Source organism: Haliotis rubra, unplaced genomic scaffold, assembly GCF_003918875.1.
Source record: "Haliotis rubra isolate DU_JTF1 unplaced genomic scaffold, ASM391887v1 Scf228, whole genome shotgun sequence".
Taxonomy (NCBI): Eukaryota; Metazoa; Mollusca; class Gastropoda; order Lepetellida; family Haliotidae; genus Haliotis; species Haliotis rubra.
In genome coordinates this window covers 1-225,711 of record NW_025766314.1, presented here as the reverse complement: position 1 = coordinate 225,711, position 225,711 = coordinate 1, and the positions used below count along the sequence as shown (strand labels likewise).

The 225,711-nt window shown below is 42.4% G+C and overlaps 5 protein-coding genes and 1 long non-coding RNA gene across 7 annotated transcripts; 4 read left to right on the top strand and 2 right to left on the bottom strand.

The window, feature by feature from the left end:
• Window positions 1–8,973: 8,973 nt before the first annotated feature.
• LOC124277823 (c-Myc-binding protein-like) lies at window positions 8,974–13,968 on the bottom strand. 2 transcript variants are annotated; one of them, XM_046713536.1, is made up of 6 exons: window positions 13,867–13,968; window positions 13,145–13,217; window positions 12,600–12,648; window position 12,317; window positions 11,830–11,958; window positions 8,974–10,118 (listed from the first exon to the last, which is right to left on the bottom strand). In XM_046713536.1, exons 1-6 carry the CDS (start codon window positions 13,879–13,881, stop codon window positions 10,071–10,073), a joined length of 315 nt encoding a protein of 104 aa, XP_046569492.1. In that variant the 5' UTR covers window positions 13,882–13,968; the 3' UTR covers window positions 8,974–10,070. The 2 variants fall into 2 exon arrangements, 1 of the variants encoding a protein (XP_046569492.1); XR_006898922.1 differs by lacking the exon at window position 12,317.
• A 183-nt stretch (window positions 13,969–14,151) lies between these two features.
• On the top strand, window positions 14,152–134,272 carry LOC124277804 (serine-protein kinase ATM-like). Its single transcript, XM_046713519.1, is given in 66 exon segments — window positions 14,152–14,291; window positions 18,203–18,292; window positions 27,542–27,670; window positions 28,388–28,532; window positions 29,566–29,730; window positions 31,032–31,197; window positions 32,066–32,228; window positions 32,394–32,498; window positions 33,169–33,245; window positions 34,152–34,212; window positions 35,410–35,564; window positions 36,092–36,199; window positions 36,919–37,053; window positions 37,907–38,042; window positions 38,044–38,429; window positions 38,431–38,515; window positions 40,097–40,429; window positions 42,184–42,430; window positions 43,019–43,239; window positions 44,829–44,911; window positions 50,659–50,817; window positions 51,996–52,065; window positions 52,744–52,886; window positions 54,092–54,200; window positions 54,818–54,988; window positions 61,242–61,402; window positions 61,878–62,130; window positions 62,705–62,799; window positions 63,479–63,605; window positions 67,456–67,670; window positions 69,132–69,234; window positions 87,564–87,656; window positions 87,658–87,801; window positions 88,493–88,628; window positions 89,006–89,264; window positions 91,693–91,840; window positions 92,565–92,753; window positions 93,205–93,367; window positions 98,813–98,897; window positions 101,395–101,529; window positions 101,988–102,178; window positions 102,217–102,229; window positions 103,271–103,373; window positions 104,694–104,839; window positions 105,997–106,098; window positions 106,217–106,333; window positions 106,841–107,069; window positions 108,262–108,420; window positions 109,366–109,488; window positions 110,586–110,620; window positions 110,921–111,131; window positions 111,616–111,729; window positions 113,331–113,495; window positions 114,018–114,068; window positions 114,071–114,176; window positions 114,941–115,023; window positions 116,836–116,976; window positions 118,632–118,748; window positions 122,393–122,409; window positions 122,411–122,451; window positions 122,454–122,539; window positions 123,715–123,883; window positions 127,581–127,667; window positions 130,055–130,169; window positions 131,250–131,473; window positions 132,767–134,272. Coding segments are annotated over 65 exon segments (9,057 nt in total). The 5' UTR covers window positions 14,152–14,291; window positions 18,203–18,223; the 3' UTR covers window positions 132,952–134,272.
• Window positions 134,273–141,713: 7,441 nt separating this feature from the next.
• On the top strand, window positions 141,714–159,727 carry LOC124277822 (probable cytochrome P450 12e1, mitochondrial). The gene is made up of 10 exons (XM_046713535.1): window positions 141,714–141,869; window positions 145,207–145,384; window positions 147,017–147,239; window positions 149,187–149,368; window positions 151,276–151,474; window positions 151,990–152,164; window positions 153,564–153,730; window positions 158,144–158,225; window positions 158,556–158,768; window positions 159,268–159,727. Exons 1-10 carry the CDS (start codon window positions 141,858–141,860, stop codon window positions 159,382–159,384), a joined length of 1,548 nt encoding a protein of 515 aa, XP_046569491.1. The 5' UTR covers window positions 141,714–141,857; the 3' UTR covers window positions 159,385–159,727.
• A 3,254-nt stretch (window positions 159,728–162,981) lies between these two features.
• Window positions 162,982–164,568, top strand: LOC124277814. The gene is made up of 3 exons (XR_006898920.1): window positions 162,982–163,066; window positions 163,398–163,610; window positions 164,109–164,568. It is a non-coding gene; the product is annotated as an uncharacterized LOC124277814 (long non-coding RNA).
• Window positions 164,569–179,110: 14,542 nt separating this feature from the next.
• Window positions 179,111–179,695, bottom strand: LOC124277803 (acetylcholine receptor subunit delta-like). Its single transcript, XM_046713516.1, has one exon. The coding sequence runs from the start codon at window positions 179,693–179,695 to the stop codon at window positions 179,111–179,113; it is 585 nt and encodes a 194-aa protein (XP_046569472.1).
• A 28,797-nt stretch (window positions 179,696–208,492) lies between these two features.
• LOC124277801 lies at window positions 208,493–210,673 on the top strand. The gene is made up of 5 exons (XM_046713515.1): window positions 208,493–208,576; window positions 209,225–209,411; window positions 209,766–210,026; window positions 210,179–210,350; window positions 210,553–210,673. The coding sequence occupies exons 1-5, from the start codon at window positions 208,493–208,495 to the stop codon at window positions 210,671–210,673; spliced, it is 825 nt and encodes a 274-aa protein (XP_046569471.1).
• Window positions 210,674–225,711: the final 15,038 nt, after the last annotated feature.

Sequence of the window (225,711 nt, the reverse complement as noted above, 5' to 3'; positions counted from 1 at the left end):
TCAGTAAGTAAGGTAATGCATTGCTTTGCCCAGGGGCTAGACTAACGATTGGTCTCTAATTTATAATTTTGATAGAAATAAATAATAATTATTCCTTTTATTCTGAAAAGGAGCCCGAGTAAGATGGGAGATTCAGAAACTGAGGAAATCCGGACTTGCTTCATTTAGCGCTTATAATCAAGCACTGCAACACTTTCTAAATTGGTTTGCACTGAGTGAGTGAGAGTGAGTATGGTTTTACGCCGCTTTTAGCAATATTCCAGCAAAATCACGGCTGGCGACACCAGAAATGGGCTTCACACATTGTACCCATGTGGGGAATTGGACCCGGGTCTTCGGCGTGACGAGCGAACGCTTTAACCACAAGGCTACCCCAACGGCCCTCAAAGACAGTGAGACAGACTATCAAGGACCTAAAGCTGTTATGACGGCCCTGCTCAAGTGATAAGCATTTGTTCTAATATAAGAAGTTACCCGAATATATTTCACTAACAGACTCCTTTGCTTGATCACGTGAAGACAACTGAATACCAACTGAATACTATTGGTGCCTTTACCAGACGGCGGATATTAAATTCCAAAGGCTAGCACAAGTAATTTCTACTTTCAAAATACATATGTGAATTGAAAACTCTAAAATTAATTTGCTGCTGTCTTCTGATTCTGACACAGCGGCTACATAACCTCATTTAGCCTAACAATGCACAATACGTGAAATGAATTCAATTGATTATGTTGTAAAGACGTCGAAAGTGGTCGATTTCTCGGCTTTTCCGATTCGCGCCGAAACTGGCCCGAAAGACGTGTCAAGATATGCTTCAAATGTAACAAATATACTGTGTTATGCCCAAATGATAAAGGGGTTATAATCTATGACCATTCAGCTTATAAGACAAGTCGATTTCATAAACATTTACAACTTGGATATATCAAAATCTTACAAAGTTCGGGACTCACTCTCTACCGGGATCGACTGTTTATCGAGGAAATGGTAGTTGATGACGACCAACTTCCGGCTGAGCATAGACAGTGCTTACTAGTGTTGGGAATTGGTTGAAATCTCACAATTGATGATTGCTTCATTACCAACGAACAATCATCGAAAAGAATTGGTTAGCGTCATTTTTCAGATTTTCCTACCAAGGTTGTTATTGTAGATATGTATAACATGATGCAACTTGCTACTTTAAAGTGATGAGTAATATATCATGAACATAAACTTTCTGGAGTCTTCAAGAAATATTCAGTCATGACTTTTCAGTTAGTGAAGTGAGCTTTCTAAGAATTAAACAAGTTTTCAGGCCCTGACAACTTCGAAGATATGTTCCATCGTCAAGTGTTTCAAACACTAAAACAGCAGTTCCAAAATCGTTTGTGTTCGATTATGAGAAAATGTGATCGATTGCTTGGTCGTTTGGTCACTTCGACCAATCTTCGATTATTTCAATTAATCGGAACACCACTAATGCTTACACCCTGTGGTAAGGACAGTCTACTGAAACTTGATATTTGCTTAATGACGGGTAGACGTATTGCACGGGGTGCTCGCCTTCGTTCGTAGCATGCACGTGCATATCTAAAATCAGCATGTGGTGCATCCGAAGGCTCAAAATAATCATACAAACGCAACTATATGCCGTGAATATACATAGTTTGTTTGTTTGTTGAACGCATCACTCAGCAATATTCCAGCTATATGGCGAGAATATAAATGACAATATGGTGGGTACAAATCATATAGGTATTGCGATACCTTTTCTCATCTGTATATCAGGGGCGTAGGAACGGTTTTCAGAGTGGGGGCTAATTTATGAAAAGTATTGAAAATCTAAATGAAATTGTAGTTATGGTAAGGTAGATATGGTTTCGGCTTGAAGAAAGTGGGGGGCTAAGCGCACCCCGTTCCTACGCCCCCTGTATGGTGTCCTCCCATTACGCAGACAGCCAGTTCGCAGACACCTTAAAACAACATTTACGGTTCAGTGAACAGATTATCAACTACCTGTTACCTACACATTATAATGGAATAGTCCAAATAAAAACACAGGAACAAACTGAAGCTATATTATTTATTTTGAAAGTTGGACGAAAAGACAGTAATTTAAATTTTTATTTTCATAAACATTTCGGTTTAACTTTCTAGTCTAACGGGAGTCGGCATCATCATATTGAAAACATTAGCTTAGCTATTAGAAATTGCGACAATACCCGTAGGTGTTACCCTAATTAACCTTCAGTTCAGTGTCTGTCAATTGGGCGTCTGTCAAATGGGTATCTGTCAAATGGGAGATAACTCCCTGTATATTCACATGAAATGAAATGGTCTTATCTAACATACATGCCCAATGATCATTGTATGAAGCGACTAACGGGATCGGGTCATCAGACTCGCTGACTTTGTTGATGCGTATCATCGTCGTATCTCGACTACGTATAGATCGATGGTCACAGCGTCAGTCACCGGATTGTCGGGTTTAGGCCCGATTATTTTCAGGCAACCGTCATGTAGCTGGAATATATGCCGAGTGCGGTGTTAAACGATAAACAAAAATGTGTCTAAAGCAGGGATCATAATACATTTTTGTCCACATGTTCGATGGCTTGAACGAACGACGAATACCACATGTGTCACTTCAGGGCGGTGCAGAGAGGGTCAGGAAACATGTGACAAAACAATTGTAAGATATCATACATCCCATCCCTCTTTGGGACATTGGAAAGAAGACGCAGCAAGGCAGGTACTGTATGGAACCAGTCGCGAAAGATCCAGGTTCCGACTGTCAACATACTCGTAGAGAGGAACAGATCTGATCACAGTCAACCAGTGCGCCCCTTCACAAACTAACCAGGCCGTGTTTGTGTTTTGCGGTGCCTTAGTCGTAAATTCGGTTGGAAATTATTTCGAAGACGAAGTTACAAATCAAAGGACATGAGAAATTATGGCAGTTCTATCACTCACAGCGATTTATGTAGACTAAAAGCTTAGACTGTTCTCTATGATATAGACTTAATGTTTTCAGTAATGCATGACTCTGACTGACCTTTAAAAGGCTTGAATCATATACATGAATACAACAGTATATTTTTTTAAGTGCCAAGATTCCCGACATGGGCACTATGTGTGCAGCCCCTTTCTGGTGTCCCCCGCCGTGATGTTGCTGGAAGATTGCTGAAAGCGGCGTAAAGCTAACCTCACTGACCTATATGCCAAGACCAGGCGTCTGAAGATTAGCCAACATCAGATACACGTGTTATTGAAATATTGACAGACATGCAAAGTCAAGCAAACATCCACTTATATGAGATAAACTCAACAGTGAGTGGACTTTGACACAGTATACCTCCTTTCAGTACGAGTGATTACAACCGGGGGGAGCGAATTTACGTCTTAACCAACATGAATATTCGAAACGAAATCTCTTTATTCGGTACAGTGGTGTGTACGACATGGTCCATACATTATAAGGGACTGACTGACTGAGTTTGGTTTTACGCCGCTTTTAGCAATATTCCAGCAATATCACGGCGGGGGACACCAGAAATGGGCTTAACACATTGTACCCATGTGGGGATTCGAACCCGGGTCTTCGGCGTGACGAGCCAACGCTTTAACCACCAGGCTACCCCACCGCCCCATTATAAAGGAACTTATGCAAGTACAGCAAGGCTATGTGAATATATAATCGATTTTGCAAAATACTTATACAGGTGTACCCAGGCAGATATAACATTCCACGAATAAAGATGCATAATTTTACAAGATAATTATACAAGCTTTTTATGGCAAAGACTTGAGGCCTAGAGGATATAACAGACTATATCCAATGCTACATGTTACAATGATACCCACACATGGGTTTAACAAAGTACAAATGTATCGGGATATGAAGATAGTAGTTTTACACAGTAAATAAACAGGTACATTAAAGACGGAGATTTGCAGCATGGAAAATAAAACAGACCATATACAGGTGTAGCAAGGCATGGGCGATGTAACAGCATGGACAGTGAGGCATAGCTTTACAGGGTACTATATGAGTGCCTCAGAGCATGGAAGATATACCAATCCATATACAGTGCTATATAGTTTTACAAGGTAATTATACTAGAGTTTTAAGGCAAGGTATAGACAGGGTTTGATCATGCTTATAGCACGCACTGCGCATGTTAACAGGCACACAACGTTATCAAACCTGTGGCAACACGACAGAGAGGTGACAGTAATCTTTATTCACTCTCTTACACGCACGCACGCACGCACACACGTATGTATGTATGTATGTATGTATGTATGTATGCATGCATGTATGTATGTATGTATGTTGTATCAGTTATACGTATATTGTGCATGTGCATGTGCGTGTATTGTTACGTTGTTATTTCACTTGAAAACAAAGCACCGCGGTACACTTCACATTGCTGCATGCTGAGCTAACAACAAAACAAGAGTTACTTTTTGAGGAAAGAATGTCTGATTTTCCAGTATATACTGTCTTAATTATTTATTTATTTTTCTTTCCTTTTTACTTCAATGCATTGTCTATCTTACTTTTAATGTCTCAGCATATGCACATAGAGTGTAAATGTGTGAGTGATGTCCATGTCGGATGTTTTCACAAGAAACAAAACCCAAAACTTAGAAATCCTCGTCTTAATTCTTTTATGCAATAGGTAACAGGGATTTCTGTAATTAAACAATAATTAAGAAAAAAGAAGACAAACAACAAAAATAAAACAAGAGTTTCATTTTTATAAATGGAGGAATAATTTCTCTTCTGTTTGTCACATTCCCTTGACAAATAACTAACAGGACGATAAAGTTGAAACGGGAGGAGGGAAATTCGTGTTGCGTCATTATTCTACATACATAAAACAAAGTCGAGATATTTGTGCCAGTCCTACATGAACGCACCAACTTTCTCTGTCCAACGGCTCAGTTGTGAACACGTACAGGCAGCAAATGCGACCCAAAACCAAATAGCACAGAAAGAGTGAGCGAGTGAGTAAGCGAGTTTTACGTCATTTTTAGCAATATTCCAGCAATATCACGGCGGAGGGCACCAGAAATGGGCTTCGCACATTGTACCCGTGTAGGGAATCGAACCCGGGTCTTCGGCGTGAGAAGAGAACACTTTAACCACTAGGCTGACTCACCACCCTGGCACAGAAAGAAACGACAGGCGGAAACTTCAAAGTGTCACATAACACATTATTGTCTCATGGAGAGGTATTGAAAATTGCATGATTCGTTTTCAGGGGAAACTAAGGGCCTATTCGATTGTGCTAAACCGGTTTTGGTTTCGGGAAAACCATGCACCCGATTATGTCGAAACCTAAAACTGGGTTCTGAAACTTCGAAACCATCTCCGAGGCAGGTTTCGCAGTTTCAGTTTCGCGTTCTCTCACAACAAACATGGCAGAAACGAAAGCGCCAAGTTCAGCTGATCTTGGTGGCAAAATAGAGCAGCTGTTTTTGGAACCAAAATAATGATAAAAATCAACTGAGAACTAGGAAAATATTATTTAAAACCCCAGTCTATAATTGAACATGACTATTTTATGTAACTTGTATATATATAATTACTTGTACTTATAATTACAAATACGCAAATATTTACCTCCAAAAGCATTTCATCTCTTTATTTTTTGTTAATTCACTGATAAAATGGAAAACATATGCTGTCATCCAATTCGTTCCACATATACAGTAGCTGAGACATTTTTTTGGTATCCATTTTGCAACCGGATGGTGAAACCATCCACTCGTTTATAAAACTAGAAACTAGTTTCACTTTGAAACCATGTATCCGAAACTAGACACTCGTTTATAACAGGAGAAACCAGTTTCAAAAACCAAAACCAGTTTCGCAATAATCCAACAGGACCTAGATAGCAGTTTTCACGCGCACGCCGTGGAGCTGGTTTTCATGGCGCATGTCGTTTTCAAAAGTCATCCCAGTAATAATTCGATAAAGTAAACCATAGACAATACAACACAAAAACAAGCGACAGATCATCAACAACTGAAGGTAGATCACCATTGGGCCTTACGGTACGTTTGCTTCCTGCATGGACCCTGGCTGGATAATTTACACCATCACCTTTGCCGTTGACGATTGTGCTGGCTGAGTATGGTTTTACGCCGTTTTTAGCAATATTCCAGCAATATCACGGCGGGTTGACGATTGTGCTTTTTATTTGTTTACAAAACATATTTCTCAAACCTTTGCTAGGATCAAGCATCTAGTCATAGCACGAGTCTAAACTCATATCTCAAACTCTGTACATAAGGCTTTCAGTGGTGGCTGTCAAGGTTACCGGATGTCCTACATATTGAGCATCAGAGGGATGAAACCAGTTTCGCAATAATCCAACAGGCCCTAGATAGCAGTTTTCACGCGCACGCCGTAGAGCTGGTTTTCATGGCGCATGTCGTTTTCAAAAGTCATCCAGTTACAGGGATTGTTTTAGAATGCCTAGATTCAGTAATAATTCGATAAAGTCCCCGTTTTTATTCTTTTGGCGAGATATTGAGAACATAGAACCACCATAAATCGTCCATGAATCAGAGACATCCCGAATTACTACAGTATAATGAAGGAGCTCTGTCTCATCGTCCTTCACCTTCGAGACAGGAAGCTCACTTACAACATATACTGAGTCAAAAAAGAAACTTCACATTCTTTCTACAGGGCACTATAAAAGAACAAGAGATGGTAAGATGGTTAAATTGTTATTATTTCATTGCTGAGATCTGTGTGATGTACTCGATACACTGACAGTGCCATAATCAGTTCCATTAGGCTACACTGCCGTTCCAAAACATGGGTATACAGAATGTCAAGTCACAAGAATAAAAATGCGAAATTTCTCAGTTCAATATCGTGTATGGCAGCCCCGCGCATTCACCACTGCCAAACACCGTCTCCACATCGACTGCCTGATGCTTGTGAACAGGTGGTTGGGGATTCTGCGCCATTGCTCTTGCAAGGCAGCCAAGTTCCTGCAAATTCTGAGGTTGGTTCCTAAGACCACGAAGCCTTCTCCCAAGTGCATCCCAAACGAGCTCTATTGGATTAAGGTCAGGGGACCTCGATGACCAGTCCATGACGTTGATTCCAGCGTTTTGAAGGAAAGTTCGTGTCAACATCGCGGTATGCGGCCGAGCATTATCATGCTGGAACTGTAGACCTGGGCCATGAGCCGCCATGAAAGGAACGAGTTCAGGGGGTGAGCACCTGGTCGCGTAAGCAGCAGCTGTGAGGTTTCCACGGATGACCAGAAGTCGGGAACGGTTGTTCCCACAGAAAGCACCAACACCATGCAACTTCCCCGAATCTGTCGACTTCCTGTACACAACATTGGGCATACCGTTCACGACACGTCGTCTCCAGACTCTATGCCTGCCGTCCGCGCGAATCTGAGGGTTACCTGGATTCATCGGTAAAGACGACTCGATTCCAGTCTCTCTGGGTCCATCGGAGGTGACGTTGGGCCCACAGCAGACGTTGACGTTGATGAAACGGCATCAATATTGGCCCACGATATGGACGTCGAGAATGGAGATTGGCAGCCCGCGAACCGATTTCGAATGGTCTGTGAGGACAGTCGACCTCTAAACATCTCAGCCCTGGTTCGTGTAGCTGGCAGAAATCTGTCACGTAGGTGACGAGGACGATTTGACGGTCGTTCTGTTCGTGACGTCACACACGGGACGACCCGACCTTGGGCGATCAGAAGTAGTGCCAGTAGTGCCAGTGCCAGACGACCTCGCAAGTCATACACAGTACGACGGCTGCATCCCATTGCTCTTGCGACGTCAATAACTGATCTTCCCGCTTGCAACATGCCAACGGCACGTTCACGTTGCACATTTGACAATCGTTGCATTTCAAGTACCGTTAGAACTGTGGTTTAAAAGTGTTTTTTCAATTCTTGAGGCCAATGCAAACACGTGCATATGAAGAAAACTTCGATGCGAAGATCACGTGATCGACTGCACGTGCAAAACCTGATTTGGCACTAACGTCATTTGCACGACGAATGGATGGGTTTGAGTGGGTTTTGCTAACGATTTTTCTAGAGTCGAAAGATAGGGATCCCATTTCGGATACATAGATGTATCATCAGAGAAAAATTATTCATTATTTTTCAAATTACATTTTGTGAAGTTTCTTTTTTGACTCAGTATATTAAGTAGATTTGGAAGTCTTTCTGTGACAACTAACAGATGTGCCCCCATATAGCTGGAATATTGCCGAGTGCCCTGTAGAGCTGACCTCACCTAACAGATATCAAAGAGCCATTACGAAAGCTCAAACTGACCATATCAAGGTGAGCAATACCAGTTAGATAACTTGATATACTGAGTTAATGGAAAATCAAAATCGAATAGAAAATGGAATCATTTCCAAAGATACTATGTCCCAAATTGGTGATGGATCGCTAGCCACTGTCAGTAGTTATTTTACCTGGTCTCGCCTCATGACTGTCACAGTTCCCACTATATACAAGTGTGCGGAATAGTTTCCAAATTTTGCTAGCCAGTAGGGCTAGCTATGCCTGAAAGTTACTAACCCATAAAATAATTCACTAGACCGAAATCTGAACGCAGAAACTAAGCAAAAGATTTAAAAAATGAAGAATAAGAATATTGTCAGCATGACACCGAGTTCATCATTAAGCTGCTAATATGGTGAACATTTTATGAGGCCATAATCTTGCATGATTTAAAAGTGTATTACAATTTAACAATTCGGAGAGAGTGATATATTTACAAAATGACCCATGAAAATTCACTAGCCAGTCCGGCCAGTGACGTGGAGATTTACTGGCCCAACTGGATTTTACTAGCCACGGGCTAGCAGGCCAGTGGCTATTTCGCACAGTGTACATATGACAATGTTTGTGATGGGTTGGATTTGGACTAAGCACACACTTCCAAGTAAGTTCAAAGTAAACAAGAAATGAATCTGAAGGTTTGAAGAATTCTTTAATGGAACAAACTGCTTCTCAGTTGACATAAACAGTATAAGTTACTAACAATGGCTAACCAGCGCCTACTACGACTACTGTAACACTTGAACAGTTAAATAATTAGCTTGTAAGAAACAAACGTTTACCTCCCCAGTAGTCAATGCACATTAGCATTTGGAGTACCTTGCCATTTCTAACCTTTTCAACAGGTAACCATGGTAAAAAAAGATAAAAACACATTTTGCTGGAACACAATCTTGAACAGAAATTGAATCTCTTTCATAACAAGGGGTATTCATGTTGAGACACTGAATAATTTAAGCCACAACAAATTAACTAATTGTTCCTTATAATGTATTTGTGGCTAATAACTGACTATGTATGACAAGGCAACTGAATTCAAGTAAATGGATGTAACTAAAACGCCCCAAACTTTTACAACTTATTTTATTTAAAAATAGAATATGTTGTCAATTCAACAGAAATTGAAAAAGACAAAGACAAATATTTAAGGAACAAATAATCACTCTGTGGTGGCCTTCCTATCCTTACCTATGGAATATCAAAACAAAAGAAAATACACCTTAACCATCTTCCAAAGTAAATATGCATTTGTTCACAAAAACATAATACAAATCAAACAAGAATCTTAGGGACGTTTTTAGATATCACAAAGGTATCTTGACCATAGACAGCCACAATTCTTTTCAAACTTAACCAAATTTGTTTACTTTTGCCTGCTCAAACCATGAGGTCAAAGCAATGTAAACCATGAAACATAAATATCTTGTTCATCCCTGCCCGACAATGCCAAAAGAGAGAATATACTGCCATTCGGTATATTACAACCAAGTGGTCAGTGTGGTCAGTATTTACTGATACTGGGACAGAGGATGCAGCAGATTCCCAGCTTGTCCTTGTCAACAGATGTCATGAGGAGCATGATGGAAGCAACCCTGCAGCCGTGTCTAGATGCTGGAACAGTGGCGACTGCAGATGGAATGATTTAATGCTATATACATCTATGTACATTGTTCACTGTACACACACATATATATAATCTGGATGGACAGATGGATGGGTGGATGGACTGGCTAATTTTCTGGCGCCTCCTGCTCTGCTTGGGGCTCATATTGCTGCATCTGAAAACCAAACATTTCATCAGGATGATATTTTGCTAAGTGAATGAGTTTCCAGCTACATTATGGTAACAATTGTTTGGAACAGCCCATACAGTCATCAATATTGTGCACAATAATCCATGTTATTATGTAAGCATATTTTCCCGGCTACCTGATTGGTCTAGAGGCGGTCATGTCACCGTCGACTGAAAAGCATATTGACTCCAACCAAGGTCCGACCAAAAGTCATATTGACTTGAGTTACTAAAATTAGATTTTGACGTCAAGCTATGACGTCATTCTATTGTTTACATGTCACAGTATTGTTGACATAACGTTAATGGACTGACTGACTGACTGAGTTTGGTTTTACGCCGCTTTTAGCAATATTCCAGCAACATCACGCAGGGGACACCAGAAATGGGCGCCACACACTGTACCCATGTGGGGATTCGAACCCGGTCTTCGGTGTGACGGCGACCAAGGCCAGCGCTTTAACCACTAGGGCTACCCCACCGCCCCTAACGTTAATGGTTTGTAGCGAAAATAAAATTACTTTTCATGACTAAATGGACATGAGTTGGTTTTTAGAAGCTTTTTTTCGGTAATTACATAATAAAACAATTATGGACTGGTGAATTCACCAGTCTATAACTGTATAGTATTGTGCTTTTAGAGAGGACAGGTCATCAACCTAGTCACCAAATACCATAATCCATCTGGTCACTTCTTACAGTCTGTATTGGTTGCTGGGGACCCAATTCCAATTCCATCTCCACTATATGTCATCACCCAGGAAATATTCATGTCTGGACCAGACAATCTAATAACTGCTATTAAGAGCATCAGACATGCAATCAACCAATTTACCCAGCATAACAACTTGATGACTGAAGTTGCCTCTCCATCCATCAGTAGGATGAATAATGCAAATGTTCAGAATGTCCTTCAATGCATTAACATTACATTACTTTACTTCACTGAATTTCCAAATGTCAATGTTTGTTATTTAATTGCATTCTCAACAATTTTCCAGTTATATGAGTGAGCGTAGTTTAGTTTCACGCCGCTTTTAGCAATATTCCAGCAATATCACGGTGGGGTACACCAGAAATGGGCTTCACACATTTTACCCATGTGGGGAATAGAACCCGGCTCTTCGGCGAGACGAGCGAACACTTTAACCACTAGGCTACTCCACAGCCCCTCCAGTTATTATAATGGTAGTCTGTAATCAATTGATTCTGGACCGGACAATACACTGATTGACAACATAAGCATCAATCTAAGGGGTTAGGATACAGTAACTTGCATCAGCGATCCTTACCACATGATGCTGTTGGTTGCCTCTTATGACAAGGAAAACCATTTCTGATCCAGACCTTCACAGGTCCCAAATGTCCATGAATCCATTTACCAATTATAACTGTACCATTATTGATTCAGCATGTGCATGAAACAGCTTATTCTGAATGTAAATCATAGCTACAGAAGCAAGCCTAGCCTCCATCACCAGCAACCACTGATCATGCTAAGACACAAAAGACATGCTGAGATTCATTTCAACAGTCACAACTATAATGACAGTGCATTTCTATTTATGAAAAAGTATGATTGAAGAATTATACCTTAAAAAGGACAAACAACATTCGATCCTTGAAGTTTTAAAAAAAAATTAAGCCTCAGTTCTGATCACGACTCAACAATGACCCTGACATGACTCCCAACCCACCTTTGATTTGAGCTCATTGTTCTCTTCCTGGAGTTGCTCACACTTAGCCCTCAGTTCAGACACCTCAAGCTTGAGGGCTTCTACATCAGCTGTATCCGGACCAGCTGCTCCAATATGTTGGCGCAAAAGCTGTACTGTCAAGGAACGTAACCACATGTTGCAGTGGGTATATAGGAGCATCTGTACCATAGCCTCTATGTCAGCTATATGGAATCTCAGACAAAAGAGAGGGTTGCACTGATGACACTGTTCAACAGTATCATATTTGTCCATCTTAAGACCAAGACCTATTCAATACATACCAGTGTACCACCCAAAGAACAACCGATTCCATTAAATCACTGCAGATGTCAATGCAGTTTAATTTTAACATAAAAGAATAGGATTGTTCTTAACTTCTTTTGAGCAAAATACATAGGATTTCAATTGCTAGCACATGAGACAAAATATTTGTAAAATAAGATCCATTTATGAATTTGCAGTGGACACTGGTTATGATAAGTTATTTTGCAAACATTTGTGTAACAATGGTAACTATGGCAACCAAAATCCTAGGTGGCAAAATATATAACCGAAAGAAAGTGCTACCTTTAAGTTTAACCCAGCAAGCTATTCTTATCTGCATGCTGAACACCCTTTGTAATCATCAAAAGGGGCTATTTACTCTCAGTTTCATTAAAACCATAAGCATGCTTACTTTGCAATAGATTTTACAAGTCATATAAACCATGTTAACTGTTTCAAAGAGTTCATATGATGGGAAAGGATACTCTAGAGCGTTGTTTGGCTTCTCTGGCTCCTCATAAAGTCCAACAAGAACTGTGGAAGAAACAACATTTTTGTAAATAGGATCAATAGGTGAGGTGAAATTTGGTTTAACGTCGTGCTTGAGAATATTTCGCTTATATGACGACGTGCATGCGTGTGTATGTGCGGCTGCTTGTACTAGCCCAGACTTAAGCTGGTTTTATAGTGCTAGCCCACTGAGATACCATGCCGCAGTGAAGCATGAATACCCCACTCAGACACATTATATAGACTCCGAGCCGACCAGTCCTTGTTGTACCCATTAATGCTGAGCGCCAGGCAGGGACCAACAAGTACCATATTTTAACGTCTTTTGGTATGACGCGGTCGGGGCTCGAACCTGCGATCAATAATGAAAATTGATACCAACATTATCAAACAACCAATTCACTGTTATCAGGGATAACTGGTTTCAATGAAAATCATACTAATTGACATGTTGGGGAGTAACAAAAATAACCTGTCACATATGACAAACTACATGCTTCCACATGGGAATACTGCTTACCTTTTGTGAGAGCGTCTAAGACACCTGCCTTCTCCAGGTATTTCCTGAACTCCTCTCTCTTGGAATCTGCTGCCTGGCAACCAGATTGTTTTGGGTTAGTGTGAGCTTTGTACATGTTACCATATTTCATCTCTACCACCATGCTCAATAAACAATACCTTGGACAGCAATCAACGACTGTAACACATGTTAATATTTGTTTTTTTGGGATTACTGTACTTGATAATTTTTCATTAATTCATTTGTGCAACATGCAGGACACCTGTGGATAAATGCTTCAACATTTGAGGAGAAATCACAGGTAGTATTCTCGAAACCAGACGATTCTGTTGTCATGGTGACTGGTTTATTTCATGTGTGCAAATAAGACGCTTCTTTCACATCTTCAATGTCTGCACTCACTGACTCACATCACTGCAGAACATCTGCCTGTCAGTGTCAGTCAGAAAAGAAATTTCCAGTTTTATCCAAACTATTCAACAGCTTGAGATGTTCATTGCAGCTGGAAAACAAATTACAGACGAAGGAACAGGGGAATCCAGCAATACTCGTTTGGCCGAATGTTTCTGTTACACAAAATGAAAACGTGGTAACATCGCGCTGTAAGACTACTTTGACGGTGGACACAAAACATGCAGAAAAATATAAGAACGTAGCTTTAGAATCTACATTTCTTTTCAAGAAACTATAAATGGCTGCCCCGTGTACAAATACAAACTTACCCTGTAAGTAGTCATTGTGAGCGCACGGAGTCCTGAAGAAATGTGATAGATATTAGCGACGGCGAAGGATTTCAACAACTTTCAGGTTGCTACAGCGATAACGCGCATGACCGGAAGTTGCAGTTTTGTTATTGATAAACGTATTATTATGGTTATTTTGTACTTTTCTGGTAATTATTTTCCTGTTATATTATTTAAATACAATACGATATAACTACCATAAAAATAAAACTGCTTTTAACGGCATATTTTACAAAGGGAGATAACCGTAAATTTACCGCCATATTTGAACATGTGGGAATGTTTACAAGTGCTTGTCAAAACCGAAAATGGATCTGACAGATGTTGATGTGGCACCCTCTTACTTCATGCCAAGATGTATCAACAACTGAAGGGCAGACGATTGCATACCATTATTATCTAGGGTATTTAATCTTTTCTATTATTTGATCAGAAAAAGTCTAACTTGACCTAATGAGTAATGTTGATGTCACGGTAGTTCATATGAATAAACTCGTATTCCAGCCAAAGCCTACATCGAGCAGACCTTGTCGTCTAGTTATATGCTGGACTAATGTCACGGATGATGGAAGTCGGAAATCAGTTATATGTTCCTTTCATCTGTATAACTTTGGCATAGTTTATATAGCTCTGTTTATCTTAGGTTGACAGCTGTGGAGTTTGCTTCACATATCTTACATTGATCTTCGAACTCTATGGTTAGTCAGTCACCTCAACTCTCCTCAGGCTTTGGATCCCATTTTCAACACCTCTTAGGGACCGTTCGTAATTTATGGCTAGGAGGGGTGATGATGATTTTAAGGGGTGGGGGTATCACCCATTTTGTTCTGGGGAGGTTACTAAGGAGGGTCATCAATTTTGTGCAAATGTACGGGGGGATTCAGCAATTTTGTACATAAGAATATTAAAAAAATTATGCTTAAAATTATGGGAAGAGGTGGGTTGGCATCTGGGGGGAAGGGCTGGGGGCTGGGGTGTGTCACTTACTTTGTGCATAAATTGTAGGCAGGGGCATTCACAATCACATATTGTACATGATTCTCCATAAAAATCATCATCAACCCCCTAGCCATAAACTATGAATGGTCCGTTAGTCCTCTTCATCCTCCAGTTACTAGAGTTTATGCACCCCTTTAGGATGTGGGTGAGCATACTCTTTTGATGAATTTATTCCATTTAAATTTAGGAAGATTTGTACTATTTTTATCAAATTTCAGTTTCACAGAACAAATGGCTCATGTGCATGCTCATAAAAGTAAACATGGGATGCTGATCCCTAAGTTTATGAACATTATATGTGATGGCGCCTGTAGTCCTATGGTGAATTGTTGGCTAAAATGATCACCTCATTAACCTAGCTCAGCATCAAACTGGCGAATAACTGGGAACGATAATTGAAATTTGAAATATGAAAAAGTGAGCCAGGTAAAGTGCATTAATCCCAAATTTCCTTTGTCTTTTACCATAAACTGGTATCCCATTCAAGCACTTTTTATGTTTGAGTGTAGTGCCAATTCAAATGGTGCTGGGTAAAATGGCCCCATGTTTTAACATTCTTAATCAGATTAAATATCATTAGCTAGAACCTTTCATCTACTTCTATGACTATGAGAAGGCTAGGGAAACCTGTACTTACAAATCTGAAGTGTTTGTCAATGTGTGTGTTATCATGGTAATATAGTTATCAAATACATGGGTCTTCTTTGATTGGCATTCTAGAAGCTGGGTAGATGAAGAATGATGACTATTTTTATGAATATACAACCTCTTTATCTGTATGGCCTTAGGCGACGTTTCGACATAGATCCTAATGGTGCTTGACAACGACATTAGGATCTATGTTGAAACGTCGCCTATACAGAATAAAGAAGTTGTATATTCATAAAAATAGTCCTCATTCTTCAAATAAATGTGTGTTGAATATATACTTCTAGTAATATTAGAGGATCAGTAGATTTTACTTTCTTTAGAAATATAATGCATTTACATATTTTACCCGTTTGCCTTTTTATGTTTGTCTATTTTTTTTCATCCTTTAGGGGTGTCATCACTTATCTTTTGAACAATTTTGAGAAAAAACATAGTTTTCAGCACCATTACCACCACTGTGATTTATTTTTGCACAGTTGCTGGTGTGTTCCAAGAAGAAATTAGGGTTACTTGTTACCATGGTTTCGGAAATATGAGGCTTCCTTCTCATGAAAATGAATGCACCTTTGGATCATTATTTCAATTGATGAGTACTTAACTGGTCATTATCACATGCTATGGTTAGATGTTATCCAGTATGAATCATACTGTTGTGTGTGAGCAGACCAGTCTAAGTAAACTTAGTCTCAGTATTATTCGTTACATTACCATATACTGAGTCTAACAAACCCCAGTAGAAGGTCGTTAGCTAACCTTTTGGGTTGACCAATCAGAACGCAGCTTGCCAAATTGTGAAAGTTAACATTCGCACATACAGTTTGAACTTTTACCTTGAAAACTCGAAAAATTCTGAATGCTATTTTCTGCACGATCGCTTCCGAGTGATACACATGGAGGACACATTATTCACAACAGCGAGTAAACAGTCGCTGAAAATAGCACTTTTGTCAATATTCCAGGATGTCATCTTGTGGAATAGTAACCACGTCATCAGAAACCTCTAATCGTATATACTGCAGGTCAAATATCTGTGTTTTATGCGGATTTTCGTTTGTTGAGAGATCAGTGTCAGCGATCAGGGAAGAGAAAACCCCAAAACCGTTTTGTAAGTCCAGCCGAACCCTAAATAGTATTGTTGTCTTATTGGTTAAATCCGTTCGCCATCTTGCGTTTGATTGGACGGTCATAGGTTGCTCAAAGGTTAGCTGACACGACCTTCTACTAGGGTTTGTTAAACTCAGTATAGCAGTGTGACTTAAGTCTAAGTGTTTACTTAGGCTGATGATCAGACACCTCTTTGAAAACTTCAAAAATTTGTTTTCAATAACCTGAATAAATGTAAGTGTATTTAGTGTACATAATCATCTGTAGGATTGCAGAAAATCCACTAGGAGAGGTATATGATACATATCACAAATATCAGATAACAGATACAAATATTGGATAACGAATACAATAACAAGTCAACAGTTGATGTTAATCACTAAGTTCACTGAAACAAAAACAAAATAATTATTTGACATGTTTTGACCATATTGATTGTGTTAATTTATCTTGACAATGACCAGTTACCACTGTCAAATTAGATATATACCCGTGAGACCCATGAGGGTCCGGGTTAGAATATTGGTCTTCAGCAACCCATGCTTGTCGTAAGAGGTGACAAACGTGATCAGGTGGTCAGGCTCGCTGGCTTGGTTGACACATGTCATCGGTTCCCAGTTGCGCAGATCGATGCTCATGCTGTTGCTCACTGTATTGTCTGGTCCAGACTAGATTATTTACAGACGCGCCATATAGCTGGAATATTGCTGAGTGTGTCGTAAACCTAAATTCACTCACTCACTATACCCGTGAAGGTCCGGGTTAGAATTGATTTTCAGTAACCCATGCTTGTCGTAAGAGTTGACTAAAGGGATAGGGTGGTCAGGCTCGCTGACTTGGTTGACACATGTCATCGTATCCCAGTTGCGTAGATCGATGCTCATGCTGTTGATCACTGGATTGTCTACTTCAGACTCAATTATTTACAGACCGCCGCCATATAGCTGGAATATATTGCTGAGTGCGGCGTAAAACTCACTCACTCAAATTACATATATAAACATCTTGGTTATTATTCTGTCTGGCTAGGATATATCCCATTTTGCACATCTCATTTTGATAAATAACACACGAATAGATAGAGTAAGATCACACCGAATAAAATTTGGGAATATTGGATTCTGGTGATGGTGAAAATGAATTGAATTCCTGAATGGATAGGGTTGATTCACTAAATATGTGAGCGAATCGTAACAGCCGTATTGTAGACATATTGTAAAATACCTTTATAACGAACTCCAAGGGACCACTGAAATTAGGTCGTTATATCCGTAGTTCGCTATTCACTTTTTATATGATAATATAAGGTTTATTCGGGACTTTTAAAACAGTTCGCTATAGCCGTCAGTTCGTTATATCCGTGTTTGTTATAAAAGTATTCTACTGTAGACAGGTTAGGGAAGTCATTTCAACCAAATAATTGTCATGCTTGTCAGTAGTTGTTGTTTTAGAAGTAACTTCTATCTATTTTAGGCTCTTGGCTTGATTTACAGATTTTGACCCATTACAGCTTTCATTTTCATTTATACAAATTGATTAACACATTTAACTTTATACTCAGATCAACTGCTGACCATCCGTGATGGACAGCCTGTCAGATTTGATGAGCTGCTGTCGTGGCCTGGACACTGACAAGGTTACAGAGAGGAAAGTAGGTGCACCTCAGGATTCACTGAATGTGTCTCAGCTGAATCATTTGTAACATCAATTGTCATTTTATGTCACCATGGTTACGTTTCTACCCTGTCAGACTTGGAATGAGAAGTCCCCATGCTCATCATATGAGGAGATTTATGCCAATGGATTGTATGGTCATACTTAGTGACTTATTTGATTTTGTGTCATCATGGTACCAGGAATTCACGTATTTAGGCCCATGCGAAATTTAGCCCATGGGCTAAAATACAGGATTTTTTTCCGTATTTAAGCCCATGGGCTTAAATTTGGATTTAATTCTTTGGTGGTTAGAGTGACAGCCCTTTCCAAACGCGGAGACTTTGACTTTGAATAGTGTCACTGCCATAGATATCAGTCAGTCACTCCTGTCATATTAGTTTGAAGTTAAAATGTTCATGAATTCAGAATAGATCTCGTCACTATATGGCTGGAATAATGCCGATGTGATGTAAAGTCCAACTAAACTCAACGCAAACTATTAGTTTGAAGTTCATGTTTTGTGTTGAAAAGACTTTTATAACTTCAACATTCCATTCACAGTTGGAATACTCACTCGAGGGAACATTTTCACAGCTTTGAACTCTGAAAACAGTGTGGCTCCAAATACTCACTGTAGAGACTAGTAGTGGTGGTCTGATTAATGGAAATAATCCAAGATTGGTCGTAGTGACTAAACGACCAAGCAATCGATCATAATTTCTCTTAATCGAACACAAACAATTCTGGAACACTTGTTGTTATTAACAATATTTTTCACATGGTTGGTTTTGTCTGTTACATTTCGTAAGCACTACAAGCTTGTTTCAAGTCATGATTGAATTTATCTTAAAGATTCCAAGAAATGTATGTTCCTAACATACTAGTCATCCTTTAAAGATGTGAAATTTTGAAAAAATACCCCCAAAGAACTACATTTCTTTCCCTTATTTTTATGTGCATTAACAAATTTCATAATTGACGCTAACCAATTATTTTCGATGATTGATCGGTAGTAATGAACCAGTCCTCAATTATGAGAGTTTAACCAATTCCCAACACTAGAGACTAGTCATTGTCTTAGATGTAATATCATAATAGTTTGAAGTTCATGTTTTGCATTAATGACTGTCTACTTTGTCATTCACATTCACATATACTCACTCGAGTAAACATTTTCATAACTTTAAAGTTTGAATTTATAGACCAGTTTCCCGATTAAAGAAAAAAAAAAAATAGTCCTGATTCTTTTCCAAAATATTGTGCATTTTCGAATTTAAGCCCAGGGCTTAAATATGGTTAAAATATTTCATCACTAGAACAGTGAGTTTCTGTATTTAAGCCCCGGGCTTAAATATGGTTAAAATATTTCATCACTTGAACAGTGATTTTCTGTATTTAAGCCCCGGCTTAAATCTGGAAAATCAATCACTGGTTTGGCTGGTCAAGCCTGATGTTATATAGCTGGAATGGTTCCGGGTCGTTCCACCCCACACACCTACTCCCAGTTCCCGACTGTGTGGACGTGGTAAGATAAACGTTCTAGCGTTGAATGTATGTGGTTTGAGATCCCGTCTTTTAAACCCAGACTTTGTGCAAAAGATATCCCAATATGACATTCTGTGCCTAACTGAAACGAAAACGTGTGATGTTGACATTATTAATATTCCTGGATATTCGGTATGTATGAATAATAGGATAAATGACCAACACGTCAGGACTTCAGGAGGAATCGTTTTAGCAATCAGTCAAGCAATTGCCAAGCATGTTAGTGTGCTTGATATTTCACATGAGATTGCTACGTGGTGTAAATTATCCAGAAACCTACTTCAGACACAGTGTGATATTTATCTCGCGTGTATGTATATTCCCCGAGGAGAACAGCAGATTCGCCTCACTCTAACATTTTACTGTATTAGAGGATGACATAATCAAATACTCGAATCTCTCTGATAATGTCTGCTTAACTGGTGACTTTAATGCTCGGACTAGAGACTTACAGGATTATGTACAAATTGATGAGTTTTTTTAGATCCATGAGCATATTGATAGTGAAGAGCTTTTTCTAATGTTCAGTCACTTGTAAATCTGAACATTCCGCTTGGTCGTGCACACACAGACAACTCTGTTAACAACTACGGTAAGAAGTTGATTGAGTTGTGTAAGAACACTGGATTGTTCATTGCTAACGGTCGTCTGGGTGATGACAAGGACTGTGGGAAGTTAACGTGTAAGGACGCCAGTACTGTTGATTACTGTATTGCTTCTGCTACCGTATTGTCCCATATCGAGACGCTAACAGTGGAAGAGTTTGATCCAGTGTACTCAGATGTACATTGCGGTGTTACATTCTCTTTTACGTGCAAACATATGAGCACTGGGAATGAGACAAAACAACGAGAAAATACACCCTGTTTTAATGTAAATAAGTTTGATAATAATCTTCGAGATGACTTTGTAAATAATATTGATTTATCTGTTGTAAATACTTGTGTACATACATGGAAAATGCTAATGATGATGATGTTGCATCATGTGTAAATTCTGTTTGTAATGATTTGTCAAATATGTTTGTTAGCGCTGCTAAGAATACGTTTGGTACCACTAAGGCTAAATCACCCAAAAATTGTAAAACGCATAAACCTTGGTTTAATAGTGAGTGTTGAGCTTCAAGGCGTAATTACCAGGCTTCGAAACGTGTGTTTGGATCAAATCGTTCAAAGTTCTTGAAAGCTGGTAAAAATTACAGTAAAATTCTGAAAACTTCATTTAATAACTATAAACGTGGCTGTGCTGAAAAATTACGTAATTCACAGAATTACGACCAAAAATCTTTCTGGAAAATTTTAAAGTCATTTGATAATCGCACTGAAAAAGCATTAGGTATTGACAAGCAAGAGCTATTTAATCATTTCAAAGATTTGAACGCAGGACAAGCCTGCAAGGTTGAATGTGATATTTGTTTTAATGAAGGTGTGTTACATAACAAGATTTTAGATTCGGTGATTACAGATAAGGAAATTCTTTCTGCTGTCCATTGTCTGAAAAGCAACAAAGCTTGTGGGTTGGATAATATAGTGAATGAGTATATTAAGTCATCTATTGACGTTATGTTACCGGTATATGTAAAGCTATTTAATTTAGTTCTTGATGGTGGTGTAATGCCTGAGTCCTGGCTTCTAGGTATAATTAAGCCTATTTACGAAAACAAAGGGGATTTTGGGGACCCGGATAATTATCGAGGGGTGTCACTTTTAAGCTGCTTGGGTAAACTATTCACATCCATATTAAGTAAATGGCTCCAAGCCTACTCTGACAGTGTTGGTGTCATAAGCTCTGCGCATGCGGGCTTCAGGAAAAACTACTCCACCATTGATAACATTTATATCTTAAAGGCATTGATTGATATATACCTTAATCAAAATAAGAAATTATACTGCGTATTTGTTGATTTTAGTAAAGCCTTTGATACTGTGTGGGCTGTAGCCTTTATGAAAATGGTTGAAAATGGTATTACTGGAAAATGTTTTAATGTTTTAAAAAATATGTATCAGCATATAAAATCATGTGTTTCTCATAATGGCAGTACAACCCAATTCTTTCCTTGTAATATGGGTGTTAGACAAGGCTTAAAATTTATCTCCATTTCTGTTTGCTCTTTATTTAAATGATTTGGAATATTTTCTATCAAATAACGTAATTGGTTTGGAATTTGTAAATGCTTATGCACTAAAAGAAATTGGTATATTCATTAAGCTACAGGTAATTCTTTATGCTGATGATACAGTACTTTTATCTGAATCTCCTTCTGATTTGAAACTTTGTTTGGAAACTTTTGATGCTTACTGTACACGATGGAAACTAATAGTAAACATTTCTAAAACTAAAGTTTTGAGTTTTTTCCAAAAGAAGCAGTAAACTTAGTACATTATTTCTTCTGCAGAATACTGTTTAGAGGTAGAAAAACATTATGTTTATCTTGGTGTACTATTCACAAGCACTGGTCACTTTTGTAAAGCCATTAAACGGCTCTCTGACCAATCTTCTGGTACAATGTTTGCTATATTTAGAAAAATTTGCTTGTTAGATATACCGGTCGACTGCCAACCTAAACTTTTTGATCATCTCGTTAAGCCTATTTTTTTGTATGGTGCTGAGGTGTTGGGCTACAAAAACACTATTTAATTAGAAAGTATTCCTTTGAAATTTTGTAAATACATATTGAAGGTAAAAACAACAACCCCAGACTTTATGGTTTACGATGAACTTGGAAGATATCCACTTAGTATTTCTATCAAATTGAGAATGTTATCATAATGGTGTAAATTATTTTTATCTCATGGTAACCTATCAAAAGTAATATAAATTAATGTTCAATTTGCACAATGATCAGGCAAATGCTAAATATCCGCTAATAGCGGAAGTAAAATCTGTCTTAGAGAATACAGGCTTTAGCTACATTTGGCAATTACAAGAATTTCAGAGTACCCATTGGCTGGTGAATAATGTTAAAACTGTACTCGTTGATCAGTTTCTCTACAAACTTGGAGAGAAAGTAAATCACAATCATCGAAAATCATTTAAGGATAATCTTTATATTGAAACTTATTTGTTGCAACTTCCTCTAGATTTACGTATTGATACTACAAAACTTAGAACTTGTAACCACAGACTCCCTATTGAAACTGGTAGATGGCATAAAATTGATAAAGAAAATAGATTGTGTACATCATGCAAGAGTAAAATTGGGGATGAATTTCACTTTATTATACCCCCACTACGAAGTAACGGGGTATATAGCGTTCATTCTGTCCTTCCGTCCGTCCCGAAACTTTGTCCGGAGCATATCTCTTAAAGTTTACATGCTAGGTACACCAAACTTCACACACATGTTAATCATTACCCATTGATGTGCCTTTTGCTATTTTAATTTTTTTTCAGAATTTTGTTTTATTGCTGTTTCCATGGAAACACAACTTAGTGCCAAATGTGTTTGATGGTTTTGTCCGGAGCATATCTCTTAAAGTTTACATGCTAGGTTCACCAAACTTCACACACATGTTAATCATGACCCATTGATGTGCCTTTTGCTATTTTATTTTTTTTTCAGAATTTTGTTTTATTGCTGTTTCCATGGAAACACGACTTAGTGCCAAATGTGTTTGATGGTTTTGTCCAGAGCATATCTCTTAAATTTACATGCTAGGTTCACCAAACTTCACACACATGTTAATCATTACCCATTGATGTGCCTTTTGCTATTTTATAATATTTTCAGAATTTTGTTTTTTGCTGTTTCCATGGAAACACGACTTAGTGCCAAATGTGTTTGATGGTTTTGTCCGGAGCATATCTCTTAAAGTTTACATGCTAGGTTCACCAAACTTCACACACATGTTAATCATGACCCATTGATGTACCTTTTGCTATTTTAATTTTTTTTCAGAATTTTGTTTTATTGCTGTTTCCATGGAAACACAACTTAGTGCCAAATGTGTTTGATGGTTTTGTCCGGGGCATATCTCTTAAAGTTTACATGCTAGGTTCACCAAACTTCACACACACGTTAATCATGACCCATTGATGTGCCTTTTGCTATTTTATAATATTTTCAGAATTTTTTTTTGTTGCTGTTTCCATGGAAACACGACTTAGTGCCAAATGTGTTTGATGGTTTTGTCCGGAGCATATCTCTTAAAGTTTACATGCTAGGTTCACCAAACTTCACACACATGTTAATCATGACCCATTGATGTGCCTTTTGCTATGTTATAATATTTTCAGAATTTTTTTTTGTTGCTGTTTCCATGGAAACACGACTTGGTGCCAAATGTGTTTGATGGTTTTGTCCGGAGCATATCTCTTAAAGTTTACATGCTAGGTTCACCAAACTTCACACACATGTTAATCATTACCCATTGATGTGCCTTTTGCTATGTTATAATATTTTCAGAATTTTTTGTTTTTGTTGCTGTTTCCATGGAAACACGACTTAGTGCCAAATGTGTTTGATGGTTTTGTCCGGAGCATATCTCTTAAAGTTTACATGCTAGGTTCACCAAACTTCACACACATGTTAATCATTACCTATTCATGTGCTGTTTGCTATTTTTAAGTTTTTTCAGAATTTTGTTTTGTTGCTGTTTCCATGGAAACACTGCTTAGTGCCAAATGTGTTTGATGGTTTTTGTCCGGAGCATATCTCTTAAAGTTTACATGCTAGGTTCACCAAACTTCACACACATGTTAATCATGACCCATTGATGTGCCTTTTGCTATTTTATAATATTTTCAGAATTTTGTTTTGTTGCTGTTTCCATGGAAACACGACTTGGTGCAAAATGTGTTTGATGGTTACCTGGCCACAGCATATCATCGAAACTATACATGCTAGGTTCACCAAACTTAATACACAAGCTAATCATGACCCACAGATATGCCATGTGCTAAAAAATAACAATCTTCATCTACGTCCACTTCATTGTGTGCAACAAGTTCAATTGTATGTCAGGTTTCCACGGAAAACACAAACAAGTAATGTTTCCATAAATTATTACTGTAATCAGTACATGGCAAGACAATTATCTAACATGTATATAAAGTTTAGTAGAGTCAAGGGGAAAGTCTTGTGAGCTGCTGATCCTTGTCACATTATATATATCAATATCAGTCATTTCCATGTCCCAAAGTGGGAAGCGGGGATATGTGAGATGTGCTCACTTCTACACTTGTGTTAGAATGCAATGAGTTAAACTAATTACGAAACAAATATCTCCCTCCATATTATTGTAAACATCCCACTGTGGATAAATATGTTTCACTTATGTCTATCACATACAAACCAATACTTGTTAAACTTGCTCTTTTTGTGAAATGGGGCTTGTGTACGCTCCGTTAATGTAATATGTATTTGTTTCATTGTTTTGCACATGTATTTGTTTTACTCTATGTCATGTATATGACTCATGAGAATAAACTTTGAATTGAAAAAAAAAAGAAAAAAAAGTAGTTTCACCCACGTTGTTTCATCCCAATTCCAACCTAGGTCAATTCATCCCATATAATGGGTTGTTTCACCCCTAATCAGAAGTTGTTTCACAGAACTAATTGAGTATACGAGGAGCATGGTATTAATGCTTAAATCTGTTAATCCTAATTAGGCAATGTTTTAACAACGATCAGGTAAGTGCTACTGTTTCTGTGTTGGGATGGCAATTAGGACTTAAGCTTATATCTCATCTAATCTCATCTGGTTCATGGCTGTGAAGGCTCAAATTGTGATGTTTGTGGTTGAATGAGCTTAGCCTTGGTGGTACTAGCAGTGCAATGTTATAGACTATACTTTGGTGTCCTGTCTTGCTGTATTATATTTTAGCTTGGGTACTTTTACGTAAATGGAAACCCTTTTTAGGCCAGACCAATTTTATTTCTTGTTTTACGGATTTTTGTCCTCAGAAAACCTATAGGCAGGAGGGGGAACAAAAATTAAATAAAATCCCCAGTCAACATAATATTCCTTCTACATATAAAAAGTATTTTACTTTTGGAAATTTGTGAAGTGTATATGGGGCAAAAAAAATTCAAAAAAAATTTGTTTTGTAATTTTTTAAACTTATCCTATCTCACGGTATGCACTTCTCTCTCTTGATTCGACACTGAGTGGAACGATGTAAACTTTTTTCCCGTGGCCTCTCTTGTCCATCCGCCCAAGCACTCCATGCTACCCTCATTATAAGTCAGCTTCCTAGTTGTCATGCAAAGCATGCGGCATACACCACTAGCTACCCACGAGTTATTCATCTTTCAATGTGTCCAATCTTGGGATAATCTATTTTCCAAAACATCCCTTTAGAGAATAATGTGTAAAGTGGAAGTTAAAATTAAAAAATAAAGGCTAAAGGCTGAAGCTGTTGTATTTGATTCATAAGAATCAAAAATATAATGCTGCCAATGAAATATATGACCGGCGGATCCGTAAAACAAGAAAAAAAATTGGTCAGGCCTTAATAAACAATCTATGAACTAATTAGTAATATTGGTACAGCCATATGGTCGAATGCTTTAAAAACACAATCTGGGGGTAAATGTAATCTTCTTGCTTTAGCTAGCAACCAAAACATTGCTTTCAGGCCTTGTTCGCTTAAAGATTTATTGGCAGCATTATATTTCTGATTCTTATGAATCAAATGCAACAGCTTCAGCCTTTAGCCTTTATTTTTAAATTTTAACTTCCACTTTACCCAATATTCTCTAAAGGGATGTTTTGGAAAAAAGATTATCCCAAGATTAACTCCGGATACATTGAAGATGAATAACTCTAAAATAATCTGTACTACTATAACAATGTTTTGAAAAGAAATTTCCCTATCCATAGATCTATCTACCTCTGACATGGATTATGCTTACCGGTATTTATTCACCATATCTTTAGCCTTGGCGGTACTCCCCTACACCAGGAAAAGTAGCTCTCCTGGGACATCTGAAATATCTATTTTAGCCTTCCTGGCATGATACCTCTCATCTCATCACACTTAAAACTTAAATGAACATTTAATAATTATTTGCTGGGGTGAAACAACCTCTAAATGGGATGAAACTGTGCTGGGGTGAAACGTGTTTGGGGTGAAATAATCCGTTACCGCTGGAAATTGGAATATTGTTGAGCAGTATTGAACACTACTAAAACAAATACTTGTGAGGAACACTGGGTTCATACTGACACACAATCACATTCTTCACAGCGATCCTTCGCAGCCTAGTGGATAAAACCGCCAAGCAATTAAGCGAAGGGTTGCAGGTTCGAAACCAGGCATCGGCACAATATATTGAAAGTTTTCAATTCAATAATGTGATATTTTACAATTGCACAATTAAAATGAGTCAAAGTCAAGGGCTATTCTTCAGAAAATCCAAGGGACCTGGAGCAATTCTGTAGAAAATCCCCAGGCCTGTATAGGTTTTCTTGGTAAAAGGAGAGAGAACCTGGCGAGACAATATTAAGCACACTTCTGGTGTTCTGAGCCAGGATATTTCTGGAATATTGCTAAAGGCAATGTAACGCTATTGTCACTTGCTCATTCAACATGCTCAATGTGGAACCATAATCATTTGTTCACTCAATGTCTCAAAGTTACTGGGGACGTGTTTTGTTCCAGAATCCCCACAGGCCTGTATATGCCAAGTGACCACTGGGTGACCATTGATGTCTAGTAAGTACTGGTAAATGTATCCTTTTCTTTCATTTCAGAAGAGCGTTGAAAAGCTGAAACAGTTACTTGAGAAAAACTCTGTGATCAAGAGTTTGGACAGGAACACAGATGAAAAACCAGCGCGGAACAATAATCGGCTGATAACGTGGGACGATGTCTTCATGAAGGTACGCACGATAACGTTTTACAGACAATGTAAACTGTACAAGACGTGCATAATCTTGTCTCTGTCTGTGTCTCTGTCTGCGTCTCTGTCTGCAGGGTGTAGTATGGTATATTTGCCTGTGTTTGTGTCTCTGCAGGGAATAGTGTTGTATGTCTATTTCTGCAGGGTGTAGTATGGTATATTTGCCTGTGTTTGTGTCTCTGCAGGGAATAGTGTTGTATGTCTATTTCTGCAGGGTGTAGTATGGTATATTTGCCTGTGTTTGTGTCTCTGCAGGGAATAGTGTTGTATGTCTGTTTCTGCAGGGTGTAGTATGGTATATTTGCCTGTGTTTGTGATGTACAGGGAGTACTGCGTCTGCAGGGTGTGGTGTACGTCAGCTTGTGTCTGCAGGGTGTGGTTTTGTATGTCAGCTTGTGTGTCTGCAGGGTGTGGTGTTGTACATCTGCTTGTGTGTGTAGGGTGTGGTGTTGTATGTCTGCTTGTGTCTGCAGGGTGTGGTGTTGTACATCTGCTTGTGTGTGTAGGGTGTGATGTACGTCTGCTTGTGTGTCTGCAAGGTGTGTTGTACATCTGCTTGTGTGTCTGCAGGGTGTAGTGTTGTATGTCTGCTTGTGTCTGCAGGGTGTGGTGTTGTATGTCAGCTTGTCTGCAGGGTGTGGTGTTGTACATCAGCTTGTGTCTGCAGGGTGTGATGTATGTCTGCTTGTGTCTGCAGGGTGTGGTGTTGTACATCCGTCTGGAGACAGCTGCACTACAGAAGGCCAAGGAAAGTGTCAGTGCAGCATCTAAGCTCAACAAGGAGAAGAAGAAGCAAGAAATTAGTGGATTCTTCAAGTTCTTTGTCAGAGTTGCGGATAAACGTGAGTAGCCTGGTACAATGGTTGACTTAGCTGATGGGTTTTTGGCCATGGATAACCCAAGGACTTGCTGTTACTTGAAAGGGGATTCCCTCTCTGATCTGTAAAAAGTCTATCATATATACTTAGAAACCTTGCTGTCGTCTTTCCCTTAAGATGTTTATATGTTGTTTGTCTGTGTTTCTGTTTTGCCTCTGGGGCGACGGGGTAGCCTAGTGGTTATGGTGTTCGCTCATCACGCCGAAGACACAGGTTCGATTCCCCACATGGGCACAATGTGTGAAGCCCATTTCTGGTGTCCCCTGCTATGATGTTGCTGGAATATTGCTAAAAGCGGCATAAAACCATACTCACTCACTCATTTTATTGCCTCTAGTTCTGCTGAAGTTAGGATTTGGATATTATGATAGTAATGCAGAAGGCTGCAGTGTTGGGGGGTCTCCATATTCTCTGGGAGAAGTGCCATTTGCTGACCAGTCTGCGTGTATAAAGGGCCCTGAGCTGATGAATAGCTCAGCCAGCTCGACTGTGCCAGGATCACCCTGTTTTAACATGCTTCCTCCAGTACAGTAACATGTTATCCCTGAATTAATTCTTCTTTTAGTTTGTGATCCTGGCATTTGAGCCTGAGTTATGCATTACATTTTATTATGGTTTCTGAGCCCTGATGATGTGACATATCTGACTTCAAGATTGAAGTGAACATTGTTGTGTAGTTTCACTATGGTTCAAGTTCATATAGATCCATGCATTGCACTGGAGAGAGATCACTGGAAATAGTTTTCATTTGGTCAGTGAGATTTCGCAGTAGTCAAATCTTGTCACCTTTCTGGGTTAACTTTGGTGTCAAGCTACCTATGCTGGATGTAAGAGATGACAAAATGAATCCTCTGGTCAGGCTAGATGTTCACCAATTCAATCTTTGTCCTGTCCTATATTTCATCATATAATGTTCATCATTGCTGAAGGGGCATTAAGCAGCAAACAAATAGATTGTGATGGTATGAGTGTTGAAGTCTGTGGATGACTGATGCAGGTGGGCCCCGACTGAAGTGTTCCAATGTTCTGAGTCACATCACCGAGGTCCTGGAAGATGAGTACACCTGTGCTGCCTATGGACTGGACTACAGCACTATCCTGCTGAAGAACGTCCTGCCTGTCCGCAAATACTGGGTGGACATCAAGTCAAGATCCTGGCAGGGTGAGTTCCTGGAAACCTCTCTGTGTTGTGAATCAGACCCTGGAGACCTGGAGAGCTCCTTAGGGTAGGTGGTCAGAATCCTCGCAAGGAGAGTAACCATTAGTAAGAGGTCGGTCAGAAATCTGACTCCTGGCAGGGAGAGCGCCTTGAGGTGAGAAGTAATAATCCTGACATGGAGAGCACCTTGAGGTGAGAAGTAATAATCCTGGCAGGGAGAGTATCTTGAGGTGAGAAGTAATAATCCTGGCAGGGAGAGCACCTTGAGGTGAGAAGTAATAATCCTGACATGGAGAGCACCTTGAGGTGAGAAGAAATAATCCTGGCAGGGAGAGCACCTTGAGGTGAGAAGTAATAATCCTGGCAGGGAGAGCACCTTGAGGTGAGAAGTAATAATCCTGGCAGGGAGAGCACCTTGAGGTGAGAAGTAATAATCCTGACATGGAGAGCACCTTGAGGTGAGAAGTAATAATCCTGGCAGGGAGAGCACCTTGAGGTGAGAAGTAATAATCCTGACATGGAGAGTATCTTGACACAGGAGGCCAGAATCCCGGTAGGGAGAGTATCTTGACATGGGAGGTCAGAATCCAAGCAGGGAGAGTATCTTGACATGGGAGGTCAGAATCCAAGCAGGGAGAGTATCTTGACATGGGAGGTCAGAATCCCGGCAGGGAGAGTATCTTGACATGGGAGGTCAGAATCCTGGCAGGGCGAGTATCTTGACATTGGAGGTCAGAATCCCGCCAAAGAGAGTATCTTGACATGGGAGGTCAGAATCCCGGCAGGGAGAGTATCTTGACATGGGAGGTCAGAATCCCGGCAGGGCGAGTATCTTGACATCGAAGGTCAGAATCCCGGCAGGGAGAGTATCTTGACATGGGAGGTCAGAATCCTAACAGGGAGAGTATCTTGACATGGGAGGTCAAAATCCTAACAGGGAGAGTATCTGACATGGGAGGTCAGAATCCTGGCAGGGAGAGTATCTGACATGGGAGCTCAGAATCCTTGCAGGGAGAGTATCTTGACATGAGAGGTCAGAATCCCAATAGGGAGAGTATCTTGACATGGGAGGTCAGAATCCCGGGAGGGAAAGCACCTTATGGTGGGAACCCTGAATCCTGTCAGGGAGTGGTTCTGAGACTGGAGGTCAGAATCCTGGAAGGGAGAGCTCCTTGAGGTGTGAGGTCAGAATCCTTAGGTTGGCTGTACTTTTTGGATGTTTTATGACGAATTATTTCCAGATGTGTTAATCATAACCAACAATCATCATCATCAATATTGACCATCTATCTTGTCACCACTAGATCTGTTGCTGCGGTACTGTCGTCTGTACCTGGACCCAGAATGCAGCATTGACCGAGTGATCCTCGTCAGACTGGTCCATGCCATCATCAGTGGAGCATCCAGACAGTGTGATCTCCAGCACAGGAACCTACTCATCTTCTTCACTGAAGTCTTTAAAAACATAAGGTAGGGCTTCCATCATGTAAACTGTCTTTGAATAATAGGCTGAAACATGAGTAGTACAGTAGTACAATGGTTTGAGCAGTATACAGTTACTTGTGAACGCCTGTGCCTGTGTTCACCTGTGTTTTGATATGCTTATAGTTTCTTTGTTGTAAGGACTGATCAATGAGGATTGTGTGGTTACAAGCTGGCATCTAATTGATGCACTCCTTAGTGAGTGAGTGAGTTTAGTTTTATGCCGCACTCGGCAATATTCCAGTTATATGGCTGAGGTCTGTAAAGAATCGAGTCTGGACCAGACAATCCAGTGATAAACAGCATGAGCATCAATTTGCGCAATTGGGAACCAATGACATGTGTCAAACAAGTCAGCGAGCCTGACCACCCGATCCTGTTAGTCGTCTCTTACGACAAGCATAGGTTACTGAAGATCAATATTCTAACCCGGACCTTCACGGATTGATGCACTCGTTAAAGTAAGACCTGTTTTATTGCAATTGAGATGTTAATTATTAATCAGATAGTCTTGGGTGGGAGATGCCATTTTGTTTGAAAATATCAAATATTATCGTTGTGGGATGTGGTAGGTCAATAGGAGGAGTTAAGGTACATAACTTGTAATAGCTACTGGCGGCACCATGATTGAGACATGGAATTTACGCCTAATTCAACAGTGGTGGAACCTGGGCTTTTTCAATCAGTTGCCCTCAGGAACATGGTAAATACTGTTCACATTCACATGAGATTGACATTCAATCACGGTCCTTGGTATTCTCTTATTTCTTCACCTCATTGACATTGATTCAGTAAGGATTCAGCATGGCAAAATGGTATTTGATGCCCACGGTGACATTTGTAGTATTGTCTCCAGACAGAAAGCTCGGATCCAGGTGGTGGAGCATCTGATGTCAGCACTGAACGTGTTTGTCCGGAAGATAGCACCGAGCTGCAGGATCCAGGTCTGTAAACTGGGAGAGACCATCTTCATCAACCTCCTGTATCTGTGGAATAACAGGCCCACCGACCTCATCAAGGTACGTCTCACTCATTTGTCTCGGAATCATTGTGGTTGAAGTATTCCCTTGTCATCTTTAACCCATAAACACCCCATTGTGAGAAGCCGATTCAGGGTGTCCACGCTATGATATGCCTGTGATGTTGCAAAGTATTATGAGTCACTATCTCTGTGTGTCCTTCAGGATGAGGTAGTGGAGTTCCTGAGGCTACAGATGCAAGCCCATCACCCAGGGGGAGTCAAGACACCGGAGACCGGGGAGATTACCCTGGACAAGGAGCTGTGGAGGGTGAGTGGCAGAACCGAGTATTTTGCATTCTTTTTCAGAGAGATCGTCCTTGGGGTACATATATGCCTTTTCTGCAGCTGAAAATGTCATGTGACAGTTGTATCAATGTTTTAATAAAAATATTGTACAATAAATAAAAAATCTTTTTATCTATTATACGGCCCCTCCCTGCTACACATGCACAGCCAGCCAGGTAAGCACCTAGGCCCGTATCCTCATTCCTTATGCCGTCACTCAAGCGTTCACGTGTGTTCCCAGTTCATAGCTGACTTACTTCTATTGTGAAAGAATGTCTGAAACTTTAACAACTGTATGTCTGGTCTTTATTCGTTCTTGACAGAACAGTTTTATTGACTTTGCAGTCTGTTATTTCTCATTTCAGTGACTTTGTATTAAACTATACGCTAGCTTTCCCGTGGTTTACGCACGTGTTGCTATTCCATGATGGGAAGTTTAGCGTGCCACGTGGTTGTCACTTGAAGGTGATCAGTACCCGGTAACATTACCGTCCCATCCTACCAGGTACCCCTTCTCTGATGGGTGAACAGACTGAATGGTTCCTTCCCAAATAGCGCCTCATTCAGACTGATTAGTTACAGACAGCCTCGATCTAGCGGTGTAAGTGACAGCAATGACAGTCATTAACTAATCAACTGCTGTATGTTTTCAGAGCCACTTAAGGAAGCTGTATGAGGTGATATATACGGACCTGCAGGAAATGGGAGGGCGGAACAGATTTACTTCAGGGTGAGCGTCATCTCATACTGACCCCATCCTCCTTTTGGGAATATCTACTGACACTGACCAATGAATATGTATTGATTTTAAAATGTGTTTGTATTTTACTGACAATGTAGAAGGTAAAAAATCTTTAATGCAGTTTATATCATTATTGAGTGCAATATTGAAAAACTTTGTTAAAATATCTCTGAAGATAAGGCATGTTTAACATTACATTAAGAGCCACATGCCATATGTTGTGGAAAGAGAGTAGATTGGTGGTCTTAGGTAATGGTACACCTTAGAATGAGTAAGTGCGTTGGATTTTTACAGCATTAATGTTATGTCACGGCAATTCAGCTTTATGTGCAATGTGCAAACCTGAAGTGAGGCAGTTCTCAGTTGTTTACTACTTTGGTAAAACCCATAAGGTGGAAACAAACCACAGACCTAACAATCTAGGAATGAACCGGGAATTAAATGTGTCCCAGTACGCAGTTGTATTATTGGTTTGATTATAGCTGGTTATGAGGTGAGGTGAAATTGGGTTTAACGTTGTACTTGAGAATATTTCGCTCATTTGACGACGTGCATGCGTGTGTATGTGTATGTGCGGCTGCTTTTACTAGCCCAGACGTAAGCTGGTTTTATAGTGCTAGCTCACTGAGATACCATGCCCAGTGAACCATGAATACCCCACTCAGACACAGTATATTGACTCCGAGCCTACCAGTCCTTTTGGACCCATTAATGCCGAGCACCAGGCAGGGACCAACAAGTACCATATTTTAATGCCTTTTGGTTTGACGCGGTCGGGGATCGAACCCGCGACCTTCCTCTCTCCACGCTCTAACCACTACACCACAGAGGCGGTCAGCTGCTTATGAGTGGGAACATAGTATGTGTGTTATGTAGAATTATGTTGTGTTCCAGGACCAGAGAGGCTGTGTTGAAGGCAGCGTATGTGGATCTCGCTGCTGACGTCTGCAATCAGGTATACTGGCATCATGATGGTGAAGATGAACATTTTTTGTCGCAAGAAAATAATCTGAAAATGTTGAATTATACAGCAAATATTACACCAGCTGTTGAACATTTTGAAAGCCTGAGCATCTCAGAGGCTGATAGTCAACACTAAGGCTGCAACAAAATGTTAGTTGATGTTTTAAAATTGGAATAATAAACTTCTAAGGTGATGTCTAGAAATATTAGACCTTTAGAAGGTGCCTGGTGTTTTATTGTTAACCAGACCAGTAGCGAGGGAGAGACTTTAATGTATCAGGCTTGTTGACTTGGTTGACACTGTAAGTTGTTCACTGGTCTCTCTGATGTACCCTCGATGTTTTTATATGTTTATGTTTTGTTAACATAAAGAAACATCGAGGATACATCAACACATGGGCCTCAAGGGACCAGTGAACAACGTATTTATCTTACTGAACACCTCAATGGTAATTTTGAACTGTTTGAAGCACGGGTATCCGATCATAGTATGGAGTACTAGATGACAAGAAAAATAAATTTAGAGTTATCTCCCTTCCACCGATTTGCATTCGCAAAACATAAGTAATTTCCATTCATCATATGTGATTCAATGTTATTCAAGATAAAGAATTACCTCTATGAAGTACTAAGAAGAATGAGTTCAGCTTTCCCAGCGGGGTACATAGAAAATGTTACTCACTTGTTAGCAGGGTTGACTCGTCACGCCGAAGACCCGGGTTCGAATCCTCACATGGGTACAGTGTGTGAAGCTCATTTCTGGTGTCCCCCGCCGTGATGTTGCTGGAATATTGCTAAAAGCGGCGTAAAACCAAACTCAGTCAGTGAGTCAGTGTTAGCAGGGTCCATTGAAAATGATAGAAGAGAGCTCAGCCAATCAGAAAACAACATTTTTGTGTGAGGCAAATAAATGTCATTGTATCCGAAATGTGAGGATTGATGCTAATGATGTTGATCACTGGATTGTCTGGTCCAGACTCGATTATTTACAGACCATCGCCATATAGTTGGAATATTGCTGAGTGTGGCGTTAAACAACAAACGGATTGACTTAGTTTGGAATCCTAGATGAAGCCATTGTGCAGTGTGTTAATTTAATTCCTGGCATGCCCTTAGTGGTTTTACTTACCGGTAAATACTCCCCACCCATCAGCTTCACTGTGGCTGACCCAGTTTCTCCCCTCATCAGCTGTTCACAGAGTCCTCCCAGACAATCGAGGTGACGCAGATGTCGATGCTGGGGGAAGGGGACACGCCCAGGAAGAAGAGGAGGTTGGAGAGTGGCTGGACTGTCGTCCGTGACACCATGTACAAAACCGGCTGCTCTCATCAAGTCATACCATGGTGTGTATACATTTAAAGGAAGAAAGATATGTTATTCAGGAATTGACAATAATGTTGTTTTATTGTTATGTTGTTTTCTTATGTTGTTAAAGGGCCATTCATAATTTATGGCTAGGGTGGCTGATGATGATTTTAATGGAGAAGCATGTACAATGTGAATGACCCCCCTAAAATTTATGATCAAAGTAAGTGACTCCTCACATGTCATGTACAAAGTCAGTGACCCTCCAGTACATGTGTACAAAATTAATGACTCCCCAGATCAAAAAACCAACCCCCACCTCCCTCCCTCCCTTTAAATTCATTATCACCTCCCCTGGCAATAAGTTACGAATGGTCCCTAAGGGGTGGAGGCCATACCTGAGTAACGCCATAGCTCATCACAATGAATACGAATTGTTTTATATACAAAGGTACAATGTACACACACAATTCTTGGTGTCCCCTGCTGTGATGTGACTGAAGTATGTCAACAGTGGTGTAAACCCTCAACAGACTCACTCACTCTAGATGTTGGTATTGTTTAGGTTGCAGCTGGTCACACGTCTTGTCGAGAAGTACCCACCCAGTGTCCCGGAGGATGAGTTACTTCCCTTGCTTCAGTGTCTCCACAAACTGCTGAATGACTGCAAAAGGTGAGGATGCATGTTGTAACACACAGAACTGCAGTTGTAGAGACTCGGTAACTATCTTGTTGATCAAAACAAGGCTATAAGCTGACTCTTGTGATGCAGAGAGAGTCAAGGGTAAAATAAATGACAGTCCAAACAATCTTGAATGCTGGTTTGAGATCAAGTTCAGCTGTGACCCGTGAAGGTCCGGGTTAGAATATTGATCTTCAGTAGCCCATGCTTGTCGTAAGAGGCGACTAAACGGATCGGGTGGTCAGGCTCACTGACTTGGTTGACACATGTCATCGGTTCCCAATTGCGCAGAGCGATGCTCATGCTATTGATCACTGGATTATCTGGCTCAGACTCAGGCGCCGCCATATAGCTGGAATATTGCTGAGTTCGGCGTAAAAGTAAACTCACTCACTCACACTCAAGTTCAGCTGCAGGTTAATCAGTGCTAATGGTCTATTCAGGGGTGTTTAAATACCAAGTGGAATGGATCGTCCGACTCATGACTTGCTTGATGATGAGCTTTAATATTCTGAGGGTCTGGGTAATGTGTTTTACATGTACAAACCTCTGGATTGTCTGGTCTAGACTTGATTACTTACAGGCCACTGTTATTGAGCTTGAATATTGCTGATGGAGGCATTAAACTACAAACACAAACTCCACTTAAATTTCAAATTGAACAAGTGACAGTAGTACAGTTTCAGGTGATTTATTTGGATGTGTTCCAGGAGTGAGATTCTGAGGCACATTTTCCAGTGTCTGATTGTACTGGTGATCAGCTACACATCCTTCAAACACATCACCATGGCAACAGTCAACTCAACCAGGGACATATGGCAGACAATATGGTTGTCAACTCTCAGGTATATGATATGTTTGTATCTTTACCTTGGTACAACAGATATAGACTTAGATCGTAGGTGAATGCTGTAAATAGGTAAATCTATCACATTTTATTAGTGTCTGAAACTAAGAATGTTTGAATAATTTATGAATTTGAACTTAAAATGACTTGAGGACTGTAAAATCTGTATGACTTTCAGGCCTTGATTTGCCTTGATTCTGATTCTTAGTGTGTCAACACTGAAAACCTGAGGTAAACTTCTATGAACAACATCACTAAGGTTTTACTCTCACATTAAGCTGATGTTATGTCACATCTCACTCCCACGTTGGGCTGACACCATAAATGAAATACTATCCAATATTGTAGCAGGATCCGGAGTCATCCCACAGATGACATCCTTACCTTGTCAGCTTGCTGACGGGGTTAACATCTTTGGTCATGTGGACAAGGCGTCCGACTTTGGATCGGAAGGTCCGTGGTTCGAATCCCAGCACGGGACGATAGCCGCTACAATATTGCATCTCACCATCTCATTAAGCTGACGTGATATAACTGAAAGACAATGTAATATCTCATCTCAGTTGTATCTCAGTGATACATTAATTTGAGATCAAGATATAAATGAACTACTCCCCAAGGCAGGTTATATCCCATCTCACTTATACATTGAGTTCACACCATAATATAACTGAACTACCTCGATCGCCAAGGCAATGTTATATCATATTTCACTTATACATAAAGCTGGCATCATGATATAACTGAAATACTCCCCAAGGCGGTGTTATATCCCATGTCACTCACACATTGAGCTGAAACCGTCATGTAACTCAACTACGACCATAATATTGAGTCTCACTCTATCCTAGGTCCATGAGTTCTCACCAGGCTGAAGCAGAGGGTTATCAACAACCCGGGTTCAACCTCCTCGCTGCCATCGTTCACCAGAGGTTTGTCTGTCCAGAGAAAGAAGTGTGGAACTTGTTCCTACCCAACGTCTCCTCCCCCCAGCATGGCTTCCATCAACTTTCTGTCCGTCTGCCTCAGTCTCCACGACCTTCCAGAAAACCATCAGCCAAGTATTCTGGGTTCAAACCTCACTGGTGGCAAAGGCTCATACACCTTGAGAAAGCACCTCTTTGAATGGCTGATACCAAAAAGAGAGGTTTCAGATGTGGCGAAAGGTTGTAAGATAGATCCGGGAGTTATGAGTCAGGTGCTAGTTGCGTTAACTGTACGGAACCCCGGTTCAGTTATTCCTGTCAGGCCTGCGTCCACTGCCAAGCACTGGACAGAGTTGGAGAGAATATATCTAGAGACATCATTCGACTGTGAAATGAGGATAGAAAAAAATGTTTCGGGCATCAGGAGAGGAGTGTGTGAAAGCTGAAGTGGCAGCTGTTCCAAGTTTATTGGAGACCTTGAAAGAAGTGTTTTCAAGAGAAGCAACTCACTTTCAGACTGTCTTGGAGCCACAGGTATGTTAGCTGAAGGGGTTATAATTATGTATCTGTCCCTATATTACAGGTATTGTACAGAGCTGCATATTAGCACATTTTTGTGCAAAATAGTGAAAATATACCAGCATGACATCAGTGATGTTTAGTTACCTGCATATACTCCTAGACTAAGGGGCGGTGGGGTAGCCTAGTGGTTAAAGCATTCGCTCATCACGCCAAAGACCCGGGTTCGATGCCCCACATTGGTACAATGTGCGAAGGCTATTTCTGGTGTCCAGCTCCACGATATTGCTGGAATATTGCTAAAAGTGGCGTAAAACCATACTCACTCACTCATGAATGAATGTTACCCATGAACATCTGGGTTAGAATTGATCTTCAGCAACCCATGCTTGTCATAAGAGACGACAAAAGGGATCGGGTGGTCAGGCTCGTTCACTTGGTTGACACATGTCATTGTATCCCAATTGAGAAGGTCAATGCTCAAGCTGCTGATCACTGGATTGTCTGGTCCAGACTCGATTATTTACAGACCATCGCCATATAGCTGGAATATTGCTAAGTGCGGCATTAAACAACAAACCAATCAACCTCGGCCAAATGTAGAGATAGCATCAAAATCAGGTGATATGATACACCGGCCTTATCATCCAAACTACATATCTTGACCATGGTGAACACCAGTGCTTGTCACCGTTCATGAGACCATGTGGTTGACACTCATACAGCTGGTCTATGAACATGTGGACAATGTTTCAACAGTGGGGTGAACCTCGATTGTGTTCAGTAACCTGATACATTCTGTGGCTTGTTCCATATCAACAGGAATTTTGGAGGGTGGGAGGTGTCATACTGATTACTGGATAACACTTTTACTGCTCCTGAGTGACTTTTCCAGCATTTGGCCTAGCACTACATACAAATATGATAAAAACCTATAGTAGAAGTACAGGGGTGGAAATATGTTTAAAATTGCTAGTGTACTCCGGTACAGTGGCACATGTAAAGTCACTTACCCTGATTATTTCCCACTATACCAACCGTTTTCTTGCTGATTTTTTAAATAAACAACATAATAAACATTGGAAAGTCAACTGGACACCGGTACAGTGTGATATACAAATTTGCTTGCCCGACAGAAAAAAACACTGGACTCAGACGTCGGGCAATGGGTTATTTCCACCCCTGAAGTACACTGTGTCCAACTTTACCCTACATCATCATGACAAGTTACATAACATTTATCATGTTTATAAGGACCTAAACTAATCTAGGATTATTTTATTATCAAACTTTAAGGCGATGGAAGTCTTGTACAATACATTAACAAAGAAATCTGATCTCCCAACCATATTTTTCACTTTAAATTTGATAAATAAAAAAAAGATGAAAAAAAGGTTTGGGTCTGTACCCCACATCATAACACAAAAGATTCCTGATGAAATCAGTCATAAACTCAGCTCACTCACTCATCCTGTCTTAATAGCGCTGAAGTTTCGTCAGTGCTCAGATTCTTGGCCATAAATTCACAAGAGATCGGGCTAATTTCATCACCTTTCACCAGACACATAATGATAAATTCTTGATATTTTGTTTCAGCAACATACCCTTGAACACATCATAACCTGTTCATCAGTGCTTGTGAAATGTATCCAACACCTGCTTGAATCAGGAGTTGCCTCCCCTGCTATGCTGGCTGACACAGGACTTGAGGCCTGCCTCAGGAGTCTGTTGAGGAGGATGTCCTCCCTCTTGTCGGACTATGTTAAGAAAGAAGGGTGTGGACACATGCTGCCAATCGTTCAGATGCTCCAGAACCTGTTCCCCCAAACTGAGCTGAACACTCATGGATGTTATGTGGTATCGGAGCTGCTCAGAACACTGCTACCTGGGAGTTTCTTTGATCTTGTGTTTGAAATTGCATTTAGCAAGGTGAGTTAAAAATCTGTGTACATGAATTTTGTGAATATTTGTAGTGTCCAATAGTGTTGGGAATTGGTTGAAATCTCACAATTGATGATTGTTTCATTACCAACAAACAATCATCGAAAAAAATTGGTTAGCATCATTTTTCAGATTTTCCTATCCAGGTTGTTATTGCAGTTATGTATGACATGATGCAACTTGCTACTTTAAAGTGATGACTAATATATCATGAACATAAACTTCCCGGAGTCTTCAAGAAATATTCAGTCATGGCTTTTCAGTTAGTGAAGTGAGTTTTCTAAGAATTAAACACGTTTTCATGCCCTGACAACTTCTAAGATATGTTCCATTGTCAAGTATTTCAAAGACTAAAACAGTAGTTCCAAAATCGTTTATGTTCGATTATGAGAAAATGTGACCGATTGCTTGGTCGTTTGGTCACTGCGACCAATCTTCGATTATTTCAATTAATCGGAATACCACTAGTGTCCAATCAAATATATATAAATGTATGATGCATATATCCATATATTAATTCGGCATGGATTTGTTTCATCCTTTTTGTTGTTTGGTTGGTTTGTTGTTTAATGCCGCACTGAGCAATATCCCAGCTATATGGCGGTGGTTATTAAATAATCGAGTCTGGACCAGAAAAGCAAGATTTCATTTCGTCAGGAGCAAGCGTACACTCCGAAACGTCGTGTTATTCACAATAAAGAAGTTGAGATCCATAAAGCTTGCATTTCTTATGCATTCCACTTTTAAATGCCCGTCAGAGATTTGAGTCTGGACAATACAGTCCGGTGATCAACAGCATGAGCATCGGTCTATGCAATTGGGATATGGTGAAATGTCAACCTTGTCAGCGAGCCTGACCACCTGATCCGGCTAGTCACCTCTTACGACAAGCATGGGTTGCTGAAGCCAAATTCTGACCTGGATTTTCACGGGTCCTTTTCATCTTTTTTGTCAATAACATTTTCCTCCCTGAATTATCAAAGCTTTTATTGTGATGGCATGTTAGTGAACATGACATAAGAAGGAGCCATTCTCCCGAGAAATGTTCCTTTTGATTATTTGAATATATTTTGCATAAATTCACTTCAACTGGAACATGAACTTGTGTTGGTAATCTTTAGGCTGTTTTTATATTGTATTGTCTTCAATAGCTTTAGTGGTGTAGTGGTTAGAGCGTCCGCGCGGAGAGCAGAAGGTCGCGGGTTTGTTTCCCCGACCGCGTCATACCAAAAGACGTTAACATATGGTACTTGTTGGTCCCTGCCTGGAGCTCGGCATTAATGGGTACAACAAGGACTGGTCGGCTCGGAGTCAGTATAATGTGTCTGAGTAGGGTATTCATGCTTCACTGCGGCATGGTATCTCAGTGGGCTAGCACTATAAGACCAGATTCAGTCTGGGTTAGTACAAGCAGCCGCACATACACATACACACACATGCATGTCGTCATATGAGCGAAATATTCTCAAGCACGACGTTAAACCCAATTTCACCTCACCTCAATAGCTTTAGATTTTTATACAAGTTTAAATTTTACATTAATATCTGTGATATTCCAGGTGTTTTGTCTGTGCTTCATTCACAGGTTTAGAATTTAGCATCATGTATTATGAATGTATTGCTTGTTTTAGTCATGATATGGCTGAAATACTGCCGATGTCACTTAAAATCTTAACTCACTCACCTGAACTTATCAGGTGTGAGGTAGAAACAGCTGATTCACCGAACCTGTAACATTTCAGATGCAACGCTCCAACAGCAACTCCAACAACAGCACCCAGCTGGGCAGTCTGAGGAGGCGGTCAAGCTTCGACAGGAGGCCGGGTGCCAGCGACAGAGGGCGGTCACGGTATAATGACATCGATGAAATGGATCTGGAGTTCGATGAAGTGTCACACTCTGCTGGGGGGGACGGGGAGGTTATGGAGTTTGATGATGTTGATGACATAGGAGACAGTCAGGATTCCGATGAAACACAAAACACTCATGGTAGGTGAATCAGTCATTGGTTATGAGCTTGAATCTCAGATTTACCCTGATTATAGTTCTGGACATGTCAGGTCCATACCCATCACTTTGGGCTCTCCTCCATTATTTGGGCGGTGGGGTAGCCTAATGGTTAAAGCGTTGGCTTGTCACTGAAGACCCGGGTTTGAATCCCCACATGGGCACAATGTGTGAAGCCCATTTCTGGTGTCCCCCGCCGTGATGTTGCTGGAATATTGCTCAAAGCGGGTAAAACCAAACTCAGTCAGTCAGTCAGTCCTCCATTATTTAGCTGACACACTGAAATAGGTTTTAAAGCTGCATTTATAGCAACTATGTCTCTCCCGCCCTCACTCACACTCACCGACTTTGTCACAATATGGCTGAAATATTGCCGATGTGATGATAAATTGTAACTGATTGACTGACTCACAGAGCTGAAAATCAGCCTTTTGTTGTCGGGCTGTTTGAGTAGATGTCAGTGTCAGTGTCCGTCTATTGTGTTTGCACCTGTCTATCTCAGTGGTCTTGTGCTAAACAAGATCAGTGTTACCTTGGAGTTGTTTAAGTTGCCTCAGCCTCTGTCTGCAGGATGTCCAAGTCTGGTGAGTGAGGATGGACTGACTGAGAGTTGCAAGCAGCGTCTTGAGGCAGTGAGACTCCTGTGTCTGTGTTGTAACTATGAAAGCAGCGTGGCGCCCTCTGCTGTACCGTACAAAGCTGAGATTGAGACCTCCTTCCTCAAAAGCAAGCTGGCTGAGCTTCTGGAGGGTGACATGTTTGATACAGGGAGGGCTGTGGATCTGTTGTGTGTGAGTATCTTGCAGATGGATGGACACCATCTTACTTCCTCCCTCTCTTTAGCAGTATGTAATATACAGTGAAACCTGTCTAAACCGGCACCCCACGGGTGACCTTGATTGGACTGCTCACACCCATGCCGGCTTAGAACGTTTGATTCACAGCACAATCACTACTTCCTTACTATCTAGCGTGCCAAGAGGAATAATGAGTGCTTTGGATTATGAGTCCTTGATTGGACTGCTCATACCCATGCCAGTTTAGACAGTGTTAATTACGGTTAAAATTGCTTGTTGGAACCTGAAAGTCGTGCAGGAATACGGAATAGACAGGTGCCGGATTAGACAATTTTTAATGATCATAATATCGTAAAATAGCGGGACCAAAATTTTATACCGGATTAGACAGGTACTGGTGTTGGCAGGTTTCACTCTAATTTGATAAATTTACTGGAAACTGGTATTCCAAGGCAACACACAAGTTCACCAAGTTACCATGCTTGTCAAGAGAACTAATGTTCGAGAAAGAGCTGCAACATTATGGATTGAAGTTCATGCTATCAACCACTGATGTCCGGACCATTTGTTTACAAGTTGCTGTGGTATCTTCAGCAGCTATGTTAAACAATGTTCACTTGGAAACGGGTTGTTGAAGTATATTTTTGGGGATGATGTTTTGTTCTTGGGTTGAAAATATTGAATCGAATCAGCTTCTTAAAGGTAACAGTTTTGTTGTGTTGTTTATGATATTTGTTAATAAGTTGCATGTGTACAATGGTTCGGGTACGTAAGTCCCGAAACATTCAAAGGAAATTTGAATTTACCAGATTATTTTAAATGTAGTATTTTTGTCATTATAATTTTGGCTACATTTGACTACAATCGCCAGCTGCTGAAGAGTTGCTATAAATCCAGTTTGGGTCCATGCAGGTAGCAAAAGTACTGTCAGTCTCCATTGTACTTAGTATGGTGACCCTTCAGTTGCTTGTGATCTATAGCCTGTTTATTTATATTGTACTGTTGTACTGTCTCTAGTGATATATTTGTATGATAGTGTACTAGTTTTAAATTAAAAGCTGTGATAATCTAGTATTTTTACTGTCCTTCGATGACATGTTTTTACGTTCTAAATTTATTGATCATAATATTGATGTAAATTAAATTGTTCTCGTCACGATATGGCTGCAATATTGCTGATGTCATGCTAAATATTAATTCACTCACTCAGTACAATTGGAGTGAAACGATACGCTCTTACCATGGTACGGTGCGTATTGCGGTACAAGGCTTTTGGTTTGGTCCGTTTCAGTTCGGTACATGAGATATGATCATAATGCAAAAAAGAAAAGAAACGCACAGATTTTAACAAAATTATTCGATTTCTAGACATTTTAGAAAAGTTTTAAAAAAGGGTAATAAAATGACAGTATGAAAACCGAAAATACTGATTTTTGGGGTTGCATTACGGTATACCAAACAGAGGCAAAATACCGAGGTTCTACTGATACCGCAGAATACTGTTTCACCCCTACACTGTACCCCTACTACTTAAGTTTAATGGCTCTGAGATTCACATTAATATACCCTTGTATTCTGCTTAGATGGATGCAATTGTGAAGTCATTGACAACGCAATGTCATAACGTCTCTGACAGAGATTTGGATAACATGGTGGATGCTATCAGGTAGATGTCACATATGTTACTTTAGTTTTATATATATTTTCGATGCTTCTTTAAATTGTTTGGAAGTTTTTGGGAAATAAGTACCTCTTCATGCATATTTGTTAAAATGCTCCTTGAAAGTAGAGGCATGAGGACATGTATGGGGGTTGTACTTTAAGAATGACAAGGCAGATTGTTAGTGTAAACAGATACGAGTATCAATATTTGTACATAAATACACCTACATTTTTTCTTATCCTGACTCATGATCTTTTGCTTATCTCCCTTTCCTTTTCGAATGGTAGTGGAACACTTGAATCCCTTGAAGTTCCCGAAGCGGACGTATAAATACACTCACCCACGAATTACCTCCCTTTTGCCCTTTTCCCCCGGAAACAGTCATGTGACCAGCCTTACTTGTCATACTCTCCCTTTTCGCCCAAGCGGATGGTTGGGTGAGCACTGGAGTCCCTTATACAGCATTATATCCTTTTTAATTAGGTCCTATTCTTCAAAATTATGCTTTATATGGATTTGGCTATAACTACTATGTATTATATGTAAAAAATTTGTAAAAATTATTTGTATTTGTGTCTTTATTTCATTGTTATGTAAGTTTGTTTACATTTCATGAAATCTTGCAGTGTTTGCAGGCACAGGTTGTCCGTGGCTGATCCCTCACCCCCAATGCCCTTCGTGCACAAAACCATGTTCTTCCAGCTTGCGCTGTACTTATTGTGTTGATTTATCAAATCTACAATTTAATTTTGTCTTATTCTATAGACGTGCCATGGATCGGGTGAGGAAGTCATCTCAAGTCACAGCTGATAAAACAGGAGATCAGCCTTCGTATGTTGCTTGCTACTGCTGAAATTCATAATACTGGTGCTATGTTTAGTACGTTGCAGGGGCAGTCTGCTGGTATGGGGACTAAGAAGAGATCGACTACAACGCAGTTGACTCTGTCTCAGGCTAAGAAAAAGACGTCATCCTCTTCTACTCGCAGAAGAAAGCATCTGTTACCAGATCAGAGGGTAAATCTACGCGTGCTAGTAAGTCAACGCAGCAGAAATCCTTCAACGTAGAGATATTACCTCCACATGAAGTAGACGTTATTGATGACCCCCACCTTTCTACCCGAAGTATCTATGAGATCAGCGACTCACTCGACTTCTACAACTACTAGATCGTCCCCTGCAACGGTCACAGCAGGCCAGCTGTTTGACGAACTACCACCTACTTCTCAACGGATTGAAGTTGAGGCGCAGAACTCATCAGCGTTCGCAAACGCTTTTCGTCTACACCGCAGCAGCTTCAACCAACGCAGAACTTTGACCCAGGCGAATTTATGAGACAATTCACCAACCAGATGATGGCCATGATGGAACGTAGGTTCGAGGAAGAAGCGAAGGCTCGGCAAAGCCTCTCATCTACCGACACCGTGCGCAAACCACGGACCTGCGCGAACCTACTCCTCATAGAACTACGTATCAAGACTACGTTGGCGAACGTACACCTTTGCAAAGGTCTCCACAGTCCGACGACTCTGTCATCGTGGAAGAGGATAGAAGAGATGAGATGCCTGCCTACTCACAGTTCTACATCCACGAACCCTCAACGTTCGAGAACATTGAAGGATCCATCTCCTACACCTAGCCGCTCTTGATCAAGATCTCACAGAAGTTCACGAAGTCACTCATCACGAGACAGAGGTTCGCAAAGAGAAGGCTCACATCACAGACGTTCGCGAAGGGAAACATCTAACGACAGACGTTCGCGAAGGGATGAATCTACAGATAGAGGTTCGTGAAGATAGCACTCTCAACATAGACGTTCGCATAGGGAGGATTCTTCAGATAGAGGTTCGCGAAAGGATGACGAAGGTTTGAGAAGGGATACAGGTTCGCAGATGGATGAGTCGCAGAGGCCTAGCACTAATATTCAGGAGACTTTGGATCAGCAAGCAGACTTCGTCTTCCCAGACTCAGAGGTTACAGCATGGATTGCCAACGGGTTGAACTTGGAGTCTCCTTCTAAGGATAAAGATGAAGTCTACACTTATATGATGCGTAACGACGACTTCGACTCCGTCACTATCCCTCCGATTGAACCTATATCCAAGGTACCCTCTGACCTACGCAAAGCTTTCGCAAAAGCATCCAAGTACCAGAGTCAGCATCTACCATCATTTAATGTGAAGAGATTCCCCTTACATCATATGGATCCATTTACAAAGGCGCCTGAATGGGATGATAAAATAAAGTTAGTCAACGACTCCTGAAACAAGATGTATAAAGTGGAAGATAAAAAGTTTCATCAACTTATGATGATAAAATCCATAGATACTCTGACCAACGTCATCCGTCATACTTCGCAAAAGTATAACAGCAAGTCAAAATATTCCGGCATACAGAAGGCAAAGGAGAAGAAGTACCCCAGTTTCAGAGGCGGCAAAGGATCTTTTCGTCGCCCATCCGGAAATTACAGAGGAAACTCAGGGAGAGGCCACACTCCCAGAGGATCCAGAGGAACTAGACGTTGATATCAAGGTTCGGAACGACTGGCATCTTCCACCCCCAGCCGTTCCTGTAAAACCGTCGACAGTGGGTGGACGTCCACAAGGGTACTGGGAAAATTGGGGAATACTAGAGGACGACTACGTCTCCCAAGTACTAAGAGAAGGATACAGAGTACAACTCAAGGCCACATCTCCGCTAACCCTCAGCCAGATGGTCTTCGACTATATAGAGGAGCAGGCAGACAAACTACAAGAAGCCATCGACTCACTACTTATGAAGGAGGCGGTAGAGATAATAGATCAGCATCATCTCACTCCAGGCTTCTACTCCCCAATTTTTCTAGTACCCAAGAAGAGCTCCAAGGAGAAGTTCAGACTGATTTACAACATGCACAAATTCAACAAAGACTATCTACTGAAACCAGAGAGGTTCAGAATGATCCACCTACCTCAACTCAGACTTCTCGTCCTCCAGCAGATTACATGGCCAGCATAGACCTGCAGGATGCGTATCTACACATCCCCATACATCCGGAATCAAGAAAGTGTCTACGATTCCTATTCAGAGGGCAGCACTTCCAATGGAACGTCCTACCGTTTGGAATGTCTTCGGCTCCGTGGCTATTCACACGAGTAACCAAGCCTATAGTCGCATATCTACATCATCGAGGTCTACGCAATGCCTTCTACTTGGAAGACAGAATTCAGGTTCACCAAGATGCCAGTCAACTCAGACTACAGCTGAACTCCACGATCAAGTTGCTCACTCAACTAGGATGGCTGGTGAACCTTATGAAGTCAGAGTTTGAACCAAAACAAGATCTGCAATTCCTGGGGATAAGGTTTATCACAACACAGAATCGTATTGTCGTCCCAGAAGATCGTTGGGTCAAGATACAAGCCATGATTCCACCAGCAGTCATCTCTCCGTTAACACTACAATCATGGCAAATTCTACTCGGTCTACTAACCTCGGCCCAGGACTTGACTCGCACAGGAAGGTTACAACTAAGACCGCTGCAACGGTTCCTGACAAAACATCTAGACAGCATCGACCCAATCTTGCTGCCAGTTCCGGCTCATCATAAGGGAAATAGGATCCCCTTGCATAGACCTGTTTTCCACGGGGTTCAACAAACAACTACAGACGTTTGTCTCACCATTTCCAGATCCTCAAGCCTGGGCAACAGATGCACTGAGCATAGCTTGGGATCGACTAAACGTTTACGCGTTTCCACCCTGATATTACTTCCGGAAGTACTGTTGAAGATCAAACAGACACTGACTTTGGTCGCGCCATACTGCCCAGCGAGAGTATGGTTCCTAGACCTAATAGAAGATCTCGGAAGTCCAGCAATCAATTTACCAGATTGGCTGAACCTACTCATACATCCGCACGCCAAGCAAGTCCACGGGAACCCGACAGCATTCCAGCTACATGTGTGGACCGTATCAAAACATGTTTGAAGAAAGAGGATACTCCGCCAGGGCAGCCAAGGCAGTAACGCTAGCGTTACGCAGATCTACTCGTAACCTGTATGATGACAAATGGCTGAAGTTTGAGACTTATGCAAGGCGGAAAGGCTTCATTGCGATGAAAGCTACTTATCCTCAAGTGGCGGAATATCTGTGTCATCTTAGACAGACCAGACATCTGAAAGGTTCGACATTATCTACATACCTCGCCACCATCAGTACAGTGATTACCATGAAAACAGGCATCAAGTTGACGAAAGTACCAGAATTACTTGCTCTGCTGAGATCTTTTAAACTGGAGGACCAGCAAAGTAAGTTCAGAGCTCCGGCCTGGGATCTGAATGTAAGTCTATGTCATCTTACGAGGGATGCCTACGAACCTCTAGACCAGACTACCTTCGAGTTGCTGACACAGAAGACTCTGTTCCTGCTTGCGCTAGCCACGGCAGCTCGAATATCAGAGATACATGCGCTGGACTTTGGTCAAACCAGATTCAACAGGGGGCAACATGCTGCAGTTCATCTAGGACTTAGATGGGACTTCATTGCCAAGAACCAACTACCTGGTCAACCAGATAGACAGTTCCACGTACCAGCGCTATCTACAATCCTCGGCCCAGAGGATATAGAAGACCTATCCTTGTGTCCGGTCAGAGTCCTGAAGATATATCTTCAAAAGCCTGAGACAAGGAGACAAAAATTCAAGCGCCTGTTCATCCCATTATCCACAGAGACATCAGCAGAAGTCTCAAGAACGACGATATCGTTCTGGATGAGAGCCATCATATTGAGAGCCTATAAAGCAGCAGGACTAGAACCTCCTAGAGCTTCCAACCCACACGAAATCAGAGCACTGGTGTCAACACTGGCTCTGCATGGAAATTGCGCTATACCAGCAGTTATGGAGGGCTGCTTTTGGAAGTCGGACACGGTGTTTGCCAACCACTACCTCCAAGAATCAACTTGTCTGAGACTGAAGTAAGACAAGAAAGTGGTCCCCTTGAGTTATAACGGAAGTTTGAAGAATAGGATCTAGGAAATGCCGTTTCGCAGTTCCCATGGGGGGGATACAGGACGTATCTAAGGACAGCTGATGAATCCACGAAGTGGCTTGACACCACCACCAATCCGTCGGATTCTATAAGCAAAAGATCATGAGTCAGGATAAGAAAAAATATGTTATGACGATAAGCCCTCCCAACCTCCCCGCTGGAGACACTTTGGATTTCACAGCAGATCCAAGTGCATGGGCAGAAAATCAGGAGAGAGGACAAGTAAGGCTGGTCACATGACTGTTTGCCCGGGAAAAGGGCAAAAGGGAGGTAATTCGTGGGTGAGTGTATATTTACGTCCGCTTCGGGAACTTCAAGGGATTCAAGTGTTCCACTACCATTCGAGAAGGAAAGGGAGATAAGCAAAAGATCATGAGTCAGGATAAGTATAAAAATATCAATTTTACTTAAAAAATTACATTGTTGTTATCTCACTACTTATTTATTCATTAACACATGAATATAATACGAAATCAGTTACATTGCTCATCACAACAATGTAAGACTTGTGATTATATTATTAGCTAATCAAAACGGTTGTTCATTGGGCATCGCATAAGTTCTTTTGGTATTATGGAATTATAGATGTTAACCATTTTTTTAGTTTATTTTTAGCTTAATGATATATCATGGGATCACATGCAATATAATGACAATTTATATTTCGGGCATGTTTAAACAGCAACATTGTTATCCAAAACGTGGGTTAATTCTTGTTCTAGAAGTGTGATCAAAACACAGCGGCGGGATCAGGAAGTCTGTTGTCTCTGTCTTGACCTCATCACCCAGCTTGTGCCTCATCTCACCGACCCAGACAACCTGCCCTCCAGGGTGAAGAAGGATTGCAGGGAGATAACTCTGAAACTCATCAGTGCTTTCTGGTTAGTAGACATGAGGTTTATGCTGCATTCGCTACAAGAAATTTTCTTTGTGGGATTCTAGGGATGGGTACGTTCCTTTTGACTTTTGTCATCTCATCAGGGTGTCTTCTGTGAGTGGCATATGCAGAAGTTGTAGAATTTGATAAGGACAAACTCTATGGATGGAGAACTTCTTTATTCGGGTGATGCAACATTCAACAGATTCTTGTATATTTGTCAAGTATCATACTTCTTTATCCTTATCTCATCAGGGTGTGTTTTATATTTGTATAGGTGAATGGATCTGCCTATGTGAACAACAGCCATATGAAAATGATATTAGAATGACTGAATGAGTTTGGTTTTACGCTGCCTCTAGCAATAGTCCAGCAATATCACGGCGTGGGACACCAGAAATGGGCTTCACACATTGTACCCATGTGGGGATTCGAACCTGGGTCTTCGGCGTGACGAGCCAACGCTTTAACCACTAGGCTACCCCCACCGCCCAAAAAATGATATTAGAATGACTTGTTCTTTTAAGAAAATATTTAATACCACTGACTTTAATGGTGTATTAGTTAAGTTGAAAAAACCCCAAGTGAACTTGAAATCAAGTTAAGTTTAATTTGTGTTGAAAATATTATTCATTGCAAAATCTGAAATATATAGTGAAATGATATTAGAATGACTTGTTCTTTTAAGAAAATATTTAATACCACTGACTTTAATGGTGTATATTGTTAAGATTGAAAAAACCCCAAGTGAACTTGAAATCAAGTTAAGTTTAATTTGTGTTGAAAATATTATTCATTGCAAAATCTGAAATATATAGTGAAGAGTTTACTTTAAAGTTTATCACACACTGTGATTTGACATGTGTTGTATTGTGTAGGAGGAAAATGCCAACACTAGGAATACAAGCTTGGAATACAAGCTAGGAATACAAGCTTGGAATACAAGCTTGGAATACAAGCTTGGAATACAAGCTAGGAATACAAGCTAGGAATACAAGCTAGGAATACAAGCTAGGAATACAAGCTAGGCAAACTTTATGGACAACAATGAAATATAGAAGTTGTTATCCATAAAGATTGTCTAGTTTTCATTCTCTCACTCACCTGAATGTCATTGCTGTCTTAATCTGCACAGTTTATGGATTCTGTTTTTTTTTATGCATCTATGATGCTCAGTTTCAGCAAGCTCCGTGGGGATTATGCAGCAGCAGTCAGACTGACCCTGGCCAAGTGTATGCGAGCATTTATGCAGGTATAGTCAAGTCATGTTTCAGTTATGGACAAAATCTCTTGTGTACTTGCCGAAAACTTGGTGCATAGGTATCATAACATATGTATTTTTAGCTGATCTTTTTTCGAGACCAAACACAATATTGCTTGAAAGTTACTGACTGTAATTTCTTCAGACCAGGCCCCCATTTCTCGAAATAAACTTAAGTTTTTACTCAAATTTCAAACTGAGTTTGACAATTTGAAATTTTTAACAGTTTTTAACTCAAGTGCAACTTTAAAATAACAAAAGCCCAAACAACTTAAGTAATATATCCATCAAACTCGAATTGTCTACTGTGTTTGAGTTTAATATTGATTTCAGTTCATTCTGGAAAATGCATTTTCTCAAATTGAGTAAAAACCCTGACTAAGTCAAAACTCAGACTTAAGTTTGTTTCGAGAAATCGGGCCCAGATGAAATGGCACTCTGGGCAAACCTGTCTTTGGTTATACCCTAATGCTGAGTGGCAGGCAGGGTGACAATAAGTAGCATCCTTTTATGGTCTTGCCTGCCTATGAGCCTGAGCTGGAAGCACTGACCTTTTGCTCTCAATGCAGATGCTAAGAAGATCTTCTGCATTGTCATGTTGACCTGGTCAATGAAAGTATGTCTTTCTTTATGATTATCATTTTGTCAAAATTGTGTGTTCTGTTGCAGTGTGATCCTAGTGATGAGTGGAGTATTTTGACGATGAAGAAGGATGAAGATGAGGCTGAAGAGAGCATCTCGTCAGAGTTCCACAACTGTCTGCTTGATACATGTCACATGACATGTCTGTATGTGGCCGAGGCTCTGCAGAAGTGAGTTCTCTGTTGAAACGGACATTTGTTAATCACATGGTGAACGTATGGGTAGTTGAATACTAGTCTCATACGTCACACGAGTGTCGTATCGCGTTGACCTGTGTCGTAACGACTTGACCTGAGATTCTAATGATTTGATTGGATAACCGATGACCTCTCAGTTAGGTCACGTTGTGATGGAACTACTTTTCATTCATAACAAACACGTGAATTCATTCATTCTACAACTTAGATGCATATTGGCATGTAAACATTGAGAACGTTGCCGTGTCGCTGTTTAATTGTAAGTCGAACTGAGACATTATATCCGTCGAAAAACATAAACGCAATGTTTCCACCAGTGATGTTAGCAGAGTGAAGCAGTTGCAAACCAAGAAACGGGGTGCTACGGAGTAGTTTACTGTAGGAGGCTGTACGAGAGGCAATGACAACTGACATGCATCGTGACGTCGGTTACCAAGGGAACAGACGAGAATGGCGTAGTGACGTCAATACAGTGTGACATCATGCAAAAGTGTACTACAGAACAAAATTCTTCTGCAACCTCTTTATGAAACCGGTTTCGGTTTGAAACCATAACAATAACAAAAATACGCTATTTTGTCAATTTAATGCATGTAAGACGTGGGTAATAAATAAAATACCACACTCGGTCTCATTACATACGTTTGAAACACTGTACAAAACAGTTTGGTCGTCTGAGACGCAGATGGTTGCAGTTTGACAGCCCTGATCAACCTTTCGCTCGGTCAGATACCATAGGAAGGACACTCATTTTCGTATAATTCGTATGTAATGAGACCTCGTGTAGTATTCTCTATATATCTCCCATGTCCATATGGCCTGTATACAACTACTATATAATAAGCATTAATATACAGAAAGTGTTTCATGATTCACAAATTTATCATTTCAATCAGGATTTATTAATGACTCTGTTTCAATTTTCAAAAAATAAAATCTCCAGTTTTGGAATAACCTGGCCAGTCAAAAGAACTAATTCAGCAGATAAATTTACTCTCATGCTAAATTTGCAAATACTGAGTGTTGCAAACACACAACAAAAAAGTGTCTTGAGACAAAGTCTTTCCCATAATCAAGGGTTGTGCCAGGGTGGGCAGCATGGGAGACATCCATAGACTCGATAGGATTTTTATGCTCCATACCCCAGCAGACCTCTAACGCTATCACTTTTACTGCAGCCTGTTTGTGATTCCCGCTGAGGATGGCCTGCAACCCAAACCCGCTCAGCAACAACATGCAGCCTTCGACCTCATCTACCAGGACTGTAATGAGCTGATGACATTCAAGGTACTGGGCATCTGTTACACTGATGAAGCCAATTGTTCTACAATCAATCATTACAGCCAACCACCCACCACCTGGCCATTATTACACACAACATTGATCATCCTTAAATCTGTCCATTCATCCATCTGTCAATCTGATCATCCATCCACCTTTCTTTTCCTTCTGCCACCCTTGGATCCCCCCATCCATCCATTCCCCCAATCAATCCATCAATCCATCCGTTCCCTCTCCCACCTATCCATCCAACCACCCACCTATCCATCCAACCACCCACCCACCTATCCAGCCAGCCAGCCAGCTAGCCAACCACCCATTGTTCCACCCATCCATCCATTCAACCATCCATCCATTCCCCCACCCACCCATCGATTCAACCAACCATCCATTCCACCAACCATCCATTCCCCACCCATCCATTCCTCCCCCACCCATCCATTCAACCAACCATCCATTCCCCACCCACCCACCCATCCTATCAACTAACCATTCATTCCCCCACCCATCCATTCAACCAACCATCCATTCATTCACTCATCCATCCATCCATCCATCCTTTCCTTCCCCCACCCACCTGTCCATCCATTCATCCTATCCATCCTTTATTTCTGTGTGTGTAGGAGAGGAAGTCAGCAGAGCGCCAACAGGATGAAGTACTGTGTCGCACCTCGACTGTGCTGACCGCCCTGGCCACAGTGGCCTGCAGTAGCCCGGTCAAGGAGAAGATGTCCCTGTTTGCCCTGTGTCAGCTCATCAAGGAGAAGGGCATTGCAGTGGACAAGGTGCTCAAGGTCAGTCTTGTATATTGCAGTACTATAGAAATAAGTAATTCTTATGAAACTTCTGCTTTTATTACATCATTGATATAAATCCTGTATTTCAGTTGCAATTACGCCCAAAAAAGGCTTATTCTTCTTCATAGAGATCGTCCTTGGGGTACATATTATGCATTTTCCGGCTGAAAAATGTCCTGTGACAGTTGTATCAATGTTTTTTGAATAAAAAGATTGAACAATAAATAAACTCTTTTATTTATTATACGGCCCCTACCTCACGGAGTTACCTCCCGTTGCGCATGCGCACCAACTGGGTAGGCTCCTAGACCCGTATCATCATTCCTTCTGCTGTCACTGCCATGAACAGACGTTAGAGAATTCATGAGCCGTACAGTGCTGAACTTTCTTCAAAAGAAAACGACTATGTCTGAGACACCACCTGTATGTATGGTCTTTATTTGCCTATGAAAAGGAACAGTAAAGCTTTACAGCTGGTTGTTTCATAATTGTAACTTTGTATTATATTATATTACGCAAACTTTCCCGTGGTTTACGCGACGTGTTGCTCTGCCATGGCGGGAAGTTTAGCTTGCCATGTGGTCGTAATATTGCGTATTGAACCAACTATTACTTTCCGCGTGGTAGCCTTCAATGCATTTTCAATGTTTTCTACGTGTATATATGCTGCTGGTCCGCCGTTAGCTACATGCTTGCGTGTTTGCTTTCAGGCCTTTTCATCCTGTTCGGTATGTGGACAGAGCATTCCACGGGCCGACAGGCATGACCAGTGCGTCGCCTGTCTAGAAAAGACTGGCCATGACGCGAACACATGTACCATATGTCTTGGGTTTTCCCCCCGGGCCCAAAAGCGGAGGGCGGCGGACACGCTATTTTACAAAGAGATGCGGAGGGGCGGTGGGGAACTGACGCAGGTCCCCCCGTCTAAGACTAAGAGACAGTCACGTCAGGGAAAAAAATCCCGAAGCCAAACCGCCTCTCCCGCTAGTACTGGTGGTTTTGATATGACACTAATGGACAAATTGTTTCAGCAGCATATGGACTCTGTGAAGTCCCTCGTTCGTGAGTCTGTTGGAGGTCTCCGCCAGGAGTTCCTCGCTCACTCCGGACGGGGGGCGGAGAGTCAGGGGGTGGGATCGCCGGGCTCAGCTCGATCCCTCAGCCTTGAGGCGTCTGTAGACCTGTTGCCTCTGGCTTCGGGTCCGGACGCCTCGGCTGCCCCGGAGGGGGAGGTGCTCCCAGTTCCCCTCTCGGAGTTGGCGCAGGGACCGTTGAGTATTCCTGGTGTTCCGGTCCCTGCGCACTCCCGCCCCATGAGAGCCGAGGCACCAGTTCTGCCTGGTCTGCCTCCAGCGCCTCGGACCGGGGTCCGTGCACGCTTCCAGGCGCCCGGCGGAGCTCTGTCTGCTCTTCCTCTCTGTGCTTCCTAGCGCTAGGCCGCCCACCGGTCGGGTTAGGGTCCTCTTTCGGAGGAGACTCCAGCCTCTGACTCGGGCTTGGGCCGAAGTCGATGGAGCTGGGGAGGTAGAGGAGCATGACGGTGGTTTCCGCTTTGCTTCGCTCTGCGGGAGGTCCGCAAAGAATTGCCATGGGCCTACCCCAAACCGCTGTGCCTGTTGGCTGCTCGGACTCGGCTGAGTTCCCGCTTGCCAGGCGAGGCGTTTGCCCCTCGGGCAGCCCTCGCAGACGCAGCTCCGCGATTCTGCCTTCGTTGGTTCAGGACGGGTCGAGCCCCTCTTGTCTGGTACCCGTGTTCGGGTTCGACTTGCCGGATTTAGCACGGAGGTACCAACTTGGGAGGACTCCCTGTTCGTTGTTCCCATCGCTGACGAGTGCGCGGTTCACTTCCGTCGCCTCTGGGGAGGCTCGGCTTCCTCCGAGCAGCTCCGCTGCTCGGCAAGGGCGCCTCACTCCACCGCTTGCCCTCGCTGGAGCCTCCCCTGCGGCGCAGCGCACCGGACCTACGCAGGAGGTTCACCGGAACGCGATGCAGCAGGTCAGGGTGGTGGTCCATGAGGCCTACCTCTCCTCGATTCAGAGGTCGGCCCTGGAGGCGGAGGGGCATGCTGGCGACGTTGCCGCGATGTCGCGGCTGTCTCCGCCAGCTCGGAAGTTCAGGCACACACCTCAGCGACTCTTTGGCGGTCTGCTGTGTCGACGGTGATGTGCGCAGTCATGGGGATGCGCAGGCTGTGGCTGTCGACGTCTCGGTACTCGGCAGCGACGCAGCAGACCTTGCTGGCCCTCCCTTTCCGTCTGGGAGCGACCCTCTTTCCAGGGGCCCAGCAGGTCATACGGGAGGCTGCCGCTGCAGCTACCTCCTTCAAGGACTCTAAGGCCTTGTTGGAGCACCCGCGGGTGTCTCGCCCCCGGGCTCCCGTTCCACCTTCCTCCGCCGGGGTGCAGCCTACACCCGAGTCTGCCGGCTGGCTTCGGCCGCTTGGTAGGGGTAGGCGGAGGAGCAGGTCCGCCAAGGGTAGGGGCAAGGAGCAGTCCTCGACTAGCTCCCAGCCTTTTCGCGGGCGCGGGAGGTCTGCCCCGACCTCCCGTTAACCCATCAGGCTGCCGCTCAAGCTGTGTGTCACACCCAGTCAGCTCCGCTGCTCGGGACAACGCACGCGCTCCTACCCCATATCCCAGTGGGAGGCCGCCTCTCTCTATTCCTGCCGGAATGGGAGAAGGCTACCAACAATGTTTGGGTGCTGGCCACGGTCAGCATCGGCCATTTACCACTGTGGAAGCGAGGTCCGCCCGACTTCACCGGCATACGCCGCGACTCCGGTGCCGCCATGTCAGGCAAGGGCGGACATATTGGCGCCGACGGTTCAGGCTCTGCTGGACAAGTCCGCTAATCGGCGCATTCCACCGGAGAGGAACAGGCGGGATTTTACTCCACGTACTTCCTTCGGCCCGAAGAAAGACGGCGGGTTCCGTCCGATTCTCAACCTCAAGGGGTTGAATCGCATGCTCGAAGTACCATCCTTCAAGATGGAGACACTGCGCGCCGGTGATATCATCTGTTCAGCCCGGGCGATTGGCTCACGCCAATCGACCTAAAGGATGCGCGATCTGCATGTGCCCATACATCCCTCGCTCAAGCAGTACCTTCGGTTCTCTTTACGACGGATGTGTTACCAATTCAGGGTGCTCCCCTTCGCATATCGACTGCCCCAAGGGTGTTCACCAAGCTCATGTTAGTCCGGCTACCCCGGCCCGCCGCTTCAAAGGAAGGCGTTGTTACCCTTACCTCGGCGACTGGTTGCTCGGTGCACTAACACAGCCAGCGAGTCTAGAGGCTACTCACACAGTGATAGACATTCTAACTCGACTGGGGTGGATAATCAACCTCAAGAAATCCGACCTGGTACCCACCCAGGACTTGGTTTTTCTTGGAGCGCGATTCCAAACGAACAAGGATCTCGTTTCCTTGTCGCCCGACCGGATCACCAGAGTTCGGGAGATGGTATCTTCGTTCCTCTCCCAGCCCCAGGCACCAGCACGGACTTGGCTCCATCTACTGGGCCATATGGCGGCGACGATCATGGCGGCGGTTGAGGATGCGTCCTATACAGCAAGCTTTGGCTCGGCTGTGGACTCACACGGAGGATCTGGAGCGCAGTCTCACAGTCCCCGAGTGGTTGACACCTCACCTTCAGTGGTGGACAAATGTCGGGAATCTCACCAGGGGGATCCCCTTGGCAATCCCGACGCCAGCTCTCACAGTTCAGACCGATGCGTCCCTCACGGGCTGGGGGTTGTTCTGGGCAGTCTGTCGGCGTTCGGACTCTGGTCCGAAGCCGAAGCCCACCTTCACATCAACGTGTTGGAACTGAGAGCTGTGCGGTTGGTATTCGAGCGCTTCAGAGAGCATGTCCGTGGCCAGGTAGTCCGTCTTCAGTTGGACAACCAGACGGCCATGTCGCACATCCTGAAGCAGGGCGGCACGGTGTCCCCCAGCTCCTCCGGGAGCGTGGGACTTTCTCCTCTGGTGCGATCAGTGCGACTGTCAGGTACTCCCTGTTTATCTCCCGGGCTGGAGAACGGCGCGAGCAGATCGCCGATCCCGGCCCTGGCCCCGCGCAGTGGATGCTCGACAGGCAGATTTTCAGAGTAATCTCCCAGTTGTACAGGGTCGCTCCAGGTGGATCTGTTTGCGTCCGGCAGGACGCATCAGACACCCGTGTTCTGCTCGGATACCGGACCCAGGAGCGTTGGCTGCCGGACGCCTTCCTGCTGGATTGGGACGGGCAAAGTGCTCTATGCTCCCGCCGTTACCACTCATTCCCCGTGTCCTTTCACAGCTGTCCACCCAGCCAGCTCGGCTACTTGTGCTACTGGCACCGCTTTGGCCGTCACAGAGCTGGTTTCCGGTAATTCTCAGGTTTCTGGCTCAGCCTCCTGTTCTATTACCTTTACGACTGGACATTCTCACTCAGAACGGAGCGCCCCACCCAAATCCACGGATTCAGTGGGTGGCTTGGCCTCTGTCAGGTCTGACCTCGGAATTCCTGCAGCAGTTGCAGACACAATTCTGGCTTCGGCGGATTCGACAAACGTTCAGTACGAGGATAGGTGGTCCGCTATATGCCGCTGGTGTTCAGATAGGGGCATTGCAGATCCCTTTTCTGCGGATTTAGTCCGAGTATTGGAGTTTTTGCAAGCTCGTTTGGAAGAAGGCCTGGCGGCTTCGACCATTCATTCGTGGCTACTCCACCGCTATTTCCACTTTTCACACCCCTGTCGATGGTGCTCTTCTGGGGCAGCACCCCTCGCATGGCGCTTTCTTGCTGGCGGAGCGGATTCGACCTGGCGCTCAGGCGAACCAGTCCACCTTGGGATTTGTCAATTGTGCTAGATTGGCTGTCCGGTCCAACTTTCTCACACCTATCGGCTATTTCCATTCAGTTGTTAACTTGGAAAGCTGTTTTTCTGGTGGCGGTAACATCTGGACGTAGGGTCAGCGATTTACATGCTATGTCGTCCGACCCGGCGCTGACTGTGTTTCACACGGATCGTGTCAGTATTCGCCTCCCAGATACTTACCGACCGAAGGTCGATCACGCTTTCCATGTGACAGCTCCTATCGAACTTCCTACTCTTACCCAGCCTTCCACATCGGGGACCACTCCTACGAGCACTCACCCGTTGGATGTCCGTAAGACGCTCAAAGTCTATATCAAACGAACGCAGGGAATCCGTACGGGTACCCAGCTGAATTTGGAGCCGGCCAAGCACGTTTATACAGCACTATCAGCTCGATACACATTCCCGTAATCGTGCGAGCTTTGGCCGTTCTGTTCTCTCCAGTGGACAGTGTCCTGCCACCCTGACCGAGTGAGTCTTGGTTTATTGGTTTGTTTTTTGACGCTGCTGTACAATAATTGCGTATTATTGACATATCTGCTACTGTGAGCTAACTACATGTACCCCCTTTCGATTCTCTCAGGAGTTATTTGTCGATTGTGAGCGGTATTTACATTCCCCCCTACGGTGCTCACTAATAGACACATGGTGGGTGGGGCTTTGTTGACATTCGCACCACGCGGCGTTGTCTCACTATGCTAAATGGAGGTCGTCTTTGAGTACACTTCCTCCCTGTCAGTTCCCTCCCATAATGCCTCGCGAAGCATAACTGGGACAAGTGACAGGTGAGTGTTATGGCGCCTGTTCAATTTTTTTTTCCATGATCTGATCGCTATCTTTTTGTGTGTGCTTGGACAGAATTCCCTCCTCCCTGGCCTCCGGTCTTTGGGAGTATGTGTTTATGCATAATATGTACCCCAAGGACGATCTCTATGAAGAAGAATTAACCAAACCTGAAGAGGTTTTCAATTCTTCGAAGAGAGTCGTCCTTGGGGTAGGGCCTCCCGCCTCCCTGCAATTCTGTTCACTGATATATTCAGCAGAAGGAATGATGATACGGGTCTAGGAGCCTACCCAGTTGGTGCGCATGCGTAACGGGAGGTAACTCTGTGAGGTAGGGGCCGTATAATAAATAAAAGAGTTTATTTATTGTTCAATCTTTTTATTCAAAAAACATTGATACAACTGTCACAGGACATTTTTCAGCCGGAAAATGCATAATATGTACCCCAAGGACGACTCTCTTCGAAGAATTGAAAACCTCTTCAGGTTTGGTTAAGTTTTCCAACAGAACTCCCCTTTGCTTTTGGAATTATATTTTGAAGGTTTACTAAATTATGAAACAGAATCGATCCTTCCAAAACCAGCATCTTGTTCCATGTGGCAGGTGCTGCGGAAGGTGAGTGTGTTGCTGGGATACACAGATGTGACGCCGTACATCTGCAGCCACCTGCCGTTTCTCCTCAGTCAGTGGCTCGAACTCAGCTACCCGCTCGCGGACTTCCCCTACAGGTTACTGGGCGTAGACAGCTTAGTAGCATTCTTCAGGTAACTGACATCATGCTTTGACCATGCTGATAGTCTTTCTCTCCTTTGGGCAGAAAAGAAAAAAATTCAGATAGAAAGAGAATGGTTCATTGTAATGATAGATGCCTTCCTTTCGAACAAGACATTCTTTAAAAGACTTCTGTATCACCCTCATGTCATCCGTGGCCAGAATCCGGAATACAAGCACGAACACATGCATGTACATTGCTGTCTGAGGGTCAACGAAAAAAATCAATCATGATAACGGATCTCATTGTAGCATATTGTTTAACAAGCTCCACTCCTTGAGATCAGATACTATTTTTGCCGGCAGAAACAGTACTGGCATTACTAGTGCAAAGGGAAGAGAAAGTTTCATTTCAGTTCTGCTCAGTATTTGTAACTTTGTAAATTCCTAACTTTCTGTAACATTCACAAATACAATATGGAGTATCTGTCCTGTGTCCAATCCTAACTTCTGTTGGGACTGTTGCAGGTCATATGGCGACGTCTTAGTGCCTGGCCTGTTCATGTATGGCCTGCTGGAAGACATCCAGACACTGGCCACAGACACTGAGCAGGGCTGGAAGCAGATCATCATCGACAGCATCCCCAACATCGTCACCCACATCCTGCCGTTGTTTGCAGCTTCTACCTCAGAGGAGGTTGCCAGTGACCGAGAGGTGAAGAAGAGAACAAGCCTTGCTTCGAGGCGTTATGACGTGTTGGTGAAGGAGGTCACAAGTGAGGTAGGATATGTTACACTCTGATGTTTGAGCATCTGTCATAACAATACTATTGATGTTTGAAGATGAATGTAAGTAGGGATAAAGTGGAAAGCCATTGATAACACAGATCATGTTTTAAGTCTTCCACTTATATGTAGCTCACATATTTGAAATTGACGCATTAACTTGTGTTACTGGCACACAAGGATAAGTTGAGCATCAACCTGACAATTGACCTGTATTAGCATGTATGAGTGCTGCCGACTGGCGCTTGCCATCATTAGCGAAGGGGCCCCAAGTTGTCTGCGATCAAGTGTAGTGCGACTTTCGACACACCGACGTGAGAGTCTTATGAGCAAGGCGTGTGCAGCTGCATGCCGAATCAATTTCATCGTCATGCAATGCACGTGCACTAACCTACATCTGCTGTACCTTTTACAAACCAAATGGGTTTGCTCATTGCCGTGCACCGCCTACTTCTCGTAAACGTGTTCTCTGCGCCGGTCCAACTTAGCATTGTTTGCCAGTGGATATGTTAAAATAATTACATGGTTTGTCAGTCAGTAACTTTATGCTTCAAGGGTTGTGTTTGCAGGTGATAGATCGAGAGATTCATGCTAACCTAGACATCATCATCGTCAACATCCTGATGTGTCTGCACGGAACTGGAAGTGAGGTGGCAGACGGCAGGTACACCACCAAATGATATAAATATTCGGAAAGTGTACTGAGTGCGTGTCCTGGCAGTACCTGCATCATGGTATTCTGTTAATGCTGTCGGTTAAATGTTCCTGACTCAGTAGTTTAGGTGTTAATCAACGTTTGGTCATTCACTTACTTACCATGATGTCATTTTTTGTATCACATTTACTTTGACAGTAACTTCCATGTCGAGTGGCACAAGAAACCCGTGAAGATCCTGGCTAAAATTGTCTTCAACAACCCATTCTTGCAGGCGACTATCAGGATCGGGTGGTCAGACTCACTGACTTGGTTGGTGCTTGTCATCCTGTCCTAGATTGATGCTCATGTCAATCACTGGTCGAGACTCGATTTTTGACAGATCGCCATAAAATAGCTGAAATATGTCTGAGTGTGGCATTTAAGAACACAGAAAACAAAGTGTATCACAAGAAAATGTATCATAACAGCTCCAGTCATCGAAAGTACTTTGCAGAGAGGACCACAATGTTCCAACCATGTTTGCTGTCATATATCACTGTCTCAATAGTTAATAGACCAGCAAGTGATGGTCACTGTTGAGTTTCATCAATGTGTATTGTCAACCATTGGATTTCAGTTATTAAGAGGTTGGAGGTATGCAGACTGAGGATGAAAGGACACTGACTCCCTGACTCGTGTGTTTCAGCTGCTGCCCGGACCCGAACCCCCCCAGTTACAACAGCTACATCATCAAGTCAACGCTGGACTACCTCACCAACAGCTTCTCAGGCAGCGCGGCCAGGTCCCTCGTGTCTGTACTGGCTAAAACACAGGTACTACTCAAATTACTTTAGAGTGAGTGAGTGAGTTTAGTTTTATGCCACTTTTAGCAATATTCCAGCGATATCATGGCGGGAGACACCAGAAATGGGCTTCACACATTGTGACCATGTGGGGAATCGAACCCGGGCCTTCGACGAGTGCACGCTTTAACCACAAGGCTATCCCACTGCCCCAAATTACTTTAGAGCTGGATTTACTTATTCCACATTTCAAGTGGTCACAGGTTTGTCTCTTTTGTTTTGACTTGATCAAGCTTCTAATTGGATTAAAAAGATGCAAGCATTGGATTAACTACAGACACAAAGGAAATATCTGTTATCATGTTGTTTGTTTTAGATGGGCATTTGGTATGCCTAATATTTTGCATGTTTTTTGGCCTTCAGATTTGAACTTTTTCTGAATCATGGTGGATGTGGTGATGAATATGTTAGGGATAATGATGATGATAAAATGTAGTGGCGATGATGATGATGATGATGATGATGATGATGATGATGATGATGATGATGACAATGGCGATGATAGTGACGACAATGATGATGATATAACTCTTGTTACCCATGGTGGAGGTGTTGATGGTTGAGATGATGACGATGACAACAAAGATGATGATGATATAACTCTTGTTACGTATGGTGGAGATGGTGATAGTGGTGATGATGATGATATAACTCTTGTTACGTATGGTGGAGATGGTGATAGTGGTGATGATGATGATGATATAACTCTTGTTACATATGGGTGAGGTGGTGATAGTGGTGATGATGATGATGATATAACTCTTGTTACGTATGGTGGAGATGGTGATAGTGGTGATGATGATGATGATATAACTCTTGTTACATATGGTGGAGATGATGAAAGTGGTGATGATGATATAACTCTTGTTACGTATGGTGGAGATGGTGATAGTGGTGATGATGATGATGATATAACTCTTGTTACATATGGGTGAGGTGGTGATAGTGGTGATGATGATGATGATATAACTCTTGTTACATATGGTGGAGATGGTGATAGTGGTGATGATGATGATGATATAACTCTTGTTACATATGGTGGAGATGGTGGTAGTGGTGACGTTGATGATGATATAACTCTTGTTACGTATGGTGGCGATGGTGATGATGAAGACGACGATGATGATATAACTCTTGTTACACATGGGTGAGGTGGTGATAGTGATGATGATGATGATGATATAACTCTTGTTACACATGGTGGAGGTGGTGATAGTGGTGATGATGATGATGATATAACTCTTGTTACGTATGGTGGAGGTGGTGATAGTGGTGATGATGATGATGATATAACTCTTGTTACGTATGGTGGAGATGGTGATAGTGGTGATGATGATGATATAACTCTTGTTACACATGGGTGAGGTGGTGATGATGAAGACGATGATGATGATTTAACTCTTGTTACACATGGTGGAGGTGGTGATAGTGGTGATGATGATGATGATGATATAACTCTTGTTACATATGGTGGAGGTGGTGATAGTGGTGACGATGATGATATAACTCTTGTTACACATGGGTGAGATGGTGATAGTGGTGACGATGATGATGATATAACTCTTGTTACGTATGGTGGAGGTGGTGATAGTGGTGATGATGATGATATAACTCTTGTTACATATGGTGGAGGTGGTGATAGTGGGTGATGATGATGATATAACTCTTGTTACATATGGTGGAGGTGGTGATAGTGGTGACGATGATGATGATATAACTCTTGTTACAGTATGGTGGAGGTGGTGATAGTGGTGATGATGATGATATAACTCTTGTTACACATGGTGGAGGTGGTGATAGTGGTGATGATGATGATGATATAACTCTTGTTACATATGGTGGAGGTGGTGATATGGTGGTGATGATGATGATATAACTCTTGTTACATATGGTGGAGGTGGTGATAGTGGTGACGTTGATGATGATATAATTCTTGTTACACATGGTGGAGGTGGTGATAGTGGTGAGGATGATGATGATATAATTCTTGTTACATATGGTGGAGATGGTGATAGTGGTGATGATGATGATGATATAACTCTTGTTACACATGGTGGAGGTGGTGATAGTGGTGATGATGATGATGATATAACTCTTGTTACATATGGTTGAGGTGGTGATAGTGGTGACGTTGATGATGATATAACTCTTGTTACACATGGGTGAGATGGTGATAGTGGTGGCGATGATGATGATATAACTCTTGTTACGTATGGTGGAGGTGGTGATGATAAAGACGATGATGATGATATAACTGGTTGAGGTGGTGATGATGATGATGACGATGATGATGATGATATAACTCTTGTTACATATGGTTGAGGTGGTGATAGTGGTGACGTTGATGATGATATAACTCTTGTTACACATGGGTGAGATGGTGATAGTGGTGGCGATGATGATGATATAACTCTTGTTACGTATGGTGGAGGTGGTGATGATAAAGACGATGATGATGATATAACTGGTTGAGGTGGTGATGATGATGATATAACTCTTGTTACGTATGGTGGAGGTGGTGATGATAAAGACGATGATGATGATATAACTGGTTGAGGTGGTGATGATGATGATATAACTCTTGTTACATATGGTGGAGGTGGTGATAGTGGTGACGTTGATGATGATATAACTCTTGTTACATATGGTGGAGGTGGTGATAGTGGTGATGATGATGATGATATAACTCTTGTTACACATGGGTGAGATGGTGATAGTGGTGGCGATGATGATGATATAACTCTTGTTACGTATGGTGGAGGTGGTGATGATAAAGACGATGATGATGATATAACTGGTTGAGGTGGTGATGATGATGATGACGATGATGATGATGATATAACTCTTGTTACACATAGTGGAGGTGGTGCTAGTGGTGAGGATGATGATGATATAACTCTTGTTACATATGGTGGAGGTGGTGATAGTGGTGAGGATGATGATGATATAACTCTTGTTACATATGGTTGAGGTGGTGATAGTGGTGACGTTGATGATGATATAACTCTTGTTACACATGGTTGAGGTGGTGATGACGATGATGATGATATAACTCTTGTTTCACTTGGTGGAGGTGGTGATAGTGGTGATGATGATGATGATATAACTCTTGTTACACATGGTTGAGGTGGTGATGACGATGATGATGATATAACTCTTGTTTCACTTGGTGGAGGTGGTGATGGTGGTGATGATGATGATTATGATGACGACGACGATGATGATGATAGAACTCTTGTTACACTTGGTGGAGGTGGTGATGGTGGTGATGATGACGATGATGATGACGATGATGATGATATAACTCTTGTTTCACTTGGTGGAGGTGGTGATGGTGGTGATGATGATGATGATGATGACGATGATGATGATAGAACTCTTGTTACACATGGTGGAGGTGGTGATGATGATGATGATGATGATGATGATATAACTATTGTTTCACTTGGTGGAGGTGGTGAACTCTTGTTACACATGGTGGAGGTGGTGATGGTGGTGATGATGATGATGATGACGACGAAGATGATGATAGTGTAACTCTTGATACATTTGGTGGAGGTGGTGATGATGATAATCAGTGATGGTGGGGGTAGTGATGATGACGACGATGAAGTTAGTGTTGTTGATAATTGGAGTGATGATGCTAGTGATGATGATGCTAAAAATGATGATGATGCTGACGACAACGATTATGATGGTGACGACGACAATGGTGATGATGATTATGACAATGATGATGATGATGATGATGATGATGATGATGATGATGATGATGGGAGTTATGGTGATAATGATAGCAGTGATGTCCTTGGTATTTCAGGACTCAATCCAGAGAGTCCTCCTGAAGCTGGCTACCAGTCTGTCCACAGAACATCGTATCCAGGAAAAGCGCCGGATTCTGAAAATGTACCAACTGTTTGTGGAGATGCTTCTCCCGGAGTTTGCCAGCACCCTTGGTGGCAGCTGGGGTTTCATTCTGAGGGATGTCATCCATCGGCTAGTGCATGTAATCAGGGACATCAACACACAACACAGGTAAGTACTTATATAGGCCTACAGATTGATGCTACATATTGATGCTACAGATAGGTGCTTACAGATAGATGCTACAGATAGGTGCTTACAGATAGATGCTACAGATAGGTGCTTACAGATAGATGCTACAGATAGATGCCACAGATAGGTGCTTACAGATAGATGCTACAGATAGGTGCTTACAGATAGATGCTACAGATAGGTGCTTACAGATAGATGCTACAGATAGGTGCTTACAGATTGATGCTACAGATAGATGCCTATAGATATATGCCTACAGATAGATGCTACAGATAGGTGCTTACAGATAGATACTACATATAGGTGCTTACAGATAGATGCTACAGATAGGTGCTTACATATTGATACTACAGATAGGTGCTTACAGATAGATACTACAGATAGGTGCTTACAGATAGATGCTACAGATAGGTGCTTACAGATAGATGCTACAGATAGGTGCTTACAGATAGATGCTACAGATAGATGCTACAGATAGGTGCTTACAGATATATGCTACAGATAGGTGCTTACAGATAGATGCTACAGATAGATGCTTACAGATAGATGCTACAGATAGATGCTACAGATAGGTGCTTACAGATAGATGCTACAGATAGATGCTTACAGACAGATGCTACAGATAGGTGCTTACAGATAGGTGCTTACAGATAGATGCTACAGATAGGTGCTTACAGATAGATGCTACAGATAGGCGCTTACAGATAGATGCTACAGATAGGTGCTACAGATAGGTGCTTACAGATAGATGCTACAGATAGATGCTACAGATAGGTGCTTACAGATAGATGCTACAGATAGGTGCTTACAGATTGATGCTACAGATAGGTGCTTACAGATAGATGCTTCAGATAGATGCTTACAGATAGGTGCTTACAGATTGATACTACAGATAGTGCTTACAGATAGATGCTACAGATAGGTGCTTACAGATTGATGCTACAGATGATGCTACATATAGATGCCTATAGATATATGCCTACATATGGATCCTACAGATAGATGCCTACAGATAGATTCCTATAGATGTATGCCTATATTTGGATGCCTACAGATGTATGCCTACAGATAGATGCCTACAGGTGGATGCTACAGATAGATGCCTACAGATGGATGCTACAGATACATGCCTATAGATGGATGCCTGCAGATAGATGCCTACATATAGATGCCTACAGATAGATGCCTATAGATATATGCCTACATATAGATACTACAGTCAGTATAGTCAGGGCTATTTAACATGATAGTTACATTTTGTTGAAATGAAACGCCAGGTCATGACCAAGTTGCTCTCCATTGGCCATAGGGAATGTTTAGCATCTACCTGACGATATATATCTTGATATGACTTATCTATATTTCAGAAACAATTTTGTGATTGACCATTAATCTAGTATGAAGATATGAAGCTTGATATGTCTTTTTTCATTTTTCCAGAGATGTCTTTGTGAGTGACCATGAATCGAGGCAATCCATGATAGAGGCATGTATTGGGCTGCTCCACGACATCTGTACAGTGGCCCTGGAGAGTTGTCCGGAGGTGGGTTATCTCCCCTGCGGGAAGACCTTGGTTTGAGAAATCTGCAGGAACGTTTTTTCTTTTTCTGATTCAGTTTCAAATAGTTATAAGTCACAGGGGTATAGCTGGTATGCCATTTTACCATGCTTGGATCCATGTCTGGGGTTTGAAACTCCCGATTGGTCCCGATTTTATCATCTGTAAATTCTTCTTCATAGAGATCGTCCTTGGGGTACATATTATGCATTTTCCTGCTGAAAAATGTCCTGTGACAGTTGTATCAATGTTTTTTGAATAAAAAGATTGAACAATAAATAAACTCTTTTATTTATTATACGGTCCCTACCTCACGGAGTTACCTCCCAACTGGGTAGGCTCCTAGACCCGTATCATCATTCCTTCTGCTGTCACTGCCATGAACAGACGTATGTAATACTTCATGAGCCGGACGTAGCTGAACTTTCTGATGAACCAGAAATTGAATATGTCTCAAACACCACCTGTATGTATGGTCTTTATTTGCTTATGAAAGGAACAGTAAAGCTTTACAGTTGGTTGTTTCATAATTGTGACTTTGTATTAATTCTAAATCGCGAACTTTCCCGTTGTTTACGCACGTGTTTGCTTTCAGGCCTTTTCATCCTGTTCGGTCTGTGGACAAAGTATTCCAGAAGACGGGACACGATGCGGAATCTTGTCCAATATGTCTTGGGTTTTCCCCCCGGGCCCAAAAGAGGAGGGTGGCGGATCGCTCTTCTACCGGAGAGAATCGTGGCGGGTGGGGAACTGGCGAGGGTCCCCGTCTAAGGCTAAAAAGCCGTCAAAAAGGGAAAAAATCCCGTGGCCAAACCCCCTCTCCCGCCAGTACTGGTGGCTTTGACATGTCTATAATGGAAACCTTGTTTCAGCAGCATATGGACTCTGTGAAGTCCCCGTTGAGTGAGTCAGTTGGAGGTCTCCGGCAGGAGTTCCTCGCTCACTCGGGGAGGCGGAGGAAGTCAGGGGTGGGATTGCCGGGCTCGGCTCGATCCCTCAGCCTTGAGGCGTCTGTTGACCCGTTGCCTCTGGCTTGGTCCGGATGCCTCGGCTGCCCCGGAGGGAGGTGCTCCCAGTCCCCTCTCGGAGTTGGGCGCAGGGACCGTTGAGTATTCCTGGTGTTCCGGTCCCTGCGCCTCCCGCCCCATGAAGCCGGAGGCACCAGTTCTGCCTGGCCTGCCTCCAGCGTCACCGAGACCCGGGTCCATGCAGCCTGCTGGCTGCGGCGTGGAGCAGTCTGTCTGCTCTTCCCTTTCTGTGCTTCCTAGTGTTAGGCAGCCCACCGGGTCGGGGTTAGGGTCCTCTTTGGGAGGGCCAGCCTCTGACTTCGGGCTCGGAGCGCCGAGGCAATGGAGCAGGGGAGGTTGAGGAGCATGGCGGAGGCTTCCGTTTTGCCGGCTCTGCGGGAGGTCGGCAAAAGAATTGCCGAGGGCCTACCCAAGCAGCGGTGCCTGTTGGTTGCGTGGACTCGGCTGAGTTCCGCTTGCCTGGCGAGGCGTTTGCCCCTTGGCAACCCTCGCAGGCCGCATCCGCATTTGCCGCCGTTGGTCTCCAGGCGTGGTTGATCCCCTCTTGTCTGGTGCCCGAGTCGGTTCGACTTGCGGATCTCGTGCGGCGCTACCAGCAGGGGGAGGACTCCCTGTTTGTAGTTCCCATCGTTGGCGAGTGCATGTTCACTTCCGTTAAGCCCTGGGGGGAGGCTCGGCTTCCTCCAGAGCAGCTCCGGCTGCTCGGCAAGAGGCGCCTCACTCCACCTTGCCCTCGCGGAGCATCCCCTGCGACGCGCGTGCGGACCTCTGAGGAGGTCTACGGGCAGCTATGCAGCAGGTGCGGTCAGTGGTCCACGAGGCCTACCTCTCCTCGATTCAGAGGTCGGCCCTGGGCGGAGGGCATGCTGGCGGCGTTTACGCCACATGTCGTGCTGCTCCGTCAGCTCTCGGAAGTTCAGGCACACCGGCGCGACTCTTTGCGGTCTGCAGCGTCGGCGGTGATGTCGCAGTCATGGGGATGCGCCAAGCTGTGGCTGTCGGCGTCTAGGTACTCGCGGCAGCGGCGCAGCAAACCTTGCTGGCCTCCCTTTCCGTCTGGGGCGACCCTCTTTCCAGGGGCCCAGCAGGTCATACGGGAGGCTGCTGCTGCAGCTACCTCCTTCAAGGATTCTAAGGCCTTGTTGGAGCACCCGCGGGTGTCTGGCGGCGCTCCGTTCCACCTTCCTCCTCCGGGGCGCAGCCTACGCCCGAGTCTGCCTGCTGGCTTCCGGCGCTTGGTAGGGGTAGGCGGAGGCACAGGTCCGCCAAGGGTAGGGGCAAGGAGCAGTCCTCGACTAGCTCCCAGCCTTTCAGACTGCCGCTCAAGCCGTGTGTCACACCCAGTCAGCTCCGCTACTAGGGTCCACGCACGCGCTCCTACCCCATATCCCAGTGGGAGGCCGCCTCTCTCTATTCCTGCCGGAATGGGAGAAGGCTACCAACAACGCTTGGGTGCTGGCCACGGTCAGCATAGGCCATTTACCACTGTGGAAGCGAGGTCCGCCCGACTTCACTGGCATACGTCGCACTCCGGTGCCGTCATGTCAAGCCAGGGCGGACATATTGCGCGACGAAGTTCAGGCTCTGCTGGACAAGTCCGCAATCGGCGCATTCCACCGGGGAGAGGAACAGGCGGGATTTTTACTCCGCGTACTTCCTCGTCGAAGAAAGACGGCGGGTTCCGTCCCATTCTCAACCTCAAGGGGTTGAATCGCATGCTAAAGTACCATCCTTCAAGATGGAGACACTGCTTTCGGTGATCTCATCTGTTCAGCCTGGCGATTGGCTCCGTCAATCGACCTAAAGGATCGCGATATCTGCATGTACCAAAACATCCATCGTTCAAGCAGTACCTTCGGTTCTCTTACGGACGGGATGTGTTACCAATTCAGGGTGCTCCCCGCCCGGCATATCGACTGCCCCAAGGGTGTTCACCAAGCTCATGTTAGTCCCAGCTACCCTAGCTTCGTTAGCAAAGGAAGCGTTGTTACCCTTACCTAGGCGACTGGTTGCTCCGAGCACTAACTCAGCCAGCGAGTCAAGATGCTACTCACACAGTGATAGACATTCTAACTTCGACTGGGGTGGATCATCAACCTCAAGAAATCCGACCTGGTACCCACCCAGGACTTGGTTTTTCTTGGGTAGCGATTCAAGCGAACAAGGATCTCGTTTCCTTGTCGCCCGACCCGGATCACCAGAGTTCAGGAGATGGTCTCTTCATTCCTCTCCCAGCCCCAGGCACCAGCACGGACTTGGCTCCGTCTACTGGGCCATATGGCGGCGACGATCTCTGTAGTGTGGCGGGCGCGGTTGAGGATGCGTCCTATACAGCAAGCTTTGGCTCGGCTGTGGACTCACTCGGAGGATCTGGAGCGCAGTCTCACAGTCCCCGAGTGGTTGACACCTCACATTCAGTGGTGGACAAATGTCGGGAATCTCACCAGGGGGATCCCCTTGGAAATCCCGACGCCAGCTCTCACAGTTCAGACCGATGCGTCCCTCACGGACTCTGGTCCGAAGCCGAAGCCCACCTTCACATCAACGTGTTGGAACTGAGAGCTGTGCGGTTGGTATTCGAGCGCTTCAGAGAGCATGTCCGTGGCCAGGTAGTCTGTCTTCAGTTGGACAACCAGACGGCCATGTCGTACATCCTGAAGCAGGGAGGCACGGTGTCCCCAGCGCTCCTCCGGGAGGCGTGGGACTTTCTCCTCTGGTGCGACCAGTAGGATTGTCAGGTACTCCCTGTTTATCTCCCGGGGCTGGAGAACGTGCGAGCAGATGCGCTCTCTCGCCGGATCCTGGCCCCGCACGAGTGGATGCTCGACAGGCAGATTTTCACAGTAATCTCTCCCAGTTGTGCGGGTGCGTTCCAGGTGGATCTGTTTGCGTCCGGCGGGACTCATGAGACACCCGTGTTCTGCTCTCGGATACGGACCCAGGGTGTTGGCTGCCGGCGCCTTCCTGCTGGATTGGACGGGCAAAGTGCTCTGGGCGTTCCGCCGTTACCACTCATTCCCCATGTCCTTTCACAGCTGTCCACCCAGCCAGCTCGGCTACTTGTGCTACTGGCACCGCTTTTGGCGTCACAGAGCTGGTTTCGGTAATTCTCAGGTTTCTAGCTCAGCCTCCTGTTCTATTACCTTTACGACTGGACATTCTCACTCAGAGCGGGCCCACCCAAATCCGCAGTTCAGTGGGTGGCTTGGCCTCTGTCGGAGTCTAGCTTCTCGAGAGCGCGAATTCCTGCAGCAGTTGCAGACACAATTCTGGCGAGGCGGAGTTCGACAAGCGTTCGATGCGAGGGATAGGTGGTCCCGCTTATGCGCGCTGGTGTTCAGATAGGGGATTGCAGATCCCTTTTCTGCGGATTTAGTCCAGTATTGGAGTTTTGCAAGCTCGTTTGGAAGAAGGCCTGGCGGACCGACCATTCGTGGCTACTCCACCACTATTTCCACTTTTCACACACCTGTCGATGGTGCTCTTCTGGGGCAGCACCCTCTCGTCTGGCGCTTTCTTGCTGGCGCGGAGCGGATTCGACCTGGCTCAGGCGAACCAGTCCACCTTGGGATTTGTCAATTGTGCTAGATTGGCTGTCGGTCCAACTTTCTCACACCTATCGGCTATTTCCATTCAGTTGTTAACTTGGAAGGCTGTGTTTTGGTGGCGGTAACATCTGGGCGTAGGGTCGGTGATTTACATGCTATGTCGTCCGACCGGCTGACTGTGTTTCACCGGATCGTGTCAGTATTAAGCCTCCCAGATGCCTTACCGACCCGAAGGTCGATCCAGCTTTCCATGTGACAGCTCCTATCGAACTTCCTACTCTTACCCAGCCTTCCACATCGGGGACCACTCCCTCTGAGCACTCACCCATTGGATGTCCGTAAGGCGCTCAAAGTCTATATCAAGCGAATGCAGGGGAATCCGTCACGGGTACCCAGCTGTTCTGTTATTACGGTGGCGGAAGGCTGGTCTGCCAGCGAGCAAGCAGACTTTGTCTCGCTGGCTAGTTTAAATATATTTGTGCTGCTTATCAGGCTAAGGGCAAGCCTCCCATGAGGGGTTGAAGGCTCACTTTCGGTCAGGGCAGTAGCGCGTCAAAGCTTTTGCATCGGCACTCCCCATTGAAGAGATCTGCTCTGCAGCTATTTGGAGCCGGCCAAGCTTGCGTTTATCACGGCATTATCAGCTCGATCACGCATTCCACGTGTCGATGCGAGGCTTTGGCCGTACTGTTCTCTCCAGTGGACAGTGTCCTGCCACCCTGACCGAGTGAGTCTTGGTTTATTGGTCTGTTTTGCCGGCTACTGTACAATATTTGTATTATTGACATGTCTGCTACTGTGAGCTCACTCAGAGAACATGTACCCCTTTTCGATTCTCTTAGGAGTTATTTGTCGATTGTGGCGGTATTGCATTCCCCCTCACGGTGCTCACTAATAGACACCGTGGGTGGGGCTTTATTGACATTCACACTATGTGCGTTGTCTCATTATGCTAAATGGAGGTGCGTCTTTGAGTACAATTCCTCCCTGTCAGTTCCCCTCCCATAATGCCTCTGGCGGGCGATAACTGGGACAAGTGACGGGTGAGTGTTATGGCGTCTGTTCAATTTTTTCCATGATACGATGGCTATATTTGTGTGTGCTTGGACAGAATTCCCTCCTCCCTGGCCTCCGGTCTTTGGGAGTCTGTGTTTATGCATAATATGTACCCCAAGGGCCGATCTCTATGAAGAAGAATTAACCAAACCTGAAGAGGTTTTCAATTCTTTGAAGAGAGTAGATCCTTGGGTAGGGAACCTCCGCCTCCCATAATTCTGTTCACTGATATATTCAGCAGAAGGAATGATGATCACGGGTCTAGGAGCCTACCCAGTTGAATTTGCGCATCGCTAAGGGAGGAGTAACTCCATTGAGGCAGGGACCATTATAATAAATAAAGAGTTTATTTATTGTTCAATCTTTTATTCAAAAACATTGATACAACTGTCACAGGACATTTTTCAGCAGGAAAATGCATATTATGTACCCCAAGGATGACTCTCTTCGAAGAATTGAAAACCTCTTCAGGTTTGGTTAAGTTTCATGACATCCAAGCTTCTGGGTTGTGAGGATTCATGAAAATTGTACTTTCTTCTTCATAGACATCGTCCTTGGGGTACATGTTATGCATTTTCCACGCTGATAATGTCCTGTGACAGTTGTATCAATGTTTTTGAATAAAAAGATTGTACAATAACTAAACTTTTTTATTTATTATCTAACCTGATGGAGTTACCTCCCGTTAACATATCTTGCTATGAATAATACTATAGGCCCGTATCATCATTCCTTCTGCTATCTCACAATAATGAAGGCGTGTTCGATGTGTAGAAGCAGCTGTATTCTCCAAAAGAAATTGAAAGAGATATGTCTGAGACACCACCTGTATGTATGGTCTTTATTTTATGTCCTTGAAAGGAACAGTAAAGCTACAGCGGTCGGTTGTTTCATGATTGTGACTTTGTATTAATTAATTTCACGCTATCTTTCCCATTGTTTACGCGCATGTTGCTCTGCCATGGCGGGAAGTTTAGCGTGCCAGCATTGGTTGTAATAATATTGCGTATTGAACCAACTATTTCTTCCCGTGGTATCCTTCACATCCATTTTCAATGTTTTCTCTGTGTCTATTAGCTGCTGGTCGGCTGTTAGCTACATGCTTTGCGTGTTTGCTTTCAGGCGTTTTCCTCCTGTTAAGCTCTGTGCACAGAGCATTCCCAAGGCTGACGGCCGCCATGACAAATGTATTGTCTGTCTGGAAAAAGCGGACCATATTTCTGAAACCTGTGAAATATGTATGGGTTTTCCCGGGGCCCAGAAGAGAAGAGGCGGTATGATTTTCTCTTTTAGAAATCGTGGCGGAGGGAACTGACCCAGGTCCCCCGTCCAAAAGCCAAAAGCCTCGTAGGCAAGGCAAAAAGTCACGCAGCCAGTCGCCTTCTCACGCTCCTAGTAGCGGTTTTGACATGTCGTTAATTACGCAGATGTTCCAGCAGCACGCAGACTCGATGAGGTCCCTCGTTCATGAGACGGTTGGAGGACTCCGGCAGGAGTTCCTCGCCCACTCTGAGCGTGGGGCGGAGAGTCTGGGGGTGGGATCGCCGAGCCCGGCTCGATCCCTCGGCCTTGAGGCGTCTGTAGATCCGTTGCCTCTGGCTTCGGGTCCGGACGCCTCGGCTGCCCCGGAGGGGGAGGCTTCACTCCCAGTCCCCCTCTCGGATATCCATGGATACTGGGGAGGTAGAGGAGCAGGAGGGTGCCTTCCGTTTTTCGTCGGCTTTGCGGGAGGTGCGGCAACGCATTGCCGAGTACCTACCCCAGGCCGCGGTGCCTGCCGGCCGTACAGACTCGTCTGAGTTCCGCCTGCCAGGCGAGGCGTTTGCCCCTCGGCAGCCTACGCAGACGCTGCTCCGTATTCTACCATCGTTGGTTCAGGACGTGGTTGATCCCCTCTTGTCTGGGTTTCGCCTCCGTTTCGACTTGCCTGAGCTTGTCTGGAGGTACCAGCTGGGGGAGGATTCCCTGTTCGCTGTTCCAGTGGTGATGATGAGTGCGTTTTACTCGATTAAGCAGGGGAGGCTCGGCTTCCTCGAGCAGCTCCGACTGCTTTCGGCAGAGGCGTAAGTTGACACCGTTTGCCCTGCGCTGGTTTCCCCTGCGGCATGCGTGCGGACCTCACGAGGTCTCACGCGGAATGCCATGCAGCAGGTGCGGTCGTGGTCCATGAGGCCTACCTCTCCCTCGATACAGAGGTCGGCCCTGGAGGGAGGGGCATGCTGGAGACGTTTCTCGCATAATGCGTGCTACTCCGTCAGTTATCCGAAGTTCAGGCACACCTGCGGCAGCGACTCCTTGCGGTCCGCTCGTCAGGCGGTGATGTCGCGCCAGTCATGGGGATGCGCCAAGCTGTGGCTGTCGGCGTCTCGGTGCACCGGCAGCTACACAGCAGAGACCTTGCTGGCCCTTCCCTACCGTACCAGGAGCGGCGTTGTTTCCTGGGGCCCAGCAGGTCATGCGGGGAGGCTGCCGCTGCAGCTACCTCCTTCAAGGACTATAAGGCCTTGTTGGAGCACCGATGGGCTTCGCCCGCCCTCGGCTCCGTTCCACCTTCCTCCGCCCGGTGCAGCGCAGCCTACACCGAGTCCGCTGGCTGGCCGGCGGCTTGGCAGGGGTGGCGGAGGAACAGGTCCGCCATAAGGGTAAGGGCAAAGAGCAGTCCTCTTCGACTAGCTCCCAGCCTTTTAGCGAACACGGGAGGTCTGCCCGACCTCCCGTTAACCCATCAGGCTGTAGACCCAGCCGTGTCACTCCAGTCAGCTCCGCTACCGGGACCACGCAGCTCTTACCCCACATCCCAGTGGGAGGCCTCTCTCTCTATTCCTGCGGGTGGGAAGGCTACAAACAACACTTGGGTGCTGTCCACCATAAGTGTAGGCCATTTACCACTGTGGAAGGCGAGGTCCGCCTGACTTCACCGGCATACGCCCGCACTCGATGCCGTCATGTCAGGCAGAGGCGGACATATTAGCGCGGCGAAGTTCAGGCTCTGCTGGACAAGTCCGCTTAATCGGCGCATTCCACCAGGAGAGGAACAGGCGCGGGATTTTTACTCCACGCATTTCCTCGTCGAAGAAGAAAGCCGGCGGGTTCCGTCCCATTCTCAACCTCAAGGGGTTGAATGCGACGCGAAGTACCATCCTTCAAGATGGAGACCGCGGCTTCGGTGATCTCCTCTGTTCAGCCTGGCGATTGGCTCACGTCAATCGACCTCAAGGATCGCGTATCTGCATGTGCCCATACATCCATCGTTCAAGCAGTACCTTCGGTTACCAATTCAGGGTGCTCCCCTTCCGGCATATCCACTGCCCCAAAGGGTGTTCACCAAGCTCATGTTAGTCCCAGCTACCCTGGCTCGCCGCTTCATAGCGGAAGGCGTTGTTACCCTTACCTCGACGACTGGTTGCTCCGCGCACTAACTCAGCCAGCGAGTCTAGATGCTACTCACACGGTGATAGACATTCTAGTTCAACTGGGGTGGATCATCAACCTCAAGAAATCCGACCTGGTACCCACCCAGGACTTGGTTTTTCTCGGGGCGAGGTTCCAAACACACAAGGATCTCGTTTCCTTGTCGCCCGACCGGATCACCAGAGTACGGGAGATGGTGTCTTCGTTCCTCTCCCAGCCCCAGGCACCAGCACGGACTTGGCTCCGTCTACTGGGCCATATGGCGGTGCCGATCTCTGTAGTGTGGCGGGCGCGGTTGAGGATGCGCCCTATACAGCAAGCTTTGGCGAGTCTGTGGGCTCACTCGGGGGACCTGGAGCGCAGTCTGACAGTCCCTGGGTGGTTGACACCTCACCTTCAGTGGTGGACCAATGTCGGGAATCTCACCAGGGGGATCCCCTTGGAAATCCCGACGCCAGCTCTTACAGCTGGGCAGTCTGTCGGTGTCCGGACTCTGGTCCGAAGCCGAAGCCCACCTTCACATCAACGTGTTGGAACTGAGAGCTGTGTGGTTGGTTTTCGAGCGCTTCCGAGAGCATGTCCAGGGCCAGGTAGTTCGTCTTCAGTTGGACAACCAGACGGCCATGACGTACATCCTGAAGCAAGGCGGCACGGTGTCCCGAGCGCTCCTCCGGGAGACATGGGACTTTCTCCTCTGGTGCGACCAGTGCGATTGTCAGGTACTCCCTGTTTATCTCCGGGGCTGGAGAGCGTCGAGCAGAGCGGCTCTCTCGGCCCGGGATCCTGGCCCGCACAGTGGATGCTTTCGACAGGCAGATATTCAGAGTTATCTCCCAGTTATGCGAATTCGTTCCAGGTGGATCTGTTTGCGTCCGGCGGAACAAATCAGACACCCGTGTTCTGCTCTCGAATACCGGACCTGAGGCGTTGGCTGCCGCACGCCTTCCTGCTGGATTGGATGGGCAAAGTGCTTCATAGGCGTTCGCCGTTACCACTCATTCCCCATGTCCTTTCACAGCTGTCCACCCAGCCAGCTCGGCTGCTTACTACTGGCACGCTTTGGCGATCACAGAGCTGGTTTCGGTAATTATCAGGTTTCTAGCTCAGCCTCCTGTTCTATTACCTTTCACGACTGGACATTCTCACCAGAGCGGAGCCCACCCCAATCCAAGGATTCAATGGGTGGCTTGGCCTCTGTCAGGTCTAACCTCGAGGTACGCGGAATTCCTGCAGCAGTTGCAGACACAATTCTGGCTTCGGCAGGGATTAGACAAGCGTTCAGTATGAGGATAGGTGGTCGCTATCTTGCGCTGGTGTTCAGATAGGGGATTGCAGATCCCTTTTCTGTGGATTTAGTCCGAGTATTGGAGTTTTTGCAAGCTCGCCTGGAAGAAGGCCTGGCGGCTTCGACCATTCGTGGCTACTCCACCGCTATTTCCACTTTTCACATCCCTGTCGATGGTGCTCTTCTGGGGCAGCACCCTCTCGTACAGCGCTTTCTCGCTGGCGCGGAACGGGTTCGACCTGCTGTCAGGCGAACCAGCCCACCTTGGGATTTGTCAATTGTGCTCAATTGGCTGTCCGGTCCAACTTTCTCACACCTATCGGCTATTTCCATTCAGTTGTTAACTTGGAAGGCTGTTTTTCTGGTGGCGGTAACATCTGGGCGTAGGGTCGGCGATTTACATGCCATGTCGTCCGACCCGGCGCTGACTGTGTTTCACACTGATCGATCACGCTTTCCATGTGACAGCTCCTATCGAACTTCCTACTCTTACCCAGCCTTCCACATCGGGGACCTCTGCAACGAGCACTCACCCATTGGATGTCCGTAAGACCCTCAAAGTCTATATCAAACGAACGCAGGGAATCCGTGGGTACCCAGCTGTTCTGTTATTCACGGTGGCGGAAGGCTGGTGTGGCCGGGCGAGCAAGCAGACTTTGTCTCAAGCTGGCTAGTTTCATGTATTTGTGCCGCTTTTATCAGGCTAAGGGCAAAGCCTCCCCTGAGGGGTTGAAGGCTCACTCGGTCAGGGCAGTAGCAGCATCAAAGCTTTTGCATCGGCACTCCCCATAGAAGAGATCTGCTCTGCGCTATTTGGAGCCCGGCCCTGCTGCGTTTATTCGGCATTATCAGCTCGATACACATTCCCGTGAAATCGATGCGAGCTTTGGCCGTTCTGTTCTCTCCGATTGGACAGTGTCCTGCCACCCTGACGAGTGAGTCTTGGTTCATTGGTTTTGTTGGCGCTGCTGGTCAATACTGAGTTTTATTGACATGTCGCTAATGGGGCTAAATAACCTCATTTCGATCCCTCACGACGGTATTTAGGTCGGTTGTGGCGTTTTGACATTCCCCTATGGTGCTCACCAATCGACACGTGGTGGGTGGGGCTTTGTTTACATTTAAGCACCGTAATGCGACTTGATATCTGAACCTCTGAGGAATTAGGTCTTTAAGTACAATCCTCCTGTCAGTTCCCCTCCCACAATGCCTCTGCGAGGCGAAAACTGGGACATGTGACAGGTGAGTGTTATGGCGTCTGTTACATTTTTCAATTGATCGATAGCTATTTGTATGTGCTTGAACAGAATTCCCTCCTCCCTGGCCTCCGGTCTTTGGGAGTCTGTGTTTATGCATAATATGTACCCCAAGGGCGATCTCTATGAAGAAGAATTAACCAAACCTGAAGGGTTTTCAATTCTTCGAAGAGATTAGATCCTTGGGGTGAAGCCTCCCGCCTCCCGCAATTCTGTTCACTGATATATTCAGCAGAAGGAATGATGATACGGGTCTGGAGGCCTGCAGTTGAGAGTAGCGCATCTAAGGAGGTAACTCATTGAGGCAGGGACCATTATAATAAATAAAGAGTTTATTTATTGTTCAATCTTTTTTATTCAAAAACATTGATACAACTGTCACAGGACATTTTTCAGCAGGAAAATGCATATTATGTACCCCAAGGACGACTCTCTTCGAAGAATTGAAAACCTCTTCAGGTTTGGTTAAGTTTCATGACATCCAAGCTTCTGGGTTGTGAGGATTCATGAAAATTGTACTTTCTTCTTCATAGACATCGTCCTTGGGGTACATGTTATGCATTTTCCACGCTGAAAATGTCCTGTGACAGTTGTATCAATGTTTTTGAATAAAAAGATTGTACAATAACTAAACTTTTTTATTTATTATACGGCCCCAACCTCGTGGAGTTACCTCCCGTTGCGCATGCGCACCAACTGGGTAATCACATAGGCCCGTATCATCATTCCTTCTGCTGTCACTCACATGTGAAGACGTGTTCGATGTGTAGAGCAGCGCTGTATTCTCCAAAAGAAATTGAAAGAGATATGTCTGAGACACCACCTGTATGTATGGTCTTTATTTTATGTCCTTGAAAGGAACAGTAAAGCTTCGCGGTCGGTTGTTTCATGATTGTGACTTTGTATTAATTAATTTACGCTATCTTTCCGTTGGTTTACGCACATGTTGCTCTGCCATGGCGGGAAGTTTAGCGTGCCACGTGGTTGTAATATTGCGTATTGAACCAACTATTTCTTCCCGTGGTATCCTTCACGTATTTTTCAATGTTTTCTACGTGTCTATTAGCTGCTGGTCCGCTGTTAGCTACATGCTTGCGTGTTTGCTTTCAGGCGTTTTCCTCCTGTTCGCTCTGTGCACAGAGCATTCCCAGGGCTGACCGCCATGACAAATGTATTGTCTGTCTGGAAAAAACGGACCATATTTCTGAAACCTGTGAAATATGTATGGGGTTTTCCCCCCGGGCCCAGAAGAGAAGGGCGGCGGATTTTCTCTTTTATCGAGAAATGCGTGAGGCGGGAGGGGAACTGACCCAGGTCCCCCCCGTCCAAAGCCAAAAAGCCTCGTAGGCAAGGCAAAAAGTCACGCAGCCAGTCGCCTTCTCACGGCTCTAGTAGCGGTTTTGACATGTCGTTAATTACGCAGATGTTCCAGCAGCACGCGGAGCTTCGATGAGGTCCCTCGTTCATGAGGCGGTTGGAGGACTCCGGCAGGAGTTCCTCGCCCACTCTGAGCGTGGAAGCGGAGAGTCTGGGGGGGATCACTGAGGATCGCCGAGCCTGGAGGCTTGTAGATCCGTTGCCTCTGCCTTCGGGTCCGACGCTTCGATCCCTCGACCTTGAGGCGTCTGTAGATCCGTTGCCTCTGGCCGGGTCCGGGCGCCTCGCCTGCCTGCCTGGAGGAGGCTTCACTCCCAGTCCCCTCTGTGCCGGATATCCATGGATACTGGGGAGGTAGAGGAGCAGGAGGGTGCCTTCCGTTTTTAAATCGGCTTTGCTGCGGGAGGTCGCGACGCATTGTCGGTACCTACACCAGGCCGCGGTGCCTGCCGGCCGTACAGACTTCGTCTGAGTTCCGCCTGCCAGGCGGCGTTTGCCCTCGGCAGCCCTCATGAGCGCTGCTCAGTATTCTACCATCGTTGGTTCAGGGACGTGGTTGATCCCCTCTTGTCTGGGTTTAAGCCTCCGTTTCGACTTGCCTGAGCTTGTCTGGAGGTACCAGCTGGGGAGGATTCCCTGTTCGCTGTTCCAGTGGTGGATGAGTGCGTGTTTGCCGATCGCCTTTGGGGAGGCTCGGCTTCCTCGAACAGCTCCGACTGCTTTCGGCAAGGGCGGTTGACACCACCGTTTGCCCTCGGCGGGCGCCCTGCGGCATGCGTGCGGACCTACTTTGAGGTCTACCGAATGCCATGCAGCAGGTGCGGTCGTGGTCCATGAGGCCTACCTCTCCCAGGCCGATACAGAGGTCGGCCCTGGAGGCGGAGGGCATGCTGGAGACGTTTCTCCGCGTAATGTCGTGCTACTCCGTCCAGTTATCCGAAGTTCAGGCACACCTGCGGCGATCTCCTTGGCGGTCCGCTGCGTCGGCGGTGATGTGCGCAGTCATGGGGATCGCATAGCTGTGGCTGTCGACGTCTCCGTACTTTCGGCAGCTACACAGCAGACCTTGCTGGCCCTTCCCTACCGTCTGGGAGCGACGTTGTTTCCTGGGGCCCAGCAGGTCATACGGGAGGCTGCCGCTGCAGCTACCTCCTTCAAGGACTATAAGGCCTTGTTGGAGCACCCGTGGGCTTCTCGCCCCCGCGCTCCCGTTCCACCTTCCTCCGCCGGGGTGCAGCGCAGCCTACACCCGAGTCCGCTGGCTGGCTTCGGCCGCTTGGCAGGGGTAGGCGGAGGAACAGGTCCGCCAAGGGTAAGGGCAAAGAGCAGTCCTCTTCGACTAGCTCCCAGCCTTTTCGCATGGGGCGGAGGTCTGCCCCGACCTCCGTTAACCCATCAGGCTATAGACCCAGCCGTGTGTCACTCCCAGTCAGCTCCGCTACCGGGACCACACACGCAGCGCTCTTACCACATCCCAGTGGGAGGCCGCCTTCTCTCTATTCCTGCGGGTGGGAGAAGGCTACAAACAACACTTGGGTGCTGTCCACCATAAGTGTAGGCCATTTACCACTGTGGAAGCGAGGTCCGCCTGACTTCACCGGCATACGCCGCACTCCGGTGCCGTCATGTCAGGCAAGGGCGGACATATTGAGCGACGAAGTTCAGGCTCTGCTGGACAAGTCCGCAATCGAGCGCATTCCACCAGGAGAGGAACAGGCGGGATTTTACTCCACGTACTTCCTCGCGTCCCGAAGAAAGACGGCGGGTTCCGTCCCATTCTCAACCTCAAGGGGTTGAATCGCATGCTAGAAGTACCATCCTTCAAGATGGAGACACTGCGCTCGGTGATCTCCTCTGTTCAGCCTGGCGATTGGCTCACGTCAATCGACCTCAAGGATGCGTATCTGCATGTGCCCATACATCCATCGTTCAAGCAGTACCTTCGGTTCTCTTACGACCGGTTACCAATTCAGGGTGCTCCCCTTCGGCATATCCACTGCCCCAAGGGTGTTCACCAAGCTCATGTTAGTCCCAGCTACCCTCGCTCGCTCCGACCTGGTACCCACCCAGGACTTGGTTTTTCTCGGGGCGAGGTTCCAAACACACAAGGATCTCGTTTCCTTGTCGCCCGACCGGATCACCAGAGTACGGGAGATGGTGTCTTCGTTCTTCTCCCAGCCCCAGGCACCAGCACGGACTTGGCTCCGTCTACTTGGCCATATGGTGGTGCCGATCTCTGTAGTGTGGCGGGCTCGGTTGAGGATACGCCCTATACAGCAAGCTTTGGCGAGTCTGTGGGCTCACTCGGGGGACCTTCAGTGGTGGACCAATGTCGGGAATCTCACCAGGGGGATCCCCTTGGAAATCCCGACGCCAGCTCTTACAGCTGGGCAGTCTGTCGGTGTCCGGACTCTGGTCCGAAGCCGAAGCCCACCTTCACATCAACGTGTTGGAACTGAGAGCTGTGTGGTTGGTTTTCGAGCGCTTCCGAGAGCATGTCCAGGGCCAGGTGGTTCGTCTTCAGTTGGACAACCAGACGGCCATGACGTACATCCTGAAGCAAGGCGGCACGGTGTCCCGAGGGCTCCTCCGGGAGACATGGGACTTTCTCCTCTGGTGCGACCAGTGCGATTGTCAGGTACTCCCTGTTTATCTCCCGGGGCTGGAGAACGTGCGAGCAGACGCTCTCTCGCCCGGATCCTGGCCCCTTGCAGTGGATGCTTTCGACAGGCAGATATTCAGAGTTATCTCCCCAGTTGTGCCGGGTCGTTCAGGTGGATCTGTTTCGTCGGCGGGACAAATCAGACACCGTGTTCTGCTCTCGAATACCGGACCTGAGGGCGTTGGCTGCCGACGCCTTCCTGCTGGATTGGATGGGCAAAGTGCTCTGGGCGTTCCCGCCGTTACCACTCATTCCCCATGTCCTTTCACAGCTGTCCACCCAGCCAGCTCGGCTGCTTGTGCTACTGGCACCGCTTTGGCCGTCACAGAGCTGGTTTCCGGTAATTACGACTGGACATTCTCACTCAGAACGGAGCGCCCCACCCCAATCCAAGGATTCAATGGGTGGCTTGGCCTCTGTCAGGTCTAGCCTCGAGGCACGCGGAATTCCTGCAGCAGTTGCAGACACAATTCTGGCTTCGAGGCGGGATTCGACAAACGTTCAGTATGAGGATAGGTGGTCCCGCTATGCGCGCTGGTGTTCAGATAGGGGGATTGCAGATCCCTTTTCTGTGGATTTAGTCCGAGTATTGGAGTTTTTGCAAGCTCGCCTGGAAGAAGGCCTGGCGGCTTCGACCATTCGTGGCTACTCCACCGCTATTTCCACTTTTCACATCCCTGTCGATGGTGCTCTTCTGGGGCAGCACCCTCGCATTACAGCGCTTTCTCGCTGGCGCGGAACGGGTTCGACCTGCTGTCAGGCGAACCAGCCCACCTTGGGATTTGTCAATTGTGCTCGATTGGCTGTCCGGTCCAACTTTCTCACACCTATCGGCTATTTCCATTCAGTTGTTAACTTGGAAGGCTGTTTTTCTGGTGGCGGTAACATCTGGGCGTAGGGTCGGCGATTTACATGCCATGTCGTCCGACCCGGCGCTGACTGTATTTCACACTGATCGATCACGCTTTCCATGTGACAGCTCCTATCGAACTTCCTACTCTTACCCAGCCTTCCACATCGGGGACCTCTGCAACGAGCACTCACCCATTGGATGTCCGTAAGACCCTCAAAGTCTATATCAAACGAACGCAGGGAATCCGTACGGGTACCCAGCTGTTCTGTTGTTACGGTGGCGGGAAGGCTGGTGTGCCGGCGAGCAAGCAGACTTTGTCTCGCTGGCTAGTTTCGTGTATTTGTGCCGCTTATCAGGCTAAGGGCAAGCCTCCCCCTGAGGGGTTGAAGGCTCACTCGGTCAGGGCAGTAGCCGCATCAAAAGCTTTTGCATCGGCACTCCCCATTGAAGAGATCTGCTCTGCCGCTATTTGGAGCCGGCCTAGCACGTTTATACGGCATTATCAGCTCGATACACGATCCCGTAGTCGTGCGAGCTTTGGCCGTTCTGTTCTCTCCGGTGGACAGTGTCCTGCCACCCTGACCGAGTGAGTCTTGGTTCATTGGTTTTTGTTGACGCTGCTGGTCAATACTGAGTTTTATTGACATGTCCGCTAATGGGAGCTAAATAACCTCATTTCGATCCTCTACGGAGTATTTAGGTCGGTTGTGAGCGTTTTGACATTCCCCCCTATGGTGCTCACCAATCGACACGTGGTGGGTGGGGCTTTGTTTACATTTCGCACCATGTGCGACTTGATATGCGAACCTCTGAGGTCGTCTTTAAGTACAATCCTCCCTGTCAGTTCTCCTCCCACAATGCCTCTCGCGGAAGCGAAAACTGGGACATGTGACAGGTGAGTGTTATGGCGTCTGTTACATTTTTCAATTGACGATAGCTATTTGTATGTGCTTGAACAGAATTCCCTCCTCCCTGGCCTCCGGTCTTTGGGAGTCTGTGTTTATGCATAATATGTACCCCAAGGACGATCTCTATGAAGAAGAATTAACCAAACCTGAAGAGGTTTTCAATTCTTCGAAGAGATTTGTCCTTGGGGTAGGGCCTCCCGCCTCCCCGCAATTCTGTTCACTGATTTATTCACAGAAGGAATGATGATACAGGCCTAGGTGATTACCCAGTTGGTGCGCATACGCAACGAGAGGTAACTCCACGAGGTGGGGACCGTATAATAAATAAAAAAGTTTATTTATTGTACAATCTTTTTATTCAAAAACATTGATACAACTGTCACAGGACATTTTCAGCGTGGAAAATGCATAATATGTACCCCAAGGACGACTCTCTTCGAAGAATTGAAAACCTCTTCAGGTTTGGTTAAGTTTTATTGCCCACATGATAAGGATCATATGAAAGAACTCAAATCTGTGTCAAAACCATAATTGTTGAGCCCGTGGGCAAGCTGCATGATGTTGTTGCTCTGCCTGGATCTCAACATACAGGGATTAAAACAGGGACTGGCCAGCTTGGAGTGACAGCATTGTGTCTGGGTACATGCTAAACTCTGGTGTTGACTAGACGTATAAACACTACAGGGGCGGTTGGGTAGCCCAGTTGTTAAAGTGTTTGCTTCTCACACCGAAGACCTGGGTTCGATTCCCCACATGGGTACAATGTGTGAAGCCCATTTCTGGTATCCCCCGCAGTGGTATTGCTCAAATATTGCTTAAAGCAGCGTTAAACTAAACAAGCAGACACACACATGCACATTGCAATAAGTGTGAAATAATCTTTTATACAATGTTCAAACTCACTCCAGACTCACAACCTTCCCTTCCCAGGAGCTGGGCAAGTACCTGGACTGTGTTGTAAGTACGACCTTGCCCTTGATGAGTCATCGCGGACCCGCTGCAAGACAGCAGCCTGACGCTGCTGAATCTGCTGATTGTGGAGAACGCTGGTGTTCTCCGTGATGCTATCGGCCAGTTGGATCCATTCCCTGAGGAGTATGAGTTCAGTAATTACAGGAAGGTCCACAGAAAGCTCCAGAAGCATGCTGGGAGAGGATCCTTGGTACAGGTTTGTGGACTTGTTTCTTGTAGAATGAAGGGAATGAATGGCAGTCTGGGATTGGTTTCTGGAAATGTGTACTCGACTCTCCCTGGGAAAATATTTCTTTAGACTTTGAATGGCATTTAGAAGGTATACTCATGTAGCAGGGCGTGGAGTCATCCCATAGATGACATCCTTACCTTGTCAGCTTGCTGACGGTGTTAACCTCTTTGGTCATGTGGACAAGGTGTCTGACTTTGGATCAGAATGTTCGTGCTTCGAATCCCAGCACGGGACTCGGAAAATTTATGGCCGCTACATTGGCGCCCAACGTAGGGCTGAACACGTTCAAATTTGATATGAACATGCATGGGAGACAGGTGGCACCGTTTCCCGCCAAAACCTGGGAAGGGAGGTGACTCCTGGTAAGTGATTTTACGTTCCGCTTTTTTTAAGGGAGCTTCAAAAGGGGATTCAAGTGTTCCACTAACATTCGGAAGGAAAGGGAGACAAGCAATAAGCATGAGTCAGGATAAGTATAAAATATCAATGTTATTCAGAAAATTACATTTTTGTCAAAGGCCTACACTTGATTTGCTGATACAAGTTGTGCTAAACTAATTACTCACTCACTTCTATTGTCAAACCTTGATATGAACACTGTCTATTTATATTATTTCAAGTGTCAGTGAGAGCAGTTGTTGTGGATGTTCTGCAGGAGATGTACCATACTGTGAAGGTCCTCCAGGAGAAGCAGACGGTCACTGAAGGCTGCACACAAACTATCCGCTCTCTCAGCTCTCTCTTCTGCCAGAATCGACTAGAGCTTCACAGCTTAACTACAGACTCACGAAGTAGGTCATGCCAGGTTTCAAACTTCCATCAGTCTAAGGTCATACACAACCCATTCTTTCGTATTGTCATTGGTAATCTACGATTAGCACATTCCATCACTTGTATCAATGTAACGATAGTTGTGTTGTAACTGTAACTCTGGGAAACTACTCCTAATGGCTTGGAATTTATGTCATTCGTGTACTTGGCATATAATCCGTAATCTGATTACCCCTTTTGTTCTTCTGTCATTGTTCTCGAGAATAATATGCCAGCTGATTACATGAGTCTCTCACATGTAGCTAACACACCATAATGTCACAAAAATATTTTTGGAAACAAGCATCAAATCAGCTTCACAGACTCACCAGCTGATTATCCTGAATGTCCATTTCAGATTCCGCAGATGGTTCTGTGTTGTGCCAGCTTGTGTGTGAGTTACTCCACTTGACACAGTCACCTTGCCACCAGGTGGCCATGGAAGCTGCTTCCTGTCTTGGAGTCATCGGACCGATTGACCTCTACACACTGTCCCTCCCAAAGAAGCGTCCTCGTCCTGGACTGCAGGACTCCTTGGAAGCGTACCAGGACAGCTCTGATTACCAGAAGTACTGTCAGATCTTCCACTGTCTCAACCAGTATCTTGTTGATCCATGGTGAGTACTCCCAGATGGCCAGTAGTACTGTCAGATCTTCCACTGTCTCAACCAGTATCTTCTTGATCCATGGTGAGTTCTCCCAGATGGCCAGTAGTACTGTCAGATCTTCCACTGTCTCAACCAGTATCTTGTTGATCCATGGTGAGTACTCCCAGATGACCAGTAGTACTGTCAGATCTTCCACTGTCTCATCCAGTATCTTGTTGATCCATGGTGAGTACTCCCAGATGGCCAGTAGTACTGTCAGATCTTCCACTGTCTCAACCAGTATCATGTTGATCCATGGTGCGTTCTCCTAGATGGCCAGTAGTACTGTCAGATCTTCCACTGTCTCAACCAGTATCTTGTTGATCCATGGTGAGTACTCCCAGATGGCCAGTAGTACTGTCAGATCTTCCACTGTCTCAACCAGTATCTTGTTGATCCATGGTGAGTACTCCCAGATGGCCAGTAGTACTGTCAGATCTTCCACTGTCTCAACCAGTATCTTGTTGATCCATGGTGAGTACTCCCAGATGGCCAGTAGTACTGTCAGATCTTCCACTGTCTCAACCAGTATCTTGTTGATCCATGGTGAGTTCTCCCAGATGGCCAGTAGTACTGTCAGATCTTCCACTGTCTCAACCAGTATCTTGTTGATCCATGGTGAGTACTCCCAGATGGCCAGTAGTACTGTCAGATCTTCCACTGTCTCAACCAGTATCTTGTTGATCCATGGTGAGTACTCCCAGATGGCCAGTAGTACTGTCAGATCTTCCACTGTCTCAACCAGTATCTTGTTGATCCATGGTGAGTACTCCCAGATGGCCAGTAGTACTGTCAGATCTTCCACTGTCTCAACTAGTATCTTGTTGATCCATGGTGAGTTCTCCCAGATGGCCAGTAGTACTGTCAGACCTTCCACTGTCTCAACTAGTATCTTGTTGATCCATGGTGAGTTCTCCCAGATGGCCAGTAGTACTGTCAGACCTTCCACTGTCTCAACCAGTATCTTGTTGATCCATGGTGAGTTCTCGCAGCAGTTGGAAGTGGGGAATCATAGAATGATCACTCAAGGTCCGGGATCGGTTCCCAACGTGTATATATGGGTACAATGGGTGAAGTACTTATCTTGTCCCAAGCTATAAATTACTTTGTTACAATAAATGCTCATTGGTTGCCTGGATTTAAGGCGGGAAATCCTGTGTCTGTTGGACCAGTCTAAGTAAACTTAGGCTCAGTATTATTTGTTACACTGCTATACTGAGTCTAACAAAACCTTGTAGAAGGTCGCGTCAGCTAACCTTTGAGCGACCTATGACTGTCCAATCAAACGCGAGACGGTCGAACGGATTTAACCAATCAGACAACGACTACTTGTTTGGGTTTGGCGGGACTTACAAAACGGTTTTTGGATTTTCTCTTTCCTGGTCGCTGACACTGATCTATCAACAAACGAAAATCCGCATAAAACACAGATATTTGACCTGCAGTATATACGCTTATGGGTTTCTAATGACATGGTTACTATTTGCTTATATTTTCGTAAGACGACATCCTTGAATATTGACAAAAACACTATTTTCAGGGACTGTTTACTCATTGCGTGTATCATTCGGAAGCGATCGTGCGGAAAATAGCATTCGGAATTGTTTGAGTTTTTTAGGTAAAGGTTCAAATGGTATGTGCGAATGTTAACTTTCGCAATTTGGTAAGTTGTGTTCTGATTGGTCAGTCCAAAAGGTTAAGCTGATGCGACCTTCTACTAGGTTTTGTTAGACTCCGTATAGCAGTGTATTGAATAATACTGAGCCTAAGTTTACTTAGACTGATGTTGGACACAACTCTGATCGGCCAATTGTGTTGCCTCGTCCGTCTGCCCCATCCTCTCCATCTCATTTCAGCCAAACTAACCGGAGTATCCATTCAATGCTGAGATGCCAACCACTCCAATTTTGGCAGAGTTACTCCAATTTTCAAAATCCGCTCTGTGATTTGTCTTTTCTGAAATTTATTTTATGGAATACAATTTTGTAAGTCACTGGTGATATATTTGAGTTGATATAGTGAGGTTAGTGTGTGATCTTTTGGGTCTCAGTTGTGTATATTGCGTTTTATTGATGACGAAGTTGAAACAAATACATGTCATAGCCCACATGTCATAGCCGGCACTCACCCCCAACTCGCACCTTCAGTGCTCAGGTCTGGCATGACTCCACTTTCAGTAGATTCAGGGTTGGCATCTCTGCACATGGTTCTTGCTATCCCAAATTAAAATATCAACACAAGGGAAAGGTAAGGGAGGTAACTTGGATTAACTAGAAATCAAACCAACAGTTTGTTTTAGTAGACATGGAGATGCCCTTCCCATCAAAAGATTTTTGAGGCTTTATTATTGCCTCAGCAATGATCTTCAGTGTGTCCGGAGCCTGCCCTTGTGTTGCAGTATCACTGTAGTACAGAGAGCTGGGGAGGTGCTCAAGACCATGCTGGCCACGAAACAAGGGGTAGACTTCAGCAACGACTACAAGGCCAGACTAGCTGACAAAGACTATCTCTTTAACTACCTGCATCCTTTCAAGTGCCAGAAAAAGGTATGGAAACATTGTTATAGTATATAGGGTAAAGGCATCTAATGAGGTGCTCATACCAGTTGTGTGTTAAAAAGATAAACCATCCCTCTTTGTGACTGTTTGTTTTGTCAACTCCATACCCACACTGTCTTGTTTAACCAGAATGATAGAAATCCATATGATACAGCAGGGCTTGATTTAGTGCATTGTTACTTGCACTGGTGCAACCCAATATTACAAAGTGCAACCTAGTTATTGGTCTAACTTGCACCAGGTGCAAGTCAATTTTTGAGTGGGTAAACTTCTGAATAAAACATCTAAATAGTTCAACAGCATATTTCTGATATTACATATTGCATTAAAAACAGTGCAACTGGAATTTGACTGGTGCAACTAGGTTTTTATCTTAGGTTGCACCTGATGCAAGTCGGTTAACATCTCCTAAATCGAGCCCTGTACAGAAAGTGTTGTGGCGGTGATTTAAGCTGGATTAGATCCATGGTTTTGTGAATGAGTGAGTTAAGATATATGCTGCTTTAACAGTATGTATAGGGGAGTATACAGCAGGGGAGAAAAACCTTAAGTGAAAAATATCATACATGTGCTGATAGACTATGGACCATAATCAGGTCAGTTTAGTGCTTTGAACCCATGATCAGTGGATGCTGCCACAGGTAAGGGAGACAACTGTTCTCATTGTTTTCACTCACTGACATGACTTGGTTGAGACTGTGCTATGTTTCAGCCTGTGACGAGAGAAGCATCTACAGGGAATTTGGAGAGGTTCTTCCAGACCGTCAACACAGATAGTCTGTGGGTGCCGGAACATGGCGACCACAGACGCTGGGTGACGGACCTGACTTGTGCTCTCCTCAACAGTGGTTCTGTTATCGATGAACTGTTGTGTCTTCTCTCTCCCATATGTGAATGCAGGGTAAGATAGAAACAAGATGGATGTTTACACTAATCTTGATAAAGCAGTAATAATACCTTCAAGTCAAGTGAAGCTTTAGTTTAAGAGTCTTTCTAGTCTGTTTTATGTAGGATATAGCCTTGTGATATGTAGGATATAGCCTTGTGATATGTAGGATATAGCCTTGTGATATGTAGGATATAGCCTTGTGATGCTTCATCTGCAGTGAATTACAGACATTTAGCTAGACTTGCTCTTAGGATGTTTTTGGCCCTAAGTCTCTGCAGCAAATGCAAGGAAAATTCCTCCAGTGGAATCACAAACCGAAGTCATGTTATATAATAGATAGATAATATTATGTTTTTGCATGGGTGATACGTACTTGATAATTAATTGGAGCAAAACAATGCCGGATTAACACTAATGTAGCTAGCTGTTTGGACAGAATCCAGATCTGTTTCACTTGTTGCAGCCTGAGTTCTGTGAGATGGTGCTGCCATTCCTTGTCCACAACATCCTGGTTGCTGGCATCGATGATCATTGGGAGGTGGTGTCAAACAGGATCTGTGGCTTCTTCCGGACTCACTGTGAGACAGTGGGTGGAGGTGCAGGGGCTGGGGCCTCCTCCAGGGATGGTAAGTGGATGTAGGGTCCATGTGGTCAGCTTGATGGTTTGCCCATTTCTGGTGTCCCCTGCTGCGATATCGCTGGATTATTGCTAAAAGGGGCCTAAAGCCATACTCACTCACTCACTCACTCACTCACTCACTCACTCACTCACTCACTCACTCACTCACTCACTCACTCACTCACTCACTCACTCACTCACTCACTCACTCACTCACTCACTCAGCTCATTATATATACAGCATGCTGTTGTTGGTATTTGTTCACGAAATCTTCTTGCAGTAGTTCCAGAAATAAATAATTATTTTTTCTTATCCTGACTCATGATCTTCTGCCTATCTCCCTTTCCTTTTCGAATGGTAGTGGAACACTTGAATCCCTTGAAGTTCCCGAAGCGGACGTAAAAATACACTCATCCATGAGTTACCTCCCTTTTGCCCTTTTCCCGCGCAAACAGTCATGTGACCAGCCTTACTTGTCACTCCCTCCCTTTTCGCCCAAGCGGATGGTTGGGCGAGCACTGGTGTCCCTTATATGGCTTTATATCCTTTTTATTTAGGTCCTATTCTTCAAAATTATGCTGTATATGGATTTGGCAATAACTACTATGTATTTTATGTAAAAAAAAATTAAAATTTATTTGTATTTATGTCATAAATTCATCGTAATGTAAGTTTGTTTACATTTCATGAAATCTTGCAGTGTTTGCAGGCACTGGTTATCCGTGGCTGATCCTCACCCCCAGTGCCCTTCGTGCACAAAACCATGTTGTTCCAGCTTGCGCTGTACTTATTGTGTTGATTTATGTAATCTTCAATTTAATCAATATTTGTCTTATATCTATAGACGTGCCATGGATCGGGTGAGGAAGTCATCTCAAGTCACGGCTGATAAAACAGGAGATCAGCCTGCAAACTGTATGTTGCTTGCTACTGCTTGAGTTCATAATACTGGTGCTATGTTGAGAACGTTGCAGGGGCAGTCTGCTGGTACGGGGGCTAAGAAGAGATCGGCTACAACGCAGTTGACTCCGACTCAAGCTAAGAAAAAGACGTCATCTTCTACTACATCGCAGAAGAAAGCATCTGTTACCAGATCGGAGGGTAAATCTACGCGTGCTAGTAAGTCAACGCAACAGAAATCCTTCAACGAAGAGATATTACCTCCACATGAGGAAGACGTTTTTGATGACCCCCCGTTACTTCTACCCGAAGTACCTATGAGATCAGCGACTCAATCGACTTCTACAACTACTAGATAGTCCCCTGCAACGGTCACAGCAGGCCAGCTGTTTGACAAACTACCACCTACTTCTCAACGGAGTGAAGTTGAGGTGCAGAACTCATCTACACCGCAGCAGCTGCAACCAATGCAGAACTTCGACCCGAGCGAATTTATGAGACAATTCACCAACCAGATGATGGCCATGATGGAACGTAGGTTCGAGGACCCATCTTCTACACCTAGCCGCTCTAGATTGAGATCTCATATCTCTCACAGACGTTCGCGAAGTCACTCATTACAAAGACGCCTAAATAGGATGACAACATAAAGCTAGTCAATGACTCCCGAAACAAGATGTATAAAGTGGAAGATAAAAAGTTATCTCAACTGGATACTGCTACAAGGAGGTCCTTTTTTAGGTTGGCCAGGTCCAGAGCCATCAATGAAGCATTGATCAATAAATTCCAGAACATACGCAAGTTCGGAAGAGGATAGAATGATATATTCGGCCCTCATAGCACAGAAGGAGGACCAATACTTTTTATATCGGACCATCTGACATCTATATCTGCAGGTCTCACTTTACTACGCAGACAAGGGCTACTTGCATCCTGTTCTTGGAGTGATAGATTCACCCAACCGCTACTAAGAGCTCCATGGGAGGTGCCTACTATCTTTGGAGGACAAATAGATGAGGCAGCTAAGGAAGCTACACACGACTCTAGAGAAGTTATGATGATAAAATCCATAGATACTCTGTCCAACGTCATCCGTCATACTTCGCAAAAGTACCCCAGCTTCAGAGGACCTGCAAAGGATCTTTTAAGATGTAAGCCCATCCGGAGTACAGAGGAAACTCAGGGAGAGGCCGCACTCCCAGATGATCCAGAGGAACTAAACGTTGATATTAAGGTTGATATCGGCGCAGGATTTGACTCGCACAGGAAGGTTACAACTAAGACCACTGCAACGGTTCGAGACAAAACATCTAGACAGCGTCGACCCTATCTTGCTGCCAGACAACCTCAAGAGGTATCTACTATGGTGGACGTACAAGTCGAACGTTTGCGGAGGGACCTATTTACAAGAGCCGGCCTTCGACTCACATCTCTACGTAGACGCTTCGATACAAGGCTGGGGTGTGCATCTCAACAATCAAGTTGCATCAGGAAGGTGGTCCAAAATAGAGCAGCATCTTCACATCAATCTGCTGGAGATGAAAGCCGTCAACTTCTACAACTATGGTCGAGCTCGCTGAACAACAAAATGCTGATGGTCCACATGGACAACTCTACAGTGGCATTCTCCATAAATCGGCAAGGATCCACAAGGTCTCCTAGCCTGCTACAGCTCACATTCCAGTTGTTCCACATCACGGAGGAAGGCAAACATCTGGATAAAGGTGTGTCACATACCCGGAGCTAAGAACGTACTTGCAGACGCTCTATCCTGACCACTGCACCCGTCACCTACGGAATGGATGCTCCATCCAGAAGCGTTCCGGCTCATCATAAGGGAAATAGGATCCCCTTGCATAGACCTGTTTGCCACGAGGTTCAACAAACAACTACAGACGTTTGTCTCACCAGTTCCAGATCCTCAAGCCTGGGCAACAGATGCACTGAGCATCTCATGGGAAGGACTAAACGCTTACGCGTTTCCACCCCTGATATTACTACCGAAGGTACTGTTTAAGATCAGACAGACACAGGCGCTACAACAGACTTTGGTCGCGCCCTATTGGCCAACGAGTGTCTGGTTCCTAGACCTAATAGAGGATCTCGGAAGTCCAACCCTCAAGCTACCAGAATGGCCTACTCAGACATCCGCACACCAAACTTGTCCACAGGAACCCAGCACTGTTCCAGCTACACGTGTGGACAGTATCAAAACCTGTTTGAAGAAAAGAGGATACTCCGCCAGAGCAGCGAAAGCAGTAACCCTAGCGTTACGCAGATCTACTCGTAAATTTGTATGACGACAAATGGCTGAAATTTGAGAAATATGCAAGGCGGAAAGGCTTCACAGCTATAGGAGCTACTCATCCTCAAGTGGCGGAATACTTGTCATCTCAGACATACAAGACATCTGAAGGGTTCCTGGCAGCCATCAGTGCAGTGGTCACTATGAAGTCAGGCATCAAATTGACGAAAGTACCAGAATTACTTGCTCTGCTACAATCTTTTAAACTGGAGGACCAGCAAAAGAAATTCAGAGCGCCAGCCTGGGATCTGAATGTTATTCTACGTCATCTTACAAGTGATGCCTACGAACCTCTAGACCAGACTACCCTCGAGCTGCTGACACAGAAGACTCTGTTTCTACTTGCCCTAGCCACGGCAGCTCGAATGTCTGAGATACATGCGTTGGACTTTGGACGAACTAGATTTGACACGGGGCACCGTGCTGCAGTACATCTAGGACTTAGATGGGACTTCATTGCCAAGAATCAACTACCTGGTCAACCAGATAGACAGTTCCATAGACCAGCGCTATCTACTGTCCTCGGACCAGAGGATACTCAAGACTTATCCTTGTGTCCTGTCAGAGCCTTGAAGATATATCTTCAAAAGACTAAAACAAGGAGAAGGAAATTCAAGCGCCTGTTCATCCCCTTGTCTACAGAGACAACAGTGGAAGTACCAAGAACGACAATATCGTTCTGGATGAGAACCGTTATATTGAGAGCCTACAAAGCAGCAGGACTAGAACCTCCTAGAGCTTCTAACCCACATGAAGTCAGAGCACTGGCATCAACACTAGCTCTACATGGAAATTGCTCTATATCATCAATTTTGGAAGTTGGACACAGTGTTTGCCAACCACTACCTCCAAGACATAGCCACCGAAGACGTCTCAGGCATTCACCAGTTTGGGCCTCTTGTTGTAGCACAACAACTAACGGTTCCACAAAGGCGCTGAGTTGGAAATCTCACCCTTTATCACGTTGACTTGTTGATAACTTTTACTAAGGAAAAGTATTAGTTTGAAAGTCCATGCGCACAGTCTAGACTAGGCTAGCATGAGTGATTAAGACTCTGTACGGGTAAAGATCTTACCTGTACGTTAAGGGGTCGCAACTCATTTATGATAAAGATCTTATCATAATCTATGGGTTGTTATAGATAACTAGTAAAATGAGGTACAAGTATATCTTAAAGCCACATAAATCAACATGATTCAACTTGTCTTAGAGTGAAGTAAGACAAGAAAGTGGTCCCCCCGAGTTATAACGGAAGTTGGAAGAATAGGATCACGGAAATGCCGTTTTGCAGTTCCCATGGAGGGGATACAGGACGTATCTAAGGACAGCTGATGAATCCAGTGGCTTGACCCACAATCAATCGGTCGGATTCTATAAGCAAAAGATCATGAGTCAGGATAAGGACAAATATGTAATCTTTTGAGTAAAATTGATATTTTATACTTATCCTGACTCATGAGGATAAGCCCTCCCAACCTCCCCGCTGGAAACACTTCGGATTTCACAGTAGATCCAAGTGCATGGGCACAAAAATCAGGAGAGAGTGACAAGTAAGGCTGGTCACATGACTGTTTGCGCGGGAAAAGGGAGGTAACTCGTGGGTGAGTGTACTTTTACGTCCGCTTTAGGGAACTTCAAGGGATTCAAGTGTTCCACTACCATTCACATAGAAGAGGGAGATAAGCAAAAGATCATGTGTCAGGATAAGTATAAAATATCAATTTTACTAAAAAAAATACATTTCCTGCGTATAAATGAATTCAAGTGGTTCCATGGCATTTGATACACCAAGAAAAAGGGTGTTATAAAGGGTGGTGTATTGGTCTTGGGCATAAAGCCCAGGTCACAAATCAGTTGAAGTTAAGCAACGTTGGTCACGGACAGTCCTTGGACGGGTGATCGTGTTTGGCAGCTTAACTCCTGAGAGTATCTGAGACTTTAACCCTGCTCAACAATAAAGCACATATGACACATGTGGTCTCACCTTAGGCAAGTGAGTTTCTTCATGAATTGCCACCCAGCATGAATGGGTACCCGGTGGTATAAATGTTAACTGTTAAGCGTCTAGCGCCTCACAGGCAGCTTGGGTTATCTGGGGTAACAATGTCTTAGCACTTTGAGCATGCACAAATGTGTGGAAACAGGCACTTTGTAAATAGCCATTATTATTATTTTATGATTTTTATAGAAGGGCCAGTATTATACCAGAATGACTTATGCAGTGCCTTGATGTATCATTCTTCAGTGAGTGTGTGCTGTAACAAGGAGTCGGTGCAGACAATGCTTCACGTTGTACAGTATCTTCGCCAGCAGAAAAGACCAAGGCGAGGGTGAGACGATATAGCTTATACTCATTGACGTCTCAGTGTCTGAGTGTTGTGTTACAAGTGAATGCAAAATTGGATCCATTTGAAACTGTCAACTTGAGCATGATCATTTGTTGCCAAGATGTAGACAGATGTTTGTGTGAGATGACAACTTGTTGCCACTATTTAGACAGATGTTTGTGTGTGATGACAACTTGTTGCCACAGTGTAGACAGATGTTTGTGTGAGATGACAACTTGTTGCCATGGTGTAGACAGATGTTTGTGTGTGATGACAGCTTGTTGCCACGATGTAGACAGATGTTTGTGTGAGATGACAACTTGTTGCCATGATGTAGACAAATGTTTGTGTGAGATGACAACTTGTTGCCATAATGTAGTCAGATGTTTGTGCTAGATGACAACTTGTTGCCACGATGTAGACAGATGTTTGTGTGAGATGACAACTTGTTGCCACGATGTAGACAGATGTTTGTGTGAGATGACAACTTATTGCCACAATGTAGACAGATGTTTCTGTGAGATGACAAATTGTTGCCATGATGTAGACAGATGTTTGTGTAAAGTAACAACTTGTTGCCACGATGTAGACAGATGTTTGTGTGAGATGACAACTTATTGCCACGATGTAGACAGATGTTTGTGTGAGATGACAACTTGTTGCCACGATGTAGACAGATGTCTGTGTAAAGTAACAACTTGTTGCCACGATGTAGACAGATGTTTGTGTAAAGTAACAACTTGTTGCCACGATGTAGACAGATGTTTGTGTGAGATGACAACTTATTGCCACGATGTGGACAGATGTTTGTGTGAGATGACAACTTATTGCCATGATGTAGACAGATGTTTGTGTGAGATGACAACTTGTTGCCACGATGTAGACAGATGTTTGTGTAAAGTAACAACTTGTTGCCACGATGTGGACAGATGTTTGTGTGAGATGACAACTTGTTGCCTCTATGTAGACAGATGTTTGTTCGAGATGACAACTTGTTGCCATGATGTAGACAGAGTTTGTTCGAGATGACAACTTGTTGCCATGAAGTAGACAGAGTTTGTTCGAGATGACAACTTGTTGCCATGATCTAGACAGATGTTTGTGTGAGATGACAACTTGTTGCCACTATGTAGACAGATGTTTGTTCGAGATGACAACTTGTTGCCACGATGTAGACAGAGTTTGTGCTAGATGACAACTTGTTGCCTCTATGTAGACAGATGTTTGTTCGAGATGACAACTTGTTGCCATGGTGTAGACAGAGTTTGTTCGAGATGACAACTTGTTGCCATGAAGTAGACAGAGTTTGTTCGAGATGACAACTTGTTGCCATGAAGTAGACAGAGTTTGTTCGAGATGACAACTTGTTGCCATGATGTGGACAGATGTTTGTGTGAGATGACAACTTGTTGCCACTATGTAGACAGATGTTTGTTCGAGATGACAACTTATTGCCATGATGTAGACAGATGTTTGTGTGAGATGACAACTTATTGCCACGATGTAGACAGATGTTTGTGTGAGATGACAACTTATTGCCATGATGTAGACAGATGTTTGTGTGAGATGACAACTTGTTGCCATGAAGTAGACAGAGTTTGTTCGAGATGACAGCTTGTTGCCACGATGTGGACAGATGTTTGTGTGAGATGACAACTTGTTGCCACTATGTAGACAGAGTTTGTTCGAGATGACAACTTGTTGCCACGATGTAGACAGATGTTTGTGTGAGATGACAACTTGTTGCCTCTATGTAGACATGTTTCAGGAGATGATGTTTGTGTGAGATGACAACTTGTTGCCACGATGTAGACAGATGTTTGTGAGAGATGACAACTTGTTGCCTCTATGTAGACAGATGTTTGTGAGAGATGACAACTTATTGCCATAATGTAGACAGATGTTTGTGTGAGATGACAACTTATTGCCATGATGTAGACAGATGTTTGTGTGAGATGACAACTTGTTGCCATGAAGTAGACAGAGTTTGTTCGAGATGACAGCTTGTTGCCACGATGTGGACAGATGTTTGTGTGAGATGACAACTTGTTGCCACTATGTAGACAGAGTTTGTTCGAGATGACAACTTGTTGCCACGATGTAGACAGATGTTTGTGTGAGATGACAACTTGTTGCCTCTATGTAGACAGATGCTTGTGAGAGATGACAACTTGTTGCCACGATGTAGACAGATGTTTGTGTGAGATGACAACTTATTGCCATGATGTAGACAGATGTTTGTGTGAGATGACAACTTATTGCCATGATGTAGACAGATGTTTGTGTGAGATGACAACTTGTTGCCTCTATGTAGACAGATGTTTGTGTGAGATGACAACTTGTTGCCACGATGTAGACAGATGTTTGTGTGAGATGACAACTTGTTGCCACGATGTAGACAGATGTTTGTTCGAGATGACAACTTGTTGCCACTATGTAGACAGATGTTTGTTCGAGATGACAACTTGTTGCCATGAAGTAGACAGAGTTTGTGTGACAGGAGGAAGGTGTTGACCCCCTGGGATGACAACTTCTGGCTGCAGCTGAACTACCTGGAGGTGGCCAAGGCCGCCCTGTTTTGCTCCGCACCCTTCACTGCCATTCTGTATGCAGAAATATGGTCTGACTCGTGCAGGTGAGGAACCTTGATTTGTGCAGATCCGCAACTGCATGTGTTGGTTGTTTTCATGGTGAGAGCAGACTGAAATCCGTTTTTAATAAGGTTTGGAGACTTCAAGGAACCCAACAATAACAGCAGTGAATGTTCATCACTACATCACCAGTGTTTTGTCAGGCCAGTCAGAATTATTTACAGGCAACAATATCTGGATTTGTCCTGACTGTGTCTTCAAGCAGCAAACATACAAATGGAAACTTCTTCAGAGAATATTCAGTTATTATAGGTAATTTTTAGGGATATTTTGAATAAAGGCAAACACTCTTGTGTCGTAGTTGAAGGGACTCTCTAAATAGTTCGAGTTATCCAAAATTTGACACAACCAAAGGTTGACACACCAGTGTTTGACTGTCCTTGCGCTGGTTTTGTCTGTCATGTCAAGGTATCTGTAGTATCGCCATATGCTTGTCTTTCAGTGAGGTTGACAAGGATTCATCATCAGGGCCCGGTTCTCAACGTTTGTCTCAGCGAGTGAGCCAGGACCAGCGTCTCGACACACTGAGTAGCATCACTTCCTCCAGTACCCAGCTGAATGTCCAAGAGTTGTTGCTGGAGGCGTGCAGAGCGTGGAGACCCAGAGTGTTGGGAGACTGGAGACCCAGATGGGGTGTATGAACCTTGACTGTGGAGCTGGGAGACTGGCAGACTCTACATCTAGGTGAGTGTGGGACTGTGGGGCTGTGGGGAACTGGCCAGGACTCTCCAACTAAGGCGAGGGCTGTGGGGATGACAGGGGTGTGGAGCTGGGATGACAAGACACTGTTGTTGGGGTATATGGGTGGGGGAGACAGGGGAGACTGGCCGGACTCTCCAACTAGGGCGAGGGCTGTGGGGGACCCTGACAGGGTGTGGAGCTGGGAGACTGGATGACTCTACATCTAGGTGAGGGTGTGGGACTGTGGGGAACTTTGTTTGGGGTGTATGGGTTGGGAGACAGGAGACTGGCAGACTCTCCAACTAGGCGAGGGCTGTGGGGAACCTTGACAGGGTGTGTGGAGCTGGGAGACTGGATGACTCTACATCTAGGTGAGGGGTGGGTGGGACTGTAAAGGGAACTTTGTTGGGAGTGTATGGGTTTGGGAGACAGGGAGGACTGGCAGGACTCTCCAACTAGAGAGATGGCTATAGAGGGACCCTGACAGGGTGTGGAGCTGGGAGACTGGCCCGGACTCTCCCAACTGGGGCCCGAGGGCTGTGGGGAACCCTGACAGGGTGTGGAGCTGGGAGACTGGATGACTCTACATCCCTGGCCCGAGGGCTGTGGGGGAGACCTTGACAGGGGTGTGGAGCTGGGGAGACTGGATGACTCTACATCTAGAACTCTCCAACAAGGCTGCAGGGCTGTGGGGACCCTGACAGGGTGTGGAGCTGGGAGACTGGATGACTCTCCAACAAGAGGCTGAGGGGCTGTGGGGACCCTGACAGGGTGTGGAACTGGAAGACTGGATGACTCTCCAACTAGGTGAGGGCTGTGGGGACCCTGAGCATGGGTGTGGAGCTGGGAGACTGGAGGACTCTCCAACTAGGCGAGGGCTGTGCCAGGGACCCTGACTGTGGGGGTGTATGGGTGTGGAGCTCCAACTAGGAGAGTCTGACAGACTCTGACAGACTCTACATCTAGGTGAGGGGTGCAGGGAACTGAATGAGTGTACATCACCGGAAAAAGAAGTCTGTCTGACATTATGTTTTCTGTTTCTAGGATTAAAACTTACCTTCATGAGAACAGGCTTGAGAAAGCAGTGGTTACCTTTGACATTGGAATGAAGATGGGACAACCAGCAGAGGACATGGGCCTCTTAAAGGTGAGAGAATCCTGCACCCAGTCTTGAAACCTGGCAATATGTCTGTACGTGTGAGGAACAGATTGTCCTGTGGATCAGAAGAGCCACCTTACTTCAGTCTTGGTTAATTTTGTTAATGAAATAATGGAATCGGTAATAACTCAAGATGGATTAAAGCTTTCTCAGTCACCACGTGTGGCCGGGGGTGCATGGGTGTGCCAGATGATATCAGCGCTACAACACTCCTGTGCTAATATTGTGGCCGGGGTGTATGGGTGTGCCAGATGATATCAGCACTACAACACTCCTGTGCTAATATTGTGGCCGGGGGTGCATGGGTGTGCCAGATGATATCAGCGCTACAACACTCCTGTGCTAATATTGTGGCCGGGGGTGTATGGGTGTGCCAGATGATATCAGCACTACAACACTCCTGTGCTAATATTGTGGCCGGGGGTGTATGGGTGTGCCAGATGATATCAGCACTACAACACTCCTGTGCTAATATTGTGGCCGGGGTTGTATGGGTGTGCCAGATGATATCAGCACTACAACTCTCCTGTGCTAATATTGTGGCCGGGGTTGTATGGGTGTGCCAGATGATATCAGCACTACAACACTCCTGTGCTAATATTGTGGCCGGGGGTGTATGGGTGTGCCAGATGATATCAGCACTACAACACTCCTGTGCTAATATTGTGGCGGGGTGTATGGGTGTGCCAGATGATATCAGCACTACAACACTCCTGTGCTAATATTGTGGCCGGGTTGTATGGGTGTGCCAGATGATATCAGCACTACAACACTCCTGTGCTAATATTGTGGCCGGGGTTGTATGGGTGTGCCAGATGATATCAGCACTACAACACTCCTGTGCTAATATTGTGGCCGGGGTTGTATGGGTGTGCCAGATGATATCAGCACTACAACACTCCTGTGCTAATATTGAAAGTGTGGAAGCACTGGTCATCTTGATGATTCTAAGGTAATTTTTGTGGCAGTCTCCAGTATCCGATCATGAGCAGTCTGATGAGAACCGGATGGTTACAATGGGTGCCTGGTGTATATATGTCATCATTCCTTATAGGTGTTCAACATTGTTGGGGGTGTGGGGTGGCCTAGTGGTTCATCACGAAGACCTGAGTTTTGATTCCCCACATGGGTACAATGTGTGAAGCCCATTTCTGGTGCCCCCTGCAGTGATATAGCTGGAATATCACTGAAAGCAGCAATAAACTACTCATATTGTCCGTGATGATGGAGTCGACAACAAGTTGTCCTTGCCAGACACAGTTACTTTAAAGCCACAGTGATATGACACATCCCTCCCTCTGTTTCCAGACCGTACAGACTTTCGGCGCAGACTACCTGCTGGAGCTGTGTCTGAGGGGGAAAGTGGGGCAGATGGGGCTGTCCCCTGCCCTGCAGGAGGTGCAGTACGAGGCGGCGTGGAGGGCAGGCCAGTGGAACCTTGATGTACCTGCCAGGTATGTTTCTCCAGTGTTGGTGTGGCAGTAGATTCTAGCGTCCAGTTCTTCTTGAAACTTTTATCTTCTTATACATTTTTGCTGTTATCCTTTCTTTGTGCAGATATGGTGTAGAGTAATTTCAGTGAGGTATACAGTTACTGAGAGTCCCACCGACCTTGTTAAACATAGACTGTACATGTATAGTTGTCTTCAGGTCGTCCTGGACCTTTTATCCCTGACCGCGTCATACCAAAAGACGTTAAAATATGGTACTTGTTGGTCCCTGCCTGGCGCTCGGCATTAATGGGAACAACAAGGACTGGTCGGCTCGGAGTCAGTATAATGTGTCTGAGTGGGGTATTCATGCTTTACTGCGGTATGGTATCTCAGTGGGCTAGCACTATAAAAACAGCTTCAGTCTGGGCTAGTACAAGCAGCCGCACATACACATACACACGCATGCACGTCGTTATATGAGCGAAATATTCTCAAGCATGACGTTAAACCCAATTTCACCTTTTTGTTGTTAAGGATCTAACCATGTCATGTTGAACACAGTGATGTGACAAGTCTGTCCATGTGTTTGACTCCAGGTGTTCCTGAGACCTGTTTCTTGGTATTTGTTAAGGATGTAACCATGTCATGTTGAACACAGTGACATGTCAAGTCTGTCCATGTGTTTGACTCCAGGTGTTCCTGAGACCTTTCTCTTGGTATTTGTTAAGGATGTAACCATGTCATGTTGAACACAGTGATGTGTCAAGTCTGTCCATGTGTTTAACTCCAGGTGTTCCTGAGACCTTTCTCTTGGTATTTGTTAAGGATGTAACCATGTCATGTTGAACACAGTGATGTGTCAAGTCTGTCCATGTGTTTGACTCCAGGTGTTCCTGAGACCTTTCTCTTGGTATTTGTTAAGGATGTAACCATGTCATGTTGAACACAGTGATGTGTCAAGTCTGTCCATGTGTTTAACTCCAGGTGTTCCTGACACCTTTCTCTTGGTATTTGTTAAGGATGTAAGCATGTCATGTTGAACACAGTGATGTGTCAAGTCTGTCCATGTGTTTAACTCCAGGTGTTCCTGACACCTTTCTCTTGGTATTTGTTAAGGATGTAACCATGTCATGTTGAACACAGTGATGTGTCAAGTCTGTCCATGTGTTTAACTCCAGGGTTGGTGCTGAAGCTGGGTTCCATCAGAAACTCTACTGTGCCATGGATGCTCTTAAGGATGATCAGCTGAAACTGGCTCAGGCCTCTATAGATAGTGCAAGGTGGGTAACAGGAGACATATTGCCATCTTGTTCTGGATGTGTAAGTAGCTCATGCTAATATGTAGCATTAAAACAAGAGTCGTAGTTTTCAAAAGCTCCTGACATTTTTCTGTGACAGGCAAAGCACCCTTCAAGTTATCGACACACACCTGGAGAGTTGCCGCAGCGTGTATCCAGTCCTCAGCAGGCTCCACAGCCTGTTCCATCTCCAGCAGATTGTCGATGCCGTTGCCAGGTACGTCTATCCAGTTGTGACACCCAACAAGATTCAATCTCTCTCATTCACCCACCCATCCGGGTTAGAATGAACCTTCAGTAACCCATGCTTGTCGTAAGAGGCGACTAAAGGGATCGGGTGGTCAGGCTCGCTGGCTTGGCTGACACATGTCATTGATGCTCATGCTGTTGATCTCTGGATTGTCTGGTCCAGACTCGATTATTTACAGACCGCAGCCATATAGCTGGAATATTGCTGAGTGCAGCATAAAACTAACACTAAATTCTAGAGTGAGTGAGTATGATGTTATGCCACCATATCATGATTCACACATTGTACACAAACTCAGGGCTCAGCATGACCAGTGAACTCAAAGGCACCACCCCAACCATTCTAGACCAAACTTAACGAAATAGGTCACTTTCATGTATAACAAAACTGTTGACTTTTGCCTGAAACGTGGAAACCCTGAGATAAGCTCATCATGCAACATTGAGTAAATCTTTGCTTCCTATTTTCTTGTAGCCCTGAGTCTGATGGACTGAGAAACCTCCTGGAGAGACTGACAGAGGAACGAGAACCAGTTAATGAGTTCGAGTTTCTGCAGCCAGTGTGGGATGTGAAGTGTGCTGCTCTTAAAATCCTGGCCCAGAAATACCCGGAGACAGAAGAAGATGGAGTGTCTGTGTCTGGGGTCCTGTGTCGGCAGCTGGAGAACATGGCCAAAGTTGCCAGGAGGGAGGGGCGATATCAGGTGAGCTAAGGCAGGTGTAGTTGGAGATTGCTACATCAGAGGGACGTGAGCACCTATGCTAGGTGAGCTAAGGCAGGTGTAGTTGGAGATTGCTACATCAGAGGGACGTGAGCACCTATACTAGGTGAGCTAAGGCAGGTGTAGTTGGAGATTGCTACATCAGAGGGACGTGAGCACCTATGCTAGGTGAGCTAAGGCAGGTGTAGTTGGAGATTGCTACATCAGAGGGACGCTGTGCGAGCACCTATGCTGGGGTGAGCTAAGGCAGGTGTAGTTGGAGATTGCTACATCAGAGGGACGTGAGCACCTATACTAGGTGAGCTAAGGCAGGTGTAGTTGGAGATTGCTACATCAGAGGGACGTGAGCACCTATGCTAGGTGAGCTAAGGCAGGTGTAGTTGGAGATTGCTACATCAGAGGGACGTGAGCACCTATGCTAGGTGAGCTAAGGCAGGTGTAGTTGGAGATTGCTACATCAGAGGGACGTGAGCACCTATACTAGGTGAGCTAAGGCAGGTGTAGTTGGAGATTGCTACATCAGAGGGACGTGGGCACCTATACTAGGTGAGCTAAAGCTGGTGTAGATTGAGTGAGTGTGTCGGAATTGTGTCTCAGCGTGTATGCTCAGCAGATCATCACAGCTTAGGTCTGAGGTTCACAAATTTTCTTCATTGCAGTGATTGTGTCTTTTCTATTTAGGGACCGTTCATAATTTATGGCTGGGGGTGGGTGATGATTTTTATGGAGAAGCATGTACAATGTGAGTGACCCACCCTGCATGTCAAGTACAAAACCAATGCCTCCCTCCCTTCACATATTTTTTAAGCACAATTTCTTTTAATTTTTGTGTACAAAATTACTTGCAAGGGGGGGGTGATGATGATTTTTATGGAGAAGCAAGTTCAATGTGAATGACCCCCAACATTTATGTACAAGGTAAGTCCCCCCCATGTCATCTACAAAGTCAATGACCCCCTCCCCTTTCCATATTTTTAAAGCATAATTTTAAAATATTTTTATGTACAAAATTGCTGACCCCCTAGAAACGTGTACAAAATTGATGACCCCCACCTCCCCAGAACAAAATGGGTGACCCCCCCTTAAAATCATCATCACCCTCCTAGCCATAAATTATGAACGGTCCCTTATGTTGAGTTATTATGTCATTATTTAAAGAGAAATGTGTCTTCAGGTTGCAGAGAGAATCATTGCGGAGTTGCGGCAACAGGAGAACAAAGAGAAGGGATTCAAGCTGCAGCTGGAGATCGAGGAGGCCAAGCTATACTGGGCCAGGGATGAGCAGAACATTGCCAAACACCTGATGAAAAGTCTCATTGGAAACCTGAAGAAGGTTAGAACAGGATCTCAGTCACTATTTGAAAAGGGTGCTGCAGGGTTGAGGGTATTGCCCCATGTCCATATGGCATCTGATTATGAGATAATCAGCGATGATCTGGGCAGGATATGATTTTGTCATCTTTTAGTTCAAGATTTCTGATGGTAATTTTAGCGAATTTTGATATTGACTTCTCCCCTGCCCATGCCATCTTGCCATCATACCCACAGGTCACTGTTTTGTTGAGATACTGTCTGGGAGCCATTCTTAAGCTTTGTTGCATAAGTGACAGTGAGTTCCCCTGTTGGCACACTCTTTGGCTGTTGGTGTGCACGCATCACAGGTACTTTATGATGTATGTTCCGATGCAGTTCCATGGTATTGCCAAGGTATACATCAGCAATATATAGCTCCATTCATAGAGGATATTATATGAGTGCCCATGTCATAGTATACGACACAAGTGCCTAAATGTTGATATTTCCCCAGTGAGAGCGAGGGATATACCGATATTTAGGCATGAGTGTCGTAAACATAGTATGAAATGGGCACGAACATAATATTATGTTTATTACCAAAGTCGTCCAAATGAGGAGAATATACCAAAATCTACTTCCAAACATAGGCTGGCTACCCGCCATCACTGCATGTAGAACTAATGTCACAGAAGCATTGTTCATGACGTCACGTCACCATGACAAAGGGCATCGTATGAAAAATATGAACCCGGATATGTTCGCCCTCGTAGGTAATAAATATCATTAGTTCCCTAATTTTGGGTCGTAATATGTCCTTTACTTACACTTTGTTAATTCTTAAGAGACTTGGACTTTGAAATGTGGTTGGAAGATTCTAATGAATCCAAATCTTTATGTCAGGTTCTTTCAGTTTTTAAGTTGTGAATCAGACTGAACTAAACTGTGGATGTTTTGCTGATTACAGTGTTCTCCTTGTTTTTAGATTCAAGATGAGTGTTTTGAAGCAGTGAAATTGCTTCCTCAAGCCCTGGGCACGTATGGCAACTGGCTGGCGGAGACCCGCACCGAGAACCCCAGTGCCATCCTGGAGCACTACCTGGAGAAGGTACGTCAGACTCCTCAGGCTGGAAGGTCTCTCCACCCTTTGTGTTAACAGGCCAACCTTTTGTAAAAGTGTGTATGAATGTGCTACCTCTCAAAAGTTGGACCTACTGACGTCAGTTTGGGGTCAACAGTTTGTAAAACACACCAAAAAGTCGAGCCAGAATTGTTGTAAGATGTCACAAACTTTAATCAGGTTGTTTGCCGTCATCACTTTCTTGAATGTTACATTTTAACATGATAGATGTATTCTGATTTTTAAAATTGTTGGTTTTCATATGTTTTCACCTTAAGCTTGAACATTGTGATGTCTAAAGATTGTCTAAATTAACCCATTTTAATGTTCATCTCACTCAGCTGTTATCTAATGGTGGCCCCTGGTGGCTCAGTCATCTATGGTGTTACCATTAGCCGTTAGAGTTGGCCCCTTGGGCACTACAGAAACCTGTGATTGTGGGTTTGAATCCTGGCTTATGTTCCTTGGATTTGCCAGCACCATGCCATTGGTTGTGGGCTTCACCACAGTGGTAGAATTCTAAGACCTGCATCATTTTGGGCTTTCCTTCTGACCTGTGAAGATCCGGGTTAGAATTGGTCTTCAGTAACCCAGGCTTGTCGTAAGAGGTGACTAACAGGATCGGGTGGTCAGGCTCGCTGACTTGGTTGACACATGTCATCATATTCCAATTGCTTAGATCGATGCTCATGCTGTTGATCACTGTATTGTCTGGCCCAGACTCAATTATTTACAGTGAGTGAGTGAGTTTAGTTTTACGCTGCTTTTAGCAATATTCCAGCAACATCACGGCGGGGGACACCAGAAATGGGCTTCACACACTGTACCTGTGTGGGGAATTGAACCCGGGTCTTCAGTGTGACGAGCGAACGCTTTAACCACCAGACTATCCCCCAGTCCCCAATTATTTACAGACCGATGCCATATAGCTGGAATATTGCTGAATGCGGCGTAAAACTAAACTCACTCACTTTCCTTCCACATAAAGCTGATATACTGTAGTAACACTTGAATAAGGTTCTGGGTGGCAGGAACCCCAACTCACCCACTGTTGTTTACTGTACTAACCATTGTTCTTGCTGCAGACTGTGGAGCTGCTGGAGAGCTCGCCGGACGGGCAGTGCCCATGCATCTAAATTTGAATAGCCCTCTGGGTAAGCTGCAGTGCCCTATATCCCCTCAACTCCATCTTCATAATGTCAGTAGTGGGCTAGAAGAACTCTTGCAGTGCCCTATATCACCTCAACTCCATCTTCATAATGTCAGTAGTGGGCTAGAAGATCTCTTGCAGTGCCCTATATCACCTCAACTCCATCTTCATAATGTCAGTAGTGGGCTAGAAGAACTCTTGCAGTGCCCATGCATCTAAATTTGAATAGCCTTCTGGGTAATAATGATGTTTACCTGTATTTTGCTTCAGTCGTTACCTGCGTTCCCTAGACAAGCAGGGGGAGATAGATGAGCGTGAGGTAGTGGCTCTGGAGCAGGACAGACACAAGTTTCTCCTGAAGGCCGTGGAGAGCTACATCAAGTGTCTCAGGGCTGGAGACAAGCATGACCTGAGAACATATCGACTCACCTCGCTGTGGTTCGACAACGCTGCCTCGGAGGAGGTTAACCAGCTTCTTAATGTGAGTAGCTACTGTACATCATAGAACATCTTTGTTATCTGAGCATCTTGTTTTTTGTGTATATATCTGGTGTTGTTATGACGTAATTTCCAGTATGCCTTTTGGTTTGTCCCCATGCTTGTCATAAATGCCTCAGGTCATCAGGTCATTATAGTTTGTGACCTGGCTAATTGTCTGAAGTTTGTGTTTCCAGAATGACGTTGATGATATCAAGTTGTTCAAGCTGGTTGTTCGTTCCACTGCCTCTGCCTTGTAGTCAGTGGTGCATAGGACAATCACAATGTCATGATAAACATGTTTTAGGGCAACGTTGTGCATTTTTCTTCTTCTTCAGTCAGTATCACCATCATTTTCTCATGATTCTTGTTTTCAAAGCTACATCAATGCCATGCAGGTTGTTCAAGTTCAGACCATTGCTTCTGCTCTTGACACTTCTGCAGTCAGTTATCCATGACAATCACTCTTTCATGATTCTTGTTTTCAGAGCAACATCGACGCCATCAAGTCGTACAAGTTTCTGCCCATGATGTACCAGCTGGCGGCAAGGATGAGTGTAAAGGAGACTCACTGTTCCCTCTTCCAGCCAACACTTGCCAAGGTGACAGTTTCTGTCGTGTCTACTTGTATACCATGAAATACTATATCAACCAAAATTGCAGATTACATTCCATGGTATTTTGGCAATGAGAAATTGTTGGGTTTTTGGGGCAATGAGGAAGTGTTGTTGTACCAAAGTCTTGAAAGATGACAGAATTCTGTTTCAGCTTTGGGTGATATGTTTGTACGCGTGTGCTTTCATTGCTCTGGCAAATGGTCATGGTGTAATTAAGTCTGTAAATTTGGTTTTGTTCATGAAAAATGTTGGCTTTGTATGGATCATTGCTCGGCTGTCAATATCTGTGTGCTGATGCTTCTGAGGTGAGGTGAGGTGAAAGTGGGTTTAACGTCGTGCTTGAGAATATTTCGCTCATATGACGACGTGCATGCGTGTGTATGTGTATGTGCGGCTGCTTGTACTAGCCCAGACTTAAGCTGGTTTTATAGTGCTAGCCCACTGAGATACCATGCTGCAGTGAAGCATGAATACCCCACTCAGATACATTATACTGACTCCGAGCCGACCAGTCCTTGTTGTACCCATTAATGCCGAGCGCCAGGCAGGGACCAACAAGTACCATATTTTAACGTCCTTTGGTATGACGCGGCCTGTGATCGAACCTGCGACCTTCCGCTCTCCGGGCGGACGCTCTAACCACTACACCACCGAGGCGGTCTGATGTTTCTGAATGGCATGTAGTAAGTGGTACTGTGTAGATTCTGGTTGTGTTTGGAACATGGCATGTAGTAAGTGGTACTGTGTAGATTCTGGTTGTGTTTGGAACATGGCATGTAGTAAGTGGTACTGTGTAGATTCTGGTTGTGTTTGGAACATGACATGTAGTACCGGGTAAGTGGTACTGTGTAGATTCTGGTTGTGTTTGGAACATGACATGTAGTAAGTGGTACTGTGTAGATTCTGGTTGTGTTTGGAACATGACATGTAGTAAGTGGTACTGTGTAGTGTAGATTCTGGTTGTGTTTGGAACATGGCATGTAGTAAGTGGTACTGTGTAGATTGTGGTTGTGTTTGGAACATGACATGTAGTAAGTGGTACTGTGTAGATTGTGGTTGTGTTTGGAACATGACATGTAGTAAGTGGTACTGTGTAGATTGTGGTTGTGTTTGGAACATGACATGTAGTAAGTGGTACTGTGTAGATTGTGGTTGTGTTTGGAACATGTAGTAAGTGGTACTGTGTAGATTCTGGTTGTGTTTGGAACATGACATGTAGTAAGTGGTACTGTGTAGATTCTGGTTGTGTTTGGAACATGACATGTAGTAAGTGGTACTGTGTAGATTCTGGTTGTGTTTGGAACATGACATGTAGTAAGTGGTACTGTGTAGATTCTGGTTGTGTTTGTGGTTTGTTTAACGGTGCACTCAGCAATATTCCAGCCATATGGCGACAGTCTGTTTAATTGAGTCTGGACCAGACAGTCCAGTTATCAACATCATGAGCATCGATCTGCGCACAACTGGGATATGATGACATGTGTCAAGCAAGTCAGTGAGCTTGACCACCCAATCCCATTAGTCGCCTCTTACGACAAGCATGTGTTACTGAAGACCAATTCTAACCGGTATCTTATGGGTTGTAGATTCTGGAGACCGCTGCCTTGGACCACCCACACCATGCTGTTCCTGTCATCATGGCACTTGCCCATGCCAACAAGGACATGGAGCTGGTCACACAGGCTCGGGCAGCACGAAGCAGGACGGGTAGGCTCAGCAGGACCGTGTCCGACGCACAGCAGCTGGAGGAGGTAGGATCATGTGGTCCTTTTTTCAGGAATGTCAGGGGATATACGAGTGTAGGCCTGTATACTCAGTGCTTCAGCCAAGCAAGTGCCATTGCCCATTCACACTAAAAAATATGCTATGGCCCTTTTTTTTCAATGCTAGAGAGCCCATTCGCGCAACATTTAATATAACCCACAGGTCTTCTTTACCATGGTTACCATGAATGGCAAAAGTCTCAACTACATTGGCACATATTTTGGTACTTAAGGCGCCAATTGGCAACACTAAAAAAAATCCTGGCTGAAGCACTGTATACTGTAGGGCAATATGAATTGAAATTAACATAGTTCTAAGTTATTTTTTTAACTCTTGCCACCTTCAGATAGCATTGCAGGAGTAAACAGTATCGATTTGGAGGTCTTTCACGTAAGTCCTGCAGCCTGAAACCTCAAGTACCCCGGGATCAATCTGATTCCTGACATTGACTAGGAGCTTTGGAATCGTGTTATGTTCAGTTATTGCCAGTTATTCCACTGGTGTTGCAGGACCGTGTACAGGCTGCCAAGAACATGATTGACACCCTGAAGGAGACACCCTGAAGGAGAACGGGAAAGTGTCACCGATCGTGCGTCACATGGAAGTGCTGTCTGTAGCCTACATCGAGCTGGCCAACACCAACGTCGATAGGTACAAGACAGAGAAAAGTAAGCTTGCTAGTTCTGAATCTATTACTTCAGTAGTTCTGTCATTCAGTGCATGGATTGCTGACAAGTGTCCCAGACTTATCAATACAGCACACCACTGTTTGTAAGTTTGTTTAACACGGTACTCAGCAATATTCCAGCTTTAGGGCAGTGGTGTGTAAACAATCGAGTCTGGACCAGACAATCCATTGATCAACAGTAGACGCATCGATCTGCCCAATTGGGAACTGATGACATGTGTCAACCAAGTCAGTGAGCCTGACCACCAGATCCTATTAAATCACCTCTTGAGACAAGCATGGGTTGCTGAAGACCAATTCTATCTCGGATCTTCATGGGTACAGCACACCAGAGATCACCGTGGTTGCATATAGTCACCTAGCCAATTGTGGGTCAGTTCTACCCTGACATTATGGATTGTGTTCATACTGTCAACCACTGGTTTTCCCTGTTTTGACAGGATTGTTTATATACTAAAGTTATATTGCAGGATTATTGTTTTCTCTTTCAGTGAATCTGTACCTTTTGATTTGTTGCTAAATGGAGAAAATGTTTGTACCTAAACCTTCAGACTTTCATTGCTGACAAAGCTGACATGGCAAGATGTAGCTGAAATCATGTTCAGTGGTTACTCAAACCCAGCTCCCTCCCTCCCTCCTCCCTCACTCGCTCTCTCGCTCACTCACTCACCTGCTCACTCACTCACTCACTCACTCAGTCACTCCCTCGCTCACCTGCTCACACATTGTCTCTCTCTCTTTCAGAGCCCATACCTCTACCTGCCTCGCTGATGTTGTCAAAGATGAAGAGTCTCAAGGATGTTGCTGTACCTACACTGGAGGCCAGGGTCAGGGTCGTTTGGATTCACTCTTCATTACAACAAATTATGCAACACAATAAGCTGAAGAGTATCTGATTCTTCTCATAGTTAATCTTTCAGGGCATGCCATATTTACAATAACAGTATAAAACAAAATTCCTTATTTTGAGTAGAATGTATATTTTTTTTCCTTCTGTTTAGACACCCTAATTTACACACAACCTTCTGAAGTGATTTGATAGCTCTTCCCCCTAGTTGTAGGCCACCGGAAATCAAAATATGTTTGCTGACTTTCTCCCTTTATTTACTTGCACATGTTGTCTCACCCTAGACAAGTGAGTTTGTTACAATATTGTCTCTGTTCGCCCAGCAGAAAATAGGTACTACAGACTATTTGGTACTATTGGGTGACTCTTAACCTTCAAACACCTCACAGGCAGGCTGGGTTATTTGGAGTCATAATAATAGCGCTTGGAGCAAGATATTCATGGCACTATAAAAATGGACTATTATAATTATAATAATAAATTTGAATATCTGGCCCAACATAAACCATCCCATCAATACATACAGCCCCACTCTCTTTCTTCATGGCCTTATGCTTTGTCTTGAATCTAACATCCCCTATTAGCAGTCATTTCAATGTGGAAGGGGGTAGGAGGGTAGTCTAGTGGTTAAAGCGTTGGCTCGTCACGCCGAAGACCCGGGTTCGAATCCCCACATGGGTACAATGAGTGAAGCCCATTTCTGGTGTCCCCCGCCGTGATATTGCTGGAATATTGCTAAAAGCGGCGTAAAAGCAAACTCAGTCAGTCCATGAAGAAGGGGGCCGTAGGGTAGCCTAGTGGTTAAAGTGTTCGCTCATCATGCCGAAGATCCGGGTTCAATTTCACACATGGCTTCAATGTGTGAAACCCATTTCTGGTGTCACCTGCCATGATATTGCTGGAATATTGCTAAACTCACCCACTCACTCCTTGAGGAAGACTTGGCCATGGCTATCTTGTCCCAGGGAAGAACTGTTCTTTGAAAGGTTTCACCTGGTACACAATGTTAGAATTTGTTCCCAGCAAGAAATTCTTGTAAGAAAACAGCTAAAATTGATTGGTGACCGTGTTCAGTGGACTTGGTTCATTGGATCTGATCGCACCTTGACAACATGGGTTGCATCAGAGCTCCAGATAAGATTTAGCTCACTGTACCCACTGTATTTTTGAGTGGGTATTATGAATGTTGAGTGGGTATTTCATTTTCGTGGTTACCCACGTTACACTGCTTTCAAACATAATGCGTATTTCAGTCATTTTACTCCACCTAAGTATTATGTGACTGAGTAAGTTTAAAACATGGTATGTTCTGCCTTATGACTATGTCATACCTAATCAAAACCAACTTAAATATAATGGAAATGAGTTCATAAAAATCACTCATCCTAAATGGACAGTACAGCACTTGTCCTATGCTAACAGTACAACTTCATAGCAATCGATGGTTTTTCATTCAGTGGCTAGTTTTATAAATATAGCTAAAGTTTGTTTTAAACTTTTGTGTATCTAACATTTTAAAATATTTGGTGGTACGCCAACAATTATTTTCAATGCGTATTTGGAAATTTCTAGCTGTAAATATTACCCGGATCACGCAGCTTATCTGGGCCCTGGCACATAATATCCACCACTGGTCACCTCTAGCCTGGATAATTCACAGGTTGCTGCCATATTGCTGGAACACTGCCATATGCAACATTAATCCCCATTGCCACGCTCAGTTTGTAAATAACATTAGTAAAACTTTGAAAACATTCACTGTTTATCTCCTGAATTGATATGCCTTTGACAGGTTGACCCGACTGGGCAGTACCGAGATGTTGTCAGCGTGGAAGGATTTGGTAATACCTTCCGCCTGGCTGGAGGGGTTAACCTGCCCAAGATCATCACTGTTATTGGCTCTGATGGCATAGAGAGACGTCAGCTTGTCAAGGTAGGTGGAGACATTGACAGGAAGATACGATAAACAATGTGATGGAAAATTGTTACTCAACAGCTGTAGAAGGTCCCGTAAACAGTTCTTTGTTAAAATGTGTACATCATCCTACCAAATTTCATCACAAGAACATTGATATTATCATACCACTTGAACACTGCCACGAACCACTATTTGATGATGTGATGGGATGTATTTTCACATAGTGTTTCTTCATATTGATGCAAATCTTCAAATTTGGATTCCTTAATGGAATAGATCCTATTGTTATCCCCTCGCAACGCGTTTTGCGGGGGGTATTAAAATGGACTCCGTCCGTCGCGTGCGTCGTCGCGTCCGTGCTTGTCCGTCCATGCACATTTGTCTTTTCCGGAGCAGAACTCTAAAACCGTTCACTATTTCTTCACCAAACTTGGCACATAGATAGATCTGGTGGTGTACTGGTGCCTTTTGGTAGTTTTGGAATTCTGAATAAAATATTGTTGGCGTTTCCATGACAACAAGTTTGACTTAGCCTGAAATTGGTGGCAGTGCTCTTTTCGGAGCTGAACTCTAAAACTGTTCAAAATTTCTTCACCAAACTTGGCACATAGATTGGTCTGGTGGTGTACTGGTGCCTTTTGGTAGTTTTGGAATTCTGAATAAAATATTGTTGGCGTTTCCATGACAACAAGTTTAACTTAGACTGAAATTAGTGGTAGTGCTCATTCCGGAGCAGAACTCTAAAACCGTTCACTATTTCTTCACCAAACTTGGCACATAGATAGATCTGGTGGTGTACTGGTGCCTTTTGGTAGTTTTGGAATTCTGAATAAAATATTTTTGGCATTTCCATGGCAACAAGTTTGACATAGACTGAAATTGGTGATAGTGCTCTTTTTAATACTCTCCTTCCACTTTTCTATATACACACCTAAATATTTGACATAATCATAACTCGTAGACATAATCATGAAGAGTATTTTGCCATTGCGGGGGATATTGATGACTTTGTCTTCTTGTTTTTAATTTGAACTGACTGTGTGTCAGTGTTTCTATGAAATATGGACTCTTTGCTCGGGCTATCAACTACTGGTTTGTTTGAGGGTGCAACAGAATATTCTTGCTGCACCATGGGTTCTTAGAGCACTACAGCCGATTTGATTGGTGTTACTATTTGTCTGATATGAATCGTGATTATGTCTCCCCCCAGAAGGGTCGGGAGACATATTGTTTTTCGTTGAGTTTCTGTCAGCGTTCCCATAGTTTCCAGAACATAACTCTAAAACTACTTGAACAATCTTTACCAAATTTGGTATACTGCCTCTCCATATCATGTAGATGTGCCTTTTGGGGGGTTTGAGGGTTTTTTTCAATTCTATTTTTTCTGTTTTCATGGCAACAATTTGGACTTTGACTTTTTGAAGGGTAAAGTTCGTTTCCAGAGCATAATTCTGAAACTCATTGACCCACCTTCAACAAATTTGCTATACTGTCTCTCCATATCATGTAGATGTGCTTTTTGGGGATTTAAACTTTTCTGTAATTTTTTTTCAATTTTTTTTTCACTTATTTTTTTCTTTTGATGTCTCAACGTTGAACTGTGGGAATTGGGAGACATCTGTTTTTACGAGTAAAAACACTTTCTAGTTGTTACAATGTGTGTCTGCCAGGGTCGGGACGACCTGCGTCAGGATGCGGTGATGCAGCAGGTGTTTGGGATGGTCAACAGCCTCCTCAAGAAGAACCCCGAGACCAAGAAGCGTTGCCTCAGAATCAGGATGTACAAGGTAAACTCCTGAGCCTCGTTCCTCAAAGCGATCATAGCGCTATGACACAGTCGAAAGTCTATGTTAAAGTATGGAGTTACGATCATCTTAGTGCTACGATCACTTTGTGGAACGGGGCCCCAGACCCCAACAGATATTACTCCCCTCTTCTGTGTAATGTGCAGACTTTATGCAGGAATAAAGAAGTCGAAGGTTAACGACTGATTAAAAACTGATGCTGGTTATCTACCTTTCAACATGGATGCCTGTAGGGTATTGGGTGAGAGTCAGATACAGGATATGTAAGTAATTAGAGTGTGTAATTTTTCATGTCCTGAAGTCATTTAACTACTGGCTTGCCAGGCCCAGATTTGATGGCTAAAGGCCATTGTGATATAGCTGGAAAACTAGATACTTCCATCATTATCCTTTTACACCCATTTTGTTCTTCACCCGCCGATTGTTTGGCTAAAAAACAGAAACTGTATTTTTTTCATAAATGTGTTGGTGATATTTTTGGAAATGTCACTTATCTATACGAAAACTACACTATTTAAATATTAAAGAAGTTGTTGTCCATGATATTTTCTCAGTTTCAAAGTTGAGACGTTTCATGATTTTGTGCTTCCTATTCACAGAGAGTGGAGATGTTTGTGTGTTATCTTCAGCTTCACATTGACAGAGTGTTGCTACATTTAATTGTTTTGTGTTATTTTCTGAGCTTCATGTTTTAGAGAGTTTAGATGTTTCTGCGCTAAATCAGCTCCACATTTCAGAGAGTTTAGATGTTTCTGCGTTAAATCAGCTCCACATTTCAGAGAGTTTAGATGTTTTCTATGTTATGAGATCATCTACACATCAGGTTGAGACAGGTCATGTTTTTGAGATCATCTACACATCAGGTTGAGACAGGTCATGTTTTTGAGATCATCTACACATCAGGTTGAGACAGGTCATGTTTTTGAGATCATCTACACATCAGGTTGAGACAGGTCATGTTTTTGAGATCATCTACACATCAGGTTGAGACAGGTCATGTTTTTGAGATCATCTACACATCAGGTTGAGACAGGTCATGTTTTTGAGATCATCTACACATCAGGTTGAGACAGCTCATGTTTTTGAGATCATCTACACATCGGGTTGAGACAGCTTTTGAGATCATCTACACATCAGGTTGAGACAGGTCATGTTTTGAGATCATCTACACATCAGGTTGAGACAGGTTGCTTTTGAGACAGGTTGAGACATGTCATGTTTTGAGATCATCTACACATCAGGTTGAGACAGCTCATGTTTTTGAGATCATCTACACATCAGGTTGAGACAGGTCATGTTTTTGAGATCATCTACACATCAGGTTGAGACAGCTCATGTTTTTGAGATCATCTACACATCAGGTTGAGACAGGTCATGTTTTTGAGATCATCTACACATCAGGTTGAGACAGGTCATGTTTTGAGATCATCTACACATCAGGTTGAGACAGGTCATGTTTTTGAGATCATCTACACATCGGGTTGAGACAGGTCATGTTTTTGAGATCATCTACACATCAGGTTGAGACATCATGATTTTGAGATCATCTACACATCAGGTTGAGACAGGTCATGTTTTTGAGATCATCTACACATCAGGTTGAGACAGGTCATGTTTTTGAGATCATCTACACATCAGGTTGAGACAGCTCATGTTTTTGAGATCATCTACACATCAGGTTGAGACAGCTTTTGAGATCATCTACACATCAGGTTGAGACAGCTCATGTTTTTGAGATCATCTACACATCAGGTTGAGACATCAGGTTCATCTACACACAGGTCATGTTTTTGAGATCATCTACACATCAGGTTGAGACAGGTCATGTTTTTGAGATCATCTACACATCAGGTTGAGACAGCTTTTGAGATCATCTACACATCAGGGTTGAGACAGGTCATGTTTTTGAGATCATCTACACATCAGGTTGAGACAGGTCATGTTTTTGAGATCATCTACACATCAGGTTGAGACAGCTCATGTTTTTGAGATCATCTACACATCAGGTTGAGACAGCTTTTGAGATCATCTACACATCAGGTTGAGACAGCTCATGTTTTTGAGATCATCTACACATCAGGTTGAGACAGGTCATGTTTTGAGATCATCTACACATCAGGTTGAGACAGGTCATGTTTTGAGATCATCTACACATCAGGTTGAGACAGGTCATGTTTTTGAGATCATCTACACATCAGGTTGAGACAGCTCATGTTTTTGAGATCATCTACACATCAGGTTGAGACAGCTCATGTTTTTGAGATCATCTACACATCAGGTTGAGACAGGTCATGTTTTTGAGATCATCTACACATCAGGTTGAGACAGGTCATGTTTTTGAGATCATCTACACATCAGGTTGAGACAGCTCATGTTTTTGAGATCATCTACACATCAGGTTGAGACAGCTCATGTTTTGAGATCATCTTTTGAGATGTTTTTGAGATCTCTACACATCAGGGTTGAGACAGGTCATGTTTTTTGAGATCATCTACACATCAGGTTGAGACAGGTCATGTTTTTGAGATCATCTACACATCAGGTTGAGACAGGTCATGTTTTTGAGATCATCTACACATCGGGTTGAGACAGGTCATGTTTTTGAGATCATCTACACATCAGGTTGAGACAGCTCATGTTTTTGAGATCATCTTACACATCAGGTTGAGACAGCTTTTGAGATCATCTACACATCAGGTTGAGACAGCTCATGTTTTTGAGATCATCTACACATCAGGTTGAGACAGGTCATGTTTTTGAGATCATCTACACATCAGGTTGAGACAGTCATGTTTTTTGAGATCATCTACACATCAGGTTGAGACAGGTCATTGAGATCATCTACACATCAGGTTGAGACAGCTTTTGAGATCATCTACACATCAGGTTGAGACAGCTCATGTTTTTGAGATCATCTACACATCAGGTTGAGACAGGTCATGTTTTTGAGATCATCTACACATCAGGTTGAGACAGGTCATGTTTTTGAGATCATCTACACATCAGGTTGAGACAGGGTCATGTTTTTGAGATCATCTACACATCAGGTTGAGACAGCTCATGTTTTTGAGATCATCTACACATCAGGTTGAGACAGGTCATGTTTTTGAGATCATCTACACATCAGGTTGAGACAGGTCATGTTTTTGAGATCATCTACACATCAGGTTGAGACAGGTCATGTTTTTGAGATCATCTACACATCAGGTTGAGACAGGTCATGTTTTTGAGATCATCTACACATCAGGTTGAGACAGCTCATGTTTTTGAGATCATCTACACATCAGGTTGAGACAGCTCATGTTTTGAGATCATCTACACATCAGGTTGAGACTCATGTTTTTGAGATCATCTACACATCAGGTTGAGACAGCTCATGTTTTTGAGATCATCTACACATCAGGTTGAGACAGGTCATGTTTTTGAGATCATCTACACATCAGGTTGAGACAGCTCATGTTTTTGAGATCATCATCTACACATCGGGTTGAGACAGCTTTTGAGATCTTCTACACATCAGGTTGAGACAGGTCATGTTTTTGAGATCATCTACACATCAGGTTGAGACAGCTCATGTTTTTGAGATCTTCGACACATCGGGTTGAGACAGCTCATGTGTTTTGCAGGTAGTGCCCCTGTCCCAGGAGCGGGGTGCTGGAGTGGTGTGAGGGGACCCAGCCCCTGGGGATTATCTCATAGCAGGATCCAAGGGGGCCCACCCCAAGTACCGGCCCCAAGACATCACAGCCCTCGATTGCCGGAAACTTCTCCAGGTAAGATGGTCACCTGTCATTACTGTTACACTGTGCAGACTCTTTGGTAAACTAGGGGAAGGAATTGGTATCATTGTGACAAAAAAATAACAATCTGTTCAATCCCTGTAAATGCTAAAGACAAATAAGAAGTATTCAGGTTTTGCAAGAAATAGACGTTCACTTGACGTACTGGATGTTCTGAAAATAGTCCTCCTACTTCCATAGAAGAAGTGTTTACAAGTATCCCGTCTAAAACAAAAATAACAGCTCACAGAATATTTGGTGGTCAAACTAGCCATTCAATAATAGAGTAGATCTCAGTAACAGTTAGCTACTGCCAAAACGTTTTCTCAGTAAGATGGTCACAATGTTCTTGGTTTGTTCTGAATCAGAAAAGATCTTCAGTGCTTGAGCATGTCTGAGTTGTTGAAATGAGAATCAGGCTGTGTTACTCTGTTATCTGTGAAAATCCATTCCCATAGCTGACTCTAAGATTGAACGGACCGCCTCCGTGGTGCAGTGGTTAGAGCGTCCGCCCGGAGAGCGGAAGGTCGTGGGTTCGATCCCAGACCGCGTCATACCAATGGACGTTAAAATATGGTGCTTGTTGGTCCCTGTCTGGTGCTCGGCATTAATGGGTACAACAAGGACTGGTCGGCTCGGAGTCAGTGTAATGTGTCTGAGTGGGGTATTCATTCTTCACTGTGGCATGGTATCTCAGTGGGATAGCACTATGATACCAGCTTAAGTCTGGTCTAGTACAAGCAGCCGCACATACACATACACACGCATGCACTTCGTCATATGAGCAAAATATTCTCAAGCACGAAGTTAAACCCAATTTCACCTCCTCACCGAAGATTGAACAACGTTCTCTCAGTTAACCATCTTGTCAAAAGTACCCAAGGGTTGGAGTCTAGTCACTTTGTGAACCATTTTCTCAGTTATTGCATCTATATGGAGTTTAATAATTGACAGAATAAGTTAGAAAGTTACAAGTGTTCTGATTATTCTGAATACTAAGCAAACTGATATCACAACGTGTCAGTAGACAGGACGCATATAAAGGCCCCATTTAGAACATGAATTTTGGCTTGTAACATACATACACACATGCAAAAATGAGTCTTTTGCTTTTACGGATATGAAAAGTGATTTTCATCAGAAATTGCAAATAAACTTTCCTTGGGTAGGGAGTGCGTGATCCGACTGATGTCCAGAACAAGCTGAAGGCGTACAGGGAGGTGTGTCAGAAGTTCAAGCCAGTGTTCCGCCACTTCTTCATGGAACACTTCTCAGATCCTGCCACATGGTTTGAAAAGAGACTGGCTTATACCAGGAGTGTGGCGACCAACTCCATAGGTCAGTCTGCCCACTCAGTGTGTTAATGTTTCCAGATTATAAGAGAGTTGTTGTTTGCAGTTTTCAAACATAATTAAACATGTCAATTTTTTCTTATCCTGACTCATGATCTTTTGCTTATCTCCCTTTTCTTTTCGAATGTTAGTGGAAACACTTCAATCCCTTGAAGTTCCTGAAGCGGACGTAAAAATACACTCACCCACGAGTTACTTCCCTTTTGCCCTTTTCCCGCCCAAACAGTATTGTGACCAGCCTTACTTGTCACTCTCTCCACTGTAGTCCCACATACGGCATTATATCCTTTTTATTTAGATCCTATTCTTCAAAATTACGCTGTGTATGGATTTGGCAATAACTACTTTGTATTATATGTAAAAACTTTGCAAAAATTATTCGTATTTGTGTCATAATTTCATCGTTATGTAACTTTGTTTACATTTCATGAAATCTTGCAGTGTTTGCAGGCACAGGTTGTCCGTGGCTGATCCTCACCCCCAATGCCCCTCGTGCATAAAACCATGTTCTTCCAGCTTGCGCTGTACTTGTTGTGTTGATTTATCAAATCTTCAGTTTAATCAATATTTGTCTTATATCTATAGACGTGCCATGGATCGGGTGAGGAAGTCATCTCAAGTCACGGCTGATAAAACAGGAGATCAGCCTTCAAACCATATGTTGCTTGCTACTGCTGAAATTCATAATACTTGTGCTATGTTTAGTGCGTTGCAGGGGCAGTCTGCTGGTATGGGGGCTAAGAAGAGCTCGGCTACAACGTAGAAAAAGACGTCATCCTCTTCTACACCGCAGCAGCTTCAATCAACGCAGAACTCTGGCCATGATGGAACGCAGGTTCGAGGAAGAAGCGAAGGCTCGGCAAAGCCTCTCATCTACCGACAGCATGCGCAAACCTACGGACCTGTACGAACCTACAGACCTGCGCGAACCTACTCCTCAGAGAACTACGTCTCAAGACTACGTTGACGAACGTACACCTTTACGAAGGTCTCCACAGTCGGATGACTCTCTCATCTTGGGAGGAGGATAGAAGACATGAGATGCCTACTCATCATTCTACATCTGCGAACCCTCTTCGTTCGAGAACATTCGAAGGATCCATCTCCTACACCTAGCCGCTCTAGATCGAGATCTCACAGACATTCATGAAGTCACTCATCACGAGACAGAGGTTCGCGAAGAGAAGGCTCACATCACAGACGTTTGCGAAGGGATACATCTAGCGACAGACGTTTGCGAAGGGATACATCTAGAGACAGACGTTTGCGAAGAGAAAGCTCACATCACAGAAGTTCGCAAAGGGATACAGCTAGCGACAGACGTTCGCAAAGAGAAAGCTCACATCACAGAGGTTCGCGAAGAGATGAATCTACACATAGAGGTTCGTGAAGAGAGGACTCTCAAGATAGACGTTCGCGTAGGGAGGAATCTGCAGACAATGCTGATGGTCCACACGGACAACTCTACAGTGGCATTCTCCATAAATCGGCAGGGATCCACAAGGTCTCCAAGCCTGCTACAGCTCACATTCCAGTTGTTCCACATCATGAAGGAAGCAAACATCTGGATAAAGGCGTGTCACATACCAGGAACCAAAAACGTACTTGCAGCCGCTCTCTCCCTACCACTGCACCCGTCACCTACGGAATGGATGCTCCATCCAGAAGCATTCCGGCTCATCATAAGGGAAATAGGATCCCCTTGCATAGACCTGTTTGCCACGAGGTTCAACAAACAACTACAGACGTTTGTCTCACCAGTTCCAGATCCTCAAGCCTTGGCAACAGATGCACTGAGCATATCTTGGGAAGTACTAAACGCTTATGCGTTTCCACCCCCGATATTACTACCGGAAGTACTGTTTAAGATGAAACAGACACAGGCGCTACAACTGACTTTGGTCGCGCCATACTGGCCAGCGAGAGTATGGTTCCTAGACCTAATCAAGTTACCAGATTGGCCGAACCTACTAATACATCCGTACACCAAGCAAGTCTACTGGAACCCTACAGCATTCCAGCTACACGTGTGGACCTTATCAAACATGTTTGAAGAAAAGAGGATACTCCGCCAGGGCAGCCAAGGCAGTAACGCTAGTGTTACGCAGATCTACTCGTAACCTGTATGATGACAAATGGCTGAAGTTTGAGACTTATGCAAGGCGGAAAGGCTTCACTGCGATGATAGCTACTCATCCTCAAGTGGCGGAATATCTGTGTCATCTTAGACAGACCAGACATCTGAAAAGTTCGACATTATCTACATACCTTGCCGCCATCAATACAGTGATTACCATGAAAACAGGCATCAAGTTGACGAAAGTACCAGAATTACTTGCTCTGCTGAGATCTTTTAAACTTGAAGACCAGCAAAAGAAGTTCAGAGCTCTGGCCTGGGATCTGAATGTAATTCTATGCCATCTTACGAGTGATGCCTACGAACCTCTAGATCAGACTACCTTCGAGTTGCTGACACAGAAGACTCTGTACAGCAGCTCGAATATCAGAGATACATGTGCTGGACTTTGGTCGAACCACATTCAACACGGGGCAACATGCTGCAGTTCATCTAGGACTTAGATGGGACTTCATTGCCAAGAACCAACTACCTGGTCAGCGCACTGGTGTCAACACTGGCTCTGCATGGAAATTGCTCTATATCTGCAATTATGGAGGGCTGCTTTTGGAAGTCGGACACAGTGTTTGCCAACCACTGAAGACGTCTCAGGCATTCACCAATTTGGGCCTCTCGTTGTAGCACAGCAACTAACGGTTCCGCAAAGGCGCTGAGTTGGAAAATCTCAACCTTTATCATGTTGACTTGTTGATAACTTTTACTAAGGAAAAGTATTAGTTTGAAAGTCCATGCGCACAGTCTAGGACAGGCTAGCATGAGTGATTAAAGATCCTGTATGGGTAAAGATCTTACCTGTACGTGAAGGGGTCGCAACTCATTTATGATAAAGATCTTATCATAATCTATGGGTTGTTATAAGATATCTAGAATAAGAAGATACTAGTTTATCTGTAGCCACATGAATCAACATGATTCAACTTGTCTGAGACTGACGTAAGACAAGAAAGTGGTCCCCCCGAGTTATAACGGAAGTTGGAAGAATAGGATCACGGAAATGCTGTTTTGCAGTTCCCATGGGGAAGATATACAGGACGTATCTAAGGACAGCTGTTGAATCATCCACAAAGTGGCTTGACCCACCACCATTCTATAAGCAAAAGATCATGAGTCAGGATAAGAAATAATATGTAATTTTTCAAGTAAAATTGATATTTTTATACTTATCCTGACTTATGACGAGAAGCCCTCCCAACCTCCCCGCTGGAAACACTTTGGATGTCACAGCAGGTCCAAGTGCATGGGCAGAAAATCAGGAGAGAGTGACAAGTAAGGCTGGTCACATGACTGTTTGCGCGGAAAAGGGCAAAAGGGAGGTAACTCATGGGTGAGTGTATTTTTACGTCCGCTTCAGGAACTTCAAGGGATTGAAGTGTTTCCACTACCATTCGAAAAGAAAAGGGAGATAAGCAAAAGATCATGAGTCAGGATAAGTATAAAAATATCAGTTTTACTTGAAAAATTACATATTTCTATATTCCAATGAAGAATATTTTGCAGACTAAAACAAATCCCGAAACATTCAGCACTTTTTATTTTTATTTTGCAGTGGGCTACATCTTGGGGTTGGGTGACCGCCACGTCATGAACATCCTCATTGACTGCAACTCAGCAGAACTCATCCATATTGACCTCGGTGAGTATTGACCTTGAGGGTGGCACTTTGTGCCAACAGTGGTCTTAATTGTTAAAGGGCAAGTGTACACGAAAATCAACCTTTTTGTCTTGCACTTTTTCATCATAAAAAGTGTTTATCAAGTAGTTTTATATCCAAACCCGTACATATATCAGAAGTAACTAATTATTTTTTGCATTATATCAGTTCATATTTCGACATGTACTGAGAGTTCTATGTCCACAATAAACACACCATGGCTTATGAAATTGACGTCATTGGTGCCCAAACTATAAACGAATGACGTCGTTAGACCTTATTAGACCCATTTCACGTGGTGCAGGTATAGGTGTGGTTCTTGCGCAGGCTACTGTTTTAATCCACCTGTTGCTTGGCCGTCAGCTGACTATGTGGTCAGTTCTACACTGTAATGACGTTGCAGTTTGAAAAAACGTATACACTGTACTAAAAGTGTTACCACGTAACCAAATTGTATAACATATTCAACCTGAGTCGGTCGCCTTTCAAACAGTATCTTTTTTCACAAAACTAAAACGTATATGCATTACATCTAGCTTGCCATCAGTGAATGTACCGGCCTTCTACGTTTGTTACTAAAATTCCTACATAAACCGTACGATATATCCCTCCTTTTCCACCTTCACTTTGATATCGATAGTACATATCCAAATACATCACGCAGATAAATTCAAACTCTGTTTGAAATTCGTTTTTCTATGATATCATCCGCTCATTGTAGATCAAATATACTGAGCATTACATGCATCGTAAATCTCGCTAGTTTTGACACTAAATCACCATTCACTGCGTTTTGCGTATTTTATAGTGTGTCTTAATTCAAATGTCAAATTTTACTGGGAGAATTGAATTTAAAAGGAAAAGACGTATCATTGTGATCAGCAGTAGTTTTGTTGTTGTATGATCAATCACCAATGCTCATTCTGAAACATTGTCGATGAACCGGGAATCGCTGAGAATGTTTTGGAAAATACGCAAAAAAACGTCAAAGTGAATTTCAGCCATATCACAGAGTGTTTATAAAATCACGTCACATGTATGTCGGTTATGTTTCGTCCATAAAATCAATTGTATAATTCAACACCATCTTTCTTACATGAATCCCTGAATTCCTCATACAGTTCAAAATAAACTGACAAATGGACTTTGTCACCAATACGAAGTGTTTCAGTGAAATTTGACGAAATATATCGAGGATATAATATGCCGCACTGGGAAAGGACCACTGAAATGTAAACAACGCCTATCTTAAGATTTTACACTGTATATCCGTTCCCCTACTTGTTGCATACACTTGCTCACTAGTTTTAGAACATGCATGGGAACGGCATCGTAGCAAGCGATAGTTAAATAAAATAGGTCTATTCCAATGATTTTCTAGATTCATCACAACATATTATAGATTCTGAAAGCATGACGCCATGACTGACGCAAACTCACGCACAACGATGACGGAACTTCTCTTAATTTCTGACTTTTTCCCTTGGTCACAATGAAAACAAAAAGAAAATAACAACCAGCAGATTGACAGAATTTGCGGACTACTCACATGTCACATTTATGCATCTATACGTTGCTTGAAACAACAAAAATTTCCTCGAAAACTCTGGCGTACCCGTGTTAGTGAACATGCCATTTTGAAAAAGTCGCTTCCCGATAGTAATGTCATACGGACGTCAACATTGTTATACATATTTGGTATTTTGATTGAGGTGAAGTTATGAATGAAAATACTCACGGTCAATCTGTCCTGCTGCTTACATTTTCTGTTACGCTTCTTTCGTATTTTCACAACCTTTTTTTCACGTGATTAATTTCAGTATTATTATCTTTTGATTTGGGACTAGACAGGAGACCAGTTTAAAATCAAGTGGCACCAATTACGTCATAATCAAAGGGGCGGTAACTCTGGCCTGTTTAGCTCGGCAAACAAAGCCCTCATATTGGCATGACATTTCAGCACTTATTTGAGGGTTATACTTATATTGTAAGAAAAATGAGTGTATATTTTCAAACATTGGTATTAACTAATTAAAACAGTTCACTTTGATTCACATAAGAATAGATGTGATTTCTTCGTGTACACTTCCCCCTTTAAGATATACACTTGGAACAACATTACGAGTGTGTTTCATCATCAAAAGGTCTTGTGACAAAAATCATTTGGGTATGTTCATTTATCATTAATGTTCCAGGGCCCCGTTCCTCAAAGCGATTGTAGCGTTACGACAGTCGTAAGCCTATGTTAAAGTATGGGAGTTACGATCATCTTAGCGCTACGATCGCTTTAAGGAACCGGGCCCTGGATGCCAAGGAGGAGATTTTAGTTTTGAGATTACTGGTGTTCATATATGTTATACATTTGACAGGAATTGCATTTGAGCAGGGTAAGATACTGCCCACCCCAGAGACAGTCCCGTTCCGCCTGACCAGGGACATCGTGGATGGCATGGGCATCACTGGTGTTGAGGGCGTCTTCAGAAGGTCAGTCAGCCAGTCAGGCCACTGTTACAGGCCCCTGTGGGCTTTGGTGTTGTTAGATCATGGGCCACATAACTGATCAAGTGGTCAGGCTAGGTGACTTTGATGATATCATGTTATCATACCCTGTGTAACCCGTGAAGGTCCGGGCTAGAATTGATCTTCAGTAACCCATGCTTGTCGTAAGAGGCGACTAACGGGATCGGGTGGTCATGCTTGCTGACTTGGTTGACAAATGTCATTGTTTCCAAATTGCAGATCGATGCTCATGCTGTTGATCACTGGATTGTCTGGTTCAGACTCGATTAGTTACAGCCCTCCGCCATATAGCTGGAATATTGCTGAGTGTGGCGTAAAACTCAACTCACACACTCACTCATACCCTGCTCAAAACATCTATCACTGGATTGTCTGGTCCAGAATCAATATTTTACAGGTTGCTTGAAATGTACCATATGAAAACAAACTAAAAAACAAATAATTAAGCAAACTTTGTATGGCCATTGGAGATGATAGGTGCATTGCAAGCAAACAAAGATCTTGTTGTGTATTCTCTATTAAGGGCCAGTGCTCTAATCCCAGTTTGCTGCAATAGTAAGGTCATCTCTCAAATGAAGCTTTACCAGTGTACGAAATAAGCCAAAAACCCAGCCAGACATCTGGGCTGGTAACTTCAAAAACTTACCAGCCCAGAAGAGGTTTAACCAGTCCTTCTTAAATACTGAATAGACAGTGCCAATGGACATGTTATCTGAATATTGTTTTTCACCCGTCCATCGGGCTGGCTAGCTGTAAAATTAGACCGTCCAGCAGAAATCTAGCCCGTCTCGGGTGGTCGGACCGGCCTTATTTCATACACTGGCTTTACCCTTATTCCTTTTGTGATGCCGGAAAAATTGTGAATCTGTGTACAGTAACTTCTATTGTATTGATGTGTTATTGGGAGAAGTTATTACCTTTAGCTGACATGACTTGTTTTAGTGGCATGGCACTAAAAATCTTGACCCGAAATTGGCTGATGATGGAGCAAATATTGACAGTTCTTTTCATTTGACTCTGTTCATTCCTGGTGTTTTGTTGCAGATGTTGCGAGAAGATGATGGAGGTGATGCACACCAACCAGGAGTCGCTGTTGATGATCCTGCAGGTGCTGTTGTACGATCCCCTGTACGCCTGGTCACTGTCCCCCCAGCAGGCCCTCAACATACAGAACCAGCGGGGTGGTGGGGACATGGACAGCAGCGACCTCAACTCCACTGCAGCCAACATTTCCACTACTGACATGGGGCACCAGTCAGAGAGATCAGGTGACAGGAATAGCAGTTGATATCCGTTGAGGGGTGGTGGGGTAGCCTAGTGGTTAAAGTGTTCACTCGTCATGCCGAAAACCCAGGTTCAAAGCCCTTTTATGGTGTCCCCAGCCATGATATTGCTGGAATATTGCTAAAGTGGCACAAACTCACTCACTGATCTCTGTTGATGTTGTGGTCGACATCCTATATTTGCCCTGATTGTCTTTGGTCTCTTAGCTTGTGGGTTTCTCCAGAGCGACTGTGCTACCTAACTCACGTTGGCTTTCCATGCTGTGACATGTGATGGGAAAAATGGGACTTAAGGCAGCATTTTGTATGGTGATGATGATGATGATGATGATAATGATGATGGGACTTAAGGCAGCATTTTGTATGGTGATGATGATGATGATGGGACTTAAGACAGCATTTTGTATGGTGATGATGATGATGATGATGGGACTTAAGACAGCATTTTGTATGTGATGATGATGATGATGGGACTTAAGACAGCATTTTGTATGGTGATGATGATGATGATGGGACTTAAGACAGCATTTTGTATGGTGATGATGATGATGATGGGACTTAAGACAGCATTTTGTATGGTGATGATGATGATGATGGGACTTAAGACAGCATTTTGTATGGTGATGATGATGATGATGGGACTTAAGACAGCATTTTGTATGGTGATGATGATGATGATGGGACTTAAGACAGCATTTTGTATGGTGATGATGATGATGATGATGGGACTTAAGACAGCATTTTGTATGGTGATGATGATGATGATGATGGTGGTAGGATATTTATATAGCACACATATCCACGCAACTAGTACACGCTCAAAGCCCTTGAGTGTTCCCTTGATCAGCAGATGTCTTTTTTTCTGGCATTCAACCCAACTCCCTAGGTAGTATTCAACTCATGCAACCTGTTATGTGCAGCAGTTATCACACAGCCTCATCCTCACAAGGTACCCATTTTTGCAGCTGGGTGAACTGGGACACATAGTCACAGTATTTTGTCCAATGATACTGCACATTACTATACCCGTTACTGTATAAAGAGGCGGTTGAGAGAAAAAAGGGACAGTCAAACCTGAGCCCCTTGTTTCTGCCATCTTTAGGTTCCTTCCTCACAACCCACACTCAATAATTTCACTGAAGAGGTAAATATCTATCTCCTCTATTCCCTTGGGCTTCAAGCTGACACATAATGATCTAACAAATCTGCTCGTTGTGTATTTGAACTCCCCCCCCTGTCATGATTGTTTTGCTTGTATTGTGCTTTTGTCTGTTGCAGTTGAAAGTCAAGAGCAGGTAAACAAGATGGCTGAACGAGTGTTGCTACGGTTACAGCAGAAGCTGCAGGGTATTGAAGATGGCATCCAGCTGAGTGTGTCGGGGCAGGTGAACAATCTCATTCAGGAGGCGCGGGACCCAAACAATCTGTGTAGGCTGTTCCCAGGATGGCAGCCATATCTGTAGACACAACTTCATTCAGGAGGTTGGTGCGGAACAGTCTGTGCAGGCTGTAAGATAAAGGTCTCGAACACTGGGAACTCTGAAAATATGCATGGTTCCTGGCATGACAGCATTTACTGAAATACAATTCAGGAGGACCTGAAACCAAACAATTTGTGAAAGCAATGAGACACGGGGTTTGAGATTAAGAAGATCAACTTCCAGACAGCTCCAATGGTAACCCATCCTTGATGTGCATTGCAGGAATTTCAAGACTGTAACAGTTGTTGTAGTCTGGAGGTCATTCTTGCAGTGGACTGAAACTGCCCAGAGTGATCTTAGCTGAAAGATGATGAAAACTCCCTAATGGTATATGTAGGGCTTAGATTGCTTAGCAAACACAGCCCATGTCTGCTGTTGCTTGGGGTAGAGGAAAACATTAGTGTACACAAGACAGAGAAGAATGATTGGAATAACTGGTGAGGACTTGTTGTTCAAACTGATTTCAAAAGTGGTTGAGTATGTGAGCATTATTTTGGCCTAAGATCTTGCAAGGCCAAAATTTTGCTCCCAATATTGAAATTGAAATTTCCAAATTCAAATAATATTCAGTGGAATAAGTTCACTGGAATTTTGAAGTATTTAAATCTTTTAAGTTCTTGAAGGAACTTTCAGTACATTCATGGATTTTCCACAGATGGATGCACAGAACTTTATTCACCATTCCAGAGACATGACATTTTGCCAAAGGTACTTTATCTTGACAATCATAATCTATAAAGGGAAACAAGTATGGTTTAAAAGGGAGATAACTAGCATGTGTACTGGTAAATAAGTATGATCTACAGGTATAGAAGGAAGATAGGGAAGATGTGTACGAGGAGGTATGTGTGATGTGTATAACAGAGAAAGGTAATGGGTGTTTTGAAATGGGAGATAAGTAATGTATGGTAAGTGTAATAAGCCTTATGTGTAAAGGGAGATAAGTAAGGAGTGTATATGGAGATGAGTAGGGTGTGGTGTATAAAGGGAGACAAGTAGTGTGTAGAAATGGCAGGTAAGTGGTGTGTGTAAAGGGAGATATGTAAGGGAGATTAGTGTGGTGTGGTTTAAAAAGGGAGATAAGTCATGTGTGATGTGAAAAGGGAGACTAGTAGTGTATGGTAAACAGAGACAAATGATGTTTGTAAAGGGAGATAATCACGATGTATAAAGGGAGACAAGTATGGTAAAGGGAGAATGGTGTGTGTAATGGGAGATAAGCATCATGTTTGATGTATAAAGGGAGACAAGTATTGTATGGTAAAGGGAGATAAGTGTGATGTGATTTATATAGGGAATTAAGTAATGCGTGATGTATAATGGGAGTAATGTATGGTAAAGGAGATAAGTGTGATGTGATTTATATAGGGAATTAAGTAATCGTGATGTATAAGTGTCATGTGTGATGTACAAAGGGAGACAAATGGTGATCATGTGTGTAATGGGAGACAAAGCGACATGTGTGATGTATAAAGGGAGACGTGGTGTGTAATGGGAGATAAGCGTCATGTGTGATGTAAAGGGAGACAAATATTGTATGGTAAAGGGAGATACGTGGTGTGTAATGGGAGATAAGCGTCATGTGTGATGTATAAAGGGAGACAAGTATTGTATTGTAAAGGGAGATACGTGGTGTGTAATGGGAGATAAGCATCATGTGTGATGTATAAAGGGAGACAAGTATTGTATGGTAAAGGGAGATAAGTGTGATGTGATTTATATAGGGAATTAAGTAATGCGTGATGTATAATGGGAGATAAGTAGTGTATTGTAAGGGAACATATGTGTTGCATGTACATAATATAGCAAGTAAGGGACCGTTATTTATGGCTAGAGGGGGTGATGATAATTTTCATGGAGAAGCAAGTACAATGTGAATGGTCCCCCCTAAAATTTATGTACGAAATAAGTGACGGCCCCCATGCATGTCATGTACAAAATCAATGAATGTTGTTCTCCTCAATAGTGTGATATGTCCAGATATTTCAGCGGTTTTAAGAAGAACATTTAACTACAAAACTTATGGTAGTTTTTCTTGAATGGTGGCGAAACCCTTATTTCTTCCCTCACAGCAAGTTTCATGAATGACTGACTGAGTGAGTTTTGGTTTTACTCCGCTTTTAGCAATATTCCAGCAACATCACGGCGGGGGACACCAGAAATGGGCTTCACACATTGTACCCATGTGGGGATTCGAACCCGGGTCCTCGGCGTGATGAGCCAACGCTTTCACCACTAGGCTACCCCACCGCCCCTTTCATGAATGAAGCATGTTTGATATGAGAGTAGTAAGCATTGCATCCATTACAGAACACCCGTGCATGTTAACTGATAGCAGAAAAAATGAAATTTCTGCCATGGTTTTCAGATATAAAAATAGATTTTTAGTCGATGTAATTATTCTTCAAACCATGTGATATTGATTGATGTTTTCAGAGAATTTGTTTTCTGCAGTTCTTTGTGCATGTTGTACACAATTATTCTAGTGTTGAACCATTAGTGCTTATTCTTAAACATGTATTTCCCCATAAGTGATGGGTAATGATTTGTCATGGTTTTATAAATGTTTCTGTATGCTTGTTTATGTGTCAAAGTGTTTATGGTTAAAATGACAATAGTGTGACTGTGTTTGAGAACATTCACTTCCATCTCAATAGACTACACCCTGGTCTAGTGGACAGAGCATCTGCCTGGATACAGAAAGTTGGTGGTTTGACTCCGCTTCTGTAGATCAAAAGATGGTAAAAGATGCTACTTATTGTTACCCTGTATGGGTTAGAACTAGGAGGTGGGCTTGGAGTTACTGTGATGTGTCTGAAGGGGTATCCATGTTCAACAGGAGTATCTCAGTTGACCAGCACTATTAAACTTACATTAATCAAGACTATTACACATGCATGTTGGTACATAGGTGCAGTAATCTTTACGCAGCGTTAAACGCCAATATCTGTCACATTAATGTTAAAATGTTCTTTGTGCAATAATGTAGTGCTACTTTGAGATATGTTGAGTATGGTATCAAAACTTTTCATCTGTAACATGAAACATAGCTGTGCTGTCAAAGGTGTCATGAACGGTGCTTGTGAGATATGATTCAACCCATGGAGGAATAATTTGCAGTGGTTCCCTGAAGCCTTTCCTTGTGGTAGAGGCAACATTATGGATCACCTGGTCAGCCCAGTGCCTTGATTGATAGGGGTGTACCCTGGCATTGTGGAACATCGTGCACAAGCTCAGAGACTGGTCTATATTAGTTACAGACTGTCACATAGCTGGAATATTGCTGAGTGTTTCATACCAAAACGGAACATCGAAAAAATTACTTCAATGTAGCAGCCATCATATCATTTTCTGTTTCAGCTTGGATACATTAAACCAGCTTCTGCTTACTGCTTTGTTGTGTTGTTTTGCTAAGTAATCTGGTTGAGGCCACCCAGCAGATTTTGTTTTGATAAATATTCATACAAAATGCAAACTGATGTATGTTTGTCCTACATTCATGTGCATTGTGATACAGCATTGACATGCATTCAGAGTTATCTGCCCCTTTTCAGTCAAAGACAAGGACCAAACCTGAAATGCAATGGGAATAATGCATTAGTGGTTTCCTTGAAATTGTTATGTAAACCTCTTTTGTCATGCTGCTGGCCTTGATTACATAGAAGATGAATTCCATATTTTATTAATATGTCCAAAATATTCCCAACAAAGATCTCACTGTTTTTTAAATCATCTGACTGAACCACCGACAACTGTAACCTTTATCCGACTCTTGTCATTGGGCAATATCCATATTTTAAACTTATTGAGTAAATGTCTTTCACTAGTTCGCCTTATAAGGAATAATACATATAGCATTAATTAATACTATAAACTTTATTACCCACGTGGTCAACGTATGGGTAGTTGCATATTAATCTCGTACGTCACACGAGTGTCGTATCGCGTTGACCTGTGTCGTAACGACTTGACCTGAAATTCTAACGATTTGATTGGATAACCGATGACCTCTCAATTAGGTCACATTTTGACGTAACTATTTTTTTCATTCATAACAAACACGTGAATTCATTCATTCTACAACTTAAATGCATTGTGGGAATGTAAACATTGCGAACGTTGTCGTGTCGCTGTTTAATTGTGAGTCGAACTGAGACATTATATCCGTCGAAAAACATAAACGCAATGTTTCCACCAGTGATGTTAGCCGAATGAAGCAACTGGAAACCAAGAAACGAGGTGCAACGGAGTAGTTTACTGTAGGAGGCTGTACGAGGCGATGACAACTGACATGCATCGTGACGTCGGTTACCATGGCAGTGACGTCATTACTGTGACGTCATGCAAATATTGTACTACAGTACAAAACTCTTCCGCAACCTCTTTATGAAACCGGTTTCGGTTTGAAACCAAAAACATAACAAAAATACGCTATTTTGTCAATTTAAATGCATGTAAGACGTGGGTAATAAATAAAATACCACACTCGGTCTCATTACATACGAATTATACGAAACTCGTGACCTTCCTATGTTATCTGGCCCCGATTTCTCGAAACAAACTTAAGTTTTTACTCAAATTTCAAACTGAGTTTGACAATTTGAAACAGCTGAATTTTTAACTCAAGTGCATTTTTTAAATAAAAAAAAGCCCAAACAACTTAAGTAATCTATCCACCAAACTACTAAGTCTACTAAGTTTCAAATTTGAGTAAAACTCAGACTTAAGTCAAAACTCAGACTTAAGTTTGTTTCGAAATCGGGGCCTGACCTCGCTTTCGCTCGGTCAGATACCATAGGAAGGACACTCGTTTCGTATAATTCGTATGTAATGAGACCTCGTGTAGTATTCTCTATATACTCAGCTTTACTCAGTATGTATTTACTTTGGCCAGATGTATGTATTATGGGCCTTGAGCCTAAATTACCGAATAAACCTTTCTGCTGTCTGTTATTTTTAAACCCAATCATGTTTCTACAATTGTAGACCTTTCCTTCTTTAAAAACATAAATTGGGACACCCGATTACTGTACAGTGGCCCCGTGAAGATCCGTGTTAGAATGAACCTTCAGTAACCCATGCTTGTCTACCCGTGAAGATCCGTTTTAGAATGAACCTTCAGTAACCCATGCTTGTCGTAAGAGGCGACTAACGGGATCGGGTGGTCAGGCTCGCTGGCTTAGTTGACACGTGTCATCGGTTCCCAGTTGCGCAGATCGATGCTGTTGATCGATCACTGGATTTCTGGTTCAGACTCGATTATTTACAGACCGCCGCCATATAGCTGGAATATTGGTGAGTGCGGCGTAAAACTAAACTCACTACTGCACAGTGAAAGAATCTCTCAAGTGTCTCTTATCGTAAACGGGGGCGGTGGGGTAGAGTAGTGGTTAAGGCGTTCACTCGTCACGCCGAAGACCCGGGTTCGATTCCCCACATGGGTACAATGTGTTAAGCCCATTTCTGGTGTTCCCCGCCGTTATATTGCTGGAATATTGCTAAAAGCGGCGTAAAACCAAACTCACTCACTCACTCACTTATCGTAAACACTTATACTGCAACTCTCAATATTACACGAAGAAACAGAACCTGGGTTTGTGCATTTGAGTTGAGGAATCTGTAAGACAGTGAAATAGGTAGAATTCTAATCTCATTAAAATCAAATCCAAGTGCACAATAGCGTTAAACTTTGTATCTCATATTAGTGAGATTGAAAAAAAATGAACTGCAACATATTTCGGTAGTTTTAATTTGCACTGTAAATGATGTCCTTGCCTCGCCGGGTGTGTGTGGTAGCCCAGGGCTTAAGCATTTACTTGATATGCCGAAGACCCAGGTTAGATTCTCCCCCATCGGTACAATGTGTGAACTTACTGTGAAGCCTATTTCTGATGCTCTGCCGTGTTACTATTGGAACATTGCTAAATGCAGTGGAAAATCCTATTCACTCACTTATCATTGTGTTCAGCCCTTACATATGAGAGGTATATGTTCATATGCATTCTCTTCCCACAGAGGTTACTTGTCATATCTTCCTACGAACCGCTGTTCTAATACGGTCATATTTCCCGGTTCTCGTAAAATCCCCTAGCGGCATAAAATCGCAACACGAATTATCTCCCTTCTTTCTGTCCAATCAGAACACGTGTTACATCAACTTGACTAATACAAGCAAATGTTGGGTCACAAATATCCCTCCTCTGCCAGAAACGTGGGTTGATGTGACACACAAGACATTTAATGGCTAGCTTGTCCGTTGTCAACGAGGGCGATGGAGACGCCATTGATCCGCCATTTGCATGACTGAGTTTTGTCTATAAGAAACGTTTGCGCATCGCGCAGGGGAAAGAGTTTCTAGTTTTCCCGAAGCATACGGAAATAACCGAGGCCTTGCGAATAATCACTTTTGAAACAACGTCGCTGATTGCACAACTAAATCTGATTGCAACCAATCACAAATCCTGAACACTCGCACCATGAAAAGGCCGTATTAGAACAGAGGTTCGTAGGAAGAAATGACAAGTAACCTCTGTGGGAAGAGAATGGTTCATATGATAATCAACGTATTTTTCACAGGAGCAGCGCAGCCTGGTTCCCTGGGTCTGTTGCGCCTACGCTAGCGCCCCGACACAGTTTATATGATTATTTGTTGCTTTTTGATTTCAAACGAATGCATGAATTTAAGCTTCAATAAAATGAAGAGGAGGAAAAGATCAATAGTATATTTTTTTATTGTCGAGAAAACCAAATAATGAACATATAGTTTGTCAGGGGCGTAGCTGCTAGGGGTGACAACTAGCGATAGTCTATTGAAACATACTATTGCGATAGCTCTTGTCTATTGCGACCAACTATTGCAATAGTTTTTTCTCTCCTTGATATGTCTCATATGAAGTCATTGCCCAAATTATGTATAGTTTATATGCGATAAAAACAAGTTGAAGTAGTGTCAGTCTGTGTTAATTACTGTCCAGGAACTTGAAACCCAGATCAAGTAAACAGTTAAAACATGAACTCAATGAAGCTGCAAGTCTGCCGCCAAACATCTTGTATTTTGCGCTGCGCATTTATCAACAGAAGTCAATTACTAAACTATCGATAGTCACGCATACCATCGATGCAATGATAATTTTTCGTTTCTACCATCGATTAATTGCTATCGGAGACTCAACAATTGCAATCCGATGCATCGTTACATACCTAGCAGCTACCATTATGGATAAAGCCCGGGCAATATTTCAGCCATATTACCATAATTGTTGCTAAAAAAGTCGGGTAAGCCCTCAATACTATCTAAATATAAAGCTTTCCAACCTATCGGGATTACACGAAAAAATGTCTTGCTACGTGCTGGGAAATTGTCCGTGTAATTATTATTTATTTCATTAGTATAATGGGCACCGCGATAGATATGCAGACTTGTGTCCCTTGTGTGTGCAAGGATCCTATGACCATGGTATAAATCCCAGATAAAACCGAGGATGACTATTGGTTTGTCACCATCCTACCTATGCCGCTTGGTATCACTAAATCTGTAAATGTCGAAGATATACATGGATGTTGTCCGCTGATCTTAACTTATAAACGAAAATGTTCTTACTGAAATACTGACCTGTGAAGATCGGGTAGAATTTGTCTTCAGCAGCCCATGCTTGTTGGAAGAATTGAATAACATGATCGACAGGTCAGGCTTGCTAACTTGTGTGATGCATGTTATCGTATCCTAGATGCGTAGATCGATGCTTGTGATGCTAATCCCTGGATTGTCTGGTCCAGACTCGATTATTTACAGATAGCTGGAATATTGCTCAGGGCGACGTCATCGTATCTCAACTGCGTTGATCGATACTTATGTTAGTCACTGGATTGTCTGGAGGTTCGTGTAAATTTTCAAAAAAGACGTGTGTGAAGTTATTAATGATGACATAAATATTTATTAGAATTGACTTCACTGTGCTTTTGTCCATGCACTCATGTTTTTACTGAAAATAATGAATTCAGTTCTTAAAATAAACATTTGGCAGAAACTGGCTACTGAATAAACCAGTTGTGTCTGTGGTCCAGTATTCCACGCAGATGCAATATGCCGTGCCTTACCATATGCTAGAAACCACGATCGTGGTTCGAATACCAGATTCAACCTGACTGTTTCCAGGTTTAGAAATTAATTTAATAATTAGAAACTGAGGAATATTTGCCAAGACCTTATAACAGCAGGTTGAAAATGCCTTGGTAAATAGTGCACTGCGTAATCGATCTGGACAGTCTTGTCACTTAGATGAGTCGGAAACGTTAACACTGTTTAAATTCGGTTGTCATGGTATTCGTTATCGATCGAGACCCGTGAAGATCCGAGTTAGAACTGGCCTTCAGCAACCTATGCTCGTCATAAGAGGCCACTAACGACGCTGACCTAGTTGCGTAAATCGATGCTCATGCTTTTGATCACTAGATTGTCTGGACCAGACTAGATTATCTACTGACCACTGCCATACAGCTGGAATATTGCTGAATGCGGCGTTAAACGACAAACCAACAGGAGCATACTCCTGGACGGAGATTGTAAACATCCCTAAACTACTACAGTACACATTGACAACACTTACTCATGAATGCACGAGGACACTGTTTTGAATGTTCGTCAACCTTCCTCTCAACCTGTGACTGCTAGACGCGCTAGTCGAATACACTATTGTGGCTCACATTGACTCTTGTTCTACTTCTGACAAATCGAGTTACCTCCCTTACACCGTGGGCAAAACAAAACATTACACCCATCGCCAGCTGAGGTCCTTCGGTATGTGGGTCAAAACAGCTCAAAGTGTATTTACTCCAGGCACCGTTCGGATTGCGCAATTCGAGGTTTGATATATACCTTGCAAAACGTCATGGCGTGTTTGGTGAGTAGTTTAGACAATTTCAACGTGTTTCCCCCGCTTTTTATCGAAACACTAGGATGTACATGGCACTGACTGTTCCTTAGTTGACCTTGTTCTATGTCTGCTGTAAGCCGGTCTGTTGGAGGTGGCGTAACTTGCATTAAGTCTCTAAGGTAGTAATCAATAGTTTAAATGAAAATTTCTAAAAAGAAATTTAAATAACAGACTGGTTGTACTGTCCCCTTATCTGTCCCCTTATCATAGAATCTGCAAATTACATCACGTTATAAATATCATAGAATCGGCCATATTAATTGAAATAGTTCCAACACTACTTTGTGTTCTGAAATAATTCTGATTTTTGTCGAAATTAGCTTTGTAACTGTGAACAAAAAGACGTGCCTCTGTAAAGAATAGACTGACAATACAGCCATTTGCTTTACATTCAGTACAGCCTTGGAGCAAGGCTAGGGGTGGCCGGGAGGCCTCCTATAGGATACCGTATTTACCCTCTTAACAGCCGGATTCTATGAAGGCCAGTTTAGAGGTAAGGTTTGAAATAAGACCCTGGAGCGGTATTCTAAAATGTCTTAAGTTCCAAATAAAAACTTAAGACAAAAATCTTAGATTCATTTAGAATACCGCCCCTGATATCTAATGATAAGCTGTGGGTAAGCTGCATGACTGAATGACAGTACTGCTCCCGGTTAACTCTAAAACTTAAGGCGATCTATGCGCGGAATATGATTTAGTTTATGTTTTTCTGGGGAAACACTGAAAATTATCAGTTACATATTTCCATATTCCTCTGCAAATATGTAGTTCACATTTAATTTTCCAATATAGGTTGGAAGCACCTTAAGAGTTCCTAATTATTTTTGTACTCGTCAGTTATTCAATCGTTTATATCGTGTGGCAATTCCCACTCAAGCAAACCTCTCATGGTGTACGACGGTTCATTTTCATTAACTGTGTTGTTTTATAATGCAAGCATAATGTAATTTACATCACGTAATAAATATCATATAATCGGCCACGTTAATGGAAATAGTTCAAACACTACTTTGTGTTCTAAAATAATTCTGATTTTTGTCATGAGTTGTGCAGCTGATTTTGCTCTTAATAATTGTTTGTCGATTAAATACATAGTTGAAAGTAAACAAGTTCTTATAGTTATCCCAGTTCTGGTCGTATCCCAGTTCTGGTCGCAACATTCGTGCACTGAACAGCGGTTGTATACAGACGCCTATTTCTAGCATAGCGTGATAAATATATGTGGACAAATGTCGAATAACGTCAATGCTAACTGAAGATATTAGACACATTTGCAGATTTTAAGTTAGATCATCATATTTATGGCATCTTAACAGGAAGACCTGGCTTACACTGATTCCATATCTAAATTGTCAATATATTTTTATGTCTCCCAGTTCAATTGTTAGTTTGTGGGAACTACATCGAAATTGTGCAAAGGAAATTCTGAATTTTCTAAGCATGACATGTAAAAAATATTTTTCTGAGTATATATTGGATTTAAAAAGCTTATAGGAATAAAAACATTTACTAGACTTATACATAATACGCAGCCCCTTGTGAACATACATATCTTTAAGGGTTTGTATTATGGACAATATTTAATTTGGATCTTCTGGAACAGTCAACACATTGTCCATTCCAAGCAGCTATATCGACATTCATTTAACAAACGTTTACATAATAAATAGTTCAGCATTAGTTTAGCCAGAGTTCAGCATTAGTTTAGCCAGAGTTCAGCAATAGTTTAGCCAGAGTCCAGCATTAGTTTAGCCAGAGTTCAGCATTAGTTCAGCCAGAGTTCAGCATTAGTTCGGCCAGAGTTCAGCATTAGTTTAGCCAGAGTTCAGCATTAGTTCAGCCAGAGTTCAGAATTAGTTTAGCCAGAGTTAAGCATTAGTTTAGCCAGAGTTCAGCATTAGTTCAGCCAGAGTTCAGCATTAGTTTAGCCAGAGTTCAGCATAAGTTTAGCCAGAGTTCAGCATAAGTTCAGCCAGAGTTCAGCATTAGTTTAGCCAGAGTTCAGCATTAGTTCAGCGAGAGTTCAGCATTAGTTTAGCCAGAGTTCAGCATTAGTTCAGCATTAGTTCAGCCAGAGTTCAGCATTAGTTTAGCCAGAGTTCAGCATTAGTTCAGCCAGAGTTCAGCATTAGTTCAGCCAGAGTTCAGCATTAGTTCAGCCAGAGTTCAGCATTAGTTTAGCCAGAGTTCAGCATTAGTTCAGCGAGAGTTCAGCATTAGTTTAGCCAGAGTTCAGCATTAGTTCAGCGAGAGTTCAGCATTAGTTTAGCCAGAGTTCAGCATTAGTTTAGCCAGAGTTCAGCATTAGTTCAGCATTAGTTCAGCAACATCACGGTTTCCTGAAATAGTCCGGCCCTGCCTTGACAAAACAGTGATTTACAGTGTGGGCAAACTTCATCAGGGTAGGCGCACGTTCAGTCTGTTATGTAGCACATCTTGTCATGATTCCATGGTGTTGGTTGTTTGGTTGGTTGTTTAACACCGCACTCAGCAATATTCCAGCTATATGGCGGCGGTCTGAACATAATCGAGTCTGGACCAGGCAATCCAGTAATCAAAAGCATGAGCATCGATCCATTCAATTGGGATACAATGACATGTGTCAACCAAGTCAGCGAGCCTGACCACCCGATCCCGTTAGTCGCCTCTTACGACAAGCATGGGTTACTGAAGATCAGTTCTAACCTGGTCATCGAAACATCAGTGGTTTGATCTCCGGCCGTGTCATACTATCAATAACTTGCATGTGTTACCCTGCATGGCGCTAAAACGTGCTGGGCAGCTCGGAATATGTAGTCCATGTCAGGTCAGGGGGGGCGTCCACGTTAAAATGCGGCACGGCCTCTCACTGGGGAAGCATTATTAGACGTACTGTCGGAAATAGAAAAAAATAACGTTTTTAGGCTGTTACTCTGTAACATTTACACAATTGCAAACAGCATATGTCGAAATAACCCACAGTAGATAATACTAGATATAAGCCTAAATGAAAAAAAAGAGTATTTTTCAATTTCCGACATTACTTGTACTTCGCGAAGAACAAGTGCAATAATCTTGAACCCGAGATTGAACCCATTGTAGCTCAACTCAATGTATGAAACCCCTACCAGACATAAACACTGGAGAACGTTTCGGTCACGGGATCCCCACGTATTTTAATTATGTTCCGTTTGTACTGAATTGTGAACGTTTTTGACGCTAGGTGTTACAAAATTGTAACTGTACCAATTCTTCGAGTTTCTTTGATATTTCTTTGTCTTCCCATGAGCTCACTGATGTATGTGATAGTGAAATGTTTCTTCAGAAAGCATGGCTGCGCTCACCAAAAGCTTTGTCGTCGTGGAAGGCGTGCGTCCGATTGACAAGCAACGTCACTTCCGGTGGTTCTGTCACCGACGTGAAATCCTTCGACCAGGTTCCAGGGCCATCGGGGAAGTATCTGTGGCCAGTCATAGGACCCGCCTTCCATTTCAAGCCTCTGGGTAAGTTCATAGGATGAATACAGGGACTTCTACTGGCAAACAAGGATAAGTTGAGCAATTACCTGACAACGGACCCGTATTATGTACGAGTGCGGCCGCCCACTGGCGCTTGCCATCGTTAGGGAAGGGGCCCCAGGTTGTCCGCGATCAAGTGTAGTGCGACTTGCTACACCGACGAGCAAGGCGTGTGCAGCTACGCACGGAATCAATTTCATCGTCATGCAAGGCACGTGCACATGCCTACAGCTGCTTTACCTTTCACAAACCAAATGGATTTGCTCATTGCCGTGCACCACCTAACTGCTCGTAAACGCCTTCTCTGCGCCGTTCCAACTTATCCTTGTTTGTCAGTAACACGATCTCATTCGCATAGAGTGCCACACTGCCAAGGAGTGAGTTTAGTTTTACACAGCTTTTAGCAATATTCCAGCAATATCACAGCGGGGGACACCAGAAATGGGCCTCACACTTTGTACCCATGTGGGGAATCGAACTCGGATCCTCGCCATGACGAGCTTTAACCCCTAGGCTACTCCACCATCCACTGCCAAGAATGGGCTTCACACATGTGCAGATCTGGAGAACCAAACAAGGACTCTTGACGTGAAGGGCAAGGCTTTATCAACAACTCTAGATTACAACGCCTCACGTTTTATCATCGTATCGGAACGGTGGGTGGTTAAAGCGTTCGCTCGTCACGCCAAAGACCGGGCTCGATTCCCTACATTGGTACAATATGTGAAACCCATTTCTCGAATAGCAGTTGATATATGTTAATATTGTGGTCGACATCCCATAGTTGCCCTGATTGTCTTTGGTCTCAGCTCCAAGACCATTCTTGTGGGTTTCTGCAGAGTGACTGTGTGACGTGCAGTGAGGTATCCTAATGGTTAAAGCGTCCGTTCATCACTCTGAGGACCTGGGTTCTATTTCCCACATGGGTACAATGTGTGAAGCCCATTTCTGGTGTCCCCTGTCGTGATGTTGCTGGAATATTAATTGCTAAAAGCGGCGTAAAACCATACTCACTCTTCATCATCAACATTATCATCAATGATCCGGACATACTCGGTTTTCAGTGTAGGCACGAATGTCATCCATTGGAAATCCTGATTTCGCTCTGATTGTTTCTTGGTTTGTCACCAACTTTGCGCAACGACGATCATGACAGTTAAACATAGAATTACGATGGTCTTAGCGCTCAGATCGCTTTGTGCAAGTGGGCCCAGGTAACAAATGGTAATCTTTCCACCCACATCCAGCCAAAATGGTACCCGTGAACATCCGGGTTACAATTGGTCTTCAGCAACCCATGCTTGTCTCCCGTGAAGATCCGGGTGGCAATTGGTCTTAAGCAAGCCTGTGCTTGTCGTAAGAGGCGACTGACGGGATCGGGTGGTCAGGCTCGCTGACTTGGTTGACACATGTCACCGTATCCCAATTGCGTATATCGATGGTCATGATGTTAGTCACTGGATTGTATGGTCCAGACTCGATTATGTTGAGACCACCGCCGCCTGGAATATTGCAGAGTGTGTTAAACATCAAACAAGCAACGAAACAAACAAGCCTAAATAGCGCGTTATAACTTCAATAAAATTCGATTTGGCCTTAAATCATCCTTCCCTCCAGGCAAACTGTCCCCCGAGAGACTTGACCAGCTGTTCTTGAGGCTGCACGAGCAGTACGGGAGTATCGTCCGGGTCAAGTTTGGACCATGGTTTCTACTACTGGACAACCCGGCGGACATGGAGACAGCTCTCCGGTGTGAGGGGAAGTACCCCGACCATATGCAGATCGACATCATGTTGTACTACTACCAGAAAAACAAGAAAGTAAAACCACTTTCATTGTCGTAAGTTAAAACATTTCTACGATTTTGTATGAGTATATTTAATTATAGTACTGTCGGAAATAGAAAAAAAGTGTATTTTCTCGTTTATCTCTACAATTCATGTAGTTGATATGTGAAAGTGTGAAATATCTGTTAAACTAAGTTCGGCCTAACTACAGTTTCAGTGGTAGAGAGATAGGAAACGGAGAAAAAGGACTTTACTGAGGGGAAATTAGTGCAGAAATGACCAATGCGGTTTTTTTGTCCAAGTCCAAAAAGACTTATTTGGAATAGACCATGTCTTTCATCAAATTAGTGTGCGACGATATTGTATTGTAAAGGACACTTTTTAAATGCCTAATTTGAAATTATAAACGATAGCTGACGTAAAAAATAATAACTTTTATGCTGAAACTATTAAGGATGTAGCTACCATGGAGTCTCACTGTCACTATAAAAAGAAACAGATAGGAGGGGTCGTCTCAAAAGCAAAACCTGGGATCGGGCTGGGGGATAGAGATATCAGCTAAAATAAGATAATCCTTTAGGGCAATTATACTGGGGAGGTACACGGCACGTCATAACAATTTACAAATAATATCCAGTCCTGTCGATCTTCGGGTGGTCATGCCACCTATATACTACGGTGCGTTTCTATGGTTTTGGGTATCATACTCTTTTACATATCTCAACATAAACTTTATGAAAGAAAAACACGTAAGATGCATGTTAATTACTAGATGAGATATAGTCAACGCACATGAAAAAGCACAAACTATCTTTGAGATGTCCCCTTGTGCCTGTAGGCAGCACGTGCATTTCATGCCAGGTGAGTCGACGGTCCGTCGTCATACCTGGCTGAGCGACCTAATTGCCATCTATAGTCTGATCTGTTGTTTTCAGCAGCTATTCGTATTTTTTCTAAGTTTTGCCCGATTTTACGAGTAAACATGCTTTTCTGGATATCGTATTACGCATCCCACTGAATGCCCAGTTAGGCCGAAGTGGGTTATTTCGACACATGCTTTTTGAAATTATGTAAATTTTCGGGATACAGAGTAAGAGCCTAAAAACAGTTTTTTTCTATTTCCGACAGCACTATAGTGTGTCCATCAGTTTGTATATCAATTTCGCACTATATAATGTCTGAGAAATTATTTGGTCGATAATCAGGCTTAAACTGGCCGAGCTATGCCTCTGAAAATCCCTCAATAATTAGTAATCCTCTTGTCGAAGATAGTTCGACTTTTTAGGAATAGTTTTAAGAAGGTCTTTAGTGCGAGTGGAAAGCAGGTCTGCCTGTGGAGTGGAAAGTCGGTGGTTAGATATCTAGCAGCGTTATACCGAAATACGTTATTACATGGTGATAGTAACACTCCTTGGCTGACGACATTAGGTTTGATGAGACAGGGCAAGGACTGTTCTACTCGGTATATTTGTGAAAGTATGAGTATATGGATGTGAATGTATTCTACATACATGTGCTCAACTGTATATTACACTGTGGAAATAAAGATGGTAAATGTATTTTCGGTGTAAGTTGGATATCCATCTATCCCGCAGCTTGGTATCTCAGTGGGCTTGATCATTCATTGTGACTCTTGACGTGAAGGAGACAAAACAAACTGGTCCGTCCTGAGTAGGGTATTAGAATTAAACTGCTGCATGGTGTCTGATGGGTAGCTCAATAAAACCTGCATTAGTCTGGACTATGGTAAAAGCTCTCTCTCACACACACACGCACGCACGCATACTCCGTATGCACTAATCTTATAAACAATGCACAGACACACGCTAAAGTACACATACGTTTGCACGTCGCTTCATAAGTGTAATAATCTTGCAGGGGTGAGAGCGTACGTAAGCACATGCATGCACGAACGCACGCACACAGACACACACGCACGTATGCCCGTCGCGACACAAGTGTCACCCCGTCTAACCTCATGCTATTCTGGCTGGTGGCAGGAGCGGACCCGACTGGCTGGCCCTACGTTCCAAGGTACAGCAGCTGTACACACGTCCCCGTGCCGCTCTCTACTACCTCCCCTCACAGAACGCGGTTGCCGACGACATGGTAAAACACTTCATGGGGGACAAACTGTCTCCTGAAGAGGTCAAGGACGTCATCTCAAGATATGTCACAGAAGGTACATGTATTTTACTTAACTTATATCTGACTTATCATCTGTCTAGTTTGAGTGAGTGAGTGAGTGTGGTTTCACGCCCCTTTTAGCAATATTCAAGCAATATCACGGCGGGGGACAACAGGTATGGGCTTCACACATTGTACCCATATGGGGAATCGAACCCGGGTCTTCGGCGTGACGAGTGAACGCTTTAAAGACTGGGCTACCCCACCACCTTTGTGAGCCACAGCCAACTGCTCAGTAGCAAACATTTAACACAGAAACACCAGAAAATATGTAAACAGTCTGGATTATCCATCTGAACATGAAGTACATGTCATATACGTCTCTTCAAACGGTTAGACTCACTTAAAACACTCACTATATGTTATGTATATCAGGGGTGGAAATAACCCATTGCCCGACGCCCGAGTCCAGTGTTTTTTTCTGTCGGGCAAGCAAATTTGTATATCACACTGTACCGGTGTCCAGTTGACTTTCCAATGTTAATTATGTTGTTTATTAAAAAAATCAACAAGAAAACGGTCGGTATAGTGGACAAATAATCAGGGCAAGTGATTTTACATGTGCCACTGTTCCGGAGTACACTAGCAATATTAAAGTTATTTCCACCCCTGTATATATATATATGGTTACATCGAAGATTGATTCCTCCACTAACTCTGGGGAACCAACTGCAACCTTTATGCAGCTGAATTGCACGAGGGTCATTCATCAAATTGTTGAAAAGCATTGCATATATCGTGCATGTGAACAGCTTTGTTGTAAAGTGTGTAAAGTTTGTTAAGAATTCGCCAATTTTCATCATTTACTGAACTCATGGCAATAAATCTTTACGAATTTGTTTTACAATGCATCAGTTCAATGTAAACAGTACCTTTAAACAGTATGGCATATTTTGCAAACTTTAGTTTAGAACAGTTGCCTGAAGTAAGTGGCTATATTTACACTCGTGAGTCTAAACTTTTGATGAGAAGTATATTTGGGATTACACTTTCTCTGAACAGATGAGCGGAAACAAAGCGATGAAAACTATTTTAATGGAGTATTGAAGACACATCATTCAAATCAGATGTCTTGAACAGTTTAGCAAAAGTTCTCTGTTTATGTTAATTGTTATTGCTCGACCTCTACATGCTAATAATTGTTTAAAGGTTGAAGTCATGTGCATTCCATGCACTGTTTAATGCTATAACGAGGCGTAAAAATGTCATACTATACTCTTAAAAAAGAGTAGAGGAACCTGAACTTTCAATTTGGATAGGAAATATATGCGTTTACAAACTTTTCCAAACAGACATCTTATGAACTCACCACCATTTCTCTTATCACCACCCCTAAACACAACGGAGGGGATGCACGTGCACAACGCAGTAGCCCCATACACGCGCATAGTCATTCCGATTTTGACGGATTTCAAGAAGGTCGATAAATCACCGTAGACCATTAATTTTGACAATCATCTTGCATCACAGAGTTGTTAGTGTTTGTTTCTCGCAGTTTGTTTTTGTTTGAAAAAGAAAATCGTACACATCGTACACAAGTCTCACGTCATACGCCAATCATCTTTCAAGAGCGATTACTGTACAAACAGCCATGATCATAAGGAAGTGCAAGTGGTGATACACTCTCAAAACATTCATTATTATCATCTCAAGAATGATTGACTCTGATCTATCTCCCATTATTTTCAATCGTAAAGGAAAAATGAAGTTGCCCTACCTTTTTTAAGAGTATATTTGCGAGTTTACCTGCACCAATTTATGGTCCGAAGGGGTAGTTTTACACTGGTGTGTATAGAAAGGCAATTCTGTTGTGATGTATTAAGTCACGTGTAACTTTAGGTCGTCCAGTCTTTGGGGATCGCTCCATGTCTTCCTTTAATTCTTTCTTTGTCTATGTGCCAGGTATTTGCGCAATATTTTTCAACAAACGGCTGGGCTTCCTAGCTCAAGGTGCGGATTACAACATCAAACAGCAGCGGTTTATTCAAGAGACCAATAACTTATTCAAAATCATGAGCACACTGTACGTCCTCAACCTCCACCGACTCTTCCCGACCAAAGACTACAAAACTCTGGAGACTGCACTCAACTTCCTGACCGAGTAAGTGGCAATAAGCATTTTCCGTCGCCATTAAAATGAGCTTCCTCTGCAGGCATTCGGGTCCTCTGGGCATATTTCGCTACCTTTGCGTGAATGACTTTGGTTTTGCGCCGCTTCTCAGAATAGGCCTATTCCAGCAATATCACAGCAGGAAGGCACCAAAGGTGGGCTTCACACATCGTACCCACGTGAGGAATCGAATCGGGGCTTTCAGCGTGACGTGCGAACGTTTTAACCACTGGGCTACCCCACCACTTAGGATGGGGTAGAGGTTAGGGCAATGCCTGGAAAAAATCGAAATATACATGAATTATATACAATCTTGGCAAAAATATGATTTTTTCCCAAGCCTCTACCTTCCTTTCACCAAACCTTCAGAGATAAAAACTGTATGCATTGAAGTATTTTGTATCTAACAGCTTGGATTTGAATATAATATTTTTCCCGTGCCATCTGAGGATACAAGTTGTTACAGATCCAGCATTACTGATGTCTCCGTCCATTATCTTCCCCAGGGAGTCGAGACGATATGTGACGGAAGCAAACGAGGAGATAGCGAGGCGGGAGAAGGAGGGGACACTGGACCCGAATGACCCTAACCTGCTGCTGGCCTTGCTGGCGTCCAAAAAACTGACCATGGACGAAATATACAATGTCATGGCCGAGAACATATACGCCGGTGCTGATGCGGTAAGTGACAAGATGTGCATCACCTATCCAAATGTTGGTGCCATATATTCGTTTTTGTACACACGTTAAACTTGTGACCCCGAAATGTGTAACTGTGTTGAGGATCGATCGTCGATTTATATCTGTATACAAAAAGCCCGAGCGCAATATGTCGCTTGCTTCAAGGGTTGCGCAACAGAGAGAAAAATGACCAGTCTTCCTATATGCGAAAAATATTTTTAATGTCAAAATAAATATTGCCATCATCAAAGGTAAACACCCATTTCCTCACATGGATGTGCTCTCAGATTTCCAGCTTCATACTTGATAAGTATTCACGTAAAATATATTTCATTCAATATTTTCTGAAAAGATGCTTTTCTGCGTACGACTACCGACAAACGTACTCAGTTATGACATAGACAGCCATCTGTTGCAAGAGATTGAATGCTGCTTAAAAATATTAGTTGAAAACATTTGGAGAAATCCTGTTCAATATTCAAACTTTCATCGTGAACTCGGGTGACCAAACTTCAACTAACATTCATCTGACTTTGTTTCAACTTCTTTTATATAGGGACAGTTGGGTAGCCTAGTGGTTAAAGCGTTTGCTCGTCACGCCAAAGACACTGTTTCGATGCCTCACAGAGGTACAATGTTTGGAGCCCATTTCAATATGATATTTCGTGATATTGCAGGAATATTGTCAAAAGCGGCGTACATTTACAGAGGTACAGATAAGTTGCGTATCTGCGTAAATTACGCAAATATTTATGTAAAAACTCAATTCCCACTAAGTTTGTTACGTACAAGTACGCTTGGAGGTTTGTAAATACTCAATAAATTTGTTCTTACATGCGTACAGGCAAAAATAGATCAATTAACTAAGGTATATTGAGAGGTTCTATTTCAGCGGACCGATGAATTGCAATCACTCGAAAACTAATAAATATATAATACTCAATGAAACGCTGATCATAATCAAAATATCAGACCAACTCTGTGATTTGTTTGCAGAATTTATGTCCTAAAATTAAAAAAGATGTTTAACAAACTATCATTAAAATATTGACACAGTTCACTATTTGTTACGAGGGAGGAGTGCAGAGAAAGGGACAGCCAGGTGTGCGGGAAAGGATGGAGACGGCATAGCACAGGTTAATGAATCAATAACTTTGTCGGCACTTGTGCACATGCTTCTCTAACACCTGGCTGTCCCTTTCTCTGCACTCCTCCCTCGTAACAAATAGTGAACTGTGTCGATATTTTAATGATAGTTGTCTGATGTTTTCATTATGATCAGCGTTTCATTGAGTATTTTATGTTTATTAGTTTTCGAGTTAGATTGCAATTTATCGGTCCGCTTTTTGAGTCAAACGGACTATTTTTATAGAGCCTGACACTCTGATTTTGTTTGCAGACAACGAGGACGTTGATGTTGTTCCTGTACAATCTGGCACGGTTCCCAGAAAAGCAGCAGGTTCTGTACGAGGAGATCAAGTCTGTAGTGGGGACCAGCGACCAGCTTACGGAACAACACATCAACGACATGCCCTATCTCAGGGCGTGTTTCAAGGAGTCTATGAGGTACCACTCCATGTTGTAACGTGTTGATGCCATATTGAAGCATTTGAAGTAGTTCACCGGAAACCAGTACGTAAAAGAACCTGGTGTGAAACCACCAAACCACGAAGTACACACTCCTACCCAGAGTTCCATGCGGCAAGCCAGCATAGTTCCTCTGCCACAGGCCACAAAAATGTGACGATTCGTCACATCTTGCAATGTCCATTCAATATAATGTACAGATTTCTTTTACTCTTTTATTTTTGACGAGTCTACATATCTAATTAAACATCTTTAATAGAATGGTTAAGTTTCACTGAGAAAATATCCCCAAACATGTAACACTATTTCGATTTGCGTAGCGATCCTTTGTTTACATAGGTTGTACGGCTCCACGTGCAGTCATCGAAGCCGACGGAGAGCAAACGATGCAGCCAGTTTGATATCTAAATATGTACTGTCATAGACCTAACTGTCGCAGTTGCGGAAGAATATATATGTAACAATGTAAAACATTATGAAGAGAGCGCCGAAAAGCTTTCGTGAGCCCAGTCTCTTCTTATTATGAATATGCGCGTTTGATTACAAACAAGAGAAACGTCCGGTCACGTGATATGCAAATTAGCCTGTGGCAGTGATGTTATGTTAAGTCATCGCTGTTCCGGAGTGTGCACAAAGCAATGTGATAAAATTGACAATCGTATTCCAAATTGATACAAATCACTTTAAGGGTATTAGCGGAACAGTACAAAATGAAAGGTTGGTTGTTTACGCGGCACTCAGCACTATTCAGCTATATCCCGGTGGTCCGTCACTAATAGAGTCTGGACCAGACAATCCAGTGGTCAACAGCATCAGAATCCATCTACGCAATTGGCATACAATGACGTGTCACCAAGTCAGCAAGCCTGACCACCTCGCCTTTTACGACAAGTATGGGTTGCTGAAGACCAATTCTGACCCGGATCTTCACGGGTATGAAAGGCAGTATTATACAAAAGCAGTGATTATAGGAATAAAGATAGAGATGGTAATGTTCACCCCATTGTAATAATGGTCACGTATCCCAAATATAGGCCTGGGCTGGGTATCCAGGGTGTGAATGATCTCCACACTTCTTGTAACTTGTATGTGAGGTGAGGTGAAATTGGGTTTAACGTCGCGCTGGAGAATATTTCGCTCTTATACCACTAGGGTGTGTTATGTCCATTGTTCCGGCAGGTTGATTTTCTGCGTATCAACCTTCTGTCTGCACGTGCAGAGGTTGATATGTGGATAACGACCTGGTCGGTGCAGGAAACGCACGAGCAACAAGCAAATGTAACGAGTCCATGCGGCGCCCTCGTGGTATAAGCAGGTTAGCAACCCCCCTCTGCGGGTGATATGGATTCAACGCTCTCGCCTGACGGCTCGAGCGTTGAAATCCATATCACCTTTGAGGAGGGTGCTAACGTATACTTATACCACTAGGGTATGTTATGTCCATTGTTCTGGCAGGTTGATTTTCTGTGTATCAACCTTCTATCTGCACGTGCAGAGGTTGATATGTGGATAACAACCCTGGCGGTGCAGGAAACGCACGTGCAACAAGCAATGTACGAGTCCATTCGGCGCCCACGTGGTATAAGTAGGTTAGCACCCCCCTCTCTGCGGGTGATATGGATTCAACGCTCTCGCCTGACGGCTCGAGCGTTGAAATCCATATCACCCTTGAGGAGGGTGCTAACGTATACATATAACGACGTGCATGCGTGTGTATGTGTATGTGGGGCTGCTTGTACTAGCCCAGACTTAAGCTGGTTTTATAGTGCTAGCTCACTGAGATACCATGCCGCAGTGAAGCATGAATACCCCACTCAGACACATTATACTGACTCCGAGCCGACCAGTCTTTGTTGTACCCATTAATGCCGAGCGCCAGACAGGGACCAACAAGTACCATATTTTAACGTCTTTTGGTATGACGCGGTCGGGGATCGAACCCGCGACCTTCTGTAACTTGTATGTGACATGATGGGAGGCAAGAGTGACCTGCCCTTATATACAATGTTCTAGAAAGCCCCCTGTGCCAGAATGTAGTGGAAACACCAATTGAATCAAGTACTTTGTAGTATCTTCAAGGGCCTCCTTTCACAAAGCACTAAGGTGATCGTAAGTCACTAAGGTAACCTTAGTAAAGGGTGCTTCGTGAAAGGAACCCCAGAACTCTAAATATAGCACATTTCTAAATATAGCATACTACTGCCCACTACTGTACAATGTTACACACCTGGAATATTGTTACACTGAATAACACTGCCACATAACAATGTCTTTATAACCTCTTTGAGTGGCATTTTAGAAGTTGGGAAGTACAATATAGAACAAACTTTATGGATAACAACTTCTTTTTATTCGTGAGTGCGACGTTTCGATACATATTTTTGTACCGTTCGTTGTCAAGCATAATGGAACATGAAGGAGGGGGACGTATATATATATATATATATATATATATACTGGATGTAACAATCATTGGCTTCCACGCCTGTCCTTTGTCTACTCTCTGGCTTCATCAGCTTTCTATCACTGGCTTCCACGCCTGTCCTTTGTCTACTCTCTGGCTTCATCAGCTTTCTGCCTAGCCAGTTATGTTAATTATGTTGTTTTCTTTGTTACATTGTTACATCCAGTATATATATACTTGCCCCCCTTCTTCATGTTCCATTATGCTTGAGAACGGTACAAGAATTTGTATCGAAACGTCGCACTCACGAATATAAAGAAGTTGTTATCCATCAAGTTTGTTCAATATTGTCTTTATAACGAAACGTATAAGTAGCGTCGTGGTTGAAGATGTTCCTCATAACGCGAAGATTCCGGTTCATTCTCTAAATGGGTCCTATGTGTTAAATCAATTTCTGGTATCTCTGCTCGCCTCTGTTGTCATTTGGACAGAGATAAGATAAAGAAAAGATAATGCTTTATTATCCCGAAGGAAATTTGCTTTGCACGGTTAACATTGAAAACACATACAATACAACAAAAGATACATGTACATAAGCTCCCATATATATGTCAAATACTAGTAGTACTAAAACAGATAGCAACAAAGCCTAATATATTAGGTAAAGATAAATGATGAATAAATAGTAATATATTTAAGATTCAGAGCTATATAGTGGTGACATTAAAACTTTTGCTGAGGAACATTAGCACTAGAAGTATATTAATATAACAGTTTGAAACAATTGATAAAGTATTATAAAATGATAAACAAACATTAACATAATTCATTTAAAACACTGATGCTTGCTGGGATGAATGGATTTCGAGCCTTGTTTGTTCTGAATATCGGCGTGCGCAGTCGTCGGCCAGAAGGAAGAAGTTGAAATTCAGGAAATAGGACATGAGTGCTGTCATTTAAAAATTTAAAATATATTTAGCGTCTTCCGGGTAAGGTAAGGTAAAGGAAGGTCGGGGGTTCCACCTTCCGGCCACATCATACCGAAGATGTCTGAATATGGTACTTGTTGTTACCACGCCAGGCAAAAAACATTTAAGTGGACAGCCCTTGTGGTGGTGTTTGGCAGGTTGGAGATTTTGCATTTTTAGGGCCTCAGTCCTGTCCCACTCTGAAGCACGTGTAACACATGTGGTGTCTCATTGGACAGGTGACATTAAGAAAATAACTGTGTTAACTAAGCAGTGAATGGATACCTGGTAGGATGTGTTGGCAATATATCATCATCATCATCATCATCATCATCATCATCATCATCATTTTTAATAGTCTGATTTGTTGATATGTCCAATCATCTACATGCTCATCCTCGTCTTCCTCCTGCTCTTTTGAAAAGGCCGGGACTAGTTCAATCATCCACATGCTCATCCTCCTGCTCCAGTTTAATTCCCGGACTAGTTCAATCATCCACATGCTCATCCTCCTGCTCCAATTTAATTCCCCGGACTAGTTCAATCATCCACATGCTCATCCTCCTGCTCCAATTTAATTCCCGGACTAGTTCAATCATCCACATGCTCATCCTCCTGCTCCAGTTTAATTCCACGGACTAGTTCAATCATCCACATGCTCATCCTCCTGCTCCAATTTAATTCCCGGGACTAGTTCAATCATCCACATGCTCCTCCTGCTCCAGTTTAATTCCCCGGACTAGTTCAATCATCCACATGCTCATCCTCCTGCTCCAATTTAATGCCCGGGACTAGTTCAATCATCCACATGCTCCTCCTGCTCCAGTTTAATTTCCCGGACTTGTTCAATCATCCACATGCTCATCCTCCTCCTGCTCCTTTTCAAAGGCCCGGACTAGTTCAAGCATCCACACACACACTCCTTCACAGGGGCCACTATTTAATGCAGGTACCTTGACGTTTACCCTCATTTCAACCCACTTCACCTCAACTTAGACATTTACATATGTTGTTTCACAGAATCATCTTTATCTTACCAACGGGTCCGTCAAGGATACTTCCAGAGGACTCTATCATCGGCGGGTACAGGATACCGAAAGGGGTAAACAGTGAGTGAGTGGAGTGGAGGGCTGAGGTGGGATTGAGGTGGTTGAGTTGAGTGCGTCGAGGGAATTGTGTGAGTTAAAGTTTTACGTCGCATCGGCACTATTCCAGCCATATAGCGACGAGGCCAAGTCTACATACATACACATTTTAAGTAAAAGTTTAAATGAGTTTCTCAAACAAAGATCTAGTGTTTGGAAAGAGTCTAACATATTTATGACTCCCCAAGAGAAAACAAAGAAAAAGGAATTGTCTCATAATGATGGTCTTCCGTAAAACCACGTGATTCGGATGCGTTATCACAGAACCATATGTATATATGTTCCAGACCAATATCGCACTGAGCTGTCCCCGACTTCTGAAAGATGAAAAATATTTCGAAAATCCCAACTCATTTCTTCCCGAACGTTGGCTGAGAGGATCAAGCGGAAAGAGAGAAAGACACATACCAAGTATAGCACTCCTGCCGTTCAGTTTCGGGCCTAGAATCTGCCTCGGGAGACGATTTGCTGAGCAAGCCATATATCTGGCTATCGTGAAGGTGATACTGCATGGAATTGGACATATATTACTCAAAATAAGTTAAAGAATGCCGATTCTTTTACAAAACTACGGTTATTCTGCATGGTCATAACGGAGTAATTATACTGAAGGGCAAAAGAAAGTACACCGAGTATGGATTTTATGTAACTGAAAATTGAAATGATTGTCGTGTTATTTGATTATGTCATTTAATTATTTGATTATGTCATTTAAATATTTGGTCCCTCAACTTTTCTTTAAAATAATATGTAGGTTATTTTGTTTAAACATAGACAGGTACAGTGAACACGAAGGTAGGGAATGAGTGTGCAACCACGAGACCCTGGTATGCTTCAAAAGCACTCACTGCTTTGACTGGTCGGGACCAGTACTTTAATACTAGCCAAGTAGTGATTAACTCACGTATTCGTCTTTCGCACTTTTCAAAATATACACATTATTTAACCCCGCGTGGTCCGTGTTTTGTGAAAATATATTTTGAATCATTCTTGTTTCAGCTTGTGTCGCAGTTTCAGTTGTCAGTCGGTCCAGAGGATGAGAATATTGAGGTCATATTCCGCATCTTCGCGACTCTGAATAGACCGGCTGACATCACATTTACAAGAAGGACCTGAAGAAGAAATGTTTTGTTCGTTTGTCATGGAGGAGCTTCTGCGAGCTACATTGTTGTACATCATGTTTGGAATACCCCATCAAAGAAACTCTTTTTGTCCCCTGCTCAACATCATAGTTAAAACTAATCATTCCTGATTATCATATTTTCCAAAATCCGGCACCGTTTTCTTTGCTGTTTCCATGTGGATAAATGCCTTTCTGGAAAACAGATGTTGATATCTCAGATATCATATATATACTACCGACAATAAGTATGGGAACACCAAATTATCAAAGTATATCAAAGTAAATTTAAAGTGGCAGTGTCGGTTTATTACAAGGGTAAATAAAACATTATTTGTTCTTAAAATGTAATGGATTTATGGGCAGATATCATTGACTGCAATGCCAGTACAAGCAGCGGAAGAGGATAGGGGGTCAAAACTGAAAGTCACAGTATCAATAGTGGGTGTGTCCTCCACGTTGATTGATGCATTCTGTACATCTGCGCCTCATGGACCTGACAAGGGTGCGGAGGGTAGCTTGGGGAATCAACTGCCATTCCATCTGGAGCCACTGAAGAGTCGGTGCCATTCCATGATTGTCTCTAACACGTCGTCCTAGAATGTCCAATAGATGTTCAATTGGATCCAGATCCGGTGAATAAGCTGGCCACTGCATCACATTCACATTATTTTGTTGCAAGAAGTCTCTAACGACTCGAGCTCGATGTGGTCTGGCCTTGTCATCTTGCATCTGTGCTCCGGCACCAATGGTGTTCAAAGCTGGAAGAACCAGAGGACGCAGAATCTCATCCCGGTACCTCAATCCAGTCAAATTGCCCTGTACATGGTACAGAGGAGTACGGTGATGTAAGCTGAAGCCTCCCCAAACCATCACAGAGCCATCACCAAATCTGTTCCTCTCCCTCACAGTAGCATCATGGTAGCGTTCTCCACGCCTCCTGAAAACCCTAATCCTTCCATCGTTGTGCTCAAGACATAGTCGTGACTCGTCAGTGAAGAGTACCCCGGACCACTGTTGCTGATTCCATCTCAAATGTGCTCTGGCCCAGGCCAGCCTTGCAGCTCTATGATGTGGGCGGTGGTGAGGACGTACCGCTGGACGACGTGACCGTACATTAGCAACTCTGAGACGGTTCCTGATGGTTGAGATGCTGACGTTTGTGTTGGTTGCATGTCTGAGCTGCAGCCGTAGAGCACTGGCAGTTGAGAAGCGGTTCCCAAGGGCGTGGAGTACAACATATCGATCGTCTGCCCTTTGGTCAACAGATTACATCTTTTGCGGAATGTCACAGAATATTCTAGAAGGTTCCAGATCAGTATTCAGTGACTCCGTGTCTTAATAGTATAAAAATCACTGCTGCCGTGTATTGAATCTTAACAGAAACAATGTAATGCAATAATTTTCAATGAACCCAACTGAACATATACATGATTGATTGCATAATATTTAGCAAACCAGAACATGATTTGAACCATGGGTGATTTTAGAACGTGCAATGCGAAGCAGCTTACATTCACTAAAGAAGCAACAGGTCGCTTAATTACTCAGTAAGGGACAGTTTGGGGGCTTAGGATACGCTATTTCTTTTCAGTTAATCGGCAAAACCAGACATTTTCATAAAGAAATTAAGCTATGAGCATTAACATATTTTGTTTCATAAAAACACAATCATTGGCTTCCACGCCTGTCCTTTGTCTACTCTCTGGCTTCATCAGCTTTCTATCACTGGCTTCCACGCCTGTCCTTTGTCTACTCTCTGGCTTCATCAGCTTTCTGCCTAGCCAGTTATGTTAATTATGTTGTTTTCTTTGTTACATTGTTACATCCAGTATATATATACTTGCCCCCCTTCTTCATGTTCCATTATGCTTGAGAACGGTACAAGAATTTGTATCGAAACGTCGCACTCACGAATATAAAGAAGTTGTTATCCATCAAGTTTGTTCAATATTGTCTTTATAACGAAACGTATAAGTAGCGTCGTGGTTGAAGATGTTCCTCATAACGCGAAGATTCCGGTTCATTCTCTAAATGGGTCCTATGTGTTAAATCAATTTCTGGTATCTCTGCTCGCCTCTGTTGTCATTTGGACAGAGATAAGATAAAGAAAAGATAATGCTTTATTATCCCGAAGGAAATTTGCTTTGCACGGTTAACATTGAAAACACATACAATACAACAAAAGATACATGTACATAAGCTCCCATATATATGTCAAATACTAGTAGTACTAAAACAGATAGCAACAAAGCCTAATATATTAGGTAAAGATAAATGATGAATAAATAGTAATATATTTAAGATTCAGAGCTATATAGTGGTGACATTAAAACTTTTGCTGAGGAACATTAGCACTAGAAGTATATGAATATAACAGTTTGAAACAATTGATAAAGTATTATAAAATGATAAACAAACATTAACATAATTCATTTAAAACACTGATGCTTGCTGGGATGAATGGATTTCGAGCCTTGTTTGTTCTGAATATCGGCGTGCGCAGTCGTCGGCCAGAAGGAAGAAGTTGAAATTCAGGAAATAGGACATGAGTGCTGTCATTTAAAAATTTAAAATATATTTAGCGTCTTCCGGGTAAGGTAAGGTAAAGGAAGGTCGGGGGTTCCACCTTCCGGCCACATCATACCGAAGATGTCTGAATATGGTACTTGTTGTTACCACGCCAGGCAAAAAACATTTAAATGGACAGCCCTTGTGGTGGTGTTTGGCAGGTTGGAGATTTTGCATTTTTAGGGCCTCAGTCCTGTCCCACTCTGAAGCACGTGTAACACATGTGGTGTCTCATTGGACAGGTGACATTAAGAAAATAACTGTGTTAACTAAGCAGTGAATGGATACCTGGTAGGATGTGTTGGCAATATATCATCATCATCATCATCATCATCATCATCATCATCATCATCATTTTTAATAGTCTGATTTGTTGATATGTCCAATCATCTACATGCTCATCCTCGTCTTCCTCCTGCTCTTTTGAAAAGGCCGGGACTAGTTCAATCATCCACATGCTCATCCTCCTGCTCCAGTTTAATTCCCCGGACTAGTTCAATCATCCACATGCTCATCCTCCTGCTCCAATTTAATTCCCCGGACTAGTTCAATCATCCACATGCTCATCCTCCTGCTCCAATTTAATTCCCGGGACTAGTTCAATCATCCACATGCTCCTCCTGCTCCAGTTTAATTCCACGGACTAGTTCAATCATCCACATGCTCATCCTCCTGCTCCAATTTAATTCCCGGGACTAGTTCAATCATCCACATGCTCCTCCTGCTCCAGTTTAATTCCCCGGACTAGTTCAATCATCCACATGCTCATCCTCCTGCTCCAATTTAATGCCCGGGACTAGTTCAATCATCCACATGCTCCTCCTGCTCCAGTTTAATTTCCCGGACTTGTTCAATCATCCACATGCTCATCCTCCTCCTGCTCCTTTTCAAAGGCCCGGACTAGTTCAAGCATCCACACACACACTCCTTCACAGGGGCCACTATTTAATGCAGGTACCTTGACGTTTACCCTCATTTCAACCCACTTCACCTCAACTTAGACATTTACATATGTTGTTTCACAGAATCATCTTTATCTTACCAACGGGTCCGTCAAGGATACTTCCAGAGGACTCTATCATCGGCGGGTACAGGATACCGAAAGGGGTAAACAGGAGTGAGTGAGTGGAGTGGGCTGAGGTGGGATTGAGGTGGTTGAGTTGAGTGCGTCGAGGGAATTGTGTGAGTTAAAGTTTTACGTCGCATCGGCACTATTCCAGCCATATAGCGACGAGGCCAAGTCTACATACATACACATTTTAAGTAAAAAGTTTAAATGAGTTTCTCAAACAAAGATCTAGTGTTTGGAAAGAGTCTAACATATTTATGACTCCCCAAGAGAAAACAAAGAAAAAGGAATTGTCTCATAATGATGGTCTTCCGTAAAACCACGTGATTCGGATGCGTTATCACAGAACCATATGTATATATGTTCCAGACCAATATCGCACTGAGCTGTCCCCGACTTCTGAAAGATGAAAAATATTTCGAAAATCCCAACTCATTTCTTCCCGAACGTTGGCTGAGAGGATCAAGCGGAAAGAGAGAAAGACACATACCAAGTATAGCACTCCTGCCGTTCAGTTTCGGGCCTAGAATCTGCCTCGGGAGACGATTTGCTGAGCAAGCCATATATCTGGCTATCGTGAAGGTGATACTGCATGGAATTGGACATATATTACTCAAAATAAGTTAAAGAATGCCGATTCTTTCACAAAACTACGGTTATTCTGCATGGTCATAACGGAGTAATTATACTGAAGGGCAAAAGAAAGTACACCGAGTATGGATTTTATGTAACTGAAAATTGAAATGATTGTCGTGTTATTTGATTATGTCATTTAATTATTTGATTATGTCATTTAAATATTTGGTCCCTCAACTTTTTCTTTAAAATAATATGTAGGTTATTTTGTTTAAACATAGACAGGTACAGTGAACACGAAGGTAGGGAATGAGTGTGCAACCACGAGACCCTGGTATGCTTCAAAAGCACTCACTGCTTTGACTGGTCGGGACCAGTACTTTAATACTGCAAGTAGTGATTAACTCACGTATTCGTCTTTCGCACTTTTCAAAATATACACATTATTTAACCCCGCGTGGTCCGTGTTTTGTGAAAATATATTTTGAATCATTCTTGTTTCAGCTTGTGTCGCAGTTTCAGTTGTCAGTCGGTCCAGAGGATGAGAATATTGAGGTCATATTCCGCATCTTCGCGACTCTGAATAGACCGGCTGACATCACATTTACAAGAAGGACCTGAAGAAGAAATGTTTTGTTCGTTTGTCATGGAGGAGCTTCTGCGAGCTACATTGTTGTACATCATGTTTGGAATACCCCATCAAAGAAACTCTTTTTGTCCCCTGCTCAACATCATAGTTAAAACTAATCATTCCTGATTATCATATTTTCCAAAATCCGGCACCGTTTTCTTTGCTGTTTCCATGTGGATAAATGCCTTTCTGGAAAACAGATGTTGATATCTCAGATATCATATATATACTACCGACAATAAGTATGGGAACACCAAATTATCAAAGTATATCAAAGTAAATTTAAAGTGGCAGTGTCGGTTTATTACAAGGGTAAATAAAACATTATTTGTTCTTAAAATGTAATGGATTTATGGGCAGATATCATTGACTGCAATGCCAGTACAAGCAGCGGAAGAGGATAGGGGTCAAAACTGAAAGTCACAGTATCAATAGTGGGTGTGTCCTCCACGTTGATTGATGCATTCTGTACATCTGCGCCTCATGGACCTGACAAGGGTGCGGAGGGTAGCTTGGGGAATCAACTGCCATTCCATCTGGAGCCACTGAAGAGTCGGTGCCATTCCATGATTGTCTCTAACACGTCGTCCTAGAATGTCCAATAGATGTTCAATTGGATCCAGATCCGGTGAATAAGCTGGCCACTGCATCACATTCACATTATTTTGTTGCAAGAAGTCTCTAACGACTCGAGCTCGATGTGGTCTGGCCTTGTCATCTTGCATCTGTGCTCCGGCACCAATGGTGTTCAAAGCTGGAAGAACCAGAGGACGCAGAATCTCATCCCGGTACCTCAATCCAGTCAAATTGCCCTGTACATGGTACAGAGGAGTACGGTGATGTAAGCTGAAGCCTCCCCAAACCATCACAGAGCCATCACCAAATCTGTTCCTCTCCCTCACAGTAGCATCATGGTAGCGTTCTCCACGCCTCCTGAAAACCCTAATCCTTCCATCGTTGTGCTCAAGACATAGTCGTGACTCGTCAGTGAAGAGTACCCCGGACCACTGTTGCTGATTCCATCTCAAATGTGCTCTGGCCCAGGCCAGCCTTGCAGCTCTATGATGTGGGCGGTGGTGAGGACGTACCGCTGGACGACGTGACCGTACATTAGCAACTCTGAGACGGTTCCTGATGGTTGAGATGCTGACGTTTGTGTTGGTTGCATGTCTGAGCTGCAGCCGTAGAGCACTGGCAGTTGAGAAGCGGTTCCCAAGGGCGTGGAGTACAACATATCGATCGTCTGCCCTTTGGTCAACAGATTACATCTTTTGCGGAATGTCACAGAATATTCTAGAAGGTTCCAGATCAGTATTCAGTGACTCCGTGTCTTAATAGTATAAAAATCACTGCTGCCGTGTATTGAATCTTAACAGAAACAATGTAATGCAATAATTTTCAATGAACCCAACTGAACATATACATGATTGATTGCATAATATTTAGCAAACCAGAACATGATTTGAACCATGGGTGATTTTAGAACGTGCAATGCGAAGCAGCTTACATTCACTAAAGAAGCAACAGGTCGCTTAATTACTCAGTAAGGGACAGTTTGGGGGCTTAGGATACGCTATTTCTTTTCAGTTAATCGGCAAAACCAGACATTTTCATAAAGAAATTAAGCTATGAGCATTAACATATTTTGTTTCATAAAAACACATCGTCAGTATTTAATTAAAGTCAGAAGCACAAATATTTTTTCAAGCATTTTCAGGTACAATTCCAGTTCCTTCCTCCCGATTATCATGGGGACATAACTCGAAAGCAGTCTCGCTGGTGTTGTTGACCGTCTCACTAATTTGTTGGCCAAAATCACGTCTGGGACAACATCACGTCTGGGACAACATCCTGTCAGCTTTACTCACTAATTTGTTGGCCAAAACCACGTCTAGGACAACAGCCTGTCAGTTTTACTCACTAATTTGTTGGCCAAAACCACGTCTGGGACAACAGCCTGTCAGCTTTACTAACTAATTTGTTGGCCAAAACCACGTCTGGGACAACAGCCTGTCAGCTTTACTAACTAATTTGTTGGCCAAAACCACGTCTGGGACAACAGCCTGTCAGCTTTACTCACTAATTTGTTGGCCAAAACCACGTCTGGGACAACAGCCTGTCAGCTTTACTCACTAATTTGTTGGCCAAAACCACGTCTGGGACAACAGCCTGTCAGCTTTACTCACTAATTTGTTGGCCAAAACCACGTCTGGGACAACAGCCTGTCAGCTTTACTCACTAATTTGTTGGCCAAAACCACGTCTGGGACAACAGCCTGTCAGCTTTACTCACTAATTTGTTGGCCAAAACCACGTCTGGGACAACAGCTTTACTAACTAATTTGTTTACGTCTAACTAATTTGTTGGCCAAAACCACGTCTGGGACAACAGCCTGTCAGCTTTACTCACTAATTTGTTGGCCAAAACCACGTCTGGGACAACAGCCTGTCAGCTTTACTCACTAATTTGTTGGCCAAAACCACGTCTGGGACAACAGCCTGTCAGCTTTACTCACTAATTTGTTGGCCAAAACCACGTCTGGGACAACATCCTGTCAACTTTACGTCACTAATTTGACAAAACCACGTCTGGGACAACAGCCTGTCAGCTTTACTCACTAATTTGTTGGCCAAAACCACGTCTGGGACAACAGCCTGTCAGCTTTACTCACTAATTTGTTGGCCAAAACCACGTCTGGGACAACAGCCTGTCAGCTTTACTCACTAATTTGTTGGCCAAAACCACGTCTGGGACAACACCTGTCAGCTTTACTCACTAATTTGTTGGCCAAAACCACGTCTGGGACAACAGCCTGTCAGTTTTACTCACTAATTTGTTGGCCAAAACCACGTCTGGGACAACAGCCTGTCAGCTTTACTCACTAATTTGTTGGCCAAAACCACGTCTGGGACAACAGCCTGTCAGCTTTACTCATGAAGGCAATACTCATGAATTCAACAGTCTTGAAAGCATCATTTTCTAGAAATTTTGGAAGCTCGCAAATAATGCTAAAATCGGCACAATATGCGTTGTGTTACAATAGTAAGTGTGCGAGTCTGCTTTTCAGCAGTAATCATGGCGGGGGATAACTGAAATGGGTTTCACAATATTATACCTACATTGTATGCAAGGAATCGAACAAGTGTCTTCGGCGTGATGAGATACAGTTTCAACCAGTATTCTGTCCACCCATCCTTGGAAGCCACAAATGACTGCTATATTATACTGTTGGTTATGTACAATACACCGTCAAATAATTGGAATAATTAGAGCGGCGTTAAAAGACAACCAGACAAAAATATCAATAAGAGCTATGTTTTATTACCATGAAAGGTAAGTAGTACAAACATACATCGTTAAATCCAAATCATGTTTGCTTTAAACTGTGATCGTTATATGATGGTACTCTAAGCACTTGAGTCAAGATCAATCAATCAAGTTTATTCCGCATTTTAGGCCATAGTACAATTGTATTATAAGGTAAAAACAAGACCAAAATATATTAAGAAGATCTTAAGCTAAATATATTTAGCGATATATAGAGGTTGAACGTAGTATATGTAAACACCCGTGAAGTTCCGGGTTAGAATGAACCTTCAGTAACCCATGCTTGTCGCAAGAGGCGACTAACGGGATCGAGTGGCCAGGCTCGCTGGCTTGGTTGACACATGTCATCGGTTCCAAATTGCGCAGTCGATGCTCATTCTGTTGATCACTGGATTGTCTGTTTCAGACTCGATTATTTACAGACCGCCGCCATATAGCTGGAATATTGCTGCGTGTAGCGTAAAACTCAACTCACTCACTCACTCACTGGTATATGTACATCAGGTGTGTTTAATATTTGTTGTAATGTTAATCTAGCTTTACAATAGTATACAAGAAGTATTTGTTACGGAGAGGAGAATATCTATTACAAATGGAGTAAACATGGTATTCATTTTCTACAACATTCATATCACAGTGCAAACAAATGGATTCTATATCAGAATTGTCATTGACTTTCCTCTTATGTTGTTAATGAACTCTGAAATCATGAAGAGATATGCGAAATTTACACATAGATCTACCTAAGTTATTATTATTAAGTTTATGGATATATGTTTCGCATTGGAATAAGTTCTTTATAGTAGAATAGTGTGACAAATATGATGATGATTCAATACTTTGCTGCCAGGATTGAATGTACATATCAATCAAACGTCTTCTAAATGTAGATATAAAAATAGTGGCATCACCAACATCTTGCATAATTCATGCAAAGCTAAAACCACTTGTAAATAACATCTCACGAACGTGAGAAACCCAGTTAACTTTACCATGCTCGTCATGTAATTTAAGCATTTCATAACAATGTAAAGGATGACTTGAAACATTCATTTTTAATAACTTAATCCAATATTTTATAACTTTTATCTCTGTTTTTATGAATAAACAGTATCGTCCAGTTTCTCCAAGAATAGCTTTATTTGCAGCATAATTATCCACCCCCAGAAATCCTTTGAAGAAGCTTGTTTGTACTTTTTCTATAACTTCGTGGTATTTTACAGGCAGTTTGTTATTCAACAAAATTAACACTGGTTCCATTGTTTCATGTGCTTGCATAACCAAAGTTTCACAGGCTTTTGTCCATATCAATATTGATGAAAACACAATACCCAGGCACTTGAAATAATTACAGTTTCAAGATTTAAGTTAATTTTTCATGCAAAGATTTATTGATCTAACTTCCATTGTTACAGAGAAAACCCTTCTCCATTTGCAGACATAAGGCATCTCATAAAATAGCAAGGATTAATGGCTGTTGTACTGTTATCGTGTTTAACTATTAGTGACTGTGATGGCATATGAGATGTGCGAGTTACCTCCCTTTGGAGCCAAGCGAGTTACCTCCCTTTGCAAATGTAGTACCCGGATGTACCGATCTTGGGCTGCAGTGGTGACTCGAGATCTGCCTGTACGGGGACTGTCATGTGTTATACCTGTTTGGTTGTAACGAGCTGCAAGCCGTGATATCGTGCTCAGACTAACATTCAGACGCCAGGCAACAGAATATTGATAATCTCCAGCGTGCATTCTTTCAATGGCGACGTTCCGTGTCGCAGCGTCAAGACGTGGCGAAGTGATTTGACCTTGAAACTTCTTCAAAACGAATGTCGATTTCCGAAAGTAATCTGGATTTTTATGGCCAGACAGTACATGCTCTTTGCTGCACAATTTCAACTGGAAGGTGATTTCTGTTGAGTTGTGGTGATGCCTTTTAATCCTTGTAAGAAATCTCAGCAAAATCAACATTTTCAGGTAAAGTCGATTTTTGACTTGTACAATTGTGTAAAATCATGTTATAAACACTTTTTTGTTGAATATTTTAACGATTGTTTGAACACAATAGGTAATTAATAGATTTATAAAAATACACAATGCCTATGCGTTTCTGTTTTGAAATAGTATATACTAGGCGTCATTAATAAAGGATCAAATGATATATAGCACATTTCTCAGAAATAATAAAACTATGAGCGTCATCATAATGTTTAATGTGTTGACAAACGTGACAAACGTGACATACAGACAAAAAGTTCAAACAGTACCAGCAAACTTCAGTTGTATAGACCAACCCCCAAAATGAAAATGACAAACATGAAGCACTCGGTCATTCAATATCTTGTGTACCCTCCTCGCGCATCCAAGACACAGGTGCACCTTGTTCTCATGCTCCTTATCAAGTTCATAAAGAAAGCCTGCGGAATCGCATTCCATTCCTCTACTAGAGCTCTGTGGTCCGCACCTTGACCGAGATCATCCCAGGCATGCTCAATTGAGTTGAGGTCTGGAGAGCATGCTGGCCACTCCATCACCTCTACACCCTGCTGCCTAAGGAATTCCGTAACCACGTGCAGTGGTGTACGTACAGTAGGAGTTGAAGTTGAAAGTAGAAATATTAAACGCTTACGTCCAGGTGCACTGCTAGTTGAATGCAGTAAAAAGGCAGCAGGCAACCAAGCTGATCACTGCACTAACGTTTGTTGGCATTCCGTTCACAGTCTCTGCTCACATAACACTAAACACGAGCAAAGGAATCTGTAGCACTATGTCTCGTGTACACTTGTCAAGCTCGCCTTTGATCGTAGCTGTCCTGAGAGGGTACGTAAGTCCCAAAACTTTCAAAGTAAATTTAAACTTACCAGATTTTTGAAAAAGTAGTCTTTTTGTGATTTTAAATTATGGCTAAATTTTCTTATAATCGCCAGCGACTGAGGGGGTGGTGTAAATCCAGCTAGGGTCCATGGAGGTAGCTAAAAGGACTGTAAGTCCCCATGGTACCTAGCAGGTCGATCTACCCCATCAGTTGCTGGCGATCTGTAGCCCGTTTTTATGTCTACAGCCCATATATTGCCTATAGTGATATCTTTTTAGAGTAAGATACTAGTTTTAAGCCAAAATTTGTGATACTCCAGTAGTTTTACTGTCCATCAACGACAGGTGTTTACGTTCTAAACTTATTGATTTGAATATGCTATGTTTTCTGGTCATGATATGGCTGAAATATTGCCGATGTGACACTAAATATCAACTCTCTCACTCACTCACAAGTGTTCCTGTAAAATCAATTTACGGTGCGCCCAAAGGGCCAAAATAATCATACAAACCAACTCATTATATGAATATAAATGCCTAAATGGAAGCTATTAATCATGAATGCTGCGCTACTTGTTTGCATGTGTATATACCTGAATAATTGATTGTCTAGTAATTAAAGTGTTTGCTCGTCCAGCTGAAGAAGCTGATTCAAATCTTCTAGTTCCACCCCTGTCAAATTGCTAGGGTATTGCACAAACTTTATGCAGTCTCAAGTATTCATTATCCCAGCTTGAATAAGTGGATCAAATGTCAGTTTTATTGTACATGTTATGACCTCCTTTGACACATAAACCACGTGCAAAGAACTGTCTCTTTGGTAAAACGGATAGAGTGGCTTCCTGGAGAAATGTGAGGACTGTACACATGATACAATGTTTAAAGATGGTATTACTTGGTACGTTGTCTTGTGTTCGGCAGTTAGGTATTAAAAGTAACACTGGTCAGTTTGGAGTCGGCATACTATGTGTGAATAATAGGGTATTCAGTTTAAACTGCAGCTTGGTACCTCATTGGCTAGGACGATATATATACATTGACGCCGTTCCAACAGTTATACGTGCAAGTCCGTCGTTCTATAAATACAATAATACCTCCTTGCCTCTGTTCGACTCGTACGGAAGTTAAACACAACGCAGTCATAGATCGTAGATCGTAGGCGATTTCGGAAATGGTTCACGGAGCGTGGTCAAAGTATGCTTTCCTTCCTTAGGACATATTTGTTATTAAAGCTCGAAACTTATATTCCTTCCAACTTTAAATAAAGTTTCAAATGCATTAAAGGTCATAACTGTGAAACCTGTGACCACCCATGCATCATCTCGGTACATATCCGTCTTCAACTCATCAATAAATAAGACACAAACAGTTTACACAAAAAACGACATCAGAACACACAATGTGCAATAACTCAACTGTTCCAAGAAAACCTGATAAAGCAACTAAAATCATTGCACCGTTAACCCTGCTGTCTTTTAAGCACTTTGTCACATTGTAAAGAAGATGCGACCCACTGGCATAGTGGCCTCCTCTGTCCAGCCTCCAATACATTTCTTACAATAGTATTATCAGTGGTAAAACTAGACTATCGATGCCAATGAGAATATGAACTTGTGCTATAAAATATTGTTTTAACTTAATCAATAGTTTGGAAACTCTGAATTAAAGATACAAATAAAGTGCGCATCTTTGAACCTGGTAACCAAGCTCGTAAACTATGGGATTCCGCCCATTGTATGCTCTCAGTGTCACATCTGATCTCCCTGATTCGATAACATGTACAAAACCTGCACTTCCAGTTTTAAGCATTCCCGAAGAGTACACAAAACATCATGATATACAGAGTTCAATATATCTTAACAGAAGAAACAAAAACATATAATTAACGGCAATCGATTTGTAACACCAAAATGTCTGCCCACAGTCTGAGTGGGGATGTGTGCTTCTTTGCAAGAAAACCAATACACTAAATCCTTTACCTTCGTGATACGTTTACACACCAAAGGCCAAAACCTGCTGAAAACCTCTATAGCACAACTTGCTTCGAGCATGCCCGTGCAGCATTGAGTAAGTGTCCCTATTATATATTATTATCTGACATGGCGGAGAGTGTGATAATATTATCATGGCATGAATCGTGCTGACACACACATATTGTCCATAAACTCGATTATTGGCCGGTACGAGTGAAAGCATGAAAGTATATCTACACAGTTGGTATACGACAACATGAGTTTCTCTGAGGTTTACAATCGAATAAAACTTTTAAATAATTGAGAAAGGAAAGATGATACGAAATTACCCATGCCATCAAGCACGATTACCCGATTCACGAACTATAACAAGAAGACTTAGAACCTATCTGGACCAGATAGTGCAGTGACCGACATCATGAGCATTGATCTACGCAATCAGGATATGAGGACATGCATCAGCCAAACCAATGCCAATAATTCTGGAAAATAATTGAGAAGATTTACTTACATTAGCACATTTCTCAATGGTTAAATACATAATTTGTCCGGTTTCTTTTTGCTGCAAGAGGCGGTAGGGTAGCCTGAAGGTTCTAGCATCCACATTCATAACATCTTAGCAATTATTCTCTGGGTTTGAACCTGTTTTTCTATTTTACTTTTCAAATTACTCCACAAAACATTATAAGCACATAAAATTAATCCTCCTTAACTATTACCATTGTATCTGTATATAACAAAACAAACATAATCGTAGTCTAAGTTTCAAAGACAATAGGCGTGGTAGGTCAGGTAATGCATTGATTTATTCATATAATTTACCTTGCCATTTTGACTCAAGGGTCAGTCGAGACGTCAGAACCAATTATTCTCCAGCGTTAACATTCTAATAAAGACAATTGATATGGTAGGCTAGGGTAATATTTGCGTGTCTTCATATCGTCAGCATCCCAAGAACCACCACTGTCAGACCACTACTGAACACAATGAAGCATGAAAAACAGATCCTGTTAAGTTTAGTTTCAATATCTGGCCACTTTGGCCTCGTCGGCTCTTAACTGCTTTCTATTATCCAGTTCTTGGACAGAGAACAATCCTGCTGTAAAGGTAATATTAACGACATTGCTTGGCTTGTGATGGACTTTGTAGCCTTTCAAGATGGCGTCAATTACTTCTCCGTCAGACATTAAACATGTGCTCCATGGTGCAACATGCAGTATGCATGTCACGATAATAACGTTCCTGGCGTTCACCATATTCTCAGGCGTACGTTGAAGTCCAGGAGTTACTAATGAATGATAGGTTTCTGGGTTCGTCTGTATTTATAAAAGCATGATTGTTTGTTTCCATGGAAATGACATTTAACTCAATCTAATCTTCCGTATTGAAAGCCAGTTAATTAACGTTTATGTTTAATAGCATTATCGTGCTTGGTTCATGGTTGTAAATCTAAAGCATCGTTCAGTTTACTACCTTAAATAATATATACTTAGTATTATTGAAACAGGAGAGGCATAGAAAGAGTTTACATGGATTAATAAGACTAATTTGCTCTCAGTAAACAAAAGCTTCACAATCCGTTAGAACGATCAATAATCTTGCGTATGTCATTGACACGATGCAACGTCATCAATGCATCAACATAGGAAGCGTTCGCCAGATGTCTATCATGAGAGCTTTCCAGACACCTTCAATCTTGCAGCCGAAATCAAACTACTGACTAGCAAGACATATGACACTCTTTTAATTCTCTGGAGAAAGAGCATGAATGACTGTACCTCATATACATGTAAATGTTGGAGCGAGACTATTCAGTTATATTTCGTTGTTCAGTACCATTGTGCATTTGAAAGAGAAAATACAGAGTCGATTGTACAATTGTGACGAAATCATGAGCGGGAAACAATGGAATTATTTGTGTAATATAGAAGTTAATAATATAGAAGAGAACGTTCACAACAGGAAAAGAGCCACGAAAGGAAGTATGCACTTCGGTCGCTTTATGACATGAGGACAATATTTAGATGTGAAATACCAATACATTTATGGCATCAACTTTCGAACTCAGTCTTGAAGAACTACATTTGTTTCTGAGAAATTTGCCTAGTAAAAAAACATTGATCAAGAGGCACGAGTGGGTGAATGAGTAATTTAAGTTATACTCTGCTCTTAGCAATATTTAACAATAGCAATACTCATAAAATAGCAAGGATTAAGGGCTGTTGTACTGTGGTCGTGTTTAATTATTAGTGACTATGGTGACCTATGAATATGCGACTTACCTCCACTTGCACCTGATACAAACAAAACGTGTGAGGAAAAAAAAAGATGGAACACGTTGTTCTCGATATTTATTCGCCCAAGCTTCCCAGGTATCACTAATGTCCTCAATATACTAGAACATTAAAGCTGTCAGTGAGGCTATTTTGGTTACCACTTTTCAAAACTTGTCTTGTAGCGCATCTGTTTTCTTGTAAATTCAGTGGTTTCTGAGAAACCCTTACCCATTTCACGCTCTTTGCACAAAGTTGAAAAGCATACAACAAGGGCCGTAAGTCGATGAAGAAAGCAGTCGACACCAGTTCTATAACTCATTTGAGATTGTGACTGGTTACATCAGTGTTTAAGATGCCAGTTCTCCAACTTAAATATACTGAGTCAAAAAAAGAAACTTCACATTCTTTCTTCAGGGCACTATAAAAGAACAAGAGATGGTAAGATGGTTAAATTGTTATTATTTCATTGCTGAGATCTGTGTGATGTACTCGATACACTGACAGTGCCATAATCAGTTCCATTAGGCTACACCGCCGTTCCAAAACATGGGTATACAGAATGTCAAGTCACAATATGGACGTCGAGAATGGAGATTGGCAGCCCGCAACCGATTTCGAATGGTCTGTGAGGACAGTCGCCCTCTTAACATCTCAGCCCTGGTTCGTGTAGCCGGCAGAAATCTGTCACGTAGGTGACGTAGGACGATTTGACGGTCTTCTGCTCGTGACGTCACACGTGAAAAAGTAACGATTTTGATCAGTCACGTGACATTATTTTAACATCGATCTCTGTGATTCTGAAGTTAACAGTTTAACAGTTCCCATTGCAGTTATGGAGCGATGTGCATAGAAGTTGATAAGATTTACAAATGCACGTCTATGAGCATTGAGGTTGAGACTTGCAGCCACATTTGATAATGTTGTTGATAATGGTACCAGGAGAAAACCTATTTCAATGGACACTATTTCAATTATTTGACGATGTATTGTACATAGCCAAGTCATCAATCCAGTGATTGACATCATGAGCACCAGTCCGCGCAGTTGCAACATCTCATTTACATGTATACTGCACTGTTGTGCAATAATGGTTGTTAAAGTTTAAATACTAGTGTTGCCATAATAGTGTTGAGAATTACATTTGAAATAATTTTCTCTATCCATTCATATTGCCCACTCATGTTTTCAAGGGGCCATCAATTCTTGCCATTGAATACATGTAGAAACCCCTGTTTAGAGAGTAAAATGTAACAGAGAGCTGGTATGATGCAAACGCTTCAGTCTTTCGATCGCATTGTCCGGTAGGCCTATAGTCAAAAGCCTTTGCAGAAAACTGTTATATGTAGTATTCAAATGATTACCTAAAAGTGCAAAGTTACAATATATAGGTGCATTTAAATTGAAGCACTGATGCAAACACTAATGTTTGCACTGATCTCAAGCTGTCTTCTAATATTGTAATTATTCCTGTGTGTAGTTGTCCTGTGTGCACAGTATGCACAGTATGTTTTTTTAAAATTTTTATGAGGTTGTTGTTATTGTTGTTTAACACTGCACTCGGCCATATTCCAGACATATGGCGGCGGTCTGTAAATAATCGAGTCTAGACCACACAATCCAGTGATCAACAGCATGTAACATCGATCTATATAACTGGGATACGATGACACGTGTCAAACAAGTCAGCGAGTCTGACCACCCGATCCCGTTAGTCGCGCCTTACGAGAAGCATGGGTTTGTGATGACCAATTGTAACTCGCATCATCACGGGTGGAAATTAAATTATAAAGTACACCGACGTGGGCTTTAAATATTTAAATTGTCGTTGAACTTTATTATTTTATTTAACAATTATTCCTGCAACAATTTCTTCTAAGTAATCTGTAGGTAATTGAAGGTGTGTAAAAATATACTATTTCAGTGAAAACGGAGGTAAGGAATGAATTTGCATCACCAACATTGATGAATTTGCGCCCATCTCAGCCTTTCGTTTAAATGACGTTGTGTCAATGGCACGCCAACTACTGGTTGTTGTGCATGTAAACCTGCGGCATGAAGGCGATTTCCGACTGTCGGGGCATGAATGTGTGTGCCCATTGCTTGAAGTTCGTTGGCTAGACGAGCTGCACTCATCGTCCTGTAACGTATCGATGACGTCGCCAGATGACGATACTCATGTTGGGTGGTTGCAGGAAGCCTGGGTCGATCACCAACCAGTCTGTTGCATCCGTTGTCGAAGACGCCGAATTGTGCGTTCCAGCGTTCGAAGTAACCGCCGGCCCGGAGGCCCAGCGCCGGTTGTTATTGTATCGGGCCGGCAGTTTCAAATATTTGCAGGCTCTTGTGGCCTTCAGTAAATAATTTGTCAGGGATTTTTTCTCGACTGGAATCTTTCCTATAATTGTTTTCTTTATTAACGTTCGGGAATCCATGGTCCATCATGTTACAATAACTTACAGTTTCACTTCCTGGTATTTCGCCACTTTGCGCAATGGAATGTCAACACCAGTTATTAACCAGTAACAACTTTTCTGTGTGTAACTGATTTTGTAGAAACACTGTGATACTGAGTACAATGTAGTCTATTTTTTTTTTTTTTTTTTTGGTTTAACTTTAAAAAATGGGCTCGCAGATATCTTTCAGGGCCTGCTTGCGGCAACAGGTCCTGATGGCCAACTGGCAAATTAAAGTATTGCAAACACTGGTGCGTTCATGGACCTGGTAGTGTCTGGCGACGTCCCTTACACTCTGTCCAACATGTAATCTCCCCATGGCCCCACGGCGTATATTTTCACACAATCCTGGCCGACGCACCATTGTCAACTGCATTTATCATTGTTTAGTGTCTTGCAACAGTGATGTCAGTGTGCGACATCCTCCCTTTGATGCTCCTCAGGACGCCCGCAATAGTCGTGAATTCACGACAACGTGCAACATCTGGGTTGTCAACACACTTCAACTATCGCCAAACCATTGACCGGATTTGGTAGAGTTAACATTTGCTCATTGTTTGACATCAGCCTGAACTGTTGGCACAAATCTTCATTCAAAATTTACAAAAAGATACAGTGCTAAACCTTTTTGGTTCAGATCCCAGAGTATAACATGTACCATATAATTCTGTTCTAACAAAACTTTTGCAACTCTGCATTAAGGATAACAAATAAAGTGAGCGATTGCGAACCTGGTAACAAACGGGTAAACTATGGGATTCTGATTATTGAGGAGATCACTAAAAAACTAAATTCTATGTTTCTCCTGTCGAGTCTGATCTAGCATATTTTATTAACATGCTCAAGCCCTGCATAAAATCAATTTGGAACGCCAGCATCGAAAAAATCAACACCAAAACGACCTCCCCGAATCTGACTGGGGAGGTATGGGTCTTGTAAAAAGGCAAATGAACAAAATTCTTTACCACTCTGATACATGTTCCTTGTTTACACAACAAAGGCCAGAAACTTGACAAATACCATTGTTGTCCAACCTACGTGCCCTTTCCCCTGTATTTGCGTGTATGGGTCAACACGTGAGGCACCAGATACACTAGAGGTAATAACCGCTTCATTTCTCCATTCCAGTTCGCAATGAAAGCATCTACATGCTCGATATCTGGGCTCAAATATCCAGAGTCTAAACGTCTAATCTTCTTATGGGAAGAAGACAAAAGATCTATTGAATGATGTCCCAGTTTGCTTGAAACCTCTGCCAAATGTTTAATGACAAACCTTGCAAATAGCAGCGACAAAAATCTTTCAACATCCATAAGATGCCTCTGTTAAAATCAGGTCGAGTGTACAGTTGGGACTATACCAAGAGTATGTATTTATTTCAGCACTATTACAGCTGTACGATGTGGTTTGTAAACAAACAATAGAATATGGACCAGACAATCCAGTGATTGATACCATGCAATCCGATGACAGGGAATGTGTTTTGAATCACTATCAAATAGGCATGATACCAGGTGTTCGCAAAAGGGGATTTGGCTATTTGATGATTATTGAATGGTATTAGATCATCGATATACCTTAAGCTTAAGTCTTGGCCAAATGACCTTGTTTTAATTTTGCCACCCCGGGCAGAAATTCCAATTCACATGCACAAAGTAACATATCAGCAGGGAGGGAAGCATAATTGGTGCCAATGGGGATGTTTTACCCCAAACTTTATAAAGATGTTATCAATGAGAAATTCACATAATGCGTTGGCTTCTTTCTGAGCAGCAATTTGTGTTAATTATCGCAAACATGATAAGCACATCAAAACAGTGATCCTTACCTATTACCATTGTATCTGTATATAATAAAACAAACATAATCGTATTGTAAGTTTCAAAGACAATAGGCGTGGTAGGTCAGGTAATGCATTGATTTATTCATATGATTTACCTTGCCATTTTGACTCAAGGGGCAGTCGAGACGTCAGGACCTTTTATTCTCTGACGTTAACATTCTAATAAAGACAGTTGGCATGGTAGGCGTGTCTTTATGTCGTCAGCATCCCAAGAACCACCACTGTGAGACCACTACTGAACACAATGAAGCATGCAAAACAGATCCTGTTAAGTTCAGTTTCAATATCTGGCCACTTTGGCCTCGTCGGCTCGTCATCCTGAACATTGTCGCTAACAATATCAACTTTATGTAATGCCTTCTTACACATTCTTACGATCCATTTCGGTGGTGGCTTCTCTTTCATTTTGAGGAGGAGGATGTTGACAACGACGATGACGACACTGGTGAAGTTGGCCAGAGACACGTAGAGACTGAAGAGGCTGACGGTCAGGGAGTTCTCTGGCAGGGAGTCTCTGATGATGGAGAGAAACAGTTGGAAGCTGAGGAGGATAGACACGGCCATGCTGGTCTTCTCTCCGCTCTGTGAAGGCAGCAGGAACACGAAGCTGTTGAGGAAGTGGAGGAGCACCACGGGGAGCAGGATGGTGAAGACGTAGAATAGAGGACGTCTTTTCAAGTTGATGTTTATAACTAATCTCGCATCTATATTATTGTGTTTTTCCGTGATGTTTTCTGTAGAGATCTCAAACTCACTATTTTCTTCAAATAGTTCCATATTAATGTCTGTTTCCCTTGAGATATGTATTCTATTGTAGACACCAAGCCATCCACCAACTTCAATTTCACAAGTCTGGGTATCGAAGGGAAACTTGTAAATGTTTATGGGACACTTTGTTTGTATAGTACCCGAGAGAAGCCATTGAATAGTTCCCTGACTGGTAACCACCAGAGACCCTTCATTACGCAGGAGCTCTTCTCCCTTGATACTATTTGCTATAATCAATTCAGGTTTCCAGAATTTGTTCGAGTCCGCAAGAATACTTTTCTCTGAGCTCAACGAAGCATTCCAAACAACACGATGGTCATACCACGAGAAGACCATCCGCATACTGCTGCTGAGAAACTGTTTTTATTATCCAGTTCTTGCACAGATGACAATCCTGCTGTAAAGGTAACGTTAACGACATTGCTTGGCTTGTGATGGGCTTTGTAGCCTTTTAAGATGGCGTCAATTACTTCTCCGTCAGACATTAAACATGTGCCCCATGGTGCAACATGCAGTATGCATGTCAAGATAATAACGTTCCTGGCGTTCAGCATATTCTCAGGCGTATGTTTAAGTCCAGGAGTTACTAATGAATGAAAGGTTTCTGAGTTCGTCTGTATTTATGAAATATCATGATTGTTTGTTTCCATGGTGATGACATTAAACACAATCTAACCCTCTGAAACGCAAGTCAGCTATTTTACGTTTCTGTCCAATGACATTCATGCGCTTGGTACATGACTGTTAATGTAAACCATGGTTCAATTTAGGACCTTAAATAATATTATTTTATATTATTTTAACACGAGAAGTACAGGATGAGTTCACATGGATCAATAAGATTACTTTGCTCTCAGTAAATGAAAGCTTCACAATCTCTTAAATTAATCAATAATTCTTGCTTATATCATAAACATGGTGCAATGTCACTGATGCATCAAGTTTGGAAGATTTCGCCAGGTTTAAATATGAAAGCTTTACAGAGGCTTCAAATCTTGTAACCCAAACCAAGCATAAGGGTGATTTCACACAGTTAGGGTGTCACTAAACAAGGTGCACCTGAATTAATACTGAACATTTATACTCGATAAAAATCCAAATCATTATTCAAATATATCCTGATATTTTCACACATACAGAGGGTAAGAATAAAGCAAACATACAAATTCTTGAATTCACCTGAATGACTTGACTGACAGTAGAATTCGTTTCACGTTAGGAACCTTAATGAATCGTTAAATGGACTTTCAACAATTTTTATCTCCGATGTTTCATATTCAACTGAGTTGAAAATATATTTTTATATTTTTAGCACTACATATCAGCGCGGTAGTAAATGAAAAATAATATTCTGAAATAATGTTATGGTTCATTATTTTCGACACTGAACCATATAAATCTCGTGTTGCATTCCATTACACGTACGATTAACAAATATAGCACGTTTCGTCCAAACTCTGCATAATATATTGTTATTTTGATACCAACAACGTTTACACGCTAACATGTTTAAACCTTGCCGAAAAGTTGACGAACTCATCATTCGATGAGTGTTCTGGGTTTTTTTCATTCGAGAGAGAGACACGAAAATCAAGATTGCAACAACACTTTTTCAGTAAGTGCAAAGGTCACTAAATAAGGAGCAACTAAATTAACACTGAGGAGAGAGAGAGAAAGAGAAAGAGAGAAAATCAATATTGCGATATCTAACAACACTTTTTCAGTAAGTGCAAAGGTCACTGGATGTGATGTCACAGACAAGGGTTGTCTGCTCAGAATCTTTCGTTATTTACCGTGTATGTTCCCTTAACCCAGAACACACCGAGTGCAAGTTTATCAGTATCTTTTTTCTTTAACTTTTGTTGATATTAGGACCATCATTTGTTACTATATTGGATGAGTGAGTGAGTATTCCAGCAATATCACGGCGGGTGACACCAGAAATGGGTTTCAGACATGTGGGGAAGCCATATCGGGATCGAACCCGGGTCATCGACGCGAAAAAGTTGTTATTTCGGCAACGGAGTAAGAAAGTACCTATTTATGAGCAAATTACCCCAACAGCGTCAGCCCCAAACCAACAGGATGTATTTACCAGATCCCCTTCAACTGTGGCTACAAATACATCGGAGAAACCCTCAGACCCCTTAACACCAGACCTAAACAACACCTATCCCATGTAAACAAACCAGACTTGAAATGTGCCATTTCTGAACACACCCTCAAGAACCAAGATCATCACATCTACCAAAGTTCTGTCCACCAACAACAACTGGCCACAAAGAAAGCTGCAAGAAGCCATTGACATCAGGAGACACCAGCCAGCCTTGAACCGCGACCAAGGAACCTACCTGCCCAGCGTCTGGGACTTATTGCTTTGATCATTGTGTGATCATTGTCTGTACTTATTGCTTTATTAATGCCTGTGCTAATTATTTTGTTCTGGCGTCCATTTGTTTGTTCTGGTCTCAATTTGTCAACTTCAATTTGTCAATCTCTTGCGTTTATCTATTAGTGCTATCACCCATTTGCCCTTTGTCCATTGTCTATATCTAATCCCATCTTCTAGCTGGCCACTGTTCATCTGCTATCAGTACTATTTAACTGTTAAGTGTAGGCTTCTATTCAGCACTAATTAACTGTTAGGGGTTGGTCGCCATACAGCTGGCATATTGCTGTGTGCGGTGTTAAACAACAAACAAACCAACCTTCCTGTAGAACGGGTTCGATAACAGCATTGAGAGGATAAGTGATTGAATTTAGTTTTATGCCTCACTGCTTTAGTTTTACAGTATTATTCCAGCAAAATGGCGGCGGTCTGCAAATAATTGTGTCTGGACCTCACAATCCAGTGATCAACAGCATTAGCAATCATCGCAACTGGGATACGATGTCACCCAGGTCAGCGAGACTGACCACCCGAACCCCTTAGTCGCTTTTTACAACAAGCATGGGTTACTGAATACCAATGCCTTTCAGTCCAACCCCGAATCTGACCAACGGGGAGGTTTGAAAATTGTCAACACCTCAAAAAGACAAAACATGATTTACAGTTTTGACACAATCAATACGAAACGAAATAGGAATGCGCAACAATCATTACGAACGATGTTATCTCCTCCCATACATCTCGTTGTGCGATGAACTTGAGGAAATATTATTTAGGGTACCAACTGCCCCATGTTCGCGATCTTCGAGTTCAAGGACAATATGAAGTGTCATACCCAAAGTCATTAAAACCATGTTAAATCTTTCAGGAGTTAGTGACAGACGGAGTTCAAAATTAAAGTCAGATTGCAGTAGTGTGGCCATGTCGTGAAACAAATTAAATGTCATATAATATACACCTATTCTTGTCATCAATGGGGCGGTTGGGGTAGTCTAGTGGTTAAAGCGTTCTTTCGCCACACCGAAGACCCGGTTTGGATCCCCACAAGGGTAGAATGTGTGAGGTCCTTTTCTGATGTCCCGCTCCGTGATACTGCTGGAATACTGCTACAAGCGACGTAAAACTAAACTCACTCACTCACTTGTCATCAAAGGCCAGAAAGATAAATAGGCTCTCACTGATTTTGTTAAATAAAGCAATTAATAATAAAATGATATCAATACACATGAGTGAGTGAGGAAATGACTTAATATTTTAAGTCACAAAACAATATATGATAACCAAATGGCAAAAAGTGAGTGGGGTCTTACGCAGCTTTTAGCAATACGCCAGCAATATGACGATGGGGGACACCAGAAATATGCTTCACACAAATCAAGTAGTGTATCCACAAATATCTAGGCCACTGTTTCATTCCTATCATTTCAGGAATGGATCGGATCTGATTGTACATCATGGGTCTATGCATGAGAGCTGTTTTACTTGATTGGTTGGTTTGTTGTTTAACGCCGCACTCAGCAATATTCAAGATATATGACGGCGGTCTGTAAATAATCGAGTTTAGACCAGAGAATCCAGTGATCAACAGCATGAGCATCGACCTACGCAATTGGGATATACGTTGACATGCCTCAATGAAGTGAGCAAACTAGACCACCCAATGCTAGTCGCCTCTTACAAGTGAGCGAGTTTAGTTTTATGCCGCCTTTAGCAGTTTTACAGTATTGTCACGACGGGGGACACCAGAGTGAGTGAGTGAGTTTAGTTTTACGCTGCTTTAAGCAATATTCCAGCAATATCACGGCGGGGACACCAGAAATGGGCTTCACACAGTATACCCATGTGGGGAATCGACCCGGGTCTTCGGCGTGACGAGTGAACGCTTTAACCACTAGGCTACCCCACCGCCCTGTAAAGGGACTGAGATGTGCAACCGATAGTGTTTGATTTTTAATATTCCAGCTATATAGTGGCGACCTGTAAATAATCGAGTCTGGACCAGACAATCCAGTGATCAAACGTATGCGCATCGATACACGCGCAACATGTGTCAACGAAGTCAGTGAGCTTGACCACTCGATCCCGTTATGGGTTCTACCTGGACCTTCACCACGAGAGAGGAATTCCTTCCAGTTATTATAAACCTGTCATTATATGTAACATTTAAAATCAACTACAAAAGAAGTGGGACACACAACAAGTCAAAACATTGATTACACAACAGTCTCGTTTCCTGTTGACTGGGTTCCGTCCTCTTGCGCAACTTAGTACAATAACCAGTCCAGAATTTTGAGACCAATTCATTTAACTGGATACATAAATATTAATCAGTATAATATGATACATCTAAGCACTTGTATATTGCACCACTACGCTCAGTCTAATCCTTGCAAACACGTCGTGCAGCGTGCTCTGTCGTACAGCGAGCTCTGACAAACGGAAACCTGGAAATCGAGGAAATCTTAAAACGAGGCTCTGCCTCTAGAAAGGTTTGGCGGTCTGGTACGGAATTGATATTATATCAATATCATTGTGCGTTACAGAAGTAGACTGAATGAGAACAACAAACACAAAACAGGTGTAACCAGTGAGCCAGATGCCTTGTGAACCATTTTACGACCACATCAAACAGGGGCAGTCTGTGACGTCTTACATGCTGCCTACACCTCGCCATAAAATATAGAAATACGATGTTATTACAGTTTACAATTAAAATTCATTATAAGTACCATTTTCTTATTAAATAAAAATTTGGAATTCAGTGTAACCATAGTTGTTTGTAATGTCTATTTTCCCTTTCACTCGAGAAAATTCGGATCTGCCGAAAAGTAGGTCATTGTCTGAATAGGTTAATAGGACTAATGTTTCGGTTTGATAGGTATAAATATGTTAAATGAAATTAGACACGCTATTGGTTGTCATTCAAGATTTGAAAAAGTCATGTTACAACATCACATCAGCCATACCAGACAGAATATGAGTTTTTACTGAAAGGCGAGGGTCCTCCTTTTGGTATTCCTTGTGCTGAAAGAATCATCGTTAAGCATGTCCTTCACTGTATTCATTTTTCCATCATGAAGGATCATTTTAATAATGATTAGTTTTCATGAATTTAAAAAATGTTTTAAAAGAAATAAATTTGTTTGACGAAATATGATTGAAACTATTTTGTAAATAGATACATTTTGTTATTATAATTTGTAGATTAGCAGCTGATATTTTCTGTAGTTATATCCTCAGAGGAGGTTACAATACTATACAATTATGGTCCTTTTGAGTACGTTCCAAGACATTCAAAGGCAATTCAGGCCTACCACTTACTTAAATGTAGCATATTTGCTACTTTATGCTGCATATGGACTCTCGCTCTCTTAGTAACGAACAAATTGTAGTACATATTTTACTAAGAAAGTGTAATCCAACATATGACATATGTTACATTTGACCACTTTCTAAATGACATTGTGTAATCATAGCCTTCGGCCGTGATTTCCCATTCATATCAAAGATGGCTGTTTTCAAATCTAAATTCGGACTTAAAGTTTCAGTGATGTAGCGGATCCTTGTAGCTTGAAATGTATATGTTTGTGAGTGTACAGCTAGTCACGATATTGATGAAATACTGCCGATGTGACCATAAATTAAACCTCATTCAGTCCATCTTCCCAGCAGAATGCTGACGGGCTAAAGATGATGGATTGGCATATCCATGTACTGCCAATCTATTTTTCTACTATAGAAACGTACTGAAACGCATATGCTAATATTAAAACACAGTTCACTATTTGTTTCGAGGAAGGAGAAAGGGACAGCTAGGTGTTCGAGAAAGGATGGAGACAGCACAGCACAGCACAGGTTAATCAATCAATAACTTTGTCGACATTTGTGCACGTGCTTCTCGAACACCTGGCTGTACCTTTCTCTGCACTCCTCCCTCGTAACAAATAGTGAACTGTGTCAATATGATCGTTTGTTAAACAACTTTTGATTATTTTTTAGGACATAAATTCTGCAAAAGCCTCACAGAGTTGGTCTGGTGTTTTGATTATGATCAGCGTTTTATTGAGTATTTTATGTTTATTAATTTTCGAGTTAGATTGCAATTAATTGGTCCGCTTTGTAGTTGAGCGTAAGTGCGGTGCTGGATCAGTTAGAGAAATACTAAAGCAATGGGTGAAGAAAAAACGCTTCTGAAATCTAGAATTGTTACTTCAAAATAACATTTTCGTAGCTCAGATATATATTATCACCTGGCATCTTCAGGCAAGATACTATAACAATATGCTCAGCTATCCACCCCTTTAGGACTCCGAGTTTGACCTGTTCCAAAGGAAACGATGGCTGTTGTAGGAGGCGACATGGTGCATCGTGTGGTCAGGCTCCATGTCTTGGCTGATTGCATTTCATCAATGAAAGCCGTAGATCATTGCATAGTGTCTGATTTGACTCAAATGTACCGTCATATAACGATTACAGCTTAAAGCAAACACGATTTAGGTTTAAGGATGTATATTTGTACTACACACCTTTCATGGTAATAAAACATAGCTCCTATTGATATTTTTGTTTGATTGTTGCTTAACGTCGCTCTAATTATTCCAATTATTTGACAATGTATTGTACATAACCAAGTCATCAATCCAGTAATTAACATGGAAATGTGTACTGCATACTAGGATTTGTGACAACACTGAAAGAGCCTGCAAGTAATGTCAGCTCCAAGGTTACACCCGGTAACAAGTGGGGATCGATCCAGGCACCTTTCGCTTACTAGCGCGGTGCCTTAGACAGCTCGCCCACCTTGTATTGTCCGAAACGCCTATAGGCAAAGGCCTTTCTAGAAAACTGTGTTATATGTAGTATTCAAATGACTACCTAAAAGTGCAAATTTACAATATATAGGTGCATTTAAATTGAAGCACTGACGAAAACATTAATGTTTGCACTGATGTCAAGCTGTATTCTAATATTGTAATTATTCCTGTGTGTAGTTGTATGCACAGTATGTTTTGATTGCTTGTTGTTTTTCTCTTTGTTTATAGCCGCACTCGATCATATCCCAGCTGTGTAGACAATCCAGTGATCAACAGCATGAACATCGATCTACACAATTTGGATAAGACGACATGTGTCAACCAAGTCAGCGAGCCTGACCACCGAATCCCGTTAGTCGCCTCTTACAACAAGCATGGGCTGCTGAAGACCAGTTCTAACCCGGTGTTTCACCTGACCATAGAAGGCCATATTAATTGTCTATGCAAAACGTGTCACCTCCACTTCTGGAACCTTGGTTCTATTATGCATCTTTTACTAGAAATGCCACTGTAACACACATGCGATCACTTGGTCTTTCCCACCAGCCTCCCCATAACAATTCTAAACATCACCTTGCTCATTGCCAAAAGTGCAGAATACAGCCACAAGGGTATTTACTAAACCTAGAGAGCACATTAAGCCTGTACACTTCACTGGCTACAGGTCCATGAAAGAATACATTTAAAGTCTTATGTCTTCCCTACCAATCAGTCAACAAGATTTCCCCTCTATATCCTCAAACTCTTACAGCAGTGTATCAGCCTTCCAGAAACCGTCGTTCAGCTGATAAATATTAGCTTTCTGTGTGTTGTGTATAGCACCTTTTTATGTCGTAAGAGTATTCATCCACATTCTATATTCTGTATGAAATATTTCAGTGTTTTTATTCGTTCAGAGTAATATTTAAAATCTGGGTTACGTTTCCTGCTCAGCGGTCTAAGGGAAATATTTCTCTGTGTCCTCCGAGGTTGCGCCGCTTCGTATTACCTGTTCTTCTTTTGCACTTTCAGCCATGGTTCATCGAACATAAATGATTTGACCTAAATTGTTTTGACCTTCAGTTACGAATTGATGTGTGCCTGCTAAAATTTACCTCCCTTCAAACACTTTTCTGCTTTGAACGTCCGACCTCCTTCCTTGACTGACCTGCGTCAATTAAGTCAACAAACTAGACCACTAGTCGCCTCTTACAAGTGAGCGAGTTTAGTTTTATGCCGTCTCTAGCAATCTTACAGTATTATCACGACGGGGGGACACCAGAGTGAGTGAGTGAGTTTAGTTTTACGCCGCTTTTAGCAATATTCCAGCAATATCACGGCGGGGGACACCAGAAATGGGCTTCACATATTGAACCCATGTGGGGAATCGAACCCTTTTACCACCCTCGAAACGAACGCTTTTACCACTAGGCTACCCCACCTTCCGGGGACACAAGAAAGGCTCTCACGAGTATCTGTAGGTATAAAACCTCTTATAGTTGTAGGTTTTACACCTACAACTGTGATAACTACCTCACTGTTTTATTGTCCATTGTAGACATGTATTTAATGATAACTAACTTGTTCTCATAGGGATATAGCTGTAATATTGCCAATGCCATGTACACTTTTAACGCACTCACTCACATACAAGCATGAGCAGCGGAAGACGCTTCTCTTCGTGAGTACCTTATATGTAAGCCATAAATAGCCACGGATCTAAAGAAGTGAATAGTTCAAATCAACTGCATAATGGTATAATGGCAGCTGGTATATCGTTGACTGAGTTGCGAAAACATTTTCCCATTTGTGTGATTGAGATGCTTACAAATATCAAACTGCTGGATAGCATTGATCGTAATGAAAACCTTGACAACTGAATTCTGGTATTGTGCTAACATTTCCAATATATTTGTATAACAAGAACATCAGGATCTCATTTCTGATTTACGCTGTGCACTATATTTACAGAACAATTTTAAACCTGCAGTTGAGGTCTTTGCAAATATACCCAAAGCTACTAATTAACTCCGGATTGCACATATAGAAGTGCAATGTAGGTAGTGTCCTGCTTGCTTAATCGATGTATAAAATAAAACGTTATCATCAAGGACAATCTGTACAGAAACAGATTAAACTGGACATTAAAAGCAAAATGGCGCTGGCGGTGTTCGCAAAAAGATTGGCATGACCTGCCATACCGTTAGCAAATATTCAAAGTCTTTGTTGCCTGATGCTACAACAGTAGTTCTGCCGCCATAGTTCATGATAAGCGGCAATCCAATCTTGACCAGACCATTTAGCGATTCGATAACATATTCACTGATTTTGCTGCAAGATGAAATATGTTGATTTTGAATTACATATGATCTGTACAAGCGCAGAGACTAATGCGTATGAGTAAAGTATCGTCTTTAAAGATAAATTGCTATATTTAACAAAATATGTGAGAGTTAATGTAGTTATTTTACTGTCCTTTGATGACAAGTGAGTGAGTGAGTTTAGCAATATTCCAGCAATATCACGGCGGGGACACCAGAAATGGGCTTCACACAGTGTACCCATGTGGGGAATCGAACCGGGTCTTCGGCGTGACGAGTGAACGCTTTAGCCACTAGGCTACCCCACCGCCCTGTAAAGGGACTGAGATGTGCAACCGATAGTGTTTGATTTTTAATATTCCAGCTATATAGTGGCGACCTGTAAATAATCGAGTCTGGACCAGACAAGCCAGTGATCAAACGTATGCGCATCGATACACGCGCAAAAAAGATGACATGTGTCAACGAAGTCAGCGAGCTTGACCACTCGATCCCGTTATGGGTTCTACCTGGACCTTCACCATGAGAGAGGAATTCCTTCCAGTTATTATAAACCTGTCATTATATGTAACATTTAAGATCAACTACAAAAGAAGTGGGACATGCAAATAGGTATAAATATGTTAGATGAAATTAGACCCGCTATCGGTTGTCATTCAAGATTTGAAAAGGTCATGTTACAACATCACATTGGCCATATCAGATTGAACATGAGTGTTTACTGAAAGGCGAGGGTCCTCCTTTTTGTATTCCTTGTGCTGAAAGAATCACCGTTAAGCATGTCCTTCACGGTATTGATTTTTCCATCATGAAGGATCATTTTAATAATGATTAGTTTTCATGAATTTATAAAATGTTTTAAAAGAAATAAATTTGTTTGACGAAATATGATTGAAACTATTTTGTAAATAGATACATTTTGTTATAATAATTTGTAGATTAGCAGCTGATATTTTCAGTAGTTATATCCTCAGAGGAGGTTACAATACTGTACAATTATGGTCCTTTTGGGAGGTACGTACGTTCCAAGACATTCAAAGGCAATTTAGACCTACCACTTACTTAAATGTAGCATATTTGCTACTTTATGCTGCATATGGACTCTCGCTCTCTTAGTAACGAACAAATTGTAGTACATTTTTTACTAAGAAAGTGTAATCCCAAATATGACATATGTTACATTTGACCACTTTCTAAATGACATTGTGTAATCATAGCTTTCGGCCGTGGGAGCCAGGCCAATTTACACTTATCAGAGGGGTACACAAAGTCCGCAGTCTCGACTACCAGTTGTCGGACTTCCATTTTTGTGGACTTCCAAAGTTTCAGTGATGTAGCTGATCCTTGTAGCTTGATGACTTTTAAAATGAATTAGTTGATGAGGGTATACCAAATTCGTCTATAACTCCACATATACGGAAGCCATGGATTGTAGACATGCTAGAAAAGCAAGGGAAAAGCCAGAGAATTATTTCCGCCATCACCCAACAGTTCATAACTTAAATAAATTTAAAACACTAAATGAGTAGGCATTCACGTTCAAACAAACAAACGACACCCTTTGCGAAACTGTTTAAAAATATTACTCTCCATGCAGGTAGCTGAAGTAGCTGAAAGTGTCTTCGGTCCCTAGTTTGGTGATCCACCCTAAGTTGTTGTCTATCATTATAAAGTTACATGCTAGTTTTAAAACTCTAACTGTAACATTGTATATGTAAAGTATATTTTTATGAGTATATAGCTTCCATAGTAAAGGTATGGCTGACAAGCAGAAAAAAACGAAAATTGAGTTTGCTTCAGATAATGGTAGGGACTTTAAGTTAGTTTTTTCTTTCGTGAGATACATTCAGCCTTAGGCCAAGCTAACATTATATGATACTGCTACATGTGCTGATGATATTCACTATGAGTTACTTGAACATTTATCTGATTTATGTTTAGAAACTTTATTAAATATATTCGACAACATCTGGACAACGGGTAATTTCCCTTCATCATGGCGAAATGCTGTCATAATTCCAGTACCGAAACCTGCCCGTGATCATATACTGATCCTTCCAATATCGCATACTAGCTGCCTCTGTAAAACATGGAAAGAATGCTCAAAAACAGATTATTATGGTACTTAGAAACAGGTAATCCGATTTCAAATATTCAATGTGGTTTCAAAAAAGAAAAACAGAAGTACCACTGACCATTTAGTTACATTGGAAACTTTCATTAAGAATGTTATTATTAATATACAACATACTGAATCTATATTTTTCGATTTAGAAAGAAGCGTACGATACAGCTTGGAAGTATGGAATTTTTATAGATCTTCATGACATGGGGCATGGGACCGTTTACCAAATTTTATAGCTCAGTTCTTAACAGACTGGCTTTTCCAAGTGCGTGTAGGCTCCACCTTGTCTGACTTTTGCGACATGGATCAAGGTGTTCCCCAAGGTAGCATATTGTTAATAACGTCGTTTAGTATTAAAAACATAATAGCCTGTCCAAACTTTTACATGAATCTGTTGGTGTATCATTATTTGTAGATGATTTTAATGTAACATGTCGAGGTAAAAATATGCATTGAGACAGCTGCTGGTGTGCCTTTAGAAAATCAAAGATTGGTCAGAACGTAATAGTTTTAAGTTTTCAAAAGCTAAAACTAATTGCATTCATCTTTATAAACCACATGGGGACTAAGAATTACATCTAGCGGGCATTCCAATCCAAGCTGAAATAGCATCTAAATGTTGGGAATATTATCCGACATTTTAACTGTTTTAGATTACATAAACAAACAATCTAAACACAAAATTTTTATTACCTTTTCACTTTCTGCTTTTAGATGGTTAAAAATCATTCATGTCAACAGTTTTACTCGATGTTGTTGAATATATGCAATGATCTTGCTACTGGCTAATACGGCATTGTCTTCTTTGGTTGACCACTCATGTTGACAAACTGAGTAACGCTAAGGCTGATGCTGCCGCAAAGCCAGCTCTCAACAATTCTGTGACACCCAAGTAAATATCAATAATTTACACAGTAAATTTCCATCACAAGGGGTAAACATTACAGTGCCATAACAGTAAAGGACCTTTTTGATACCTTTCATTCTCATTTAATTGTATGTTTTATAAAAGAATTAGATCTCATTCATAAATCTGGATCATATAAACTGTTAGGATATGATTATCAACAGATTGTGGCTGTGACCTCGACGTGGACTGAAGTACCATAAAAATATTTTACCTTGAACGGGTATCATTCAAAATGTCATTATAGCTATCATTGTTTTAATCATAGAATATATGTCCTTTTAATGTTCAGCTAATTTGAGCATAAGGCGCTGTAAAAAGGGTGATTTCAAACAGTTGGGGTGTCACTAAATAAGAAGCAACTGAATAAATACTGAGGAGAGAGAGAGAAAGAGAGAGACAGAAAATCAATATTGCGATATCTAACAACACTTTTTCAGTAAGTGCAAAGGTCACTGGATGTGATGTCACAGACAAGGGTTGTCTGCTAAGAATCTTTCGTTATTCACCCTGTATGTTCCCTTAACCCAGAACACTCCAACTGCAAGTTTATCAGTATCTTTTTTTAATTTTTGTTGATATTAGGACCATCATTTATTACTACATTGGATGAGTGAGTGAGTATTTTGGCAATATCACGGCGGGTGACACCAGAAATGGGTTTCATACATGTGGGGAAGCCATATCGGGATCGAACCCGGGTCATCGGCGGGAAAAGTTGGTATTTCGGCAACGGAGTAAGACAGTACATATTTATGAGCCAGTTGTCTGTATTTATTGCTTTATTAATGTCTGTGCTAAATATTTTGTTCTGGCGTCCATTTGTTTGTTCTGGTCTCAATTTGTCAACTTCAATTTGTCAATCTCTTGCGTTTATCTATTAGTGCCATCACCCATTTGCCCTTTGTCCATTGCCTATATCTAATCCCATCTTCTAGCTGGCCACTGTTCATCTCCTATCAGCACTATTTAAGTGTTAAGTGTTGGCTTCTATTCAGCACTAATTAACTGTTAGGTGTTGGTCGCAATACAGCTGACATATTGCTGAGTGCCGTGTTAAACAACAAACCAACCAACCTTCCTGTCGAACGGGTTCGATAGCAGCATTGACAGGATTAGTGATTGAGTTGAGTTTTACGCCTCACTGCTTTAGTTTTACAGTATTATTCCAGCAAAATGGCGTCGGTCTGCAATTAATTGTGTCTGGACCTCACAATCCAGTGATCAACAGCATTAGCATCAATCTTCGCAATTGGGATACGAAAACATGTGTCAACAAGGTCAGCGAGACTGACCACCCGAACCCGTTAGTCGCTTTTTACAAGCGTGGGTTACTGAATACTAATGCCTTTCAGTCCAACCCCGAATCTGACCAACGGGAGGTTTGAAAATTGTCAACCACCTCAAAAAGGCAAAACATGACTTACAGTTTTGAGACAATCAATACGAAACGAAATGTGAATGAGCGACAATCATTACGAAAGATGTCATCTCCTCCCATACATCTCGTTGTGCGATGAACTTGAGGAAATATTATTTAAGGGTACTAACTGCACCATGTTCTCGATCTTCGAATTCAAGGACAATATGAAATGTCATACCCAAAGTCATTAAAGCCATGTTAAATCTTTCAGGAGTTAGTGACAGACGGAGTTCAAAATTAAAGTCAGATTGCAGTAGTTTGGCCATGTCGTGAAACAAATGTCATATAATAACACCTATTCTTGTCATCAATGGGGCGGTTGGGGTAGTCTAGTGGTTAAAGCGTTCTTTCGTCACACCGAAGACCCGGTTTGGATCCCCACAAGGGTAGAATGTGTGAGATCCTTTTGTGGTGTCCCGCTCCGTGATACTGCTGGAATACTGCTACAAGCGACGTAAAACTAAACTCACTCATTCACTTGTCATCAAAGGACAGAAAGATAACTAGACGCTCACAGATTTTGTTAAATATAGCTATTAATCATAAAATGATATCAATACACACGAGTGAGTGAATGACTTAATTTTGTATGTCATAAAACAATATGAGTGAGTGAGTTATTATTTAACGATACATCGGCAATATTGCAGCCATTTCGTGACGAGAACATATTTGCATAAAACAATATATGATAATCAAATGGCATAAATGGAGTGGGTCTTACGCAGCTTTTAGCAATATGCCAGCAATATCACGATGGGGGACACCAGAAATATGCTTCACACAAAGCAAGTAGTGTATCCGCAAATATTTAGGCCACTGTTTCATTCCTATCAATTCAGGGGTGGATTGGATCTGCTTGTGCAACATGGGTCTATGCATGAGAGCTGTTTTACTTGATTGGTTGGTTTGTTTGCCGCACTCAGCAATATTCCAGCTATATTGCGGCGGTCTGTAAATAATCGAGTTTAGACCAGAGAATCCAGTAATCAACAGCATGAGCATCGACCTACGCAATTGGGATACGATGACATGCGTCAATTAAGTCAGCAAACTAGACCACCCAATGCTAGTCGCCTCTTACAAGTGAGCGAGTTTAGTTTTATGCCGCCTCTAGCAATCTTACAGTATTATCACGACGGGGGACACCAGAGTGAGTGAGTGAGTTTAGTTTTACGCTGCTTTTAGCAATATTCCAGCAATATCACGGCGGGGACACCAGAAATGGGCTTCACATATTGTACCCATGTGAGGAATCGAACCCGGGTCTTCGGCGTGACGAACGAACGCTTTAACCACTAGGCTACCCCACCGCCCGGGGACACCAGAAAGCCTCTCACGAGTATCTGTAGGTATAAAACCTCTTATAGTTGTAGCTTTTACATCTACAACTGTGATAACTACCTCACTGTTTTATTGTCCATTGTAGACATGTATTTAATGATAACTAACTTGTTCTCATAGGGATATAGCTGCAATATTGCCGATGTCATGTACAGTTTTAACGCACTCACTCACATACAAGCATGAGCAGCGGAAGACGCTTTTCTTCGTGAGTACCTTATATGTAAACCATAAATAGCCAAGTCACGGATCTAAAGAAGTGAATAGTTCAAATCAACTGCATAATGGTATAATGGCAGCTGGTATATCGTTGACTGAGTTGCGAAAACATTTACTCATTTGTGTGATTGAGATGCTTACAAATATCAAACTGCTGGATAGCATTGATCGTAATGAAAACCTTGACAACTGAATTCTGGTATTGTGCTAACATTTCCAATATATTTGTATAACAAGAACATCAGGATCTCATTTCTGATTTACGCTGTGCACTATATTTACAGAACAATTTTAAACCTGCAGTTGAGGTCTTTGCAAATATACCCAAAGCTACTAATTTGCTTATCTCCGTATTGCACATATAGAAGTTCAATGTAGGTAGTGTCCTGCTTGCTTAATCGATGCATAAAATAAAACGTTATCATCAAGGACAATCTGTACAGAAACAGATTAAACAGGACATTAAAAGCAAAATGGCGCTGGCGGTGTTCGCAAAAAGATTGGCATGACCTGCCAAACCGTTTAGCAAATATTTAAATTCTTTGTTGCCTGATGCTACAACAGTAGTTCTGCCGCCATAGTTCATGATAAGCGGCAATCCAATCTTGACCAAACCATTTAGCGATGCGATAACATATTCACTGATTTTGCTGCAAGATGAAATATGTTGATTTTGAATTACATATGATCTGTACAAGCGCAGAGACTAATGCGTATGAGTAAAGTATCTTCTTTAAGATAAATTGCTATATTTAACAAAATATGTGAGAGTTAATGTAGTTATTTTACTGTCCTTTGATGACAAGTGAGTGAGAGAGTTTAGCAATATCCCAGCAATATCACGGCGGGGACACCAGAAATGGGCTTCACACAGTGTACCCATGTGGGGAATCGAACCGGGTCTTCGGCGTGACGAGTGAACGCTTTAGCCACTAGGCTACCCCACCCAGTAAAGGGACTGAGATGTGCTATATAGTGGCGACCTGTAAATAATCGAGTCTGGACCAGACAATCCAGTGATCAAACGTATGCGCATCGATACACGCGCAAAAAAGATGACATGTGTCAACGAAGTCAGCGAGCTTGACCACGCGATCCCGTTATGGGTTCTACCTGGACCTTCACCATGAGAGAGGAATTCCTTCCAGTTATTATAAACCTGTCATTATATGTAACATTTAAGATCAACTACAAAAGAAGTGGGACATGCAAATAGGTATAAATATGTTAGATGAAATTAGACCCGCTATCGGTTGTCATTCAAGATTTGAAAAGGTCATGTTACAACATCACATTGGCCATATCAGATTGAACATGAGTGTTTATTGAAAGGCGAGGGTCCTCCTTCTTGTATTCCTTGTGCTGAAACAATCATCGTTAAGCATGTCCTTCACTGTATTGATTTTTCCATCATGAAGGATCATTTTAATAATGATTAGTTTTCATGAATTTATAAAATGTTTTAAAAGAAATAAATTTGTTTGACGAAATATGCTTGAAAATATGATTTTTGTAAATAGATACATTTTGTTATAATAATTTGCAGATTAGCAACTGATATTATCCGCCCTTATTTCCATAACAACAAAATGTGCTCTGAAAGTGCCAAATATACTAATATTTCTGTTGGTTTCATGTAACATTTTACAAGTGGAAGTGTCTTTATAAGTGGCACCAAAAGTGCCAAATATTCTACTAAATAAAGAAGTTGACATCCATAAATCTTGCTTTTCTTATGTATTCAACTTCTAAATGCCCTTCAAAGAACCCTTCAAAGATTTGACCAATCTTTTATTTGAACTTATTAGTAGAACCTCTGGCTCTTACTGACCATTCCACAGTTCACATTGTTTTGTTGTTTTTGTTTGTTTCATAATGGGACATATGTTATCAATTATTATAAAGGCCAAAGTCTTATAATGAGTGAGTGAGTTTAGTTTTAAGCCACACTCAGCAATAATCCAGGTATATGGCGGCGGTTAAAGTCTTATAAATTTTGTAGGACTGTATAATGACATTCTAGTCAAGGATCTTAGTTATTGGAGGTCACAGTTATTGGAGGTCACGTGAGATTTTAAGCTCAAGTAGTTCACTTAAATCATGTTTTTGTTTCAGTTTGCAATAGTTCATGTTAACACATGTTTATATTTTAGTTGAATCTGAATGAGTGACTGACATACAGTCAATAATTACATACTGCATTGAAGTGCATTCTGTTTAAGCAAACCACACTGACCATGAAAATCATGTTATACTATTACCTTTATCATTATGTTCGCAAAACGTTGTTGTAATACAGTACTTCATTAAACATTCCACGTTGAGCCTCTACATCATTTTGTTAATCTATAAACCATTGGCATACAGCCGTACACAATGGGGACGGGGAGTCTGAAAGTATGGTGTAACAGCATCTAAAAAGATGATGTCACACACAGAGAGCTATTATGCATTTTTATGTACGCTCTTGGACAGTCAATATATCACAATATGTATTGCAATATCTCTTAAATTATTGCAATACATCGCAATATGAGAATCAGGGCAATATCCAACCCTAGTTGAGATTTCTAATGGTTATGGAAATGGTTCTGATCACTTTCAGTGACGTGAGGCATCAACGCAAACATTTTACAGACAATAGAAATTCAGCTGTAGGCAAATATTCAAATTGATGTAAGGGTTCTATTTCCTCTCCTTGTTTACTCACACTGAGTAAATATGTTCTGCGGTAGGTAATGGAACCATACTGTTAAATTTCCAAATATACATAAAGTGCAAAGTGTTAATTATACCGAAGATATATGCCCCCATTAGAGCCTTCTCAAACAGTCATTTCAGAGGATTAGATTCTGTTTAATGTCATCTCCATAGCAACCTACGCAGATGTGAATACAGAAAAATAGGAACGTATCATTCAATGGAAACCATTCGCCTGATAGGATGTTGAACAGTAGAACGATTACAATCTTGATAAGCATACTGCAAGTTATACCATGCAGCATATGTTTTAAGTCCGATGGGGAAGTTGCTGACATAATCCTAAAAGACTACAAAGCCCATCACAAACCCAGCGATGTGGTTAACATTAGTATTGAAGCAGGATTGACATCTGTACAAGAACTGGACAACAAAAAGCAGTTTCTTAGCAGCACCATGTGGATGGTCCTCTCGTGGAACGATCAACGACTTGTTTGGAATGCTTCATTTAGCTCGCAGAAGAGTATTCTTGTGGACTCGAACAAATTTTGGAAACCTGAATTGAATATAGGAAATAGTATCACGGATCAAGCGCTAATGCATAATGGAGGGTCTCTGTTGGTTACGAGTCAAGGAAATATCCAATGGCTTCTCGCAGGAACAACAGAAACCAGATGCCTCATCAACATTTACAAGTTTCCCTTTGATACCCAGACGTGTGAAATTGTAATAGTTAGATGGTTCGGTAGCAACAATAAAATACACATCTCCAGTGAAACAGATGTTAATATGGAACAATTTGAAGAGAATGGCGAGTTTGAAATTTCTCCTGGTGGCATCCGTTACATCAGTGGCGGTTACAGCGGAGAGTTGATATGTATACCCATCCATTTAAAGAGACGTCCTCTGTTCTACATCTTCACCATCCTACTCCCCGTTGTCCTCTTTACTTCCTTAACAGCTTCGTGTTCCTCCTGCCTTCACAGAGCGGAGAGAAGACCAGCGTTGCCGTGTCTGTCCTCCTCAGCTTCCAACTGTTTCTGTCCATCATCAGAGACTCCCTGCCCGAGAACTCCCTGACCGTCAGCCTCTTCGGCCTCTACGTGTCTCTGGCCAACTTCACCAGTGTCCTCATTGTCGTTGTCAACATCATCATTCTGAAAATGAAAGTGAATCTACCACCGAAATGGATCTTAAGAATGTGTGTAAAACATTCGGTGGCAATGTCGAGGATGAAGAGCAGACAAGACCAAGGTGGGAAGATATTGAAACTAAACTGAACAAGACGTGTTTCCTAGGCTTCTTCATGCTTAGTAGTGTTGTAAGTGCTGTGGTCCTTGGAATGCTGACGAGCTAAAGATGGTGTATTGGTATATCCCTGGACTGCCAATCTATTTTCTACTACAGCAACGTACAGAAACAGATTTAAACTGAACCTGTCAGATCATACGTATATACTGATACTGAAACTTTGAATAATCCTCTATTCGTTCAGAGTGTATGAAGGTGAAACATCTGAGGAAGTTCAATATATTGTATGTCTCTGAAAGAAACTAATATTTGTGGTCCAACAGGACATGAAGTGAACATGTTGTCAGTTGCAATGTGGAGGATGAAGACCAGGCGAGGGTTAAGTGGCCAGATATTGAAACTAAACTTAACAGGACCTCTTTTGTATGTTTCTTTGTGTTCAGCAGCACTGTTTCAGCCGTGTTTCTGGAAATGCTAGCGGGATAGACAGGAAGCGTCGGTATCTCCATGGCAACTTATATCTATTTGCTTTGACTGAAACTTTGAATAATTCTACATTCGTTTTCGGCGTTTACAGATGGTAATAGCTAAGGAAGTTTGAATGGAATATTCTACATGAAAATAGCCTCGCTGAATGAAACTAACTGGTGTCAATAGTTCAATAGTAGTTAATTTAAACTGAAAAAGTACGCTTTTTGTTGCTTCACGCTTCACTCAGCTATGCTATTACCGTACTACCTTCTGTAAACAGTCTGGACCAGAGACTTTAGTGACATAATATATTGATTCGGTTCAGCGTAAGTGCGATGTTGGATCAGTTAATTGCTACTATGGCTAACCCACAAAGAGAAATGTTAAAGCAATGGGTGAAGAAAAACACCTCTGAAATCTACAACTGTGACCTAGAAATGGCATGTTGTTTGAGCTCAGATATAAAACAGGTGAGGTGAGATGAAATTGGGTTTTACTTCGTGCTTGAGAATATTTCGCTCATATGACGACGTGCATGTGTGTGTATGTGTATGTGCGGCTGCTTGTACTAGCCCAGACCTAAGCTGTTTTTATAGTGCTAGCCCACTGAGATACCATGCCGCAGTTAAGCATGAATACCCCACTCAGACACATTATACTGACTCCGAGCCGACCAGTCCTTGTTGTACCCATTAATGCCGAGCGCCAGGCAGGGACCAACAAGCACCATATTTTAACGTCTTTTAGTATGACGCGGTCGGGGATCGAACCCACGACCTTCCGCTCACCGGGCGGACGCTCTAACGACTACACCACGTAGGCGGTCATATAAAAAAGAAAAGAAACGCACATGCCAAAAATACGGAAGTGTATTAAACGTATTTCAGTGTACATAATTCGACTAATATTGAACATAGATGAAGGAAATTCGACACGAAGATGAAAATATTATTATGTCAGTGTCAGCATTAATTCAGTTCACTAACTGCACATGTGTGGACACAAGGGGGTGTTCAGGTCAGTACCTGGTGACACCACCCCTTGCAGCCGTCACTGCTCGACACCACATTGAAAGGGATTGCACAAACCGTCGGATTTTGCTTGCGCAATTCTACGCCATTCGTCCTGCAACGCGTTGGCAAGTTCTGGAAGTGTCTGAGGACGATGGTCACGTTTACAGACGCAGTCGATCAAGTAAGTCAAGGTGAGCTGCATGATTTGGTCGATGTTACATAAAATTGCCTTGAACCACCACTAGCTCTGACCGGGTAGGAGATGTTCACCACATCATGACGCTACCCTTGTGGGGCGTGGTGGGCGAACTGGCTAAAGCGCCAGGCTAGTGATCCAGCGAGCTTGAGGTGACGGGATCGAGCCCACCTGTGACCGGGTGTAAAACCTTGGAGTCAACTTTGTGTGCAGACTCTTTCAGTGTTGTCACAACCCCTAGTGTACAGTACACAACCCTGTGCACTTAAAAGAACCCATGGATCCGTTGGTAAATGACCAGATGTTGGCCACATGAATACGTGCAAACACCTAGTTACTGGTACAGGAACGTGCAGCAAACTTGGACAAAGTACTGTGACTATGTGTCTTAGTCCACCCAGCTGTGAATGGGTACCTCGTAAGGATGGGAAAGCCACACTAACTCGATGCGCCTAGTGGCTGCAAGAGTTGTATGATCCCCAGGAAGTTGAGATTGATAATACGACGTGCCGTTGAGATTAACATTTAGTGATCGAGGGAAAAAACAAAGCGCCCTTGAGCAGCTGAGCTGGATATCGGCGCTATACAAATGTTAGTATGTAATGTAATGTAATGCTACCTCTACACAAAACTGTTTACCTGCCGAACGCATTTCGGCACGATAAACACGTTCTCTCTCATCTCGTCGTTGCAGGAGGAAACATCACTGAACCAAACGCTTCGCCAGTTCCCCAAGTTACATGGTTGTACCCTGTTTCACCATTGGACATGCCGTTGTCAGTGTAGTCGTGGCAGGACAGGTCCAAGTTTTGGTCGATATGCTCGAATTCCCATTTCTTTCGGACGATTTCTGATGGTTTGGTCGGAAATTCTTCGAAGACCAGACATCTTTATTGCAGTGTCCGTTGCTGTAGCAAATCGGTGACGTAGGTGAAACACCGGATTAATCGGTCCTGAGCATGCGTGGTCACTCGATGTCTTCCACTTCTGGGACCATCTTGGGTCGAACTGCAGCGGATATATTGATATGGTGAGATGTGTGCTGTGGGGACGTTGAAGTGTTTTGCAACGGCAGACTGGGACACCCTTGCTTCCAAACGTCAATGGCGATATTACGGTCAGTAGCATTAAATCTTGGTATTTTTTTCTTCGTTTACGACGTAACTTTCGCAATGAAACAATGAATTTGGTGTGGCCTTTTTATAGTCGATGTCGCTACTCATGTTTCCGTGCATTACGTGCATTAAAAAAATATGCTGCATGCACTTGTCATGCATCGTGTTCATTTTGTATGACAAACGTTTACAAACACATTTGAGGATGCATTTGCGCACAATACACAGGAACCACGACATGAATAACGGGATTTAAACATTTATAGGAAATATCTTGATGACGGTTGCTGTCAAAATATATCGAAATGAACTGCCTGAAAACGCCTGTGCGTTTTTTTGAAAGAGGTGTATATTATCTACTGGCATCTTCAGGCAAGATTTAGCAACAATATGCTCACCTATGCACCCCATTAGGATTCCGAGTTTGACCTGATCAACAGCAACCTATGGCTGTTGTAGAAGGCGACATGGGTGCATCGGTTGTGGTCAGGTTCAATGTCTTGGCAGATTGCATTTCATCACCCAAAAGAAAAGGCCGTAAATCATGTGTGTAGTGTCCCATCTATGATTCCGACGTATGGTTTCCTACTTCTCTGATCTACTCAACCCAAAGAAAAAATGACCGAAAATAACTGTTTCGATGAAGAAGTGTATAGTTATATCGATAACCACACCTGTTTGTAACTTATGATGCTTCATATTTCATCCAGAACAGTGGTCTGACAAAGTTGATATGTTCACGAGTGTCAGACCACGAGATGAAATATTCACGTTATTTGACATTAACAAAATATTGTATTTATGATATTTTGATCATTGTTTATAAATGATCGAGACATCAAGTCTGCATTTTATTACGCAACCCAACTACAGTCTAGCCTTTGAGCAATGTTGCACCCACACAAAATAGTTCGTTTAAAGTTTTTATCCTACAATAAGTAATGTCATGTTCTACTATTTGTAGTCATATATTATGAAATACAAACTTTTATTACCCACGTAGTCAATGTAGAACTTTAATAACAAATATACTTCAGTATTTGTCTGCAGATGCAATCAGTGCGCGTATTAATACATACAAACTTGAAGAGCCGCCATTGTTTGGTTGTAAACAAAGCTAGGAATCAGTCCGACAAAAACATCAAAATAACAACTTTGAAGCAATGAAGAGTGAACGTAGCATATGGAATTCAGTCAATTATCCCCTTAGGTAAGTTCATCATATTTATTGATACATGTCACTTTTGTCGGAGGCCATTTTGCTCTCACTGGATGCAGCGGCTTGTAGCCCAACACGCATGGTCGACTGCGAGAGGGACACTGTGTCAGCTGAGTGTGTAGTCGATGACCGGAACATCTCTGCACTGATGATAATGTTGCCATAAATGTTATTTCCAGAGAATATGCTGGAAAAGGTTGGCAACTGCTGTTGTGACCGTCTTTCGGAGGAAAAAGTAGCGAATTCCAGGCAAAAGTGATATTCTATTCAGTGAAATATCATGTATTCCACTCAGTGAAAATACCACTTATATTTTCACCAATATTTTCAGTATTTCACCCTTTCACCCTTTTGTTATTTAAATCAGGGCCAAGAAATAGTCATCCAAACAACTACAGAGGCATATCTCTCCTGAACTGCTGTGGTAAGACATTTAACATCATTTATAGAAAAACGGTTTCGAATTTGATAGATATTAATGAACTGATTGCTGAATCTCAACTTGGTTTTAGCTCACAGTATTCCACTGTAGACCAAGTATTTACTTTACAATAGGCTTTATGTACAAAATATCTGAGTAAGCACAAAGGTAGATTTTACTGTGGATTTATAGATATTAAAAAGGCCTTTGACCTCGTTGACAGAAGAAAAGTGTTATATCTCCTTGTGAAAAATTGATGTCATGGTATAATCTATAATGTCTTTCAGTACATCAACTGGAGTTAAACAAGGGTGTATTTTAAGTCCTGTATTATTTATGTTCTTTATCAATTAACTTGTACATGAAATATATAACGTTTGTAATTATGGTATAGTTGTATTGATGATGTTGTTGTTATTTGCAGATGATGGGGTGGGTGGGGGCGGGGGTGTTTCGCTTTCCACTGTTGGCCTACAAAGGCAATTAGATGTCGTATTTGAGTATTGTTCGAAATGGGGACTGAGTATAAACATGGACAAATCAAACATAATTGTTTTAAAGAACCACTAAACTTTGTTTTTTGTTACTCTTTTAACCATTACATATGAAAGATTTGTGGTTAGTCTTATGCGGAACACCAAATTTATTCTTTAAAAACTTGTGGTTAATTAATACCGAGCAATTAAAAGTGGCCAAAAAGTCGCCTGCTTCCCTCTCGCCCGCCAACGAAACCTCAGACAGGTTACGTAACTGTCGCCACAGCGAACCGGAAGTGACGTCATATGAGGAACGATTTTCAGTTCGTTGTATATAAAATGTGTAGCAAGCTCGTCATTTTGATGATTTTTCGACATCAGCAAAGACATGCCAAATCGTTGCGTTGCCGTCAATTGCTCCAAAGTCGGGTCGGGTGATGGTGTCACCATGCACAGATTTCCACAGGACCCCGCAGTTCGTGCTAAATGGGTTATGTTTGTGAGTGCGAAGCGAAGCGTTGTGGAAGCCTGGAACGATATCTTACTTGTGTTCAGATCACTTCTCGGAGAGTTGTTATTATCGTTCCTTTGGCTGTGAGCAAAACAAGAGTTGGGAAAAAGCTCGAGTTACAGTCGTCGTCGTTTAGAGACATGGGCAGTCCCATCGATCCACAAGAAATTGAACCCTCGTTCCGGACCTGTTCCCGAATTTCATATGGATTTTGCTGGGAAGAGGAAGCGACCGGCCTTCGAGAAAGAGAAAGGAAAAGGGTGAGTCGTTCTTTAAATTCGCAGAAGAGATCATAATTTTATAACTTGTATTAACCACATAATGTCCCACGAACGACATTTACGGACACGTTTCTAGGTCGATTCTCGGCTCTGACCTGCCTAGTAAAAGTAGTAGAATAGAAATCGAGTGACTCGATACCCATCTTGCTTCAAGATAGAAGTACTCGTGTTAAAAGCCGTGTCATGCAAAATCCTTTCGGACACCATTCAAGTACATATTTAACTACAACCTTAAAGTATGTTTGATTATTTAACTTGATGAAAAGAAACCGTAATCGCATTGATTCTCGAACAGACTTCAGTCCGTCACGTGACGATTTTAAACAAAATGGCGGCGCCTTGTTGCGAATATATATGCGTAAATGCTATATATTGGGTTTTTCACAAAGTTACAAAATCAAAACTACTCTACTCTTTAGTAAAATGTGTATTTGATTCATGACCAAAAGGGCTTTGCATGACACAACTTTAACATAACGATTTCTACATGTTTTTAGAATCATGTTGAATATGTTTATGTTTCCTGTATCAGACAGTCAAGGCCCTGCTTGACCAAGTGGAAGGCCTCCCCATGCAGATACTGACAGTAGTAACCCCACAACTATACTTCATGAAGAGGTCAACAGCCAAATGTCATTTCCTTTGTCATTACCAGGTAATTCAATACCACCACAAACTTATTCATTTATAATACTTTGATATGTTGGCAGACATAGATTTATCATAATACATGCTTTCTTACAATGACTTTAAACTGAAATCATGAACTTTAAAACATTTTTGTACTAATCATAAAATCTTGACAGCCAAATGTCATTTCCTTGTCATTACCAGGTAATTCAGTACCACCACAAACTTATTCATTTATAATACTTTGATATGTTGACAGACATAGATTTATCATAATACATGCTTTCTTACAATGACTTTAAACTGAAATCATGAACTTTAAAACATTTTTTGTACTGATCATAAAATCTTGATGCATACTGAAATTATTATGTAATAATTTATTACACACACTACTTTCATTATTTTTAGTGATGTAGAGACAGATAGTTAATTCCAACTCTAAATTGCATTCTTCAGAGACACTTACCCCTTCAAGATGTGGCTGATGCTTTGCTGTCCTTATCCAGGTGGATATTAGTACAACCAGTACCCAAAGAACGGATACCACTGAAATGGTTTGTTTACACAGAATTTTGATGTTTTATATTTCTCTTTTACTTAGTCGCCTTGCCAGGTGATAACTATGTATCTTCTGATCAGTCATTATCACAACATTAGAGTGATGTCTTCTCAGGAGATTCAATTTTCAGTCAATGAAATGATAGTGATGATAATGTGATAATTCACTCTATATGAAATGTGGTATTCAACCTAATATGCTTTCTTTAGACATCACATTCCAACCTTCAAGATGTGACTGACGCTTTGCTGGCCTTGTCAGGAGTCCAGCGCCACGGCTCCCCCTCTAGAAGATATTACTGCCATGTGTACCTTTTAAAAAGGATACCACTGAAATGGTTTGTTTGCAGAATTTAATGTCACATAATGCTGTAATCGGAGTCACCAGTGTGTTCCTGTCCTTGTAATGTTTTCAGTAATCCTGAATATGTAGAAATTGCTATTAACCGCAATATGTGTGTGAAATTCTCTGAAATATTGGTGCAGTAGGGGAAAAGTACTTTGCAAGTTGTCTGAGGTGCATAATATCGTGGTTCTCATTTTCTTTCTGAAGTCCTTGAGCTATTTTCACACCTTGTTAATCTTGCCATAGCATCATGTAGCTGCATTTAAACGAAATTTCTCATTCTGTAAGTATTCCTACATTGTTATTATACAATTGAAATGAAAATGTGTTCTTTCCAAATTTCTTGTCTTAGTAACTACAACTTTAAAACATCTTTGTTTTCTGCAGGAGAACAGAAGTTCAAAGGCTTGTCAGACTCTGAAGAAGGATGGTGTCCATAAAAGATCAGTTCGGATTCAAACTAGACCTCATGTGAAGACAAAAGGTGACTATACTTACACAATTGAAAATTAGGGAAAAAGAAAAAGACCAAAAGTTAAATACTGAAAATGCATAGAATTATGAATATTATATACATGAATAATATGTGTATATTCTTGTCTATGTAATTAGTTACAATTGACTTACATTTTCTTTCTTAACCTCTGGAGTTACTTGGAGTCTGTTGTATGGTGATTAATGGCTTGTACAAGAATTTACATCTTGGATGTTATAAGTCGGATATTATTTTTTATTGAATGTCATTTTTATGGATGCCCATGGCTTTTCACCAAATGCATATTACATGTCACAATCTTGCAAGATCTTGTGGTCAGGAGTTATGTATGATTGTAATAATAGATACACATCTGAAAAAAAAAAAATTGAAGGAAGGCCAATGGAAATATAAATGATGTTTTTGCAGCTACAAATTACTGAGTCGGTCTCAAGTGGTATCTGTCGGTGTACAATGTTCACTTCTGCAAACACCTACTGTCCCCATGGAGGAAGAGGATATCAGTGAACTTGACCCGGGCACTGACCAACATTTGGAGTGTGAGAAAAATGATCCAACCTGGCTGCCCCAGGACAGAGAAGAGGAAATGAGAGAGGAATTTGAGGAATTTACAAAATTTACAAAGGTTAGCCTAATTGTCAAACAAGATTGAGTTAGTTGCAGACAAGGTTCAGACAAGGCAACGGTCAAATCAAAACTGCTTCCTTATTGATCTGGTTTTCTTGTTTCGCTATAGGGGACCCAGCTGAATTCTCAGGTTACTGGCATGAATTTCAAAATTAAGTATCTAAATAAACATTCCAGTATATTCTGTACAAAAGGATTTTTTTCACACAGTTATATTACTTCTAAAGTTATGAATCTTATTGTACCAACCACTGTCAAATATACTATATATAACATTCAGGTATACTGCTCATTATATGTTTTCATTCCATAAAGACTATGAAAAAGCATAAGTTAAAATAAAAGATTAAATTAAAGTGGATTTCAGAGATGTTATAAAACCAATATTAATCATGGAGCCATTCATTAAACAATACCTTACATGATCCGAATTAAATGCTAGCTCTTCTATTCTCTGTACCCAGAATGAAATTAATTGATCTCTAAGGATTTGACTAAGGTTCCATAAACTGAAAGTTGATGTGTTCCTTTTCTTTCAGGGAATCCACATCTCCAATGGATGACCGAAAGTACCTTGTGTTTGAGGGTCAACTTTTGAAACTGTTTGCAACGTGTCCTGTGTGTTGCTCAGAAACAGTTGTCAGGCGTAGCTGTCAAGGAACTCTCTTGGTGATCTTACAGACTTGTCATTCCTGTTCCTTCCACCGTGACTGGACTAGTCAACCCTTTCTAGGAAATTTCCGGCTGGAAATATCCTTCTATCTGCATCAATACTGTTTTCAGGATCATTGCCTATTCGGGTGTTTACTATGTTAGAGCATTTAGGACTTGTTTCGATGAGTATGCAGTCTTTTTTCAAACATCAACGCAACATCTTGCACCCAGTCATTGAGTCAGTGTGGAAAAAAGAACAGCAGGCTCTGATCACTGGCCTGAAAGAGGAAGGATCTCTCCACTAGTACTGGGAGGCGATGGCCGGGCTGATACTCCCTGGACACAACGCCAAGTTCGGATCCTACTCCATGATGGACTTAAAGACCAAGAAAGTTGTTCATGTCAGAGCTGGTTCAGGTATTTACATTTTTTTAACTTTTTGCATAGCAATCTTATGAATCACTTTCATAGCTGCTACTTGAATTATAAGATAAAAAAACCATGTATTTTCTGTTTGGGTTAAGTATTTGTTATTTATATTGATTAGGTCAATGTTGCTAATGGTTAGAGTCGCAAACTTGAATTGTTCATAAGGTTCAATTATTAGCTGAAATGTTGTGAGGACCGTTTTGCATCTAATCGTCTAGTCATCAAAAAGTGGAATGTGTGTCGTCAATTTACTGTGTGTAAGTTGACCATAAAAGTTAAAAAGTGAAGTGACGTGTGTATTGTTATGTCAGGTGTGTCTCGTTAGTTTACTGGGTGTAAGATGACCATAAAGTTAGATAAGTGAAGTGACGTGTGTATTGTTATGTCAGGTGTGTCTCGTTAGTTTACTGGGTGTAAGATGACCATAAAGTTAGATAAGTGAAGTGATGTGTGTATTGTTATGTCAGGTGTGTCTCGTTAGTTTACTGGGTGTAAGATGACCATAAAGTTAGATAATTGAAGTGACGTGTGTATTGTTATGTCAGGTGTGTCTCATTAGTTTACTGGGTGTAAGATGACCGTAAAGTGAGAAACCTGACCTGAGATATTTTTTTTTCCAGTCCAATGAAGTAAAAAATTCTAACGCTATGGAAAAGGAGGGGTTCCAGAGGAGTGTCCAACTTTTGCAGGCAGAGGGTTTGACACTTAGCACTTTAATAACAGACCGTCACCCTCAGATCCAGAAGTTGGTGAGAGAAACCATGCCAGCAGTCTCTCACTTTTATGATGTGTGGCATGTGGCTAAAGGTAGGTCACAGGGCTATACAGTTCTTATTTCGTCAGTTTAGTTTACCAAATAATGATTTTTGTTGCAAGCTACCTATACACAAATACATGCTTGATGCACTACAGGTTGAACATGGGCACATGACCATGTACACAATGAGAGCTTATTCCTAAGCATTTAGACTCCTACGCTAAATGTTTCAACTCTAATTATGATTCCGTAAAAATTCTTGTCGGAGGTCTTGTAAAGGCCTGGTAATCATTTGATAAAATATTGGCATGTCAGCGCTTACTAGAGGAAATATGGCACGCATATGATTTCATTATAAGGAATTGCTTTGGCTATTGCGGACGTAAACTGTTTTCTTGTTGTAGGTCTCCGAAAGAAACTGGAAGCTTTAGCGAAGGAGAAAGATTGTGAAGCACTGAGCCCTTGGATCAAAAGCATCGTTAACCACCTTTACTGGTGCGCCGCGTCCACCCCTCATGGGGATCCGGAGCTGGTGCTAGAGAAGTGGCGCTCCGTGATCAACCACGTTCAAAAAAACATTCACGTGGGTCACGGAGCAAAAGGTTCAACGAATGCCAGCATCCCTGGAAGGAAGCGAGGCACCCAAAAGAAGTGGTTGAAATGTGGTGTGTATTGATGACATTATTTAGTACTAATATAACCAATTACATAAAGGATAAATAAATAGTATTTAGATTGATCTGTCATAGTCAAAGAGATGGAACTTGATATCTTTCTGAGTTACAAGTAACAGCATAAGGTTAAATTTGTTGTTCAGGCACCAAAGCTGCAGAGAAGCTTGGTCTATTGTTGGAAAAGCCACGCCTATTGAAAGACGTCAGGAAGATCTCCCCACAGTATCAAACGTCGGCAGTGGAAAGCTTCCATCGGGTCATCATCAACTTTGCCCCCAAGATGGTTGGTTTCTCCTACATGGGCATGCTCTCCAGGTAAGAACAAAATCGAATAAAAGTACCATGAACCGACTCATTGGCAACCATGATTAACTTCTAGTTGCGTATTTCATTCTTACTGATTCTGTGTCTTCAACCTGACTGGATAATGAGATTGATAATTTAAATAGGTAAAATGAATAATTTCTACTATTATGAGGGATTATGAGTTACATTTTTCTTTTAAATATTTTTGCAGGCTGTATTTGTCAGCAATGCATTTTAATGAAAACGGCACCCGACCTCAAGCACATGATGACAATGGAGAGTTTAAGTTCAGGATAAAATACAAGAAATATAGGAGGGACAACATGTGCTGACAAAAGCAACAAGTGACATGACTCATGGTATGTTTGTACAAATTATTTCACACGTAATATTAACCCATTTTAGCCAAACATTTTTTATTCTCCGTAACAGTTTTGCGGGGTATTAAAATGGACACTGTCTGTGCGTCCGTCCGTGCACATTTGTCTTTTCCGGAGCAGAACTCTAAAACTCTATATTTCTTTACCAAACTTGGCACAGACAGATCTGGTGGTGTACTGGTAGTTTTGGGATTCTGAATAAAATATTTTTGGCGTTTCCATGGCAACAAGTTTACATAGCCTGAAATTGGTGATAGTGCTTCTTTATGGAGCAGAACTGTAAAAACCTTTCAATACTCTCCTTGCACTTTTCTATGTATACATCTAAATATTTGACATAATCATGTAGACAATCATGTAGAGTATTTTGCCATTGCTGGGGATATTGATGACTTTGTCTTCTTGTTTCATATAAATTGTAGTCAGAATATTTTTGATTGACACAATACAACAATAAAGAAGTTCATATCATTTGACCTGTTGTTTTATTACGGTAAAGGGTCACCAGTCCATTTCACATTCATGTTTCACATTCAAATGATTGAGTAAGATTTTCACTTGTTTATTTTTTATTCAGACTATGTTGGAAGACTGCTGACAGAGGTGTGTAAACAAAGCCAGGCAGAGCGAGAACACAGAGCTACCACGTCACACATTGTTGTCCCAGTACCCTTAACAAAGCCAGTTTCCTCGAATCAATATGGACCAAGCCATTCAATCTCATCTATCGAGATTCAACAACTAAGCAGCTCAATTCATGCAATTTCTATTATAAACTTATTCATTCTGTCCGTCCTTCCATCCTGAAGCTTTTTACCGGTATTCAATGTTCACCAATTTCTGGTGTTGTAATTGACTTTACAAATGTATTCATGGCCTGTATGTCTATAAATGCATGATAGACAATCCAGCAAACATGCAAAATATCCTCATGTTTGAAAATGTGTATCAGTTATTATTCAAGTAAAAGGAAAAGGTTTTTGTACAAGAATAATTTATTTAACAGGAATTGTTAAAGATAAATACAATAACATATCAAACAATAAATTTACAGTACATTTAACTTGTCATCATCATGTCCATTTTAACGATAAATACAATAACATATCAAACAATAAATTTACAGTACATTTAACTTGTCATCATGTCCATTTCACAATGTAGGTAGACATTATACCCATGTACGAAATACAGAATTTGACTGTTCAAGTTGTTCCCTTTATTTGTCCAGTTGAGGATACTTGAAACCCTGCATATTCAGGGAAGGAAATCGTCCTCTTATCTTGTTGACGACACAGGAGGGTATGACAACACGAACCTTTCCGCCCTAAGAACTGCCAACACCATCGCACGAACTGCCGATATGCTGTATATCTGTATTTCCTATGAAATAAAAGTGTAAAGTAAGTTTGATTCAAATTGTATTCAACAGAATGCACTGATTAGATTCTGGACTAGTCATCTTTTTACAACAGCTACAGTTTAAAGTTTACAGTTTACTTTACTCCTCAGAACACAAAATGATTCTAAAAACCATGCCATGCTCACTTATGAATGTCTTGGATCTCCCCTCTTCCATACTCCTGGCGGTAGTGGTAGTAGGCTGTCTGCAGTGCATACACACTGAGACAAACTTGCTCGAAGCCAGGGTGGTCAGTGATGCAACTGATCTGATCTTCATGCTCCTCCATCTTCTCTCTCACTGCAGCCTGTTCATGACAGCAACAGCATTCCTCAATGGTAGGTTGAGTCTCACATGTGTCACAACTGCACCTGCAAGGATTTGAAAAAAACTGTTAATAATAAATGTTGTATCATTTTTCAATTGACTGGTATTTATAAAATTCTTATTTATTTATTTCATCTCTTACATATTAGGGTGATACAATCAAGTACTTTTTGTTAGCAGTTTTAGGAATTCCTTCAGATTATGAACAAATGAGAGGCACTATATTCACTCAAGCTAAGCCAACTGGTTTAAACTTTGATTCCCAATAAAGATGGGACCTGACTGGTAAGCATTCAATGTGCTTGTACGATAACTGCTCCGGTAAACCATGACAGAATGTTTACACCATGATCAAATACAAATACACATGCCAATGAACATGTAAACTGACATAAAATTTTATAGATTCCTACAACTGTACCCAGTAATGACATTTCATATGCGGAAGTGGTATTTTTTCTGGGCCTATTATTCTCAGCTGTGTAGTAAATGTATATAATAAATCGGATGGCTCGCCCCCCTACCTTGCTTCCAAGTTTGAAAAGGCTTTTCAGAGTTGTCATGCAAAATCCTATTAACCATCTATTAAATACATACTTTACTACCAGTAAAACGTAATATTGATTTTGTAATTCGGTGAAAACAAACCTAAACATTTATTCCCAGACTGGCGGATGTTTGCGCATGGGCGCCGCCATTTTAAAAAATAGTTACGTCTCGGGCTAAAGTAAGCTCGAGAATCGATGAGATTATGGTTTGTTTTCATCAACCTGGAAAATCACAACTGATGTCTACTCGTAGTTGCATATGTATGTGAATCATGACCAAAAGGATTTTGCATGACACAACTTGTAACATAACGATTTCTTCCACGGAAGCGAGGTGGTGTTCAAAGTGACAAATGCGGTATGGTATTACCCGATACATTTCAAGCTACAGTACATTCACGTGGTTGACGTCCACTCACCAGTATGTAGACACTAGTCGATCTTCTTCCTGTAACCGTGATGAGCAAGACTGGTCACCGTTTTCACTATCACTAGCGTCCGGCTCGAACAAATAAGGCCTTGCAATTGTTTCTTCATTGGTATCCGAGAAACAGTCACTGCTTGTGGACTGGCAATCCATGGAAAGGGAAAGACTGTCGCTGTCTGAATAACTTCCGGACATGTCAGAGTCTGCTTTGTAACGAAATGCCAATCCACCGAATTAACCATATTTAAGTCACTTGACATAAAATGTTTTAACACAAGAGTAAATTGGGGAACAAAAGTCAGACCAAGCCAACAGGTAACCCCCTATGACAACAGGCGAGTTTCACAGAATCGTCTTATAAAACAAGCTGTAACTCGGAAGCTTGGCAAAGCAGGTGACAAGATTAAATGACAGTAGATTGTGAAAACATAAAGCTTTCACTGTTCACAACAATTGTCACGATTTCAGGTTTATACAAGCCTGTACACAAGATAATTTACCCCCTAAAATGTAGATGAATACTGCATAGGCCCTCAAAGCTATTCCTCATATGACGTCACAGAGTCGCGCCGCTCTGATTGGTTGAAATTTCGTTCGCGGGTGAGAATTGTGCACTGTTGTCAAAAAGGTCGATTTAAGTCAATTAAAGGTCGAAATGAGTAGTTTTAATGACGGGGTTTCATTTATAACGATGCCAGTTAGTGATTTATGTATTTTTACCCCCTAGGGTTTATGTGACCTTTAAGAAATGGAGGTATACTTTCCAAACATGAAAATTAATTTAAATCTTGAAGCTGTAATTTATTAGAAGTACCTGGGTATTGTGTTTTCATCAATATTGATATGGACAAAAGCCTGTGAAACTTTGGTTATGCAAGCACGTGAAACAATGGAACCAGTGTTAATTTCGTTGAATAATAAACTGCCTAACAAACAAGTACCATGAAGTTATAGAAAAGTACAAACAAGCTTCTTTAAACGATTTCTGGGGGTGGGGAAATATGCTGCAAATAAAGCTATTCTTGGAAAAACTGGACGGCACTGTTATAAACACGACGACAAAAGTTATAAAATATTGGATTAAGTTATTAAGAATGAATGTTTCAAGTCATCCTTTACATTGTTATGAAATGCTTAAATTACATGACGAGCATTGTAAAGTTAACAGGGTTTCTCACGTTCGTGAGATGTTATTTACAAGTGGTTTTAGCTGTGCATGAATTCTGCAAGATGTTGGTGATGCCACTATTTTTATATGTACATTCAGAAGACGTTTGATTGATATGTACATTCAATCCTGGCAGCAAAGTATTGAATCATCATCATATTTGTCACACTATCCTACTATACTCGTCACGATATGGCTGAAATATTGCCGATGTGACGTTAAATAATAACTCACTCACTCACTCACTCACTATCCTACTATAAAGAACTTATTCCAATGCGAAACATATATCCATAAACTTGATAATAGAAACTTAGGTTGATCCATGTGTAAATTTCGTACATTCAGAGTTCATGATTTCAGAGTTCATCAACAACGTAAAAGGAAAGCCAATGACAATTCTGATATAGAATCTATTTGTTTGCACTGTGATATGAATGTTGTAGAAAATGAATACCATGTTTACTCCATTTGTAATAGATATTCTCCTCTCCGTAACGAATACTTCTTGACCATCCTAAAATATTAGATTAGATTAACATTACAACAAATATTAAACACACCTGATGTACATATACGAGTCAGTGAGTGAGTGAGTTGAGTTTTACGCCACACTCAGCAATATTCCAGCAATATGGCGGCGGTCTGTAAATAATCGAGTCTGAACCAGACAATCCAGTGAACAACAGCATGAGCATCGATTACGCAATTTGGAAAAGATGACATGTGTCAACCAAGCCAGCGAGCCTGACACCCGATCCCGTTAGTCGCCTCTTACGACAAGCATGGGTTACTGAAGGTTCATTCTAACCTGGACCTTCACGGGTAGTGTACATATACTACGTTTAACCTCTATATATTCGCTAAAACATATTAAGCTTAAGATCTTCTTAATATATCTTGGTCTTGCTTTTACCTCATAATACATAATTGTACTATGGGCCATTTGGCCTAAAATACGGAATGAACTTGACTGATTGATCTTGATTCAAGTGTTTAGAGTACCATCATATAACGATTACAGCTTAAAGCAAACATGATTTGGGTTTAACGATATATGTTTGTACTACTTACCTTTCATGGTAATAAACCATAGCTCTTATTGATATTTTTGTTTGATTGTCGTTTAACGCCGCTCTAATTATTTCAATCATTTAACGATGTATTGTACATAGCCAAGTCATCAATCCAGTGATTGACATCATTACTAGTCCGCGCAGTTGGAATATCTCATTTACATGTATGCTGCACGGCTGTGCAATAATGATTGTTAAAGTTTAATGACTAGTGTTGCGGGAATTACATTTTGAAATAAATTCTCGTATGATTCTTCGGGCAAGTAAAATTCAGTGTGTTAAGTCCGTTTCTATCCATTCATAATGCCCACAACTCATGTTTTCAAGGGGCCACCAAGTTTTGCTATGTCGATGAAGAATGTGTTGTCAGTGGAACCATTGAAAACTTGTAAAAATCCCTGTTTAGAGAGTAAAAAGTAAACAGAGTGTTGGTATGATGCAAACTCTTCAGTCCTTCGATCGCATTGTCCGGTAGGTCTACATTGAAAGGTCTTTGTAGAAAACTGTGTTAGATGTAGTATTCAAATGATTACTTATAAGGACAAATTTACAATATATAGGTGCATTTTAATTTGAAGCACTGACGAAAACATTAATGTTAGCACACATGTCAACCTGTCTTCTAATATGATAATTATGCCTGTGTGTAGTTGTATGCATAGTATGTTTTGTTTTGTGTTGTTGTTGTTTTTTGTTTAACGTCTCACTCGACCATATTCCAGCTATATGGCGGTGGTGTGTAAATCCAGTCTGGACCAGACAATCCAGTGATCAATAGGATGAGCATCGATCTACATAATCGGGATACGATAACACGTGTCAACAAAAGTCAGCGAACCTGACCAGCGAGCCTGACCACTCGAACATTTTAGTCTCCTCTTACGATAAGTAATATCTAAATTTAATATCTAAATTGTCGATGAACTTGATTATGTTATTTAACCATGTATTCCCGCAACAATTTCTTTTAAGTAGCCTGTGGATAGATAATTGTAGGTGTGTAAAAATATACTGGTTCAGTGAAAACGGAGGTATGGAATGAATTTGCAACGCCAGCATCGAAAAATTCAACACCAAAACGACCTCCGAATCTGACTGGGGAGATATGGTTCTTGTAAAATGCAAATGCACAAAATTCTTTACCACTCTGATACATGTTCCTTGTTTTACACAACAAGGCCAGAAACTTGACAAATACCATTGTTGTCCAACCTACGTGCCCTTTCCCCTGTATTTGCGTGTATGGGTCAACACGTGAGGCACCAGATACACTAGAGGTAATAACCGCTTCATTTCTCCATTCCAGTTTGCAATGAAAGCATCTACATGCTCGGTATCTGGGCTCAAATATCCAGAGTCTAAACGTCTAATCTTCTTATGGGAAGCAGACTCAAGATCTATTGAATGATGTCCCAGTTTCCTCGAAGCGTCTGCCAAATGTTTAATGACAAACCTCGCAAATAGCAGCGACAAAACACTTTCAACATCCATAAGATACCTCTGCAAAAATCAGGGTCGAGTGTACAGTTGGGACTATACCAAGAGTATCTTTATATTTCAGCACGATAACAGCTGTACGATGTGGTTTTGTAAACAAACAATAGAATATGGAGAAAACAATTGATTGATACCATGCAATCCGATGACAGGGAATGTGTTTTGAATCACTATCAAATAGGCATGATACCAGGTGTTCGCAAAAGGGGATTTGGCTATTGATGATTATTGAATGGTATTAGATCATCGATATACCTTAAGTTTAAGTCTTGGCCAAATGACCTTGTTTTAATTTTGCCACCCCGGGCAGAAATTCCAATTCACATGCACAAAGTAACATATCAGCAGGGAGGGAAGCATAATTGGTTCCAATGGGGATGTTTTACCCCAAACTTTATAAAGATGTTATCAATGAGAAATTCACATAATGCGTTGGCTTCTTTCTGAGCACCAATTTGTGTTAATTATAGCAAACATGATAAGCACATAAAATCAGTGATCCTTACCTATTACCATTGTATCTGTATATAATAAAACAAACATAATCGTATTGTAAGTTTCAAAGACAATAGGCGTGGTAGGTCAGGTAATGCATTCATTTATTCATATGATTTACCTTGCCATTTTGACTCAAGGGTCAGTCGAGGCGTCAGGACCTTTTATTCTCTGACGTTAACATTCTAATAAAGACAGTTGGCATGGTAGGCGTGTCTTTATGTCGTCAGCATCCCAAGAACCACCGCTGTGAGACCACTACTGAACACAATGAAGCATGCAAAACAGATCCTGTTAAGTTTAGTTTCAATATCTGGCCACTTTGGCCTCGTCGGCTCGTCATCTTGAACATTGTCGCTAACAATATCAACTTTATGTAATGCCTTCTTACACATTTCTTACGATCCATTTCGGTGGTGGCTTCTCTTTCATTTTGAGGAGGAGGATGTTGACAACGACGATGACGACACTGGTGAAGTTGGCCAGAGACACGTAGAGGCCGAAGAGGCTGACGGTCAGGAGTTCTCGGGCTGGGAGTCTCTGATGATGGACAGAAACAGTTGGAAGCTGAGGAGGATAGACACGGCCATGCTGGTCTTCTCTCCGCTCTGTGAAGGCAGCAGGAACACGAAGCTGTTGAGGAAGTGGAGGAGCACCACGGGGAGCAGGATGGTGAAGATGTAGAACAGAGGACGTCTTTTCAAGTTGATGGTTATAAGGAATCCTCGTATTTGTATTACGGTTACGGAGTTGTTTTCCCGTGATGTTTTCTGTAGAGATCTCAAACTCACTATTTTCTTCAAATAGTTCCATATTAATGTCTGTTTCCCTTGAGATATGTATTCTATTGTAGACACCAAGCCATCCACCAACTTCAATTTCACAAGTCTGGGTATCGAAGGGAAACTTGTAAATGTTTATGGGACACTTTGTTTGTATAGTACCCGAGAGAAGCCATTGAATAGTTCCCTGACTGGTAACCACCAGAGACCCTTCATTACGCAGTAGCTCTTCTCCCTTGATACTATTTTCTATAATCAATTCAGGTTTCCAGAATTTGTTCGAGTCTGCAAGAATACTTTTCTCTGAGCTCAACGAAGCATTCCAAACAACACGATGGTCATACCACGAGAAGACCATCCGCATACTGCTGCTGAGAAACTGTTGTTTATTATCCAGTTCTTGCACAGATAACAATCCTGCTGTAAAGGTAATGTTAACGACATTGCTTGGCTTATGATGGGCTTTGTAGCCTTGTAAGATGGCGTCAATAACTCTCCGTCTGACATTAAACATGTGCTCCATGGTGCAACATGCAGGATGCATGTCAACATAATAACATTCCTAGCGTTCAGCATATTCTCAGGCGTATGTTTAAGTCCAGGAGTTACGAATGAATGAAAGGTTTCTGAGTTCGTCTGTATTTATGAAATATCATGATTGTTTGTTTCCATGGTGATGACATTAAACACAATCTAACCCTCTGAAACGCAAGTCAGCTATTTTACGCTTCTGTCCAATGACATTCATGCGCTTGGTACATGACTGTTAATGTAAACCATGGTTCAATTTAGGACCTTAAATAATATTATTTTTATATTATTTTAACACGAGAAGTACAGGATGAGTTCACATGGATCAATAAGATTACTTTGCTCTCAGTAAATAAAAGCCTCACAATCTCTTAAATTAATCAATAATTCTTGCTTATATCATAAACATGGTGCAGTGTCACTGATGCATCAAGTTTGGAAGTTTACGCCAGGTTTAAAAATGAAAGCTATACAGAGGCTTCAAATTTTATAACCCAAACCAAGCAAAAGACGCTGTAAAGGGTGATTTCAAAACAGCTGGGGTGTCACTAAATAAGGAGCAGCTGAGGAGAGAGAGAGAGAGAAAGAGAGAAAACCAATATTGCGATATCTAACAACACTTTTTCAGTAAGTGCAAAGGTCAGTGGATGTGATGTCACAGACAAGGGTTGTCTGCTAAGAATCTTTCGTTATTCACCCTGTATGTTCCCTTAACCCAGGACACTCCAACTGCAAGTTTATCAGTATCTTCTTTTAATTTTTGTTGATATTAGGACCATCATTTTTTACTACATTGGATGAGTGAGTGAGTATTTTGGCAATATAACGGCGGGTGACACCAGAAATGGGTTTCATACATGTGGGGAAACATATCGGGATCGAACCCAGGTCATCGGCGGGAAAAGTTGTTATTTCGGCAACGGAGTAAGAAAGTACCTATCTACGAGCCAATTACCCCAACAGCGTCAGCCCCAAACCAACCATTTCTGAACACATTCTCAAGAACCAAGATCATCACATCATGTTGGAAACTACCAAAGTTCTGTCCACCAACAACGACTGGCCACAAAGAAAACTGCAAGAAGCCATTGACATCAGGAGACACCAGCTAGCCATGAACCGCGGCCAAGGAACCTACCTGCCCAGCGCCTGGGAATTTATTGCTTTGATCATTGTGTGATCATTGTCTGTACTTATTGCTTTATTAATGTCTGTGCTAATTATTTTGTTCTGGCGTCCATTTGTTTGTTCGAGCCTCAAATTGTCCACTTCAATGTGTCAATCTCTATTGCGTTTATCTATTAGTGCTATCACACATTTGCACTTTGTCCATTGCCTATATCTTATCCTGGCCTCTAGCTGGCCACTGTTCATTTCCTATCAGCACTATTTAACTGTTAAGTGTAGGCTTCTATTGAGCACTAATTAACTGTTAGGGGTTGGTCGCCATACAGCTGGCATACAGTGCGGTGTTAAACAACAAACCAACCAACCTTCCTGTCTACCGGGTTCGATAGCAGCATTGAGAGGATTAGTGATTCAGTCGAGTTTTACAACTCACCGCTTTAGTTTTACAGTATTATTCCAACTTTATGGCGTCGGTCTGCAAATAGTTCTGTCTGGACCTCACAATCCAGTGATCAACAGCATTAGCATCAATCCTCGCAACTGGGATACGATGACCTGTGTCAACCAGGTCAGCGAGACTGACCACCCGAACCCGGTAGTCGCATGGGTTACTGGAATACCAATGCCTATCAGTCCAACCGCACCATGTTCTCGATCTTCGAGTTCAAGGACAATATGAAGTGTCATACCCGAAGTCATTAAAGCCATGTTAAATCTTTCAGAAATAGAGAATCCAGCAATCAACATCATGAGTATCGACCTACGCAATTGGGATACGATGACATGCGTCAATTAAGTCAGCAAACTAGACCACCCAATGCTAGTCGCCTCTTACAAGTGAGCGAGTTTAGTTTTATGCCGCCTCTAGCAATCTTACAGTATTATCACGACGGGGGACACCAGAGTGAGTGAGTGAGTGAGTTTAGTTTTACGCCGCTTTTAGCAATATTCCAGCAATATCACGACGGGGACACCAGAAATGGGCTTCACATATTGTAGCCATGTTAGGAATCGAACCTGGTCTTCGGCGTGACGAACGAACGCTTTAACCACTAGGCTACCCCACCGCCTTGGGACACCAGGAAGCCTCTCACGAGTATCTGTGGGAATAAACCCTCTTATAGTTGTAGCTTTTTACATCTACAACTGTGATAACTACTTCACTGTTTTATTGTCCATTGTAGACATGTATTTAACGATAACTAACTTGTTCTCATGGGGATATAGTTGCAATATTGCCGATGCCATGTACAGTTTTAACGCACTCCATCACATACAAGCATGAGCAGCGGAAGACGCTTTTTCTTCGTGAGTACCTTATATGTAAACCATAAATAGCCAAGTCACGGATGTAAAGACGTGCATAGTTCAAATCAACTGCATAATGGTATAATGGCAGCTGGTATATCGTTGACTGAGTTGCGAAAACATTTACTCATTTGTGTTATTGAGATGCTTACAAATATCAAACTGCTGGATAGCATTGATCGTAATGAAATCCTTTGACAACTGAATTCTGGTATTGTGCTAACATTTCCAATATATTTGTATAACAAGAACATCAGGATCTCATTGCTGATTTACGCTGTGCAACTATATTTACAGAACAATTTTAAACCGCAGTTGAGGTCTTTTGCAAAATATACCCAAAGCTACTAATTCACTCCGGATTGCACATATAGAAGTGTAATGTAGGTAGTGTCCTGCTTGCTTAATCGATTCATAAAATAAAACGTTATCATCAAGGACAATCTGTACAGAATCAGATTAAACAGGACATTAAAAGCAAAATGGCGCCAGCTGTGTTCAGCAAAAAGATTGGCATGACCTGCCAAACCGTTTAGAAAAAAAATATTTAAATTCTTTGTTGCCTGACGCTACAACAGTAGTTCTGCCTCCATAGTTCATGATAAGACCCGACCATTTAGCGATGCGATAACATATTCACTGATTTTGCTGCAAGATGAAATATGTTGATTTTGAATTACATATGATCTGTACAAGCGCAGAGGCTAATGCGTGTGAGTATCTTCTTTATGATCAATTGCTATATTTTAACAAAAAATATGTGAGAGTTAATGTAGTTATTTTACTGTCCTTTGATGACAAGTGAGTGAGTGAGTTTAGCAATATTCCAGCAATATCACGGCGGGGACACCAGAAATGGGCTTCACACAGTGTACCCATGTGGGGAATCGAACCGGGTCTTCGGCGTGACGAGTGAACGCTTTAGCCACTAGGCTACCCCACCGCCCAGTAAAGGGACTGATATGTGCAACCGATAGTGTTTGATTTCTAATATTCCAGCTATATAGTGGCGACCTGTAAATAATCGAGTGTGGACCAGACAATCCAGTGATTCAAACGTATGCGCATCAATACACGCGCAAAAAAGATGACATGTGTCAACGAAGTCCAGCGAGCTTGACAACTCGATCCCGTTATATGGGGTTCTACCTGGACCTTCACCATAAGAGAGGAATTCCTTCCAGTTATTATAAACCTGACATTATATGTAACATTTAAGATCACCAACAAAAGAAGTTGGACATGCAAATAGGTATAAATATGTTAGATGAAATTAGACCCGCATATCAGTTGTCATTCAAGATTTGAAAAGGTCATGTTACAACATCACATTGGCCATATCAGATTGAACATGAGTGTTTACTGAAAGGCGAGGGTCCTCCTTTTTGATTGAAAGAATCACCGTTAAGCATGTCCTTCACGGTATTGATTTTTCCATCATGAAGGATTATTTTAATAATGATTAGTTTTCATGAATTTATAAAATGTTTTAAAAGAAATAAATTTGTTTGACGAAATATGATTGAAACCATTTTGTAAATAGATTCATTTTGTTATAATAGTTTGGCAGATTAGCAACTGATATTTTCAGTATATATATGTCCTCAGAGGGGTTACAATGCTATACAATTATGGACCTTTTGGAGGTACGTACGTTCCAAGTCATTCAAAGGCAATTTAGACCTACCACTTACTTAAATGTAGCATATTTGCTACTTTATGCTGCATATGGACTCCTCCGTGGTGTAGTGGGTTAGAGCGTCCGCCCGAGAGCGGAAGGTCGCGGGTTCGATCCCCGACCGCGTCATACAAAAAGTTAAAATATGGTACTTGTTGGTCCCTACCTGGCGCTCGGCATCAATGGGTACAACAAGGACTGGTCGGCTCGGAGTCTCGTATAATGTATCTGAGTGGGTATTCATGCTTCACTGTGGCATGGTATCCTCAGTGGACTAGCACTATAAAACCAGCATCAGTCTGGGCTAGTACAAGCAGTCGCAACATACACATACACACACATGCACGTCGTCATATGAGCGAAATATTCTCGCTAACGACGTTAAACCCAATTTCACCTCACCTCACCGCATATGGATTCTCGCTGTCTTAGTAACGAACAAATTGTAGTATTATTTTTACTAAGAAAGTGTAATCCCAAATATGACATATGTTACATTTGACCACTTTCTAAATGACATTGTGTAATCATAGCTTTCGGCCGTGAGCCAGGCCACTTTATTAATTTTATCAGAGGGGTACTATTAAAGTCCGCAGTCTCGACTACCAGTTGTCGGACTTCCATTTTGTGGACTTCCAAAGTTTCAGTGGGATGTAGCTGATCCTTGTAGCTTGATGACTTTTCAAAATGAATTAGCTGGATGAGTGTATACCAAATTGGTATATATACGGAAGCCATGGATTGAAAACATGCTAGAAAAGCAAGGGAAAAGCCGGAGAATTATTTCCGCCATCACCAATAACAGTTCATAACTTAAATAAATTTTAAACACTCAATGAGTAGGCATTCACGTTCAAACAAACAAACGACACCCCTTTAGCTCAATATATATCTGTCATTGTTAAAGGACAAGCAGTAAAAACGAAAATTGAGTTTGCTTCAGATAATGGTAGGGACTTTAAGTTAGTTCTTCTTTCGTGAGATACATCATTCAGCCTTAGCCAAGCTTAACATTATATGATACTGCTACATGTGCTGATGATATTCACTATGAGTTACTTGAACATTTATCTGATTTATGTTGGTTTTATGTAACTTTATTAAATATATTCGACAACATCTGACAACGGGTAATTTCCGTTCATCATGGCGAAATGCTGTCATAATTTCAGTACCGAAACCTGCCCGTGATCATATACTGAGGGTTCAAAATTATTCCTGTCAAGAGTTTTACTCGATGTTGTTGAATATATGCAATGATCTTGCTACTGGCCAATACGGCATTGTCTTCTTTGTTTGACCACTCATGTTGACATACTGAGTAACGCTAAGGCTGATGCTGCCGCAAAGCCAGCTCTCAACAATTCTGTGACACCCAAGTAAATACCAATAATTTACACAGTAAATTTCCATCACAAAGGGGTAAACATTACAGTGCCATAACAGTAAAAGGACCTTTACGATACCTTTCATTCTCATTAATTGTATGTTTTATGAAAGAATTAGATCCTCATTAATAAATTTTGATTATATAAACTGGTAGGATATGATTATCAACAGAGATTGATTGTGGCTGTGTCGTCGACGTGTGGACTGAAGTACCCTAAAAATATTTTACCTTGAACGGGTATCATTCAAAATATCATTATAGCTGTTATTGTTTTCATCATAGAATATATGTCCTTTTAATGTTCAGCTAATTCCGGAGTGCAATTCACAACAGATTGAAGGAACAAGAATAAGCAAAATTAAACACAAATATCATAGTGCATAATTTTACCGTTAAACCGATGGAGATTATTTTTCTTATCAGCTGTCGTTATTGTTAGAATTTTCGTAACATTTATTCTACAAAGAACACTTCTGGCGTAGCGGGTAAATGAAAGCATATATAAATTTAACTCCCCTGTTCCTTCACTCCGATGAACCGGAAGCTGACAGGGGTAATTGAGACGAAAAGAACGATTTGATATGCCAAGAGTGCTGCTTAAAATGTTGAGTTAACTATATTGTACATGAGTAATTATAAACTGTGAGGTTGGAAATCTGAGAGCACAACTCTGTGGAGGAAATGGGTGTCTACCTCTATGATTATGACGATATTTTATTTTGATAATAATAATATTGTTTCGAACCGAAGCGAGGAAGCACGTTGTTAACTCTTTGCTCGCTTCGCTCGCATTTAGGAAGACTGGTCATTTTCTCTTTGTTGCGAAACCCTATTTGCGCTATGATTTGCCTGTGATCTGTGTAACATTGGTTGAAGACACTGAGGTAAGCAACATGTGTATTCACATTTGTGCTGCTGCCATCTATGCGGTTCAATTTCTTTATGCATATGAATCGGAATTTTTGCTTGAACTGGCAGAAGCCAAAACAATGGTGAGAAAGTTGTATTTGCATCCTTAGATAATATTATGTCGACAATGTGATATCGTTTAATATTAGTTAAAATTCCTTTCTGCTGGTTTAACGACAGGAGCAAGAAATTCAAAGACCAGTCTGGCCTTGTTCCATATATGTACGGATAAACTTTCAGAGTGACAAAATATTTTCAACAAGCTGTATGACAACAGTGATACCTCTCAACTTTCCCTTTTATGCCTAGCGGTACGTAAGTCCC

Coding starts and splice junctions, on each gene's coding strand:
- LOC124277823 (XM_046713536.1), bottom strand. Junction 12,649..13,144: donor CTTAGACGCTCTCACAAAAG/GTAAGCAGTATT, acceptor TTTCTTCCACAG/TTCTTGTTGGACTTTATGAG. Junction 10,119..11,829: donor ACAATGAGCTCAAATCAAAG/GTGGGTTGGGAG, acceptor TTTGGTTTTCAG/ATGCAGCAATATGAGCCCCA.
- LOC124277822 (XM_046713535.1), top strand. Junction 149,369..151,275: donor CTCAAGATATGTCACAGAAG/GTACATGTATTT, acceptor TCTATGTGCCAG/GTATTTGCGCAATATTTTTC. Junction 158,769..159,267: donor TATATCTGGCTATCGTGAAG/GTGATACTGCAT, acceptor TTCTTGTTTCAG/CTTGTGTCGCAGTTTCAGTT.
- LOC124277803 (XM_046713516.1), bottom strand. CDS start 179,695: ATGGAACTATTTGAAGAAAATAGTGAGTTTGAGATCTCTACAGAAAAC.
- LOC124277801 (XM_046713515.1), top strand. CDS start 208,493: ATGGCCGGGCTGATACTCCCTGGACACAACGCCAAGTTCGGATCCTAC. Junction 209,412..209,765: donor TGTGTGGCATGTGGCTAAAG/GTAGGTCACAGG, acceptor TTCTTGTTGTAG/GTCTCCGAAAGAAACTGGAA. Junction 210,027..210,178: donor AAAGAAGTGGTTGAAATGTG/GTGTGTATTGAT, acceptor TTTGTTGTTCAG/GCACCAAAGCTGCAGAGAAG.